We start from the raw sequence: 288,358 nt of genomic DNA, 5'->3' as shown, positions 1-288,358 counted from the left end.
ATAAAGTAAAAATTCACAAACTAAAAACTAGATTCACATATATGCTTAGACAAAGAAAGCAAACAAGAAGTGCAAACCTCACAAGAGAAAACACTCCATGCTTTCTGGATTCTGTAGATGTGTCCTTTTTCTGTGGATGTATGCTCAAGATGATCAAAAGCTGCTTCAAATGGGGATGGGTAATGGAAAATTGGTAGCTTTGTGAGCTCTCAATTTGGCATTATAAGGGTAAGATTGATGGCTTTGGTTCTCAAAATAGCATGGTAACTTTAGCTCAAAGATTGTTGATGAAATGGCTTGGGATGGGATTCAATTTATAGGCTAAGGGGTAGAGAGATGGAGGGCTTAGATGCAAGGATGGATGAAGGCTTAAAGAGGGCTAAGATGCACTCAAAGGGGAGCACATGGATTGTGCTTGTTTAGCACCAATGGGAAGGTGACACTTGTCACAAGGAGGATGAGTGTGAGAGGGTAGGGTAAAGGGTTGGTTAAAGTCATGATGAGTGGGGTTGAGTATGTAAGAGGGATGTAAGAGGAATGAGTGTGGAAGATGGGTGTAAGAGTCATGAGTGGGCTTGTAAGAGTCTTTTATGTTTTGTAAGAGCACTCATGACTTAGTGGTTGGGTTTTTTGAGGGGAGACTTTGGTTTGGATTAGGAAAGTCTTAAACTTGTTTAAGGAATGTGACAACATTAGGGGGTGGATTAGGCTTGGGTTTAGGATTAGATTAGGGATGTTAGAGATGTGTAAGTGGATGGAATTAATGAGGGTGGGTGAGTTAGTGGCTAAGCTTGGTTAGTATGGGTGGATGGGGTGGATTAGGCTAAATGGAGGATTAGAGATAGGTTAGGAGTTTTTGAATTTGAGGATTTCATTTATCAAATAGATTTATTTAATAAATGGGGATTTTTGGAATTAGATAGAAGAATAGGATTTAATAGATTATTTGATTTATCAATTAGGACTATAGATGATTAATTAAATTAATCAACTAGGGGATGACAAAGGATTAATTAAATAGAAATTTAATTAATAATGCCCTTTTTAGATAACTAAATAGGATTACTAAAATAGTGTAATCAAATTTAGGTGTCTACACATACAACCAATTAGATTAAGGGATGTTCTAAGTGACAAAATGGGTGAATTGCACTCATTGATTCCTACCTAACCATATCTTACCTAAGTCTTCTTAGGGAGGGAAAACCCTAAAGATTTTGTGTGTGTGGATGACAAGAGAAGGGAAAATGCTAAGTGTAGAGAGAGTATTCATGATGGCTATGAAGGTTATGATCATGCTATAATTGTAGAATCCGTTAGAGAGAACAAATAAAGAATTTAAAAGATAGAAGAGATATATTTGATTAGGAGAATCAAGTACACTTTAGGAAAGAGAAGATCTGATATCTAACAAAGAGGTGCTAACTGGAGGATCAATGTTGAAACATTCTTATAGGTGAGTCAGTAAAAATATCTTAACAAAATAGCCTCGACAGGTTTCAATTCCTAACAAAATTTTGCATAAATCTCTTAATCAAGGGCTTGTTTTATTGCAAGCTTATGTCCTATAACAAGGCACACTTCTAGCTGGTTGTTTAAATCCTTTAGCAAGGCGAGACCTAATAGTCTTTGTAAGCCTTTATAAGGGTAGACCTTGCACATGATAGATCATAGTTTATGGTCAAAATTATTATAACCTTCATTGGCTACACTTTATAGTTGAAATAGTAAATATCTGCAAGTGTCATCCCCACCCCAGTTTTACCTTCTCATTGGAGGGTTTTTTGGTAACAAACTCATTGTGTCATGTGTTATTTATTTCATTCTATGGATGAACATTTATAGTTAGTTATTTCAATTTACATGATAAATTGTGAGATGGATGTGTGGTGAATGTTTTTATGGTTAAAGTTTTGAAGTGATGATTCAAACCCCCCCCCTCCGCCCCTCGATTTTACTTTCTCATTGCTAATTCCAACAATTGGTATTAGATCTTTTTTCTCTAAGAAAAGCTTTACAATTTAGAGGAAAAATCTTGGAGATGGAAGTCTACAAGCTGGTAAAGGTTTTTGAGAACTAGAATCTATTGAAATCCAACTTACCCTACACCAATTCAATGGAGCAGGAGATGAGTTGAAGTGCTCATTAAAGAGAAGGAAAAAGATAGCTATTGAGAAAAATGACACACATTATCAAGAGGAAGAGACCACTAAAATGTTTGCAAATGGAAACTCAAGTGAGTTTGGTGTAGTAGTTGTAGATCTAATGGAAAAGAATAGTGCCCTAGCTGAAGAGGTCAGAAATCTTAAGATAGAACAAGAAGTTCAATTGGTGTTACTATGTGAGGTGCCCGAGTAGAAAAAGAAAGCTAAAGAGGAAAAAGTCATGATTGAAGATCAAAAAAGAACACTGACCAATAGACTGGAAGAGAAGACATCAAAAGTACAAAGGATTGATAATATGCAATTGGAAAGAATTAATCAAGTGATGATTACCAATCATGAATTGAATGGAAAGGACATTGAGATCACAACCCTGAAGTTACAAAATGAACAACTGAGGAATGAACTAAGAAAAGAAAAGAAATTTGCTGAAAGTTTCAACAAACCCAGTGAAGCCATCAAATACTTCAAGAAACTAATGAGATCTCCTAGATCTAATAATGTTACTACTATTTTGGGATACACAAACACTGAAGAAGGTTAATCATCTAAAAATGGTGGGTAAAAGCACAAACCTGTGTCACCCTTTTGCAAAAGGCTAACAAAAGTATAACTATTCACCTTCAATGACATAAAATTGGTATTATTTGTATATGTGAAAATGCGGCCTATGCTAACACACACACTTCAACATGATCCTTATTTGCGGATTCATCGTGGAATGAACATTGAATTGTTCATCCGAAATTTGCCCTGCAAAGTGACCTGTTGCCTTCTATCTAAAGGGATTTTGCCTATTAATATCCTCAGAATCGAGGTGCAAGCAACCAGACCCTCTAAGAACGAAGGATTTGACAATGGAATTAAGCTAAGAATGAGTATACAGATTAATCTAAAAAAAGAAAGATGCAATGTAATCTAAGAACAAATGAAGCAAACTAGATTAAGCATATGCATGATTAAAATAAATTAAGATTAAACTAAGAATGAGAATGTATGCAAGAAATGTAAGTAAATATGAGCATGAATTTCAACAACAATTCAATAGCAAATCAATTCATCCCCCTAAAGTGAAGAGATGAGGGTCTCTTAAATAGAGCCTCCTGGAATCCATCAACGGTTGAGATCGATTCAGATCAACGGTCAGGATTGAAGATGAGTTTAGTCATAAAGGGAGATTCTCAAATTAAAGGGAGTTAACAGACTTAATTTGAGTAAAATAAGGAGTTAACTGTTTTAATTTGAGTAGAAAAAGGAGTTAACTGAGTTAACTCATTTTTGATCAATAGTGAACTGGAAATTCCCCTTTTTGAACTGAAGAGAGATTTTGTTGAGATATTTAATTTAATAAAATGAAATATGCTCTCATAATTACTTTTTCTATTTAATTAAATAATCTTTAATTAATTAGAGACAAATTTGTTTAATTAAATAACTTCATTTAATTAATTAGGAATGTCTTCCCATTTAATTAAATAACTTTGTTTAATTGTTTAGAAGTAAGTACTCCATTTAATTAAATAATTACATTTAATTAATTAAGATAGGTGTATTTATTAAATTAAATAAATTTAAATCCATAGTACATTAGCCTTAGGATATAATTATAATTTAATTAAAGTATAAATACTTAATAATTAAATTAAATATTAATAAATAGGTTTTATGTGACTAATACGGGTAAATACTATAGGAATTAAATAATAAGCATGATGAATGCAGATTTAGGTTTTTTACATTTGATAATTAAGTCAAGTAGTGAATAGCAGAATGAGAATTGCCTATTAGAATGGGACTTTGAAATTATCAAGAATAGACCAGAATTGGTATAATGGCAATGAGCCAATTTTGGGGTATTACATTTTGCCCCTCTTTGAATGAATGTGTGAGCAGCACGTTTAATTCAAAGAAAATCAGAAAGCATGATGCAAAGATGAGATTGGTTCTGAAGTTGATGACATGGAGACCAATTGATAAGTTTTTAAGGACCATCTCTAGAACAGAGCTTAATCCTAAGGGATCCAAGTAGAACACTTAGATACCTAATAGTGACAGCTTTTAAAAGACTACCTCCAGAACGAAGCGTAATCTTTGAGGATCCAAACAGAACGTCTAGATACCTGAAATTGATAGCATTTAGAAGATTATCTCTAGAACAGAGTTTAATCTTCAAGGATCCAGATAGAATACCTAGATACCTAAGATTGATAAGAATTTAGAAGATTATCTCCAGAACAGAGCTTAACCTTCAAGGATCCAGATAGAACACCTAGATACCTGAGAGTAATAGCATTTAAAAGATTATCTCCAGAATGGAGCTTAACCTTCAAGGATCTAGATAAAGCACCTAGATACCTAAAATTGATAGCATTTAGAAGATTATCTCCAGAATGGAGCTTAACCTTCAAGGATCCAGATAGAACACCTAGATACCCAAAATTGATAAAAGATAACAAGGTCCCATCATGAGTCATAAAATCATCCCCAGAACGAGGCTTGATCCTCAGGAGTCAGGGTTTAGACTGTCCCAATACCTGTCCATCGAACTCTAAGAAGAGTTGTTATAAGGTTGATCAATTGATGAAAAGATAAGATAGATGGCAGAGATGTCAGATAGAAGGGAACAAAAAGCCCCAAGTGATGAGATGCCCCAAGTGACTAGGACATAAGATGGGAACTAGATGCCCCGAGCAATAAGTATTTAATGATGTAATCATCCTGCCCCCTTGGGAGCAAAATGAAAAGATGACACACCAGAAATATGATTTGAAGCAGTATATCATGTCAACAGAATCTAGAAGGGATTAGAACAATCTAAAGATTGGGTTGATTTGAAATGATTGCGAAGTTGCAAAAACCAAGTTTGACCAAAAGTTGACTAGAGTTAGCCACAGTTGACTTAAGTTGACTATTTTCAAAATGAATTTTGAAAATATGGAGAATGTAAAGTTGAAAGGATTCCAAGAATCATAAAGTATCAGAAAGATTTGGGCTACACAAGCATTCGATCACGTCGGTCCCCAAAATTTTAAAACACATTTTTAAGGCTCTTAGGTGTGTCAAATTTTGAATTTGATCCCGAAAATGGATCCAGAATTGTCTAATTAGCGAGGGGTGCGATCTTTGCGCAAATCCGAGCACTTTGAAAAAATTGGTCAACACCTATATAATGGCTCGAAGGGTCATTTTTAATTCATTTGTGCTTTTGTCTTGTAGTAATTTTGAGCTTTGATATAGACATGGCAGTGAACTTGAGATATCATCGTTTTGAGTGCTCCAGACGACACAGCTGGCCAACAGACTACAGACCACTGGTGACTCATCGATCTTCCATCTTCATACTTTCATTTTTACGCATTTCGAGTTCATTTATGCACATTTTTAGCATGATTTAGGATGTTCAATTCTTTCTTCGCGCGAGACTGATCTCTTCTTGCATGAAGATCTTCTTTCTTCATGCGAAGAAACAGGATGTACTGTTTCTTCGCGCCCAGCCAGAATTTCTTCGCGCAAGGCAATTTTGGTTTCGCGCGAAGATGGAGATTCTTCGCACGAGGCAATTCGTGTTTTGCACGAGAACCTCTTTTCTCACGCGAGATGATCTATCTTCGCATAGGGAGATCTTTTTTTGTGCGAAGTCGAGATTCTTCGCGCAAAGAAAGAACTATTTCGCGCGAAATTGTATGTCTTCGCGCGAGATTTCACCAATCTTGCACGAAATTTTGTGCCAGTTTTGTGATTTTGGCATTTAGAAATTGCATTTTATTTCGTTTTGATGCTTCGATTCGACTTGATACTGATCGTTTGTTTGTCATTTTTTTTTGTTGTGCGTGTAGGAGGTATTCGGAGACGTATCATTTAGATCTCATTATCTGCCTTATGGAGAGTTATTGCAGAGTTTGGATGATGTAGATCGGGCACACATTGCCCGATTGGGTTTGTCTTCACTGCCAAATTTCAGCCATGATGGTGAATCACGGTTTACTGACTACATTGGTAGAGCATTTCCATTCAAAGACGAACACATTTCTTTTGCCGATGGGTGAGATGACCATCACACCAGAGGACATATGGAGGATCTTGAGGATCCCATTTCATGGTGCCCAGGTCGTGTATGATACAGTGCCTCGATTAGGGATAGAGGCACTATCCATTGTTTTTGAGAGAGAGCTATCGAGAGGCAGGGCCATCAGCTGGGATGAGCTGATGCAGACTTATGGACCCATACACAGGTTAGCATCCGTGTTGGGTATTTTCTTGAGCTGCTTCCTATGTCCTGATAGGGGACAACATGGGTTGGAGTGTGGATGGGGTGTCATGCTCCGTAGGATGGTTGAGGCACCTGAGATCTTTGGGTGGGGTCAGTGCATGTTGGCCCATCTTTTTCATGAGATGCATGAGGTCGTCTTCCACAAGAAGAAGATCATGGCAGAAGGTGTTTATGTGTCACAGATCTAGGCCTGGGAGCATCTCCCTATATGTAGGCCGATTTTTTAGGATTCTCGAGAGCCCATGGAGCCTTACATCTGCAGATATCGAGGGCATATTACCCAGGCCCACCTGGGTAAGACTGAGCATTGGCAGACACATCTCGATGACCTAGTGTCTGTTATATGGTGACCCTGGAGAGAGACAAAGGACTGGGATGATGCCTCAAGAGAGCTGCCTTGGATGTCTAGTTCTCGACCACTGGCAGGCAGGACGACATTAGTCATAGAGAGATTTGTCATCTCACGAGTGTGGTGGCAGTATGGCCGACCACAGGACATTTTAGCTGAGTACTGTGCCTATGCCAGGGTGCAGAAGGATATAGAGTGGGGATGGCCTCCACAGATGGATCCAAGATGATCCATGATAGATATCCGCAGCCTAGTTGCAGTTCAGTGGGACTACCTGCCAGAGGTAGTAGATGCCGGGATGATGCCTACATATCAGGCATTTTTGATGAGCTATCCATTCCCATGCTTTACAGATCCACTAGGGATGGCAGGGTAGGTACAGGGGCAGGGACAGGTACCTTAGCAGCAGCAGGCACAGCCACAGGTGCCACCACAAGTCCAGCACCGGGTACAACAGATACCTATTCCCCCACGTCAAATGGGATCAAAACTGGGTGGCGGGGGCAGTGGAGCAGGACACAGTCGGCGGAGGAGGTAGAGAAAAGAGGAGCAGGCCCCTCAGCAGAAGGTCCCAAAGTAGTAGGTGCCTCCACAGGCATAGGTACCTCCACCGCAGCAGGCACCTCCACAGCAGCATGCACCAGAGATGGTCGATGAGGATATGTCAGATCAACCGATAGGTGGGTACAGGATGTGGTACGATGGTACTAAGAGTGGGTTCGTGTAGCCTCTTGACAGTTGGGAGAGTTGCAGATTGCAGTGGTAGTCAGGGATGCACAACTGGTAGAGAGATAGAGAGAGACAGATCGCCAGAGAGAGCGCACGGAGGCTAGAGCTGGCACAGGATGAGATTTGCTTCTAGTCTGCTTGAGCTGCATATTATTATGCTGCATACACTAGTGCAGTACCTGATGAGACATTGCAGGTGCAGCGATTCTCTCAGTACGCACGAGAGTCCGGAGGTGCACGACCTCCTGTCAGGCCGAATATGCCACCACCGCCTCTGCCACCTGCTACCCCTGTTCCTCCTGCTCCTCCTGGAGGCAAGAGTTTGGGACAGAGTTATACGCTCTGTGCTTGATTTTTATTTTGATCTCTAGCTATGTATCGATTGGAGTGCTAGCACCAGATTTATCATTTTTGATCGATTGCGCTCGAGTAGCGCCCATTTTTTGTACTGACCCATTCTTTGATATATATATACGAGATTTTGAGCCGAGTATTCCTGTGTACATGTCATTGTCTGTTTTGTTTTGCTCTGATGTACATGAGATGTATGTTTAGATAGAATGCATATGTATGAACTGACATCTGACGTAGTGTTGTGTGTTTTTGTTTGACAGTCACAGGTATTCCATTGAGGAACGAGAATCAATGAACCAAACACTTGTGCAGCCGTGGAGGAATCTGATGCATGTGGAGTATGAACAGGATTACCATCAAATCGCGTGCTAATGCAAATGAAGTATGCAAGACTATGTTAATTGCAACCCTAGGTCTGGTTACCAAGCCTCAATGATTTATCATCATTAGATATAAAATAAAGCTCGTATGTTATACAATTTCCACTGACATTACAATCATGAAAATATGAATATAGCATACATTATTGGGATGTCGGGATTAAATGTAAGCATTCGAGGCACAAGAAGGCAAAATAACCAGAACATTTGTCCCTTTTAATGTAGCAAGTTAACATAAGCATCAAAGCATGAATGCTAGGATGACCTGAATGTTGCTTGCATGACAGGCACACCAAACACACAGGAGATTCCTCTTATCCGAAGCATTCAGTATTCATGCTGTCCGCAACGACCCTTGCATTCGTAACCTAAGACAGAAGTGTGCTAGATATACTCGCAGTGACCCGTACATTCATTTAATAGGACGAGTATCAATATTTACTGTAGCATGAAGAGTTCACTCCAACAAACAAGGAAAAGAACCAATGTCATTGACGTATCTGTATAAAAAGAGTCAAGGTACACACGGCCATCCAATACGAGATGGAGGCTCTTATAGTGGAAACCCCTCTTATAGGAATAAATCAACTTATTAGAACTAAACCGCAAAAAAAAAGAAAAGAAAAAGATCATGCCCCCAGTCATTACTTCTCTAGTTGAAGATGACATCATCGAGTTACTCGAGGAGATATGATAAAGCAAAACAAAGCAAACAAATAAAATGCTCAGCATATCCAAACAAGTATATCATTGAGTTTAATGTTTTTGGGATGATGTCAAGTGTCAATGTCCAGAATATGTAAGAAAGAAATCTCTTTAGTAGGGTGACAACAATAGGCAGACATAGTCAGAATGATTGGTGACTGAGGTCAAAGGGGAATCTTCACAAGGAAGAACTTAAGAAGGACTAAGCGACAGTAGACAGACACAGCGAGGACGACTGGTGATTGATGCAAAAGAGATCTTCCATAAAGGAATCTTGAGACATTACCTAAGCAACGGTAGGCAGACACAACTAAAATAACTGATGACCATTGCGAAAGAGATTGTATGAGGAGAATCTCGAAAAGAGTGACACTGGTGACAGTAGGCAGACGCAGTCAGAATGACTGGTGACTGTCGCGTAGGAGATTCTATGAGGAGAATCTCGAAAAAGAGTGACACTGGCGACAATAGGCACACGCAGTCAGAATGACTGGTGACTGTCACGTAGGAGATTCTATGAGGAGAATCTCGAAAAGAGTGACACTGGCGACAGTAGGCAGACGCAGTCAGAATGACTGGTGACTATCGCATAGGAGATTATATGATGAGAATCTCGAAAAAGAGTGACACTAAGGGGGGGATGCCCCCGAGCTATGACAAGACTCAATCCATGGATACATGAGCAGGAAAAGCAGGAAAGCGAAAGCATGAAAGTGACTAACAAGAGGCGCCTATTTACCAGGTTTCCACCTTCTTGGCAAGATTTTTATTTTTATTATTTTTATTTTTTTTAGGACATTTTTTGATTTTAAAGATTTTTTTAAGGACATTTTCTGATTTTTAGGATTTTTTTCACGACATTTTTTGATTTTTAGGATTTTTTTTAGGACATTTAGATATGTACAGAGAGCTTGCTGAGATTGAATCAATTGTAAAACCGCTTCAGGTGGAGAGTGTTAATAGGCTCTTTAAGCACTTCTCCTTGAGTTGTGGAAAGTTGATAGGCGCCAGATCCATATAATATAGTAATGATGTAAGGACCTAGCCAGTTTGGTTCAAACTTTCCCTTTTGCATTCGTTGTTGTTGATTCTTAGGGTTCTCTCTTAGGACGAGATCACCCAGCTGGAAGTCACGTGGCCTAATTCTCCTATTGTAGCTTCGTGCCATTCTTTGTTGATATGCTCGTAGATGATCATAGGCCACTTGTTGTCATTCATCTAGCAACACAAGTTCTTGAAGCCGAGCCATCCTATAGTCATCATCACTGATAAGGCCTTTCATAGAGATTCTCAAGGTAGGAATCTCGACCTCTATCGGAAGCACAACATTTGCCCCATATACCAACGCAAAAGGAGTTGTGCCCGTTGGAGTTCTAATGCTTGTTCTATATGCCCACAGGGCTGGATTGATCTAGAGATGCTAGTTTCGCCCTGACTTACTGACTGTGCGATGAAGAATTTTGAGGATGGCCTTATTGGATGCCTCAGCTTGGCCATTACCCTGGGGGTAATAAATGGAAGACCAATGTTGTGTAATTTTGAATTTCTTGCACAGTTCCTTAAGGTCTTTATTTTTGAATTATCCTCCATTATCAGTAATGATTGATGATGGTATACCATATCTACAGATGATGTAGTTTGTGATAAAAAGCACTACAATTTTTCCATCAGCAATTGTGATAGGGACTGCCTCTACCCATTTCGTGAAATAATCTGTAGCAGTGATAATGAACTTATGTCCATTAGAAGAGGTTGGGTGAATCTGTCCCACCAAGTCAAAGGCCCATTGTTGAAATGGCCATGTTGTAGTAGAGGGAATCAACTCTCTAGCTGGAGCGTGAATGAGATTCCCGTGTAGTTGACACTATTTGCAGGACCTAGCATATTTAATAGCTTCTTGCTCCATTTTAGGCCAGTAGTAACCAGCACGAAGGAGTTTGCGAGCTATTGTTAGGCCATTGGAATGAGATCCACAAATTCCTTTGTGAACATCAATTAGTGCACATTTGGACTCATCGGGTTCTAAACACCTAAGGAGTGTTCCATCGAGACCTCTCCTATACAGATCGTCAGCAATAATGACATAATGTGAAGCGTTATGTATTAGGTAACGTTTCTCATTCTGGGTCAGACTTTCAGAATAGTTTGATTACGAAGGTAGGAATAGATGTGATGGTAGCGGGATGATTCTTGTCCTATAATAGAATAGATCATCTTGGAATCAGGTGTGTCATAGGCTGGGTAGTGTAACGCTTCCAACAAGAACTCGTGTCGGAGATAATTTTCTTGCAATTGTAGAAGGGAGGTCAGAGTGGCCATGGCATCAGCCACTTTATTATCTATGCGTGGAACCTGTTGGAAGGTGATGTATGCAAAATATTTCGTCAAGTCATCAACCATGCGTTTGTAAGGAATTAGTTTTTCATCCTTTGTTTGATACACATCATTTACTTGGTTGATGACAAGCTGAGAGTCACCAAAGATATCCAATTGATCTACTCTCCATTCAGCTACAATTTTCATACCATTGATCAAAGCTTCATATTCAGCAATGTTATTTGTACAAGGAAACAGAATCTTGTATGCTTTGGGCAATGAGTATTTTTGTGGTGTGATGAAAAGTAATCTAGCACCTGATCCTTGTTGTGTGAAGGATCCATCGAAGAACATAACCCATGTATGGTGAGTGAGTGTTAGAATTGACTCATCTAGAAAATAAATGTTTATTGGTAGAAGACTCTGTATGGGTGCCTCAACCAGGTGGTTTGCAATTGCCTATCCCTTTATAGCTTTGTGTTCAACATATTGGATGTCAAACTCACTTAGTATCATGACCCATTTAGCCAATCTTCCTGTGAGATCTGCCTTACTGAGCAAATACTTTAATGGATCTATTTTAGCCACAAGCCATGTAGTGTGGGCAAGCATGTAGTGTCTCAACTTTTGGGATGCAAAGACAACTGCCAAGCAAGCTTTCTCAATAATACTATAGTTTTTCTCATAAGAGACCAATGTTTGGCTCAAGTAATAAATAGCTCTTTCTTTGTTATCATTGTCTTCCTGAGCCAACAGGATTCCCAAAGATGTTTCAGTGGCTGAAATGTATAAAAGCAAAGGTTTTCCATGCATAGGAGGCATCAGGATTGGTGGATTGACAAGATATTGTTTAATCTATGTTAAGCTTTGCTCACAATCCTGGCTCCAATTGAATTTCACACCCTATGTAAGGTCTTTGTGAAGGGTTGTGATTTATCCGCTGATTGTGAAATAAATTTGCGAATAGATTGAAGCCTTTCCTGTAGTCCTCTCATCTGACTGATGTTTCAAGGTGGTGGCATGTCCATTATTGCTTGTACTTTTTCTGGATCTACTTCAATTCCCTTTGCAGAAACAATATATCCTAATAGTTTTCTTGATGTGACACCAAATGCACACTTCTTAGGATTGAGCCGAAGACTAAACTTTTCCATATGATCTAGGATTGGTCCCAAATCGTGCAAATGGGTATTGTGTTTAGCGCTTTTGACCAAAGTATCATCAACATAGTCCTCCATAGTTTTATGCATCATGTCATGGAAAATTGTAGTAACAACCCGCTGATATGTAGCTCTAGCATTCTTTAAACCAAATGGTATCACATTCCAACAAAAAGTTCCCCATGCACATGTGAAGGCTATTTTCTCTTGATCTTCTGGTGCAATTTTTATCTGATTGTATCCAGAAAAACCATCCATAAGTGAGTACATCTCATAGCCAGCTGTCCTGTCCATAATCATATCAATATTAGGTAGTGGGAAGTCATCTTTAGGACATGCCAAGTTAAGATCATAGAAATTTGTACAAACTCTGATAGACTTATTGTGTTTGGACACAGGGACAATATTGGATATCCATTCAGCATAATCAATTGCATGAATGAAACCAGCCTTCAAAAGTTTCTCCAATTTGGCTTTGACTAGAAATACAACACGAGGATGCATTTTTCAAAGCTTCTGTTTAACTGGTTTTATGCCTGGTGTTATGGACAAGTGATGCATAATAAGATCAGGATCCAATCCTGGCATGTCAGAATATGTCCAGGCAAAATTTATTTTCTTTCCCTTGAAAAAGGCAATGAATTGTTCCTTTTCTTCAGTTGATAATGACTGAACCAGATGTATCACATGAGGATGTTCTTCTGTGCCCACGTTAATTGGCTGTGTTGGCTCTATTAACACTGATGATCTCTCCTAAAAGTGACTGGGAAGCACATCAGATATCTCATCCACGGGTGCCTCAGAGTGGTTTTCACCCTTGGATACGTCTTTTGTTTTTACTTTTTTTGGATCCGACATTGCCACAATGTGGTTTTCACCATCGGACCTCTTGTATTTTTTCTTTTTAATTATGTGACTAAGATATTTGATGTCGGCCTCAGTCATCTTGACACTCTGCTCATTGGTGGAAGACGTTACAGGTTCGATAGCGTTTAGGTAACAGGCAAGAGTATAGTCATTCTGGAATGTGGGGACTTTGTTAGATGCATTAGGGTTCCAATCTATAAGCTCGAGATGTGCGAGTGAGAGAGTAGTGGCTGGTTCAATTGCGTTCCTAGTATAGTTATTAAATGTGTGGACTAGCAATTCGAGAACTACGGTGACCTCACCCACAGGTGTATTCAAATGTCTTGGAGTACGAACATTAGTAATTGATGACTCTAAGACACTAGTTGGATCAGACCCCTGTGACCTATCCCTAGACGTTTCACTCACTTCGATTTGATTTTCATAGACATGTACTTGGTCAATGTCTTTATCAGTAGTCACTTCTGAAAGATTGTCAAATTCATATTCATGAGAATTGGTGCTACATGGTGAGAGACTATAGAACTCCCCAACAGTGATAGGGACATACTCTCCTTCAGTATCTGGATTCTTACACAAATACTCAATATGGCATGATTGACTAGATTCCCCCTTTTCTGAATGATATTTGAGTTGCTCAGTATTGTCCTCAGAAGAATCACTAGTATCATCCATAGTGCTAACATGTGGCACAAAGTCATCTAGCTCAGCAAAGAATTTAGCAAGATCATAAGGAATAGGATGAGGGTAAGAATCCTCATCATCAAATTCTTCCTTTTGAGTACCTGATTCAGATTGTGACTCATTTTTAGATGAACTCTCAGGTACGGGTATGAATTTATTAGATCCCAAATGGAAAGGGACCTTCTTGAACCCTAGGCCAGTTGTGTCACTGTTGCTTCAAGCTATTGCTTTGACAGGATCTATTAAACCATTGTTATTGCACCCAATAGGGCTGGTTCCCTTGTAGCCAAAATGCTTCATAAGCTTGAGACCAGGTCCATACTTCTTAGGAGTGATTTCTCGAACTTGTTCTATTAGGTCTACTGGAGACTCTTCTTTGTAAAGCCATGCAGCAATGGCTCTGTTTTCGTTTTCATCTTCTAAGGGAACTGTAGCTTTGACAAAAGAGCCATTAAACTTGGTCTGAGGTATCAACACGAATGGCTTCTTTGCTACTAAGGGTCTCCCAAAATGTCGAGGGGACTCTGGAATTGATGTTAATGATAACACTGGTTCCATGTGGTACTCTCCCATACCAGTTTCTTTCAATTTAAATGACTGCTCAATTTGTTTCAGCTTATTTTTGTGACAATCAGTAGACTCACGGTTAGTAGGGATGAAAGAATCAACAGCTTTGAGCATATTGCAAGTGTAGCTAGTAGTTGCAAGAATAGTAACTTCAGAGCCATGAAATGGGAATTTAATGCATTGGTGGTATGTGGATGGCACAACACGCATCTCATGTATCCATGGCCATCCCAATAGAATGTTGTAGGCTAAGGGAATGTCAAGCACCTGACAGGTGACATCCCTTTTGACAGGACCGACATGAATTGGTAAAGTCACAAGACCTAGTGACTTTCGTTCTACTTCATCGTATGCTTTAATAGTGATCTTTCGTTGAGGATCAATAGAGTCCTCAGAATAATCCAATTGTCTAAGCAGAGCCATAGAAACAATATTTAGTCCAGCGCCATTGTCAATGAGTACCCGACAAACACGTGTTTGGTGGATCATAACCTCAATGTGTAGAGGCTGATTGTGTGGGTGATTCATTGAGTTGTCATCCTCCTCGGAGAAGGTCATAAGATGAGGTGAGGTCAAGTGACCTACCATGGATTGAAATCATTCAAGATCAAGATCCTGAGGAATGTTTGCCTCAGTGAGGGCTTTGTCCAGAATTTTCCTATGAGCAGGCAAGATTTTAAGCAGCTCAAATATAGAAATGTGAGCATTGGTTCGTTTCAATTGATCTAGAACACTATAACTGGTTGCAGTCAAGTTCGTCATGTATTTTGCACCTTTACCAAATGGACCAGCAAGGGCTTTGTCCTTGTGTTGTTTGAGATTTGAAGTAGGAGGTGTAGGGCCTTTGAGCACCAATTTCGCATGAGAGCGAGTAACAACGTTAGCACAGTGTTGCGAAGACACATTATCCATGTTAGTGGAAGTAGGGCCTCTCAAGACAAATGGTGTCTTGGGTTTATCGTTATCTTGCTTCCCCTTTATGGTAATAACGTCGCAGTATTCAGAATCTATAGGTTCAACCATGTGAATGACATTGTCATCATTGGAATACGTATAGTTGACCTTATTGTAGGGTTCTAGTTTTGAAGTCTCTCCTTTCTCATAAGGTGGGAAAGGCTCTTTGAATGCCTTGTGGTCTAAGTTTTTGTTATGTCCATCTACCACAAGTTCACCAGTATCAATCATGTCCTGGACTTTATGACGTAAGTTTATACAGTTGATGGTTTTATGTCCCTTGTTTTGGTGATACTCACAAAATGAGGTCTCATTCCACCATGGTGGACATGGTTGTGGATCATAAGGACGAGGATTATCCATTGTTGAGATAAGCTTGTGTTGTAGCAATGTTTTGTAAACCACATCCAAAGGTTCTCCTAAAGGCCTATACTCTCGCTTGGGTCGTGCTGCCCATGAGTTTCTCGATTTGTTCCCAGACGTTTTATTGTCAGGAGGAGGCTTCTCAGCACTTTTGGCCACTTTGAAGCAATTTGTGAGATTAAATGCTGCTTTAGTAGGTTTTGGTGTGACATTATCAACAACCCCATCATGTACAATTTCTCGGTTCTTGTTGACATGTTTGGTTTTATCCTTGTTGGAAGTGGAACCTTGTTTTGAGTCTCTCTGAAGAGTGAGCTCACCTTTCTTGACCATAAATTCTTCGATATGGATAGCCTGTGTAATCATGTCTTCAAAGGTACATGGACCTTGTAGTTGGACTCTATACCCAAAATCAGGTAAGAGGTTATCAGTGAAAATGTCGAGCTTCTCTATTTCTGGGATTTTACGGGAGTACTTGGTATAAAGCTGTCTCCACCGTTGGAGGAAAGTGAAAAAAGGCTCACCAACCTTCTATTTAAGGTTGCATAAATCTTGAATATTTACAGGATGTTGAATGTTATGAGAATATTGCTGAACAAATGAATTAGAAATTTTGTCAAACGTCTTGATACCAGGAGGTAAATGTGAGAACCACTCCAAAGCTTGACCACCTAGGCTTCTAGGGAATAAACGCATGAGGTACATTTGATTGTGTATAAACTCCATAGAAAAAGCACCAAATTCCAGCAAGTAATCTTGGGGATGAGTAGTACCAAAGTACTTGTCATATTTGGGTAGTTCTACACCTCTTGGGAAAGGCGGCATGTTTATACTTTTGTCAAATGGAAATGAACAAAGAGCGTCCAATGTGTATGTCTTTTTGGGTTTCTCTTTCTCATGCATCATCTGAGCCAATTGGTCTTGCATAATTTTCAGTTGTTTTTGGAGTTTAGTGGTCTCAGTTTCTTCTTCACGTGTGATAATGGTCTCCACATCGAAATGTGTGGGCAGTTTAGCTCCCTCTTGGGCGAGTTTGAGAAAGTACTTTTTTTTCTCTTCGTTGATTAGGATTCCCATGACCTTCTGAAAGTTTTTGTCTCTTCGACATCTTGCTATGTGTTCAAGAAGAATTTCCACCTATTCTTGTTCTTCATCAGTGTCATTTTCTTTCTCTTTCTCCTTGTCATCCCTAGGTTGTTATTGATATCGACTATGGCTACCCCATTCAGGTTCACGATTAGTCATTATAGGAACTTGTTCAGTTTTCGTACGTTGTGTTTGAAAAGGGTCCATAGAGAAAGGGTCATACATTGTGTTTGAGAATGTAAGACTCTTACCTATATTAGTATCCTTTTGGTAAAAAGGATTCCTAATTTTTTGCAAATCGGAAAATGTTCGTTGAACTTGAGATGACCTTGCAGGTGAGGAAGACCGTGAAGATGCCTCACTAGCCAAACTGGATATAGATTGCATAGCAAAAGGTAAGCTACCTCTGCTGCGATTACGACCCCTAGCATGACCACGTCTAATGTTATCAAGATAAAACATGTTGTTGCTTCTGGTTGTGACAGTCATAGGCAAGGACAAGAAGCTAGAACCTAGACAAGGACTATACTAAGACTGAGTCTCAAAAAGGACAAGATAGTAGCAAGAATGTTGTTTACTAAGGCACAAATGGTCTTATTTAAAGGCTAGAATAGCCAGAGATTATGACCACTGCAGCAAAAAGTATGTCAAGCATTAAGACGAGGACCAAGATTATGTATGAGACGAGACTAGTCAAGGTATAAGACACAAGTTTTCAATTGAGCAAAGTGTCGCTGTTCCAGGACTATTTGCAAATAGAGAGTGATAAATAGACGCAAACAAGGATAGCCTACAGGCTATAGATAGCTAGAACAGACCTAGATTATAAATGCTAATACAAAACCTCATGCGAAAAACCTTTATGGGTTGCGCGAAGAAGTTTTACGGACCGCGCGAAGATATTTCTATCTCGCGTGAAGATCAGTAATAGTTTTTAATTTTGTGCGAGAATGTTTTATGAATCGCACGAAGATGTGCAATAGAACTTTAATTTTGTGCGAGGGAAAAATGGCTTTGCACGAGAGCCAAATGATTTCGTGCGAGAGAAAAATGATTTCCCATGAGACCAAAATGATTTCGCGTGAAAGGACAGAACAGTTTCACAATAGCGACTAATTTTGACAAAATTTTTGATCGATCTAATAACCAGGCAGATAAACAGGCACTTAGAACAACAAGCAAGTGATTTCAAGCACATCTGAAAACAATGAGCAAGGGAAAAAGCAACCTTGCACATGAACAATCAAGTGACTTAATTTGTGCTAATCCCTAAGAGAGCTATTTGTGTACATTTTCAAAGAGTTTTGCAATCATCGCACACATTCCTAGAAAATAAAAGTTGGCTTCTGTAAGGTATTTAATAATGGTTTGACTCTGCAACTTTTATGGCTCACAAGGGTGACCTCCAATCCTGGCGCACCGAGGTTTTGACACAGTCTGAGAACTTAATCTTCAAGAGCTGCTAGGGAGATTTGACAACCCACAATGAACCACACCCGTGGAGATTTCTTCCACAAGGATATTTATATAGTGGTTGTCACTACCATGGCAAAAATGGATATTACTGCTTGAGGTTCCGTCATCATAGTTTTCCCTGTAGAGAGATTGTCTGCTACGGTTAACCCTCTCTAAAGGTGACTGACTCACAATAGTATACCACAAGGGGACTTAGCTTCCAGATTCAAGGTTTTGACACCTTTTTACCTTTAGCCCAATCAAAACAAATAGATTAATCCGACACGCTAGACTAAGATTATCTCTTAAAGATCTATGATATCATCTTCCTGTAATCTATCAACCTCTCTGGAGAAAGGATGCCTTAATCAACAAGTCAAAGATTCATCTATCTACGAGATGCTCAAAGTATCCTCCTCACCCATAAGGAATCCATCTTAAAGAGGAGTTTCACTAGGAACCCACTCCCTCAAGATCCACGAATAGTGTTCATAGGGGCTTAATTACTATGTGTGTATAGATGTTAATTCCTGAAAGCAAATCTATCTAAAATTAATCAAAAAGCACAAGGTGGTACACTTAACGCTTTAACTAATGTGAGGTGAGTCCAAAGATGTGGAACATTTAACCCCTCTCACAAGCCAAAACGAGTCCACAACTCAGAAATTAGTGAGTTCTAAAAAGCACAAAAGGGTTGCCTTGTGGAGCCTTTAATGCTTATGTCCTGTAGACCCCTCCCTATTTAACGTGGTGCTGAGCTTGCAACCATAGGGTGGAACGAGGGGTCGACGGATTAGCGATTTCAATAACCCAAGATAGCTAATCAGATCTATCACTAAAGACTAAGCCTGCTAAATGAATACTAACAGAGATCACACCCTGTTGTAAAATGGAAATACAGAAGGAAACACACAAGCTCAACAAGAAAGGCATTTGTTTTAGATCCAAATGAAATGTTATCAGTTGATGAAGATTACCTGGTGATCCTCGCAATGTGCTTAGTAGATTTTTACCTGTTTCTAACAACTTTAGCACGCTTTTCCCATTGTTCCACAAACCGCTGCTATGCTGTTAAAAAAAAATCAAAAAACAAAGAAACATTAGAAATTGCGAACATTCAGCAGAAAAATTAGAAAACACGCAAATCAATGCAAAAAATTTGCCTCTGTCAGCAGAGTTTCACACGAAATTCCTGACAGTCCGCGCGAAGAAGTTTTACGGCCCGCGCGAAATCAAATTTGGCTCGTGCGAGATTAAATTTGGCTCGCGCAAAATTAAACTCAGGTCGTGTGAAGAAACAGGTCTTGCATGAAGTTTCGTGTGCCAAAGAACTTTCTCGCGCGACGTAGAAAGAATCTTCGCGCGAAGATTCTAGATCCTCGCGCAAAAAATGAACAGTTTCGTGCAAAGATCTGAATTTGTGCAGAACAGTACAGACAGAGAACAAAAAAATGATTAAAAAAATACAGAAAGAGGCTAGAAAAATTAATTTTCGAGCCCCACGGTGGGCGCCAGAAATGTATATGTGAAAATGTGGCCTATGCTAACACACACACACTTCAACACGGTCCTTATTTGCGGATTCATCGTGAAATGAATATTGAATTGTTCGTCCAAAATTTGCCTTGCAAAGCGACCAGTTGCCTTCTATCTAAAGGGATTTTGCCTGTTAATATCCTCATAATTGAGGTGCAGGCAACCAGACCCTTTAAGAACGAAGGATTTGACAATGGAATTAAGCTAAGAATGAGTATACAGATTAATCTAAAAAATGAAAGATGCAATGTAATCTAAGAACAAATGAAGCAAACTAGATTAAGCATATGCATGATTAAACTAAAATGAGATTAAACTAAGAGTGAGAATGTATGCAAGAAATCTAAGTAAATATGAGCATGAATCTCAACAGCAATTCGATAGCAAATCAATTCATCTCCCTAAAGTGAAGAGATGAGGGTCTCTTAAATAGAGCCTCCTGGAATCCATCAACGGTTGAGATCGATTCAGATCAACGGTCAGGATTGAAGATGAGTTTCAGTCATAAAGGGAGATTCCCAAATTAAAGGGAGTTAACAGACTTAATTTGAGTAAAATAAGGAGTTAACTATTTTAATTTGAGTAGAAAAAGGAGTTAACTGAGTTAACTCATTTTTGATCAATAGTGAACTAGAAATTCCCCTTTTTGAACTGAAGAGAGATTTTGTTGAGATATTTAATTTAATAAAATGAAATATGCTCTCATAATTACTTTTTCTATTTAATTAAATAATCTTTAATTAATTAGAGACACTTTTGTTTAATTAAATAACTTCATTTAATTAATTAGGAATTTCTTCCCATTTAATTAAATAACTTTGTTTAATTATTTAGAAGCAAGTACTCCATTTAATTAAATAATTTCTTTTAATTAATTAGAAATACCTTTCCCATTTAATTAAATAATTACATTTAATTAATTAAGATAGGCGTATTTATTAAAAATAAAATAAATTTAATTCCATAGTACATTAGCCTTAGGATATAATTATAATTTAATTAAAGTATAAATACTTAATAATTAAATTAAATATTAATCAATAGGTTTAATGTGACTAATACGAGTAAATACTATAGGAATTAAATAATAAGCATGATGAATGCAGATTTAGGTTTTCTGCATCTGACAATTAAGTCAAGTAGCGAATAGCAGAATGAGAATTGCCTATTAGAATAGGACTTTGAAATTATCAGGAATAGACCAGAATTGGTATAATGGCAATGAGCCAATTTTGGGGTATTACATTATTATTTTAAATTTAGAAATTAATTAAACTAATGAAATGTGTAGAAATGGATAAATTTTAGGATTATAATTGTTAATAATTATTTGGAATAAGTACTAGTATATTTTCCTAATTTTTATAAATAAGTTTTTAGGTGCTGAAAAATGCTGAAAATTAGGGGTCTAGTTCCCACCACAAAACTATATGCAAATAAATTTATTTCCCTTTGATCTCAAGCTATGTTATAGTTAGCATATATATCTAGAAAAATTAAAAATAAAATTTGTCTTTAGAACTATATTTTCTCTTTTATAAGGATTGAAATTTTAACTCGCCTGAAATCAATAGTTTTCATCTCCCACAACATTTTTTAAAACAAATCTAATCTAACTAGGATAAACATTATACATTCTAGAAGAGGACTCTCTCCTCTAGAACATCATATAGTTTTTAGAATTTTTTTGATATGATTTAATATTTTTTTCTTTCTCAAAACTAACATCTTTTTTAGTGTTACAATATGTGGTTGTGGAATTTTTTAATTTCAATATACTATATCTAATTAAAACACTATAAACTCTACATGAGATTATTCTTGACTCTAAGCTCTATAAAATGGTGTTTATATGTTATTAAATTTTTTTATAAAAAATAGTAAGAGTTATTGAAACACCACTTTTATGAAATAATTTAATTTCTTTAATAATTGGATAGAAACTAGTATAAAACATGCATTTAATAGACATTTCCAATTGGAAAAGTGTGAGACCATATATAACTTAGCTAGAATGAATTTATCTAGATAATTTGTTTTAAAAAAATGAATTTTAGATAGAAATAATCAATTTCAATCATTTTGATAAGTCAGCCTAAAAGGTGACACAACTTTGTACTTTTACCCTGGTGAACAAAGAAACAAAAAAGGTAAGAACTATAAACCCACTTTCCATAATTGTGGAAAGTTAGGTCATACAAAAAATGTTTATAGAAGCAACAATGCAAGTCAGAACCCTAAGAAAAAATTCATGGGTTACTATCACAAGTGCAACAAGCAAGGATAAAAGTCATATGAATGTAGGACCAAGACCTTAGGTACACAAAGATTTGAAGGATATTGCCACAGTTATCATAAGTATGGACATAAAGCATATGAATGTAGATCTAATGTCAAGTGGACATCAAAAAAGTAGACAAAGGTACAACACAATGCAAAATCCTAAAATTAGGATTATAACACAAGGTATAGTTGTCACTATTGTCAAGATTATGGATATGTTCCTAAGAATTACATTAGAACTCATTTCAAAGACAACTACAATGGTGTTGCAAATTTGTTCAATGCTCCCCTCAGGATTCATGACAAGGGCTTAACCACCTTCTATCTACTATAAGTTGAGTGGTTGTATAAGACATTAACAAATCAATCTTTTAGTGCAATGGAAATCCCACTCTAACAAGTAGTATTAGAGCTTGGTCATAGGTTCAAATCCTCAGACCCTTAGGTAACTCTAAGGTAGAGATTGTTAAAACAAAATTTAGTGCTCCCCTTAGGATTCATGACAAGGGCTTAACTACCTCCTTTGTACTATAAGTTGAGTAGTTGTATCGGACATTGACAAATTAGTCTTTTGGTGCAATGATAACTCAACTCTAATAAATAGATGGTTGGGTGAGACTACATGCTTTAGCTATTTGGAGACTAGTCATATCAATAGAAATTGTCCAACTAGATCACCAACACCAAGTAATGGAAACAATAAAGGAAAAGAGAAGGTCAAAGTGTAAATGAACAAAACATGGAAGAAGAAGGAAGATTGCACTACATCAAGCTCATATGAGGTCACTTCATCCAATGGATTAGGTGATCACATCACCTCCCAACTAGGAAATCAAAAGGTATGTGTGGGACTAATATTTCAAAGTTATTTCATACATTAGTTTAAGGAATCTCAGATCTGAAAAGATAATATATGCATGAATTAACATGCAATGTATTAGTTAGAACTAGGAAGAAATCTATAATTTTGTAAGTTTTCATGTTATTTTTGAGTGATGGAAATATTTTAACAGTTGCCATGATCGATGTGGTTTCTAAGCATAATGGAAATCATGTGTAAGTCAAGTGAGTGTAAATCCTATGATAGTCAAGCTTACAACTATAGAAGCATTAAGCATTTATTGTCCAATATCAAGGGTTATATAGTTGATTTTTGACTCATTTGCATTCATTAGAGATCAAAGACTGCATGAAGAGCATAAGATGAATTAAGCAGAAAAGATTCAAGTGTTTACAAATTAGATTTAGTTGTTACTTGTCATCATTTATTAGATTCATAAGGTATTTATCATGTGTTGAGTTTCATTGTTTGACTTTTAACAAACCCTAGTTACATAAATGGTATCTAGCTCTTCTGTAAATGTTAGGAAAGAAGGAAAATAAGTTTTCAATGTTCAATTAACTAGTAATGAGATTAGTAAACCACCCTTCCAAACTATTCCTGAGATAGCATACAAGGGAGACCCATCTGGTGCACTATCAATGATACCCCCACAAGTTTTAATGATACAAGATGTTAGATTTTGTTACACTAGAAATATATGAGATATTGGAGACATGGAAATGAGAGATGCATTTAGTAAATTATGTGATAATGGAGTCTTGAGGGAAGAATACAAAATCATCAAATGGAACATGTTAAATCATGCCCTAGATTTTTCCCAAGTCTTTAAGAATGAATGGATATGCATTGTCATGAGCCTTGTTCGCAACAATTTCATACGGTTGGAGAATGGACCCATTAAGATCACTAAAAAGATCATCAACCAAGTGAGAGGGTATCCAACCCTAGACAAGCATAAAACTATGCAAAGTGATGCAAAGGAGGTAATTGAGAGAAACACAGGGGCACTATGGAATACGAGAGGGATGTCAATAGATACAATTTCTGATCCCCTAATTGACTTTGCAGTGAGAGCAATTGCTCACAAGTTTTTTCAATTAAGCAGATTGAAAAATGTTTCTTGTCTGGCTATGGATTTGGGTTACAAAATAGTGAAGAAGGATGACAGTTATGACCTTGCTGAGTTACAACTTCAGTAGTTATCAAAAAAATTGGAAGCCATAAGGAAGATGATAAATGCACAATGCAAATTTTGTTCACTTCTTGTCTACATATTCATTTATCTGCAGGATACTTTTCCTACATTTGGTCAAATAGCATGGAAGACCAACAAACTAGTGATGGTGTAGATTTTAGAGTTGATAGAGAAACTTGGAGAGAACTTTGAATCAATAATAACAAGTTACTTTGAAGTTTCTAAGAAGTCTATGAAGCAAAGACTAAGGATTCTAGTGTCACTAGTGGAGAAACATTACAATAATATTTTATTATTAGTTGATGTTGATTATACATATGTATAGCCTATAATACCTAAGGTTAGATGACTCAAGCCATTGCCTTATGAAATCAATGTGGATGAGGCATCTACAACCATCAAAATACTATTAGCAGAAGAAGTTGACAAGAGTGCCACCTCATTTGGAAACTATGATGAAACCAAATCAAGAATCACTACTTATTTTAAAATAACTACTGTAAGAAGGAAGAAAAATAAGCTTGTGAAGAAGCTAAAGGAGAGATTTAGTGAAAGGGGAGAGGAAGAAGAAGAAGAAGAAAATGTTGAACAAGAACATCAAGCTAAAGCCCCATTGGTGTTCACTCAAGGCCAAGGAGAAGATTGATGAGGCTATTTATTGCAACTATTTTATGTTAATTTTAAATACTCTATTTTAATATTCCCAAGACATTTCTGAACTTATGCTTAGTTGAACTTATGATTAATTCCAAATAGAACTGTTAACCCATGGATAGATAGTATGTCATATTTTGCCAATATTATTCATATAATGTAGTAATTCATATAACCATTGGAATGTGTGTTCTATTATTTGGATTTAATTTGATTATGCTTATTTGCAAATATTTTTGCATCATATATAACTTGTTAGGGAAGAAGCTAGAGTATAGTCAACAACATTTAAGAAGGAACATTAAGGCCCAGCTACGGTGGAAGAACCATAAAGATACTATGAGACACAGATGCTACAAAGGAGGAGATATTATTCCAAAAATGTAGGGATGAAGTGTTACTATATTCCCTCTACATTTACTATTGTATTGAATTGGTTATCCAGACTTTATTGCTTGTACCGTGAGCTATTATATTTTCTTCTTATTTGGCAGGTTTGTAATCAATTTGTTTTCTTTCCTATTTTAGAATAAGTATCAATCCTCTATTTATAGGGATGGAATAATTAGTTTTTGGGGGGTAAAGAAAAATTTATGAAAAAAACACTGTTGACTTCGTAGTGAATTATTTTACAGTTTTATGTATTGTTCTTATGTTAGGAGTTTTTGAATATAATGAAGTAATTCTTGGTTTACATTCTATATTAGTAGATTTGTAGAAGCCAACCAAGGGGGACCACTTGGGAGGTGGATTAGACTAGAGTAGTATAGATTTACTTCTAGCATTTCCAGTATTTTAGGTAGAAGTTATAAGTTTCTTCCCGCAACATCTTACTTTGTGAATGTTCTTGCAGCATCTACAAGAGCAGTTATAGTGGATGGTCTGAGTTGAAATATAAGCTAGTGTTTAATTGTATTTTGAATATTCATTTCAGTAAAGAGTGAAGTGTGTTACTTTCCTGCAACACTATTGTAGGTTCTTTCTTTGCATTTTTCTTTCCTACAACATAAGCATAATGGCTCCTTAAGAAACCTAGTGCATATACCATGCTAACCATTTCAAGTATATGTCCCTAGGTTGACAAATTAAATGCACCTCATGGTGGTGGAAGTAATCTTTAGATTGAATATACTATTCCTAAGTAAGGCCTTGGCGATGATTATCACACACCTATTGTGAGGTGTAAATTTTTTGGCACCATTATCGAGGATGGTGTCAAGTTAGGAACATTTTTTTGGGTCATAGTTTTTGTTTTTGTTAGGTTTTTAGAGAATTGTAGTCCTAAAAATTTCTTCAAAAGTGTGAAGAATTAAATTGCATGCATTGAAGAGGAAGACAATGTGATGAATATGGTAGATTTCTTCCATGGGAGTCTATTAATTTGAACAAAGAAATTGAAGAAGTTGAGTTGCCTTTTGAGGACACAAGCCCTAATTTTCAAGCAGGATCTTCCTCTAGAGTAGAACCCTTGGACACAAGCAGACTTCAACCTTTTGCTAAAATTTTGGCCATCTTTCTTGATAGTTCTAGTTTAAATCCACCTGTTGTTAATAATCCCATAACCAACACTCCTTTTTAGCAGCAACCCCATAAGAAAAATTCTCCAGTAGTCATAACCTACTTTTCCATTTGTTCTCCCAAGCTTCATAACCAATGCTAATCTAAAAAATATACCTGTAACTACTCTTCAAAAGTTTTATGGCCTTGTAACTAAGGATTCTATTACTTTCTTGTTTGAGTTTGACATACTTTGTCATAGCTTTGACTATAACACTAATGCCCACAAGCTCAAGTTGTTTCCAGCAACCTTGAAAGAATTAGTCTTATGATGGTTCATGGGCTTAGGAGCTAATGCAGTTGGTACCTAGATGAAATTCAAACTTTGTTCCTGGAAAAATACAAAGAGCACTACAAAGGGAATGGTCCAAGAGGATACGACATCTTTAAAATATCACAAAATAAGGACGAAACATTGGAAGACTATGTTTCACATTTCTTCTATACACTGTAGAAGAACCGCCAACATGTACTGGTGGAGGATTCACAAAAACTAGTCTTCTTGAGAGGGGTAAACAATAATTGTCTGAAAGCACTAGACCTGATGGCTGGTGGTGATGTATACTAATCCTCTTGGGATGATCTCAAGAAAATCTTTCTTAACTACTCAAGGTCAACTATGAAGAAAGGCAAGGGATACCAGTCCACAACCACAAAAGGGATCAGTCAAAGCATTTCAAAGCTCAAGATATCTGATCTACTCTTAGATTTTAAGAAGAACATCATAAATGGTGTTGCTACACATCTTGACACAATGACTACAAAGAAGAAACATGCAGAAACTAAATCATGATTGGTGGAGTACTATCCTTACTGCTACAAATAGAAGCAAGAATGCTCATGTAAAATGATAGCTAACCTAGAGAATCAACATTTTCCAATTGAGTACATGAAGATAGACAGGGACAATGATCAAGTGTTCTTCATTGCTTGATGTTGACCATGGGCTTCAAGACAAGGTATGCCTTAGGATCCTCTATAATTTTCAAATCCTTACAACAATCAATGGAAAAATGAAAGCTATCAGAATCCTTCTCAGTACTCCCAACCTTCTTGGCCAAACCAACAAAACAACTAGTGGCAAAACCAAAAAAACAACCAGTGGAAAAATAGCAAAATAACCAATGGCCTAACCAACATAATAACTAGTGGAAAAACTAGCAGAATCAATGGCAACCACTACAAAACAATTGATAGCAAAATAACTAATAGAGGGGGCCTCCACAATGGCCTAACCAAAATCTTGGTAACCCAAAACTACTAGCTCTATTCTAATAGCCTGCAATTATGCCACTTCCTACTACAAATAATACTAATCCTAAGCTAGCCCAATTGCTTGCTTAGTCTAAGCCAAATCCAAATAACAAGAAACAATAGGAACAAATATACACTACAGATACTTAGCTGTGCCCTATGTATTCATTAGAGGTATCTAATATCAATTTAAGATTGGGTACAACCTTGCCTACACCATAATACTCTATTTCATGGAAGTTGGAGATACTCCTGCAACATCACTTCTAGAAGTTATATAGCCAATTACCAACCTGCCAACTGATGTACCTAGTAGGACTACTGACCATACCACCATGAATCCTCCCTTTCCACATTGGCTAAATAAAAAGAAATCTATATCCCAAAAGGAAGAGACATTTGATATTGTTGAGAAGCTTGAAAACATGCACATCCAAATTCCTCTATTTAAAGCTATCATGGATGCCCCTCTTTATGGAAAGGCTATTAAGAAAGCATACCTTAAGTAGCCAAGGTAGAAGAAGAAATATCCTTAAACAATCCATGTTGTTAGGAAATTAGTAGACATCATGTTAGGGAAGGTAGTGATTGTTAAGTTTTAGAATTTGCACCTAGTACTAAATTGATAAATGTTCAGTAATCCTTACTTACCATGGGAGTCATTTCACTATGTGAGACTTTCTAATGAAATGAAACCTCTGGGTTCTAGGCCGGCTCCTATTGGATCTTTCAGTGAAAATCTCTAAAATACTTAATGAAAACTTGTAGGGGAAAAGGTAAGAAACTGCTGAAAGTAAACCTAAACCTAAAGCTTAAACTAAGAAAAGTAGGTGATACACCAAAAGTGACTATGAAGACTTAAAAAACACTTGACAGAGAGGATTATATAGCTATATGAAATGCAAATAAAGCACAACTTCCTGTAAAGACTTGTACAAATAATTTATGATAAGCTTCCAGTACTAAAAAAACAAAAGGAGGTCAAACTAACACCTCACTTTAATTAATTTCATCTTTAAATGCATACCATAACCTACAAATAAACTTACTTTCCTACAAATGGGTGTTGGAATGAGACAAAAAGACAAGGAATAGTGAAACATTCTCAAGTTAATCTATCAAATCATTCAAAAAGACACACAAAATTTGCAGAAAGGAAAAGGCTTAACAATGAACACAAAAAAGCATCATCACACTTCTATCACTTGTATTATGTCTCCAAAAGATGAATTACAGACTTTGCAATAAAGCTCAGGACTCAGAAAATAAGTCTCAAAACTCTCTCATAAAATTAGAACTACCCATAACGAGTTACAAAACTCATTAAGTACAAACCCAACCTTGGGTTGAATGCATAATAAGAGCCTCAAAAAGAGGACTTAATAACTCACATAATGAAGTTTCAACACTCATTTGACTCCACTAAGCCATAACCACCCCCATGACTCATCATAAACCACCTCAAAACACTCCAACTAGTCATAAAGACTCCCAAATTGCCAGGATGAAGTCAAACTCGACCCACAACCCTATATTCTCTCCACATGTTTCCCAACTAATTTCTCATTTAAAAGATCATGACATAAGCACATAATGACCTACCTCTTTTGCATTTAAAATAGAAAAAATATTAAATTATTCATTATCACATCATTTAAATATTCTTCTTTACAATAATAATTATGCAAAAAGAAATCTTAACAAAAACCACCTTTACACAATACAAATATAAATATTTGTAAAGGAAATACAAATATTAAATTTTGCAAAGAGATTAAAATTATAAATATTTGCAAAGACAATACAAATATAAATATTTGTACAATACAAATACAAATATTTGTAAAGGCAATACAAATATAATATAAAAATTCAACACATAAACCCCACAGACTTCAAAATAATGGAAAATAGAAAAGGGCATAACATATGGTTTGAAATCCCTAAAAGGTTATCATTTTCATTGCATCTTTTGAAGAGTTCGAATGGTGAAGAGAGGGATTGACTATTTTTTTTTCTTGCCGCCATGTTTGAGTTGCTAGAACATACCTTGCTATTTGAGATTTTGCTTTGCTCGTTGCCATGTGCATTTACTGGTATTTTGAAGAGAAAAATGCCTTTGTATTTGATTTGCTGGGTTTTCCTTATCATGGCCACCATGAAGAAGTTTTGCTAGAGCATACCTTGCTCTTTAATATGGAGGTAAGAAATTATTGTAAAGCATTTGTTTTGCTGTCTTACAATACTTTCTATTTTGGTTAGTACTCCTACGATGAGCATTTTTTGTTTTCCAATTTCAATGTTGAAATATTCAGCCTTACTGGTTTACTTTGCATTTAACAAAAAACCCAAGTGGGGTTTCTCATCAGATGTATTTCTTTATTGTTTTTTGGAAAAAATGCTTCATTTTTTGCCTGAATCCACCACGAGAGGTTTCTAGCAGGTTATTACTTTGAGATTTGAAGCCGCCATAAAGAGGTTTTGCTAGCTGTCTTTGCTTATATGATTTGACCATTTGAGCAGCTCCATAGAATCATAAAGTAAATAAACCCAAACTGCTAGGTTTTCCTTATCAGCTGTATTCTCATTGTAATGATTCATCTAATTGATTATTCTCCTCATGAGTTTAATGATTTCCTTAAAACTAGAACAAATTGCTTTCAAGACATTTCCTCTATCAAGTGTTCCTCAATATTGCTTGTCATTGATAATAATTGTGATAGCACCATGAGATCTCCGTCTAATCTTTGTATCTCACTAAGCTTCTAGAACAAAGCATCTGCATTTGGATCTCCCATGCATTTTCAATCTTCAAACCATCCAAACCTAGAGATTAGATGATATTATCTGCCAAGTCTTTGATATATTTTTCTCTCGCCATATGACACCTAGTATTGAAATTAGTGACATAGTCCCACCAAACCCATGGTCTATTATCCTCTTTTGCAACATGAAAGACACACAATTGTCTCAAATTTTCAATCACCACATCTTTCCCAGAAAATCCCCAACCAAATAGCCCTTCAAAATTAGGTGCACAATATCTTCCATGATTAATACTTTGAGCTTTGCATTGCTTGCTCAAAGTAAAGGCCTCAGGGCACTGCCAAGTGATATAATGTGAGGTAAACTATGTGTACCCATCTTTCTCAAGAATTTGAGCAACTCCTTTGAAATTCTTCACAAACTTCATTTGCATTTTAGATGTCAATCCCCAGTCATGATTGTCATTTATCCATAAATCATATTTCACACGTTCATCTATTTGTGGAACAAAATCTCTCCAGTCCAAATTAATATTGACCATGTACTCCTTACTAATAGCATCTTTCAGTTTGTCACCTAAATTATTCTTGATGAGTGTAGAGGGAATAGTGATATTCTATTCATGAACTACTATTAGGAGAATTAAGAGTTATTAAAGGCTCTTCCCTATCATCAGATACAAGGAAAGCTGTTGTCCCAACTTTCTGAGCATTTTAAACTTTCAAAGAAATAAAGCTATGTGCATCCAACAAATATTTAAAACAATTTTTGTGCCACAAGAATGCACCTTTCATGTACTTAGACTATTAACACTGCATAATGGTGCATATAAGGTGCCTAAAAAAATATATAAAAATTTATCACTGTTATACCAAGTTCATAAAAGAAAGCAACACATAATGTGCTTTAAGATTCCACTTGAGGAAATTATTTGAGTTTCTTTTAATTGACTTCCAACTTTGAATGGGGATAGTCTCACACCAAGGTGCTAATGACCTTTTCTAGTATCCATTTCAACCAATATTAAATGAGTCAACAATAAAGAGTCTTCCACAAGCTTTGATATTACCAAGAGAACAATTGCAATCTAAAATATATAATCTTTAGAGAGAAGCCATGCAAATAGTTTCCCAAGAACATGGGCAATTAAAAACATGCCTATTAGATAATAAAAAACAATTAGTTATTTTCTATCATCCACAATGATATCAATTCCAACACCCTTTCATTTGTCATTAGAGTATCCTTTTGAGGAAGCTGTAATAGGAATGTCACTTAATCATCCTGGCTTTTACATCCCTTCTTTTATCCCTTTCCTGCCAAGTTAGAAACCTCTTAATGGATGTATGATGTCAAATCATTTGACTAGAAACTTTTCAATGTTCGTAGGCTCATAATCTCTTGACTTTGTTCTCTAACCTTCATCATGCTTTTATTTGATCCCTTTCCATTCTCCTGGTTAACCAACCCAGATTGTAATGCAGTTGTCAATTGGTAAAATGATTTCTTTGTAGAAAGAAAGAATATCTTGAGTAAATTCTATTATTGATAAAACCAAACAGCCATCATAAATTCAAATTCTTAAGTTCATATATTCTTCAACAATTGTCCAAAGGGAATGAATCATGTCAAAATTTCACGTTAATTAATTTCTGCACAAAAGACTTCTCTCTCTCTTTTATTTCCTTGTGCTTTTCCTGGATGCATTATGAGCTACAACAGTGATAATGATGATTGTTTCATAGGGTTTGAGCATGGGCTCATGACATTCATAAAACTACCCTTTATGTGATCCACATTTAATTTTTATTATAATGAAAGGTACCAGAGTTAATATGTCCCTTTAACATTATATTTTTTCGCTACTATTTTTTGTATGTATTCAAAATAAGAGAAATATGACATGTGCAAGTGTTGAACTGTAGATTATTAGTCATTGCTTAGATCATAATGATCTAACCCTACCTCTTTCTCTTGCAGGGGAATGAAGAACTAGGAGCTTACCAGATTGAGAGCTAGACCAAGGGTGACAAGGTGACAATAGAGAACACCTAACCAGTCAAAGTCTAAAAGGTAATGACTTGTTATCTCTGAATTCCTTCCATATGTTTTATTTTTCTTGTTTTTAATACACATGAAAGATAGTAGTACTATGATTTGTGTGAGGTATATCATTTTTAGTACATTTTTAGTAAATATGAAAATTGTACATATCAGTTATGATTTATACAATGAACATTATATCTCTTTTGCTCATGATTTTTTGTATGATTGCAAAATGATGGAACATAAATGAATAGAAAATAAATGTTTTCATTTTGAAAATGTTACTTGAAGTAAAATTTTTAGCATGTGTAAAATTTTGGTAACAGTGATACCAAAGCATTCAGATCGTGGTAATACAATAGTTAATCTGATCATAAATGGATAGGTTGTGAAAAATGCTTTAGTTGATCTAGGAGTAGCAATAAATGTGATGAGTAAAGATACAATGCATAGGTTATGTATGGAAGGCTTAAGAACAACTCCCATAGTGTTACAACTTGTTGATAGTTTAACTATCACTCCAAATGGTCGCATAGAAGATGTGATAGTAACTTTAGATTCATGGGAATATCCTGTTGATTTTCTAATCACCTAAAGTAAAACTTGCTAGCTATCTTGTCATATTAGGGAGACCCTAGTTAGCCACCACTGATGCTAAAATTAGTTGCAGATCAAGCAGTCTAATAATTTAAAATGGTCAAACCATAAGGGAGCTAGATCTATATCCACCTACCCAACCCCACCCAAACTTGGGATAACCTATTTGGTCAAATTTAGGAGATGAAGAGGAAGAACTAAATTCTGTATCTTAGCTCATGATGTTGCATAGGCAATCTTTTTTGAAAATGTAGGAAGAAGATGATGTAGTATAGAAAATTCTTACCAATGAGTATATAGTGGCCATAGATATTGTTGAAAGCTTTATCTAATAGCTATGTACCTATGAAGATTGTGTCTACCTAGCAAGTCCTTAGATAATTGACCAATTACTACCAAGTGAAGTAGCTACAAGTCTAGTGCCAGAAGTGTCAATGGTAGAATTTAAAACTATTGTGGAACTTTCTTTTGGTCATAATCTCTATGTAAAAAAGAAGTTGTCCATATCACAATTGAAATTGTTCACCAAGATCCTTAATCAACATGAAAAATCCTTTGCTTTGGATTATAAGGATATGGAAGGATTGAGCCCTAAACTCTACACCCATAGGGTATACATCAATGATGGAAGCTTGCCACTCTGTCAACCTCAGAGGAGAATAAATCCAAAATTGTGCGAAATAGTTAAGATTGAGTTATAGAAGTTGTTGGATGTTGGATTCATCTATCCAATCTCTGATAGAAAAAATGGGTATCACCATTAGTTATTATACATAAGAAATGAGGAAAGTGGTGAATATGTGTAGACTATAGAGAATTAAATAATACCACAAAGAAGGATCACTTTCCTTTACCCTTTATTGATCAAGTCTTGGATACTTTGGCTGGAAATAAATACTTCTCATTTCTAGATGGATAAAATGGATACAATTAGATAAGTATTGCTCTGGAAGATTAAGAGAAGACCACATTTACATGTCCTTGGGGTACCTATGCCTATTCTATATTACCATTTGGCTTATGCAATGCACCTACTACTTTCTAGAGAGCTGTAATCAACATCATTGCTGGCATATCACATGATTGCATGGAGATATACATGGATGAGTTCACTACATTTGGTGTCACATTTGAGGAAGCTTTCAAGAATTTGAAGAAAATACTAATCTGATGTGAAGAGCACAACCTATCTCTCAACAGTGAGAAATGCTTTCTGATGATGCACGAAGGTGTGGTATTAGGACATTTTATCTCTAAAGCTAGAATCTAGGTAGACCCTACAAAAGTAGAGGTAATTCTTACACTCCCTACTCCTACAAAGAAAAAATAAGTCAGGTCTTTCCTAGGACATGCTAGCTATTATAGGAGTTTCATCAAGAATTTTAGTTAGATAGCTAGTCCTTTTTATACTTTGCTTACCAAAGAGGCTAAATTTGTCTAGAAAAAGGAATGTGATGAATCTTTCCAAGAGCTCAAGTCACTATTGACAATTGCACCAATACTTAGGGGTCTTGATTGGAATTTTCCCTTTCAAATACATACCGATGCTTTTGACTATGCCATAAGTATAGTCCTAGGAAAGAAATCTCAACATCTTTAAAATGCAAGCTACTATATCAATAAGATCCTTCATGGACCAAAGTTAAACTATACGGTGACTAAAAAAGAACTATTAGCAGTAGTTTATGCTCTGAACAAATTTTGGCATTACATAATTGGTTATCCCATATTTTTTCATACTGATTATGCAGCAATTAGGTATCTCATGAACAAACCTTGCTATTATAGGAAGGCTAGCAAGATGGCTACTTCTTTTACAAGAATTTGACATTACAATCATTAAAAAACTTGGGAAACCAAATGTGGTAGATGATTATCTATCAAGAATAGACCCTGATGAAGATGATACTACTTTAATAGATGATACATTTCCAGATGAGCATTTGTTTCATATTGCTATCAAAATCCCATGGTATGTAGACATTGCTAACTACATTGCAGCTAATAAAATGCCAACACATTTCTCTTACAAGGATAAGAGGTTTCTTGTAGAGAAAAGATTCCATTTTTCTTGGATTGATAACATACTATTTTACACTAGACATGATCAAGTTATGAGGAGATGTGTGAGAGAAGATGAGACATATGACATTCTACATGCATGTCATAATGAAACATGTGGAGGGAATTTTGTAGCTAAAAGAATAGTGTTAAAGATTTTAATAATTGATTATTATTGGCCTACACTTTCTAAAGATGTAGCCAACTATACACAAAAGTGTGATAAATATTCAAGGATGGGCCAACCAACAAAAATAGATGAAATGCCTCTTAATTGTCAAATGGTGTTGACACCATTTGACAAATGGGGCATGGACTTCATTGGTCTAATAGATCCTCCATCTAATGGGAAATCATATATCCTTGTATGCACTGACTACCTGACAAAATGCATTGAATTCATAGCCATGAAGCATGCCCATGATTTGAAAAGTTGTCAAATTTTTGTATGAAGACATCTTTACCCAATATGGCATACCAAGAGAACTTGTTACTAACCAGGGTTCTCAATTCACTTCCAATCTAATCATAGAACTCATGGAGGAGTATAATATTAGACATTGGAAATCAAGCCCTTATCACCCTCAAATTAATGGATAAGTAGAAGTTACAAATCGAGAGATAGAAGCCATCTTAACAAAGATAATTCATTTGCACCATAGGGATTGGAGCATCAAGCTACCAAAAACTATTTGGGCATACTAAACAACATGGAAGACTACCACAGGGTTCACACCATTTTAACTATTGTATTGAAAAGAAACAATGCTACCCATTGAGTTTGAACACAAAACTTTAAGAACAACATTGGAGTTAAACATTTACCTTGTTGCAGCATAGAGAGAGTGCCTACTCCATCTTAATTCTTTGGATGAAATATGCATGTTTTCCCTAGAATGCATAGAAATCATATAGAAGCAAAGGAAACAATGGCATGAATCTCACATTAAGAGTGAGAAACTTCAAATTGGTGACTGGGCATTGCTTTATGATTTTAGATTTAAAGACATACTAGGCAAGCTGCAGACATGATGGCTGGGTCCCTATGAAATAAGCCAAGTATTTGCCAATGGAGCCATCCAATTAACCACAATTGATCTAGTACACTTTAAGTTATTAGTCAATGGACATTGGCTAAAGTTGTATAAGTGGTCCCAAACAAAAGAAGACTCCCTGGAACAATTTGAACAACCGGTTTCAAATGCACAATAGGTAATACTTCCTGCAGTAGAAAGTGTTTGACCTCGTACCTACAACTCTTCAATAAGAATTTCTTCAAGCATGCCCATAATAAAAACTTTATGTCTACATAAAGTTCAAAATTCTCCATTCACTCTCTAATTTCTTCTTTTGCAACTCATCTCATTTCTTTCTCTACCACCCACCCATCTTCCACATCATCATTTTACAATGCTTTCAATAACATGATGAGTTCGCTAACATATGTTGTACCTTCGACTCTAACCACCTTCATCTAGCATGTACAATGATCAATTAGTAGGTATAAGCTTTTCATATTTTATTCATTTTTAGCCCATAGATTTCATTGGTTATATCTATTACTGCATTAAATATATTATTGCAGCATTATGCTAGTTCCATACCTCGTGCCAAGTATGACAAGTGAAGATACTTGTCCATGTTTCATAGTGGGAAAAGAAGGTTACTAGTTCCCAATGGAATTTCTATTTATTCATTAAAGATCCTCAAATCTATACTCTCTCTTTGTTTGATTAAAACCCAGTTGCCATAGTATGCAAGTTTCAAGTGTCATACCCTTATTCCAGAATAATTCCTCATTGTCAAACTATGATGTGACCCAAATTCAATTTTGGATGATTCTTACATATATTAGATTTATTTCCATTAAAACCACATTATTATTGCTCATGATGTATTGATCATGACAAAAATTCATAGAAAAGAACATGAAATGTCAAAAGGGTATGTGGTTTTCAAAAACAAAAAGAAAGTTTGAATTCACAGAAGGAAATAAGGTAATTGTGAAAATAGAGCAGAGATTGAAATTAGCCAGCACAAATGGGAGGATAGTTACAGAAACGAGAACTAGTGGAGCATAGTGTTTTAGTTTCCGATGTAGAGGATGTGAGAAGATTTAATGCATGTGGCTGGTTAGGATAAATCTTGAAACTAACAGAGTATGGTCACAAAGCAACTACTAAATTTATATGTACATTTGAGAAAGGTGAAGCAACAGTATGGGAATTGATAGTTGTTGCCACAGAGTAATAGATAACAGAAGTAACTAGGCTGCCAATAGTAAGAGAGCACTACCCCAATGCAAATGATGCAAGATCAGCTAGGGCCAAGTTTTTCATACCAAGTGACCCTCCTTTGGATATCACCAAGCAAGGATGCAAAAGAATGTCTCTTCCGCCACTGTACAATGAGTTGACCATACATATTGTTAGGTATTTTACCTATGAAGGAAGATTTTCATATTTGCATGCACATCATTTTAAGTTGCTCAATTATGTGAGGCATAATTTTCCAGTGAATGTTCCCAATTTCTTATAAAATATGTTATGCATTAGTGCTAAGGAAACCCAAAAAGGGAAGGACAACTCTATTACTCACCATGCCCTAATCAAATTGCTCATAAAGAGATCTCTTTTGGATGCCTCTCCCATGTCATGGGTAGGATTTGTCCAACATAAGACCCTACCACCTCAAGCTGCCCCTAATGAACAACCCAGCAAAGAAAATGCAATCCCCATTGATGCAACTACCAAGAAAAGTACTCAAGGTAAAAAAACTAAAAATGTGCAAGAAAATGTGCCTTTACCTACTCAAAAGAGAAATGTACCTACCTCTACCCAAGCAAAGAGAAAATAAAATAGATTTGGAAGAAAAAAAATCCTATAGTCTCAAAGTAAAAGAAAACAAAGTCAGGTCTTGTAGAAACCACTCCTACAATAGAGACATCAAAAAGGATTAGTAGGAAAAAGGTCATGGTGCTTGAAGAAACCTTTATACGAAGAAGCCCTAGAATGAGAGGGAAAAATTCTAAAGTGTCTATAGAAATTCAATCCACTTGACCTAAACCATCTAATGAAGAATCCCCAGTACAAGTTTTCCTTGATGATTCCCCCAATCAACATAAAATTCCAAACATTCCTCAAAACCCTAATGAGGAATGTAAGGTTGAGATGAAGGAAAGCCAAGATAATTCCCCAACAAACCAATAGGATACTCCAGGCCATAAAGAAGAAAACACCCCAATAACACATCAGTTAACCTATTAATAAACTTCCCTAGTTCCCTATAAGAAAAAATGGTTTAAAAATTTCTTAAAATAGTCATGGAGGGAACAAAGGAAGAAAAATAATTGGGAAGAGGAAAGTGGCCCAATTACCCTACAAATGCTTCTTTTTTGGTTATATAATAAACATCTGATAACAACATCCTTATGGAAAGAGGAGGAAAAGGAAATGAAGAAGGTAATAGTAGATAAAGTAAAAGAAATTACAGACTTGAAAGAGTAATTTTCAAAATAGAAGCAAAAGATGGATCATGCCCTCAAATTGGTTGACCAAATAATTACTTGTAGGCCACCACCTAGGATCTATGTCATTTGTTTGAAAGAAAAATTCCTTTTATTCTAGCTCATGATGACCATAAAAGACATAAATGCATAAATCAAGTCACCCTAGGAATTCTATGGTTTGTACCAAACTCTTCCATCCTAGCAAAAAAATTTACTCTATAAATTGTATGTGCACAATTTCATTATCCTTATAGAAACTCGATGGAATCCTTTACCTTACATAGGGGATATACACCTTAGGGCCCTAATATCCTGGATGCATAATGAACCAAATTATGATAGACAATTGAACAATTATAGAGATGAGGAAAGAATAGAATCCCTACCATTAAGAGCTGATAAGCACAAGGAGATAAGAAAACAATTCTTTGAGGTCAGAACAAAGGTATATGCAAAATATGATAACATGCCTTACTTTTCCTTTTAGAGAGCCATGACTAGTGTTAAAAGTAGATAGGGTAGAATACTTGACGGACTTGAAAGATCAAAGCCACACTGTCCTATCAACTTAGAGGTAGCCTTTCATCGAGCTCCAAAATACATACATCTGGGAAGGCAGACTAGACCAGAACTTTTGTGCCCATTAACAATGCAACCACCTATGGTCCTTTGGCCCCTATATGATATCAACTTTGAACAACTTGAGAGGTTGTAAGAGGACCATAGAAGGGAAGTCTAGGAGAGAACGTGAGGATTCTATTACACCTATAGGAGTAACAAGCAAGGGAGGACAGATGTTGGAGATTTCTAATCAATGACTAGAAGATGCAATGCTTGAGGACAAGCATTAAAATTACTAGGGGGCATATGATGAGGCTAATTATTGCCTCTATTTAATGTTAATTTTAAGTACTCTATTTTAATACTACCAAGACATTTGTGAACTTATGTTTAGTTGAACTTATGATTAAGTCTAGATAGAACCATTAACCCATGGGTAGATAGTATGTCATATTTTGTCAATATTATACATATAATTTAGTATTTCATATAAGCATTAGAATGTGTGTTCTAATATTTGGATATAATTTGATTATGCTTATTTGCAAATATTTCTGCATCATAACTAACTTGGTAGGGAAGAAGCTAGAGTATGGTCAACAACATTCAAGAAGGAACGTTAAGGCCCAGTTATCTTGGAAGAACTATAATAATACCAAGAGACACAAATGCTACAAAGGAGGATCTATTATTCTAAGAATGCAGGGATGAAGTGTTACTATATTCCCTTTGCATTTACTATTGTGTTGAATTGGTTATCTAGACTTTATTGCTTGTACCACGAGCTATTATATTTTCTTCTTATCTAGCAGATTTGTAGTTAGTTTTCTTTCTTTCTTGTTTTAGAATAAGTATCAACCCTCTATTTTTTGGGATAGAATCGATAGTTTTTGGGGGGTTATGGAAAAGTTTATGAAAAAACATTTTTAACTCTTGTAGTGAATTGCTTTATAGTTTTATGTATTGTTCTTATGTAAGGAGTTTTGGAATATAATGAAGTAATTCTTGGTTTACATTCTATGTTAGTAGTTTAGTAGAAGCCAACCAAGGGGGCCCACTTGGGTGGTGTATTAGAATAGAGTAGTGTAGATTTACTTCTATCATTTCCAGTATTTCATGTAGAAGTTATAAGTTTCTTTGTGCAGCATCTTACTTTGTGAATGTTCATAAAACATCTGCAAGAGTAGTTATAGTGGATGGTATGAGTTGAAATATAAGTTAGTGTTTAATTGTATTTCCAGCATTCATTTTAGTAAAGAGTTAAGTGTGTTACTTTCCTGTAGCACTAGTGTAGGTTCTTTCTTTGCATTTTACTTTCCTACAACATAAGCATAATGACTCCTTAAGAAACCTAGTGCATATACCATGCTGACCATTTAAAGTATATGTCCCTAGGTTAAAAAATTAAATGCACCTCATGGTGGGGGAAGTGATCATTAGATTAAATATACTATTCTTAAGTAAGGCCTTGGACATGATTATCATACACCTATTGTGAGGCAAACCAAAGATCAAGAAGAGAATGTTGAAGGTGCCAAGGGAGAAGAAGTCAAGGAAACACCTAAGCCAACTAAAAATAAGAAGAGGAAATCAAAAGAGACTAAAGTGGAGAAACCCTAGAAGAGGCTTGTAAAAATTCATAACAGAAGCTTACAACACTTGTTACTAGGATAAGCACAAGGGCAACCATCAAGAAAGTAAAGGAGGCAAATAAACCTAAAGGTAAGTGATATATTGCCTCAACAAAGCTGAGTCAACCTACAAAGAAGACATATGAAAGAAGAAAGTATGTTTCTATAGCTACGTGAGATAAGGAGAGGACAAAATCAAATGCCATTAGTCAATTTTAGGTGGTAAGCCACAATCCCTCATCAGATATAGATAACTTATGTGAAAATGTTAAGAATAATGTGGATTTGTCTAGTTTTGTACATATTGTATTTGATAAGTTAGGAAAGTTGATCAGAATAAGGTGGAAGAAGCTATATATAATATGATGGGTATATTTAAGTTGACACTTATAGATATTTCCAACTCACTTCCAAAGAGTCTTTATGACTAAGTTAAACATAAGTGGCAATATAATTTGAATGTACAAAGACAGATTAGGGAGACTACACTTCCTAGAGTAATGCCTACATTTGATAAAGAAATGATGAAAACAATCGTAAACAAATTCAAGGGGAGATTTTACCCATATTATAGAGCTTTTAATATTTTGAAAAATAAAGTTGAAGAGGTTGTAAAATAGAGCACCTAGATATGGAAAGTTATCTATGGGTTGACAATAGAGAAGCCAAGTGACAAGGTTACTAAGGAAGTAGGAGATATGAAAGATGAACAAGGACAAGAAGTCCAAGCCAAGGATGGTCATGTGGGAGGTTCTAAAATAACAACAGTAGTAGTGGCCACAATTGATAATGAAGAATAGGATGATCAAAGTGTACCAAAGGTACAAGTATCGAGTGCTAGCCCTTTGTATGTAGACCAAGTGGGTCAACATGGCTCAATAAAAATTAAGGATGTTCCTAAAAAATATGCTTAAAACATCAATCCCTTAATAGAGGAAGACAAGAAGAAACTTTTGATTAACTCCACCACTGTAGTAAAATTATGTAGTCATCATATATTGGTGAGAGTAGATGAGATTGAGAAGGCATAATTGACATCTATAGGGGATAAATCACAAGAATCATCCAAAGTCCCCCCTCAATCTACAAAAGCACAAATTGCAATACCCATTGTGGTATATCAGGTAAAGGGTACAATGAAACCAAATGTCAATACATTAGTGCAAAACCCTTCATGGCAAGTAGTGATAACTATTGAGAAAGATTTGACAGAAGTCCACATAGGTCAAGAAGTCAGTCTTGCACCTATCTCACATTTTCCAAGTGAAGATGAAAACACATAAAAGGAGAAGGATAGGATTGAAGATTTAGTGTTGACTACTAAGACAAAGGAATGAATTTCTATATAGACCTTGGTTACCCTACAATCTTTTGTATCACCTCTTACTAGTCAAACTCTTCAACAAATGAGTTTAGATGCTACACCCTTACAAATATCAAGACCTATTCCTAGCATATCTAAGTTTTTTGAAAGTACATCTTATAGATATATCAACTTAGACGAGGTGATTGAACTACCAAATTTTGATGTTGCATCAATCATCATAGAACAAATGAGTATTTTACAAGAAGTTCTTAAAAGGAAGAAACAACAAGAGTTTCTTAGATGAGAGCATAAGAAAAAGAAAGTGCTTCATGACATCAAAGAGATATTTCTTCATACATTTAGTCTACCAAAGTCAAGTGAAGAGAAATTGATCATTAGACAACTAGTCAATATAGTTGATAAGATTAGGGATGAAGACCCCAACTACAATGTTAAACTTCTAGAATGGTTTGAAAAGAAGTTTCACTCAAGGTACTTGAAAATATTTCTAATGATATTACACTACTACAGGTTGACTTAACAACCAAAATTGAGGATGTGAAAAATGTGTTGGAGAATATATTTTCTTGATACACAAAGCTTTTTGATGTAAATTTATTCACACAAGGAGCACAGGGGGCTATTGACTAGGTGCAAGGAGATCTACAATCCATAGGTACAACATTGAAGCTTTATCTTGGTCAAAGCTAGACTCATTTTTAGAGATTACTTTCTACTCAAGGTCAACTAGCAGTATTACATTCACAAGATGCAAACATCAAGGCTACCTCAATTAGTGTCTAGTCCATGTTGACCATACACATGGGTAAAAGTACAAAGTTGTGTCACCTTTTAGGCTGACTTATTTGAATGACTAAATTTGAGTATTTCTATCTAAAAATATATATTTTTAAACATATGATCTAGATAAATTCATTATAGCTAATTTATATATGGTATCACACTTTTCCAATTGGAAATGTCTACTAAATGCATGTTTTATACTAGTTTGTATCCAATTACTAAAGAATTAAAATTAAATTAGAAAAGTGGTGTTTCAATAACTCTTACTATTTTTTATGATAATTTTTTAACAACATATGAACACCATTTTATAGAGCTCAGAGTCAAGAATATTCTCATATAGTGTATTAATTAGATATAGTATATTGTAATTAAAAAATTCTACAAGCATGCATTTTAACACTAAAAAAGATGTCAGTTTTGAGACAGAAAAAATATAGAATCATATCATAAAAATATACAAATTATATGACATTCTAGAGGAGAGAGTCCTCTTCTAAAATGTATAATTTTTCTCCTGGTTATAATAGATTTGTTCCAAAAAATTTTGTGGGAGATGAAAACTATTGATTTTAGGTGAGTCAAAATTTCAATCATTATAAAAGAGAAAATATATGTCTAACACAAATTTTTATTTTTGATTGTTCTAGATATATATGTTATCTATAACATAGTCTGAGATCAAAAAAATAAGTTTATTTCCATATACTTTTGTGGTGGGAATTAGACCCCAATTTTTTAGCATTTTTCAACAGCTAAAAAATTATCTATAAGAATTAGAAAAATATATCAATTCTTATTCCAAATAATTATTAAAAGCTATAATCCTAAACTTCATCCATTTCTACACATTTCATTAGTCTACTTCATTTTCAAATTCAAAATAGCAATACCAGTTTTATGTCATTGAAGGTGAACAATTATACTTTTGTTAGCCATTTCCTTTACAAAAGGGTGACACAGGTTTGTGCATAAGGAACTAGCCTTTTCTGAAATATTGTTGAAGAAAGATAATCAACTTTCTACACATGATGCCTTAGTTGACCTTGCTACCCAGCTAGATGTTCAATATCAATCTTTAGAGGTAGCTTGAAATAACTACAATGCAGCATTAAAAATAATCATGGAGGTCCACAATACAATTGTCATGACCCCAAATTTAAGGATATATGAATATTCGAATAACATATTATATAACGATAATAATTATGAATAATAATATTATAATCCATTATAATAGTGATATATATAAGATTATAGCATAATTGTAATGTAAAGTATTATATTAAATAAAAAATAAATAATTTGACTATAAATGATATCAAACACTCATAATAATTTTATAACATACCTACATTGGATAATATTATAATATAATTGAAAATTACATATTATTATAAATAATATACAAAGAAATATATTACGTAATAGTATTATGAATAATGATATTATTAATATAATATCTAATATGTTATATGTTATAATTACATTATAAATCTATAGCTGATAGTATATCTTACTATTATCACATTGATAACTAAAGGTCATGAATTGATTAACTAATTTAATATAACAACGTACTATATTATGATGTAATAATATAGTTAATATAATCAATTAATAAATAGATAAATATCTATGATCTATTTTTAATGATAATATAATTTATTATTATTCATAATAATTCTACTTAATTGTTCATAGTAGTTACCATCCATAATTAGTTATTAATAATATACATTATGAATAAATGAATTATGCAATATACACCTAGCCGATAGTGTTTGTATTACATATATTTTAATAATAAAGAAATATCATAATAATAAAAGATTATAATATATTTAATCTATGTACTATTAATAACTCATAATAATGAATTGATTAATAGAATATTAAGGATAGAGGAATTAATATAAATGATAATACAATTAAATATATTATAATAAAATATAATAATATATAACAAATACCCTATATAATACATTTGAATAAAATTATATAATAAATATATATACTTGAGGATATTCTGATTGCAGCAACATCTAGTTTTGAAGGCGATAATTCAGAGATCATAGTAGAGATCATAATGTTACAAAAAACATCATTCTGTAGTGATATAACAACATATATTTCATATAAATTGCAAGAAAATATAAGCTTAAAACTGACCTATCCATAACGAGATGTTATTAACATAACAAATTTGTAATACCTTATCAGCCATCACTCACGCAAGGGTCACGTCACTATCTATGCATATGTATAAAAGGAATGTAACGTGGAGCAGTGGAGAGAGAAATAGCAGACTATCTGATTGGTAACAATATACCTAATCATCTCCACCATATAAAGGGAATAGAAAGAATACATATTCAGAAACTATATCGAGGCCAGATCCATATTGAAGGTCGACTGTCGAACCATGTTGAAGAACACATATTTGAAGATTCTAAATTGGAAATTACGAGCAATTTGATGGACCCCAAAAAGGGTTTATTACAACAATTCTAGACAAACACACTAGAAGTTTACCACCCAAATGACATCAGTGTTAAAAAAGGGGGATTATAAGGTTTTTTCAAGCAAGGGGAGTACAATTTTGACACATAGAAAATAACAGTACAATACATTTACTCAACAGGGTTTATACAAAATTCTAACACAACAAGAATATTAAACTCAGGGGAGTTATAAAATTTTGGAGAGGTATGATAGTTAAGTCATATGTTGTGCAAAATTTTGAAATTTTGTATGAGATACAGATTATCTGAGTTATGCACATAAGTTAGGTTGCACATAATTTAGGTTGCATATGCATGACAAAGTGTTTTTTCCACTCATGTCAAAGGGGGAGATTTTTTATCTCATTCTGGTTTTGACAAGGCAGTGGCAAGACATTTAAGTCATTACTTATTAGAACTTTGTATGTGTTGAGTAAGTAGTATATGCCAAACAATATACACAGTGGTGCAGGAGCACCTAGGTAGGCTAAGTGTGAAACCTAGGTATTTCTTTATTTTTGGCTTGTAGTGATCCTAGCCACATCACTATTCTAATAATAGGTCCTATGTGGTCCTTAGGTGTGTTTAGGATACTTGGAAAGACCCAAAGTGACCAAGTTGCTAGAAGTTGCCGACTATTGTCAACTAGGTGACTTAGGTCCGATAAAGGCTAAAATGGTATAGAAAGGTTCCAATGGCTTTGAATAGTTTATTTGAAGTCATTTTATGCATATTATATGTCTACTTTGTCTTTGTGCCAAATTTGGAGGTCTAACTCCATGTAGAACAAAAGTTGTTGAAATGTTGTCATGTTGTCATGACAACATTTTCTTGCAAAAAAGCAACTTTTTGGCATTTGTGTGTTTAGAACTTCCTAACTATTTAGAACAGTTATGGAACTGATGGAGGAGCCTTTAAAAATGTGAGGACAACCATTTTCATGGGGTTGGACAAGTTGGTTTTGCATTTTGTACGAATTGAGCAAGTATTTTGTTGCTGGTTTTATGCATTTGAAGGCATTTTTAATAGAGGAGGATTGAATGGCCTAATTTTTGTGTTGAAAATGTTCTAAAGTATTGTTTTTAATCTTTTTTTAGTGTTGGTTTGATCATTTTAATTCGTTTGCATTAGTGTAGAAAAATCTTTTTGTTCTTGGCAAGTTGCTGATCTGAACAGGGCTGCACTTAGAAAATGGGATCTTAGGGCCACTTCCCACCATTGGAAACCTCTAGTATTTTGGTATTTGGAACTAGGATCCATGTACATTATGTATCAAGAAGGAGGGCCCTTGAAAGCATCAGCAAGCATTTTTAAGGTGATGCCCTAGGCAAGCCAAATGCAACTTGGCTAGGAATCACAGTTGGAAAATGAGTTATGGAGAGGATTGAGTGTGCAAATACCTCAATCCGGCTACACAGAGAGTAATGAGAAGATCTAACCTTGCTCCAGTCCAAAGGAGAGGTCTTGCAAAGGTGTCTAAGGTGGTTTTCCATCACAACAGCGATAAAGCACTTGAAATCCTCATTTTTGGCCTAAAATTGTACTTTCATTGTACGGAAAGTTTGGGGGCTGGAAAATTACAGAATCTTGAAGTACTCTAAAAAGGGTATCCAAAAATATAATTTTTTTGTAGGGTTGTTAAGAAGTTTTTCAATAAATCTTGTTTCCAACTATTTAGGAGGGCTAATTCCTTGTAGCCTTTTTGGAGCAATTTGGTGTATCTTCCCTAGTAGATTGAATGCACCTATGAAATCAGAATTGTTTAGGGTCATGGATGTTAGAAGGAGTCTAAAAAAAACCCTAGATGAAGAACTAGTATCCTTGGAGCTATAGATGGACTTGAGGGTTAGTAGCGGACTGGAGCCGGCTAGTAAGAAATTTGATGTTACTTTGTTGGTATGCCCCCAACTGAAGGATTAGGATCTCTTGAGCAAGGTCCTAGTAATTATAGGGTTTGAAGAAGCCCTAGTGGGTCTAGTGAATGACCTAAGGTAGCCCTGAGAGAGAGCTTGGGGTTTGGAAGCAAGGTTGGGGTATTACATCAAAGTGGTATCAGAGCAAGTTAAAGATTTGGGAAAGGTAGTTAATGTTGGAAGCTGCTGAAGAATCAATAGGAGAATCCATGATGGTGACAAATGTGGAGTTAGCTAAAGAAGTTGATGAGCAAAGGCAAAGAAATCAGCTTCTTGAAGAAGCACTAGAAGAGGTGAAGCAAAAACTAGATGCAGTTGCAGAGGCAGCCAAGAAAAGAGATGAAGAAGAAGATGGGAATGGTAAAAAGGTAGCAGAGGAAGATATTGTACCTGAACATAATCCTATCTTGCAAGAAGAGCCCTTCTTGAAGGCAATCAAAGCCTTAGGAGGTAAAGCTTTGGAAGGAGTGCCACTTTTCAGTGGTAAGATGGATATTGATGCAGTTATGGATTGGTTAGAGGGTATGGAGAACCACTTTGAGTGTGAGGGTATCTCAAAGGCACAAAAGGTTAAGGTTGCTAAGTCAAGGCTTAGAGGCTCAGCCTTAACATGGTGGAAGTATGTACAAGATGAAAGAGTCAGCATGGGCTAGAATCCAATTGCAAATTGGAGTGCTATGGCAAACAAAATCAAGGAGAACTTCCTACCTGAAGACTTTGAGATCCAACTCCATAAAAAGAGGAAAGGACTGAAGCAAAAAGATCTTGATGTGACCTCCTACACTGAAGAATTTCAGAGGTTGTGTTTGAGATCCAAGAAGCAAGAAGAGGATTCACTCAAGGTGGCAAGGTATCTTGGTGGCTTGAAGTGGAACATTCAAGAGGAGCTTAGCTTATGGGCCCCTACCACTATCCAAAGATGTCATTAGCTAGCTTTGAAGGTAGAAGAAAAGAACAAGAGGAAAGGAGATTCTAACTTCAAAGATAGAGGCAAAGGCATAAATCAGAAAAATCAAAGAGGAGGCTACCAAGGCAGAGGTAGTGATCAAAAGAGCCAAAGTGAAAGCAAACCCATGGAGCAAAATATTGACCACTCTTCAAGAGGTGGTTATAATAGAGGGAGAGGCAATCAAGGAGGATCAAGTAGGGGTAGAGGAGGTAGGAGCAGCTCTTACTTTGCAACAATGAAGTGTTACAATTGTGGTCAACTAGGCCATCCTGCCTATAGGTGCCCGGACAAACCCTCTTCCTCAAGCCAAGATAAAAGGCTAGCATATGCACAAGAAGATAATAGAAGTTGCAAGGATGTTGACATAGACCATATTGAGTCTGAAAAAGGTGAGAACCTCATGTTTAGGAGGGTTCTGATCAAGCAACCAGCTTCTAATGAGCCTAGACATAGAAGGGCATTGTTTAGGATCAAGTGCAAGATCCTAGGAAAAGTATGCAAGGTGGTGGTTAATTCTGGATCAACTGATAATGTAATATCAGAGGAGGCTGTTACAAAGCTCAAACTAAAGAAGATACCTAATGACAACCCTTACAAGGTCACATGGCTTAACAAAGCGCAAAGCATCCTAGTGAATGAACAAGCATGGGTGGACTTCTCAATTGCAGGATATAAAGACCGCTTGTTATGTGATATTTTGCCAATGGATGCTTGTCATCTTTTGCTAGGGAGACCTTGGCAATTTGATAGGGAAGTGGTCTATGATGGCAAGGAATATACCATAACATTTAAGAAAGGAAGCAAGACCTTCAAAATTCAGTCATTGTTAGAAGGGGATGAACCACAGTCCAAGGTGCCTAATGTGCTACTATGTGGAGAGAAAGAGTTTATTAGAGACCTCAAGCATGAGGAGAGCCAAGGATTTGCAGTCATACTAAAGGCTACAAGTGAAGAAAAGCCAGTCCAAGAACCTTTACCAGCAGAGGTACAAGAGTTGCTTGTAAAGTATAAGGAGATTGTTAGTGATGGTACACCAGCTACCCTACCACCAAGAAGAGTTATCAGCCATCAAATTGACTTTCTTCTAGGTGCCTCACTACCTAATAAGGCAGCCTACAAGTTAACCCCATATCAGAACCTTGAAGTGGCAAGACAAGTCCAAGAGTTGATGGACCAAGGTTTGATCCAAAAGAGCATAAGCCCTTGTGCAGTCCCGGTGGTTTTGCCATCCAAGAAGGGAGGAAAATGGAGGTTGTGTACTGACTCAAGGGGCATTAACCACATTAAAATCAGGTATAGGTTTCCTATTTCAAGAATTGAAGACCTTATGGATTGTCTAGGAGGTGCTATGTATTTCACTAAGCTAGACTTGAAAAGTGGGTATCACCAAATTAGAATAAAGGAGGGAGATGAATGGAAGACAACATTTAAGACTACTGATGGTCTTTATGAATGGCTTGTGATGCCATTTGGTCTTTCCAACTCCCCTAGCACCTTCATGAGGCTCATGAATGAAGTGCTCAAAGACTTCACAGGCAAATTTGTGGTGGTGTATTTGGATGATATCCTCATCTATAGCAAGACCAAAGAGGAACATGTCAAGCATGTAGAAGCAGTTTTGAAGAGGATTCATGAGGAGAAGCTAGCTATCAACCTTGAGAAGTGTGACTTCTTCAAGCAAGAGTTGGTGTATCTAGGCTTTGTGGTGTCTAAAGGAACTTTGAAGATGGATAAGGAGAAAGTTGCTGCTATCCTAAGTTGGCCTACACCTACCACATCTAGGGAGGTAAGAAGTTTCCATGGTTTGTCTCAATTTTATAGGAAGTTCATTAGGAAATTTAGTGGTATTTGTGCACCATTTCTTGATACCATAAAGGGGGGAGTCAAGTCCAAGTTTAGGTGGACTTTAGAGGCTGAAAAGTCATTTGATATGTTAAAAAAACAAGTATCTACTCAACCCATCCTAAAATTGCCTAGCTTTGAAAAGTTGTTCACCTTAGAATGTGATGCAAGTGGCCTAGCAATGGGTGGGGTGTTGAGTAAAGAAGGTAGACCAGTAGCCTTCTATAGTGAAAAGCTAAATGAGGCCAAGAAGAAATACTCACCCTATGATCTAGAATTGTATGCCTTAGTCCAGTGTCTTAGGAAGTGGAGACACTATTTGTTGCCAAAAGAATTTGTTGTGTTTACAGATAATCAAGCTCTTAGCTACATCAACACACAGGAGAAGTTGAGCAACAGGCACTTGAAGTGGATGGAATATTTGCAGGCCTTCACCTTTACAATCAAGCATAAGAAAGGACAAATGAACAAGGTTGCTGATGCATTAAGTAGAAGGGTTTCAATAGTCCAAGAGATTCATCTCCATAGCATTGGAGTGGAGAGTTTTCAGAATCTTTACAAGAATGATGAGGACTTTGCTGAAGCCTATACGGTATGCATGGATTTTGGAAACCACTTTCATAGCAGATTTTCAGAATACACTTTGCAAAATGGGTTGCTATTTAAGGGTAACCAGTTGTGTGTACCAAGAGGTTCCATGAGACAGAACCTAATACAAGAGAAGCATAATGGCAGCTTGAGTGTGCATTTTGGTATCAACAAGACAATAGAACTAGTGCAAAGGTTCTATTATTGGCCTAAATTGGTCAAAGATGTAACCAAGTATGTGGAGCAATGTATGGTGTGTATGAAGGCAAAAGGAGGAATGAGCAATGCAGGTCTTTACCAGCCCTTACCAATTCCTAGCAGACCATGGGATTGTGTAAGTATGGATTTCATTGTTGGTTTGCCTAAAACTAAGCAAGGGTATGATAGCATTTATGTTGTTGTTGATAGATTCAGTAGAATGGGACATTTCATTCCATGTAAGACAACTAATGATGCAAGTCATATAGCTCATTTTTTTTTCAAAGAGGTTGTAAGGATTCATGGACTTCCATTAAGCATTGTGTCGGATCGAGATGTGAAATTCATGAGTCACTTTTGGAAGACTTTATGGAAGAAGCTTGGCACTAACATGTCTTTTGGTTCAGCTTACCATCCTCAAACTGATGGTCAAACTGAGGTGGTTAATAGAACTTTAGGTAACCTTCTTAGGTGCCTAACCAAAGAGTATGGTCAGACTTGGGATGTTATCATCTCACAAGTGGAATATGCCTACAATGATAGCAAGAATAGGACTACCGGAAAGAGTCCTTTTGAAATTGTTTATGGCATGCACCCAAGAGGTGTGTGTGAACTAAGGTGTCTTGGAAACATGGATCAGATTAGTGGTCAAGCTGAAGACTTTGTACAAACCATGAAGGAGATTCAGGAGCAAGTCAAGAAGACTATTCAAGAAAACACTCTAAAACTCAAAGCCAAGGTGGATGAAAAGAAGAAGGATGTTTAGTTTGCTGTTGGGGACTATGTGATGGTCCATTTGAACAAAGTAAGGCTTCAAAAAGGCATTCCTACTAAGCTACAGATGAAGAGGGTAGGGCCTTGCAAAATATTGGCTAAATATGGAGCAAATGCCTATAAGGTAGATTTACCTTCCGATTTGGGCATATCCCCTATTGTTAATGTGCAAGACTTGGTGGCATACAAAGGTGACCCATCTCAGCTCAGTCCAAATGTTCATGTGACCTTCAACAACAAGTTGGAGGTAGAAAAGGTGTTAGATTCAAGGGTAAAGAAGACCACAAGGCACAAGGTGTACATGGAAAACCTCATCAAATGGAAGGAGAAACCAGTTTCAGAGGCTACATGGGTTTCTGAGACAGAGTTCAAGAAGGTTGGCATACTTCTAGATTTGTTGCAAACTGATCCACCTTGAGTTCTTTGTTGGAGGGGGGAGTATGGTGCAGGAGCACTTAGGTAGGCTAAGTGTGAAACCTAGGTATTTCTTTATTTTTGGCTTGTAGTGATGCTAGCCACATCACTATTCTAATAATAGGTCCTATGTGGTCCTTAGGTGTGTTTAGGAGACTTGGCAAGACCCAAAGTGACCAAGTTGCTAGAAGTTGCCGACTATTGTCAACTAGGTGACTTAGGTCCAGTAAAGGCTAAAATGGTCTAGAAAGGTTCCAATGGCTTTGAATAGTTTATTTGAAGTCATTTTATGCATATTATATGTCTACTTTGTCTTTGTGCCAAATTTGGAGGTCTAACTCCATGTAGAACAAAAGTTGCTGAAATGTTGTCATGTTGTCATGACAACATTTTCTTGCAAAAAAGCAGCTTTTTGGCATTTGTGTGTTTAGAACTTCCTAACTATTTAAAAGAGTTATGGAACTGATGGAGGAGCCTTTAAAAATGTGAGGACAGCCATTTTCATGGGGTTGGACAAGTTGGTTTTGCATTTTGTACGAATTGAGCAAGTATTTTGTTGCCGGTTTTATGCATTTGAAGGCATTTTTAACAGAGGAGGATTGAATGGCCTGATTTTTGTGTTGAAAAAGTTCTGAAATATTGTTTTTAATCTTTTTGTAGTGTTGGTTTGATCATTTTAATTCATTTGCATTAGTATAGAAAAATCTTTTTGTTCTTGGCAAGTTGCTGATCTGAACAGGGCTGCACTTAGAAAATGGGATCTTAGGGCCACTTCCCACCATTGGAAACCTCTGGTATTTTGGGATTTGGAACTAGGATCCATGTACATTATTTATCAAGAAGGATGGCCCTTGAAAGCATCAGCAAGAATTTTTAAGGTGATGCCCTAGGCAAGCCAAATGCAACTTGGCTAGGAATCACAGTTGGAAAATGAGTTATGGAGAGGATTGAGTGTGCAAATACCTCAATCTGGCTACACAAAGAGTAATGAGAAGGTCTAACCTTGATCCAGTCCAAAGGAGAGGTCTTGAATAGGTGTCTAAGGTGGTTTTCCATCACAACAGTGATAAAGCACTTGAAATCCTCATTTTTGGCCTAAAATTGTACTTTCATTGTACGGAAAGTTTGTGGGCTAGAAAATTATAGAATCTTGAAGTACTCTGAAAAGGGTATCCAAAAATATAATTTGTTTGTAGGTTTGTTAAGAAGTTTTTCAAGAAATCTTGTTTCCAGCTATTTAGGAGGGCTAATTCTTTGTAGCCTTTTTGGAGCAATTTGGTGTATCTTCCCTAGTAGATTGAATGCACCTATGAAATCAGCATTAGTTAGGGTCATGGATGTTAGAAGGAGTCTAAAAAAAACCCTAGATGAAGAACTAGTACCCTTGGAGCTATAGATGGACTTGAGGGATAGTAGCGGACTGGAGCCGGCTAGTAAGAAATTTGATGTTACTTTGTTGGTGTGCCCCCAACTGAAGGATTAAGATCTCTTGAGCAAGGTCCTAGTAATTATAGGGTGTGAAGAAGCCCTAGTGGGTCTAGTGAATGACCTAAGGTAGCCCTGAGAGAGAGCTTGGGGTTTGGAAGCAAGGTTGGGGTGTTACATCACAGAGTTAGTGCTAAGCACTACTATGTGTTGAGTCACTCAAGTACCTAGAGAGACATATATGCTAAGTAAAATAGTGGATGCTGAGTCATTCAAGAGCCAAGTTCTAGCATTGAAGATACAGTGAATGTCGAGCATTAGAGCTTTCAAGTGTTGAGTAAATAGTTTTGGACATAGTTGTTTGTAATGGAACAAACTCCTATGTAAACCATTTTTGGACTGACTTAAGGATTGTTTTATGATTCTAGAAGATATATACAAAGGTATATTGTGAATCCCTATCTAGTTTATGCAACCAATTAGATTAAGGGATGTTCTAAGCAGAAAAATGAGTCAATCATAATCATTGACTCCTAACTAACCCTAGCTTACTTAAGTCTTCTTAAGAAGGAAAACCCCTAAAGTTTTTATGTGTGTGGATGAGAAGAGATGGGTGAATGCTAAGTGTAGAGAGAGCATTCATGGTGGCTATGGAGGTTATGATCATGCTATAATTGCATGATCAGTTAGAGAGAATAGAACAAAGAAATTAAAAGACAAAAGAGATACATCTAATCAGGAGGATCAAGTACACACTAGGAAAGAGAAGATCTGATATATAGAAGAGAGGTGCTAACTAATGGATCAATCCTGAAACATTCTAAGGGGTAAACTAGTGAAAATCTCTTAACAAGTACCCTTGATAGGTTTCAAGTCCTAACAGACTTTTGTGTAAATCTCTTAACCGAGTGCTTATTTTATTGCAAGTTTAAGTCCTCTAACAAGACACACTTCTAGCTAGGTGTTTAAATCCTTTAATAGGGTGAGACCTAATAGTCTTTGTAAGCCTTTAATAGGGAAGACCTTTCATAGGGTAGATCATAGTTTATGGTCAATCTTATTATAGCCTTCATTTGATACACTTTATAGTTACAACAATAAATATTTGTTAGTTTCATCCCCACTCCAATTTTACCTTCTCATTGGAGGGTTTCTGGGTAAAAAACTTATTGTGTCATGCATTATTTATTTTATGTTATGGATGAACTTGTGTAGCTAGCTATTTAAATTTACATGATAAATTGTGAGATGGATGTGTGGTGAATGTTTTTATGGTTAAAGTTTTGAAGTTTTGATTCACCCTCCTCCCCATACTTTACTTTCCCATTGTTAATTCTAATATATTACTAAGGAGATTCCTAATCTTGTTGATGTTAATGTTGAGATTGGTTTTCATGATCAGCTGGTTGTGTTTAACATGGAAATTATAGAGTATCTTATTGCGAGAAATGAGACTGCTGGTGTTGAGAGTTTAGCATGTGATGATGGAGATTTACATATTGTTATTGATGTGGAGTTTGTTGTTGCTAATATGGATTCACTAGTTCCTAATGTGGATGAGGATAAACTAATGAAGCATTATGTTTAGTTTGTTCCTAGGAGTGAGCATGCTGATTAGATGGTTGAGATTTTGGTGTTTGATAGATGGACACAAATCTAGATGATGTACATATTGGTTTTCTTATCCCTATTGGAGTGGAATCCTTTGGTAAATATAGAGATGTTTTTTTATCTTTATTTTGGCACCAAAGTGTAGGACACACTTCTCTATTTATGTAGGGAGTCTGATATAAGAACATCTTGGGTTTTCTTGATAGCTACTTTGAAGCTCACGGGAGAAGACTTAGTAGTTTCTTTGGAGAGTGTTTGGATTGGAGGTTCTCAGTTTTTAAAGGAGCTTAGTATGGAGATGCAGCACTAGGTCATCAAAGGAGCTTGATGATGCTTATGGGAACTCAACGCACACTAGGAGCTCAGTGAAGCTTGGCTATAGTTTTGCAAGAGTTTATCAGTCATTTAAGGAACTCACTCTGCAAAGGAGGGACTTAGAAGTAGTGTTTTCCTAGATGATCAGTTATTAAAGGAGCACTCAACATATACTAGGGAGCTTGGCTAGTTTGGATGTTGTGTTGACCAAGTGGCTCAGTTGATGAAGGGATCAGTTATGCTTGGTGAAGTTGCTAATGCTTGGAGGTTGTTTCTGACACTCAATTTTTGTATTTCTTGAGTTGTCTATGGGTTGACCTTTGTGTTGTAGTTAACTTATGTATTCCATCGGAATTTAATGTAAGAGTTTATTTTAATATGTATTGAGCTAGGCTGACTTGTGGAGTCTTTAGGATTCATTAATTTTTGGGGAGTAGATCCTAAGTTCAACATAGAGTAGCCAAAGGGTGAGTGTTCTTAAGTCTATGGATAGCACACTAAATGTGAGGCATTTTATAGTAGGATTGTGGTGGAGTTGTGAGTTTTGAAGGGATAGTAGTTGTGGCTTGGGAAACAAGGAGATTTCTTGGTGGGATTGCAAGAAAAAGTTTAGATCTTCTTTGGAGGTTTTTACCAAAGCGTGGATCTAAACTTGCTACGTTTTGGATTGGATCTTGAGGGATCTTGCAAAACTATTACTTGCTTTGTATTTGGTCATAACTAGGAAGGCCTTACAACTTGACACATTGCGTGTAATCAATTATTTTATGAATAAAGTCTTGTAATTTGGTACTAGATCTTGCATTATTGTTGTGTTACCACTCTTTAATTATTTGATGGGGGTGATGGGCCTCCAAAAGGCCATCATTCTAAGTTCTTTTAATCTTACTTTTAAGGAATTATCTTGCAAACAATTATAACTTTATGGTTTCAAACATATGAACTTATGGTTTTTATGGATATGTTATGTGTGTGTGTATCTAAAAATATGAAGTAGGAATATTGATAGTTTGAAGATTCTATGTTTTCTTGAACTCATAGACATAAATGATATAATTAAGTAATAATACATGTTGATCAATGTTTCCCTGTCTATGCTATGTTTTGGATTGTTTTTCTTCTATAGCCATAGCTTTGCAAGAGTGGTAATTTGATCCATACACCTCTTCTTTACTATTGATGATGAAATAAATATATGTACATGGAGGTTGTTGTGCATTGATTATTTTGTAGGTACTTTCTATGGAATATTCATAGATCAATACCTTAATGCTAATGTCAAAGCCAACCGAATTGCTAAACTGCCACAAGTAGAGAAAATCCTTATATACTTTCTATTTTTGCATTACACGAATGTAGCTTCTACAACTTTCTATATTCCTCAAGGATTTATTAATGATTAATATTGTTTCTATTTCAAACTTTATGATTTTTTAATTGATCCTCATTAATGGAATGATTGTAGAGTTTAGAAGTAGTCATAGTTTCCTTTAAATAATGACTATTGTAGGTTTGAGTGCAATTTTGGAAGAAGAATAGAATAAGTTGATTTTCATAGCAACATAGTGAAATACTATTTTTAATCAATTGTAATCTTTCACCATGAATGAATATAATGCACTATTCAAGCTTATATCTCTTATCTTGATTGTCTTTTCTGTTCACTCATCTAAGGGCACCCACTTGGTGAGTGAAGTGGTTCATTAGAATAGATTTAAATTCCTTATTATTTCTAAGTAAGATAGAATTATGTTGCTCATGTAGCCATCGATAACAAAATAAGTGAATTATTCCAACAACATAGGTGCATAGATAAGTTTACCAATTGCGGCATTACCTTAATCTTTAAGTTAAGTTGTTGTTTCAGTTTCTAGCATAGATTTTCTTTAGCATTATCTTTTCTTAGTTATAATGACTTAAAGAGAAATTAGAGAATATACTTTATAGTCACCCTCTCAAGTTTATGCTCTTGGATTGATAAATTAAATGAAGTCAGTGTAATACTTTAAGTAAAACACATGATGTTGTCTAACCATAGAATCACTATGAAAGGATTTCTAATCCTTCATTACTAAGATATTCAATTGACCAAACATTTTTGGTGTGATTGCTGGGGAAGGTGTCAATCTAGGTTGATCCTAAAGTCATTATGTTAGTTTAAATTCTACATTATTTTAGATGCATAGAAGAAGAGACCTCCTTGGGAGATTTCCTCTCCATAATAATTAGGAAGATATTTTTAATCTTGAGCCTAAGAATCTCATAATGAGAATGAAGAAAAAGAATCTTTTGAAAATCTATTCACTAATGCTCAAGAATGAAGACACTCATCCTTTGAATAATCCTTGCATTTGAATGATCTTTTTGTCGAACTTGAATACCAAGACAATCCACTTGCCCTTGTTATCTATCATCCACCACACCTAGGTCCTCCTCCAAGAATGGCTCTACCACAACCCGCATTTAATTTTCCTATCCCTCCTTAGCAATGCAGTCAAAACATGGAGAACATACCTTCTTTTGCACTTCCCAAGTTCTATGGCCTAATTATTGAAGACCCTAAAACATTACTATTTGAGTTTGATATCATTTGTAGATTTTATGACTATAAAACTGATGCTTACAGGATAAAGCTATTTCCATCCACCCTAAAGGAAGTTGATTTGAGATGGTTCATGGGGTTGGGTGCCAACGCTCTAGCAAATTGGCTTGTAATGAGCAACTTGTTTCTTACAAAATATAAGGAATAGTGCAGGGGTCAATATTTGAAAGGGGGTGAAATTTTCAAAATGTCTCAGAAGGAAGATGCAACCTTTGAAGACTACGTTTCACAGTTCATGTTCAACCTGTAGTGTAATACCCAACACTAGCTAACTGAGGAATAAAAAAAACATCTTTTTCAAAGAGGTGTAAATGATGGAAATATTGAGGCCTAGATATTATGGCAAGAGGAGATATCACTTAGAAAAACTAGACTGGTATACAGAGTATATGTCTAAATTATTCTAGGGCCACCATGAAGAAAGGTAGGGGACTTAGAGGCCTACCACATAAGTCTAATAAAGGTTCAGAAGTATAAAAAATGGAACTATCTAATTTGTTGCTAGATTTCAAACAAGACATCATTAATGATGTAGCCACTCAACTAGATACCATGTGGGAAAGAAGAAAGAAAGATGAAGTTGATGTCATGTTAGTTGAATATTGTCTACATTATAGGGATAAGAAAAGGATTTGTAGATGCAAGTCTTTTTCAAGCTTGGAGACACAACCAATGGCTACTAAGATTAAAGCCATTGACAAAAATGGAGAGGTTCACTATGTTACTCAATGAAGGCTATGGGCCTAAAGAAAAGGTATGGCACAAGACCCTCTTCAAAATTATAACAGTAACAATCAATGGAAAAATTATCAAAATACTAGTTTTAGTGGAAACAATAATTGGAAACAACCCCAGCAAGGTTGAAAGCAACCTCAGTAGGGTTGGCATAACCTCAACATGGTTGGAAACAACCTTAGAAGGGTTGGTAGAAAACCCAAAAATTTGAATACCCAACCTATTCAATGAACCTTAATGCCACCACCTCAAAAATAGGCTCTAATGCCTCCTCATATAGCCACTAATACTCATCCTATGTAGATTCAACTACTAGATCAGCCTAATTCTAAACCCAACAATACCAAACAGCCAACACAATAACAAAGATGTACTATCTCCTTGAATGATATCCACTTAAGGTCAGGCACTACTCTTACTTCACCCCAAAAGCTATAATAACTAAAGTTGAAGATTCCCCAAAAGAACAAGTAGATGTGTCAAATAAATAGACCTCTCTTGTAGCCAAAGAACCTTTGTTTCCTCATAGGTTAATCAAACAAAGCTAGCCTATAAAAAACCACACATTAATGGATTTTCTTAATCAGATGAAGAAAATGATAGTAAAAATACCATTACTTGATGTTATCAAGGAAGTCCCTGTCTATACTAAATCCATGAAGGAAGCATGTATCAAATAGCTAGGAGGAAAGAAGAAGGATCCAAAAACTATTCATGTCTTAGTACAATTGTTTGATTTAATGTATGATTAATTAACTGTACCTAAATATTTTGACCCTGGGAGTCCTATGGTTACTGTCACCATTCATAGGATACAAGTTCAAAATGCTTTAGTTGACTTAGGAGTATCCATAAATTTCATGAAAATAGAGGTATTGTCTCAATTTCATATCATTTATCTTAGAGAAATGCCAACCATACTTCAACTTGCTAATAGCTTTACTATCAACCTAGATGGGATGATAGAAGATGCCATAGTTACCTTAAACTCTTAGGAATATCTAGTAGACTTTGTTTTCCTCTCTCCAAATGCTAACATGAGGGTTATATCCTTTAATTTTAGGGAAACCATGGTTAGCTACTAGCTAGTATAGATGCCTATATAGCTTGTCAGTCTACAAAGATGACAATATCCAATGGTATCCATACTAAAAACCTAACTTTATACTCCCCTGCTCAACCATTATTTCTAGATGACTAAGTAATCTAGCCAGACTTGGGTGATGATGATCCATAAATTAATTCCATTCATCAGCTAATGATGATAGGTTGAGAGTCATTTGTAGCCTCTCAAGAAGAAGATGCGATGATTTCATCCATCATCATAAATGAGTATGGAATAGAGTCTCAAGTGTGTCCTCAAGAAGAATGTATCCTACAAACTATATTACCAACTTTGAGAAAACCTCAGAATTCAAAAGCTTCCAAATAACTTCACTCATTAGTGCCTCATGATATGGATTCTTCTCCTATTGCCCAATTATTCATGACAAATAAGGTTATTAAGATGGAAGTTGGGCCAAGAAGAGAGTTGAATATAAACAGTGCCTTATCACTTTCCCATTAGAAAATTATGTTGTAGTTACTATAGGACAATCAAAAAGAATTTTCTTGGGACTATACGAACATAAAAGGAATAGATCCTATGCTTTGCACTCAAAAGATCTACATCAGTCCTAACTTCAAACCTATCTAACAGCCTTAGAGGAGAGTTAACCCTATTTTGAAGGATATAGTTAAGAATGAATTGCAAAAACTATTAAATGTTTATTTTATCTAACCCATCTCTAATAACCAATGGGTCTCACCTTAATAAGGTTATTAAGATGGAAGTTGGTCCAAGAAGAGAGTTGAATGTAAATAATGCCTTATCACTTTCCCATCAGAAAATTATGTTGTAGTTACTACATTACAATCAAAAAGCATTTTCTTTTGACTATATGGACATGAAAGGAATAGATCCTATGCTTCACACTCACAAGATCTACATTAGTCCTGACTTCAAACCTATCTAACAACCTTAGAGGAGAGTTAGCCCTATTTTGAAGGATATAGTTAAGAATGAACTACAAAAACTATTAAGTGTTGGTTTTATCTACCCTGTCTCTGATAGCCAATGGGTCTCACCCTTGGTTATAGTACCAAAGAAGGGAGTAAAATGGAGAGTTTGTGTAAATTATAGGGAGCTCAATTCAACCACTAAGAAAGGCAACTATCCCTTACCATTTATAGATCATGTTCTTGACAACCTAGCTAGAAAGAAATTTTTTTTCTTTTCTTGATGGTTTTAGTGGTTATAATTAGATACAAGTATCTCCAAACGATCATGGAAAAATAACTTTAACATGTGCATGGGGAACGTTTGTCTACTCTATTTTACCTTTTTGCTTGTGCAATGCCTGAGCCACATTCCAACAAGCTATCATAAGTATCTTTTCTGATATATCTACTAATTGTATGGAGATCTACATGGATGATTTTACTAATTATGGGACTACTTTTGAGGAGAAAAAGCCAATTTTGAAATAATACTCAAGAGATGCCAAGACTATAACCTTCCCTAAATAGTGAAAAATGTTTTATGATGATGGAAGGAGTAGTAGTAGGTCATTTCATTTCATCAAAAGGCATCCAAATAGACCCAATAAATATTGAGGTCATTAGTACATTGCCTATGCCAGAAAAGCAGAAGGATGTATGAAGTTTCCTAGGACATGTTGGATATTATTGAAGATTCATCAAGAATTTTAGTCAACTTGTAACACCCCTTTATAACTTGTTAAAAAATGATTTTGAATTTTCCTAGGACTTTGAGTGTGCTACATCTTTCTTGTAGCTTAAAGAAATTCTCACCACAACACTTGTTCTGAGAGGATCCAATTGGGGACTACCTTTCCACATTCATACAAATGCTTGACTATGGTATAGCTATAGTGCTAGGCTAGAAGGTAGACTTAGTTGAACATGTTATTTATTTTATCAGTAAAAATTTGCAAGATTTAGAGTTTAACTACACAATCATTGAAAAGTTGCTACTTTCAGTTATCTATGCACTAAATTTTTTCAAGCACTATATTACTAGATATGATATATTTGTTCATATTAACCACTTTTCTATAAAGTATCTTATGAATAAGCCTAAAATATCAAGAATATTGGCTGGCTGGTTACTACTTATGCATGAATTTGATATCACCATAGTAGATAAACCAGTAAGGCCAATGTAGTAGCTAACTTTCTCTCTTGGTTGCATGTCCCTGATGATCTTGCAACCCTTGATGACAATTTATAGATGAACACCTTTTCCTATTATCAACACAAAATGGTATGTAGATATTGTAAATTACTTAACCATAGGAAAGATGCTAGTTCACTTCTCTGCCAAAGAAAGAAAGTTACTAGTTGAAAAGAGCTTTAATTATTCTTTGATTGCTAGATTTATGTTTTATATTGGTCTTGATCAAGTAATGTATTGGTACATAAGGGAAGATGAAACATATGATATCTTGAGGGCATGCCATGATGATCCCTATGGAGGTCATCTTGTAGCCAAATGGACAACCTTTAAAATATTAACAACTAGGTACTATTGGCCAAGTTTACACAAGGATGCAGTGAGATACACAAAGAAATGCGATAAGTGTCAATGAATGGGAATATTGACTAAATTAGATGAAATTCCCCTACAGCCTCAAGTAGTTGTTGCACCCTTTGATAAGTAGGAATTGAGTTTGTAGTTCCTATCAAACCCTCTTCACAAGGTAAATCTTATATCTTAGTTTGCACTAATTATGTAGCTAAGTAGGCAGAGGCCAAACTGATGAAGCATCCAAGGGATAAAACTATTGCCAAGTTCTTGTATGAATCCATCTTTACAAGGTTTGGAGTCCCTAGGGAGTTGACCTCTAATCAAGGAGCTTAGTTTACATCTAGTTTGATAGCTACTCTCATGGAGGAATAAACTATTCGACATGATAAATCACCACCTTATCATCCACAAGCTAATGGCCACGTAGAAGTTACCAATAGGAAGCTGGAAGCCATTCTCACAAAAATAGTAGCACCTTATAGGAAGGATTGGGCCAAATGCCTTCCTAAAGCTCTTTGGGCTTATAGAACCATCTAGAAATCTACAATAGGTTTCACTCCTTTTGAGTTCGTCTATGGTAGGTCAGCTATAATGCCTATAGAATTTGAATATAATACATTAAGGACTAATTTGGAGCTTAGTATGGAACTTACTATTGTACAACAAGAGTGAATTCTAATTTTAAATGATCTTGATGAGTGACACAAATCTACATTGAATAACACAAAACTCATCCAACCTCAAAAAAAATAGTGGCATGATAAGTTTATCAAAGATAAAAATATTTGTTGTGGAAGATTGGGACCTTCTTTATGATTAGAAGCATCAACACAATCTAGGAAAGTTTCAACCTCATTGGTTAGGACCATATGAAATTGTTGTTGTATTTCCAAATGTAGCGGTCTAGTTCTTGTTTGAAATATTAGATAGGCAAGGTTACTAAGAGGAGAGGGGTGAATCAAGAACCAATAAATCTTTTACTTATTTCACCAATTAGTCCTTCATTAATATTATGATCTAGTTGCATGCATGAAAGTAGTAAAACATTTATAACACTTTGACACAAGATATGTGTTGAGCTATCATTTTGCATGATGCTTAATGACAGGAATTCTTTCAAACTTGTTTATTGAAAAGTTGATCTGAGATTAACTCCAAGGTTCTAGGAGATCTTGCGACCTATTGGAATCTGCTCAATTGAATATAAATGTTTTTGTTCACAAAGATACCTTTTCTAGTTCAAACCAAATTTGGATAAGATGATCAAACTGCTTGTTGTTTCAAAATTAACCACAAAAAGAGATATTTTTTTTGGTGTTTTCTATTTTGTAAATGAATGCAATCTATCAATGCAACTATATAAATTCATAATTTAACCATGGGTTAGAAAATAAAATAAAAAAGATAAGGTAACAAGATATAAAAGTAAATAGCATGAAAAGTAAATTCCTAACGGACATAAAGCATAGTAACAACATGTTTGCAAGTTAAATCATTAAAAAGATCAGGTAGGAAACCAATGAAAGTAGGAGCAACACTTCCTTAATTCCACTGATGCAATCATTAATGGGACTTTAGTAAAACAAAAAGATATTTCACTTCTTATAAAATCTCAAGGGCATGAAAAGTGCACTCATGTAAGACAAGAAGCTATGTAGGAACAATAGGGTAATCCCTTCTCCAACTTTGTATGTCAACATAATTTGTCAACATGCAACAAACACTAGAACTGAAATATCATAGGATAAAATCAACACAATAAAACTATGGGCTCCATTATTGTCATGAATAGGAATCCACAAAAATAACACACTATAGGAAGAATAACTACACTCAGAATGAGAGCACCAGTAACATATATTATTGCACCAAAATAATGGCCTCGAATACTTATTTAATTCCTTAATTTATAGGCAATCGTCTCCTCAATTTGTGTTGAAAGCGAAAAATTCCTTTATGCAAATATATGCTTAAAACTAGTAAAACAAATCTAATTATATACAAACTGACTCTCTAAATGGTATTAAGTAGGATTCCACCCTTGCTTATATCAATTAATGGGTGTATGAGCCTTTACACAACTCAAAACAAAGAAAGAAGAAGTAGATAATAAGAAGAAAGCCATTAGATGATGTAGGAGTCTTTGGAGATGTCAAAAATAGAATCTCGACCTTCTTTGGAGGTTTGTAGGAGTTGAACTGCCATCAGAATGCATTTTTGGTGCATGAAAAGCTCTAAATTTCAAACTAGTAGTTAAATGTCAATGCACGTTTGAATTCTTCAAAATTTCTAGTGTATCTTTGGAGTAGCACATGTTGTGCACCTTTGGAGAAGCACACCGTAGTCAAATTTGTGCAAGGTGCTCAATTTGCCAAAAACTCAAAGTTCTCAGTTTTGAAAACAGTTTATGGGTTTTTCTCAAATGAGGTTTGGGAGAACTCCAGTGTACTTATTTTGTCCTTTTTTGATGATTTATACCATATTTATAGCCAAATTTCATGTATTTGAACTCCTTTTGCTTCTTCAATCTGAATTTTCAAGGTATATGTGCTGAATCTTGTCCTTAATAGTTACATAAGATGAGGAATCTATTCTGGTTCATGTGTCCAACCTCTGTATCTTTGATCTTTAGTGAAAATTGCTCAATTTTTTTTTCCTTCTCTCTATCTTCCTGATCCTTCCTAGTCAGAGACCAAGTGATCCAGATTATCTAGAATGATCAAATGTTTGAAACTTCTTCACCTTTTTTTAACAAGATTTTCTAGGCATTTTAACTAGCTTTCTACTCAAAATTTCAATTTGAAACTTTCATTCGTCCCTAAAATTAGGTAGGAAAAGGCTCACTATTTTACGGACTAAAATTAGATCTTTAGTTCTTCTCTCCAATGGTTTAAATAATTTTGAATTCTAAGCTCTAGGTCAAAAGTTATGACCCTGACAAGTTAAGGATGTCTTTTTACCTACACAAAGAAGAAAACATTAGTTTAGAGAGTTCAAAATATAACCCAAAACAAACCCTAACTAACAAAAAACCTAGCCCAAATACTCAAAAATAGTTATAAACCAATTGAATCCCCTCATAAGGCTTGGAATGCAAAATAGCACACCAAGTGCACCCTTACAAGTGTGCAAGGTGCACTTAATGGTTGTTTTATGGGCATTTTAGCACAATTACGCACCTACACACCTTTTTAAGGTGCAGATCTATGCATGTGTGCAATTGCACACATGTGAAGCAAGTGTGAAGGGAGGGCTAGCTTTTAAAATGTGGAAAAAGAGTGCACACTTGTGCACCCTTTCATTGGTTTGAAGTCAGCTTTGAAAGGTGCACATGTACACACCTTGGGGAGGTGCACACATGCACACGATTCCTTATGTTGTTTGATTTTTTTGACCCAGTACACACCCTTTGGAGGTGCGCACTTGTGCATGTGTATAGATGTGCATGTCCAAAGGGAGATAAGTGCACACACGTGCATTCAACACACCTACAGACCTTGGCTAGGTGTGCATGTGTGCAGGTGCGCATGTGTGCTAGTGCACAAGTGCATATTTATGCACTAAAACACTTAAAATCTTTTATTTTTTCTCAATTTCAACACCCTATACTTGTCCAATTAGAGACTGGGACTTGATCCAAACCTAGGAAGAGTTCCAAAATGACCCAGGCCTTAGACTAGGGATCTAAGAAATAAATTTTTTACTAGGTGATCCCCATTTATAGGAGGAATAAGGCATGCATTGTGAAACCACAACAATATGGTGACCCATAAACTTTCCAAATAGAAAGTAAAACTAGGGTGGGGATGACACCCACAAGCTTTAGTACTGTAGTATAATGTTAGCTAGTTAAGGCTTACAATTGATCACGTTTGATGATCTGCCATGTTAGTAGCAATAAGGACTGCTAGGTCCACCTTGTTAAATGATTTGCAAAACATATAATGAAGCATGCACTCAATAAAGAAATCTGATAAAGACTGTTAAGTCTACCCTATTAAAGGATTTAGTTGATGCACCTATTAGGATGAACTAGTGGCTGATCTTTGATCTGCTGGTTGAGATTCCTTTAAAATGTAAGATCACCTTGTTGTGATAGATAAATCTTTCTCGTCCCTTATATTACTTGTTTCCTTCTTAATTCACATTTTTTCTCTTTATATTTGCTTCATACTTACTTTTTTTTGGATATGATACAAGTCATTACTTATATATCAATCCAAATCATAATTTATCAAAGTTAGCAACAACAATGAATTCCATCAAGATCAAAAAGTCATCCCAAATACTAACACTCAAGTTCTAAAGACAAACACAATGATGTTTTAATACTAGACAACTATTGTCAACAGTTGGCATCATCATGCACTTGGTAGATGTAGAAGCTCAGTTCATACTAAGAACTTCCAAGTAGCTTGAACATGGTCAACACTTGTGTGACTCAGTGAACACTGTGAAACACAATATATAAACTAAATCACTTAGTTGACACTCCATGGCTAGGTTAGCATTAACACTATGATCTTAGTATAAACTAAATCACTTGGTTGACACTCCTTGGCTTGGTCAACACTAGATTCACATCACTGACACTACGAGCTTGGTAGACATTGGAGAAGATGGTTGACACTATACAACTCAGTTTGTCATGGCCAAATTTTAAAAGGAAAAATCACAACCAACAAATTTTTTTTTTTTTTAAAGGTGGACCATAAAAAACCACATATATGCCTACGTTTGTTATGAATACTCTATCAAACTATAAGATGTTTGAGATATAACTACTCATGATTCTTGAGTTATTGTTAAGTACATTAGAGTAATATGTACTTTGATGATTAAGTTGAAGGTGGTTCTTTAGGTTGATTGCTAGTATAGAGAAAAAAAATCTTAACGGCTTCTAGGAAGCATTAACATTTCAACTAGGTCTTAGGTATCATGGGTAAAATGATAGTATCTTAGGATATACTTTGGAAATAAATAATCTTATTTGATGTAGGAGGATTCATTTCATTCAGGACATAGTTCTTCAAAATTCAAGAGAGATCAATAAGATTTCACAATGCTCAATTTGTTAAGATCCAAGTAATATCATAAAGACTCGATAGTATTGTGAGATATTTCTTTTAAATTTCATATCCTAATTTGAAAATAAATAGTGTGTAACACCAAGTCTTTATCAAAAATATCATCAACCTGGAAATAGGGAACATGTGGACATGCATATTTGTCTTCATTATTTTGTTTAGCTTGCAATATATACCTCTTTCATTTATATAGGGATCGTAATTCATTACTTTACCATTGCCATCCCATTTTTTGGAAAATATAATCTTATTTGTTTATTGCTATTATTTATATATATATAATTTTAAGAAAAATAATAACTTAGATTGTCTTTGAACATTCTAGTGACAAAATAGAAGACCTACTTATACCACTTACTTAGTAACACATCACTGAAATCTACTAATTTACCCATCTAATAATTCCCTTTATTTGATTTATCATTCTAACTATATCCTAAGTATTAACTTCTAACTATATACTCACATGTCGATCTCACTAACTTGCTAATTGAATGACATTTAACATTTATCATTTTATTACACTCTAATCTTATTAATCTAACCATGCATTGTTAATGAAATAATATACTAATTATTTTAATTTTAAATAAGGGATTTAACATATCCTACTAACAAAATACCATCAACTTAAATGCTTATGCTAACTTATACTATCTTAATACTAACTATCTTTTATTAATATTAAACCCCCTTGCTTACACATCCCTAATCCCCTGACTTAAGTGTCCTTTAAATATTTTCTTTAATCCTACTCCCCATCCCAAGTGAATCCTTTACCCATCCTAGACCCATGTAACTACAAGTGTGCTCCCATCTTCCATGGGACCTCATTTGACAAGGGTCACTTTTAGCTTTGACCAATCCTATGCATCTAAGATTATGTGGAAAATAACATTTATAGGCTTAGGAAAGGTGACAATTTGCACTATCTGATGAAGGGCTAGACCACCCTTACCAACTCACAACCAAGAACACAATAATATGGATGCAAAGAGATGAAAAAATGCTTCACAATGCATGCTTTTATTATAATTGAAAATTCTTACAACATCAACAATATGACATCATAGATATGACTTCTTCCAAAAGAAGTTTACAAATGCTACAACATAAGAGAACTTCCAAAGAGAAGATCTTTACCAAGAAGAAACTTCCTCTCAAGTTCTTACACACTAAGATCCTTCACCTCCAAAACTTCTATACAACAAATTACACCAAGAGAGCTTCACTACAAGAGCTACAAGAGCTTACACTTGAAGAGCTTATACTTGAAGAGCTTGATTACAAATGATCATAAGCCTTCCTTATATATGCACTTACCATCCAAAATGTTACAAACACAACCAATGCGAGATAAAGGTAAATGCAACTACCTTATAAAAAATATTAAATTCCCACCCAAATACATCTAAGAACCACCATGCGGCCCAACATATATTAAATGCATGATTTAAGGAAATGTCCACAAACTTCTAGAATTCCAACTATACAACTCAATAAATGAAATGACAACAATTTTTATTTATTTTTCTATTTATGCTACCTATGAACCTTGAAAATAGAAATTCCTCTTTTCTAATTTTTTTGTATTTTTTATTTTAAATTATTTTTCCTCTTATTTTTGTCACTTTCTCTCTCCTGTAGTTTTTTTTTTTTTTCTCCCTCTTTATTTTGTAATGCAAGATGCTCCTACATCAAACACCCATGGTAGGAAAAAAAATTGTGAATATGAATTCACAAAATGAAGTAGCCATTGCTGATTTTTTTTCCTTCTCTTCCAACACCTTAGTGGAATAAGTATCTATCATTGATATATTTCCTTCTTTCATCCTTTTCAACACCTAGCTAGGACAAGTGTCCCTATTGAAAATACTCCTCCACATGAAGTTTGTCCAAGTATAACTCTCATCCTCCTCCAATCTTGTAGAATTAAGTACACCAATAATAAACTCAACAATGCCATACTAATCTACCTTTCCATGCCACACATCACTAACAAGATCCTCATATAAAACATCATCAATATCTTTCAAATTCATCTCAAATTAAGCATCCCATAATTCATAGAAATTTGCCTCTTTCACATCTTCATCATCTTCACTTTCCTCTTTCATATCGTCAATAATACATATAACTACTTCACTTGTTTGATCTCTAACTAAGGCACTATACTCTTTCTCCATTGCTACGATCTTCAAATTAGCTTGATATAATTTGGGTTTAGAAATCTTGTCACCTTGATGTTCTTCCTCTTCTCTTATATCTTCTTCAACTTCAGGTTCACAAATATTTTCCTCTTCATCCTCTTGCTCTTCTTTTATACTGCATGTGTGATACTCCACTCAATCTTCTTTCTTTTCCTCATCCGAAGAATTGTTAATATCTCTTTTCTAGAGACGTGCTCCTCTCTTCCACAAATTTGCTTCTAATTCATTCACTTTCTTCTATAAATCAAAGAATGCAACTCACAATGTCTCTTGATTTCGTGCTCTAATTTTCTCAAGTCAAGGATTCTTCAAAATCCATCCAATCACAAAATTCATCTTCTTCTTTCTCTTCTCCATGCTCAAGTCTTCATAAGACAAATTTCATGCAACACAAGCACCTTGTGAAAACTACCTCACAATTGGCAATCTATCTACACAATCAAGAACTCCTTCTTGACAAACTTTACCCAACTCAAGGTCTTAGTGCAAACTGCCTCACATTCAACGATTTGTTTACATGCTTAGGAACTCCTACTCTGATACCACTAATAAAGGGCTAGACCACCTCAAACTCACAACTAAGAACATAATAATATGGAGATAAAGAGACAACAAATGTTTCACAAAGCATTCTTTTATTATACTTGAAAATTCTTACAACATCAACAATATGACATCATAGATATGACTTCTTCCAAAAGAAGTTTATAAATGCTTCAACATAAGAGAACCCCCAAATAAGAGCTTCTACAAGAAGAGTCTTTACACCATGAGCTTCACCAAGAGAACTTCCACAAAGAAGAGCTTCAGCAAGAAGAAACTTCATCTCAAGATCTTACACACTAAGATCTTTCAACTCTAAGGCTTCTATACAAGAAATTACACCAAGAGAGCTTCACTACAAGAGTTAAAAGAGCTTACACTTGAAGATCTTGATTACTATAAGAATTTTCCTTAGGGAAAAATTCACCCAAGATTAAAGAACTCAAACATAAGCACAATAGTAGACCAGAAAGGGTATAATCAAAATATTAATATGTATTCGATTCAATGTGAATGAAAGTACACTAGTAGTGCCTGTATATAAAGACCTTTGAGATGCATCTAGAATTCCTAGTAATCAACATTATGATAAGTCATACAACTAGGCACATGCCCACCAAATATGGGTTATCCTCCATTAAGCACAAGAGTAAGTGTGATTATGAGAGGATAAGCCTACAAAAGTGTAGCATGTAAATTTATGTCGTAGACAACATGTGCTAAAAAGGGAGTGTGAATAATGGTATTGTCAACATGAAAACTTAGTTAATGATTCAAACTCCAATGTTATAGATACCATGTGCTGAATTAGAGTTTCTTAATTCTTTTTTGTCAACATCACAACTCATGAAAGTATGCAAGATCCTAAGTATCTCACAAAATAAATAATAAAATAATGCAATATAATAAAATAATACATTACCCTAAGCAAACTTAAGTAAAGTGTAAATAGTAAATACTTATTTACACCATACCCCCCTTAAGTGCAACTTAGGAGAATGCCCTTAAGCATATGAAAACTAGGATGAAATGCATAATGGGTCCCAACTACTAGGCCATTTTAGGTACCCATGTACATAATGAAATACAATCTCTCATAAAGCACAGAAAGAGGGAAAACCTCATGGGAAAAAACTCCCCTAAAAAGAGAGATGAAAAAAAAAGTGCATGGATAAATGGAGTAATCAAGACCCCCCCATTATGACATACATCAAGTATATACAATACTGAAGAATGAGAAGAACAAGACCTCATAAGAGAAAAAAAAGTCTCCCCTCCTCCATAAGAAAGAAGAGGAAGAGAGACAAGGTAGTCCCCATCCAAAAGTAGAATGTCAATTAGTGAAAGCCGCTCCAAGGTAGAAGTTGGTCCATGAATTTTGAATGATGTTCCTTCCCTTTGGAAGAAACATTGGCAAAGGTACAATCCTGAATATGTATGGTGGCCTTGAAACCTGCTCAACTATCCCTATGTCAATGTTGATGGTTTCCGCTTCCAACATTGCTGAAAAGAATGAATGCAAATATGGCAAGGATGTATATAGAATCTATTCCATAGATCCAACTATCCCCTCAACTGACAAAGAGACCACCGACAACTATTGTTCATAAGGATCCACAATCATGTCAACATGTAAAGATCGATCATGTAGAGAATGGACATGAGGGTCAGAGTGAGCCCTTGCAATAACTGTAGAAGGATCATCTTCATCAAAGAGAAGATGTAAATCATCAAGGATGACTCCCAAATATATAGTGTGTGACTCTATAAACAAACCTGCAATATCTGTCATGTAGTCATGTTCTATTGTTGGAGCTGGAAGACAAAGTGTACCCTACTGTGATGGACTTATCATTGTGGAAATATATGCATGTGGACTATACTGATTATGTGACCTCTTGCTACAACTATCGATAGAACCCCATAGATCTAAATCTATTGAAGTACTATCATTGGTGTCACTATCAGTTTCCACAATGTATGAAGTGCAGAGAGGAGTAGAGGATAAGCTGGGTGAACTTTCCTCAAAGTGAACATCCTTCTCCACAAAAATCTCATGAGTCTCTATATCCATAAGTTTGTATGCCTTAGCACCATATTCATAACCAATGAAAGTACAATTCCTAGATGTTAGTGCCTTGCATCCCCTAGAAGATAGGTTTGCCCATGCTGGACAAACAAAGACTCTGAAGTGACTTAGAACTAGTTTTCTACTGCACCATGCCTCAAAAGGAGTCTTCCCATCTAGGGCATTATGAGGAGATCTGTTAGGTATGTGAGTAGCACTACTAATGGCTTCAACTTCAAGTGTTGGATCAAGAGACTTGGCTTTAATCATGCGACTTGTCATGGTCTTAAGAGTCCTAATCCTCAGTTTTGCAACATATGTCTTATGTAGACTGAATGCTGGTGGATTCTAAAGATCAATTCCCTCAAGTTTGCAAAAGTCCTTAAGTCTTCTATCCATATATTTGCTTTCATTTTCCATCTATAGAACCTTGATGGCTTTCCTTGATTTCTGTTCAACATGAGCATTGAAGGCTAGAAACTTATCCAACACTTCATTCTTGTGATGAAGGAAGTAGACCCATGTGAAGTGTGAAAAGTCATCAACAAAAATAAGGATGTAGCGACCCTAGCTAACTGATGTCACTGTAAAAGGTCCTAAAACCATGTCAACTAATTGAGGAACAACTAGAGCTCTAGAAGAGTTATCTTTATCATACTTCTCCTTGAGATGCATATCCACTGAACATGATGAACACTCACCCTTAGAAAAGTTGATGTTAGGTAGACCTTTGACCATGTTTTTGGAGAAAAGTTGTTAAAGATAGCAGAAGGCAATATGACCAAACTACTCATGCCATAGTTTGATTTGTGAATTAGATTGAGTTAACGAGGCTTGTGAGTGAGACTTAGCACAAATTGGGAGAAGGAATAAATCCTCTTGTCATGATTGACTTTCCCAACTGCAACCAATGAATCATCTTTTAGACTATGCACCATTACTTAATCTGGAATGAACTCAACTTTGTTGCCATCGCCAAGGTGAGTGATTTGGTAAATTGAGAGGAAATTAGAGCTAAGGTTTGGAACATAGAGAACATCTTTGAATTCCCCATTTTCCATTTCCACATGTCCTTTCCCTTCAACTTCCATTTCAATATCATCTCCCACAAAGATGTGCAATACTTATGACTACTTCAATTAATAAAAGTCTCCCTTTGAAGAACCCATATGATAGGAGGCACCTAGGTCAATAATCTATTACGATGAAGAACTTGTATTTTTCATAAGTGCTTGCTCTTTTCCCTTTGAAGTGGGTGGAGTTGTATCCTTGAAAGTACCTGGCACTTGAATTTTTTTCTTCCTAAGTAGATTTTCCAACTCATAGATTCTTTTAGTCTTCCAATGATGCTCATCATGATTTGACTTCTTGCATTATGAACAAAAATGTTTTCCTTCTTTTCATTACTTCCCTTCTTGTTGGAAGAAGAATTTCCTTGCTATGGGGAGGATTGTTATGTCTCAGATTGTGATTTTTGCTTCCACTGCTTCTTCTTCTTCTTCTTGTTGTTAGAACTTATTGCTCCTTGACTTGATTGGTTCTCATCACTAGCCATCAATGCTTTGGTCTTTGATGTCATGAGAAGTCTGAAATCTATCAAGTGAGATTGTTCAAAAATAAGCATCTCTGCAAATACATCAAATGTAGGCTTCTTGAAAGAACTTCCCATGGTCAATCTATGAGTATTATAACTTGAAACAAAGGAGGCATACTCTAAAGGTAGCCTCTTCAGGATATGATGAATCAACTTTTCATCCTTCATGGGATTTCCACAATCTTTAAGTAGTGCCCTATACTCATTAGCTTTGTTAATGTAATCCTAAATTGTGTATAAGTTCTTTGAATCCAATAGAAGTAGATCATCCTCAATCTAGAATCCATTTTCCTCATCCACCTTACCATACAATGCTTCAAGTTTGTCCCAAGTAGATTTGACTTTCGTGAAATTGGCAATGTGGAAGAAGAGATCTCTATGTACACAACTCCTGATAATTCCTAAAGCCCAATTGTCTATAATTTTTCAATTAATGAGTTCTTTAGCATTAGTGGGTTTTGGAATTGTACCATCAACATAAATATTTAGACCTTTTGCCATTAATCTACTCCATACAATATCTTTCCATGTAGAATAATTGTGAGAAGTTAGAAGTGGACCTTTAGGTGAACCCATGATGTAGAAAAGTAAAAGAGCACACAAGAGAGACACAAAACACAGTACACACCCCTTTTCACTCAATCAAAAGACCCCCCCAAGAAAGATGAGTTTGACACTTTATATGTATTGTGTGTGCAATAGGCCACTTGTCAAAATGTACAAAGTGGACTTCTAATTTTCCTGTTTACAACTGCTTTTTGAGGCCCAAATCTATCACTAAGCATTGTAGCTTAGATGTACAATAATTCTTAAAAGTAATCAAAGCAATACAATGCAAGAAAAGCACTAGGTCTAAAAGTGAGCGTTTTGTCCACAAAACCCTAGAATCTAAATGTAGATCTAGAAAGTAGACAAATTTTAATGCACTTTCAAAAAAAAAAAAGAACATGAAAATATGTCCAGATGATCCCGTACGGAGTGTTTCAAGTTGCAAAATGCAGGATTGAATAGGTATAGTAGCCAAAAAATGCAATTAAAAAAAATCCTCGCATCTAAACCCAAAAAGAACACTACCACTAATTTTTTTAGGAAATTCTACTCAAAAAAAAAATTGCACTTGATTTGGAGTCTGGATGACCAAGTTATGGCCTCACAAATTTGGGCTACCAAATCAAAAACACATCTGGAGAGGGGTCTGGGCAAAAAATTGTGAGTTTAAATTTGATAGTCAAATGGCCATAATAGTAGTTATAAAATCCTTGAGAATGATGGTTAGATGGTTGTTAAATTTTTTCCAGTGTCTAGCTGACGTTAGTGAAAATTAGTCACCTTGGGTGACATGGCACGATCGTATGATATAGATTGTACATAATTTACATGTGTCATATGGATCTTGTACATGTGGCAAGTGACTAGTCATTGGTGATTCACCCAATGATGTGGCACTATGCAAACAGGGATCTAACATGGTTGGAGTCCTACATGGAGGTTCGCTGTCGATGGCAAGTCTTTAGTTGACATGTGATAGGATTGCAAGTGTGCACGTGGAAGCTGCTAGAATCGCTCGTTGGGCCACATGGCATTCAAAGGATAGCTCTATGTCTAGCCTTCAAAATTGTCAATGGTCTTTAAGAGCAGAGGTGTCATGTTTTGTTTGATGTCACTGGAAAAATGTGATAGAACTTTGCAACTTTGCAAGGGCCGGAAGGAAGTCGTCGACGAGGATAGCTACTGGCACTAGAAGGAAGCCATCGGTGAGGATGAAGAAAATCAATGAAGTGGATGTTTTAGTCCCACGTCACCAAGGCAAAAGACATGCGCGATGTGTAAATACCAAAGGTTGTAGATTGAAAAAAAAATGGTTGCCAAAGTGTGGGCTTGCTCGGCTGTGGTGTGAGTGCTGGGTTTGCTGATGTGAGCCAGAACATGGTCTACTTGCCTGATTATGTTTAGATGGCCATTTTTCAGTGCAATCTAAAATTTGTGGAATATTTGGAGCTCGATGCCTCCAATGGAATATTCTATGTAGGGCCGACATGCAATTGTTTGGTTCCTGTGCAATTTTTTTTTCTCTACATGCCCAATTGGGCTAAAAAAAATTCGAAAATATGCAGACAAAAATGGCAGAGAAAAATATTCAAAATATAAATAAAAAATTATAGATCTAAAAAAAGATATTACCCAAACTTGCAAATCGAGGCCTTTAGGTGCCAATTTGCAAAAAAAATTTGCCTCACATTGGACTTTGGTGTAGGGTAGGAGAATGTATAGCTGATTTGCACCAAATTGACATTTCAGACATAATGGTGAGGTCCGTTTAGGCTCTAAACACTCCCAATTTCTATGGTACTTTAGATCTGGGTCGAGGGGTTGAAGTGACAATGGTCTCAAATGGCTATGTGAGGAAAGATTCTCCAAGATTTGATACCATGTAATAATTTTCCTTAGGGAAAAATTCACCCAAGATCAAAGAACTCAAACACAAGCACAATAGTAGACCAGAAAGGGTATGACCAAAATATTGATATGTATTCAATTCAATGTGAATGAAAGTACACTAGGAGTACCTATATATAAAGGCATCTGAGATGCATCTAGAATTCCTAGTAATCAGCAGCATAAGTCATACAACCAGGTACATGTCCACCAGATATGGGTTATTCTCCATTAAGCATAGGAGTAAGTGTGATGATGAGAAGATAAGCCTACAAAGGTGTAGCATGCAAATTTATGTTGTAGACAACATGTACTAAAAAGGGAGTGTGAATAACAGTGTTGTCAACATGAAAACTCAATTAATGATGCAAACTCTAGTGTTGTAGACACCATGTGCTCAATTAGAGTTGCTTACTTCTATGTTTTCAACATCACAACTCATGAAAGTATGTAAACTCCTATGTGTCTCACAAAAATAAAATAAAATAATGCAATATAATAAAATAATGTATTATCCTAAGTAAACTTAAGTAAAGTGTAAATAGTAAATACTTATTTACACCAACACCCCCCCTTAAGTGAAACTTAGGGGAATGCCCTTAAGTTTATGAAAACTAGGATGAAAAGAATAATGGGTCCCGGCCACTAGGCCATTTTTGGTACCCATGTACATAATGAAATACACTCATAAAGTAAAGAAAGAGGGAAAACCTCATGGGAAAAACCCTCCCCCAAAAAGAGAGATGAAAAAAAAAAAGATGCATGGATGGATGGAGTAAGGGTAAAAGCACAAACCTATGTCACCTTTTATAAAGAAACGTGATATCAGAATGTGACAGTTCAACATTAGTGACAAAAAAAATGGCATTTGTGTTTAAAATATGAAGAGGATGTAAACTGATGAAATGTGTAGAATTGGATGAGCTTTATGCCTATAATTTTTATAATTTTTTTGAGTAAGAATTTATTTATTTTATTTTATTTTGAAGTCCCTTTTTTAACTATAAAAAATATAGGGTGTAGTTCCCGTCAAACAAGTATATGCAAATCATCTTTTTTTGTTCTGATTTGAAATTTTCTTATAGATGACATGTATAGCTAGTGCACAAAAAAAGAAATAATTATTTTTTATGTATATTTTCTTTGTTATAAGTACTCAAGTTTGACCTTATCAGAATCCAACAGTTTTTTCCTCCTGTCAAAACTTTCCTATCAAATCTATACCTTCTTGAAAAAAAATTACATATTCGTGAAGAGGATTCTCTCCTCTAGAGATAAATATAATTTTTAAATTTTTTTGATATGATTTACTATTTTTTTTCCTTTTTTGAGGGAGCATCTTCTGAAATGTTGAAATACCGACTTATAATACTTTGAGATTATAACATATTATAACTAATCAAAACACTAAAAAATTTATATAATGATGATATTGAATCTGAGATCTATAAAAGGGTATTTTTAGTTTTTGAAAAAAATTGAGTTTTGATAGAGAAATGAGATTTGACCAAAACAGGTTTTGATATCACAAATGGTGACACAGATCTATGCTTTTACCCATAATCAAGACCCCCCCATTACGACATACATCAAGTATATACAATAGTGAAGAATGAGAAGAACAAGACCTCATAAGAGAAGAAAGTCTCCCCCATAAGAAAGAAGATGAAGAGAGATGAGATAGTCCCCCCCCAAAAGAAGAATGTTGATCAATGAAAGCCGTACCAAGGTAGAAGTTGGTCCATGAATATTGAATGATGTTCCTACCCTTTGGAAGAAACATTGGCAAAGGTACAATCCTAAAGATGTATGGTGGCCATGAAACCTACTCAACTATCCCTATGTCGATGTTGATAGTCACCCCTTCCAACACTGATAAAAGAATGAATGCAAATATGGAAAGGATGTCTTTAGAATCTATTCCATAGAGCCAATTGTCTCCTCAACTGATAAATAGACCTCTGGCAACTTCTATTCATAAGGATCCACAATCATGTCAACATGTAAAGATTGATCATGTAGAGAATGGACATGAGGGTTAGAGTGAGCCCTCAAAAAAACTATAGAAGGATCATCTTCATCAAAGAGAAGATGTAAATCATCAAGGCTATCTCCCAAATCTGTGGTGTGTGACTCCATAAACAAACCTGCAATGTCTAACATGTAGTCATCTTCTGTTGTTAGAGCTAGAAGACAAAGTCTACCTTGTTGTGCTAGACCTATCACTATGGAAATATATGCATGTGGACTATACTAATGATGTGACCTCTCACTGCAACTATTGATAGAACCCCACGTATCTAAATCTGTTGAAACACTATCATTGGTGTCACTATCAGTTTCCATAGTGTATGAAGTGCAGAAAGGATTAGAGGATAAGCTAGGTGAACTTTCCTCAAAGTGAACATCCTTCTCCACAAAAATCTCATGAGTCTCTAGATCCATAAGTTTGTATTCCTTAGCACTATCTTCATAACCAATGAAAGTACAAGGCCTAGATTTTAGTGCCTTGTGTCCCCTGGAAGATAGGTTTGCCCATGCTGGACAATCGAAGACTCTAAAGTAACTCATAGCTAGTTTTTTGCTGCACCGTACCTCAAAAGGAGTCTTCCAATCTAGGGCATTATGAGGAGACATGTTAAGTACGTGAGTTGCACTGCTAATGGCTTCAACTTCAAGTGTTGGATCAAGAGACTTGGATTTAATCATGCAACTTGCCATGGTCTAAAGAGTCCTAAACCTCAGTGCTGCAACATATGTCTTATGTAGATTGTATGCTGGTGGATTCTGAAGATCAATTCCCTCAAGTTTGCAAAAGTCCTTAAGTCTTATGTTCATATATCTGCTTTCATTGTCGATCTATTGAACCTTGATGGTTTTCCTTGATTTCTGTTCAACATGAGCCTTGAAGGCTAGAAACTTATCCAACACTTCATTCTTGTGATGAAGGAAGTAGACCCATGTGAAGTGTGAAAAATCATCAACAAAAATAAGGATGTAGTGACCTTGGCTAACTAATGTCACTACAAAATGTCTTGCTAAAACCATGTGAACTAACTGAAGAACAACTATAGCTCTAGAAGAATTCCCTTTATCATACTTCTCCTTGAGATGCATATCCACTGAACATGATGAACACTCACCCTTAGAAAAGTTGATGAACTTCTCCCATTCTCATATAAATTCCAGAGAGATAAAATGTGCACCTACAACATATTTTCTCATATGCTTTTAGACTATGTGTTAAATTGGAGTTAATTTCTTCTATTACTACTATGAAATTAAGATAGTTTTTATGGGGATAAGTTGATGTTATTCTTTGCACCTATATAGTCTAGAGATTTAATGGTACTAGATAACTCAAGGTTTAACACTCTGATGTACAAGATCAAATTTAAATGCTTCTAAAGGATGAATGGAATCATATATGGAATTTCTTATTATTGAAAACATAACGAATGATTTCCCAAGCATATATAAAAACTAATGCAACACAAGAACTTTTATTTTATTTGCATCAAATTCATTACAAAGAGCCTTACAATGAGACCAATCATGTCTATGATAAATAGTTATTTAAATGTTTATCTTACATGACAACTTCATAATGTTTAGCTATAAATTTAATGCATAAATCTACATATGTACAGGAGCTTGATCACCTAACTTCAACATGACTTTCCACAGCAATGGATATTTCTTTACATGAACTATTTCTTTCCTTCCTATGCAACTTTAAAATGATACAATCTCTCTCTTACAATGCCAAGTACATGCATAGCAACAATCTCATTTAACACATACATAATGGTATACAATGGGAGTAAATTCCTCTCACATTTTAGAGAACATAAAAGTGGGGATTTTTCTATAATGACCCATAATAGAATGACATGAAAAAGGAAGATTTCTTCACAACACTTGATTCTTCAATAATTTCAAGCGAAAACCCTAACTTTTTCATAGGGTCCATTCTCAAAAAATTTCAACCATAACCCAAATCCAAAAATTGTGGAGGCTCACCTCCCGTCCTAGGCCTCCAAAGAGGCCACCCACCAAGATAGGGAAACAAGATCCAAATGGGATACACTCACACAAATTTTAATGCATGCAACACTACAATACAACACATCATAATCACTCTCATGGCTTGCACAATGATTCACCATTAGAATCATGAAAACTGTTGGTAAAGGTGTACTTTTCAAATAGGAGACCAGTCATATAAAACAATATTTGAAATAAAAAATTTCATGCCCTTTTGGGGCTTTCACAAATCATAAAATTCCATGCCCTTTCAAGGCTTTCACAACCATCATTCAAACACATACCCATCAATTATAGGTTCCTTGGAGCCTAAACTACATAAACTTCCTCATCTCCACCATACTTCCCTTATCACCCTCAAGCAAGATATGGATGATTATGGCATATAATGGAGTGCATACTCTAAGGTTCAACTACATTGTCAAGCCCAACTAACCCCTTCACTTTGGACTTCTCTTCCCTTCCCAAAGGGTGAGTGAAGTCCCCACACCCATGAACAATCAACACTAAAAAACAAGAACATTAAAATAAATCCAAAGAAAGTAATTGCAACACAATTTACAATCACTCCAACACAACAAAAAACATGATTTCACCAACAACAATAACAAGATTACAACACCATCATGTAATTGCAAAAGAAGATCATGGCATGGACACCAACCTTGGTCTAAGCTAAAGACAAATGATAGTTGATGAAGAGCTCCCTTCTCCTTAGCCTCCTCTACAAAACCATAATTGTCTCTAAACTTAGAGAGAAGATGAACTACGCACTAGTTTGTCCAATTCTCCCTAAAAAGGCTCTCCCACTATCTATTTTAGCAAAAAAATCAAGCCACTATCTCTTACAACTTTTTCCATACCACTTTTATTATTTTTGACTTAGTGGAAACATGGGGAAGAACTCATGGGAAAACTCAAATTTCAAATTGGTGGAAGAATGCATTGGTTAATAGCCCCCCAGGCTAGCTAAGCACTAAAATGGTCAATTTTAGGCCCCTAACATGTTATGCTAACATATTGGTGGCTGATTTTTACAAAAAAATACACTATGGGACCACATAAAGGCCCTCTAAAATCCTTGTCAAGCTTGAATTAGAATTTCCATTTTGATGATTACTCATCCTATCCCTTATCAAGTGGGTTTACTTAAATACTTTAAAAGGTAATTATTTTAAAATTTAAATGCTACAATGACCAAAACCCTAGGTGACATATCACTAACACACAAAAATTACAAGTGCCAAGTGATACATTACACATCACCATGAGATGTCCCTAATTCATTCTTGAGATTAAATTTACCACACACATACAAGCTTACATTTATGAAATAAAACACATCACAATGAGTCTTTTGAATCTTCCAAAGATTTACCTTGGCTAAACCGTGTTCACATGAGTTTGGATCTTGTTTCCCTGATAAATTTCCATGGTTCCACTTCTTGAACACTAAACTCAAGAATTAGTAGTCTGAAGAGAAGTCATATAAAATACATGTTATAAGTGCATAAAAATTCTAATTTTGCATAATCCACATTAACAAAATTTCATTAAATTTCCTTTCTTAATCATTTCGAATAAAGCATTCAACATGTTAAAATATCATAATTTGCATATCACATTTAATATTAAATCAACATGATCAAATTAACATTTTGAATCACACCATAATCTATTTTATATCCTAACAAGTGTAAAGTTGAATCCATATTTGTTAGATCATCCCATACAAAAATTTGGTTCTTAATACATATCATAGGTGGAAATCACTATTGTAAATTCCAAAATCAATAGATAGTGTAAGCCATTGTCCATATAGGTCTCGAATATATGTCAAAATATCTGAATCTTGAGTATTAAAATGAAAGTAATATATCTATGCTATGATGGGTAGAGGTGAGGCCTCACATAGTTAATACTATGAAGCTCGATTAGCAGTGTCACTGATGAACTCGATAGATACTGCTTGGCATGAATTTGTTGTAGATTCTAAATCCTGGTAGAAAATATAGAACTTGATAGCAACTATATAACTCAGTAGTGACTATATATAGAGTTCTTGGTTTGGTAATATCTTAACCAATTGACTAAGTGTGAGAAACTAATAAACAACCTTGACGTTAATGTTAACAATCTCCCCCTTTGGCATTAGTGACAAAAACACTTATCAATCCAAAACTGGATGCTCAAATTTTTTTTTATGTCTAAACATTATTTTTATCTCCTTCCCATGTCTTTGACTTGGTAACATAATCTATCTCCTTCCTATGTCTTCAACTCAGTAGCATACTTTATTTTTGAGATTTTTCAAAATTACTTTTGTAAAATATATTTTCTAATTATCTCTACATGTATTTGTTTATATTAGGCTACTCCCCCATACATATATCACATATATACACATATATCTCATATCATACTTCTCACCAATACTCTTCATATATATACATTTTATATTATACTTCTCCCCCTTTTTGACATATATGCCAAAGGTATATAGTACATGGTAATACAAAAATGTGACAAGAAATCAGAATGTACCTTTAAAATTAATGCCATTGTCTTGTCCCAATTTTCCTATAACACATTGCTTGCATGCAATGCAATCTACACTTCTGCTGATAACTCCATCATGTGATCAGTTATGGAGAAGTTGTTGTCATGGATGAGTGTCTTGGCATGTGCAATGTGCTTCTACAATGCATCTATGTTTGGGAGAATTATGCCTTGGATATCTACAAGTGTGGCCCTAATTCTAGCTTCTTCTCTTAATGATTTTTCTTGCAAATTTATTAGATATCTAATCTTTGAGTAGTGAGCATAACTATAGCTTGGTTCAAGTGAAAACTAGTGTGCACTTGATTTCAATTCTTCATCTATCTTAGATAATTTTTCCTGTATTCCTTGGGTGAAGATAGATGTATCACACAACTTACTAAATAATTAAGCTACATTATTTGTAGATGTTTCCAATGAATTAAGAATAGGAGACAATTCTGCTTGATTTATTGCAATTTTTTGTGCCACTTGTTCTAATACTTTGATTCCAAATTTTATTTCTACTCTTTGTAGCAACTTATCTTGTCCATTTAGATCTTAATTGAATTTTTGGACAACTTTTGCTAATGATGGGGACACAACCCAAGAATAGAATGGACACAACAGAAAAGGGAAATTATATTAACTGAGAAAATAAGCTAGTACAAATAGTACAGAGAAAATAAACTTCTGAAAATGCCCTAAGGGCTTACAATAGCATAAATCTGGAGAATATTTCTCCTTTTAGCACCTCCTCTCAAACTCCACTCCGAACTGCCTTTTACAATGCCAGAAATCTCCTTAAATAGACCTCGGAGGGTTAAGGACTAGGAGTACATTCTAGAAAGTGCTAGTAGGCATCCACCGACAAAATAGAAGGTTTCGAAAGCTGCGTTAGAAGTCGGTGCAAATCTAGAAGAATCCAGAAACGGTAACCAAACTTTCGGGAGGCATAACTTTTGAACCGTAGCTTCGATTGACGAATCATTTACATTTTTGAAAAGCTCTCGAAGCGCTCTATAGCCCTATGGACCAGCTTTGCTCGTCCCCCATTTTTTGACCCTTTTCAAGGTCATTTAATGCCCCAAACCTGACTTTGAAGCATTCTTAGGAGGTCTCCAACACTCAAAAAATTGTAATAAATTTCAAACCGTGGGGCCTATTGACTTGATTCTTTTTCTGGAGTGCTCTAAATCATGATTACATTCATCTGGCCAATTCACAGCTTCTAGTTTACCGAAATGATGGCCCAAATACATGCTCCTATTTTTTCAAGATTTTCAAATGCACTAATAGTTGAACTATGAGAGTTGGAACCTTTATTTGAGCCAAATGGGTATCCAAAAATGTAAAGACATGAAACAAAAACTAAGTCTAAGTACTTTTTTTTTTTGGGTGACACAAGATTGCCCTTATACCTCTGGATGCTCCTGCATCAGACACCCAGGGTAGATTGAAAGGTGACCCTGTCACTTTATGGATGGTAGAGGAAATCCCAAATGTGAAACCTCAGCTGCTGAAATCCAAGTTGAGTCCTCGATTGGTTGTCCTTTCCATTTGACCAAATACTCTTCAAACTACCTGTTTCTGGTACTTCTACCCACACGATGATCTAGAATGTCTTCTATCTCCTCCTTCTTAGAAGCAAGAATTCGACATGGCTCTAACACCAGCTCCTCATCTGCACCATCATCATGATACTCTATTAAATCTGCAATGTTGAAAATGGGAGAAATCCTAATACCATCTGGCAGCTCCACTTCATATGCATTTCCTGAGTCATGTTTCTTCAAAATTCTGCAAGGGCCAAATTTCTTCATTTTCAGCTTGTTGTAAGTACCAATTGGAAATCTTTCTTTTCGTAAGTGCACCATGACTAGATCCCCTACTTGGAATTCCTTATGTCTTCTCCTTTGATCAGCCCTAGCTTTATACTCTTGATTCATCTTGATAATGTGTGCTTGAACCCCCTCATGTAGACACTTGATGTGTTCAGTAAATTCCTCAGCTTCAACACTTGTCCTCTCCCCTTGTTCTATCTTCCTCAGTTCTGGTGCAGTCCTTGGGCTATTCCCATATACAATTTGAAATGGTGATTTTCCAGTACTCCTATTTACAGAGTTATTATAAGCAAACTCTGCCTGTGGTAGAATCAAATCCAACCCCTTGGGCTTATCTCCAACTAAACATCTCAGCAAATTGCCTAGACTTCTATTTACCACTTCTGTTTGGCCATCAGTCTGTGGGTGATGCGTGGAACTGAATTTCAAGTCTGTTCTCAACTTCTTCCACAATGTCCTCCAGAAATACCCCACAAATTTAGTATCTCTGTCAGAAACTATACTCCTTGGAAGACCATGTAGTCTTACCACCTCTTTGAAAAACAAGTCTACAATATGGACAGCATCATGAGTTTTGTGGCATGGAATGAAATGTGCCATTTTGGAGAACCTATCAAACACCACGAATATTGAGTCATTACCCCTTTGTGTCCTTGGCAATCCAAGAACAAAATACATACTTATGTCCTCCCATGGCCTTGATGGAACGGGCAATGGCTGATATAGGCCAGTATTTTGACTAAACCCCTTGGCAACTTGACAAACCTGGCAACTCTATAAAAAATTCTTCACATCCCGTGTAATTTGAGGCCAAAAATAATGTTCTCTAAGAATGGTAATGGTCTTATCCTAACCAAAATGTCCTGCCATCCCTCCACTGTGTTTCTCCTTAATCAGATTTTCCCTCATGGAACTCCTTGGAATGCACAATTGACTACCTTTGAACAACATGCCATCCTGAATCAAATAATCTAACCACTTTGTTCTATCTACAACAACAGGCTCTTTACAAGCTTTCCATGCTTCAGCAAAATCAGGATCCTTGAGGTACAAATTCTTGAGTTCATCAAACCCAACTACTTCAACCTGCATTACTGTAAGCAGTGACTGTCTCCTACTTAGTGCATCTGCAACCCTATTAGATTTTCCACTTCTATGCTTCAACACAAATGTATAACTCTACAAGAATTCTACCCACTTCATATGCCTCTGATTCAATTTACCTTAGCTATTTAGGTACTGTAATGCCTGATGATCAGTATACAAAACAAATTCCTTTGGCAATAAATAATGCCTCCATTTCTTTAAGGCCTGAACTATTGCATAGAACTCTTGATCATAAATAGAATACTTCTTCTTTGCATCATTCAATTTTTAACTAAAATATGCAATAGGCTTACCTTCTTGGCTTAATACAGCCCCAATAGCGCTACCACTAGCATCACAATCCACCTGGAATACTTTTCTCAAATTTGGAAGTGCCAACACAGGCTGTTCAGTCACCTTCTTCTTCAGCAATTCAAAACTTCTCACAGCTGCTGCAGTCCATTTGAACTCTTTTCTATCCCATCTTATTGTATCAGTTAGGGGTGCACATATGCCATTGAAATTCTTAATAAACTTCCTGTAAAAACTAACTAGACCATGAAATGATCTTACCTCAGTAGTAGACCTTGGAGTAGGCCATTCCAAGATGGCTTTTACCTTCTCTGGATCCATTTTGAGACCTTCAGGTGATATAACAAATCCCAAATAGACTAACTCCCTTTTTGCAAAGACACACTTCTTTAGATTAATTAACAGTTTCTCTTCCCTTAGCCTTTCAAGGACACTACGAATATGCAGTAAATGTTCTTCCAAAGTCTTGCTGAAAATTAAAATATCATTCAAATAGACAATAACAAATTTTCCCAAAAACTTCTTAAGTACCTCATTCATGAGCCGCATGAAGGTGCTTGGGGCATTCGTCAATCCAAAGGGCATGACTAACCACTCATAAAGACCCTCCTTGGTCTTGAAGGTTGTTTTCCACTCATCTCCTTCTCAAATCTGTATCTGATGATAGCCACTCTTCAGATCTATCTTTGTGAAGTACTAAGCTCCACTCAAGTAGTCCATAAGATCATCCATCCTTGGTAAAAAAAATTGGTACTTGATGGTTATCCTATTTATAGCTCGAGAATCTGTACACATCCTCCACTCTCCATCCTTCTTTGGTGTGAGTACTGCAGGTACTACACATGGACTCAAGCTCTCTCGAATCAAACCCTTCCTCAAAAACTCTTGAACCTATCTATTTAGCTCCTCTGTTTTAGTAGGAGTCATCTTGTGAGTAGCCTTGTTAGGCAAACTAGCTCCTGGAATCAGATCTATCTGATGACTGATTTGCCTTACTGGTGGCAATCCATCTGGAACATTATCAGAGATAATATCTCCAAATTCTCCTAGTAAATCTGAAACTTCAAATGGTATTTCACTACTAACTTCTTTATCTTTCCTAGGAATCAAAGCATAGCACATATGCTGATGTTTCATGCCATCTAAAAATTTCCTTCCATCAACAAGAGAAATCCGAGCACTGCTACATACCTTTTCACCTTCCTTTTTCATGGGCTTCAATTTGTGGCAAACTCCATCCTTTATCAGAGAGTATGTGTTTGCATGTCCATCATGTATTGCATGTCTATCAAACTGCCATGGTCTACCCAAAAATAGATGGCAAACATCCATTGAAATACCATCACAGAGAACTTCATCATGGTAACTCCCAATTTTGAATTTTACTAAACATTGTTCACTTACCAGGACCTTATGATCATCTTTTACCCAAGAAATCTGATAGGGCTGGGGATGTTTCTCCCTCTTGAGCTTCAGTTTAGAGACCATCTCTTCTAATACCAAGTTATCAGTGCTACCACCATCAATGATCACATCACAACATTTATCCTCACACTTGCATCTGGTATGGAACAAACTCCTTCATTGTCCTAGTTCATTTTCACCACTTAGTAGGACTCTTTCATTTACCAAGGTCTCTCCTCTTTTTGCATCCTCTGAATGTGATGATTTGGCATCCTCATCCACATGAGCAACCCTAGCTTGGCCCTCAATTCTCCTATCTGTCCTTCCTTGTCATTGAGGGCATTCAAAGGCACGATGACCTTCTTCATTGCAATGGAAACAAGTACCACGGAAGCCTCCTCTTCCTTGTCCACGTCCTCTACCTCTTCCTCTTTGATTTCCAAAGTCTTGATCATGGGAGTAGTTGAAACCCTCATTCCTCTGGTTTCTGCTAGTATCCACATCTTCATTTTTCTTTTGGGTTTCATTGTGGCCTCTAGATGATCTACCGCTTCCCCTTCCTCCTTGACCGCACCCTCTTTGTCTTCCTTCAAACCTTTTACTCAGCTTCTCTTCAACTCGTAGGGAAAATTGGTATGCTTCTTCAACGCTGGTCATTCTTACCAGACTTAATTCCTCCTGGATGCTAGGTCGCAACCCACTGATATAACGAGCAACCTTCTCCTTATCTGCTTCTGCATGCCCCACTCTAATCAAGAGTCGGTAAAACTCCTTTGTATATTCTTGGACTGATCTTCCTGCTTGCTTTAACCCATGCATCTTCTTAAACAGATCAAGCTCGTAGTCCATAGGAATGAACTACTTCTTCAATTTGTCCACCATGCGATCCCATCTTGTGATCTTCTCCTTTCCTCTTCTAAGTCTTTCCAGTTGAACCTCTTGCCACTAGATTTTGGCATGGCCTTTCAGTTTGGCCTTTGCAAAATTAACCCTATCTGGGTCCCTTATATCGTCATACTCAAAGTATTCTTCCAGTTCATTGATCTAATCGATCAACTCATCTGGTTTCAGATTTCCTGAAAATATACCCACTTCAATTGTAGGTCTTTTCCCAAACTTAGTAATGGCCCTAAAAATCCTTTCCTCTACAGGATTCTGAACTTCCCCGTCAACTTCCTCTTCTGGTCCCATTACTTCCTCTTCATTGTCATCCTCACTATTGTCACCTGCGGCAACATTTGCTCCTCTACGAAGCTCCTCTTGCAATGCTTGTACCTGCCTCTAGAGGGCTCTAACCTCCTTAGGATCAATAGCTCTGGCCCTTCTGCCACGCTCTTTTTGTGGAGGCATCTTCTAACTTGAACCCACAACCACACAGTCCTGGTGCAAACTGCCTCACAGTTGGCTCTCTGTCTACACACTCAGGAAAACCCTCTTTGATACCACTTGATGGGGACACAACCCAAGAACAAAATGGACACAATAGAAAAGGGAAATTATATTAACTGAGAAAATAAGCTAGTACAAATAGTATAGAGAAAATAAACTTTAGAACATGCCCTAAGGGCTTACAATAGCATAAATTTGGAGAATATTTCTCCTTTTAGCACCTCCTCTCAAACTCCACTCTAAACTGCCTTTTACAATGCCAAAAATCTCCTTAAATAGACCTCAGAGGGTTAAGGACTAGGAGTACATTCTAGAAAGTGCTAGTAGGCATCCACCGATGAAATAGAAGGTTTCGGAAGCTGCGTTAGAAGTCAGTGCAAATCTAGAAGAATCTAGAAACGGTATTCAAACTTTTGGGAGGCATAACTTTTGAACCCTAGCTCTGATTGACGAACCGTTTACATTTTCAGAAATCTCTCAAAGTGCTCTATAGCCCTATGGACCAGCTTTGCTCGTCCCTCATTTTTTGACCCTTTTTGAGGTCATTTAATGCCCCAAACTTGACTTTGAAGCATTCTTAGGAGGTCTCCAAAACTCGAAAAACTACAATAACTTTCAAACCATGGGGCCTATTGACTTGATTCTTTTTTTGGAATGCTCTAAATCATGATTACATTCATCTGGCCAATTCACACCTTCTATTTTACCGAAATGATGGCCCAAATACATGCTCCTATTTTTTTGGGATTTTCAAACGCATTGATAGTTGAACTATGAGAGTTGGAACCTTTATTTGAGCCAAATGGGTATCCAAAAATGTAAAGACATGAAATAGAAACTTTATTTGAGCCAAATGGGTATCCAAAAATGTAAAGACATGAAACAGAAATAGAAACTAAGTCTAAGTACATTTTTTTTTGGGTGACACATGATTTCCCTTATACCTCTAGATGCTCCTGCATCAGCTAAGTAAGTCAAAATAGCTTATGAACTATCAACCTCAGTACTTAGTGCATCTACAAATATTTTCTTTACATCTTCAAGCAGTTGGTTTTTTTTTCTGTTATCTTCTCTAAGCTTTTGTTTCTTAGCTCTCTTTTACAATAATTCACCCTTGATGCTCATTTGATTAGGATTTAGAGTAGAGATATCCCAATTTGAGATAATTATATCCTCATCTAGATCAATATCTTCTTGTTTACCCTTAACCTTATTTGAATCTTTAGTACTCAGTTGAGACTTGTTCTTAACTATCTTTGTACTTGCTGTATACACACTTAGAATTGTAGCAATGCTATAAATTAAGGGGCTAGCAAAAAAACTAGATATGGCACTAACAATATAAATACATTATTGGTACATTTTCAAAATTTGATGATGGTGGCACTTGCTACTTGGTAGATGAAGTGCTAATCACTTCAGTCAATATAGTACTCAGCTAAATAGGTGTAGAGATTGGTTAGGTGCTTGGTTTTGTAGTGGTTGCCACAACCAACTTGGTAGAATCTTTCTCAAAGCTTGATGGCATTAAAGCTTTTCTCAGAGAGTGATAAAATGAGACCATTACTGCTGCTACAATCTTTTCTAGGCTAGTTTCCATCATACTCTGAATCTCAACGAGCCTTTCCTCTATAGCTTTCTATTCTTCCTCCTCATCATCCAAATTTACATCTTCTATTTCCACATCTTCTTCATTGTCATTATCATCATCTTCCTTGTCATCTTCATCATTTTTTTCACTAACATGAACAACAAAATCACTAGATTGATGTAACTTGTAAATGTTTTTCCATGTAGTTGTGGTTGCCTTCACTACATATTCACTGTCATTTATCAATATCATGCATGTGTTGATTATAAGAGTGAGCTATTCTTCAATTTTCTTGATGAATTCTTTCACCTCTTTTTCACTGATACTTGAGATGAGTTGCCTCGGAGTTTGTTCAAATATATCTTTTGCAGTCTTGTTAGCATGCTCCCATATAGGCTCAATTACTTGAATAAGCTCATTGAGAATTTTTTGTACAAGTTAACTTGGAGAGTACTTCCATTTACCCAATTTTGTCATCATCATGTCCTCAACTTTCTTTTTCTCATCTATATTCCTAGTTTCATATTTGAGAGATTTGAAATTTTCCATTCCAACTCCTTCTATTTCCTTTATTTTTTTCTTGAAATTTAGGTGGAGGCTTTTTGAAAATAATTTTCTCGACATCCTCCTCACCAGACTTCAATTTCTTCCTTGATTTTGATGTCCTTCTTATGAATACAATAGTAGATTACTTAGTAGGTTTGGTTATGATAACCTTGCCCTTCTTCCCTATATGCTCTTTTTCCTCCAACTTTGTTTCTTCTACTTCATCCTCTGCTTCATTTTCTTCCACATCATCTCATTTTCCTTCAGTGAACAGGAGAGTAGAACTTTCTTGCCTTAGTTTTTCTATCCTCTTCATTCCTTTGTTAAATGCTTGAGGAAGTTTAATTTCAAGTTCTATCTTCACCTTGGCTTCTTCATAACTACCAAAATATGTTGCCTTGGGATCCATAGGTTCATTTAGCATGGCCTCAATGATATCCTTGGTGTCATCAATATTAACCTCATAGTTTAGAGGCTTAACCCACACCACTCTAGGTTTGACTAGTTGAATTTATACTTTTCATACTCTACCATGAAAGAAATAGCATCCTTGTAGTCTTCTACAAGATTCTTTGGTATTCTACATCTATTATTCATCTTTTCTTTGAATGAATCAAAATAGTTGTCCATGATACTAACAAAATTTTACCCATCTCTACTATATATTCATTAATCTGATACAAAACTATTACATCTTTTCTCCATGCAACTTAGCCTTTAGAATTGAAGAATTTTTGAACATAGAAGAATAAACAAGTTAAGAGTGAAATAGTTTTTGCACTCAGCAAGGTCGAAGGATGTATTGTTCTTCACTACCTTGAGAGCCAGATCAACTACCTCACATGACACACCATTGAGATGAATGGAGCTGTAGAACTTATGAAAAATCACATGAATTCAAAATTTTAGTTCCATGTTAGTTACATTTATGATCTTCATTCCTCTTCCATCCCACTCGACAAGAGTCTTGTTTTCCAATTCTACCCAACTTAGGGTTTTGGTAGTCTTGGCTTTGTTCAACATTTGGAGCCCTGTGATTCTATAAATCATTTTCTTTGTGATTTGAATAGGCTGCTTCAACCATAAGTACCCATTGTGTACATGGCTAAGGATAAACCTTATCCATTTTATTTAAAATTCTTAGGGCATATGCAGAATGTGTGTTAAACCCTTGGTCTCCAAATGTTGATGCTTGGGTTTCAACACACCATTCACACATAACTTCTCTAGAGTCTTATCCATGTCTAGGGTTCCAAGTTCTTGTATCAAGTAGTGAAAATATGAATAGATATAATGAATTAGCAATACCATGGGTAGAATCTGTGATTGAGCTCCAGTTGGGTCAAGCGCTTCTATAATTGCCGAACTCAACTTGAAGTCTAGTGCCTTGCAATCAATTCTTTGAACCAACATCTCAAATCCTTTCATGGTTTTATTTCTGGAAGATGCCATGCTTTTTAGGGTTTATGAAAACATGAAGATCTTCAAAAGCAAACAAATAGCTCACTTAGAAGTACATAAATCGCTCTGTGCAAATAGCTCTCAAAAATTCATGGTGGAAAATGAATTGAATTTCCTTCCTTTTAAAATTTTTTCACTTTTTAAACACCACAAATTCTTGGTACATTCACTCATTTAGTGATAGACTATCTTCCACTTGGTTTAACCTTAATGTTTGGTAGAGTCATTCATAGCTCGATGGTCTCATCATTACTCAGTATCCACACAATGTTTTAGTGTATCTCAACCTTGTAAGGAAACTTTCAAGAAATAATATAACTATTTCCACATAACCCATAATAGATCTGAAATAAATATGGAATTAAAATCTACATGCAAGAGAATAGACAACATACTCACAAAAATTGCAACACAAGATATACCTTGGGAAACCCTCATTGAGGGAAAAAAACCTAGCCTCTAAAAGCATCCATCACCATGTGTTATTCATCAAAAAAACCATTGCAATAAGACCATGGAAGCTCTCAAAGCCATAGCCATAACTGAGCAATCTACGTGAACAAGCATGAATCCACACATCTCATGCCATGATTCCAACCTTCACAAATGTTCCCTTGGTTACCCTGTCAAGTCTTGTCCCACTCGACTCTTTCCCTTTTTTCCCTCTATCTTCTCTCACACCAACAACTACCCTTGTGGCTGCTTATATAGTAGCAAGTCCCACAAAACCATCAAGTGGTATTGCATAAAAAATGTGTTAAAACCATGTGCTACCTAACCCATTGACCCCACATTTAATATTGGAATTTTAATTCTTTTTCCCGATATTAAATAATTACATGAAATATTATCATAATGTTACAATACAACTCATCAAGTATATCCCATGGAAATCTTTCCATGTTGCACATCCATCTAGATACAACATTACATAATAAAATAAAATAATACAATATAACAATTGCAATGTGTGCAACACTCATTATCTCAACAATCTCCCACTTGTCACATTGCATAGGGTCAATCTGTAGCCACATAAATGAACAAGGGAACAATCTCTCCTAGTAGATCCACCATCATGGATCAAAGTACACAAAGTGCTCCATCTTAGTACCCACAACAAAATCAAAGTATCTAGCATCTCATACATGAATTAAGCCACCTTCTATTATGCCACTGCCACTAGACATACATAGAAGCCATCCAAAGAGAAATCCATTAACCTATTGCACTAGAAGATCATAAAATCTTGTAACAACTAAAATGCCAAGCACAAAAAACCTGATCCAAATGTAATCACATGTATCCATAGTTGCCAAAATATCCATAGCTGAAATAGCACCCACAAAAAATTGCCAAACCCATCCAACTATCCATACCTTCAAAGGCATATCAAGTGAATCTCACATCATCAACATATCCAATTTGTAACCTACAATCACAAGCCTCAAGAGGTATACTTGCCAGATATATACCAAGAATCTCCCCTGCAAAAGATAATGTCAAATCTATAACCAATGATCTCACAACATCTCAAATAAGTGAATCTATCTAGTATCAAGGACATTCACAATATATAAATTGATATCCTACAAAAAAAACTCTCATAACAAGTCTCCAATAGTCTCCCAAGCTCTCCACAACCAACAGAGAAAATAGATAAAGGAATAACCATGTCATCTCTCACATGACATACATGAGCACAAACTAGTGATCATAATCTTTGACCAATCTCAAATCCAATGTAAGTAAAAAAACTAAACATCTAGGAAGATAACCAAGACCAAAGAGAAACCATGTAATCATAACCTATATAATGTCCTTCTATGTACACCTCTAGATGTAAATAGTGCAAGTATGATCTCATCCATAAAACCCCAACAAAAAGCCTCAACAACACCCAAACCATACAGTATAAGTAATCATGGATGTAAGCCTTTGACAAGAAGATCAAAATCATAAACCATTCCTAAACCAAGGAATACCCATTCCTAATCCAAGGAATATGCGCAATATAAAACCATATCCTAAACTCAACTGACATAACAACATATGCACATGAAGATAACCAATGCTAGACCATCTCTCAAATGAACCCTCTAGAACTAACTCATGTACCATAGCTCAAAATCCATATCCAAGAAAGATAAACATACATATAATGCACCTAAGAGAAAAAAATGGGTTGTACCTCACAAGTAGAAAACCACTGAGTAGACCAGGAGTGGGGAATGAGAATGCTCATCAAGATATCCAAGTCTCCAACCAAGACTCATCTAAGAACAATCTCCTCTCAAGTCCATATCAGGTGAATGCCCCTCGAACTTCCTATTGAAACCATCAACCATCCTAACAAATACTTCTCTAATCCAAGAGAAATCAGCATCACCATTGTCTCTAAGTATCCATGAGCACCTATAACCAATCAATCCATGCCAACTCGAAATGCAACATAGCAATATCATGAAGTATATAGCTTACGATCAATGTACTCAATACCAAGAAACTAAACCAAGATCATTGTTAAAGTTCCAACCATGGCCTCAAGAACATAAAAATAACAATATAATGTAACCATCTCAACCAAAGATATAACATGCTCCATATGAACATACTATAACATGTCAAAAAACTCTAAACGTGTATCAAGAGTATACCATGACATAATAATGAAACCATCCTAACTCCAAGGGTAACATGTCAAATGAAAGCATAAACTACACCTTTACCAAGAACCTCATTAGACGTCAAGATGAAACCATCTCCATACACCATGAGGAAAACCATCTCCACATAACATGAATAACCATCTCCACACACCATGAAGATAATTAAGAATACTATGAGTCCTAAAGATCCAACCATCTTCACACACCCTGAAGATAACCAAGTGCACCATGCAAATGTCAAAGACACTTCTGCAGTAATAGGATCTAAGACAAACCTTCAACATCTGCAAACACTCAATAAATATATTGATGCTGAAAACTCCCATTCAAATGTAGTACCAAGTCATCTATGGCATCATAAAATCCATCTCCTACATAAAGATCCTCTAGGTCTACACACACACAACCAAAGTATCAGTACCAAGTGAAACCAAGATCTCCAAACTAAGAAGATATAAACCAAAACCAGAAACTAATCCTGCATTATCACCCCATCATTATCACAAGATCCCACTAAACCATGTATCCAAGCTATCCATGACACATGATAAAAAAACCATCCTCTAACCATGAGAATGAACTAAAGAATCAAACTATCAAAGAGTTCAAAGTGCACATCATGAGCTCCTCAAAAGAAGCCATGATCCTCAACCAAGAAGATATGCGACCATAACCAAATTAGGAATCCAAACCAATGAACATCAAGGATGTTCCTATATATCTAATCATGTCATGCCAAAATCCATGGCACCATGATCACATCCTTGAACCAAGTTTCTAACTCTCAATGTGTCCAATCTATTAGCATAAAATAGTCAACCATAATCCTCTATCATGACTATACTTGGTAACAACATCTCATCCCTTCTACATGAAGAAAAATAATAAAATCATGTGACTTAGGGTATAGACAACCCAAATCTAAGCCACCAATCTAAATATGCATCAATAATGATAGATCAATGGGCAAAGACAACCCATAACCAAGCTATAAATGCAACTTATAAGTATAGACCACTTACGATACTGCATAAATTGTAGACCCAACAAGTCATCATACATATCCAAACCAAATAGTGATAACGATATCATCATGAGACCAATCTAAAATATAAATTGAGTATACAATGACATCAAATCATAAATCTCCAAATATACAATTTCATAAACTCATAATGTTACCATACCCAACATATATCATAAATTGTTCAAGTTAATATATAGCCAAATAAACCATAACAAACCTACACCAAATCTAAACCAATGTGTAGAGCTCTCCAAGAGCTTTACATTGACTACTCAAAGTCAAAAATCTAACTCTGTATGCCCAAGTTATGCCCTAATTTGTGCTCAAAATAAACAACATCCAAATTTCAAGATCTTAAAACTAGACAAAATGTCAAAATCATAGAACCAAGCCTACACCAAGTTGTAGTTCTCTGAATTAACTTTCCAACACCTATAAGAAGTATGAAATCTAATATCCTAAGAGAAAGATATGGCCATTTTACTAAGATAGTTTTTTTACCATTTTCACTATGATTTTTTTTTTGTGAGAAAAATTATGATGGGATTAAATTTGATGGCCATCACGGGTCGAAACTAAAAACCTCTTTCATTTCCTTTGAATATGGCCAAACTAGGGCATATTATATATCAAAATGTATGAAAACATCGACCTAGATCCAATGGTCAGGTTTGTTTTTATCCTGGAGGTCATTTCTGCAAGCTCCCCCTAAAAACCTTATTTAAATGAAACATCTGAAAAACCCTTTTGTCCAAATATTTCACATGCCCAAAATCTACCAACATTCCATCATAACAACAAACTTAAAACCCTTAGATCTACAATATAAAACTCATATATCTTGCCCTTTTTTTATCCTCTCATGTATTCCCATGGATTCAGTCTATGGTTACAATAATAAAACTTTGATACCACTTGTAACGAAACTTGCAAAAAAGAATATAACCATTTCCACATAACCCATAATAGATCTAAAATATATACAGAATTAAAATCCACATGCAAGAGAATAGAAAACATAACCACAAAATGTGACACAAGATATACCCTGGGAAACCCTTATTGAGAGAAAAACTCAGCCTCCAAAAACATCCATCACCATGTATTATTTAGCAAAAAACACCATTTAAATACAATCATGGAAGCCTTCAAACTCATAGCCACAACCGAGCAATCTATGTGAACAAGCATGAATTCTCACATCCCATGCCATGCTTCCAACCTTCACAAATGCTCCCTTCACTAACTTGTCAAGCCTTGTTCCACTCGACTCTTTCCCTTTTTTTCTGCCTTCTTATATCACAACAACTACCCTTATCGTTACTTATATAGTAGCAAGTCCCACAAAACCACCAAGTGGTATTACATAAACCATGTGCTACCTAACCCATTGACCCCACATTTAATATTAGAATTTTAATTTTTTTCCCCAATATTAAATAATTACACAAAATATTATCACAATGTTACAACACAACTCATTAAGTATATGCCATGGAAATCTTTCCATGTTATACATCCAACTAGGTACAACATTACATTACAAAATTTAAAAAATATATAATATAACAATATTATGCAATGTGTGCAACACCCATTATCTCAACAATTATAATTTGTTGAATAAAGTTAAATATGCAAATGGTGAAGGTATCGAGGGAATATTCCCTATGATGGATAACTCTAACAAACCCACCTTTTGAAAAACGTATAAAATTGTGGTGAATCAAACATTAGTTTAGGGGAAAATAATTAATTTCTATTGGCAAATTATTATTTTTTAGTACGAAATTTTTAAATTTTATTGGTGATATTTTTCAGCTATATAAAAATTCTATAAAGTCCTGGCAAATCTTTCGTAATTGATTATCAAACTTGAAGGTAAAATCTATCCTACCTTTATGATTATATTTTTCCTCCAAATTATTGAATGGTGGTATGCAAGCAACATCCCTAATATTTATGATCATTGGAGAATCTTAAATCAATGACCTAAATCCTATTTTGGGCCAAACTTTTAAAAGGATACAAAGTTTTAAAGAAAGTCCCAAAAGTAAAAGCACATGTTCCCAATCAAATCTATGGAAAGTCTTAGGAATAGAGGCACATGTCAAACCTACATATTTAATGTGTAATCTAACTTCAATTTTTATCAAGCATTGGCTAATATGAAACCAATTAAGATAAGAATTAGAAATTGTAGGAAAATATATATAATTTACCTTGGGGAAAAAATAGATTACATTGGTGAACTCATCACTAAAATAAAAATACTTTTGTATCATTATTGGCAATTAGCCTAAGCATGGGACCCAATTTTTGTAAACTTTAGACGATGTGGCCACCCCAAAAGTGCAAAATAATTAGCCAAATTTGGGGTCCCTAGTAAGTGATATTAGCGAATTGGTGAACATTAGCCACTAAAGTTATCCTTGTTCCCTATTACTTTTTTGAAATTTAAATGTTTCACATGTATTTTATAGCAACCTGTAGATGCTAATTTTAATTTTTTTTTTGAAACTTAGTTTTTTTGTGAGAAACTTTAAGGGGGAATTCCAATGGTTTAATGGGTAATGTTTCAACTTAAGTAGGTGATATTAGAGGCTTTATTAATGTGTTTAGCATATGTTAGTGGTGTTCTCGCTTAAGTCTTTTTTTTGTTTAACTATATTTTGGTAAATCCATTATATCTATTTGGCAAATTTAAATGCAACTATAGAAACCATATCATTTGAACATCAAATTTTATTTTAATAACTTAAGGAAATATATCCATAATCTAATTTGGATTTATTCATGCATAAACATACCTATAATAAAATCAACCATCTTGCATTCATAATTGAAATCCAGGGTTATAGAAGTTGAATTGTGAAACAACTAGAGTTCTATATTCATACTATTCCAAGAAATTACTCAAGATTTGCAATAAAATATATTTGTCATATTCTCTCTTCTACTATCCAATTTATACATAAGGATAAAAATTCTTCATATTACAATAACATCTACATCATGAAATTGAAATCCAATAGGTCTCAATAGAGATATTAATTTATTTTTATTAAAGGTAACAAGATACACTCAAAATCATCACAAGGAGCAGTCTCCAACAAGATTGAAGGAACACTACCAAGACTTCAATTTGTAGGATGCTCCATGATAAGGAAATATCCAAGAAATCTTCAATTATAGAAGAACAACCATGAAGAGACCACCTCCCATCCTAGCCCCAAAAGGCCACCCACTGAGCTAGGAGAACCAATGACTAATTGGGTGACATTTAGAATCCAAACACAATGACATAACTCAATAGAAAATTTCCTTCCAAGGTATACATAAAAGGTTTTATATTGAAGCTATGACTAGGGAGAAGGTATATTTTTTTCATGTGCGAGAATTCAATGAAGAATACAAATCATATGCCTCTTCCAAGGCTACCAAGACACATAAACTTCAATTTCTTTCTCTCCTTATTTCCACAAAATAAACTCAACTTTGCATTGACAAGAAAGGGCCCATAAGACCTTTCGTCCTCTCTCTTATCAACATGGGAAGAGACTTTGCATTGATCTAGAGTCCAACTAAACCCTTTTGCCCAACATGGCCACTTCTTCTAGGCTATCCAATGGTGAGAAATGCTAACACTCTCTTCACAATTTTCCCAACAAAAAAAAGATAAAAAATATAAAATAAATCAAGTAAAAACCCATAATACCCATTCCTCACATGATATAAAACACAAAACATACTCCAACATGACAGAGATTTATACATACTAAGAAATGAACAAATGAAGATACACATTGCAATGAAGAACCTACCTTCATAAAGGTGATGTCAAGAATGAGTTTTGAGATGAGATAAATCCTCTCGTTCTTGTAATTCTAAACTTGACTACTCTAAATGTAGAGAATGGGTGAAAAATGTAATAAAATAACTTGCGTAATAGAAGAAATAATATGAAATATTATTTGAATACTTGATAATAGCTAAGAGTAATAGGCCACATTGAGGGGGAAACCTCCAAATATCTCCAATGAGAACACACGTCACAATGTCCTGATGAAATAAGACTCACAACCTTCTATATATACCTACTTATGCTTAGGTTGAATAGACACAACCTTTCATAACACCTAGGCTGACCTACCTACCTAAATTATAATATAATAATGATAACATGACTTAATTAAGGATTAAGATAGCCACAAGTTCAGTATTCATAACCTTATATACACCAATATTAAGGGTGTAGCAGCAAGGTAAGAATTTGATGCTTAGAAGAGTATTACTAAAAGAACATGTTAAGGATGAACACAAGAAAAGGAGGGCACTCTTTAGGGTAGCATTATTTTTTCCTCAACAATTTTTTCTATCTCACTTTTTTGAATGTGTGGGTACCTATAAGGCTTGATGTTTGGTGCTAGCTCCTTGGAACTATTTGTATGGCACAGTCATGATCCCTCCTTGGAGGAAGTCCTTTGGGTATATCTCCAAGAATCATTAAGTGATGGTCAATTATTGCTTGTAAATCTAGATGAGTAAGAGAATTAGATTGAGAGACTTGTAATAAACATAGTTGGGCCATAAATCCATCTACGCCTTTTTAAAGAAGTTTTTGCATTTGATGAGAGCTTACCATCTATGGAGATTTTTCCTTCAATTCCCTTAGCTCCACTACCTTTCCTTGTGATTGAAATCACATGAATAGTTCTTGGAAGTTTATCTCAATTGTTCCCAATGTAGTAAGCCTTTATACTCTCAAAGCAATATTTGTTACACCCATGTATATCACATACATTGGGGTATCAAGTTGATAATCTTCCATGGATAATTTGATGCTATGACACTTCCCTAAACAACTAATTGTGGCCCCATCTACAATCAATACTTGAAACTCTGGGCTAGATATATAAAACAATTTAGAAGAGTTGCCAACTTTTTGTTGATGAAATTATGAGTACTTTTTGAGTCGATCAACATTGTTACTTTCTGCTTCTTTAAGAAACCCACTACCTTAAGAGTTTGTGGTGCACTAAAACTTGAAATTGCATGACAAGAAATGATTGGTTGAGAATTATGTGATTCCTCACCTAACTCCCTATCCTCCTCTGATATGGGCTCATCCTCTTCTTCCTCACTTGGACCTTCAATATAGAACAATTTATTTTCACTACATTTATGTCCTTGACTATATTCGCTATCACAATTGAAACACAACCCATTTTCTCTTTTCTCCTTAATTTGTTGTGGAGTCAACTGAGTAGGTTGAGGAAGATAAGGTGTTGAATATCCTGTGTCTCTTGTCACACTATCCCTCTACTTTCTAGAATTCAAGAACTTCTCCTCTATCCTGTGTGCTAATATAAAAGAATCATTTATTGAATTGGGAAAAAAAAATTCATACTTCATGTTGAATGTGATCCTTGAGACCACCCAAGAATAAACCATTCAAGTTCTCCACTATAATGGTATCCACTCTTAAGGATAGATTTTGGAATTATTGAATATAATCCTTAACTGATCCTGTTTGTTGAAGCTTAGCAAGTTGGCTAAAGAAGTTTTCTGTCACACTATTGCTATATTGTGCTTGGAGTTATTCTGTAAAAATTTACCATGATATAGTGAGACCCTTTTTCCTCCCATTAGTACAAATCCAATAATACCAAATAAATTGATCTAGTTCTAAATATAAGGAAGCTATCGTAACCTTTTGTCCATATGGGATTTGATGTATTTCAAAAAAAATCTCCATTTGATTTATCCATGTTAGAGGATCCTTGCCATCAAATTTAAACATATCCACCTTTGAAAAAAAATTCCTAGATCTCGTAAGATTAATAAAATGTGTGTCATTATTAGTCGACTTGAAGGTTTCACCTTGATTGCTTCAGAGCTCCTTCCTTGTTTCATTTATATAGATGTTTAACATGCTTCGTATATCTAATATATTTCCTTGTACATCACACATATCCTTCTTAACCTCTTCCTTGAACTTACTAAGTTCCTCATTGAGCTTACTATCCTCTATTGCTTCCCAATCTTGATTAGAGGATTTCCCTAGTGTGGTAGAATTCTTTTTGCCTCTTGTTGGAGCCCCTGTCATGATGGAAACCAATTTTTTTGAAATAAATCACACAAATGAAATGTAAATTCTCTGATTTATTTATTTTTTACTGTAACTTACTTGGGCTAAGAAATCCTTACTTGAAAAAAATCCCCAAATTTTTCTTGCAAATTTGCTGCATTGAGAGAGGATTTTCCTAATTTTACAATATCTTGCTTTTTTTTTTTTTTCAGTTTCTCCAAGGTTGGAATTTAGGATCCTTTACTATGTATTGAAAAACCCAATACAGGTTATACTCCAATTCGGCAGGATGTGAGAGATATGAAGATCTCAGAAAATTGTGTAGATATGGTAATTCTATAGTGATTTTCTCAAATTTTCTCCAATTCTTCTAAATTTTGGACTATATCTTCTTTAATATTTTCTTTAAAAACTCTTTAAAACTCTTTGAAAAAATCTCTAAAATCTGAAAGTTATGCTCTTCCCAAAATTGCCCCAATGTTGAGAAAAAATCTTGCCTGTATGGTGCCAAGATCATGCTCTAATACTACTTGCAATGAAATAACCTGCATAATAGAAGAAATAATCTGAAATATTATATAAATAGTTGATAATAGTTAAGAGTAATAGGCCACTTCGAGGGGGAAACCTCCAAATATCTCCAATGAGAACACACTTCACAATATCCTGATGGAATAAGACTCACAACCTCCTATATATACCTAATTATGCTTAGGTTGAATAGACACAACCCTTCATAACACCTAGGCTGACCTACCTACCTAAATTATAATATAATAATGATCATATGACTTAATTGAGGATTAAGATAGCCACAAGCTGACTATTCATAACCCTATATACAATAATATTAAGGGTGTAGTAAACAACCCCCAACTCTTCAAAATTTCCATTAAATAGCTTCTAAAGTTATCTACCCAAAATAGCAATAAATCTAATCTTGACTTTAGGCCTCCTATGGTATTACCACTTTCCCCTTCCATCACAACAATATCTTAGTAAGTGGTTAACCTTAGGTAACCTCATTGAGATGATCCATTTTCGTAACAAAGAAAAATTGGGATATTTTAAGGGTCATAAATGTTGGTAGGAAGTTTTAGAAGGATGGAAAAGGTTCCCAACTCATACACATATGACTTGGGCACTTGAATTACACTAAATTTGGCTTCTTGCATAAATTTTTGACCTATATAGGTGGCTTGAAATATTTTATCTTCAAAACCTTAAGGATGTAACATATACACTTTTTCCTAATTAAGGAAAATTAAATTAGGTTACTACCAAATCAATTATAGGGTAAGGAGGTATATTACCAATCCTAATTGACATGTTGATAGACATATACATATAACAAGTGTCAAGTGACACCATAAAATTCACTTTTACATAAAATTCAAGATGCCACACAATATGGAATGGTACAAATATGTTCAGATTATGATACAAATTAAATCACTAGACAACAAGGTCTAAATCTCTTCATTAGCTTCGACCTTGGTTTCATAGATTGTGCATAGGGTCACTTGTCAATTCTCTGATTAATTTCATGGTTAATTATCTAGCAAACTCAATTTGAATATCAATAGTTTGATAAAATCATATTCATATATTTAAACTAAATTTGAATAATCATATTGATTAAATTATTAAAACTTTTATTTAAATAACCTTTCTCATTTTTGCACAAATATTTAATCATCACAAATTGCATAATTAAAGTATTAACATATTCATAATTCTTAATAATTTACTAAAATACACTATTATAATGCATGCCTACACATAAAACATCAAATAACATGACTAAGCATTTTTAAAGTAAAGCATCACACAACATAAATCATATAGATAGTGTTCAATCCATCAAATAGTGTCTCAATATATCGAGTCATAGTGTGTCAAAATAAAATGTATCAAATGTGTTATGATGGATCGGGGTGAGGCCTCATAGGGGCATTCTTAAAACAATTTTTTTTTTTACCTTGAAGCATCAGAATCAGTTTTAGATCAAATGGTGAAGTGGGTATGTAGCAAATTTGGACAGAGTCCTTCTAGTGATGATTTTTTTGTCTCCAAAGATCACTTAAATGGGATTTTTGGCAACATTTCATCATTTTGACATTCTTCTAAGGGGGTTTTCCATCATTCTAATGAGATATGTTAATTAGTTTGTTGGGGTGATGATCAAATCTAATTTTTAGGTGGGAGAAGAAAGATGAGAGATTTTTTGCAGCAACAATAGGATGAGATTACAAGTGGACATTTTCCATGTACAGATCAGATATGAGATTCTTCACTTTTCTATATATTTATTTTCTCTCTAATTGCAAAGGGGTTAGTTCTAGTCTATTGAGCAAAGCTCTAGCCATGATTCCACCATTCTTCATTATTTCTCCATCCTTGAACAACATTGTAGTGTCTTTTGAGTAGGTAGTTAATACAATCATCTTTGGTGTATTATTCTGGGCTATTGCATGCACCTAGTGTATTTATTTCAAAGAAATAAATACAAAGACTCTTGTTGAAAATTTTTATTTTGAATCTTGTCTCTTTTCTATGTGTTTGTAATTTTCTGTGATGTATGGATAAAAAACATATAGTCCAATTGCAACTTGATTTGAAGCTATATGTCAGTGTGTGTTTCACTATTGAGTTAAAGACTTGAGTAAATTCTTAATATGCATTGACAAAATTAAAAAGATCATGGGAGGATTTGATAAGCATGAAATTCATTTTTAATATTGATGTCTAATTTACAAAGTAAATGGATAGATCACAATGACATGGTGTATGTTCTGACTTGTGTGATACCCAATGGATAATGGATTGATCAACTAGGAGATTGCATGTCCTTATAATCAATATCTTTTCCCTTCCATGTTGAAGAGATAAAAAGGTTAACCCTCACTTAGCTTGTGAATGCACTAATCATGTTATTAGTTCATTCATGCCTCTATTCTAGTATAAGTATAGAATGATTATGGGTTTTAGTCTTCTTTAAATAGATTTTGATTTATGGTTTTTGCACTAGTCACATAATAGAATCTAAGGTCTACACACATAGGTCTTTCAAAGCTTAAAGAAGAAGAAGGATCTTAGCCTTATAGTTGGCCCCAATGTCTGAATAGGTGTATTGAACATGGGAATTAGCTACACCCTAGATATGTTTGTTCTTATCATTGGGTTATTCAAAAAGGGTTAAATTAGGAGCCAAAAAAATGGCGACTCTACTAGGGAAAGCTTGCAGAAATTACTTATTGTTGTAAGGATTTTGAAATGTATTTCATTATCTTGTCATAAGTTATGTTTCTCTTTTGTGCCTTATATTAGACTCAAGATTCATGATGTTCCAGCCATGTCAAGAGTGTTAAAATACAAGAATATCAAGGGAGGGTTAACATGAATGCTAGTGGTATTCCTTTGCGGGAGTATCCTAAGAATTGGTGAGCATTGATATGTTGCATTCATGACTATGTTTATTATTTATGTCAACATAGTAGTAAGTCTATGAAAATTAGCATAATAGCAGATAGAGATCATACTTGTACAAACAAAGTTTTGATGTACAAGTGAAGTGCAATTAAGGACATGTTCAACACTCTTTCCTGATGACAAGGTCAAATGCATGTAATCTAAGTTGAAGAGGTATGAAAGTTATATGTGATTTATAGAGGGAAGTGCATAGACAAAGTGCATGGAAATCAATTTCTGATGATCCTATTATATCTTCTAGTAGAGATATAATCTAGTGATGTGTAGTTAGACAATGATCAAGGACAAAATAGAGACGTCACTAAGTGCACATGTCTTGAAGTCACATGTATGAAGTTTTGTATAGAGTGTGAGCAGACAATGCTATTTTAATTATAGATTAATTAATTATCTTATTATAATTAATTGAGAAAGCCTCAAGGCCAACCCAAGGAATTATTTTGAAGATCAGGTATAAAAGAAAGATGTTTGCCTTGTTTGTAAGTATGTGATCAATTATTAAATGGAAAAAAAATCAAGTGCTCACAAAAAGGAGAAAGATATATTGATGAATGTGACTAAGTGATCCAAGGGATTATTAGATGTAGAATTCATGATCTGATATCAAGATCAGAAGAAACAAAGGTATATTATAGAGGAAAAGGAAGGAAGCACAATTCAAATCTATTATTCTACAAGGAATAATACAAAGATCATCTAGATAGTGGGTTCATTGGTCTTGCACCTGAAGTTGTTTGGATAGTGGATCCATTTGTCTTCCACAACTCCTAACAGGTTGGAATCTCTAAACAGGGATTCAAAGTCTCCTAACAGGGACTGATATGCACCGAATGTTGTTATAGACTCCTACAAAATTCCATCCTCTAACAAGGAATATTTATATTAGTATATGATCTTGTGGGTACCATGCCCATCAGGGTTTTCCCTCTGATCAAGGGTTTCCCTAGTTAACATACCTAGTTTTATTATGAAAGAGTATCTTGTTGTGGTTTCTAATTATATTGTTCACATGGTTAATTTTTATTAAGGTTTATGATTGTAATAATAGTTGGATAATAGATTCACCCCCTATTAGTTATATTAGTGGACAATATATTCAAACATTTAGTATCGAAGCATTAGGTCTTCAAAGAAAAAGATTAACAACTTTGAGAGATCAATTATGAATCTTTTCAGATTAGATAGTCCAAAATTTGATGGATTCAACCATGATAGTTGGAAGGATAAGATGAAGAAAAGGAAAGAAGGAAATTATAAAAGAAGAAAAGCTTGAAGAAAGTAGTCAAGCAAAAATAGATCTATTTATATGTAATATACAAACCAGAGAAGCCTTACTATCAGCTCTTCTAGAGAATGAATAAACTAAGATAAAGTATCTATTAACATCTTATGAGATTTGGAAAACATTAGAGTTTACTTTTGAAGGTGATAAGCATACAAATAGAATATGGTTATAGAATTGAATATCCACATTTCAAGATGTTAAAATGAAAGAAGATCAATTTTTAAGAATCTATGTTGGTAGAATATATGAGATTCTTATAGGAATCAAATCATATGGTGGATCCAAGGAAGAAGATGAGGTTGTGAGGAAGATCTTGAAAACTTTGACACCACCTTCAAGCAAGCAGCCCAAATGATTGAACTATTGATACCTTGTACTGAGAATCTTACTAGAGAAACATTTCTTGGAAGATTGCAATCAATAGAAGAAGGTGTGAGATAGTCTGGAGAATTAAGAGCTAAAACAACTTTCAATGCCTTAAGTGTTTAACATAATTTGACTAGAACTGCAAGCACTCATGGAAATTTAGCTTGCAGCCAAAGAACTAGATCTAATGAAGATAACAAGATTGAAGGAGTTATAGCCCTTCTTGTAAGAAGAGAACCATATAGTAAGAATATTTTTAAATATTGGACTTGTAATGAATTTGGTCATTATGAATCTAAATGTCCTAAAAGAGAGAAAAAGTATAAGGGAAAATTTAAGCCTAGAAGACCTAGAAATTGTTCGTATGCAAATGAAGATAAGGAATCTGGTGAAAAAGTTCAAAGTGAAAATAATGATGAGATAGGATTCATAACCATTAAGATAGATAATCTTGACATAGAAATTAGAGAGTAAAAATATCTAGTTTCCCAAGTTGAAAAGAAATATAATTGGATAATAAATAGTGGATGTTCACAACTCATGACTGGTGAAATGAATAAGTTTGTTAAGTTCAATAATCATGATGGAGGTATTGTTAGAGTTGGTAAAAATGCATCCTGTCACATTACATGGATAACATCGATTACTCTTGATAGAAGACTAACACTAATGATGTTTACTTTACTGATGGACTAAAGCATAACTTGTTGAGTGTCAGATAGTTGGTAGATAAAGATTATCTATTTTAATTCACAGAAAATACTTGCATTATCAATGATAAATTTGGTAAGTTGGTTGGAACATGAACAAGGTCTAGAAGTAATGTATTTTAGTTGAATCCTACTGAGATAACATGTATGGTTGCAAAAGTGTATAATAGTTGGCTATGGCATATGAGATTTTGTCATATAAATTTTGATAATGTTTTGAATGTTAGTAGCGCATTTTTAGTTAGAGATCTCCCTAAGATAACAAAGCTTACTAATATTGTTTGCAAAGAACGTATCTTGGCTAAGTAGAAGAAGGTATCTTTTCCCAACAAGAAGTTCACTGCTATAGAGAAGATGGAGATTGCTCACATAGATTTGAGTGGTCCCTAAAGAATAAGAGGATTCTATAGAGAAAGATACTTCATGATTTTTATTGATTATTTCATTAGAATCATGTAGGTTGCATTCCTTAAAGAAAAGTTTGAAGCATTTGAGAAGTTTAAGATATTTAAGAATAGAGTTGAAAATGAATCTAGTGTTAAGATAAAATGTTTGAGATTAGATAGAGGAGGAGAGTTTAACATATTTTGTGAAGCAAATGGAATCAAGAGGCAATTTTCTTCACTCAAGATCCCTGAGAAGAATGGGATTGTTGAAAGAAGAAATAGATAAGTGGAAGAGGCAGAAAGAGAAATGATGTATCCAAGAAATTTTTGAGAGAAGTAGTCAATATAATAGTGTACACTATAAACATAGTACATATTATAAAATTTATGGATAAGACTCCTTATTGTAATACCCCAAAATTGGCTCATTGCCATGACTACAAATTTTGGTCTATTTTGATCAATTTTGAAGTCCTATTCTACTAGGCAATTCTGATTATGATAATCTCTACTCGACCTAAGTGTCAAATCCAGAAGATCATTAATTTGTGTTAATCATTTACTTTAATTAATTCCTAAACATTCATTGAATTGGCTGAATTAACCTTTTAATTAAATTAACTGAATTATGTCTTCATACTTTAATTAAATTAAATTCATCCCTTTTAGCTAATATACATGAGGAATTAAATATATTTGATTTAATTAAATATTCTTATTCTAATTGTTGAATTTAATTATTCAATTTAAGAATACTCAATTATGAGGTCATATTTAATTACCTTAAATCAAATATCTTCTCCAATATTCTCTCTTCAGTTCAAAAATGGAAAATCTCAATTGACTAAAACTAGAAAAGGAAACAAATTAGTTAATTCCTTATTCCACTCAAAAGAAATCATTTAACTTCCTTTTCTTAAGGAAACATTCTATTCTAACTGAATCTCATTTTGAATCTCGAACATTCATCCCAATTAATCTTGACCATTGATGGATTTTGAGAATTCTATTTAAGAGGCTTCTAATCTCTCATTATGGAGGTAAAGAATTTTGCTAGAATACTTGCTCATCTTGCTCACATTTTCATATCTTTTATTTCTTGGATTATAATATCATCTAGATTTCAAAAGTGAATTCATTTAACATAGTATGTTCTTTTATTTTCTTAGCTTAATTGCATTTCATCTAGTATAATTTGCATTCTCATATAGCTTAATCATTTAAAAACCTTCATTCTAGATGGTTTGATTACCTATACCTCAAATATGAGAGCATAAGAAGGTAAAATCCACCTAGATAGAAGGCAACAAGTCGTCTTGCAGGACTCCTCTTAGATGAACAATCTCATGCTCATTCCAAGATTAATCCACATACAAGGACCATGTTGAAGTGTGTGTGAACTCCGAGGCCACATTCTACATATACATTTCTGGCACCCACCGTGGGGCCAAGAAATCAATTTTTGGCTTCATTTTACATGTTTTGCATTTTGTCTTTTTTGTTTTTATCTTGTTTTGTAGGTTGAATTGAATTTCTATTGAATCTTTGTTGGATTGTGAATTCATTTTCTTATTGCCATAAAACTCTCATTTTCTTAGATTAATATTATTTATAATTAATATGCATTCATTTAGTTAATTCTATTTATATGCTCTTAGATTAATTGCATAATTAGTTATACTACCTGCATATTCATATAGATCAATCATTTTAAAACCTTTGTTTTAGATGGTCTGATTACTTGTACTTCAAATCTGAGAGCATAAGCAGGTAAAATCCACCTAGATAGAAGGTAACAGGTCATCTTGCAAGACTCCTCTTGGATGAAAAATCTCATGTTCATTTCAAGATGAATCCGCATATAAGGACCATGTTGAAGTGTGTGTGTATGAACTCTAAGGCCACATTTCACATATATATTTCTGGTGCCTACCATGGGGAATGTGGCCTTAGAGCTCACACACACACTTCGACATGGTCCTTGTATGCGGATTCATCCTAGAATGAATATAAGATTGTACATCCAAGAGGAGTCCTGCAAGATGACTTGTTGCCTTCTATATAGGTGGATTTTACCTGCTTATGCTCTCAAATTTGAGGTACAGGTAATCAGACCATCTAGAACGAAGGTTTTAAAATGATTAATCTATATGAATATGTAGGTAGTCTAAATGATTATGCAATTAATCTAAGAACATATAAATAGAATTAACTAAATGAATGCATATTAATTCTAAATGATATTAATCTAAGAAAATGAGTGCACAATCCAGTAGAGGTTCGATAGCAATTCAATTCAACCTGGAAAACAAGATTTAAAAAAAAAAAATGCAAAACATGAAGAATGAGGCCATAAATTGATTTCTTGGCCCTACAGTGGGTACCAGAAATGTGCATGCGAAATGTGGGCCTCAGATTCACACACACACACTTCAACATGTCCTTGTATGTGGATTCATCCTAGAATGAACATGAGATTGTTCATCCAAGAGGAGTCGTACAAGACAACCTACTACCTTCTATCTAGGTGGATTTTGCCTGCTTATGCTCTCAAATTTAAGGTATAGGTAATCAAAGCATCTAGAACAAAGGTTTCAAAATGATTAAGCTATATGAGAATGAAAATTATACTAGATGAAATGCAATTAAGATAAGAAGATAAAAGAGAATACTATGCTAAATGAATGCATTTTTAAAATCTAGATGATATTATAATGTAGAAAATAAAAGCTATAAAAATGTGAGCAAGATGAGCAAGTAGTCTAACATAAGTTCGATGCAAATTCCAAAATTCTCTACCTTTGTAATGAGGGATTAGAAGCCTCTTAAATAGAATTCTCAAAATTCATCAATGGTCAAGATTAATTGGGATGAATGTTCGAGATTAGAAATGAGATTCAGTTAGAATTGAAAATTTCCTTAAGAAAAGGAAGTTAATTGATTTCTTTTGAGTGGAATAAGGAATTAACTAATTTGTTTCCTTTTCTAGTACTAAGACTTATAATTAAATTAATTCAATTAAAAGGTTAATTCAACCAATTCAATGAATATTTAGGAATTATTTAAAGTAAATTATTAATACAAATTAATGATCTTCTACATTTAACACTTAGGTTGAGTAGAGATTATCATAATCAGAATTGCCTAGTAGAATAGGACTTCAGAATTGATCTAAATAGACTAGAACTGGTAGTCATGGCAATGAGCCAATTTTGGGGTATTACATTTTGCCCCTCTTTGAATGAATGTGCAAGAAGCACATTTGATTCAAAGAAAATTAGAAAGCATGATGCGAAGATCAAGAAATAAGATTGGTTCCAAAGTTGATGTTATGGAGACCAATTGATAAGCTTTTAAGGACCATCTCTAGAACAAAGTTTAATCCTAAGGAATCCAAGTAGAATACCTAAATACCTAAATCGATAAGCATTTTAAAGGTTTTCTTTAGAACAAAGTTTAACCTTTAAGGATCCAGATAGAGCATCTAGATACCCAAAATTGATAGCATTTAAAAGATTATCTCCAGAATGGAGCTTAACCTTTAAGGATCTAGATAGAACACCTAGATAATTGAGATTGATAGCATTTAAAAGATTATCTCTAGAATGGAGCTTAAGCTTTAAGGATCCAGATAGAACACCTAGATACTCGAGATTTGATAAGCATTTAAAAGATTATCTCTAGAACAGAGCTTAACCTTTAAGAATTCAGATAGAACACCTAGATACCTAATATTTGATAAGAATTTAAAAGATTATCTCCTAAATGAAGCTTAATATTTAAGGATCTAGATAGAACATCTAGATACTTGAAGTTGACAACATTTAAAAGACTATCTCCAGAATGAAGCTTAATCTTTAAGGATCCAGATAGAACATTTAGATACCTAAAATTGATAGCAGATAGGAAGATGGAATTATGAGTCATATAATCATCCCCAAAACGAGGCTTGATCCTTAGGAGTTGAGGTTTAGATTATCTCAATACCTGTCCATCAAACTCTGATAAGAATAGTTATAAAATATGATCAACTGATGACAAGATGAAATAGATGAAAAAGATGCCAGATAGAGGGGAACAAGATGCCCCAAGTGATAAGATGCCTTGAGTGATTAGGAAATATAAAGGAAACAAGATGCCCCAAGCGTTGAAGATTCTGATTGATTTAAAATTCAACTTCAATGATGTAATCATCCTGCCCCCTCAGGAGTGGAATCGAAAATGACACACCAAAAATATGATGTAAGTAGTGTATCAAGGGATACATAAGAAATATGAGATGGAGCAGCATATAAAAGAGACCAGAATGATTAGAAGAAAAAATTGAGTTAATTTGGAGTGATTTTTAGGTCTAGAAGACCAAGTTTGACCAAAGGTTGACTAGAGTTGACCATACTTGAGTTTTTTTTGGTTTTTTTTTTTGGATTTGAGATGAAATTTGAAGAATTTTGAGTTGAAAAGATTTTAAGATTTACCAAGTATCAACAAAAAAAATTGGACTGTACAAGCGTTCGATCGCGTTAGTCCCAAAATTTTAAAATGCATTTTTGAGCCACTTAAGTGTGTCAAAATTTGAATTTGATCCCGAAAAATGGGTTTAGAGTAGCTAAAGTAGCCAAAAGGGTGATTAATCAATCATTTATGCAGTCGTGAAGAACATGATGCTTTGAAGAAGCTAAAAAATCCTCATGATAAAGGATGAAAGTAGATCTGCAATCAAACCATGTGTTTATACAATGCAACCCTATGCTAGATGCAACCTTAAACTAGATACAACTCTAGGTCTAGTTACCAAGCTTTGAAAATTATCATCACTGAGCATAGTACAAAATCCCATATGTCATACAATTCCCACTACCATTACAATCATGGGAATATGAATAGGACATATGTTATAAGTTTTTCAAAATTAAATGTAAGCATTCAAGGCACAATAAGCCAGAATGACCAAAACATTTGTCCATTTTATTGTAGCAAGTTAACATAAGCATTAGAGCATAAACACTAGGATGACCAGAATGTTCCTTGCATGGTAGACACACCAAACACATAAGAGATCTATCTAATGCTAAGTATTTAGTAAGTATTCTGTCAACAACGACCCTTGCATTCGCTACCTGAGATAGAAATGTGCTAGGTATACTCGCAGTGACCCATACTTTCATTTAATAGGACAAGTATCTGTATATATTGTAGCATGAAGAGTTCACTCCAATAGACAAGGAGAAGTACCAATTTTATTGATGTATTCATATAAAAGGAGTCAAGATACACCCAACCATCCAATACAAGATGGAGGCTCTTATAGTGGACACCCCTCATCTAGGAATATGTCAACTAATTGGAACTAAACCACAATAGAAAGCAAAGAAAAGATCATGTCCCCAGCCATTACTTCTCTAGTCAAAAATGACATCATCGAGTCACTTGGGGAGACATGATAAAAGAAAAAGCAAAAAAAACAAAGAAAAATGCTCAGCACATTCAAACAAGTTCATCATTTTGGGTTCATTTTTGTGTTATAGGATTGATGTCAAGTGTCAGTGTTTAGAAAATGGATGAAAGAAATCTCTTCAGTAGGGTGACGACAACAGATAAACACAGTTAGAACAACTAGTGACTGAAGTCAAAGAGGAATCTTCAATAAGAAGAACCTTGGTAGGAAACTAAGCGACAATAGGCAGACACAGTTAGAACAACTGGTGACTATCATGTAAGAGATCTTCCTTGAGAGGAATCTCAAAAAGTGACACAAGCGAAAATATGTAGATGTAGTTAGAACAACTGGTGGTTATTGCTTAAGAGATCTTCCTTGAGAGGAATCTCAAAAAGTGACATGAGTGATAGTAGGTAAACATAGTTAGAACAACTAGTGACTGTTGCTTAAGAGATCTTCTGCAAGAGGAATGACAATTTTCCTATTTTTCAATTTTTCAATTTTTTGTATTTTTCAAATGTTTTTGGAATTTTTGGAATTTTCCATTTTTTCAGTTATTACCAAAGCACCTACTGCTAGGTTTTCACCAAGATAATAATTTTTTAAAGGAATTTTTGCAATTTTTAGAAATTTTTCAAGATATTTTCAAATTTTTAGAACATTTTTAGAGATTACTAGCTCTCAAGAAGAATTACCTAGAATTTGTTCTAGTGTCTAGCAAGGTGTAGGACGAGATGTAGTAGCAAGCTGGTGGATAAGTGGAGATGGATATGCAAGGAGTATGAAGTGGTGAATGTTACCCTTAAGGAATTTTTTCACAAGATTACCCAAGCTAGGGAAAAAGATATAACAATATAAGCTCATGGTGTAATGAAGGGTGTCAAGTATGTAATCCAAGAAAATGACCATGTCAAGAGATTGCTAAGAACTGACTTTTCTTCTTTCTTTTGTTGATCAAGACCAAAAGGTTAAGTGAATAGGATAGAAAATTTTGTTATGGAGGTAATGAGTGAATGACTTTGGTAATGAGGACATCTGAAGGATAAGCAAGATCATGATAGGATGTCATGGATGGAAGAATTATGCATGATTCTTGTTTACCAAGTTTTCATCATGGTATTTATCCAAGGTGCCACAAGAAGTGGTTTTCACCATAGGATGGATTTATTTTTCTTTACTTTTGTTACCAAGGTGCCTATTTCTAGGTTTTCACCGAGGCACTTTTTTTTCAATTTTTTTTGAATCTCTCTCTCTCTCTCTCTCTCTCTCTCTCTCTCTCTCTCTCTCTCTCTCTCTCTCTCATAATTTTAGAGTTTTTGGAAATAATTCAAGCTTTTTTCAATTTGAATAGTTCTCCTATTGGAAGGAGAAATTATGATAAGCCAAGACCATAGAAAGGTATGTTCAAAGATGCTGATAGAGTAATATAAGGGAGATAGTAGAAAAGATATATGGAGGATAAGGTTTTAGGCTATGGATGAGATAAATGGGATGGAAGGATAAAAGGTGGAGTGGGTAGGGTATTGAAAGGGATGTGCAAGGGTAGAAGAAAAAGTGGGCAAGATCAACATTGACACACACCTTGAAGGGTAGCAGAATGATGGCAGAAATATGGATGAAATAGTTTGAAGTTTAGATGTATGAGGTAGTAGAACAATTTTGGAGGAAGATGGAGTGGAAGGCTTCAAGATCTTTTGAGAAAGATGTCTGAAAGAAGATGAAGTGAAAGCCTTAGGAAGCTAGAATGTCAACTTTGACTTTTTTCAATATTCAAGTCTTTCAAGAGAGACTTGGGAAGCCATATGGATTTAGAGTTTTCTTCACTTTTGGATGCTTTAGAGAATATTTCTTCAATGATGGATTTAGAAATCCATATTTTCTTCAATTTAGTTCTTTTGCTAGTGGACCATTGTGGTCTCTTGAATAGTTATATTTTTGGATTCACATGTCGATTAGAGCAGACATGGTGATCATTTGTAAATGGATTCTCATGTTTATTTTTAAGTTTATCATCCAAATTGCTTCCAAAAGGCTTGGGACTTGTGGATGAAGAAGTTTGATATGGAAGGTTTAGATGGAAAGCTTTATGTGAAGGACTCAAGGATTTTTGTTTTTGTTGATCTTGAGGTAGGGTAGGAGAAGTAGGTAATTTGTTAATAGCTAAATTAGGAGATGGAGAAACATAAGGTCCTAGAATAGATGGAAGGTTTGAAGGCTTTGTCTTAGATGGATAAGGACCATGAATAGATTTAGAAGATATAGATGGATAGTGTATAGGGATATTAGCATCCTTAGAGTGAACAACATGACCTAGGCCATTAATAGACTCATGAATAACTTTAATAGGAGCAACACCTTTGATAGGAGAACTTAAAGCTTGAGTATAATTTTGAAGTGGATGTGGAGAAGTGGAACAAGAACGGATACTTTGATCTTGACAAGGATTTTTAGATAGCATAGGAAAATTATTTTTCTCATGATCTTCAGTAATCTCATTAGGGATGGTGGAAGGAATATAATGATCTTTCCTAGTAGAGAGGCATGATATGGGAGATGGAGGACTATGTGGCTTTTGAGATGGAGGGATGATATCTTGAGGGATATGAGAGGGTTCTTGATCTTGATTTTTATATTTTTTTAAATCCTCTTGACATGGATCCATTTCTAAGGACAAGGTTTCTAGAATGTGGAGTTTGCATGGTAGGCTCTTGAGGAGATAGTGAAGGGCTAGTTTGAGTGGGAATAATAGGAGTAGTAGCACATGAAGGTTTTGGATCTTTAGTTTGAGTAGTATGGGAGAGGTTTGCTGCTAAGTAAAGATTAGCTTGGATTTCTTTTAGAGGTAGCCCTTGAGGGTACACATAGTCAACAAGAGGAGTAGAATGTTCTTTGTTTGGTGAATATGTGTTGGAAAGATTGGACACTTTAGAAGGTGGTGGCATGTTGGAAGAAGTAGAAGTTACATTTGAACCATTGCTAGACATGGTTTCATGCCATTGATCAAGCTTGAGAGTAGCATCTTTGATAGATAAGTTCTTAAGTTTTTGAATTATGCCAACATCAAATAGATCTTGGAATTTTTTTTTCAACTCCATGCAATGTGAATTTTCATGTAGATTATGTCTATGATAGGCACAATAATTACTCATAAAGAAGACTCTAGCCAAAGTGACTTTAGGAAAAATAATGAATTTCTTTTGAAGAAGGTTTTCCAAAGTTGATTCATAATATCTTCCTAACGGGATGAAATCACACTTTGGTTTAGGTTTCCAAGGTTTTTCTTCAAAAATATTTCTAGATTTCTTGAGTGTTTGTGGATTTTTTTGAGATGACTTGGACTCAACATTATAGGAAGGTAAATAATCTCCCAAGGAGAATTTGTTCGATGATGTGTCATCTTCCTCCTTCATTATTTGAAGTTGAGCACTCATTGATTGAATTTGTTTCTTCATGTTTGCAATAAGTATATCTTCTTCCTCACTAGGAATATTGGATTTAGTGCATTTGTTGCTAGCCATTGCGATATCCTAGGTTTATGTGAAGCAAAAAAAGCTCTCTTCTACCCTTAGTTGCAATAATCTTAGGTAGAAAAAGTTTGACACATTTATACTAAGACCACACTTAAAACGTCATCCCAAAGTAGGTGTAAGTGATAGCAAGGGTGATGTTTTCCAAGGTACAAATAGTCAGTGGCTAGAACAACCAAGAGATTTACTATCATAATAATAATGGATAACAACACAATAGAACAAGTATAATAGTGGAACAAAGAGACTAGTTCAGATGTGGTTCACAAGTGTTCAACCAAGATAGTTTAGCTTTAGATAGTTGCAAGTAGAGTTGTGTAGGGAGTTTTCTTAACATAAACCAATGAAGATTCAAGAAGATAGTAGAGTTGTCATTTTCAAGCAATTTCTAATCAGATGTTTAACTCACCATTTCAAGAGTTTTGACTTGTTTGATGTTTATGTAGATTTTGGACTTTGAATACTTAAGCACGCCAAAAACATCAACAATCCTTTCAAGGCTTTCAACTAGGATATACAAAGATCAACTATAAGGTGTCCTTGATATACACAAGGTACATGAGGCCCAAATTTGTAGATGAAAGAAAATAATGCCACACAGTCAGGAGGAGACGGTAACTCAAATCTGCACCTTCACTTCCCAAAGGTATAAAGTTCTTTGGGGCTTAGCCAAGAGTGACAAGATTATACTACCAAGAGAGGTGTCTTTCAATTCACCTCCTGGTATTTATACTCCACCAGAACACAGTAGTTAAGGTCATCCCAAAGGGTGATGAAATCCCCAAGCAAGCCTCCTAAAAAAATAAAACAAGTCCACTTATTTCTTGTGCACTCAAGGTCACCCAAAGGTGCAAGAGGAGTGAATACATAAGTGTCCTTGGGATTTAAAAGACACTTGTTCTTTCTTAATGAATATTTAGATTTTGTATTCTACTCTTGAAGACACTCGTGTTTAGCATGCAAGGTTCTTTCCAACTTACAGTGTCATCAACATAATAAATCGAGAGTTTCATCAACAAAAGTAAATTGAGCATTATCAACATAAGAAATTGATAGGGAAAAGAGCCAATTCCTTTAAGCATTCAAGATTAAATGTATTCATTTTAAGCACCAAAAGCCAAATATTTCATTGTAATGGTTCTTTGATCGTTAAGCACTCAAGAGTGTGTTACTAAAATGCATTCCAATGAAAATGTGTTCTCTTTAAGACACTCAAGAGTGTGTTTTAGCATTCATTCCAATGAAAGACATGCAGATTTTAATCCATGACATTCAAGATTGAGTTTTTAGCACATTCATTCAAATGAAAGATTTGTCAATTTATTAATACATTCAAGATTGAACTTGATTGTTTTAAATTTGAAGGCATTTAAGAGTGTGTTTGGATTTTAAATTTAATTGCAACATTCATTCAAAGAAAAATGATTAATCATTCAAGTTCATTCCTTTCTAATTTAAAATCCTCCAATGTCCTTCATTGTCACTTTCCACATACCTGCAATAAAAAAGTTTGATTAAAACTCAAGGATTTGCATCATGAATTGATGTTTTTATAAAAAAGCATTTAAAAAAAGATTTAAAATGAATTTCTAATTAGAAAAATCTTAAAATTTTATCGTGAGCTCTTGAAAGTGTGCCAAATTCACAATAAAAATTTCAGATCAAAATGTTTAGATTATATCATAAATTATTTTTTTATGAAAAACCATAAAAATAATTATTTAAAATATATTTTAAACCTAAAAAATTTGAAATTTGTATTGCGGCATCCCGACATCAACATAAACTCTTAGTAAAAATGTTAGATTTTAATTCGATGATTTGCATGGTAAATTAATTTTTTAATGGAACAACCATTAAAGAATTACCAAAAATCCAATTTTGATCCAAAAAATTTGCAATTTTTACTGTGCATGCCAGCTATTTTCCAAAATATATAGAAAAAATTCAGATCCAAATACATTATTTTTTGTGCTCAAATAATTTGTACATGATAAAATCATTAAAAAATATATAAAATAGAGATTTAATTAGAAAAATCTAACATTTTGAATGTGATTTCACCCTATTGTCTAGAACCTTTAGTAAAAATTTCATACCAAAATTCTTCAATTTGGTCTACTTTTTATGATTTTTATGAAAAATCATAAAAAAGATTATAAAAAAGAATTTTGATCAATTTTTATTTTTTATTTTGCTTTATAACATGAGAAGGAAGAAGAAGAAGAAGAAGAGAAATTGAAGAAGATTAAGATAGAGAAGAGGAAGAGGTTTCTCAAATTCTCATTTGTTCATGATTGTTGGATGTCTTCTTGAAGTGTCTCCAAACTTGAAACAATTCAAACCTGCAAAACAAGATAAAAACAAATAAACAAAATGCAAAACATGAAGAATGAGGCCAAAAATTGATTTCTCAGCCCCACGGTGGGCGCTAGCAATGTGTATGTGAAATGCGGGCCTCAAATCCTCACACACACTTCAACATGGTCCTTGTATGCAGATTCAACCTGGAATGTACATGAGATTGTTCATCCAAGAGGAGTCCTACAAGATGACTTGTTGCATTCTATCTAGGTGGATTTTAACTGCTTATGCCCTCAGATTTGAGGTACAAGTAATTAGACCATCTAGAATGAAGGTTTTTAAAATGATTAAGCTATATGAGAATGCAAAATATACTAGATGAAATGCAATTAAGCTAAGAAAATAAATGAGCATACTATGCTAAATGAATGCATTTTTAAAATCTAGATGATATTATAATGCAATAAATAAAAGCTATAAAAATGTGAGCAAGATGAGAAAGTATTTTAGCATAAGTTCGATGCAAATTCCAAAATTCTCTACCTTCGTAATGAGGGATTAGAAGCCTCTTAAATAGAATTCTCGAAATCCATCAATGGTCAAGATTAATTAGGATGAACGTTTGAGATTAGAAATGAGATTCAATTAGAATGGAAAGTTTCCTTAAGAAAAAGAAGTTAATTGATTTCTTTTGAGTGGAATAAGGAATTAACTAATTTGTTTCCTTTTCTGGTTTTAGTCAATTGAGAGTTTCCATTTCTGAACTGAAGAGAGAATATTGGAGAAGATATTTGATTAAAGGTAATTAAATATGAATTCATAATTGAGTATTCTTAAATTGAATAATTAAATTCAACAATTAGAATAAGAATATTTAATTAAATAAAATATATTTAATTCCTCATGTATATTAGCTAAAATGGATGAATTTAATTTAATTAAAGTACCAAGACTTATAATTAAATTAATTCAATTAAAAGGTTAATTCAACCAATTCAATGAATATTTAGTAATTAATTAAAGTAAATGATTAATACAAATTAATGATCTTCTACATTTGACACTTAGGTCGAGTAGAGATTATCATAATTAGAATTGCCTAGTAGAATAGGACTTTAGAATTGATCAAAATAGACCAAAATTGGTAGTCATGGCAATGAGCCAATTTTGGGGTATTACATTTTTCCCCTCTTTGAATGAATGTGCAAGAAGCATGTTTGGTTCAAATAAAATTAGAAAGCATGATGCGAAGATCAAGAAATAAGATTGGTTCCAAAGTTGATGTTATGGAGAGCAATTGATAAGCTTTTAAGCAACATCTACAGAATGGAGTTTAATCCTAAGGAATCCAAGTAGAATACCTAGATACCTGAATCAATAAGCACTTAAAAGGTTTTCTTTAGAAAAAAAGTTTAACCTTTAAGGATCCAAATAGAGCATCTAGATACCCAAAATTGATAGCATTTAAAAGATTATCTCCAGAATGGAGCTTAACCTTTAAGGATCTAGATAGAACACCTAGATACCTGAGATTGATAGCATTTAAAAGATTATCTCCAGAATGGAGCTTAAGCTTTAAGGATCCAGATAGAAAACCTAGATACCTGAGATTTGATAAGCATTTAAAAGATTATCTCTAGAACAAATCTTAACCTTTAAGGATCCAGATAGAACACCTAGATACCTAAGATTTGATAAGCATTTAAAAGACTATCTCTAGAATGAAGCTTAATCTTTAAGGATCTAGATAGAACATCCAGATACCTGAAGTTGATGGCATTTAAAAGACTATCTCCAGAATGAAGCTTAATCTTTAAGGATCTAGATAGAACATCTAAATACCTAAAATTGATAGCGGCTAGCAAGATGAAATTATGAGTCATAGAATCATTGTTAGAATGAGGCTTGATCCTTAGGAGTCAAGGTTTAGATTGTCCCAATACCTATCCATTGAAATCTAATAAGAACTACTATAAAATATGATCAACTGATGACAAGATGAAATAGATGACAAAGATGCTAGATAGAGGGGAACAGGATGCCCCAAGTGATGAGATGCCCTGAGTGATTAGGACATAAGAAGGGAACAAGATGCCCCAAGCGATGAAGATTCAGATTGATTTGAAATTCAAGTTCAATGATGTAATCACTTATGAATTCTTGTTTGGTCATTTACCATTGGCGAAGTATTTCATAATCTTTCGATACAAATGTTATATAAAGAGAGATGATGATATTGCTAAGTTTGATCCAAGGAGTGATGAAGGTATGCTTCTTGGTTATTCATTGAAAAGTAAAGCTTGTAGATTTTTTAACCAATGAACTTGTTGGAATTTACAAGTGGGAAGAATACTTTTGAAAGGGTGGGGAAGGGGGGGGGGGGGGGGGGGTGAATCAGAAGAACCAAACTTTTAAGTTATAAAACTTTTAACTGAAATCAATACATACATGAAATATAGCTAATTAATCATGAAAGTAAAGGAATGCATGAAAATAGACAACACAATATTTTATCACCCAGAAACCCTCCAAAATGAGAAGGTAAAATTGGGGTGGGGATGACACCCACAACTTATCACTACATCAATATGTAACTTTTTAAGGTTACAAAGTTTGACCATCATCAATGGTCTACCTTGTGAAAGCCTACCCTGTTAAATGCTCCAACACTCTTTTAAAAGTGACCTATTTAAAGGATTTAAAAACATTCAATTATAATGTCACCAATCCTCAATTGCTAATTTTAGATCCTTGTTCTATCTAATCTGATATGATCCTTCTTGATCTAATATAATTCTGTTTGAAGTACTGATACTCTATTCTGATAACTGATTTTGTAATGATGTTCTTCTTCTAAGTCTTTTCACTCCTTTCATTTCCTTCAAAATTTTCTAGCATTCATTCATGCATTTGCATACACTTCTATATACTACTAAATTATGGGGTTTCAACCTCCTTAAAAAGGTTTTGTGACTTAGGGTTAGGTATGAATCTATGATTGAGATTCCTCCATCTTTGCCACTCAAATATTTCCATTTTTCTAATTGTTTACATGTTGATTTCATACAGAATTAAAAAGATTTGATCTTATCTTTTAGATCCTTCGAGATTCTTCATATATCGGCTCAAAAATAGTTTACATCTTCGTTTGTGAGGGTACAAACTCTTATGTTGATTTTGTGTTACTCGACACTTACTAATTACCTATGTTGCCCAATGCTTACTAATTATTGATGCTCTAAACATATAAGAATTCTACCTTGCTCAGCACCTATAGAAATTTTGTCTTGCTCAACACCTATAGTTTACACGACACATATATTGACTCGGTAGTTGAAACTTGCTTGGCACTGTCTATCTGCTTGGCATTTGAAGGACTCGACACTTGATGAATTTTTGACTCGACACATACTATAACTCAACATATATATTATACTCAACATCTACTAAAAAAATTTCTTAAGTGTGTTGACACTCAATTTTCAAAACCAATCTGAGACCAAAAATCTCCCCCTTTGACATGAGTGTCAAAAACACTTGACTATACATGATGAATCTAATTTCTTCAAGTATAATATACATCTGTTTAGCATATATACAAAACTTCAAAAATTGTTCAAAATTTTGTGAAGATACCTCAAAATTTTTAACTCCCCCTAAGTTGATGTGCCATTGCTGTATCCATAACTTCTCATGCTAGATTTGTCTCATGATGATTTTGATACTCTTTATCTCTGCCTTTCCATTCTTTCTCTATCTGCTTTTTTCTATCTATCCTGCTCTTGTTTTACTCCCCCTTCACACATCTTCCCTTGCAGTTATAATTTCATTTTGGCTGATCTTCTTATCTCCCCCTTTTTTGATACTTATGTCAAAGGGTTCTATACATTAACTGAATACTTATCCAAAAGGGATTTATTTACCTCCATATCTATCCTAAGAGAAGCATCCCAGTTGTCTAGTGTAATTTTTAGCGATTTAAGCTAGATGGTTGTCTCTGCTGCAAGGTGAACTAGGCCTTCCAATGTAGAAAGATTGGGGTTTTTCCTTAAAAAAAAATTTCAACATTGGCCAATTCTTTTTGAAAAATTTCCATGTGTGAAGTTATGGCAGATTGAATTTGTATTAACTTGGCCTTGGTATTTGCCTCAACTACGGTGAACATAGCTAATTCCTTCTGAGTGTGAAGCATAGTTTGAAAATGCTTCTCACTTTGAGCTAGATCCTTGGGTAGTTGCATACTTGATATTTTAAGGTTCATCTCCAACCTCATAACTCATTGGCTAGTTTCTTGTGTGAAAATGGATGGGTCACACAATTTCAAGTACACTGAGAATATATTCTCAAGTACTACTTTTACCTTTTCAATCTTCTTGGCTAGCTCAACTTGTGAAAGAGCTATTTCACTTGATATTCTTTCATTCACTTTTTTTTGAAACCTCTTTACAGACCATTTTAATAGTTTTGTATTTTCATCAAGGTCTTCATTTTGTATGTGGTCCACTATACTAGATAATTGCTCCATAATAGGCTTGGTTTCATCAGGTACCTGCAAGCTGAATGCATCTAAAAAGATGTCCTTTATCTCAATCAAAGCTTGCCTTTATTTATACTAATTTATGAGTATCTCTTATTTCTTTTTCTTTTCTAGTGCTTTTTGTACTTCATTTTTTTGATCAATATTCATGGTTTCATAGTCATACTTGGGAATGACTATCTCCTCATCTAGTGTAGGGTCTCCATAGTGAAGTACCCTTGCTACCTTTGTTGAGGCAAGCCTAGTGTAGATATTTGCAGTGGCATGGCAATAGTGCAAGGCTTCTGAGATATTGTTGGAGTCCTTGTTGTAGGAAAATTTGTTAGTGTTTGTATTGCCTCTTGCTCCTTCTCCTTTGTGGTCTCCTCCTCTATTCTTACTTTGTCAATTATTGTGATATTTGGGGGTACACCTTTTTCTTGTGTTGTAGAGATAGATGTATCCATCTGTCCTGTTTGATCTTTTGTACGCTCTATCTCCTTTGTCCCTTGTATCTTTTGTTCAATCATCAAGACTTGAACTATGGAGTCTACCTTTTTAGATGTGTCTACTTCTATTTGTGCTATTGGTTGTCCACTTGTGGCTATTGGGATATGAGAAGGTGCTCTTGTAGATTCACCTTATCCCTTGTTATGTCTACTATAGCCTTTTTTAGTTCTTCCACACTCACCAAGATTGGATTTGTACACAAATGTGCTTGCAAGGTAGTTTGGTGAAGAATCTTTTTAAGATCCTCTATAGTTAGTGGATTTATGTTCTAACTAGAGTTCTCAGGAACATCTTGTAAAGTTATTGTATCTATAGGTGTGGTAGTTACATGTGGAGGACTTGGTGTTGGCAATTGTGTGTCTTGCACACCCTATTTTTGTTGCTACTCCTCAGTAGTTGCCATATCATTTTTTTGTGTCTCCTTTTCCACTGTAACATCTTCCTTTTCTTTTTCTCCTTCTTCCTCCTTATCATTGTCCTCTTCTTCCTCATTGTTTCTTCCCTCAAAGGGATCTACATCTCCTTTGATAGTTGTGAGGCCATAAATTAATTTCCACATTTGTGTGGACTTTTTCACAATATCTTAAATTTTATTCTATAAAATGCTAAAGGCTCTATACTTGGGTGAAAATTTGCTCCCATGTTTCTTATTTACCTTACTAATTTTCCCTTTAGTAAGTTCAGGGATTACTCGAGCCAATGTTGACTCTCTTATTTCTTTTTCCATATTAAGGCAATAATGCCATTTATTTTCTATAATTGAATATAACTCCTTAGGCATAGTATTGTCAAGTTCAAGTGGAGTGTTCTTGAACTTGGCCATCATGGTGTACACTGACTCTTCAACCATGTTCTAGTCCTCTTTATTCAACTTATTAAAATCAATATCTTTTAATCCTAATAAGTCTACAATATCCCTTATATTATCACATATGTTTTCCAAATCAGACTTAGGGGTGTGACTTACCACTTTGAATTGGCTATTGTCATCAGATTTTTTTCTTTCTTCATCTGATTCAAGAGGTGCAACATATTTTCTTCTCTACTTCTTCTTAGCTAGACCTTCTTATCCAATGGCCTTCTTTTTTTCTTGCTCTTTAGCCTTCTTTGATGTGGCTCTTTTACTGGCCCTTGTGGTAGGCTTTGTTGGGCTAGGTTTAGCAACTTTCTTGGGCTTGACAATTGGTTTGGTAGAGGCTTTTCTCTTCTTTAGCTCTGGCTTAGGTGCTTCCTTGGTGTCTTCTTCCTCCTCAACACCTACTTGCTCTTCTGCATCTTCTCCCATGCCTTGGGTCAATGCAAGTAGCCCTTGATTTTGCTCTTCTTCATCCTCACCTTCCTCTTCATTATCTTCCTCACCTTCTACAGTGGCTTCCCCAATTCTAGCATTTAGCTTCTTCACTAGTTTATATTTCTTTTTCAAAATTGAAGCTATTTTTAGTTTCATGTCCAGTTTGGATCTTACAACATCAGACGCGCCAAAGGGTTGAGCACTTTTATCAATGTTTTCTACTAGCAATGCTATGATCATTGCTGATACCTCATCAATATTGATTTTATATCCAAGTGATCTTAGCCATCTCACCCTTGGTACTATTGTTTGGATGTATGTGAAATCAATGTCAACTAAGAAACAAACATCATTAATATGTTGTTCAATAAGTGAGATAGGTATCCTAGGTCTCTGTTTCATTGAATTCTTAAAGTCTTCAAAGTAGTTGGTCATTATGGTCTCAAAATTTGCCCCCATCTATTCTATGTATTCATTCACCTATACTATTATTGACCTACTTGTTTTCCAACTTACCTTTCCAAAAGAAGGAAATTCATTTTCTACATAAAAGAATATGCACATCAAAATTGCTCCAAATTTGTATTGGGCTCCCTTAGACCTTCTTATGGCTCCCAAGTTCTCCATGATCTGTTGTAGTTACAGTTCAGCTAGATCATAAGTATGATCCTTCTTAACAATTTTGTATCCCACATCTACTACAATACAATGTACACTATTGAGTTGGCTTGACTAATATAATTTATGAGATATGACCCTAATAGAAAATTCTACAAGAGGATATTTGATGGTATCAATAGTCATCCCTCTCTTGTTCCATTTTGCACAAGTGTTCTTTTTTATGGCTTCTTTAGAATCACTCCTTAGGGTTTTTGGCCGTTCTAGGGTTGGGTACCTAGTTACTCTATGTACAATTCTTTTTGACAATTTGATTGGTCCATCTTCTAACCATAGGCATCCATCATGGATTCTACTTAACATAATTCTAATCCATTCATTCTTGAATATAGTGGGCAAATCTAGGGCACAGGTTAAGCCCTTCCTCTCAACAATTTGAAACTCTTCCTTCAAAACTCCATTCTCACACAATTTATTGTATGCTTCCCTAATCTCCATATCACCAATAGCTCCAATTTTGTAGTTATAACATCTCATAACATCTTGTACTATCACAACTTTAGGTGGAATCATAGATAAAGCTCTAGTAGGCTTGTTCTTATAAGCAAATTTGGGAATTGGTCTAAAATTGGGTTGTTTAACTTCATTAGTGACCAGTTGAACTTCAAATGGCTCTTTGTCCTATGGTTTTCTAGATCCAGATGCCATTTCTTCAAACTAGGGTTTCAAGATGTAAAAATTCCTTAACTGCATAGCTTGGCTCTTGTGTAAATACCTCAAATTGATGAAATGATGCTAAATCTTGGCTTGAATCTGTGCAAAAGATTCAATCTCTACTTGGTAACTATTTTTGCTCTCTTTTTTCTCTTGCTCTACGTTTGCAATAATGAAAAATGATTGAGAACTTGAACTTGTACCCTTCATTTCATAGCATTTAATGCTTAGTGCATATACAATTGTCCACTCGGCTCCTTATACAATTTTGTTTCATTCGGCTTCCATTGATTTTCCAACACTCGGCATACACTAGAGTTTCTCTTCACTCGACATCCACTATTAACTTGGCTTCTACTGACTTTGGATGACAACTCAGCATATACTATGACTTTATTCAACTTTTGAAGGCAACTTTTCTTATTCAGCAATGATGTGAAAATTTTGAAGATTTAACTTTGCATCTTTATTCATGCTGATGTATCCTTTTTAGTATTGACTTAGTCTTGGAACTAATGTATGATAAAACATTTAAGTATTGTTCCCACATACCTTCTTTTTCTTAGTTGGATGTAGTGTGACCACTTGACCTTTTGGGTGAAGTGATCTCTCCATTTGATGTGTTGCATCCATCTTTTATTTTCCATGTTATATTCATTTATCTTCTTATGTATTCAAAATCAACTTTTCCTTTTCATTTGTTGAACTCTGAGTTGGGTGCCTTTGACCTAATTGGGCAGTGCTTGCTGATGTGAGCAATCTTCAAACAACTAAAGCATGTAGTTTGGCTCAACCATCTATTGTAGCTCCCACTAAAATGTTGAGATAATGGGTGTTGCACACATTGCATAATATTTTTATATTTTATTATTTTATTTTATTATGTAATGTTGCATCTAGATGGACATGCAATATGACAAGATTCCCATGGAATATTCTTGATGAGTTGTATTGTAACATTGTGATAATATTTTATGTACTTATTTAATATTGGGGAAAATAATTAAATGCCCAATATTAAATATGGGGTCAGTGGGTTAGGTAGCACATGGTTTTAGCACATGGTTTATGTAATACCACTTAGTGCTTTTGTGGGACTTGCTACTATATAAGCAGCTGCAACGGTAGTTGTTTTAGAGTGAGAATGGCAAGAGTCAAGCAGGACAAGGCTTGACAAGTTAGCCAAGGGAGCATTTGTGAAGGTTGGAAGCATGGCATGAGATGTGTGGATTCATGCTTGTTCACATAGTTTTCTCGGTTGTGGCTATGGCCATGAAGGCTTCCATGGTTGTATTGCAATGGTGATTTTTTGTTGAATAATACATGGTGATGGATGCTTTTGAAGGCTGGGTTTTTCCCCTCAATGAGGGTTTCCCAGGGTATATCTTGTGTCACAATTTTGTGGATATGTTGTCTATTCTCTTGCATGTGGATTTCAATTGCATATTTATTTTAGATCTATTATGGGTTATGTGGAAATGATTATATTCTTTATTGCAAGTTTCCTTACAAGTGGTATCAGAGCTATGGTTTTATTATTGTAACCCTAGATTGAATCCATGGAAATGCATGAGAGGATAAAAGAAAGGGTAAGATATATGAGTTATTTATTGTAGATCTGAGGGTTTTGTATTTGCTATTATGATGGGATGTTAAAATATTTGGGCATGTGAAATTTTTTGGACAAAAGGATTTTTTGGATGTTTCATTTAAATGAGGGTTTTGGGATGTAGCTTGCAGAAATGACCTTCTGAGTAAAAACAAACCTCACCATTGGATCCGGGTTGATATTTTCATAAATTTTGATATATAATATGCCCTAGTTTGGCCATGTTTAGAGGAAATCAAAGAGTTTTTCAGTTTCAGCTTGTAATGGCTGTCAAATTTAATCCCATCAGAATTTTCATCACGAAAAAAAAACAAAAAAAGATGAAAAATCATAGTGAAAATGGTAAAAATATTGTCTTAGTAAAATGGCCATAACTTTCTCTTAGAATATTGGATTTCAAAGTTCTTATAGGCGTTGGAAAGATAATTTAGAGCACTACAACTTGATATAGGTCTGGTTCTATGATTTTGATATTTTATCAGGTTTTAAGAGCCCTAAAGGTAGATGCTTATTTTGAGCACGGATTAGGGCATAACTCTGGCATACAAAGTGAAATTTTTGACTTCAAGTAGTCAACAGAAAGCTCTTGGAGAGCTTTACACATTGGTTCAGATTTGGTGCAGGTTTGGTAGGTTTATTTGGTGATATATTTATCTGAATAGCTTATGGTATATTTTGACTATGGTAACATTGTGAGTTTATGGTATTGGAAATTTAAGATTTGATGTCATTGTAAACTCGGTTCATGTTTTAGATTGGTCTCATGATGATATGGTTATCAATGTTTGGTTTGGATATGCATGATGACTTGTTGGGTCTACAAGTTGTGCAATGTTGTAAGTGGTCTATGCTTATAGGTTGCATTTATGTCTTGGTTACAGGTTATCTTTGCCCATTGATCTTTCATTATTGATGCATATTCAAATTGGTGGCTTGGATTTGGGTTGTCTATGCTCTAAGTCACATGATTTGCTGATTTTTCTTCATGTAGAACGGATGAGATATTGTTACCATGTACAGTCATGGCAGAGGATTATGGTTGACTATTTTATGCTTACAGGTTGGACATATTGAGAGTTAGATGCTCGGTTCATGGATGTGATCATGGTGCTATGGATTTTGGCATGACATGATTGGATATATAGGTACATCTTTGATGTTCATTAGCTTAGATTTTTTATTTAGTTATGGTGGTATATCTTCTTGGTTGAGGATCATGGTTATTTGGTTTCTTTTGAGGAGCTCATGATGTGCACTTTGAGTTGTTTGATGGTTTGATGCCTTGGTTGATTCTCATGGTTAGAGGATAGTTTTTTCATCATGATGTCATGGATAGCTTGGATGCATGATTTAGTGGAGCTTGTGACAGTGATGGGCTGACAGTGCAGGATTAGTTCCTGGTTTGGTTTGGATCTTCATGTAAGATATGGATTTTATGATGCCATCGGTGACTTGGTACCATAGTTGAGTGGGAGTTGTTGGAATTAATATATTTATTGAGATTTTGCAGATATTGGAGGTTTGTCTTAGATCTTGTTGCTGTAGAAGTGTCTTTGACATTTGCATGGAGCACTTGGTTATCTTCATGGTGTGTGAAGATGGTTAGATCTTGAGGACTCATGGAGTTCTTGATTATCTTCATGGTGTGTGGAGATGGTTCTTCATGGTATGTAGAGATGATTTTCTTCATGATGTGTGGAGATGGTTGCATCTTCAGGACTTATGGGGTTCTTGGTAAAGGTGTGGTTTATTCTTTCATTCGGCATGTTATCCTTGGTATGAGGATGGTTTCCTTATTATGTTATGCTATACTCTTGATACGTGTTTAGAGTTGTGACATGTTGTGGTATGTTCTTGTGGAGCATGTTATCTCTTTGGTTGAGATGGTAAGATCATGTTGTCATGTTTATGTTCCTGAGGCCATAGTTGGAACTTTGACATTGATCTTGGTTTAGTTTCTCGGTATTGAGTTATCTGATCATAAGCTAGATATTTCATGATTGCTATGTTGCATTTGGAGTTGGCATGGATTGATTGGTTACATGTGCTCATGGATACTTAGAGACAACAGTGATGTTGATTTCTCTTGTATTAGAGAAGTATTTGTTGGGATGGTTGATGGTTTCAACAGGAAGTCTAAAGGTCAGTCACCTGATATGAACTTGAGAGGAGATTGTCCTTAGATGAGTCTTGGTTGGAGACTTGGGTATCTTGATGAGAATTCTCATTCTCCATTCTTGGTCTACTCAATGGTTTTCTACTTGAGAGGTATAGCCCATTAGTTTTTCTCAAGTGCATTATGTTTATGCTTGTCTTTCATAAATATGGATCTTGAGCTATGGAGTTAGTTCTATAGGGTTCATTTGAGAGATGGTTTAGCATTGGTTATCTCCATTTCATATGTTGTTATGTTGGTTGAGTTTGGGTGATGGTTTTATATTGGGCATATTACTTGGATTAGGAATGGTTTATGAGTTTGATCTTCTTGTGAGAGGCTTACATCCATGAGTAGTTATATGGTATGGTTTGGGTGTTGTTGTGGCTTCTTGTTGGGGTTTTATGGAGGAGATCATACTTGCAAAGTTTACATCTAGAGGTGTGTGTAGAAGGACATGATACTATTTATGATTTGCATGGTTTCTCAGGTCTTGGTTATCTTTCTGGATGTTCAGTTTTTCCTACATTGGATAGTAGATTGGTTAGAGATTGTGATCACTAGTTTGTGCTCATGTATGTCATGTGAGACATGACATAGTTATTCTTTTATCTCTTTCCTCTGCTGGTTGTGGAGAATTTGGGAGACTATTGAAGACTTTTTATGAGAGTTATTCTTGTAGAATATCAATTTATGTTTTGTGGATGTCCTTAATATTACATGGATTCACTTCTTTGAGATGTTGTGAGTGGATTGGTTATAGATTTGATGTTATCTTTTGTAGTGGGAGCTTCTTGGTATATATGTGGCAGGTATTTCTCTTGAGGCTTGTGATTGTAGGTTACACATTGGATATGTTGATGATATGAGATTCACTTTGTATACTTTAGAGGTATGGATGGTTGGATGGGTTTGGCACTTGTTGTGGGTGCTATTTCAGCTATGGATATATTTTCACAACTACAAACACATTTCATTACCTTTGGATTAGGTTATTGTGCTTGAAATTTCAGTTGGTACAAGATTTTATGATTTTCTAATGTGACAAGTTGGGTGGCTTTCTCTTTGGATGGGTTCTATGTATGTCCAGTGGTAGTGGCATAATAGGAGGTGGCTTCATTCATGTTTGAGATGCTGGATACTTTGATTTTCTTGTGGGTACCAGTATGGAGCACTTGGTGTATTTTGATCCTTGATGGTGAATGTGTTTGGAAGGATTTTTCCCTTGTTCATTTATGTGGTTATAGATTGACCCTATGCAATGTATACACCAAGTGGGAGATTGTTGAGATAATGGGTGTTGCACACATTGCATAATATTTTTATATTTTATTATTTTATTTTATTATGTAATTTTACATCTAGATGGATGTGCAACATGAAAAAATTCCCATGGAATATTCTTGATGAGTTGTATTGTAACATTGTGATAATATTTTATGTAATTATTTAGTATTGGGGAAAAGAATTAAATGCCCAATATTAAATGTGGGGTCTGTGGGTTAGGTAGCACATGGTTTATGTAATACCAGTTAGTGGTTTTGTGGGACTTGCTACTATATAGACAACCACAAGGGTAGTTGTTGTAGAGTGAGAAAGGCAAGAGTCGAGTAGGACAAGGCTTGACAAGTTAGCCAACGGACCATTTGTGAAGGTTGGAAGCATGGCATGGGATGTGTGGATTCATGCTTGTTCACATAGTTTTCTCAGTTGTGGTTATGGCCATGAAGGCTTCCATGGTTTTATTGCAATGGTGATTTTTTTCTGAATAATACATGGTGATGGATGCTTTTGGAGGCTCGATTTTTTTCCCTTAATGAGGGTTTTCTAGGGTATATCTTGTGTCACAATTTTGTGGGTATGTTGTCTATTCTCTTGCATGTGGATTTCAATTGCATATTTATTTCAGATCTATTATGGATTATGTGGAAATGGTTATTTTCTTTATTGCAAGTTTCCTTACATAAAATGTGTTCTTATGCAATTTTTAGGGATGTGTCCATACTCTTGATAGTAGTGACAACTCTGCCTAGTGTTGTAGTCCCAATTGTAGTGATGTCCATGACTTTTTGATTTTACTAGTTGGTTTGGTGTCCACATAGGATTTGACTTGCTTTCAAAGGCTCTATGTCCATACTTCTTGCAATTGTAGTAGTGGCCTTCAAATCTTGTTGTCCTAATGGTTCAAGTCCTACAGTCATATGCTTGATGACCTTGCTTATTGCACCTGTGATAGTGTCCCATTTTTTTAGGTTTTTCATCTTGATTGGTGTTCTTACTCCTGCATACATTATAGGTATGGCCCTTTTTATCACAAAAATGACAAGTAGGTTTTGTGTACTTACCTTGCTATTTCTTTCTTCTATAGTTTTTGATGACTCTCCTTTTTTAGTGCCGGTGTATCCTAGTCCTAAAGTGTCATTGCTGGATCTTGGTGATTTTTGTAGTTGTTCAAAGTACTTGATAACTTCATTAGGTTTGTTGAATCTTTTTGCAATTTCTTTTTCTCTTCTCAAGTCATTTTTCAATTTTTCATTTTGCATCTTCAATGTGGAGATCTCAATGTCCTTGACATTCAGTTCATGATGGGCATTCATCATCTGGCTTAGGGTGTCTAGCTACATGTTGGAAATTCTTGCAAGCCTAATTGTCTTTTCTTCTAGTCTTTTGACAAGGTTTCTCTTGTCTTCTTCTATCATAGCTTTATCTTCAATAGCTCTCTTCTTCTATTAATTCACTTCACAAATTATCATGGCTTGTGATTCTTGCTCAATCTTGAGATCTTTGATTTCTTGTGCTTGAGCTCTATTATTCTCCATCAAGTCTACAATTATTGCATCAAACTCCTTAGAATCTCCATTGGAAAAAAAATTTGTGATGTCAATCTCTTTGTACTATGTATAATTCTAAGCTATGGCAATTTCTTTTCTTCTTTTTAGGGATTTCCTCAATTCTTCCCTAGCTTCTTCCAGAGAATGTAGAATGAGATGTATTTCAATCTCCTAATTTTCTATAATCTTTCCAATCTTGTAGACCTCCATTTCTAGATATTTTCTTCAATATGTAAGGCTTCTCCTTGTAAGAACTTGGCTCTAATACCAATTGTTGAAATTTACAAGTGGGAAGAATACTTTTGAGAGGGGGGGGGGGGCGTGAATCAGAAGTACCAAACTTTTAAGCTATAAAATTTTTAACTGAAATCAATACATGCATGAAATATATCTAATTAATCATGAAAGTAAAGGCATGCATGAAAATAGACAAAACAATATTTGATCACCCAAAAACCCTCCAAAATGAGAAGGTAAAACTAGGGTGGGGATAACACCCATAACTTATCACTGCAACAATATGTAACTTGTTAACGTTAAAAAGTTTGACCATCATCAATAGTCTGCCCTGTGAAAGGCCTGCCTTATTAAAGGCTCCAGAACCCTGTTAAAAGTGACCTATTTAAAGGATTTACAAACATTCACTTGGAATGTCACCAATCCTTAATTGTTAATTTCAAATCCTTGTTCTGTCCAATTTGATCTGATCCTTCTTTTAAGTCTTTTCACCACTTTCACTTCCTTCAAACTTCACTAGCATTTATTCATGCATTCACATACACTTCCATACACTACTTAATTATGGGGTTTTTACCTCCTTAAAACATTTTCATGACTTAGGGTTAGGTATGAATCTATGATTGAGATTCATCCATCTTTGCTGCTCAAATCTTTCCATTTTTCTAATTGGTTGCATGTTGATTTCATAGGGAATTAAAAAGATTCGATCTTATCTTTTAGATTCTTTGAGATTCTTCATATGTCGGCTCATAAATAGTTTACATCTTAGTTTATGAGGGCACAAACTCTTATGTTGATTTTATATAGGAATTATGTCTTGCTTGACACCTATAGAAATTCTATCTTACTCGACACCTATAGTTTGCTCGGCACATATACTGACTTGACAGTTAAAACTTGCTCAACACTATCTATTTGGTCAACATCTAAATGAATCAGTACTTGATGAATTTTTGACTCAACACATACTATAACTTGACATCTATATTATACTCGATATCAACTAAATTCTTTTTCTTAAGTGTGTTTATACTCAATTGTCAAAATTAATCTAAGACCAACAAGAACTAAGACTATAGTTGAATGTGCAAATGTAAAAGTTCATGAAAATTTTGGATTTAAGAAAAAGGTGATGAATTATAGTTATGATGAAGAAGAGGATAATATTGGAATTGATAGACAGAATGTAGAAGTTATGTTTTTAGACTAACAATGATCTGTAGAGTAATGTGCAAATTGTTGAGCAAAGAGGAGAGATATATGAACCAAGAGAAGAAGTAAGAGTTGAGTTAGAAAATCCTACCTCTAACAAGAATTTGATAAAGAATCATCCTCCTAAACAAATCATTTTTAGTATAAATAGAGGAGTTTAGACACAAAATCAGGTAAATGAAGAAGTATGTGAACTAAGTTTGATTTCTCAATTTGAACCTAAGAGTACAAATGAAGCATGTAAAGATGATCATTAGATTCAAGAATTGAAAGAAGAATTAGATCCAATTTTAATGAATGACACATGGTAATTATTTCCAAGGCCTAAAGATGAGAATGGAAGTAATAAGAATGTTTCTGGCTTATGCAGTGAAGAAAAATTTAAAAGTGTATCAAATGGATGTAAAATAAACCTTTCTAAATGGAGAACTTGAAGAAGAAGTATACATTGAGAAACCTAAAGGTTTCCATTTGATATATGAAAAATAAATTGTATGTAGACTAAATAGAGCTCTATATGGTGTGAAGAAAGCACTTAGAACCTGGTACTCATGATTGGACAACTATTTGGTAGAGCTTGGATTTGCTAAAGGTGTGAAAGATAGTAACTTGTATTTGAAAGAATTAGAGAATAGATTGTTGATAATAGTAATATTTGTTGATGACATAATATTTGGAGGTAATGATGAAGCAAGTGCTAAGATGTTGAAGAAATAAAGAATGAGTTTGAAATGAGTATAATAGGAGAAATAAAGTTTTTCCTAGGTTTGCAAATTGTATAGAATAGTGATGGTATTTTTATTTCACAAACTAAGTATTTGAAATATATGTTGAAGAGATTTGTATTAGGAAGTTGTAAGAACTTTGGTACACCAATGATAACTAGTTATAAGTTATACAGTAAAGATGAGACACCTACAATTGAGAAGAAGAAGTACAGATCCATGATTAGAGGTTTGTAATATCTTACTCACACAATACTAGATATAGCAAATGCAGTTGGAATTGTAGCTAGATTTCAAGTTGATCCTAAGGAGTATCATTATTTAGCAATAAAAAGGATATTTAGATATTTGAAGGGAACATGTAATTATGGGATATGGTATGATAGATCAAGTGATTTTACGCTATGTGCATATACTGATGTAGATTGGGTAGGCAATATGCATGATTAAAAGAGCTCTAGTGGTGGAGCATTCTTTCTTGGAGGTAGATTTTTTTCTTGGTTAAGTAAAAAACAAGAATTTATTTCACAAAGTATAACTATGAATGTGTCCAAAAATGTTGACACACTTCTATGAGTCATTATATCCAAGATGCTCAAGAATGAGGCCTCGAATGGCAGCTTATATCTCTCTATTCATGGAGTGCAAGGGTTTGTAATCAAGGCCCTTAGTTTGACTAGTTTGTGCCCATGCAAGTACACCATAAAATGAGAGATTCAAAGATCAAAATATGCATGCAAATGAAGATGTAAGCTAATCTACATGATAACAATGCAAAGCAATGCAAGAAGGAAATCTAATCTATGAAAGGAAATAACAATTCAAGATTAATCTATGAAAGAAAATATTGATCTAAGCTAATATGAAAATGCAAGGATGGAGCATGATGATGGAAGCCATGGATGCATGAGAGGAGAAGACAAGAAGATAGAAGTTCTCCACAAAAAGCTTTGATGCTCTAACTCCTTTGAAAATTGCTCTCTGAACCCACAACATAACAATAGCATGATCATGGATGTCAAAAATAAGGAGAGGGCTCTCCCTTATAAAGAAGAATGGATGATTAAGATTAAGAGGCAATAAGATTTAGTCAAGGGTGGAGAAATAATGATCCATGTGAAAAAAAATTTCACCAATGAGAAAAGAGGAGGAAAATTAAATGGAATCGCACTTAGCAATATGTGCAATTAAGTGTAGAGGAAAAAAGAATTTATTTAATTTTTATTTATTTTATTTCCTTTTCAAGTGAAACTTTATTTAATTAAAAGGGAGCAAGTTCTTTTAATTAAATAGGAAATATTTAATTAAATTAAAAGAGGGGTTTTTCTCTTAATTAATTAAATGTAGATTAATTATTTAATTAAAAGAGAGGTTTTCTTTTAATTAAATATGACTTAGGATAAAATGATCAAACCTAAGGAAATGTTGAAATAATTGAATTAATTACAATTTGATCAAAGAAATTGATTTGCATTGATTTAATAGAATATTTCAAACCATTGATTTAGGAAATTTGATAAGTTGAATAATGGGGGCCCATAGTCTAGGCAATCATTTTAGGTTGCATACATTTTCCCCTCTTTGACTAATGTGTGATTGATTTGGAAACACATGTAGTTAAAGAAAGAAATTGAAGTGTGAGATCAATTTAGGAACACATCAAGACAAAGAATATAAATAAATTTTGAATTTAAAAAGTCAACGATAAAATTGATAAAATTGAATCACGGATTTAAGTTGATAGGTACTTCTCCCTTGTGATCAAAATTGATAAATTTGATCAAATTGAACTAAAGATAAGGTTCTCGATGTAAGATGAGAAATATAAGGATCACATAGCCAAGGTAGATAAAAAAGAATGAAATATTATGCCAAAAATATTAATTAGAAAAAAAGAAGTGAGGTGAAAGTGAATGGAAGACAGAAATTTGGAAGATATGGAAAGAAATAGAAAGAAGAAAAGAAAATTTTCCATAAGAAATAGAATGCCCCAAAATCAATCAACTGTTTAAAATAGAAATTTCAATTGAGATCATGAAATTAGATAAGGAAATGAAGATAAAAACATGACCATGCTTGATTAAAATTCCACAAGAAAAATGAAGGGAAAACCCTCTCAAACTCATAATGCAGCCTAAAAATGCAAACTAACATGAAGTCTAATAATGCAAGCTACATAAAAATACAAAGATGTACTTGCAAAAGAGAAATTGTAGCATAGGATTTTGTGTTTATCATTATTAGAGAATGTAAAATAACTTATTTTCATCATTGGTCCATTATTAGTGGACATAAAAAAAATCACACAATCATCACTAATTACAAGCACAAATATGAAGATATGAATGTGATTTATATCGGATTGGAATGTGGAAAGATTCTAACAAAGAATCAAAGACATAAAGCTCAAGATGACCTCGATGTGAGCCTACCCAATTTAATGTAGCAAAACCATGCTTGCATCAAGGCAGATGCCAAGATGACCGTAATAATAGTTGTGCAAAAGCAATCAAGGATGATCCCTCAAATCTCATAAGTGTTTCAAGGGGACAAAAAGAGACACTCTAGAGTTTCAAGACCACACCCACAAGTGGAAAAAAAATAAAAACATTCCCCATGCCCCATGTCCTCTATCTATGCATCCCGAAGAGACTTATCAAACAAAGACACTCAACAAAAATCAATAGCAGTCAACACACAAAGAAAAGATCATGACATAGGTCAAGCATTAAGTTTTTGTGTTTAAAAATTTAAGTGTTTTAATTAATCCTAAGTTCCAAGGATAAGAATTGAATGTTTGTAAGCAAGTAAGATCACATGACAAAACTAGGTAAGACCAAACTAATAAGTGTTGAAAAACGCTGGATATCAAGGGTTGTATTGAAAATTATAGTTTGGGTGGTGTTGAAAAATACCATTTGTGAGGTGTCCTAAAGACTAACACAACCAAGAGACCAATGCTAACATAGTTATGCCCCCTAGACAAAGACAAATACCAATTCCATTCTAAGGAAACAAGGACAAGGAATGATGGAGAAAGGCTAAGTTTCAAAGACATGTGCTAAGAAATAGGGGTGCAAAGGCCTGAAGTGGCACTCATTTCCAAGTTTTCACCACTTGGATTATTAATATTATTGGAATATATAATTTTTTTGGAGATACATCAAGGAACTTATTACTAAGATGATCATTTTTTAGGACATTTTCCAATTTTTTGAATTTTGATAGTATATCATTTTTTTCAATTTTTGAAATATATCATTTTTCTTCTTTTTTTAGGATCAATAAATATGTAAAAAGATGCCCCCAGATAGAATGGGCATCATGGATAGAACTTCTTTAGGTGCAAGACATTGATAGGATCAAGGAGCTACTCTCCCTCTACTGTAGATACTAAATAGGCACTAGACCCAAAAGTTGTTGTGATAATGTAAGGTCCAAGTCAATTGGGTTCAAATTTACCCTTTTGATCTCTATTCTTTTGATTCTTAGGATTTTCATGTTGGACAAGATCTCCCACCTAAAATTCTCTAGGATGAACCTTTTTGTTGAATTCTTTTGACACGCACTTTTGATAGACCCTCATATGGTCAAATGATGCTTTGCATTTCTCATCTAGAAGTTCTAACTCTTGAAGTCTCATGGTATGGTAGTTTTCATCTTTAACAAGACCTTTGAGGGAAACTCTAAGTGAAGGATTCTCAATCTCTAAAGGTAACACAACTTCAATACCATATGTAAGGGAAAAAGGAGTAGCCCCAGTAGGTGTATGAATACTCATTCTATAAGCCCAAAAAGCCAAATTTATCTATAAGTAAAAATCTCTACCATTCTAATGAACTATTCAATGTAAGATTTTGAGCATGATTTTATTTGATGCTTCTACTTGACCATATCCTTGCAGGAAGTAAATGGAAGACCAATGTTGTTTTATCTTGTATTTATTATAGATTAGTTTAAGGTCCTTATTTTTAAACTAGCCTCTATTGTCAGTAATAATCTTAGAAGGAACTCCATATCTAAAGATAATATGATTTAGAATAAATAGAGAAACTATCTTGCTCAAGGCAATATAAAATGGGACAACTTCTACCCATTTAGTGAAGTAATTAGTAGCAGTGATAATAACCTTGTGTCCACATGATGAGTTAGGATGAATCTTCCCAACAAGATCAAAGGTCCAATGCTGAAATGAACAATGAGAGATAGAAGGAATGACTTCCTTTCTTGGAGCATCTATTAGGTTACCATGTTTTTGACACTTTTCATATGACTTTGCAAAAGCTACTACATTAATCTACATCATGGGTCAATAGTACCCTACCCTAAGCAACCTTCAAGCCATGGAAAGACCATTGGAATGCCCCCCATAGATTCTCTCATGGATATCAACTAATGCTTGATTAGATTCTTCATTTTCTAAGCATCTAAGAAGTGTTCCATCTAGACCCCTTCTATACAAATCACTAGAGATAAGGGAATGGTGAGAGGCATTTTGAATAAGGTTTTTGCATTTAGGATGGTTAAAGGTTTTAGGTATAATACCATCACAAAGGTATGAATAAATAGAACTGTAACAGGATGAATCATGACCAACAAGGGTACAAATAACATGAATTTCTTGGGAATCATAGATAGGGTGATGTTTCTCTTTCATCAAGAATTCAAATCTTGATTCATGTTTCTCTAATTAAAGAACTGAAGTAAGTGTAGCCATAGCGTCAACTACTTTGTTTTCTACTCTAGGGATTTGCTGAAATAAGACAAATGTGAAGTAGCATCTCAAGGAATCAACCATTTTCTTTAATTTCTCATTTTTTGTTAAATTATCATCATTGACTCGATTCATTATGAGTTGTAAATCATCATAGATGTGTAACTCTATAATTATCCATTCTATAGCCATCTTAAGTCCATTGGTTAAAGCTTCATACACAAATATGTTAGTTGTACATGGTAATAATAACTTAAAAGATTTAGGAATCATGTACCAATGAGGATAAACAAACAACACACTAGCTCTAGGCCCATATTGCATAAAGGATCCATCAAATAACATCTTCCATGTGCTTTCAATCATATACATGATGTGCTCATCTATGAAATCAACTTGAATAGGTGCATCATCTTGTAGTGGGAAATCAACTAATTGATCTATTATGACTTTCCCTTTTATTGCTTTATGCTCAATGTAATCTATGTCAAACATTGAAAGGATCATCATCCATTTAGCAAGTCTACCCGCGAGGGTAATCTTACTCAGTAAATACTTGAGTGGATCAATTTTAGCTATGAGGTGTATAGTGTGTGCAAGCATATATTGTTGCAACTCTTGGGAAGCAAACACAACTACGAGGCAAGATTTCTTAATAATGGTGTAATTAACCTGATATGAAATAAGAGTACGAGTAATGTAGTATATTGCTCTTTCTTTCCCATGTCCATCCAATTGATCTAAGAATGCCCCCAAGGAAGACTTTGTTGCTGAAATGTATAGAATAAGTGGTCTCCTGGGATAGGAGGCATTAAAATAGGAGGATTTTCCAAGTATTTCTTGATTTGATCTATGTTAATTTGACACTCTTCATTCCAAACACATTTGACTCCTTTATGTAAGTTCTTGTTGAAAGGTTAAACTCTATCTACCAACTATGAAATAAATCTCCTTATAGATTGAAGACACCCTTGAAGACTCCTCATTTGACTAATGTTTTTAGGAGGTGGCATATCCATAATTGCTTGAACTTTTTCACGGTCCACCTCTATTCCTTTTGCTAAAATAATGAATCCTAGTAATTTTATAGAGGTGACTCCAAATGTACACTTTTTAGGATTCAACCTTAGTTGAAATTGTTCCATGCAATCTAGAATGACTTCTAAGTCATCTAAGTGTGTATCTCTTTTCTTAGACTTAGCCAAGGTTTAATCCACATAAACTATTGTGTTTTTATGCATCATATCATGAAAAATAGTTGTCATAGCTCATTGTTAGGTGGATCCTACATTTTTTAATCCAAAAGGCATAATGTTTAAACAATAGGTACCCCATGTACAAGTTAACGCCATCTTTTATTGATCTTTAGGAGCTATCTTAATTTGATTATATCCAGAAAAACTATCCATTAAGGAATAAATCTCATAACCCACAGTCATCTCCACGATCATGTATATATTAGGAAGTGGAAAATCATCCATTGGGTATTCTTTATTAAAATCTCTAAAATCTATGCAAACTCAAATGGTTTTTTCATGTTTTGAAACTGGTACGATGTTTGATATCTATTCAGCATAGTCAATAGCTCTTATGAATTTTGTACCAAGGAGTTTCTCTAATTCTACTTTGACTAGGAGACCTATGTGAGGATGCATGTTTCTAAATTTATACTTAACTATTTTAACACCTGGAGCTATGGATAAGTGATGCATAATAAGATTAGTGTCCAAAACTAGCATATCTAAATAAGTCCATGCAAAATTGATTTCCTTTTCTTGTAAGAACTTAGTGCAGGCTTCTTTTTCTTATGATGACAAAGACTAAGCCAAATGTACCATTTGTGGAGTTTCATCCGTACCCAAATTGATTGCTTGTGGTTGTTCAATAAGCACTGAATATATATCTTGAAAATAAATAGGGAGACAATCAAGTACCTTATCCTTAGGCACCTTAGAAAGGTTTTCACCCTTAGATACATCCCCTCTTTTTACTTTTTTCAGTTCTAACACTGCCACATAGTGGTTTTCACCATCAAAACCCCTATTCTTTTTATTTTATTTTCTTTTTATATTTTGACTAAGGTACTTGATTTCTAGCTCTATCATGTTGGTATCTAGTTCACTGGTGGAAGAGACTACAGGTTCAATGGATTTCAAATAGCAGGCTATCTCGTAATCATTTTGAAACATTAAAAGCTCAGGTTCGTGATTGTGTTGGGACTAGTCAATCAAATTAGGATGAACAAGGAGTAAATCAATGACTGGTTTAAGGTTATGAATATGAATTATATCTCTGGTGATTAAAGAGTCAGAGTCCATCAAGTAACTTTCTAAAATACCCAAATCAGATTCATCCTAATATGCAAAGAATCATCCACTAAAGCAACATATGAGTTCAAATCATCTAATCCTACATGTGAATCATTGACTAAATTTGGTTGAGAACTATATGTGTGAACAACATCAATGTCCATATCAACTGTAGAAGGCTCCCAGAGGGAGTCCCATTCATACTCATTGGAATCTATTTTTGAATCTTGACTAGGATGCTTAAACCATGAAGGCTTGGGATGCTTGGATGTGGAAGCTTCAATATCATCAAGAGTCACACTCTCTTGTTCTAAATTTGCAACTGTCTCATGAGATACTAGACTATCTAAATCTCCCCAAAGTAGATTAGTAGAAGGGACCCAATCTTCACACATAGCTTGCTGATTTTCCAAATTAGGTATGTACTCTTGTTCTTCTTCACTATCTAACTTATCAAGGATAGGAGAAACATTCTTATTGTGATTTTCATATCCTATGCCAATTGACTTCTTAGACTTGTGTCTGAAAAGACCATGATCAAGGGGTTTGACTCTAGCATCCAATCTATTACTAAGAGGGCCATGTGCAAGATAGCCCATCTTCTTGACAAAAGTATAACCTCTTTCATAAGCTTTAGGAGAGGGAGTGATGTTCTCATTGTCCATATACTTCTCTTCTTTATAAATCTAATCTCTAATAGCCACAACTTCTTTCTCATCTTGAGTAGGCACTAATGACTGTACAAATGTGTCATATAATGCCATAGCTGAAGAGGAAGGTTTCATCTCTTGTGAAGGTTTACCATAAGACCTAGGTGAAACTGGTAATGCTGTGAGGGAGTTGAGTTGATATCCCCCCATGCCAAGGTCTATGGATTTGAACTTGTCTTTACATTCAGCTAAAGCCGCATTAAAATTCATCTACTTCTCTATTCAGGGGAACATGAGTACTTGCTAAAATTAAGTAAATAGACAAAGTATTATCCCTAGGTATACAAATATTTATTCCATTGTAAAATAACTTAACATAGTGATGATATGTAGATGGAACTACTTGTATATCATGAATCCATGGTCTACCAAATAAAATATTTTACACAAGGGGTTCAACATCAACTATTTGGAATAAAATGTCTTTGTCTAGAGGACCAATCCTAATGGGAAAGATGACGAATCCCTTTGAACTTCTCTCTACCTCATCATAGGCTTTGATAATAATTTTCCTTCTGGTATCAATAACTTGTTTAGAATAACCTGATGTCTTTAAAAGACAAAAAGAACAAATATTAAGCCCAACACCCCCATCTATCAACACACACCTAATGGGGGTTCTATGGATCATGACCTCAATATGAAGGGAAAGATTGTGTGGATGGCTCAAAGATTTATCATATTCCTTCAAAAAGGAAAGGTAATGAGGGTTGGAAATATGATTAACCATGTTCTATAATTGATCAACATCTAAATTTCTAGGGACATTTTCCATGTGCAAAGCATCCTCAAGGACGTTTTTTGTGTCTCGGAGATACCTCTAAAAGCTCAAAGATCAAATTTGAGTAGGGGTTCTTTGCAATTGATCAACAAGATTATAATTTGACCTAGGATTAACCACTAATTTTGAAAGAACATACTTGGATTGCACCTTTTTTGGTTTACTTGGTTGGTTTGAACTAGGTCCTTTGATGAGAAGGGGTCCTTGACTTTGTGTAACAACATTGAGAATTTGGGAAGACACTTGGTCAGGTTTACTTGACTGGTTTTAATTGGTCCTCTAATGAAAAGGGGACCTTGAGATGACTCTCTAGAGTGAGAATCCCTTAGCACCAAAAAAAAAATTTCACCAAGGATAGGGGAGCTCAAATTTAAATCATAACCATAGGGATCTTTATCTTCCATCATGTTGACACCTTCTTCTACAACCTCAAGCATATTGACAACATTTTTTGCATTTGTATAAGTGTAATTGATTGTAACCTTGCCATTCTTAGGTTGGGAAGCTTCCCCTTTCTCATACTTGGGCAAAGGCTCTTTGAACACTATGTGATCAGCATTGGTATTTAATCCATCTATTTCAAGTTTTCCATTCTCAATAAGATCTCAAACAATATGCTTAAATCTCCCACAATTTTCAATATTGTGTCCAATGTCATTGTGAAGTTTGCAATGGGCCTTCTCATTTCACCATCATGGCTTAACTTTAGGTATGAAAAAATTTACGATATCATAAGGCTGCACAAGATTACAAGAAAGGAGATTCATGAGTATCTCTTCATATGACTCACCCAATTGCATGTAAAGTTACGTTTCTCTCCTTTAAGTCTTTCTTGATATCTTGGCTTGTTACTTTGTTGATTGGCACTAGCCAAATGGAGAACAACTTGGTCTTTAGGCTTATAGGAATTAACAACTCTATCATTAACCAATTATTTGTTCTTATTCCAATGTGTGATATTTCCATTATCCTTGTTATTGTTGTTGTTAATTTGACCATTATTGTTGTTCCATTTTTTGTCAAAATACCTTGCCCTCTCAAAACATTCCTCAATATTAAATGTGGCTTTAACCATGGTATCAAAGGACTGAAAAACCTACTTATTAACTTTGAACTTCATCTCAAGAATCATGTTACTAATAATGATTTCAATATTTTCTTAGGAATAGTCCTAGAATAGCGAGAGCACTATAGTCTCTATCTTTGCAAGAAAATAACAAAGTATTCTCCTTGATTTTGCTTTGTGTGACATAAGTCCAATAGCGAGACAAATCATGAAAGATTGTATGAAAAGTGTTAAAAAAATCTCTAAATTAACTTAGGGAACATAATAATAGGAGGAGTTATATTGGTAAACCATTCCATTTCTTGACCCTTAACACTCCTTGGAAATAATCTCCTAAGGTGTGAGTCCTCATGATGAAACTCAAAACTCATAGTATAGAACTGATGCACATGATCATTTGGATCCCCATTTCTATCATATTTTTCATATTGGGGGATCTCAATTTTTCAAGGAAAATTTATCATGTCAACACTCTTATCAAAAGGATTAGGACAAACTAAATCAAGTGAAAAAGAACTCTTGGGTGCCAATATTTGCTTCAGTTATTTCTTCAATTGGTAAATTTCTTCTTTCATAAAGGGATCATGCTTTTGAATCTTTTTGTCTACATCACAGGTGTAGGGGACCCTAGTACCCTTATTGATTAAATGTTCCAAGCATTCATCTCTATTTTGTTCCATATGTGCTTCCATATGTTGCTGAAATTGTGGGTCTTGTTGCATAGCCATGAAATCACAGGAATTGCTATCAAAATTTGAGCTGCCACCTCCATATTGTGAACCATGATGAGCATGTTGTGAAGGTTGTCTTAAAACTCTAAGAGATGTTGATCTCCTATAATCATCATGTATTGAAGCTCTCCTTCCTCTAAGATTAAGAGATGGTGAAGGTGTTCTCCAATGTTTTCCATTTCATGGAGTCTCGGGAGGAATGAGTGGAGGAGAGTTGTTTCCACCACAAATGTCCACATTTCAATTCATAGAGCCATGAGAAGGTCTTGTGCTTCTTGACAGGCTTTCCTTTCTATCTTAATCATAACTTGCCTTTCTTCCTCTAGGCATCTAAATTGTTCTTCCTTCTTAGCATGTTCCTCCAGAAGGGCTTTTCTCTCATGCTCAAGTACTTTGATTCTATCACTCAGATAACCTAAAGGTGTCATGAGTGGTGTATATAGTCTTGAATGTCTAAACTAGTTACCAGTAAATGTTTCCTTCACATGAGTGCTAGAAGGCTCACTAATTTGATCATCATATCGGGATTCCTCTGCTTGATAGATATAATTCTTACCTTTCTCTGCCCTTTGGTGTGCATCCAAATATATATCCTTAATATGAGGTGAGGTTGGTCTATTTTCATAAGTGGGATCACCACTCAAAAGGTCAACATAGTATTTACCACTTCAATTTTTATTTTTTTGAGCCATTGTAAAATTCATATCCATATTTGAGTGAAGTGATGCTAAGGTTGTACTCAACTCAATAAGGTCACTACTAGGGTCAAACAAAGCTTTTGGAATATTCTAAAGTGATTGCACAAACACAAGTTCTTTTCCCTTATGTATTTGAGGAGTTTGAAATAAAGGTAATTTTTTAAAGATGACTTGAGGTATCTTTCCTTGATCTACTTGATATCTTTTTGTAATTACCATGAAAGAAAAGGCACTAGGTGATAGGATAACCTTAAGAAAAATTGGTACCAAAATAGGATAGTAAAAGCACCCACTTGTCCAAAAGAGATGTGATAAGATAGAATTTTTCAATAGGCATAAACCAACACTACCCCAGAGGTGCCTATAAGTTTGGGTGAATACCCTAGCACATATGGACTAGGAGGATGATTTACCCAAATTATAAATAATTAAAATTGATTTTTTATGAAAGTGGATGGACAAGAGATTGCTAAGAATCTCCAAGCATAATATCAAAGAATCCAAAGGTATATCTTTCTCAACAAGGACAATCTCTAACTCACCGACTCCAAACAAGGTCACTTGTGAAATCAAAGATCACTAATTCAAGGGGTTAAAGAACAATAACCCAAGGTGCAAACAAGCTTCTAACAATGGGATAAATAGCCTAATCTAAACTAGATCAAATAGGGAGACTGAAAATAACAAGATAGCAAAGTAGTTTGATCATAAATTCTCGACTCAGGAACTTAGATATTATTTGTTTTAAATATCCAACTAGGTGTGATAAATTTTTAACTAGGAACACAAGACAACAATTAGGAATTTCAAGAAAACATCTTCAAATAATAAGCAAGGGACAAAGCAACCTTTCACATGAACAAGAATAGTGTTGTAGTATCAGTCTAATCCCTAGAACCACCACTGTGTATGTTCTCAAAATGTTTTTCAATAACATACATAGTCCTAGAAAAGAAAATTTGGTAGCACTATGATTCTTAGTAATGTTCAAATCTATAGCTTTTGCAATCTAGAGTGGGAAAAAACCAATCCTTGCACACCAGGGTTTTGACATATTTCAATAATTTAGTCAATTGGAGATACTGAAGATATTTGACAACCCAAAAAAATACTACACCTATGAGGATTTCTCCCACAAGGACATTTATATAGTAGTTTCTAATACCACATCAAAAATGACTATTATCGTTTGAGGTTCCATCCACGTGGTTGACCCAATAAAATGAATGTCCACTACAGTTAACCCTCTCTAATCAACAAAGACTCACAAAGTTGTACCACATGACAAATTAGTTTGGATTCAAGGATTTCAAGTTTTTGATGTGCCCAAAAGGGAACATAGCATACTTCTCTAGACTCTTCACCTTACCCAAACATAGCAAACACGATTCTTTGACATACTAATTCAAAATAACCTCACCAATTTTTTTGAAAAGCTAACAAAAAACACTACCAATCTTAAAAGAGAAAGTACTAATGGATGTTGAGGACAAACCCAAGTGGAATAGTGAGATAATAAAAAATATCCTTTCTTACCTACAAGAGGATCTATCATTGAGAAGAGCTTTACATGTAAAGCAAGCGAATGAAGCACATTCCCTCAAGAACTCCAAAAATAGTGTTCATAGGGCCTAATTACTATGTGAAACACATATGCATGAAAGTAAATCTGGATCCAATTTTAGAACACCAAATGAAGTGTGAATATATGAAAGCATGTAAAAACACTAAAGCCAAACACATGAGAGTGAACATTTCATTTTCAAATCTAAATGCTATAGATATGCAATATATATCCAACTTATGTAAAACTAGGGTTTGATATGAAAATATGACTTTTAAGAGTGATAAAAGCCAACAAATAACTCAAATAAAATCTTACATCATGCATTGATTCATGCAAAAATTAAATGCAAGCTATTCATTAAATGCCCTTTTTTAATATTGATTTTTGACCTAGTCAACAAGAATGGACCTATATGATATGAATTCAGATCCAAAACCCTAGATGCAAAAAAGAGACCCCTATCAAAAATTAGAAAATTTTTTAAAAATGTTAGAATTTTGAAAAGATCTTTTCAGTTGTGCCCTAGGGAGCCATTTTCCAAAATAGACCGCTTTTTGCAAATCAAATTATTGAGCCTTAATATTATCTCTAAAATAAAAACATAAAGAACCAACCTTATTTTTAATTTAGAGACCTTTCCAAAAATGTAAAAGTTTCCAAAAAAAAAATTAGAATTTTCAACCTAAAATGATTTTTCATGAAAAATCAAGAAAAAATTACAAAAAATAGAAAATACCTCTAAAAAATCTAAAAATTTCACTAAAGCTTCTCTGATATGTTGCCAACTTGCAAATGAAAAATTCAAACCAAAACACCAAGTTGTTTGGGATATATGATCAAATCTTTAAGATTTAGGATTTTTTGTCTCCAAACAAATCTAGACAAGGGGGTTAGCTCCAAAAATATCTAAAACCAGCAAGTAAAGCTGGGTTGCCCCATGGTGGGTTGCAAAGAATGTGTGCTAAAATGTTGATGCACTTCTATGAGTCATTATATCCAAGATTTCTCAAGAATGAGATTTCAAATGGTAGCTCATAGCTCTCTATTCATGTAGTGCAAGGGTTTGTAATTGGGGCCCTCAGTTTGACTTAAATTGTGCCCATGCAAGTAGACCATAAAATGAGAGATTCAAAGATCAAAATATGCATGCAAATTAAGATGCAAGCTAATCTAAATGATAACAATGCAAAGCAATGCAAGAAAAGAAATCTAATCTATAAAAGGAAATAACAATGCAAGATTAATCTATGAAAGAAAATATGGATCTAAGCTAATATGAAAATTTAAGGATGGAGCATGATGATCGAAGCCATGGATGCATGAGAGAAGAAGGCAAGAAGATAGAATTTCTCCACAAAAAAGCTTTAACGCTCAAACTCCTGCAAAAATTTCTCTCCAAACCTACAACATAACAATAACATAATTGTGGATGTCAAAAATGAGGAAAGAACTCTCCCTTATAAAGAAGAATGGATAATTAAGATTAAGATGCAATAAGATTTAATCAAGGGTGGAGAAAGAATCATCTGTGTGAGACAAAATTCCACCAATGAGAAAATAGGAGGAAAATTAAATGGAATCGCACTTAGAAATATGTGCATTTAAGTGTAGAGGAAAAAGGAATTTATTTAAATTTTTATTTATTTATTTATTTTTTTTCATGTGGGATTTTATTTAATTAAAAGGAAGCAAGTTCTTTTAATTAAATGGGAAATATTTAATTAAATTAAAAGAGGGGTTTTTCTCTTAATTAATTAAATGTGGATTAATTGTTTAATTAAAAGAGAGGTTATATTTTAATTAAATAAGACTTAGGATAAAATGATCAAACCTTATGAAATGTTGAAATGATTGAATTAATTACAATTTGATCAAAGAAATTGATTTGAATTGATTTAATAAGATATTGCAAACCATTGATTCAGAAAATTTGATAAATTAAATAATGGGGGCCCATAGTCTAGGTGGCCATTTTAGGGTGCATACAATGAAGAGTATGTAATAGGACCAAATAACTATAATCAAGTGATGTGGATGAAGCAAATTCTCAAAGACATTAGGATAGAATTTTTAGAACTTGTTATCATATATTGTGACAACACAAGTATAGTGAGTAGGTCTAAGAATCTTGTATTGCATTCTAAGACTAAGCATATATCTATTAAGTATCATGTCTTGTGAGAGAAGGTAGGAGAAAAAGGAGATTAGATTGGAGTATGTGAGTACTCAAGATCAAATTGTAGATATCTTTATGAAGCCCTTACTAAAAGATACATTTGAATACTTAAGAGGTATGCCCCTGCCTACTTTAGAGTAGATGATGTAGAGATTGCATTAGTCTAGTGTTGCATAGCACTATTTTTTGACTAAGCTGAATGTTGATGCTTCATGTATGGGGGAGTATCTATGATGAGAACAGTCATTAAGCACTCTTGGTGTTTTCTATTAGCCAGTGTCTTTGGACACTTAAGCTTGTTGAAAAATTGGATCAGACAATCAAAATAATGAGGCCTTTGTCATTGATGTCAATAGGGAGAAGAGTGCATGAAAAACATCCTTTAGTTGAATGGGGGAGAGATAGTTGCATATTTCTATTTGGGAAATTTAAAAAGATTCATGAATATCTCTATGGGGAATATATACAGAATGAAGATATAGAATAGAGCAATGTTCTAGAGGATTTTATATTTCATTGATAAGAGGATTTGAAAAGATGAGAACAACAATAAGAGAATATTTTTTGGTATTCTTGGAACTTATATAATTTTCATCTATATTTACATCAATTCCAAATAGGGAGATTGTTAGCATGAATTCTAATGGTATTCCTTTGGGGGAGTATCCTAAGCAATTATGAGCATTGAAATGTTGCATTCATAACTGTGTTTGTCATTTATGTCATCATAGTAGGAAGTCTATAAAAAATGAAAGAATAGAAGACATATATCATACTTTTATGAATAATGTTTTGATGTACAAGTGAAGCATGATTAAGGACATATTCCACACCATGTCTTGATGATGAGGTCAAATACATGTAATCTAAGTCAAAGATGTATAGAAGTTATAAGTGATTTATAGAGAGCAGTGTAGAGATAGGGTGCATGGAAAGTAGTTTTTAATGATCCTATTACATCTTCTAGTAGAGATAAAATCTAGTGATACATAGTTAGATAGTGATCGAGGATAGTTTGATGGTGATTTCACTAAGTGCACGAGTCTTGAAGTTACACATGTGAATTTTTGCATGGATTGTGAGCTGACAATGCTATTGTAATTACAAATTAATTAATTATCATATTCTAATTAATTGGGAAAGCCTCAAGGATGACTCAAGGAATTATTTAATTTTGAAGATAGGATATAAAGAAAATATTTTTTCCTTGTTTATAAGTGTGTGATCAATTATTGAATAGGAAGTAATCAAGGAAGTGCGAAAAGGAGAAGAGTATATTGGTGAATGTGAGTAAGTGATCCAAGGTGTTAGTGTTTGAAAACTACTAGGTTGCTGAGAGCCTAATACCAAGATGCAAAGCACAGATTTTAGTATAAGGGTTAGTTACTTCCTATATTCAAGTGATAACTCTTTAGACCTAGACCAACACTAACAAAATCACATAGATTTTTTAAACTTCAAGCTCTATAGGGCTTTGGTAGGTTCACCTTGTTAGCATGAATGTTGATGCTATGGGGAAGCATTGTAGAACATTGTTATGATGTATTTATAACTATGTTTGTCATTGATGATAACATAGTAAAATTTTTATAAAAGATTGACAGAGCAGTAGACTATGATTTCTATATTGAGAACATCATATTACTTATCTGATGATGCAAAGTTACCTGAGTATACTATAATGTGTATTTGTTACATGGGCAAGTGTGCAAAACTTGAATTGATAGTGTTCAGAAGATATGATTGATTTACAGAGAACTGTATAGAAATAGAGTATAAAAAATGTAGTCCCTATTGCATGACTGCTACATTTCATTACAATTATAGTGAAGGGTTGTGTAGTGAACTAGAGATAGTTTACTAATTGTTGATGATGTCAAAAAGTGCGCATGTATGGAAGTCGCACATGTGAAAATTTGTGTATAACTATGAGTCAACAACATTGATAAAATGGGTATTTCATTTAATTAATGTATGATAATAAAGTGTGAAGCCAGCTCAAGGATTTATGATTGAGTATGGTATAAAGCAAAGATGTTTCTATGTTTTACAAACATGATGAAGAAGTGAAGACTTACAAATTACTAAGCAAAAGAGTAGAGTGATTTACTAATGTGTGTAAGTGACCTCAAGAGTTACTGTTACTAATCACAGAGCTCTAGATTTGATTGCATGATCTGAAGGTGAAGGAGTTTGAAGTATTGGATAGAGGAAGAAGTAAAATTCTATTACACATCTATCATTCTGAAAGGAATAGTATTGAGGTCAATTGGACAGTGGGTTCATTGATTTGATCCTAAATTTGTTTGGACAATGGGTTTACCTACCTTCCACAACTCCTAGCAAGGTTGGAATCTCCTAATAGGGATTCAAAGTCTCTTAATAGGGAATCTTGTACTAAATTTTGTAATAGACTCTTAATAGGGTCCATCCTATAACAAGGAACATTCATATTAGTACATCATTTTGTGGGCACCATTCCCACCGAGGTTTTCCCTCTGATCAAGGGTTTCCCTAGTCAACATATCTGGTGTAATTATTTATGTGCATCTCTTTATGGTTTTTTTTAATATTGAATGGTCAAGATTGTTTAAGAGGTTAAATTTTTAAATTTTCATATAACTTATTCACCCCTACCCACCCCCCCCGCCCCCCACCCCCCTTGTTATATTGGTGGACTATTGTTTTTGACAATTGGTATTAGAGCCTTAGGTCCTTGAAGAAAAAGTTTAACAACTTTGGGAGATCCATGGTGAATTTGTTCCAAAAGGAAAATTTGAGATTTGATGGCACAAATTATGATAGCTAGAAGGATAAAATGAAGACTCATCTTTTGTGCATGGGTCTAGGATATTGGCTTGTAACCAAGGCATCTAAAAACATTGTGAAAGAAGACAGTCTTGAAATTTGTACCAAGGAACAAAGAGAAGTATTTATGTACAACAAAAGGGCAAGAGAAGCAATATTGTCAGCTCTACCTGAAAGTGAGTACAGCGAGGTAAAACAACTCAAAATATCTCATAAAATTTGGAAAACCTTAAAAGCTAATTATGAGGGTGATACTCATGCAAAAAGAGTTAGATTACAAAATCTATATTTTGCATTCCAAGATGCTAAAATGATGGAAGATGTATTTGTAAGAAGCTATATTAGCAAAATATCTAAGATTGTTAGAGGAATCACATCTCTTGGTGGAAAAGAAATTTGATGATGAAGTAATATGGAAGATCTTGAAAATTTTGACACCACCTTTCAAGATAATAACACAAATGATTCGGGTAATGTTACCTTATACCACTAATTTCACCAAAGAAACATTGCTTGGTAGATTGTAAGCTAAAGAATTTGATCTAAAACAATCTGGAGAATAAGCAAAAGTTGAGACAACATTTAGCACATTTAATATTAAACTAGGTCTAGCAAGGAACACAGAAGCACAAGGAGACATTGCTAGCAGTAGCAAATCTATTGGGGAAAAGATCTAGGAGGGAGTCTCTCTTCTTGTGGAAAGAGAAAAAGATTGTAAAAATATCTTTAAATTTTGGACATGTAATGAATATGGTCATTATGCATCTAAGTTCCCTAAAAGAGAAAGAAAATATAAGGGAAGATTCAAATCTAGAAGTGCTAGAAATTATTTATATGCTAAAGAAGAAGAAGAGGGAGAAGAATTTGATCAAAATAAAAATGAAGATGAATTAGGAATTGTAGCTATAAAGGAGGATGATCTTGACAATGAAATCAAAGAAGAAAGTGCACTGATCTCACAAGTTTAAAGGAAGGATTGGATCATTGATAGTGGTTGTTCATATCAAATGACTTGTGATATGAGAAAATTTATCAAATTCAGAAGCCATGATAGAGGAATTGTCAGAGTAGTGAATGATGCAGCTTGCCACATTGTAGGAATTGGATCGATCACACTAGATGATAAAAAAAATACTGATGATGTTTATTCTGTTGATGGACTAAAACATAAATTGTTAAGTGTTGGACATCTGATGGACAAAGGTTACCAATTGCAGTTTGGTAATGACACATGCATTATCAAGAACAAGGAAGGAAAACTACTTGGTACTAGCACAAGAACCATAGGTAATGTATTTCAATTAAACTCTACTGTAACAACATGTTTGGTAGCTAAAGTTGACAACAGTTGGTTATGGCACAGAAGATTTTGTCACATTAACTTTCATAACATTGTGAAAGCCAGTAATACACTTGCTGTGAGAGATTTATCTAAGTTCAATAAGCCCACTGACATTATTTGTAAGGAATGTATCTTGTCTAAGCAAAAGAAAGTCTCATTTCCTAGCAAGTAGTTTGGTAGTACACAAAAGCTAGAATTGGTTCATACAGATTTGAGTGGTCCTGCAAGAATAAGAAGATTCTATGGAGAAAGGTATTTTATGATTTTTGTTGATGATTTTACTAGAATGATGTGGGTAGATTTTCTTAAGGAAAAATTAGAAGCATTTGAGAAATTCAAGATAGTCAAGAACAAAGTAGAGAATGAATTTGGTGTTAAAATCAAAAGCTTAAGATCTGATAGAGGAGGAGAATTCACTTCTAGAGAATTCAACATCTACTATGAAGAGCATGGAATCAAGAGCTATCTATCTTCACCCCATAAACCTGAGAAGAATGGGATTGTTGAAAGAAGAAACATAATTACTAAAGTAAAAAAAGCTATGTTATTCGAGAATGATGTACCAAAAATCTTTTGGAAAGAGGCAGTCAACACAATAGTATACACATTAAATAGAGTACAGATTAGAAAAGGAATAGAGAAAATACCTTATGAGTTATGGTTTGGTCACTCACCATCAGTCAAATATTTTAGGATATTTGGAAGCAAATGCTACATCAAAAGAGATGATGATATCAGTAAGTTTGATCCAAGGAGAAATAAAGGTATGTTTCTTGGCTATTCATTAAAAAGTAAAGCTTATAGATGTTTCAACTATAGAACAAAAACTATAGTAGAGTGTGCAAATGTAGGAATAGATGAAAAGTTTGACACTAAAGAAAAGATGATGGATTATAACTCAAATGGAGATGACTATTCTGGGATAACCAATAGATGTAATGAACTATTTTTTAAGACTAACAACGACTTGCAGAATAATGTGCAAACTGAAGAAGTAAGAGAAGAATAGAATGCAGTACCTAAAATAAGAGTTGAAGCAACAACTCCTACCCCAAATAAGAATATAATGAGAAATCATCATGTCGATCAGATAATAGGAAGTAAAGAAAAAGGAGTGATGACAACAAGAAAAATCAATGAAGAAGTGTGCTTAATATCTCAAGCAGAACCAAAACAGGTAGATGAAGCAATTAAGGATGATCATTAGATAAAAGCAATGAAGGAAGAACTTCAATAGATAATAAAAAATGACACATGAGAATTGGTTCCTAGACCCAATGACAAAAATGTGATTGGTACAAAATGAGTATTAAAAAATAAAATGAATGAATAAGGAGAAGTAATAAGAAACAAAGCAAGACTAGAATGCAAAGGCTACTCTCAGCAAGAAGGAATTGACTATGAGGAAGCATATGCACTGGTAGCAAGAATGGAAGTAGTCAAAATATTCTTGGCATATGTAGCAAATAAAAATTTGAAAGTATATTAGATGGATGTGAAATCAACATTCTTGAATGGAGAACTTGAAGAAGAAGTTTACATTGAGCAACCATAAGGTTTCCCTTTGACAGAAGGAAAAGATATGGCTTGTAGATTAAAGAATTGCTTGTATGGACTAAAGCAAGCACCTAGAACCTGGTATGCAAGGTTTAATATATACTTAGCAAAGCTTGGATTTTCTAAAGGAAGAACATATAGAAAATTGTACTTGAAAGAAATAGAATATGGTTTGCTGATAATAATTGTATTTGTTGACGATATCATTTTTGGAGGAAATGATGAAGCCAATAATAAATTCTCAAAAGATATGAAGAATGAGTTTGAGATGAGAATGCTAGGGGAAATGAAATTTTACTTAGGATTGCAAATTGTTCAAAACAATGAGGGAATCTTTATTTCTCAGACAAAGTATTTAAAAGATTTATTGAAAATATTTGGTCTAGAAAACTGTAAACCTATTGGGATTCCTATGGTAGCTGGTCACAAGTTATCAAGCAAGGATGAGATACCTACTGTTAAACAAAAGAAGTATAGATCTATGATTAGAGGATTACAACATCTAACTCACAGTATACCCGATATAGCAAATGTGATTGGAATTATGGCAAGATTTTAGACTAATCCTAAAGAACATCACTACATAGTAGTAAAAAGGATATTCAAATATCTGAAAGGGACATCTGATTATGGCATTTGGTATGACAGAAGTAATGATTTTACCCTTTGCACTTATAGTGATACTGATTGGGTTGGAGCTATGGATGATAGAAAAAGCACCAGTGGAGGAGCATTCTTTCTTGGTGGAAGATTGGTCTCTTGGCTAAGCAAGAAACAAGATTACACTTCTCAAAATATTGCAGAGGCAGAATATGTTGCAGTAGCAAACAATTGTAATCAAATTATATGGATGAAGTAGATGATGAAGGATATTGGAATTTCATTTAAAGAAGCTATTATTATTTACTATGATAATACAAGAAAAATTAACGTGTCTAAGAATCATGTTTTTCATTCTAAGATTAAGCACATGTCTATAAAGTATCACATGTTGAAAGAGAAAGTTGCATAGAAAGAAATCAGACTAGAGTACATTAACACTAAGGAAAAAATTGTAGACATTTTCACAAAGGCCTTTGGTTATGCCCCTGCCTATTTCAAAATAAAAGATGCAAAATTGCATCATTCCAAGGAACAAAGCACTATTGATAGACTAGACTGGATGCTGATTCTTCCTATATGAGGGAATATCTGTGATGAATATAGTCAGCAAAGGACTCTTGGTAATTGGTAATTGGTACATAATAGTGTATTTAGACACTTGATTTTTTTATGACCTATATACAAAGTTGTAAAGCAACAAACCGGCTTGTAGTCATGCTAATAAATTATTGCATATCCAAGAAAATTGAACCATTTGTGCACTATCTTTGCAACTGATTTCAATTTGGGAGAAGTATGGCATGAAAAACATTGTACTATGGGGGAGAACTATTGCAATAAAGAGTTTTCATGAAGATTGATGAAGAGGATTTGAAAAGACTTGTTGGTATTCATGGAACTAGATGTTTTTCATCTATGTTGCCATCAATTCCAAAGGGGGAGATTGTTACCATGAATGTTGATGCTATGGGGGAGCATTGCAAAACATTGTTATGATGTATTTATAACTGTGTTTGTCATTAATGACAACATAGTAATAAGTTTGTAAAAGACTAACAGAGCAACATAATGTGATTTTTATATTGAGAACATCATATTACTTATCAAATGATGTATAGTTACCTAAGTATACTACAATGTGTATTTGTTACATGGGCAAGTGTGCAGAACCTAAATTGATAGTGTATGGAAGATATGATTGATTTATAGAGAACCATATAGAAACAAAGTATTAGAAAAGTAGTTCCTATTACATGACTACTAAAGTTCATTACAGTTGCAATGAAGAATTTCATAGTAAACTGGAGATAGTTTACTGATCATTGATGATGTCAGAAAATGCACATGTACAAAAGTCACACATGTGAAAGTTTGTGTATAACTGTGAACCAAAAACATTGATTAAATGGGTATTTCATTTAATTAGTGTATGATAATAAAGTGTGAAGCCAACTCAAGATTTATGATTGAGCATGGTATAAAGGAAAGATGTTTTCATGTTTACAAACATGAAGAAGAAGTGGAGACTTGAAAATTTCTAAGCATGAGAGTAGAGTGATTTACTAATGCATGAAAGTGACCTTAAGGGTTATTGTTACTGATCACAGAGTTCTAGATTTTATTGCATGATCTGAAGGTGAAGGAGTCTGATGCATTAGATAGAGGAAGAAGTAAAATCCTATTACACATCTATTATTCTGAAAGGAATAGTATCAAGGTCAATTGGATAGTGGATTCATTGATCTAATCCTAAAGTTGTTTGGACAGTGGGTTTAGCTACCTTCCACAACTCCTAATAGGGTTGGAATATCCTAATAGGGATTCAAAGTCTCCTAACAGGGACTCTTGTACTAAATGTTGTAATATACTCCTAATAAGTTCCATCCTCTAATAAGGAACATTCATATTAGTACATCATTTTGTGGGCATCATTCCCACCGGGGTTTTCCCTTTAATCAGGGGTTTCCCTAGTCAACATATCTAGTGTAATTGTTTATGTGCATCTCTTTATGGTTGTTGTTTACTTTGAATGGTCAAGATTGTTTAAGAGGTTAAATGTTTAAATTGTCATATAAATGATTCACCCCTCACCCCTCTCAGTTATATTGGTGGACTATTATTTCTAACACACCTTAGGGATTGAAATGACTAGATATTGATACTTCCTTCACAATTCACTCATTGATATTCTTTTCTTCAAATATATTCCCTATAGAAGAAATTATCAAAATTTTTCTTAGCTTTACAAATAATTCTTGGTGATAGTAGCTAACTATAACATAGAGATCTATTGCAAATAAGTATCGACCAACAATTTGTTTCCTCATATAGAAAAGTAAAAGTTGATTTGATTTAAATTTGTTCTTTGTGCAACCACATGAATTTTTTAATATGCATTTGAACTAATGATAAGTGCCTTATCCATTTCTACATAGAGTCTAATTAGCAAAACTTGACCTATTTAATTTACTTACAATTAAATCATCAACAGTTAACCATAAACTCCATTCTTATGAATATCCATCTCATATGACTAGAAACCATATCAATTTATTGAAGTATTTACATAATTCCTTGAATTAAATGCAACAAACAATTGATATACAACCTATCCTAGTTGCATTAAATTGTATGAACCTTTCTCATTAAATCTCAACATAACCAACATATAAAAATGGAGATAGAATTTAGAGACATGGATATTGACAAAAATTTCCTTTTTATTAGTCTTCCTTGAAAAAAATACATTTACTAGTATAACTCAAGAATAACTTAGAATATGAAAAAATGTCATTCAAGATTCACTAGTATTTATTGATTGCAAAATTGAATATAAGATACAAAATTGACACAAAAGCTAACTGGACCGAATGCAAAATATCGTGAAATTATGCCTCCTTGCTGTTTTAATATGCTCAAAAATCCAAAATTAGATAAAGTTTGAATTTTGGTGAAATAATGTTTTTTCCATCAATCTACATTTGTCAATATCGATGGTTTTATTTTGTACACAATTCTTTTACCTTATTGTGCTTCAACTTCTTTTACCTTTACCGATCTTCTCCTCTTTGGCTAGCTCAGATGAGCTTGTAATTTATTCTTCTCTATGCTTGAGCCACTTGGTTTAGTAATTTTTGCTACTCCTTTCTTTGTAGATGGCTTAGCTTTCACTATTGCTTCCTTGGTCCTTGGTTTGGTTGGTGGTACAAAAGAGAGGGGTGTCACCACTATCTTCTTTGCAAATTTATTTTCTTTGGTCTTTATAGTTTTAGCCTTCTTGGTGGGTGGTGAGACAATAAATAGGGATTTATCTTGTTCTTCTCCTTCTTCTTCCTCTTCCTCATCACTACTATCTATTTGTTCATCTTCTCCAAGACCTTGTGTGAGCTACATAGGTTCCTTTCCTTCACCTTGGGTGCCTAGTTTTTCCTTGAGGTCTTCAATCATTCTCTTTCTTTTCTTCTTCTTAGAAGCTATTTTGATTTCAATAGTAATTCTTGCCGTAGATTCTTCATATTTTCCAAAAGGTTAATCTTTAGTATCAATCTCTTCTTTTAATAATGCAACAATATTTAGATTAACTATATCAATATCAACTTCATAGTCAAATTCTTATAGCCACGCCTTCCTGACCTTCATTATCTACACAAATGTGTTATATGTGTCTATTAAAAAGTATACATAATTTTAGTGTTTCATTACCAACTCTTTTGGTATTCTCATCATCATCTTCATTCTCTATTTGAAATATTCAAAATATATGTCCATGAAAATTTCAAAATTCTCTCCTAATTGAGTTATGTATTCGCTGATTTTCCTTCTCATTGATTTTCCTTGTTGCCAAACAACATTACCAATACCAAGAAAATACTTCTAAATCTAAAAGAAAATGAACATGACAAGAAATCCAAACTTACACATAGAATTCTTCACCTTCCTCATGAATATCAAATTTTTTGCCAATTGAATTTTCTACAACTCAACAAGATCATATTCATGATCTTTCATGACAATCTTCCATGCTCGGTCAACTATCATACACAGTACATAGTTCAATATTCTTGATTGATAGAATTTGTGAGAAATTACTCTGACTACGAATTCAATCAATGGATTAGATTAGTTTGAGAAGGACAACCCTTGTCTATTCTACTCAACTCCTATATTTGCCTCAATTTCCTCATGACTTAGACATCACATAGTCTTCTTCTTATCTAGAATGGGATAACATGTAACTATGCGAATCATTTTCTTGGTTATCTCAATTGGTTCATTATGTAACCATAACTTTATATAATGGATCCTTCTTAGTACAACCTTGATCTATTCAATCTTGAAATTATTTGGAAACTCTAGGGCACGAGTTAACCCTTTCCTTTTAGCAATATTGAATTCATTCTTCAAAACTCCATCACATAATTTTTCACATGCCTCTCAAATCTCGTAGTCACCAACTTCTCCAATCTTACACATGTAAAAATTTCACACATCGTGTATCATGATAAATTTAGGTGGTATCAAGGATAACACATCCATTGAGTTTCCTTTCATCGTGAACTCAAGAATAGCATGAAATTTTGGTGGAGGATAAGAATCACTCCTTACAAATTAAATATTACTAACCTCTACTCCTTGAATTTTTCTTGCAGATGATCAAGTTGCCATATTTCTCTATTAGGGTTTGAAACTTCTTCTCTTTGGATAACTTTGTACCACTCAAATCTTTGCTTGATCAAGCTCCTATTCCAAATTTATCTTAATCACCTTAAGAACCTTTTCATAGATTTCTCTATGCTCTTGAACCTTGTATTTGTTTAGCTTGAATTAAAGTGTCTATTAATATTGTATACTTTGGTAGGTGGAAGCGAGTTGTCTCAGTCAATATGGTACCTTATGAACTAGGTCTTTGCTATACAACTCAACCTCTTCCATCTAACTTGACCTATACGCCAATTTAGTGTCTGAATTACTCAGTCCATATTGCAATGCTTAGTCAATATAGACAATTTTAGTGATGTTTTGCACTAGTTGTGGAAATGATTCTTTTGCACTAATCATTTCATAAATATGTCCTTTTACATCTTTACTTATGAAAATATGAACTTTAACTCTTTTATGTTTGGAACCAATGTAAGATATATCATTTCAATATGCAATTCCTTACATACCTTTCTTGATTTGTTTGAGATGATATAATCACCTCCTATATTGGATTGTTTGATCTCAACTCCATTTATTCCACTGTTTCCATCTTCTTTCTTTTTCTTCCATGTTTGTTTAATCTCCTTCCTTGTTTGATTGATGTCCACTTTTCCTTTACCCTTAGTAAGATTATGATTTGCTGGTAAATGGGTCCTATAGTTTTTGCTTGACTATCCAAACTTGTAATCTAAATTCATATGCTCTATGTCCATACTTGTGACAATTATTACAATAGCCTTCAAATGTAGGTGTAGTAAATGCATTCTTCATTCTTGATCTATACTCATGTATTTGATCTCCTTGCTTCTTATAGTAAAAACAATAACTAGTAAAATTAGGTTTATGGTTTTGCATACCATTTTTTCTTCTACAAATGTTTGTAGAATGATCAATCTTTCCACAATGATAACATGTTGGCTTGCCTTTAGATTTTTCATTTCTCAGTTCTCCACTCTTGGATGATTCTCTTTGCTCGGTAGATGAATGACCTAATCCAAAAGTGTTTCCAAAGGACCTCACTAGTTATTCAAAGTATTTAGCGTGTTGAATATTTCTAGAAGTTCTTTCTATTTTCAATTCATTCTTCAATAATTCCTTATGTGATCTCACATTTTCTATTTCCACATCCTTTCTATTCTACTCCTTATTTGCAAGCATCAGTTGATTAATCATGCCTAATTAAATGTTTGTACACTTTTGTACATCATATGTCCTTTCTTCAAGTCTAATTATTATTTTCCTTTTGTTATCCTTAGTGAAAACCTTATCTTCCTCATCTTTCTTACTTTTTCCTAGTCACTTTATATAGCCTAACTAATTGAATCTCATGTTCCCTTTTTAGTCCTCTTACTTCTTCATTCATGATTCTATTCTTTCCTAGTAGATATGCATCACTCCTACTTGAATTTCTAGTTTTAAATAGTCCTTGAGTGTTAACTGCTTCATAATTCAACTCTTTCATTTGAATAGCCAACTCCTTTCTTCTTTTTAGGGATTTTCTCAGTTCTTGTCTTGCCACCTCAAGTTCCATGATCTAATCTCCAAGTTGTTAGAGATTTTCAAGAGAACCTTGGCTCTGATACCAATTTTTTGGAAGTCTTAATCGAGAAACTAAGATACAAAGAGGGGGGGGGGGGTGTGAATCAGGTTTTGTAACACTTAATCCTTTTTTTCAAATTTTTAGCGCATTCACCACATCTACCATCTCATATCTTCTGCATGCATAACATAACTTATAAAATCAAACTATGGTAAATGTAGATCTAATCTATCAATTACATGCATGAAATGTAAGCACATAACACAAAAAATTGGTTACCCAAAAATGCTCCAAGGTGAAGCTAAAATTGGGGTGGAGATGAAACCCATAAATATTCACTACTACATTAATAAATTTAACCTATTAGGGTTACAAAATTGATCACTTCTGATGATCTACTCTATGAGGATTCTTCCTTGTTAAAGGTTGTTAAGACTGTTAGGTCTTACCCTGATCCTCAATCTACTATGATAAGATGGTTTTGGATCTCCTCTCTTTAATATGATCTAATCTTTGATCTCATATAGCTTTATTGTCCTTCATTTCTTTAACAAGGTCACTTCCTTTACAATAAAAAAACTCTTATGCCTCCTCTGCAATGATTACGCATTCACACTTGGTCTTCTCTATGTTCACATGAATAGCTTATATGATTCTCATCATATTAACCATACTTCAAACTATATTTAGATCCAATCTATTTAAAGATTTCATAAAGAGTTTTCTAGATGCTTCTTTATTTTGCCTCTTTATCCAATTAGTTGATCACAACAAATAGGGATTTGTGATGCACATCATAAAATGTGTAATAAGCTCTCTGACAACCTTTACAAGTATTAAACATCTTGTCAATATTAGCTTGAAATGGTTTACCTCAAAATTTGTATCATTCCTGACTTGAATGTCAATTATGCATTGCTCGACATCCATTGTATATGTTGTTGATGCTCGGTATTTACTGCACTCGACACCTTCTATGAAATGTGGTATCAATATGCTCAAACTATTTGACAATCATTAAGCTCATCTTATACTAAAATACTTAGCAACCAAAGACTTACTTGGCTCCTATATAGCTTGACATATACATGCTTATATACAAGTCTTTATATGACTTGGCCTATATAGAGTAGTTTGTTTGCATTGATGACCTTCTAACTCTGCCTAGTATATGATTAAGTTTTTGACACTAATAGACAAAAATAATTAGGTATACAAAAAGGTAAATCTTGTGTTCCTTGGCCTTAGTCATCACCAGACAACTCAGTCATCACTAAGCTTTCTTGCTTAGCTTACATTGTCTTTGCTCAGTTTGACTTTTCTTATACTTAATCTTTACTGGTTCGCAGTCGATATTATATTCACTTGGATTCTATTGTTCACTTGGTCGACACTAGCATAGCTTGGCTTCAACTATAAGTTCCTTAATCTTCCACTTTGTAGCTTGGTTTATCCTATGCATTTGGTCCTTTATTGATCATCTCAACTATGCTTCAGTTCAACTATCTTCTCCACATATTGTTATGATTAAACAACCACTAGTACAAAAACAATAATATATTACTAAATAAACTACTAAAAATTGTAGATATGTGACTAATTTTGATCATACGACTAATGGTAGTTTATTGCCAGACATTTATCTCCCAACCAAATTTATGACTAAACTATTTCAATCATTGATTAGGTCATTAATTTAGTCATTTATTGTTGTTACTTGGTAGTTTATATGGTAGTTTATTTGGTAATTTTGGTAGTTTATTTAGTAGTATTTTGAGTAGTATCTATGGTAGTATATTTGGTAGTTGATTTGGTAATATATTTGGTAGTTGATTTGATAGTTGATTTGGTAGTATATTTAGTAGTTTTTGGGTAGTATATTTGGTAGTTTATTTGGTAGTATATTTGGTAATTTATTTGGTAGTATATTGGGTAATATATTTGGTAGTTTATTTAATCATTAATTTAGTCATATTAGGGCATGATGGAATTGAACCACCATCCTCCCTACTTATAAAGCAGGTGCTCTTCCATTGAGCTAGTACCCTTTAAAAAATAATGTAAAAAATTGACAAATTTGTCTTCCCAACATTAGATCTACCATGATCATGGTCATTATAACATGATATACTTTTCTCAAAGAACACAAATTTTAGTTATTATGAAAAACAATAATCTAAATATTTATCAATAACAATTCAACAATTTTAAATTCTTTTGTTCAAGCATTTTAAAATTATATTTCATGTTAATTACACTTCTCTAAATTATTATAGTGATAGACTCTTATAAAATGTAATTTGGAGCACTTTGGCCACACACAAGTATTGTTTCTTGTCCTAACTTCTCATAAAAAAAGATACAAATGATTATGAAATTTATGTCAAGAAAATAGACCTTTGCATTAAATAAATACATCAAACCACATCAAAATTTACATCTATTAAAAACTATAAAACACAATCAATTGAAATACCCACTTTTTCACATATGAAGGTGCCAAAGGATCAAATATTTTGTCTTTCTTATGCTCATTACACTTGATGTTGACATTTATTGAACCTTAGTCTACAAACAACATAAAAATAGAAATTTGATAAAAATAAGGCACATGAAAAGAAATTTTTTATCAATGATATATAATTAAGTTATTCCTAGTAATACAGAAAGAGGTGCCAATTCATAAATGTAACAAAGAAGTAAACAATATGTTTATGAGAAGTTGCTTAAAAAAACCTATAACAAAAGGAAATAATGGACTATAAAGTTTGGTAGGTAATGACTATGCTTTACCTATTGATAATCCCAATTATAGGATAAGCCCCAGAACCATACATTAATGGATCTTGAGATGGTTAATCATAACCATAAACTTCATATCCTTGACCATAATGTAATGTCCCCTTTTCAGAGCTAGAATTGAATGATAATAGAGCCTAAATACAAAGTTAAACAAAAAATGAAATTAATTATAATCATAATCATAATAATAATCATTTTAATCAAATAAATAATAATACACTATGAAATATTATTATTTAAAATATTATAATAAAGAAAGAAAATATTGTTAATAATATTAAATAATATAATTTATTATTACAAATATGATTAAGAAGTAGCATTAACATAATATTATGAATCATCTATTTTAAGATGATGAATAGAATTAAAATAAAATATTAAATTATGATTATAATCTTATCCCAAGTCAATATCTTAATATTATAGATATAATAATAAATATAATTAAAAAAAAAAATAACATATCATTATAAATAAAATAATAGCAAATATCAAATATGATAAAGCTACATGTACTTAGTCATGATGCTATCACAATTGGGCACTTCCCAACAATCATTTGCATCCACAAAAAATAACAATAGCTATTGGATCCAAAATCTAACTATTTTCAGAATAAAAACCAGGGTTTTCAGAGAATGCCTAACTATATTTCCATATCTATATCCCATTCAAGATAACCCACTTAACATAAAATGATCAACTACATTAAATAACAGTTAGTTTCAAATTTACAATTAAAAAATAGGTACATCTCCTCTTACTTGAGTAAATGAGATATAAAACAAGGAGGGTTGCAATAGCAAGAGGGTTTATTTAAGCAACTCACACATTCAATAGGCTTTATTATAAGCAGTCAAACGTACTCAATTACCCATTACATCTACAAAATAAAATCATAAGGAAATTATAAAAAGAAAGTTAGTAAAAGTGCCTACATGAGACTAGGGCAATTAATAAGATTGTTCAACTCTTATACACAAAAATATCCTTTGTAGATTAGCAAACTGATAATATATTAGACCTTCCATTTTTTTGTGCTTCTATTTCTAAGTAATTCTCATATATCTAAACAAATATATCCATAATGTTGAGATAAATGTTCATAATAGAATATAAAACACTCTTAGCTGCCAAATCAATTACATCCACCATTTATGTTAGCACTCAAATTGTTCCCACCTTGTCCACCCTTGGAGGCATAGCAGAGTTAATTGCTCACAAGGAAGTACAGAAGTGTAGAAGTGATCATCTTTTATGTTTTTTGTTCATTTAGATAGTGTAGATGGAATGAGACTCCTTTAATGTGTCTATATATAGATTTAATTAGGGATAGAGTTGATTGTGTGAACTTCATTTGTTTTTATGTTTTTTTTACTCAAATTAAATCTCATCAACATAAAATCTCTGTTCATTTCCAGACTTCAAAACTCTGCAAAGGTTATTTGTTGCATCTAAATATTTTAGTTTGAATAGCCAAACTGTTTATATGATGACTGGTCCAATTTCTTTAAAATAATAGCTTGATTAATTTAAGAAAGAGAAAGAGGAGGTACAACTTTGTAGAAGTTAGCTAGAGGTCATGGATCAACTTAAGTAGATAATTACATTTCTAAGAAAGGCTGATGTATTGTAGCTTGTAAATAAGAAAGGAAGAAATTATCAGAGATAGAAGCATAAAGAAAGAAATCAAGCACTACCTCCTCTGTGATATTTTTTTTGTCCAATAACACAAGAAATAATGAAGATCTAGTTTAACTAATTTTTGGGTAGACATTTGAATGTAGTGCAATTGACAATTGGTTTTCATCAGAAAGTAGAATATGTTTGGTGACAAAGAAAAATATTCCAACTTTAGATTTGAAGCCTACTATATCTCTTCAAAACTCTATTCATGAATGGAAAGATAGAAATACACATTTTGATATAGCAACAATTAGTAAGAAGCTTCAGAGTGGTTTTGATGATGAAATCGCAATTGCATTATTAAACTTGTATAACTTAAGTGAAGAAAAACATGTCCACTGAGATTGGATAAATCTTGTTCTTGTTCTTGAATAGGTGTTGAATTCTGACAAGTGTGACATTAGGAAGCTGACATTTGTAATAGTGTAGAGCATTGCAATAAATAACAATGAAAACAAGGTATCTCGTACAAAAATATGGATTGGTTTTGTCAATTTCTAAATTTCTTGATTCTTATCTAGAATGCATCCTTGATATCACTCATATCTTATAGTTTGGTTGTTGTTGTGTGGGAAAGAATAGTGGATACAGGGGCAGTGCCTTGTGTAGTATGCTCATTGGCATGAGATATTGAGGAAGGAAAGCAAGTGGTGCCTCTTCAACTTCATTTAATAGACCAGTTTCTAGCAATCATGAATTAAATGAAATCAGTCCACAAATGTTGGTGGCTAACAAACAATCAAAATCCTGAAACATAGCAGCTAAGGGAATAACAAGTCCTCTACTTACAATGGTGAAAGACTGGCATAGATAGGTAAGAAACTAAAAAATTCAATAGTCAAAAGATTTAATGGAGCAACTTAATGACTGACTTTATTCTAACTGCAGCAGACTGAGTCAATTTTTTTTGGATCGAAAGACTCGGTCTTTTTTATTCCAACTAAAGAATGAGCACTTAAATGGCTTAACATGGAGCATTACACTATGGTAGTGTGTGGATTTTTTGAATTTTTTTAACTTTTGACAATCATTTTGATATTATATCATTTTGAAAAGTTTCTCTATGACTTTTGTTAGAATAGAGATAACATGCTAATTAGTTCTTCTGTATGCATGACTATTTATTATGTGAGTCAGCTTGACCAAGGGATTTCTTTTTCTGTTGGTTTACAATATGCTTAATTTTAGAACTTTTTTTTTTTCAATTGTTAATTATCCTAGTGTAAGTGTTTTTATCACACCCTCTTGAATTCATCTAGGTCAATCAATCAGATGCAATTAGTTAAGCGCAATTAACCTTGATAAAAAAAAGTTGTGATTGATTATTGAAATAAATATTAAATGCTAAAATTAAACTAATAAATGCACTACTTAGCTTGACAGTTGATAATGGGAAGGCAATGTCCCAGACGTCAATAACTGATTCACCTTGGTTCAAGATTTTAAATTTTACTCCTTGTGATGAAGATCTTAGCTTCTAAAAATTGACTGCTCATTGCTCTATTTTAAACCTGCAATTATAGAGCTGATCTTTGTGAATGCAAACTTGATTTAAAATTCATGGACCCAAACTGGCAAGGTATGGTCCAATCTAATTCATATGCCTTGAATTTTATATGTGAGCTAATGTGAGGATGAGACTACATTTGTAAACACTTTTAGTGAATTTTTTGAATCGTGAAGTCAATTGTCTACAAAATGACTTTATTTAGAATATATGAAGATGTTTTCTAGTTAGCCAATAATAGTATCTCCACATCTTGTATAAGCATTGATGCTTATGTTTTTGTCCAAGTGAGATGGTCCGTACATATGACATGTATCCTTTTTGGGATGGATCTACTATTACTGCATAATCAATCATATTTCTATCGAGCACATTTGTGTGGCTGGTTATCTCGCTAAGGCTATCTGTTGATTGGTGGACAAGAGAAAAATAAAGTTTTTTCATTTTAGGGGTTTTCTTAGTGATGGACAATGAAGGATGTTTTTCTTTATCAATATGCCCAAAGGCTTGATTTTCTATGTTGGTTTCTTTGAGTTTTCCAAGGTATTTTAGCTATTGATATGCTATTAGTTGTAAAAGCTATAGAATTGTGCTTGCTAACTATCCCCTTCTACAACAAGCCAATCCATCAATGATAATATTTCTAATAATTAGGACATCCACAAGAGGTTTTGATGTTGGGATTACAACAGCAATAGTAGAGCAATACTAATAATAGTTACAAGGGATTTTTAAGTTTGATTTTTAGCATTGTCAGTAGAGTCACTTTCTTGCTGCAGTAGAAGGAGATCAACTATAGCCTCAGCCAATGATGGAAGAGATGAATTAAAATGAGAAGTTTTTTTTCTAAGAGATTCCTTCTATCTGTTAGAGCACCAATTTCTCATTTGAGTTCAAGAAGTCTCATATAACAATAATTAATCATGTCCATCCATCATGGAATATCCAAGTTTAACCATATTGCATGAAAGAAGAAACCAATTACACAAAGGAATTGTCCTATTTCTATCATGATTCAACTGTGTAGTTTTATGCTTGAACTCATTAACCCAAATTTCATAGGTAGTAGTTCATAAGAACCAAAAAGTTTTAAATTCATTAGATGTATAAAGAACTAGACAAGATTTTCAAAGCAGAATGTAAACTTAAGTAGAATATTGGATAAGAAAATCTTGGTGGAATCAAAACCATATATTCATCCTATTGAGAGTCTTTGTAATCAAACGTTATAAAAGCATTTGTATAATCCTGCATGGATATTACAGTGGGGAGAAATAAATATTTAAATTAGAATAAATTAAATCTCTCTCACCAGCACACACAAATATAGTAACAGTATATGCTAAAATAATCCTAAATAAGACTACAGTAACATAGAGCATATACTCTATTTCTTCTCTATTTTAAAATCTTCCATGTTTGGATAAATGAATCTATAATAAATAGTTATTAGTTTTAATAGAGATGGGATACAAGTTGCTATTTTCTTTTCTAAGTATTAAAGTAAATTATGTGAATCAAATTAAAAAGTTTTAATTATATCTTCAATCTTGTTTTTAAAATGAGGGGCATTACTTTAAAATAGGAACTAATAGGAACTTGAAATCCATGAGATGCCTTTTGAGGCGGAATATCAGTTGAATCTAAATGAAAAAGCCATTCATGATGCAGAGTTTAAGGACTACCTAGACCATTGAAGACATAACCAACCTAATTTCTAACATGTCATCATATTTTTTTCTCTAACCTTGTAGATGCTTCTAGGTTTCGGGTTATCTATGCTAGAGTTCAAAATAATTTAGGGAAAACTAGTAGGATCATTATTATAATTATGATATTGCTATCAAGATTTAACTATGTAGTTTTTGGATCAAACTCATTGACCCATGTTTCATGAATAGTGATTCACACTAATCCATCTCTCATAAAAATGAATGGACCACTTAGCACTCATTAGATCTAGGTGATGCTCACTCATTTGATCTCTTTGGGCATAGCCTAGATCTAATGAGTTCTTAAGTGTTCCATTTATTCTTATAAGAGATGGATTTGTATGATTCATACTCATAAAATATGGATCAATGAATTTGAATAAAAAAACTACAAAGTTAAATCCTAATAGCAATATCACAATTTAACTTGCTGTAAAAAGTATCTCCTACTTATTATTATTATAATCATTATTTACCCTATTTATCTAGGCCCAAGGCACTACCCCTTCATGCTTGACTATAAGATCTATTCTAAAAATAAGTCATTGTATATACTCCTCCTTGGTTTAAAATCTACATAGGTGATTTGGTGTTTAAGGATCATCTTTATTGGGGAAGTTCGAAAGAAATTGAAAAGAAGAATATCCATAAGGCAAAAATACTATATGATGAAGTGAAAATCTGGTATGATGAAGCAAAATATAAACATAAAGCATCATGGATAACAAAAAGATGATGATCTATAAAGAATGATATCATTTAGAATCTGATGACTCGTAAATAATGATATCATTCCCTCTAACGAGCAAGATGAAAAACCCTACAATTTTGGCCAAATGGATTGATGGAAGCTCTTTGCATCTCCGTCTATGTCTAGGCATTTTAGATACACAATACCCATTGGAGGCATCTTCTACCCACATTGACCACAAATAATGTAATGGTGGATTGTGTTTTACCGCAGTATCTTGCATGCCTATCATGGGGTTTCAAGACAGAATACACTATAGATTCACAAGGATATTAGGAACTCTTCTATTAGTAATCCTCCTTTCAATTAAAAATATTCTAAAGATGTCATATTATGTCACAGAGCTTGAGAAATTGCCACAGTTTGATGGCCTAAGTTGTCTGGAAACGTTTACAATTCATGAATGTCAGAAGTTTAGACATCTTCAACTCAAGGGTTTTCAAAATTTGAAAACTCTATCAGGTAATTTTGTGCATAGAAAATTGAGTATTATTGATTGTCCTGAGCATGAGGAGGTGTGCCTTGACAAACATAGCAGTTTGAAGGGCATTATAATTCATAACTGCAAGAAGCTGCAAGATATATCAGTTATTGATGAATGGCATGTATCATACCGCATGAGTTTCTCTAGCTGCAGCAATGCACTAATACGAAGTTGCCTTCATAAGCTAAAAGTAACAATTTCAACATAGGCAATCATAAACAACATTTTGGACTGAGTGTTTTTCACATTATTTGTCATTAGCTTTGATTTTTTATCCATTCTCAAATGGTTGTCTATATTTTCCTAAGCAATGTCGTAAATGTTTCGTAAATTAAAACAAGCTATAGTGCTTCAATTGAGAATATTTTGTTTTTTATTGCAGAATATGCCATCATAGTCTCCTACTACTGTGATCGAAAGAGCAGTCGATGGAGTAGAGTCAACTTTAAACCAGTACCCCATTTCTAAATATAAAGATCATGCAAGACTAGAGAAAATGATATTGTATTTATCAAGTAAGTTCTAATAAGAAGATTCAAAGGGTCTTATAGATTTACAGTGATTAGGGTTTCAACAAAATAAAAATAGGTCAATTGAAGGGCTCATATATTATCTGCTCCAGCCTATTCTATATAAGGGAGGTTAAGATTTAAAAATTATTTATCTTAGAAAGGTTTTCTAAGAAGATTCAAATGGTATTATAGAGCTACAGTGTTTAGGGTTTCAACAAAATAAAAATAAGTCAATTATTTATCTTAGAAAGGTTTTCTAAGAAGATTCAAATGGTCTTATAGAGCTACAGTGTTTAGGGTTTCAACAAAATAAAAATAAGTCAATGAAGAGCTCATAGATTACCTTGTGGACATTCGCAGTTCTTAGCCTCTTCATGATATAAGTTCTTTGGTGTCCTCACTGTAGTCTTCCTTTGCTTTGTTGTTTCTGGCACCAAACTAAGACTAGAGTAACATTTTTTCATCCACACAAACCAAATGCTCCATATGATGCCATGACATGATAAGAATAGTATTGTACTATCTATCACACACTTCTTGACATAATACGATCGCTACAAGTAAGAATAGTATGAACTTTTTTATTAACTTTTAAAAAAAAAATTAAGCCTTTTATATTTACTAAATGTACATTGAAGGATAGAAATGAGATAGGTTCTTAAAAAAAAATTAACTCCTTATATTTGGTAGAATTATATTAAAAAATGAAAATAAGATAGGTTGTGTGCTTTATAAAAGTTGGTTTTTTCTTAATTAATTTTTTTGAAGTATATGTAAGGTTGTAAGTGGATAATATAATGATGTGAAATATTTATATTTTTAAGGGTATTATAAATTTGTATGTGAAATAAACTATCAAATTGATACAAATAGGCAATATTTGGACAAATAGATTGTACAAAGGATAAAGAGATATCATAAATTAAATATTTCTTAAAATAAAAATATAATAAATTTAATTAAAAATTAAGTTATATTTTATTTTAATAATAATTTTAATTTAAGTAAATCATTAAAAATAATATTATTACTATACAATCCTATTATTGCTTATGACATGAACTAAGATTTTATCTGGTTTGAATTGATATTAATATCTACCTTAAGTAGGTTTCTTTGTTAATTAAATATTGATGATTGAGTATTTAGATTATTTCTGCTATTGGTTTCAGGTATTGGGATATAGGGCCTTTTGTATCTAATTCGATTTTCATTCTATAGAGTATCCCATTTTAAGTACTTCTATTGTTTGGTCATTAGCATAATTTAAATTTATGGTATTATCTTAGCCATTAGGGCTGATTAAGGATGGGTCTTTTTCATTTGCTTTTGGCATATCTCTCAAATTTGTTTATGATCAGGTTGATTACTTGTATAATTCTATGGTTTTTTAGAGCTTGTTGTCTCCTAATCTTTTAAGCTATGAAGGGAAGTGCTTAGTATTTCTCTACATTTTATGACTGGTACTAAGGTAATGTGTATAAGCATCCAATTTTCTTTATTTTCTTAAATGTATTGGCGTAACCAAAAAGGTTTAGTAGTGGTGTGTGTCATCATGATTTATTTAGCATACCATAGCTAAAGGTAGTAAGTTCTTTCTAAGTGTTAGGAAGAATTAAATCTTCCAAGGTATCCTTCTTTTCAATTTTAACTCTCACAAAGTGGTTTGTCAAGACAACAAGGTTAAAGATGAGCATGAATCTGCTTTAATAGATTAGTTATTCAGAAGATGGAATCCTCATTAAATTCATCTCTCATCAAGAATCCTTCCTTTGGTATTCAGTTATAATTACTTTCTTACATTGTATCGATTGTATTTGAATTTATTTAACTGGGGTATGCCCCTTTTAAATGTAATAATATAGGACCAAAGGTCCCAAGCTAGACTGGTGGTTTTCTTCTCCGTTCTTTCTTACTAGTGCCTATTTGAATGGAGATACTCTATTTTAAATCATTTGTTTTAGTTAATATAAAGCCTTGACCATTTATAGATCAAAAAATATATATAAACAATGATACATAAACCAAATTTTGTATTTAATATGTGTGTATATATATGTGTGCGTGTCTATATATATATATATATATATATATATATATATATATATATATTCTAACTTATAAAAACTTTAATCTATTTGTTTAAGATCTAAATTTTAACTTCAAAACAACTAAATAATTATTATCTATTGAAAAATAAATTAACAAAAGGCACACACACATATTTTATATAATTATCTTCTATATCAATCTTTCACCATATTTGCCTCTAATTTTTTTTTATCAAGCCTCACTTTTTCCCTATCCATAAAAATATTATTATTAAAAAAAATTATTTATTTATTTTCAAAGGCTAAACATATAATATAAAAGATGTGAAAAATAAAAGAAGTCTTAATTAATTTATTTATTTTTTCTAAAATTCAAATAGAAATGTATCACTATATTACCATTTCAAGCCACATTATTAAATTTTGATCATAGCTATAAAAAATCTTATCAATTATGTTTTTAAATTTTCTATTAGGACTTCTATTTTCATGGGTTATAATAAATATATTATATTTTATTATTTTCCTAATAAATAATGAAAACAAAAAAAGTAATAACTAAACAATTTATTATAAGGAATTCTCTTTCATAGAAAATGAATCTTAGTTCTCAAGCAAACATTTTATTAGTTTTTAATTTTCACTTAGCATGAATATTATTTTTGATTTTTTTAATGAAAGTAATAATATAATAATAACATTAAATTAAAGTAAATAAATACTATAATAAATGTTATTATTATTTCATTCAATATCTATGTCAAGTTAGTACAAGTACTATACCATAACCTAATATTAGGTCCATTAAGGCTAACTTGGACACTCAAACACTCAAATTTGAATGTGACACTTCTAAATAATAAATTAAAATAATATCTCAATAAATGCATTCCAAAGATTCTCACCTTCCATGATAATCCCAAAATTTATAACTAAAATTAGTCAACAACTCCCCAAAACTATCAATGATATACTAATCTTAGAGGTTATGAATTCCCTCATAAGAAGCCTCATGCCCTATTCTGGAATGCTAATATAAAATAAATGTTTTAATACATAATCGACCCTAGTTAATCAACTTCGAATATAAAATCATGTAATGGAGAATAGTGATATTCTAATCTAATTTAAAAATTAACAAATCAAAATTGAGTGGTTGATCAACATGACAATGTGTGCCTAGATGTAGTAGTCAATGGTCATTTTAATAAGTTCCTTTAGTTACTTTACTATCCTAAAGGTAATATTGATAAAGTGTAGGAATAACTGAGGAAAATGATTTGATTGTGTAGCAACATATACATCATTTATCCTAAAACTATCGAATGTTAGTGTAACAAAATAATAATCATTCATTTAGTCATCTTTTCCTAGGGGACTAATTATTCAGTCATTTATTTGCTCATTCCTTTAGTCATTTTAATTAATTTGATCTTGTAATTTTACATGGTGACCAAATTAGTCATTTATTTAGTTGTTTACACTTATGAATTACAAAATAATAGTCGAATATGATCGTGTTTAGTCATGTGACTAAATGTTTTAGTCACGTAGGCATTTATTTGCCCAAATTCTACTAGTGAACACATTATCTTGTGAAGGTCTAGCTTATCAAGTGCCCATTGTAGTTCCACATACCTCAACCTTTCCACCAAGTCTTCTTGTTATCACTTCTTCTCAAATCCTCTTCATCAATAATCTTGATATAACACTTTGATCTAGTAGAAACTGTAAGGTTTGACATAATTGACAATATAAAAATTGTTTCAATTGTAGTTTCCAACAATATATAGAATCATACAGAACAATTTGTAAGTTTTATGCCTAGTAGATATAGTCTAGCTATAAAATTATTCACTAGTGTAATTAAGAACCTAGTAAGTTTAAATGCCTTGTATTAGTTTTATAAGTTATAAAATATTAAGTTTTACTTGCTATAGGAAATTTACTTTGTCAATTGTAAAATGCTATGGATTTTTTGAGTTTACACTATATTTTGCTAGGTATTTTTTTACATTCTTAGTTAACAAAAAAATTGCATTTTAGAATTTGTAAAACTAATATTACCCCTCAAATTAAGTAATTTTTTTTATTGTTACATTATATTTGTTCTCCTTTAGAAGTTTTTAGGAGTGATAGATTGTAAAGAACACTTTAAATATAAAACTATTTTTATTATTCACTAATTATATTATATAATTTTAATTCTATTTGTAATTTGTCTTGTAAACTTAATTTAAAGAAAATGAAAATCAAATGATTTTAAAGTATTATGATAAAAAAAATTAAGAATTTAGTTATTTTTTAATTGTTAAATAATTTTAAATTAATGATGATATAGATATGTTAATTATTTAATTAAAAATAAATAAAACAAATTTTATAATTTTCTTGTACTTGTCATAGGAAAATACTATTGCATTCACATTTCTAGAATTAGTGAATTAGTCCGTGCAAGGTTGAGACACAATTCTTAGCATCCAATCATTAGAAGAATATCCATAAATTTCTAGTGCTTTCCTCTGTCTACTAAACCTCTGAACAAGATCTAGTTTAGGTTCATGTTCAGGTTCATGATTAGGTTCTCCATATTCCTCTAATGATTTAAAACTCATAGAGCTCTTTTCAACATCTTGTCTTTCAAAGGGCCTCAATCAACTTTCTTAGGTGTAGAAAGAAGTTGAATCGCATCTTTTTTTTCTTCCATCTATTATGGTTGTACTATAATATAAGAAGGCTTAGTTTCTCTAAAAATAACACTTCTAGAATAGAATACCTTTTGTGTACTAGGATCCCAAAGCTTGTATCCTTTCACACCATAACTATATCTGATGAAGATACATTTGACAGCTTTGTTATCCAATTTTGTCTACTTCTCCTTTGGCACATGAGCATATGCCTCACAACCAAAAACTCTTAGATGTCTAAGTGAAGGTTTATGGCCCAACCATGCTTCCATTGATGTCTTATCAACAAGAGCTAATATAGGAGACTTATTTATCAGGTAGCAAAAAGTGGCTACAGCTTCAACCCAAAAATTTTGTTCCAATCTAGCTCCACTTAGCATACTCCTAGCCTTCTCCATCAAGGTCATGTTTGTTCTTTCTACAACTCCATTCTACTATGGAGAATACAGAGTTGTCTTCTCTCTTTTAATACCACAATCTTTAAAACATATTGTGAAATCATTGGAGAAAAATTCATCACCATTATCAGTTCTTAAACACTTTATCTTCTTTCCAGTCTACAACTCAACTATTGCTTTAAATTCTTTGAAATGACAGAAAAATTTAGCTTTACTCCTAAGGAAATAAACCCATGTTCTACTTCTAAAATCATCAATAAAAGAAACATAATATATTGATCTACCAATAGAAGGAACATCAACTAGAGCAAATACATCCAAATGGATTAGATCCAAAATACATGAGGACTTATGAGAACTTGAGTAAAATTGAATGTGGTTTTGTTAATCATAGATACAATGCTCACAAAAATCAAACTCAATATTATATTCATTGAACCCATCAACAAGGTTTTTGTTTTTTAAGGTTCGTAGACCCTTCTCACCTATGTGGCCAAGTCTCTGGTGAAATAACATAGTCTTTCTGCAGGTAACTTTGATTCAATAGATACAACACCCTTGGGTACCCAAAAACCATTACCATTAATTGAAAGAGAAACCTATCCTTCTCCAACAAAGTAGTCCTTCTTCACAATCTTATCAAAAGTACTATTGTACTAAACTGTACATGCATCAAGCCGGTACAATGTACCCAATCTGCTTCCTCTTTCTATTACCATATCACCTCTCACCATTTTCAAACCTACTTCAGAAAGCTCTATATGCACACCCACACCTATTAGTTTGCTAATAGATACCAAATTCCATGCTAGTCCTAAGATATGCAAGATACCATCAAATCTTCTAATTCTTCCATCAAAAAATTCTACACGAATAATTCCATGACCAACAATATCAAGAACTAAGTTATCACCCAAATACACCTTACCACCATCAAAATTTTCATATTTACTAAACCAATTTCTATTAGGAGTCATGTGAAAAGATGCACCTAAGACTATCAACCATGCATTGTCACATGCATTAGTGGCTAAGGCTACAATGAGAACATCTCCATCTTCCTTCTTTGACATAGAATTAGAATCTTGCTTCTTCTTCTCCTCTTTTCAATCCTTTTAGAAGTGTCCATGTTTGTGATAATTCCAACAAATCACCTTGGACTTACTAGGAGATCTTGATCTCCCCTTATTCTTGGACTTAGAATGGCCATGCTACTTTTCATTATTACCCTTTTCTTTTGGTCTTCATTGAATATTGCATTGCAAGTGTATTGTAATTTTCTTGATTTAAGAATACATTATGTAGGTTTTGGAGGGCAGATTTTTCCTCCTGGAAGGGTTTCCCCATGGTAATCATTGTGTTATGCATTCATTATTATTTTGATTATATTATTATGCATTTCTTAAGATCTCTGCAATAATTAGTTGAATTTTCATAATCATCCTCTCAAGATTAGTGTAGGAAGTGATTCCATGTGCCTTTGCTTCTTTACAAGTGGTATCAGAGCCTGGTCAATTCTAGTTCTATTTGTTGGGTACAAGGTTTCTTGAGCTAATCATGGTTTGAGGGGGAGCTTGTGTAGAGTTTTTCATTTCTGTGTTGCAGGATTGCAAAGATGGCAAACATGTTAGGGAGGATTGATGTAGAGAAATTTTTTGGCACAAACTTTGAGATATGGAAGCTAAAGATGGAAGATCTATTGATTGATCAGAATCTATGGGATGCAATTGATGAGAAGAAGTCAAGGCCCACAGATCTAACTTTAGCCACACAATATGATATGGCTGATAGAAAAGCTAAAGATCTCATCAAATTGTGTCTTGTAGATTCAATTCTGATTAATGTGTTTGAAGAACCTATCATGAAGAAGCTTTGGAAGAAGCTAAGTGAGATCTATCAACCAAAACTTGTGAAAAAGATTTTCTTTAATAAGAATTTGTATTCCTTAAGAATGGATGAAGTTGGATGGATTTCTAAGCATCTTGAAAGTTTTAATAGGTTGGTGACTCAGTTGACCTCAGTTGGGGTGTCGATGGATGAAGAAGAAAGGTACTAAATCTTTCTATGTTAATTATTAGACTCATAGGGAAAACCTTGTCATGACCATAGGGAGTACTTTAGCTATCTTAAAGATGGAGGACATTGTTGGTTCTCTACTATATGAGGAAATGAGAAGGAAGGCCTCTCTAAATGCCAAAGAGGCTTTGAGTGTTTGAGGAAGACCAAAAGAAATAAGTAAGAATGAAAAGAAGCATGGTCATTCTAAGAATAAAGGGAGATCAAGATCTCCTGGTAATTCCAAGGCAATCTACTAGAATTGTGTCAAACCTAGACACTTCCAAAAGGACTACAAAGAGGAGAAGAAGAAGCAAGATTTTTATTTTGAGTTTGAGAAGGAATATGGATATGTTTTCATTGCAACCTTGGCCACTCATGCAGGTGAAAATGCATGGTTGATAGACTTAGGTGCATCCTTTCACATGAATCCTAATAGAAATTGGTTTAGTAAGTATGAAAAGTTTGATGGTGGTAAGGTGTATTTGGGTGATAACTCAGTTCTTGATATTGTTGGTTATGGAAGTATTCATGTGAAATCTTTTGATGGTAGAATTAGAAGATTTGATGGTGTCTTGCATATCTCGGGACTAGCAAGGAATTTTTTATCTGTTAGAAAACTAATAGATGCAGGTGTGCATGTGTAGTTTTCTGAAGCAGGTGTGAAATTTTTTAGAGTTGCTATGGTAATAGCAAGAGGAAGTAGATTGGGTACATTGTACCAGCTTGATGCATGCACAGTTGAGTGTAATAATAATTATGATAAGATTGTGAAGAGGACTACTTTGTTGGAGAGAGTTTCTCTTTCAATAGATGCTCATTGTTTTTGGGTACCCAAGGGTGCTCTATCTTCTGAATCAAAGTTACTTTGAAGATAAGACTATATTATGGCACTAGAGACTCAGCCACATAGGTGAGAAGGGTCTACAAACCTTAAAAAACAAAAACCTTGTTGATGGGTTGAATCACTACAATCTTGAGTTTGATTTTTGTGAGCATTGTATCTATGGTAAACAAAACTATGTTCAATTTTACTCAAGTTCTCATAAGTCCTCATGTATTTTGGATCTAATCCATTTGGATGTATTTGGTCCAGTTGATGTTGCTTCTATTGGTAGATCAGTTTATTATGTTTTCTTTATTGATTATTTTAATAGAAGAGCATGGGTTTATTCTCTTAGGAGTAAAGCTAAATTTTTTAGTCATTTCAAGGAATTTAAAGCAATGGTTACATTGCATATTATAAAGAAGATAAAGTGTTTGAGAACTAATAATGGTGGTAAATTTTGCTCCAATGATTCCAACACATTTTGTAAAGATTGTGGTATTAAAAGAGAGAAGACAACTTAGTATTCTCTACAACAGAATGAGGTTGTAGAAAGAATGAACATGACCTTGATGGGGAAGGCTAGGAATATGCCAAGTGGAGCTAGAGTGGAACAAAATTTTTGGGTTGAAGTTGTAGCCATTTCCTACTACCTGATAAATAGGTCTCCTACATCAGCTCTTATTAATAAGACACCAATAGAAGCATGGTCAGGCCATAAGCCTTCACTTAGACATTTGTGAGTTTTTTGTTGTGAGGCATATGCTTATGTGCCAAAGGAAAAGTGGAAAAAATTGGAAAAGAAAGTTGTCAAATGTATATTCATCAAATATAGTTATGGTGTGAAAAGATACAAGCTTTGGGATCCTATTGCACAAAAGTTATTTTATTCCAGAAGTTTTATTTTTAGAGAAACTTAGCCTTCTTCTATTACAGTACAACCAAAAGACATGGAAGAAAAGAAACATGTAATTCAACTTCCTACTACACCAGAGAATGTTGAATCGAGACCCTTAGAAAAATGAGATGTTGAAGAGAGCTTTACAAGTTTTGAATCATCAGAGGAAGAGGGAGAAGTTGATCATGAACCTAAACCTAAACCAAATTTTATTTGAAGGTCTAGTAGATAGAGGAAAGCACCAAAAAGGTATGTGTATTTTCCTAATAACTAGAGGTGTATTTTTTCTTTGAATGCTAATATTAATTAACCAAAATCTACAAAAGAGGCTCTTGGTATAAATTATGCAAAGTCCTAGAAAATAGCCATGGAAGAAGAGATGGCAGCTCTTAAGAGGAATGACACATGGGATCTTGTACCATTTCTTGAAGGACGGAAGCCTATTGGTTGTAAATGGGTGTTCAAAAGGAAGATGGGTTCAAATAGAAGCATTGAGAAGTATAAAGCATGATTGGTTGCAAAATCTTATGATCGAGAAGTTGAGTAGATGGATGTGAAGATAGTTTTCCTTTATAGATATTTGGAGGAAGAAATATATATGGCACAACAAAAGCACTTTGTGGTGAAAGGTAAAAGTCATTTGGTCTATAAATTGAAGAAATCCTTGGATGGTTTAAAATATAGTCTTAGGGTGCAGTACCAGAGGTTTGATACATATGTATTTGAGTTTGGGATTTGTGCAATCCAAATCTAATCATTGTATATATTACAAGTCACATTGTGATTATTTCCTATTTATTGCCTTATATGTTGATGACATGTCGTTTATTGGCAAAAGAAAAGGTTAAATTGCAGAATTAAAATCTTAGCTCTTAGCAAATTTTGAAATGAAAGATCTTGGTGCAACAAGGTATATTTTGGGAATGGAGATTATAAGAGATAGACAAAATAGAAAGCTTTGGATAGGCCAGAGTAAGTATGTTGGTAATATTCTAAGAAATATAATTATGTAGGACTCAAGACCATTGAGTGTTCCTGTTACTATGGGAACAATGCTTTCTAGCTCACAGTGTCCTACATCCTCATTAAAGATGGAAGAGATGAGTCGAGTATCGTATTAGAGTGTTGTTGGAAGTTTCATGTATGATATGGTCTGTACAAGATCAGACATTGCCCAAGTAGTGGGAGTACTTTCCTATTACATGTCTAATCCAAGAAGAGCACATTGGGATGCAGTAAAAAGAGTTTTTAGATACTTGCGGGGTACCTTAGAGTACTTTATATGTTTACATGGAATAAGAAATGAGCATTCCCTAGATATTTAAGGCAATTTGGATTCATACTAGGTTGGTGATGTTAATAGAAGAAGACCCACCAGTGCATATGTATTTACATTATTTGATGGTGCAATCAATTGGATAAGCAAGTGACAAGTTGTGGTTTCTTTATCCAATATAGAGACAGAGTATATGATAGCTAGTCATGCCTGCAAGGAAGCTATCTAGCTTAAGAGATTGTGTTCAGATATAGAGTTAAAACAAGGTGCAAGGACAATTTATAGTGACAATTAGAGTGCATTTTTTCTAACAAAGAACCCAAAATTCATGCTAGGACCAAGAACATTGATGTACAATATAATTTTGTGAGAGATATGGTTGAGGATGGCAAGGTGAAGTTGAAAAAGGTGGAGACTTTGGTGAATGTTATTGATGCATTAACTAAGCTCATGAGCACAAAGAAGTTCAGATAGTCTTTGGAGTCTATGGGCCTCTTGGCCCCTAGCAATTAAGTCCATGACACTTTAAATCCTCCGATTCTTGCAAGGTGTTCAACAAGTGGGAGAATGTTGAGAATCATGTCTCAACCTTGCAAACTCATTTTTTGAAAAATTGTAGAAAATTATATAATTTATTTGTGGGAGTTTTCCACATGTTTATGAGTTGGAAAAAGGTGTATGAATTGTTAAAAATGTTTCTTGTCCCTAGTACAATATAGGAGGACTATTTTTAGAGTATAAACAACTCATTATATGAGTTTTATGGGGGTCTAAACTAGAGGACAAAATTATGGATAAAAATGCTATTCTTGGAGTTACAAACAAATTCAAGAGTTTTCCAAAAAAAGATTGCAAGGTTGAGACAAAATTCTCAACATTCTCCCACTTGTTGAACACCTTGCAAGAGTCAGGGTATCCAAAGTGTCATGGACTTAATTTCTAGGGGTCGAGAGGCCCATAGACTTTGACCACCATCTAAATTTCTTTGTGCTCATGAGCTTCGTTAATGCATAAGAAACATTTACCAAAGTTTATACCTTCTCCAACTTCACCTTTCCATCCTTCACCATATCTCTCACAAAATGATATTGTACATCAATGTGCTTGGTCTTGACATGAAACGTCAAGTTCTTCGCTAGGTAGATTGCACAGTGACTATCACTATAAATTGCCACTACACCTTGTTTAAACTCTATATATGAACATAATCTCTTAAGACAAATGGCTTGCTTTTAGACATGAGTAGCTTCCATATACTCTACCTCTATAGTGGAAAAGGTGACCATAGCTTGTCACTTTCTTATCCAATTGATTGCACCATCGAATAATGTAAACACATATGCATTGGTGGATCTTCTTCTATCAACATAGCTAGCCCAGTCTAAATGTACATAGCCTTGAATATCCAAAGAATTCTCATTTCATGTTTCATGGAAACATATAGAGTACGCTGAGGTACCCCACATGTATCTAAAAATTCTTTTTACTACATCCCAATGTGCTCTTCCTAGATTAGACATGTAACGGGAAAGTACTTCCACTACTTGGGCAATGTCTGGTCCTGTACAAACCATAACATACATCAAACTTCCAACAACACTTTGATATGGTACTCAAATCATCTATTCCATCTCCAATGGGGATATAGGACATGATGAGCTAGAAAGCTTTATTCTCATAGTAACAAGAACACTCAATGGTTTAGAATACTACATATTAATCTTACTAGAATATTACCAACATACTTATTCTGGCCTAGCCAAAGCTTTCTTTTTTGTCTATCTCTTATAATCTCCATTCCTAGAATGTCCCTTGTTGCACCAAGATATTTCATTTCAAAGTTTGCTAAGAGCTGAGATTTTAATTCTATAATTAAACCTTTTCCTTTGCCAATAAACAACATGTCATCAACATATAAGGCAATAACCAAAAAATAATCACCATCAAACTTGTAGTACATACAGTGATCATATTTGGATCACACAAATCCCAAACTCAATACATATGTATAAAACTTATGGTACCACATCCTAGTACTTTTTTTTAAACCATACAAGGATTTCTTCAATTTACAGACCAAATTACTTTTACCTTTCACCACAAAGTGCTTTGGCTATGTCATATAAATTTCTTCCTCCAAATCTCCATGAAGGAGAGCTATCTTCACATCCATCTTCTCAACTTCTCGATCATAAGCTGCTGCAATAGAAAGTTAAAATTGAATGGATGCCATTTTTGCTACAGGAGAAAAAATTTCACCATAATAAATTCCTATAGCCTAGGAGTAACCTTTTGCAACCAATCATGCTTTATGCTTCTCAATTCTACCATCTGAAGTCATCTTCCTTTTGAACACCTATTTCTAACCAATAGGTTTCCATCCTTCATGCAATGGTACAAGGTCCCATGTGTCATTCCTCCTAAGAGTTGTCATGTCTTCTTCCATGGCTATTTTCCAAGACTCTAAATTATTCATACCAAGAGCCTTTTCTACAAATTTCAGTTCATCAATATTAACATTCAAAGAAAATACACACCTCCAATCATCAGGAGAATATCCATACCTTTTAGTGCTTTCCTCTATCTATTAAACCTTCAAACAAGATCTAGTTTAGGTTCATGTTCAAGTTCATGATTAGGTTCTCCCTCTTCCTCTAATGACTCAAAACTTGTTGAGCTCTCTTGAATATCTTGTCTTTCTAAGGGCCTCAATTCAGCTTTCTCATGTGTAGCAGGAAGTTGAATCACATATTTCTTTTCTTATATCTATTTTGGCTGTATAGTGATAGAAGAAGGCTTAGCTTCTCTAAAAATAACACTTCTGGAATAAAACACCTTTTGTGCAATAGGATCCCAAAGCTTGTATCCTTTCACACCAGAACTATATCTAAAAAAGATACATTTGAAAACATTTTTGTCCAATTTTGTTCGCTTCTCCTTTGGTACATGAGCATATGCCTCAAAACCAAAAACTCTTTGATGTCTAAGCGAAGTCTTGTGGCCCGACCATGCTTCCATTATTGTCTTATCAACAAGATTTGATGTAGGAGACCTGTTTATTAGGTAACAGGCAATGGCTATAGCTTTAGCCCAGAATTTTTGTTCCAGTCTAGCTCCACTTAGCATACTTCTAGCCTTTTCCATCAAGGTCTTGTTCATTCTTTTAGCAACTCCATTTTGTTGTGGAGAATACAAATTTTTCTTCTCTCTTTTAATAACATAATCTTTACAAAATTTGTTGAAATCATTGGAGCAAAATTCACCACCATTATAAGTTCTCAAAGACTTTATCTTCTTTCTAGTTTGCAACTCAACCATTGCTTCAAATTCTTTGAAACAATTGAAAACCTAAACTTTACTTGTAAGGAAATAATCCATGATATTCTACTAAAATCATCAATGAAGGAAACATAATAAACTGATCTACTAATAGAAGGAACATAAACTAGACCAAATACGTCCAAATGGATTAGATCTAAAATACATGAGGACTTATGAGAACTTGAGTAAAAATGAATGTGGTTTTGTTTACCATCGATACAATGCTCACAAAAGTCAAACTCAAGGTTGTAGTCTGATGTAGAGGGATTTTAAAACCATTAGATAATAAAATATACAACTTCAAGATTTACATGCATGAATGCATATTTCAGCAAATGCGTAGAAATTTAATGAAATGAGGGTCAACACATAAAGATGTTGCCCATTCAAATCTACATTGCAATTAAGTTTTCCTGTAAAATGATATGAGATAACAATACAACAAAAAATAAATGCATGAAACTAAGAAGAATCCTCCAATGGCTTACAAAGACCATCAGATGATCTTTAGAAAACCTCCAGCAAAGGCCACTCTCAAAATAATAGAGAGATCTGGTTGATAGGAAATGAAAAGTAAGAAAATTCTAAATTATTAAGATCTATTTTTCAGATTTCTTCCAAAATGAAGATCTAAATACAAATAGAGAAATATATGTAGAATACTACAAAATCACATTCATACAACACTAGAAACTCAATCAAATTATACGAAAACTCAAAGACTTCATTCTATTCACTTTCTCCCAAAAATCTCTCCCCAAAAAATCTCTTTACAATATGCACCCTTTCTCTTTTTGAAAAACTTTCTATTATATCTCCCAAGAAACCATCATAGCTTTCTTATGGAAGTTACATTTTGAATGCCTACACATGATGCTTTAAGAATATTTATCATTTTCTTCCTTTTGATTTTTCCCATAAATATTTTTTAAAATTAGAAACTTTTAACACACCCAAAACAAACTAAAATAAACTCATACTAAGTCATGATTGGACAATATTGGGTAGGCTTATAAGAATGCCACCTAAACATTTCCACCACATGAAAAAAGGACATTTATTTTAAAACATAAAACTCAAAACTCACACAGACAAACATTTCAAATTTCAAATTTTAAACTCAAAATTTTTTTGATATTTTCTTTGTGCCCATGCATTTTTGTAATATTAGAGGTTGTCTTCCTATCACCACCAGAGTTCTTGCCACAATATAGTTCTACATTAATAATGTTGCATGCTAACTTCCTGTCGCATATGTGCTCCTGCACCATACTCCAAAATTTCAAAAGTTTCCAAGTCCCTTGGAAACACCTACAAAAAAAAGCATTAGAAAAACATAAGAATCCCTTTAGCTTGACTTTTGGTTTGTACTTACCTCCATCAGAAAACTTGGCCTTGCTTGAACTTATATTTTTTTGAATTTTCTCTTTCTCCTTTATCTTTACCTTTGGTTTGTCATCCATTGGTAAAATAAAAAAAATTTGTTGCTCACTATGCATCCACTTCATTATATTTTGAATTTTTATGGATGCTACATACACATGTAACTTCATCACATTCTAAATTTTTATTATTGCTGCATACACTTGAATTTGTATTCTGAATTTTATGTCTGAAAAATAAGTTGTTACCTTTTCATAAACATATTCAACATCCTTTTCTTGTTCCATAACATCATCTGATATCTCTTCTTTGGAATATTTTTCATGCTAAGTCTCCATACTACCAGCATGCCTTTTCCATTCTCCCACGATGGCTGCAAACTCTTCCCATTAACCATATTCTTCTTCATGACCTAAAGCTACACATTCTTTATCTTTGTCCTCATGCCATTCATCTTGGCATTTCACCTCACCATGTATATTTAAGGCTTCACCATTTTCCTTCAAAGTCTTGTTCATAGGAGTACCTTATAGCATTGTACTTATCTCTTTTTTCAAAGGACACATTATTGTTCCAACCATAACTTTATCACACTCAAATCCCATAGGACTTGCATCTTTACTCCTCTCATCAACATTTACTGGTTGCACTTCTTCTTCCTGTAATTTATGTTCTTCTTGCATTTTGTATTCTTGCCCTTCCAAGGGACAACTTACATCTGTCATTATTGATATTTCTGTCCCAACTTCACATACATCTATACTTTGTATAGCTACCTTCTCCATAGTTTCATTATCCTCTACCAAAACTTCTTTCACTTCCTCTTTAACTTCATAATATATTGGAAATTCTATCCTATCAATAAGGCCTGGCTTCCTAATTCCTTCCATGTTTCATCATCTTCAATGGAAACAACACCATCTTCCTTCCATCCTTGTTGATGGTATATGTGTTCTCTCCACAATCATATATGGTTGACCTGTCATATTGCCATGCTCTTCCCAAAATCAAATGACAATCATTTAAAGGCATGATATCACATTCAATTGTATCAAAATATGGTCCAATATTAAAAGAAATATATTATTTTTCAAACACATCAATCCACTATTCATCTCCTAACCCATATGCTCTATAAGGTAAATCATGAGATACTCTTGGAAGATTCAATTTCTTAACCATTTCTACTGAGATTATATTTTCAAAGGAACCATTGTCAAATAAAACTTTTCGTACCTTGTTTTTTCAATTACACTTTGTTTGGAATATAGAATGTCTTTGGTTGTAGCTTTGTCTTTCTACTTCTTCTTCCATTATGATGTAGAGCTACACTCTGGAAACCTTTCATGGATATACTCAACTCAAAGGGTTGCTTCAAAGGCTCACACTCATCAATCTATAAACCTTCACAATCTACACATTGTATTATGCTATAGTAACATAATCTACTGCATGAACATATGACATAAACATACTATGATATAATTTTCACTTCAAACTCTTCTACAGGAGGAATAAATGTTTCACCAATAGAGAACCAGTCTTCTTCTCACATATTACAATCTTCTCAATCTTTCATTTTTTATCAACAACCAAACAAATGTTAATTTACTTCCCATTCTGCTACTAAAATATGGCACACCATGTACAAAGGAAAATCTCTTCTTTTATTTCTATAGTAAAAAATACTTTAAGTTTCTATCATCTTTATGCTACATGAACATAGAATGCTTCAATAATATAGAACATTAAAAAAAAAAAACTCTTTTTCCATGGAAAATTTCAGTCTTGTTCTTTTAGTCATTACCTTCAAGTAGTGGTAATTGTGTCTTCATGTTGATAGGATTTTTGTCAAAGACTTATCCCCTCAACTAAATAAAACTAACCATACTTTAACCATGACCAAAAAAAATTGTCCAACTCGATGCTACAAATTTTAGAGCTGGGGATTTATTTTCAAATGGTAAACTTGAATGTATTTCAACACAATTCCTTCCTAAAACCATGAAAATCTTGGAAGAAAAGACTTTCCAAACTGTTGCCTTCATGTAGCAACAGTGACAATAAACATGATAGATTTTAGAAATGGGTTTTTTTGACCCCTCAAATCATGAAATATTTTTTTCTAGAAATAATTAATTTTTTTCAAAACATAATGAACTATCCTCCCACCAATTTTTAGGTCTCTATGAAACCATATGTGACTATTATAAATCTTGCTTTGGACTGTAAATCTAAAATCTGAACAGACCAGCTTCATAGAATTGTGCACAACTTGCTCAATTCTCAATGAAAATAAATGAAACTTGAACCAAATGAAATTATATTCAATAATATTTCCAAAAATATCTCATGCATAACAAGGAAATACTTCATGAAGGAACAAGGGAAGGCTTTCCACTGCACTACACAAAATTAAGAAGCTTCAAATTTAAGGAATGTTGATACACATGTCATAGTTTCAACTTCAAATATTTCTCTTTCAAATGATAGTGATTTAATTCAATGGATCCATCCAAGTGATCTAGTAACAAATCAATCAAAAATTCATTTTGATCCCTTCTCCTTCAACATTCACAAACAAATATGTGATTTGATTCTTTCTTGCATGGAACCCCATATGACTTCAAAATCAAATATCAAATCACCTTTCTCTTTCCATATCTTTTGCTAGGCTCTGATACCAAAAATGATGCAGAGGGATTTTAAAACCTTTAGAAAATCAAATATAAAACTTTAGGATTTGCATGCATGAATGCATAGAAATTTAATGAAATGAGGATCAACAGATAAAGATGTTGCCCCATTACAATAGAGTTTTCTTGTAAAATGATATGAGATAAGAATACAACAAAAAATAAATGTATGAAATTGAGGATCCTCCAATGGCCAAAAAAGACTATTGGAGGATCTTTAGAAAACCTCCATGCAAATGCCACTCTCAAAACAATAGAGAGATCCAGTTGATAGGAAATGAAAAGTAAGAAAATTCTAAACTATTAAGATCTAATTTTCAGATTTCTTCCAAAATGAAGATCTAAATAAAAATAGAGAAATATATGTGGAATATTACACAATCACATTCATACAACACTAGAAACTCAATAAAATTACAGGAAAACTCAAGGACTTCATTCTATTCACTTTCTCCCAAAAATTTCTTTACAATATGTACCCTTTCTCTTTTTGAAAAATCTTCTATTGTAACTCCCAAGAAACCATCATTTCTTTCTTGTGGAAGCTACATTTTGAATGCCTACACATGATGCTTTAGGAATATTCATCATTTTCTTCCTTTTGATTTTTCCCATAAACATTTATGAAAATTAGAAACTTTTAACACGCACAAAAAAAAACTAAAATAAACTCATTCTAAGTCCCAAGTGGATAATGTTGGGTAGGCTTATAAGAATGTCACTTAAAAATTTCCACCATGTGAAGAAAGGACATTTATTTGAAAACATAAAACTCTAAACTCACACAGACAAACATTTCAAATTTCATATTTTAAACTCAAAACTTTCTGATATTTGCTTTGTGCCCTTGCATTTTTGTAATACTGCAGGTTGTCTTCCTATTGCCACTAGAGTTCCTAATGCAATATAATTCTGTATTAATAATGTTGCATGCTAACTTCCTGTTGCATATGTGCTCCTACACCATAAAATGTTGCATGCTAACTTCCTATCACATATGTCCTCCTGCACCACAGTCATTCAACCCATCAACAAGATTTTTACTTTTTAAGGTTTGTAGACTTTTCTCACCTATGTGGCTGAGTCTTTGGTGCCATAACACAATCTTCTTTGTAGGAAACTTTGATTCAGTAGATAGAGCACCCTTGGGTACCCAAAACCATGACCATTTGTTGAAAGAGAAACCTTTTCTTTCTCCAAAAAGTAGTCCTCTTCACAATCTTATCAAAAGTATTATTCCACTCAATCGTGCATGCATCAAGCTAGTACAATATATCCAATCTACTTCTTCTTTCTATTACCATAACACCTCTCACCATTTTCACACCTACTTCAAAAAACTATTAGTTCACTAACAGAAAACAAATTTCTTGCTAGTCCTAGGACATGTAAGACACCATCAAATGTTCTAATTCTACCACTAGAAAATTTCACACAAATACTTCCATGACCAAAAATATCAAGAGTTGTGTTATCACCCAAATACACCTTACCACCATCATACTTTTCATATTTACTAAACTAATTTCTATTAGGAGTCATGTGAAAAGATGCACTTGAGTCTATCAACCATGCATTATAATCTACGTGAGTGGACAATGCTGCAATGAAAAAATCTCCATCTTCCTTCTCAAACTCATAATTAGAATCTTGCTTCTTCTTCTTTTTCTTCTTCTCCTCTTTGTAGTCCTTTTAGAAGTGTCCAAGTTTTCCACAATTCTAGCAAATTGCCTTGGACATACCAGGAGATTTTGATCTACCCTTATTCTTGGATTTAGAATGGCCATGCTACTTTTTGTTCTTACCTTTATCATTTGGTCTTCCTCAAACACTCAAAGCCTCTTTGGCATTCAAAGAGACCTTCCTTCTCATCTCCTCAAAAAGTAGAGAACCGACAACATCCTCCATCTTCAAGACAACTGAAGTTCTCCCCGTGGCCATGAAAAGGTTGTCCCATGACTCTAGCAATAAACATAGCAAGATGTGGAACCTTTCTTCTTCATCCATCAACACCTCAACTAAGGTCAACTAAGTCGTTGATATATTAAAACTTCCAAGATGCTCAGAAATCTGTCCACCTTCTTTCATTCTCAAGGAATAAAAATTCTTCCTCAAGAAAATCTTGTTCACAAGTGATTTTGCTTGATAGATCTCACTTAGCTTCTTCTAAATCTTCTTTGTTGTAGGTTCTTCATGGACATTAATCAAAATCAAGTCTACAAGACACAATCTAATGTGACCTTTAGCTTTTCTGTTTGTCACATCATACTATGTAGCTAAATTCAGATCTATAGGCCTCGACTTCTTCTCATCTATCTCATCCCATAGATCCCTATCAATCAATAGATCTTCCATCTTCAGTTTCCACATCTCAAAAGTTGTGCCAAAGAACTTCTCTATATCAATCCTTATTGTTATGCTTGCCATCTTTGCAATCATGCAAAACAGAAATGAAAACCTCTACACAAGCTCCCACTCAAACCTTGATTAGCTAAAAAAAACCTATACCCAACAAATAGAACCAAAACTGGCCAAGCTCTAATACCACTTTTATGGAAGTAAAGGTGCACAGAATCGCTTCCTACGCTAATCTTTGAGAGGATAATTATGAAAATTCAACTAATTATTGTACAGATCTCAAAATTCATAACAATATAATAAAAATAAAAATGAACACATAACACAATGATTACTAGGGGAAACCCTTCTAGGAGAAATACCCTAGTCTCCAAAACCCACACAATGTATTCTCAAATCAAGAAGATTATAATACACTTGCAATTCAAGTTCTTATAGGAGCTCACCACCACAACTCAAACTCGAACTCGAATTCAGAGAGACTACTTCTAGCACCTAGGCTTGCAAATGGAACTTGATGATTCAAACACCTCCCCAAGCCCTCCTTTTATAGTGATTTATAGCTTGGAAACCATTTGTGGTCTTACAAAACCATGGGCAAAATAACCATGCCACATGTTACCCACTTGTCATTTGTAACTTTAAGAATAACATTTTTGTCCATCATTTTGTCCTCTAGTTTAGACTCCATAAAAGTCATATAATGAGTTCTTTATACTCTAAAAATAGCCCTCCTATATTGTTCTAGGGACAAGACAAATTTTTAACAACTCATACACCTTTTTCCAACTCATAAACATGTGGAAAACTACCACAAACAAATTCTAGAATTTTCTAGAAAAAGCTTGCAAGGTTGAGACACAATTCTTAACAAAATAATTTTAAATTAATGATGCTATTGATATGTTAATTATTTAATTAAAATTAGATAAAATAAATTTAATAATTTTATTGTATTTTTCATAGGCAAATACTATTGCATTCACATTTCTAGAATTAGTAAATTAGTGCTCGATCAATCAACCAGTGGCAGGTAATAATGTTTCTATTAAATAAATATTTCTATAGTTTATTTATTTATTTATAAGTAAATATATTATAGAATGTTTTATCTCAATTTTGATAGACTGAATTGATTAGGTGTTATAGGAGCCCCTTTTCAGACACTTCCCCATCTTGCTTTTTTTTCACAAAAATATGAGGTTTGCAATTTGTTAAAGTGCATTTTAATTTTTAAGATTAAAAAATATGAACTTTAATTTTTTTGTTTCATATTTCTATTATTTTTTGTAAGTTGAATGTTTAATATGAAATTTTTGAGCATGTATTCTATTATTATAATATAACAAATTGTTTTATGATATATGAAAGTACATATTAGAAAATTAACTTAGAAATATATATAAATTTTAATTAAAATACTTAAAAATAAATTTATAATGATCAATGTTATAATTTTAGCACAATTAGTTAATTCTTTTGGACTTGACATATTTCTAAAGTTTTGATGTTTATTTGCACATAATGTAAATGTCATTCCAAGTATTTCTACCTACTTAATTGTTAATTGTCAATTAAATTAAAATCACTATTATTATTGACTATCTCACATAACTATACTTGACATAAAAAGAATATTTGCTTTGAAACTTTCTCGCTCCCCCCATATTTTGAATTTTGAACTGCCATGGCCTTGGAGGGCCCAAGCATGCTAGATGCATTGGTGTGCTTAGATCTGCACATGGTGTTGGATCTCTATAGAGAGGATTCCCACATGTCTTTTGCGTTGGGGTTAGACAAGCACCTCTGAACCGCCCTTGCCAAGTTCTGGAGTTGACTCTGCTCATATTGATGTCAGGTTCACTAATTCTCCCCCCCACCCACCCAACAAAAAAGAAGGGTGGAAGAATGTCCTTGTGGGAGATCAGGTGGGAAACACCAAACTTGAGGTTCCCAAGGTCATCCACAATGTTACAAGACCGAAAATCACTTTCCTAGATAGTGTTGTGGACAACGCTATGACCTCCCTTAAACATTGTATTGTGGGGTGATTTATCTCCTTTAGGCCTTTGATTGAGATGACAAGGAAATGGGTCATTTAGAAATGGAAGGTGAAGAGTAGCATTAGTGTTTTGGCCATGCCCAATGGCCTTTCCTGCTTTTGTTTCACATTTTCTGAGGACCAAGCGGCTATCCTTTATGGGACCTAGTATTATGGTAAACATTGCTTGGTTTTGGTGAAATGGCACCCTGACTTTGATGTCACTCAGGAGCTTCAAAGCTTAGCCCCAATTTGGGTTCGCTTGCCAGGACTACCATTGGAGTTCTGGGATGAAAAGATCCTGAGATACATTGGGAACACTTTTAGAAATTTCATAGTAAGTTTGCTTAAGTCTAGACTTGTTTTTGCTAGATTCTATGTGAATGTCACCATTAATCAGACTCTCCCAACTATGGTCACATTATCCACTAAATAGGGGAAAAGGGTCCAACCAATTGAATATAAGAATGTAGGCTTGTATTACCAAAATTGTGGATGCTTTGATCATGTGTTGTCGGCTTGCTCTTCCAAGGAGAAATAAAAGGTGGGCTTGCCAGGCATTTTTGATGACTTCATCTTGGTCAAGGAGCCTTGATCCTCTATTGAGAGAGTTGAAGTTAAAAATATGGAAGACTACCCTGTTGGTAAGAAATTAGAGGAGGACAAGAGGGAAGATAAGGTGGAAGATACTGTTAAGACACCTAAGCTGACAAGTAAGGAAGCTACAAAAGGAATAGAGATGGACGAATACTTGTCTAAGAAAGAAATAGATAACCTCTTGAAATCCCTAGTCGTGAGAGAAGTTAACACTAACCAAGTGCTAAAGGACAATGAAATTGGTACCCCAAAGGAGGGCACTCTTAGAGTTGTAATTTTAGGTAATGCTCCTTTAGGAGGCCAAATTATTTGGTAACTTTAGGTAATGCTCCTTCAGGAGGCAAATAAATTGCTGGTGTCCCCAAGATCAATCACTACGAAGCAGACCATAATTTTCGTAACACCTGCTAGGAAGCCACCACCTCATATCGAGGTTGGGGGGAGTTCTAATATTGAGGAACCTGATAAGTTGGGTCAATTGGGGATGTTTACCTCGAAAAATATAAAATTGGTATCTCTTGAGAAGGTTGCGACCAAGGTCATGAGAAGTATTGAGGAGGATGAGGAAAGATTGCCCCTCTTGACCCCGTCCTCCCCTCAAACAAGTGTTATAGGAGAGGGGGAGTACCCTAAGAGGAAAACTAGGGGGGGAAAGACATTAGATGTGGGGGTGGCTACTACTATGGGCCTTCCTAACAACATAACAACTAGGACCAAACAGATAGTAAGGGAAGTGGCTAGTGGAAGACAACTTACACTAGAGACAATTAAGAAAGGTCAAAAAAGAAATTTCTCTTATGGAATGTGAGGGGGTTGAAAAATGCATAGAAATAGTATGCTCTTAGATAATGTATCACTGTGGAAGGGATTGATTATATCTTCATTCAAGAAACTAAGATCATAGACCAAAATTTTACTAAGGTGGCTAAGAAGCTCTGGCCTGGGGTGACTTTCTTTCATTCAAAAGCTGATGGGGCCTTACGGGGCCTTGCAATCATGTGTAACTCCAACATCCTAATGGGTATGGAAGTCCTTAAAGAGAAGAACTTCATGGTGATGGAGTTTAGTAATGATAGAATGGTGTGGAATCTAGTGAACATTTATGCCTTGAATACCAGGGTTGGAAGAGGTGAACTCTGCGATAGGATTGGAAGAGAGCAGGGATTTTTGAAGAACAAATGTCTTATGTGAATGGGGGACTTTAAGACCTCCCTATACTGCTCAGAAAATCTTGGGGTTTATTTACTTCTATAAGAATTTGGCTTAGGCCAGAATTCACCCAAGAACTAAAGTACTCAACACAAGCACACAGTAGACCAAAATAGACAAAGTATGATTAGAATGATGATATTCATTCAATATGATAGCTTAGCCAACTTGAGAGTACACTAGGAATGCCTGTATATAAAGGCCTCAAGAGAGCTTCTAGAATGCGTAGAAGTCAGCATCATGATATGTCATACAACTAGGCACGTGTCCATCAGATATGGGTTATCCTCCATTGAGCATGGAATTAAGTGTGATGATGTGAGGATAAGCCTACAATGGTGTAGCATGCAAATCAGTGGTGTTGACAGCATATGCTAAATGAGGAGTGCGAATAATTGTGTTGTCAACATGACAACTCAGTGAATGATGCATACTCCTGTGTTGTAGACACCATGTGCATAATTAGAGTTGTGTAACTCAATGAGAGTATATAAACTCCTAGGTGTCTCACCTAAAATAATAATAAAATAATGAAAAATAATTAAATAATGCAATAACCTAAGTAAACTTAAGTAAGTGTAATAAGTGAATACTTATTTACACCAACAACTTCTCATAAAGTATGTAGGACCTCTTGGAGTTTATTAGCACTTATGACCTCCTAGATGTGGACCTATAGGGTAATCCATTTACTTGGACCAACAATAGGAAGGGTTAGGACTTGATTTAGGTTAGGTTGGACCATCTCTTCATCTTGGGGGATAGGCCCCACATCATACCCTCTTCCCTGGTTAATCTCTCAAGGACTATTTCAGACCACTCCCCGGTCATATTCAATTGGGTGAATGGTATGGTGAGTGGGAAAAAACCATTTAGGTATGTATTTATGTGGCAATATCACCCAGACTTCAAGAACAAAGTGGACGAACGGTGGAATATTAAAGTGGATGGGATGGTTATGTTTTTTCTAACACAAAAAATGGATAATGTAAAAAAGAATGCTAGGGAATGGGCTAAGAGATCCTTCGGGGATGTGTTTAAAATTACGTAGTATGTTGAGGAGGAGCTAAAAAGGCTAAAAATTTCCATGGCAGTAGGGGATGACATAGAAGTGACCACTGTAGAAGAGGAGATCTGTAGGAAGAAGTGGAAGGAAACTAATATCAAGGAGGAGATTTTCTAGAAGCAAAGGTCTCACATTGCTTGGCTGAGAGAAGGTGACAGAAATAACTCTTTCTTCTATAGATCTTTTTAGAAACTTATAAAATGTAACACCATCACCTCCCTAGATGAGGATAGTGGAAGGACTTTGTTGGAGCAAGATAAAATAGGTAGGCATGCTGTAGAATTCTTCATAAATTCTTATAAAAGAGAGGATAGAAGGAGTAACAACATAATAAGGAGAACTATGCCGAACAATATCCCAACAATGTTGGGGATAGAGGAAAATGATAAGTTAAAAGAGAAAGTATCAAGAGAGGAAGTGAACAATGTTGTTTTCTCTATGAATGCCTTCAAGGGCCTGAGGTCGGATGACTTCCTGCCAACTTTCTTCCAACATTTTTTGGAAGTGATAAAAAATAACCTAATTTGGGCCACTAGAGACATCATTAGAACTAGGAGATTGCTAAGAAGGATCAACAAAACCTTTTTAGTACTTGTGCCTAAAATTTAGTCCCCCAAAAATATAAGACATTTTAGGTTGATCAGCCTCTACAATACCATTTACAAAGTTTTTTCCAAGGTGTTAGTCAATAGGATTAAACCCCTCCTAGATACAATTATAGTGAGCTCTCAGAAGGGGTTCATCCTGGGTTGTCAAATTGTGGATGGTGTGATTTTCACCCATGAGATCATCCACTCCATGGAGAAATGTAGAAATATGAGTATGGCTCTCAAACTTGATATATCTAAAGCATATGGCAGAGTCAATTGGACTTTCCTTTATGAAGTTCAGGAACAAGTTGGGTTCAAGAGGGACATTATGAATCTAATAAAAACTATGCTAGAAACCTTTTAGTTTGAGGTGTCGCTCAATGGAACCCACTGGGGAAATTTTGAGTGGGTAGGGGTTTAAGACATGGGGGCCCTCTTTCCCCTGACCTCTTTATCATGGTGGATGAAGTATTACAAAGAGCAGTTCGCAAAATGGCTATGTCAGGTGACTTAAAAGGTATCCAACCATCTACCACTCTAATGCTAGAGGTTATCTAGCAATTCACGGTTGATACCTTCCTCTTCAGTGAGTCCTCCATACAAGAAGCTAAATCTTGGAGGAACCTCCTCTATAATTATAAGAATTGCTTAGGTCAAAAAAAAAACTTGATTAAAGGCAAGATATAATTTTTTAACACCCTTGAGGTTTTGTAGGTTAACGTCAAAAATATTCTTGGTTTCCAATTAGAGAACCTTCTAAGTACCTACCTTGAGCTTCCCCTTACCATGAAGGAGGTTTCTACCACATATTAGAACATTGTCCTGAAGAGAATGCAAAAAAAATCTTGCAGGGTAGAAGGGCAAGTTCTCAACAATGTGAGAAAACTACAACTCCTTGGTTTTGTACTCTAGGGATTCCCATCTACTTTATCTCAATTTTCAAGATCAGGTAGCACATGGTAAACAAACTTGAAAGAGTGCAGAGGAACTTCCTTTATTCTATCACAAAGGTGAAAAACAAATGGATTCTTGTCAATTGGGAGATTGTGTGTAAACCCAAGGATAAAGGGGGGTTGGGTATAAGAAGAATTGTTGATATGAATAAGGCTCTACTCACAAAAGTGGGGTGGCGACTGGTGAAAAATGAGACTAGCTGGGGAAGAATCATGAAGGCTAACTACCTTGCCAACACTCACTTTAGATATAACCTCCTCAAAAATGATCTGCCTAATGGGTCTAAGATTTGGAATATCATTATCAAAAATAGGTCCCTTTTGAGGAAAGGTGTGAGATGGTTGGTTGGGAATGGGAAAAGAATCATATTTTGGGAGGACAACTCGATAAGGGGGAGCCTTTCATTTACAACAAATTTAGTGACCTCTAGGAACCTCTACAAAGAATGGTTTGGGCGAAGGTGGTGGACTATATTGATGATCACAAGAAATGGAATCGCTTATTCACTTTGAATATACCAAATAGTGAGGACTAATTGATCAAAGATCTAGAGGATCTAATCAGCCACCATGTACTACCTATCCATGCCCATTTGGATGAGATGGTGTGGTATAAGAAGATAAATGTTTGGTTCCTGATCAAGTCTGCCTACTAGCTCATCTTCAAAAATGATCATAACTTGATAAGTTGGAGAAAGATATGGATTAGTTAGTTACTACCTAAGATGAACTTCTTTTGGTGGACAATAATGCATGGAAAAATCATCACAACTAATAACCTCTAAAAGCATGGCTTACCAATTACCAACAGATGTTATCTATGCAAGGAGGTAGAGGAATGCATTGCCCACCTCTTTCTGGAATGCCCCTATACCCTAAAGGTATGCTTCTACATCTGGAAAAAATTCCCATTAGATTGGGTCATGAATAATGGAATGGAGCATTTTGTGGAGAAATAGAGTTGCCCATTGTACGAGCCCCATCTTAGAATCCTTTGAAATATCTGACCCCCACATGTCTGTTGGGGCATTTGTAAGGAGAGAAATAATTGGGTCTTTCATGAGGAGGAAAGGGGTGAGGAGGTTGTGGGAGAGATTCTGGGAAAGCTTATTACTAACAATATTATGGCAGAAAAGTTTAGAGTGCCATAGGAAACCCCGAGTAGGAAGGACAAGGATATTGTAGAGAGATGGAATATTCTCCCTAATTCCCATAATTTTGACAATGCAAAAGTGGTTGCCAAAAAAAATGCATGTTAGATTCCCCCTACTGGTCCTACTATAAAACTAAATTTTGATGGGGCAGCACATAACAGGCTTGCAATAGTTGGTGGAGTGCTACGTGACAAAAACGGTGATGTGCTAGTTGCCTACTTGGGAAACTTGGGCCATGGAACCAACAATGTGGTGGAAGCCACCACTTTACTTTGGGCGCTAAAAATTGTGGTGGAGATGAAGGTTAGAAGACTAATCCTTGAGGGGGACTCTAAACTCATCATTGATTTGGTTAAGGGTTGTGTTTAACCTGGTTGAGCCCTAAGGAACATTCTAGGGGACATATGGCATTATCTTACAAAACTAGATCACTATGGTTTACAACACATTTATAGGGAAGGCAATGTGGTGGTAGACACCTTGGTTGGGTGTGGATTTGATGTTGTGAACACAAAAAGTTTGAAGAGTGTAGAAATTCTACCCAAGAATGTAAATTTTGTCATTTGCAGGGAAAAGACCCCACTAAATCAGGTCCGATGACCTTCCAACTTTGGAAAATGGACAATTTTGGTGGGCTTGCTATTATAATGATAGCCAAGGTCGCCAAATGTTGAAAAGATGTCTCACAAAGGGAAGTTTTATGGATTGTATCATGAAAGGACATGGAAAAGGTGAATTAATAAAAAAATATTGGCTTTAAAATTAATGTCATTATTGTTCAGAGTTATTGCATGATTACAGGAAAAGTTTGTGATGTCCCCTTTCTAACCCCCTTGACCTCGGGTCCAAAATTTGGGCATAAGTTAGGGAATCATCCAATTTAAGCAATCTATGGCCATCTTTATTATTAAAGTGTAGAGGAGGTGAGTGTTTAATTTAATTTATTTAGTTCATTTGGAAGATTTCTTATTATAGTACACAGATGAATTACCCTCTCCTTCTTACAATCATCTTGAGATGGTAGATTGACAGTGCAGAGGGCGCGTGAAACAAGCTCCAAGCAGTTCCTTGGAGGATATCCGTCAAGTGCTCGAATTTACTCTGCCTCTCCCTCCACCAACTCCCTATCATAAGATTTTGTACTTCATATGAGAGATAGACTCTTTGTACTATATTTGAAATATATTCTAATTGTTATATTTAAAATGTTATGCATATTTATATAAATACATTATCTCTTAGTGAAGACTTCACTTTAATATTCTATATATCCCATAATTTGGTGCATGTCTTATACTCTACTATCTCTTAAGTTTGGTATCCTTCTCTCTTATATTACCTTATCTTAAGGAGTAAAAATTATATTTCATATTCGGTGCATGTGCCATTATTTATACTCTAGAGAATTCGATGGTTTATATGCAATGTTTTTTGGTGTGTGTTGTACCCTTATAACACCTTAATTTACATCTTCTAATATCTCATATTATACTTCTAGATATAACATAAGTAATGACTATTGTACTTCTTATAATAGTCATATATCAATCATTATATATAATATTCTATATTAAATATATTACTAATGGTCATGGTTTAATATGCTTATCTTACCCCTATTAGCTCCTTACCTTACTATTCCTTTAGGAACTTGGAGGAATGTTCCCTTACCTCTCCTTAGTTCGATCTTCTCTTCTTAATGCTGATTAGGCTACTTTATGGTTTATACATGTTTCTATTTGTTCTGTTTCTGATCTGTTATAGTTGATCTGCTATGTATGCATAGAAGAATAATGAGTCTGCAATGGCTCTATGGTGGTCATATCTTGTCCTTCTATGCTTCAATACCCTCCCTTTATATTGTTCTCTATTGTACTCTGGAATATCAATCACTTCAAGACTCCATTCCATCCTTGGCTTTGCTCACATACGATGATTTTGCTAATAATTCAATGATCCATGATAAATCAGCATTGATGTTTGAAATTCCTTTTATATGCAACAAGGAGAAAGGTTGTAACTCTTCATTAATTAATCGCACCCTTTATTGATTAATGAAGTTTTAGGATTTACAACTCCCTCTAATTATGGTATTAGTTTATTTGTAAATCAATTCATTGTTTCCTGGTAGAGATAAGGATCATATTAATTTTTTTGATTTGATATTGTCTTCTTGACATAATTGATATTGTAGTGATTATAATAAGCATTTAACATATAGATCTCTACTCTTATCATTATCCCTTGGGTCGGTGGGATCATTACAAAGATTTTCATAATTGACGATGCCAGTAATATTTGCCAAATCATGTCTCTTCCTTTCAATCCTTTATGGCTATTCTCAGCTGATTGCTAGAGCAAGATACTTCCTTTCCAATCTGAATCGGCTACTTGATCTCCAAGTGGTTTTTTATTCATTCCTTTCCTTGATTTGTTGCTCTCTTGAGAATTTTTTATCACTTACTTGGGTGCTTATGAATTATGCTATGGATAATCGAATGACAGATTTACAATTGTAATTCCAATGCCACAATGGAATACAAGCTTACAAGGCTATGCTTGCAATAGTTTGAATCCTTAATATGATTCTATGGCTAACTCTGATATGTTAATATAACTCACACACATTTTCTGGCAGTCATCTTTGATAAACAATGAATTATATGTTACTATTATAGGGATGATCATAAGCAGTATGTCATCTATGATACTCTTTGTAGTGTATAAGCAATCTTCTTACTTCCTTGTGTCGTCTCTAATATGCCGATATGAATATGCTCTCTATGATGTCATCTTGATATAACTAATGTGATTCTTGCACTCGAATGTAAAGGTTGCATCAGCAACCAATAATAGCTCAATGAGAGTGATCAATTCAGAAGGGAACAACTATAATATTTATTCTTCCACTGACTTTGTATCTCTTTCCATGTTATGCTTCTCCTTAATATGTTCAATGTATTTCCTTCTTCATATTCTTATCATGCTTTGGTGCATTATATGCAATGTCTTCGGTGTTTTTCTTCTTATCCAGCTCGGTGTGGTAGTGGTTTGTTATATAGGGGATTATGCAACACCAAATGGTATGTCCTTCCGCTATAGTTATTAATGCCAATGCTTATTTATATTTGCGTAATAATAATATGATTATTAATGTTCGATATATCAACTAATTATTATACATCGAATATATATATATATTGAATACTATTATTTGAATTTTACTAACGTTATTATTATTAATATTAATAAATATTATATATAACAATTAATCATAAGAACTTATATATATTTATTATTAAAATAATATTCAAATTGGATATATTTATTGGCATAATTAAGGCTCCTGACAGTCCGCCCCTCTTGAATTTGCTTGTCCTCAAGCAATAATCATGTTTATATTTATTTCAACCTTATAACCTAGATGTAACTTCTAGTTCATATGTAACTTAATCATAATTTAATTTAAAATTTTGTTAATTAGTATTGTCATCGATTATTATTGGTATTGTTAACTCATCATAGTTAGTACATATGTTACAATATATGGAATTATATATTTCATGTTTAAATATTATGTATGTATATATATATATATAATACTAAATAATATTATAAATTATTTTTTCAAAGAGTACTATTAAATAAACAATTATCATAATGACAATCATTGTTTGTCATTTAATTTATGGGTTGGTATAATAATATTTAACTTTATATTTCGTACAAAATATTTCTTTTGTGATCTAATCAAATCATTCATTACCAAATTCCAGGATGGGAACATCATAACCCTACCCTTCAAATACAAAATTATTGCTCTTGATAGACTTATAGATACTCAATAAATATTCATGGAATAAATTGTTTGGAGACATAATGATTATGAACTGAATGCATTATTAAGGGACATACACTCTTTACGTAACCATATTGCAAACACATTATACATGAATCAAACATGTAAATATTCTTAGCACTTAGAACATGAAGTATGAATCTATTCAAGCTAAAAGGCATATCATGAAGTTATCACGAATTTACTGTGATGGAGACACAACCCAACAACAGAATAGACACAATAGAAAGGGGGAATTATATAAACTGAGAAAATATGCTAGTACAAATAGTGCAGAGAAAATAAACTTCAAAACATGCCCTACGGGCTTACAATAGCATAAATCTAGAGAATATTTCTCCTTTTAGCACCTCCTCTCAAGCTCCAATCCGAACTGCCTTTTACAATGCCAAAAATCTCCTTAAATAGACCCCGGAGGGTTAAGGACTAGGATTACATTCTAGAAAGTGCTAGTAGGTATCCACCGACAAAATAGAAGGTTCCAGAAGCCGCGTTAGAAGTCGGTGCAAATCTAGAAGAATCCAGAAACGGTAGCCGAACTTTCCGGAGGCATAACTTTTGAACCGTAGCTCCGATTGACGAACTGTTTACATTTTCAAAAAGCTCTCGAAGCGCTCTATAGCCCTATGGACAAGCTTTGCTCATCCCCCATTTTTTAACCCTTTTCGAGGTCATTTAATGCCCCAAACCTGACTTTGAAGCATTCTTAGGAGGTCTCCAAAACCCGAAAAATTGCAATAACTTTCAAACCGTGGGGCCTTTTGACCTGATTCTTTTTCTGGAATGCTCTAAATCTCAATTACATTCATCTGGCCAAGTCACACCTTCTAGGTCACCAAAATGATGGTCAAATTGCATGCTCCTATTTTTTCAGGATTTTCAAATGCACTGATAGTTGAACTATGAGAGTTGGAACCTTTATTTGAGCCAAATGGGTATCCAAAAATGTAAAGACATAAAACAGAAACTAAGTCTACGTACATTTTTTTGGGTGACACAGGATTGCCCTTATACCTCTGGATGCTCCTGCATCAAAATTTTCTAGTACTCCTATTTACAGAGTTATTATAAGCAAACTCTACCTGTGGTAGAATCAAATCCCATCCCTTGGGCTTATCTCCAACTAAACATCTCAGCAAATTGCCCAGACTTCTATTTACCACTTCTGTTTAGCCATCAGCCTATGGGTGATGTGTGGAACTGAATTTCAAGTCTGTTCTCAACTTCTTCCACAATGTCCTCCAAAAATACCCCACAAATTTAGTATCTCGGTCAGAAACTATACTCCTTGGAAGACCATGTAGTCTTACCACCTCTTTGAAAAACAAGTCTGCAATATGGACAGCATCATGAGTTTTGTGGCATGGAATGAAATGTGCCATTTTGGAGAACCTATCAACCACCACAAATATTGAGTCATTACCCCTTTGTGTCCTTGGCAATCCAAGAACAAAATCCATACTTATGTCCTCCCATGGCCTTGATGGAACAGGAAATGGCTGATATAGGCCAGTATTTTGACTAAACCCCTTGGCAACTTGACAAACCTGGCAACTCTGTACAAACTTCTTCACATCCTGTGTAATTTGAGGCCAAAAATAATGTTCTCTAAGAATGGCAATGGTCTTATCCCGACCAAAATGTCCTGCCATTCCTCCACTATGTTTCTCCTTAATCAGATTTTCCCTCATGGAACTCCTTAGAATGCATAATTGACTACCTTTGAACAACATGCCATCCTAAATCAAATAGTCTAACCACTTGGTTCTATCTACAGCAACAGGTTCTTTACAAGCTTTCCATGCTTCAGCAAAATCAGGATCCTCAGGGTACAAATTCTTGAGTTCATCAAACCCAACTACTTCAACCTGCATTGTTGTAAGCAACAGTTGTCTCCTACTTAATGCATCTGCAACCCTGTTAGATTTTCCACTTCTATGCTTCAACACAAATGTATAACTCTGCAAGAATTCTACCCACTTCATATGCCTCTGATTCAATTTACCTTGGCTATTTAGGTACTGTAATCCCTGATGATTAGTATACAAAATAAATTCCTTCGGCAATAAATAATGCCTCCATTTCTTTAAGGCTTGAACTATTGCATAGAACTCTTGATCATAAACAGAATACTTCTTCTTTGCATCATTCAATTTTTCACTGAAATATGCAATAGGCTTACCTTCTTGGCTTAATACAGCCCCAATAGCGCTACCACTAGCATCACAATCCACCTGGAATACTTTTCTAAAATCTGGAAGTGCCAACACAGGCTGTTCTATCACCTTCTTCTTCAACAATTCAAAACTTCTTGCAGCTGCTACAGTCCATTTGAACTCTTTCCTATCTCCTCTTATTGTATCAGTTAGAGGTGCACATATGCCGCTGAAATTCTTAATAAACTTCCTGTAAAAACTAACCAACCCATGAAATGATCTTACCTCAGTAGCAGACCTTGGAGTAGGCCATTCTAAGATGGCTTTTACCTTCTCTAGATCCATTTTTAGACCTTCAGGTGATATAACAAATCCCAAATAGACTAACTCCCTTTTTGCAAAGACACACTTCTTTAGATTAATTAACAGTTTCTCTTCCCTTAGCCTTTCAAGGACACTACGAGTATGCAGTAAATGTTCTTCCAAAGTCTTGCTGAAAATTAGAATATCATCCAAATAGACAATAACAAATTTTCCCAAGAACTTCTTAAGTACCTCATTCATGAGCCGCATGAAGGTGCTTGGGGCGTTCGTCAATCCAAAGGGCATGACTAACCACTCATAAAGACCCTCCTTGGTCTTGAAGGCTGTTTTCCACTCATCTCCTTCTCGAATCCGTATTTGATGATAGCCACTCTTCAGATCTATCTTTGTGAAGTACTCAGCTCCACTCAAGCAGTCCATAAGATCATCCATCCTTGGCAAAGGAAATCAGTACTTGATGGTTATCCTATTTATAGCTCGGGAATCTGTACACATCCTCCACTCTCCATCCTTTTTTGGTGCGAGCACTATAGGTACTGCACATGGACTCAGGCTCTCTCGAATCAAGCCCTTCCTCAAAAGCTCCTGAACCTGTCTATTTAGCTCCTCTATTTCAGTAGGAGTCATCCTATGAGCAGCCTTGTTAGGCAAACTAGCTCCTGGAATTAGATCTATCTGATGACTGATTTGCCTCACTGGTGGCAATCCATCTGGAACATTATCAGAGATAATATCTCCAAATTCTCCTAGTAAATTTGAAACTTCAAATGGTATTTCACTACTACCTTCTTTATCTTTCCTAGGAATCAAAGCATAGCACATACGCTGATGTTTCATGCCATCTAAAAACTTCCTTCCATCAACAAGACAAATCCTAGCACTGCTACATACCTTTTCACCTTCCTTTTTCATGGGCTTCAATTTGTGGCAAACTCCATCCTTTTTCAGAGAGTATGTGTTTGCATGTCCATCATGTATTGCATGTCTATCAAACTGCCATGGTCTACCCAACAATAGATGGCAAACATCCATCGAAATAACATCACAGAGAACTTCATCATGGTAACTCCCAATTTTGAATTTTACTAAACATTGTTCACTTACCAGGACCTTATGATCATCTTTTACCCAAGAAATCTGATAGGGCTGGGGATGTTTCTCCCTCTTGAGCTTCAGCTTAGAGACCATCTCTTCGGATACCAAGTTATCAGTGCTACCACCATCAATGATCACATCACAATATTTATCCTCACACTTGCATCTGGTACAGAACAAACTCCTCCGTTGTCCTGGTTCATTTTCACCACTTAGTAGGACTCTTTCATTTACCAAGGTCTCTCCTCTTTCTGCATCCTCTGAATGTGATGATTGTGCATCCTCATCCACATGAGCAACCCTAGCTTGGCCCTCAGCTCTCCTTTCTTTCCTTCCTTGTCATTGAGGGCATTCAAAGGCACGATGACCTTCTTCATTGCAATGGAAACAGGTACCACGGAAGCCTCCTCTTCCTTGTCCAAGTCCTCTACCTCTTCCTCTTTGATTTCCAAAATCTTGATCACGGGAGTGGTTGAAACCCTCATTCCTCTGGTTCCAGCTAGTACCCTCATCTTCATTTTTCTTTTGAGTTTCATTGCGGCCTCCAGATGATCTACCACTTCCCCTTCCTCCTTGACCGTGCCCTCTTTGTCTTCCTTCAAACCTTTTACTCAGCTTCTCTTCAACTCGTAGGGAAAACTGGTATGCTTCTTCAACGCTGGTCATTCTTACCAGACTTAGTTCCTCCTGGATGCTAGGTCGTAACCCACTGATATAACGAGCAACCTTCTCCTTATTTTCTTCTGCATGCCCTACTCTAATCAGGAGTCGGTAAAACTCCTCTGTATATTCTTGGACTGATCTTCCTGCTTGCTTTAACCCATGCATCTTCTTAAACAGATCAAGCTGGTAGTCCACAGGAATGAACTGCTTCTTCAATTTGTCCACCATGCGATCCCATCTTGTGATCTTCTCCTTTCCTCTTCTAAGTCTTTCCAGTTGAACCTCTTGCCACCAGATTTTGGCATGGCCTTTCAGTTTGGCCTTTGCAAACTTAACCCTATCTGGGTCCCTTATATCCTCATACTCAAAGTATTCTTCCAGTTCATTGATCCAATCGATCAACTCATCTGGTTTCAAATTTCTCGAAAATATACCCACTTCAATTGTAGGTCTTTTCCAAAACCTAGTAATGGCCCTAAAAAGCCTTTCCTCTACAGGATTCAGAACTTCCCCGTCAACTTCCATTACTTCCTCTTCATTGTCATCCTCACTATTGTCATCTACGGCAATATTTGCTCCTCTACGAAGCTCCTCTTGCAATGCTTGTACCTGTCTCTGGAGGGCTCTAACCTCCTCAGAATCAATAGCTCTAGCCCTTCCGCCACGCTCTCTTCGTGGAGGCATCTTCTAACTCGAACCCACAACCACACAGTCCTGGTGCAAACTGCCTCACAGTCGGCGCTCTGTCTACACACTCAGGAAAACCGGCTCTGATACTACTTGATGGAGACACAACCCAACAACAGAATAGACACAATAGAAAGGGGGAATTATATAAACTGAGAAAATATGCTAGTACAAACAGTGCAGAGAAAATAAACTTCAAAACATGCCCTACGGGCTTACAATAGCATAAATCTGGAGAATATTTCTCCTTTTAGCACCTCCTCTCAAGCTCCAATCCGAACTGCCTTTTACAATGCCAAAAATCTCCTTAAATAGACCCCAGAGGGTTAAGGACTAGGATTACATTCTAGAAAGTGCTAGTAGGCATCCACCGACAAAATAGAAGGTTCCAGAAGCCGCGTTAGAAGTCGGTGCAAATCTAGAAGAATCCAGAAACGGTAGCCGAACTTTTGGGAGGCATAACTTTTGAACCGTAGCTCCGATTGACGAACCGTTTACATTTTTGGAAAGCTCTCAAAGTGCTCTATATCCCTATGGACAATCTTCACTCATCCCCCATTTTTTGACCCTTTTTGAGGTCATTTAATGCCCCAAACCTGACTTTGAAGCATTCTTAGGAGGTCTCCAAAACCCAAAAAATTGCAATAACTTTCAAACCGTGGGGCCTTTTGACCTGATTCTTTTTCTGGAATGCTCTAAATCTCAATTATATTCATCTGGCCAAGTCACACCTTCTAGGTCACCAAAATGATGGCCAAATTGCATGCTCCTATTTTTTTGAGATTTTCAAATGCACTGATAGTTGAACTATGAGAGTTGGAACCTTTATTTGAGCCAAATGGGTATCCAAAAATGTAAAGACATAAAACAGAAACTAAGTCTAAGTACATTTTTTTGGGTGACACAGGATTGCCCTTATACCTCTGGATGCTCCTGCATCATACTAAATTCAAGAAGTATACACATACAATACATATTTATTTTAAAATTAAGTCATGAAGCATATATGTAGCACATGTAGGATATACAATGAAGCACATAGAACATGAATTCACTCAAACCATGAAGGACATATGTGAATACACAAACACGTAAAACATATACATAATTTTTATTTAGTCATGAAGCACACACACAATACATGAAGTAGAAACATAAATAGATTAAATCATAAAATACACATATGAATACACATAACATACAAAGTATGATATGTACATATAAATTATGTGCAAAGGGCATGAATCATATATTGAGAATAAAGCTAAGAATTTTAATATAAGGCATGTAGTAAACATTCTAGCATAAGGAAATGAATTCATGGTAAACACCAAAAATATGAAGCAATACACTCAATTACACACTAGACATGTAATGCAAGGAGTAGTGCTCATATACATCATGCACATAAAGCATAAGTACATGTTATGCATGTAAGACATGAAGCAAGAATTAAGAATACATGAGTACATGTAAGACATGGCTAATGAAAATGAATGCACCTAGCACGTACATAACATAATGTACAAAGCATACTTATGAATTCATTTAAATAATGAGGCATACATTTAGCATATACCGCACACATGAATTCACTTAAGTCAAGTAGCATACATGTGAATAAATCATGCACATTAGTTCACTTAAGTCATTGAGTATATATGTAGATGCATCAAGAACATAAAAAAATTAGGCATACAAATGAGTTTTATGAAGTATTCATAGAGGCATATACATAGAGCATGAAGGATACATTCAAGGCATGAGGTATCACACCTAATTACACACCAAACTTGAAGTAGTGCATAAGTACACATCGACACATCATAGATAGAGATATATATACACATCAAATTTTTAAGACATGAAGAAATACATAAGTATATGTCAAACACATAAGGAAAGAAGCACACAAACAATACACAAAACATACATGAAGAATGTGCTCATGAGTTACTCCTACATGAAGTTGCATCCACAATGTATACATATGAACATATGAGGACATGAGGAATACATGTGATTGTATAAAGACATGAGGTAGACACATTAAAACATAAAGCATACAAGCTGATGCATGAAGACACAAAGTATACTCATTGAAAACACGAAGCATACACACTGATACATGAAGACACAAAGTATATTCAATAAATCTTATTAGATTCATCATTAATGATGAGAGTCCTAACATGTCTTTCCTAATTGATATTGATTGTAATGTCACCAATCTCTAGGCACTGTCCATATGCCTTAGGATGCAACATTCCTCAAATGTGTATCCCATATCTCCTATAAGGATCATAGGGAAATTCATCTTTCTATCCCTCTAAGATCACCTAGGTGGAAGAGTTGTAGTGTCAAGGTCATGTGGAACAAACTACAAGTGATTCCCTGGAGGAATCTGTCATGTGCCTAAAATTACCCCTCCTCTACCATCCACGACATCCTCTGTCAAGATGCCTTAGAGTTTGTCTGATCTATAATAGACGTAATAGTTTTAAAATTAATATATCTCTTTCTTGATTAAGTGCAGCAGTCACTTTTTCCTCTTGTTTGCATTTGCATGAATTAAAATTTCCCCAGGATGGTAGGAACTAGGCTCTACTAGAGTTTGGTTTTTTTGTTCGATAATATTCCTAAGTTTATTAGATAATTGTTCACTCATTTTTTGCTCCCTTTCTCATTTACTATTTTTACAGGATGGCAGGATCATGCTTTGATACCACTTGTGATGTCCCCTTTCTAACCCTCTTGACCTTGGATCCAAAATTTGGGCATAAGTTAGGGAATCATCCAATTTAAGCAATCTATGGCCATCTTTATTATTAAAGTGTAGAGGAGATGAATGTTTAATTTAATTTATTTAGTTCATTTGGAAGATTTCTTATTATAGTACACAGATGACTTTCCCTCTCCTTGTTACAATCATCTTGAGATGGTAGATTGACAGTGCAGAGGGTGCGTGAAACAAGCTCCAAGTGGTTCTTTGGAGGATATCCATCAAGTGCTCAAATTTACTTCGCCTCTCCCTCCACCAACTCCCTATCATAAGATTTCATACTTCGGATAAGAGATAGAATCTGTGTACTATAATTGAAATATATTCTAATTGTTATATTTAAAACGTTATGCATATTTATATAAATATATTATCCCCTAGTGAAGACTTCACTTTAATATTCAATATATCCCATAATTCGGTGCATGTCTTATACTCTACTATCTCTTAAGTTTGGTATCCTTCTCTCTCTTATATTACCTTATCTTAAGGACTAAAATTATATTTCATATTCGGTGCATGTGCCATTCTTTATACTCTAGAGAATTCGATGGTTTATATGCAATGCTTTTTGGTGTGCATTGTATCCTTATAACACCTTAATTTACATCTTCTAATATCTCATATTATACTTCTAGATATAACATAACTAATGACTATTTTACTTCTTATAATAGTCATTTATCAATCATTATATATAATATTCTATATTATATATATTACTAATGGTCATGGTTTAATATGCTTATCTTAGCCCTATCAGCTCCTTACCTTACTATGCCTTTAGGAACTTGGAGGAATGTTCCCTTACCTCTCCTTAGTTCGGTCTTCTCTTCTTAATGCTGATCGAGTTGCTTTATGGTTTATACATGCTTCTATTTGTTCTGTTTGAGATCTATCATAGTTGATCTGCTATATACGCATAGAAGAAGAATGAGCCTGCAATAGCTCAGTGGTGGTCATATCTTATCCTTCTATACTTCAATACCCTCCCTTTATATTGTTCTCTTCCATAATCTGCAATATCAATCACTTGAAGACTCCATTCCATCCCTGGCTTTGCTCACATACGATGATTTTGCTCACAATTCAATGATCCATGATAATTCGGCATTGATGTTTGAAGTTCCTTTTATATGCAATAAGGAGAAAGGTTGAAACTCTCCATTAACTAATCACACCCTTTATTGATTAATGAAGTTTTAGGATTTACAACTCCCTCTAATTATGGTGTTAGTTTATTTGTAAATCAATTTATTGTTCCTTGGTAGAGATAAGGATCATATTAATTTTGTTGATTTGATATTGTCTTCTTGACATAACTGATGTTATAGTGGTTATAATAAGCATTTAACATATAAATCACTGCTCTTATCATTATCCCTTGGGTCGGTGGGATCATTATTGAGATTTCTGTAATTGACAATCCCAATAATATTTGCCAAATCATGTCTCTTCCTTTCAATCCTTTATGGCTATGCTCAACTGATTGCTAGAGCAAGATACTTCCTTTCCAATCTGAATCGGTTGCTCAATCTCCAAGTGGGTTTTTATTCATTCCTTTCCTTGATTCACTGCTCTCCTCAGACTTTGTTATCACTTACTTGGGTGCTTATGAATTGCACTATGGATAATCGAATGGTAAATGTACAATTGTAATTCCAATGCCACAATGGAATACAATCTTACAAGGCTACGCCTGCAATAGTTTGAATCCTTAATATGATTCTATGGCTGACTCTGATTGCTAATATAACTCACACACATTTTTTGGCAGCCATCTTTGATAAACAATGAATTATATGTTGTTGTTACAGGGATGATCATAAGCAGTATGTCATCTCTGATACTCTTTGTAGTGTATAAGCAATCTTCTTACTTCCTTGTGCCATCTCTAATATGCCAATATGAATATGCTCGCTATGATGTCATCTCGATATAACTAATATGATTCTTGCACTTGAATGTAAAGGTTGCATCAGCAACCGATAACAGCTCAATGAGAGCGATCAATTCAGAAGGGAGCAACTATAATATTTATTCTTCCACTGACTTTGTATCTCCGTCCATGCTATGCTTCTCCTTAATTTGTTTGGTGTATTTCCTTCTTCATATTCTTATCATGCTTCAGTGCATTATATGCAATGTCTTTGATGTTTTTCTTCTTATCTAGCTCGGTGTGGTAGTGGTTTGTTATATAGGGGATTATGCAATACCAAACGGTACGTCCTTCTACTATAGTTATTGATGCCAATGCTTACTTATATTTGTGTAATAATAATATTATTATTAATGTTTGATATATCAACTGATTATTATACATTGAATATATATATATATTGAATACTACTATTTGAATTTTACTAACATTACTATTATTAATATTAATAAATATTATATATAACAATTAATCATAAGAACTTATATATATATATATATATATATATATATATATAATTAAAATAATATTCAAATTGGATATATTTATTCACATAATTAAGGCTTATGACAAAGTTCTCATTAATGCCATGGCCATATCATTATGGTATTACATGCGAAATCCTCCCACTCACCATAATGATATTTCAAAATGGCCTATACATTCTTGTTTTCATAGGCTTGTGAAAACTAAAAAAATGAAAGCTTTTAACTGCCGATTGCTCCATTATTAGGCTTGCCTTGGCAATTTTCTAGGAGCAATTGAGAATTACTAAGATAGTGGAAGGAGATTTTGTTGAGGAGAAAGTTTCCATGGGTGGGGACCTTAATAGATTGGAGACCACAAAGTTGGAGGATTTCTTTAAAAGGTAGGCCACCTAGATAATGCTAAAGGAGGGAGGGCTTGTCCCCTACATGTAGGCCATGACTGGGTATGATGAAAATTGTTCACAATAGTTCATCGCTACCTAGAAGGATAGGCAGGTAACTATCAATGCCATTTCTTTTTAGGTGAATGAAGAGTCTATTGCTATGGTGATGGCATTGGAAATCAAGGACAGGAAATGACAAAATATCATGGAGGTGGCAAATGAGGCAAGCATGTACAGTTTCTTCAAAGAGAATGAGGCTCCTAACACATATTGTGGTGGCTTTAGGAGAGACAAACTTCTAGAGCTGTGGGATGATGTATTTTTGATGATAATGAAGTATCTGACACTGGAGGGTAGACATGGTGTGTATTACTTTTATCATTTCCCTCTGTTTAACCATTTTCATAATAGGAAATTTGTTTGTATTCCTTTCTTTCTGATGCATGCCCTTGAAGATACTGTGATAGATTTTAGGGAGAAGAAGAAAAAAAGGGTTAATTTCACTATTCTCCACCAAGGGCTCATGTTCCTCCTCTTCCAATTTCACTTGGCCCTCTGCACTCCTTGTGTGATAGCCATTAATAACATCCTCCCTTCTGGGGCCCCACTACATTTAGAATTCACTAGTGGTAGCTATGCACCCACACATCAGCCCTCACTGAGCCAATCCCCTATTAAGGAAAGGAAAAAAACAACTCTAACCCTCAAGATGATGTTCAACAAACAAAACTAAATGGACAAGAGGGTGGAGGTTGAAATTGGGGACTCGAATGAGGAAATTTGTGGGAGTAGAAAAAGGTTAGGAAGAATTGCTAAGACCTAGGGCCGATACAAACAAATGGCTAGTCGCTCTTAGGAAAAGGAAGAGGAAGATACTAACTCTGAGGAGAGTGACAAGAATTTGGGGGAAGGTATCGACAAGGGGAAAGAAGAAATAGATAAAGATGTGGAGAAATGGGATGACACCCTTGATGGAACTTGGGATTTTGAGGTGGATAACATTACCAAGGACCCCTCCCTTGACCCCATACATGTCTCTACTACCCTCACTCTACCTTCTATTGTCAATCAGGAGAACCCATTACGACCAATGCCTCCCCTAACACTATTTCCTCTTAGGTCAGTAAAGAGGGCCAGGAGAACCTGAAAGGCCAAGCTAACAATCTTGATGTGTAGGACAAGAGGAACTCCTTGGAAAATTGTAGTAGGACCCTAAAGCTAGGAAACAAGGAGAATGAACTTGTTACTCACAAGGAACACCAAGAACTAAAGGATAGGTGCCTGGTAGTGGAGGAGGGATTCAACTTGTTCTCCAAGTTCACTCTTAAAGGGACACATGTTGTGGCTATCACTCTTCAGTTGTTGGCAAATAACTTGGAAGAGGAGAACCTTGGAAAGGAGGACATGAAGCTCTTTTATAGCTTCCTTGCTAATGACTGGTCTAAGGTTCTAATGGTTGGGAAGGGAAAGAAAAAAGATGCTAGTTAATGGATCTCTGGTGTTTGTTGTTTTTTTTTACTCTACTGGTCTCTCCCCATCAGTTGTTGATGGTTTCATTTTTTAAGCTGAACTTGTTTATGGGATGTAGGTTGTACGATGCGATGACCACCTACATGTAGGTGGTTAACTTGTTAAACTCTATTGGTTTTAAAAGTAGGAATACTAGTAACTTTAAATATCATTCTATTGGTTATTATGTTTTTGATATGAACCATTAGGGGGACTGTTTAGGTGCTTGTTGGTGGCTAGCTAGTCTTTGGCTAGTCTTCACCATAGTTATAAAGGGCCAGCCCCCTAGGTTTTTATTGTTTTTTTATCAAAGACATAAATAGAATTACTAATCATAATCAAGAGAGAATGGCTTTCAACAAATCTATTATACTTTTATTTTACAATATTTTTTAAATTAAATAATTTATTAAAATTAATTTATAATTAATCTTAGGACTAAAATTATATTATAATTAATTCTTAAATATTACGACAAGTACACGTCGTTACATGGGACTTGTTCTAAATTATTCTTCTATTTCTTTTAAACACATATACCTTATTCTAAATTTGCTTATTTTAAACATATATGCATTTTACACATTCATCTAACCTTTTTTTAAAAAAATTAATTATATTTTTAAAAAATTAATTCTTCAATAGTGATATACATTTATATTGTAACATTTAATATGAAAATAAGTCTTAAATAAATATAAATATTTTTTTGAATTCAATGCTAGTACAAATGACTAATTCATTAGGTAGATTGGACATTCCTATGCAAAAACTCTAGAGCCATTTGGTTTCTCTCATGCATGGATAAACCTAATCTTCATTTGTTTTTCCACTCCTAAACTCTTGCTTCTAATTAATGGTTCCCTAGAAGGCTTCTTTAGTTTTTCTAGAGGAGTTTGCCAAGGAGACCCTATTTCACCATTCTTATTTATCCTTATGGTAGAAGCTTTTGACAGAGCCATCAAGAAATCACAAGTAGATGGGAAAATAAAAGGAGTAACAATAAAATAAGAAGTCCCAAAGATAACTCATTAACAATTCACAGATGATACTATCCTACTAGGAAATTATACATACATTTATGGAGGCTTTAGGATAAGTAGTCAATATTGAAAAAATTGAAATATTCTTTCAAAATATCCCTCTAGAGATGGAAAGGAATATTTGTAACATAATGGACTTTAGGATAGGTACATTTCCTTCTAAATATCTAGGAATCCAACTAGAAAAGGCGATGAGAGACTCAATCTTGGAATCATATCCTTGATAGAGTAGCTAGGAAAAATAGAAAAATGGAAAGGGAAATGGCTAACCAAAGCATGAAAAGCCACAAAAATAAGAGAAATCTTGTCAGCTATCTCATCTTACCAAATGTTTTCTCTACTCTTACCGAAATGAGTGAATAAGAAATTAGATAGACAGCTCGGGAATTTCTTGAGGAAAGGAATATATGAGAAAAAGAAACAAGCCCTAATCAAATGGGTCAACATATGCAAACCTAAATAAATGGGATGAATCAGAATCAAGAACCTAAGTTGAAAAAATGAAGCACTGGGAGCCAAATTAGTTTGGAGGATGTACCTATAAAATGAAAGAAAATGGGAAAAAATTATCTATCACAAGTACCTTTATAGTCAAGATACCTCATTTATTTTTAGAACTAAGAATCCACCCAAAGGATTAAAAATGTGGATTTGCATGTTTCAATGTCAATCAATCATTAGCAATAGCTTGACATAGGACATAGGAGAAGGAAATGAAGCTCTATTTTGGGAAGACTCTTAGGATGGATGGCTAGCCCCAGACAATTATAATCTACTAGGTAGCATTAAAAAAAATTGGTGGCTCTTTGAGGTAAGAAAGTTTCAAATTACAAACAACCTAAACCAAAGGAAGGAAAAGAAGTTTGGGAATGGAAAATAGCAGAAGAAACCAATATATCAAAATAGGAAAAAAAATCTTCCAAAGCTTCCCTAATCAAAGGCAAGTCAACCAAAAATTTAGAAAGAACAAATTGATATGGGGAGCATAAAAAAATAGACTATATAGCATCAAGAAAGGTTATAATATGGTAATTAACTCCCAAAGGTGGGAAAAGGAAGATATCACCCTAAAATTATGTTGGACCTATTAGATGATATGGCTTGGTTGGTCATGTCTAGGGCTCTGGGAGAGAAGGCCTTTAACTATGAATTCACCTAGAGAACCAATGACTCTTTTATAGGTTCCTTTATTTCCTACATGGCAAGACCTTGAATTGGTTTTGGGAAAATTATCCATAAGTGTAGGATTCTCTTTGAGAAAAAGTGGCTAGAGGGTATAGAAGAAGCAATACTAAGCATCACCACATCTCTTGAAATTGTTTATGTAACAAACTTTGTGCCCCCAGATACCTGCTTGATGAAAATGTACTTCGTCACCTCATCTTGCATATTAGAGAACACAATTTATTTAATGATCTTTGGGCCAAGATGAAATCCAATGTTAATTTTCTTCTAGGATGGACCAATATCATAGAAGCTGTAGATAAGGAATGGCTCTTCACATACCTGAGAACATTTGGGTTCTACGTGACATCAATTAGAGTTCACCATTCCTAACCTCTACAATTCTAGCAGGAAGAAAATAGCCTGGATACTAATGCTAGGACAAATGGAGGTTGATTTGGATGAAGCAAAAGACTACATTTTAATTTTTAGGAAGGATGAGTAGGAAGATCTCTTTTAAATGTTCTAATGTATTAGATTTCCATTTTTGGTCTTGTTGTAATTAGTATCTTCTCATTATAATATTACCATGGCTACACCATTTTGTTAAATATGGATGATTGCCTTCATTTTTAGCCCTTTTCAAGGCTATTTTTGGTTTGTAGGCTTTTTCATTCTTCGAATACTTGGCTCTTGTTATTTCTATTTCTATTTCTATCCTGCTCCATTTGATATTTTAGGGCCTTTTTCGAGGTTTTCATTAATTTTTCCCCTTCCCTCTGTGCATAAATATATAAATAAATTCTCAATCTATAAAATAAAATTAATGGAATAACTATTTAGTATGAGATCTTTGTCTTTTATGAATGTATGTCTCAATTTGTTTACAAGGATCAATGGAGTTTGGTAAGATGCAATTGATTAAATTATCATATTGAAAGATCTTAAGATGTTAAATTAAAAAGGCTTCATTAAAAGGGTAATCAAGGGAATGGAAAACACAACAAGACATTTTCACATGGAAATATATATGTCTCAAACATGGGGTTTTTTCATCTCGTCACTAACAAGTTAATCTCACTAGGAAACGAAGCCAATAAAATTTGTTTTGTTTTTTGACTATCTAGTAATGGAATGTAGATGAGATATGATGTATAACTCATCTTTGGAATCCAAACATGACAATAAAACTTCTTTTTTACCCAAATTGTTCACCAAAAACAAATAATCCCTTGACACGCTTAAGAATAATCACTATTGAGAAAGAGTTGTCATTCTCTTTACAATTAAGATAATATTAAATCTTGCATATAGCCACAGTTGAAATAGAATTGAAAAATCTTAGGGCTAATTTCCTCTATAAATACTTGGTTAATATTTCAAAATTCTATGAACGCATATGCTTAAGTTTCTATAATTCTACAACTGTTATGTTGAATAACATATGGTTAAAATATCAATATTCATATCAGAACATCAGAAATTTTGAATGAATGGAGAATTTTTTTGAATCAGTCCTCCTCTTTAAACCTTGCTCCGCTTAAAGACAAGATAATTCAATGAAGTTTCCAATTCTATCACTAATAAATATAGCTCTATTTCCTTCATTAGGTACTGATGACAACATATCTAAACAATAATCTATTAATAATACTTGAAATTCTATATAATCATTTATGAGGAATCATCTCAAGAACGTTGATACAACGATATATTAAACGGGGTATCTTTCTATCATGAGGCTTTTTGAATCTCAATGCCATGTTTTTCCTCCCGATAAATTGGTAGCATAGTTTTACAGACCAAGATTTTCTCCCTCTCTACATCAAAAATTACAAAGGTTAATAGGTTAATTAACACATAAATCATTATATGGCATTCCCTCTGATATTATTCAAGGAAGATTAATGGTTATTATTAGTACCCTCTTACTTTAATCTACTCAAAATGTAACTTTAAACTAATAGTTTAATATTTTTATTAGGTAAGACTACTCACAATTATGTAATGATCTCATATCCTTTTCTTTGTCACCCCTCACACTATATTCTAAAGAGACCTTTATTTAGCCCCTGAAACCCATATTGATTGACACTAAAATAAAACACTAATAATTATAAACTTGAACAATTTCACAGTACAAGAAATAAAAGGAATAAATTATATCATTCGTTCAAATTGTAAATATCAAACTTAAGTTAAATTTATGTCAATCTTAAAATAATAAAGATAAATAATCCCTATGTTATGATAAAATCTGATTAAAAAGAGAAAATTAATAAGTTTAAAGTCTCTAACCCATCAACTAAGAAATTCATTAAGTAAACATTTATAAAAAGGACCCTCTTCAAAAAGAAACTTTGAATTCTTCTCCCTTTCCTAGAAGGATCTTAGCTCAATATTCCAAGATGTTTCAAACTAAAATGCACACATAAAATTGAAGTGTGTTGTGAGATAGATAATTCCAAGGGAGAAGTTTGATTCCAAAAGAAAAGTCTCTATAAACAGTCATTTAAACAAGGTGCTTCAGAATGAGAATTTAGATCTTGAGTTAAAAATAATTATCACAATATAAGAAATATGTAGAGGAAGGAATGGATTCATAAGATCTTAATCTTGAAAGGGAAAAATGTATACAACAATTATAAACTTAACAGAACTTACATTTGTAACAATGTATTACTGGAGTATGCCCCTTTTATTTTTGTCATTTGTAAAGGACTTTTATTTCGGGCAAGACTGGAGGTTTTCTTCTCCGTTCTTTCCTTCCAGTTCCTATTTAAATGAATATTTTATAATTTTTTCTATATTACTGATAAAAAGTATGGCTTTGTCCTTTTACCAATCAATTTTTTTTGAATAACTCATTGTTTTAATTCAATTTTTATATTATTTAAATATTTTGTAACATAATATAATTATTAATCTTTTTAAAATTATCATCTAACTATCATTGTACCTTTACTTATCCCTATTATACCATATAATTCTCACTTTTTTAACCCTCTCTTCATATCCTTCATATATATATATATATATATATATATATATATATATATATATATATATATATATATATATATATATATATATATATATATATATATATATATATATATATATATATATATATATATATATATATATATATATATATATATATATATATATATATATATATATATATATAATCTATATTCTTATTCCTTTGTAATTATTGGTAGGAACTACTTTAGCTAATCCTATGGTTGTAGCAACATGATGTGGGAAAAATGTTGCTCGAGTTTTCTACATGGATGACTTTGATGATGGCAGTGAGGACTCAAAGGGAGATGAGTCTGATGGAAGGGAGGCTATGCCCGTCCAACAATGGTCCTCCTCTCTCTCTCCTTGCTTTGATGTCCTTTATCTTAACATTGATGGGTTTTCCATGGGGATGTCGAGTGCTATGCTCAAAGGAAAATTGAGGTTGCTTACAATCAATTTTTTTGGGCCTTGGGGTTTGTGTATGTGATCATTCTTCAATGGTTTCTCTTGGCTGCAAGGTGTGGGTCTTTCTTGGTTTGGGGTTGGACACCCCCTAGTTGGAATTATTGGTGTGACCTTGGGGTAGAGGGGGATCTTCTCTGATGGATCCCTCTTGGATTCTCTTGTGGAGTTTGAGATTTTGAGTAGGGGTTTCCTTCTAATGTTGTTCTTGGCTCTCAATTTATTATTCTTCTCCTTTTTTATTTGAGAGAGAGGTGGCTCCTTTCATGTTGCTACTATTGTCTCTTTTCATTGTTTTTATCCTTTATCCTTTTCTATTTTGTTGCATTTATTATAGAGGTGAACATCTTTCTCTCTCCCCTCCCCTATTGGACTCCTTTGGAGGTGGGGTCATCCCCAATGGAGGTGGGTTCTTCCCCCTTTGGAGGTGGGGATTTTCCATGTGTTGTTTTGTTGGAGTATGCTCTTTATATGTCTCTTGATTTCTTCTTCTTTCCATATTGAGGTGGGAAAATCTTCCTTTAAGGTGCAGGTTAGCTATGGTGAAGATGTTGAGGTCAATTCTTCCAGGATTTTTCTCCTCTGTTACTATTGGTGGAAGGAAGGATGAGAGATTTTATTCTTTGGAAGGGTTATGTTTCTTTCTCAAGCTATGGTTTAGTTGATACACTTCATGTTGAGAAGGTCTTGTAATCTTCATGTCCCTTGTTGGAGATCAAGGATGTTGATTTGCACTAGTCTCTTCATGTGGGCAAGGTGGATTTGATGTCTACTAAGGAGAGATCTCTTTTTTGGATTAGTGAAAATTGATGGCATTTCTCCCCATTGTCTTATCTAGGCAACTTCCTATGGAGGTGGAAGTTCCTATTGAGGAGGAGACACATGTATTTAAGGAGTATTGATGCTTGTCCTTTGAGGCATGGTGGGGGTGTTGGTGGCCTTCTCTGCCTTTACACCTCTTAGCATCAAGTGGTGGATATTGACTAGAAGATACTTGTCTTTGGCCTTTCTCTCTGCTAACCCTTTTGAGGCGGATATTGTGTTAAGGAGGAGTTCCTTAGTTGTTGTGGGTTTCCATAGGTGGATGTTGTTGATTCAATCATTGATCTTTAGGCATAGCCCTTTCTTTTTCACTTGGGCTAGTGTAATGTTGGTGAGCCATCTATTATGTATGACCAGAAGGAATATTCTTGCTTACAAGGGTCCCTCCAACAGATTAGATATTTTTTATTTCGGTTGTAGGTAACCTAGGTATTTTGCAATCTTTGGTTTTGATGGGGAAAGAGGAATGATATTTTGGAATCCTGAGTTTGGGTACTATATCTTTTGGATACGATTATGTCTTCCCTTTTCATGATTGAGGAGCATCCTACATGTAAGGGAAATCTTGTATCACCCAAAAATATTTCTATTTTCAATTTTCTAGATTTTTGTGTTTTAAATTGGGTTATTCATGTACAGAGTTATTATTTGAGGGAGCTTGTTAATTTTAGTAAGTTAGTATTATGATCTTGGATTGTTCTAATCTCATATGTGGTGGTTCATCTTGGATATATCAGCCTACCAATTAAGTCCTATTGTCATATCATATGTATTGGTGAAGACGTTACATATTTTTGGTATGAACTTTGGCAATCCAAACTTCAAGTCCAACAATGAAGGTCTAAATGACTTTGAAATGAGGTGAAAGCTCAGCTAATGGATGCTTCCTCTATTGAAAATTCTAGATAGCTAGCCGAGGATTCCAGAATGCAGTGATAATATCCCATCGTGTCAATAACTTGTTAGTTATGGTCTCCAGAAGTGGACCCATCCTAAAATTTAATTTGTAAATTGTCTTAAGTTGATCGTATATAATAAAGTGTAATGGAATAACATAATATGAGGTTGGTCAGCCTCAAGGTTTAGGCTTTTATAAGGAAGGCATGCAGGTTATCTAAGAAAGTTATAGGTGATAGTTGTAGCTCTATCTAGTAGACTATTGTAAGGAAGGTTCTCATGTGGGTTTGCATATTGTAATTTAGTAATTCTGCATTTGCAACAATAATAAGAGGCTCATATTTTTTTCTCTCAATTTGTATAATTTTCTATTTTTGTTGTTTGTTGTGGTATTAAGGGGAGCACCCTTCATCACTTTGCTTCTTTTCCTCCTTTTTTTGGGTGTTTGTTGGTAGTTTTGAAGAGCTCACCCATATCCTTTGTTATTATTTTTGGTTAAAGGCAATTACCTTTGTGGGAGCTTGTCCTATGGTTCTCTTTGACAATGTTGACTATGGTTGGTGGTTGGGTCACATTTGTACATTTATTTTTGATAAAGGTAAGCAATAGATGTTGGTTTTACTTGATGTTGGGTGTTATGTGTCATTAATGTGTTGTTAACCATATTTAGTGTCGTTTGTACCATGGACCAACATCCTCTTGTTGGTTTTTGTATCAAAAACTATTGGCAAGAACTTTGACATATTGTGTCTCTTGTTATCAAAGTCAATGTTGAGTGAGTGATTGAGAACAAACAAAGGCAAACCTTCATTCATATCTTCAACTCCATAACACCTACTAAAATATTTTATGGTTACTCTTTGAAAATTTACAAACTTTGTTATTTTATTGAAGTACTATTATATGAGTCAAGATGTAATTATAAAGAATATAAATTTATCCATTAATATTTTAACCCATTTTATATGTGCAATATCTTTATAATGTAGTTGTTAGATTTTATTAATTCTTGTCAAAAAATACATGATGAGATTATTAAAATACAAGTAATTGATTAGTTTAAAATATAGGTTTATTTAATAGATCAAAAAGATAGATTAAATGCCAGCAATGATTTAGTTATATTTTAGTTATTTTTTATCTTTCAAGGATAGTTGCTAACATGTCTTTCTTTATCCACAATTTAAAAGATAAAACTATTGTAACTTAGTTTTAAGATAATTATGAAATATATTAGATTTTTAGTTTCATTCATAGTTTTCCTCTATTTTTTGTTGCTTTGAGTAAGGTTATATCTTTTGTAGATTTGTGAATTTATAATTAATGAAATAGCCTATTTTAACTTTTATTCTATTTTTTCCCTCTTTCCTCACCAATTTATCTTCTATTGTTTTTAAGCTAGATATAAATTATGATGTAAAATTTTAGTTAATATTTTATATGATATAAGAGCATATTAGATATATAAAGGAGCATAAAAATATTTTCATATATTGAAAACCACATCTATTAGAAAGGTTTAAAATGTGATTCTGTGAGGGTTGTCTCTCACTATTTTTAATGTAATCATGAATTGCAATAAGTTTCATTCATGTGGGGGTTAATCATGTCTATTAATAAGAAGTTTCATCCTTGTGTTCGCAAGATAACTTGAGAGAATAATCTATCCCACTAACAAACCTAATAAACAATCAGTTCCTCAAGCAAGATCTATTGTCCTATTTCCTTGGACTTATTCTCCAACAATGTGACTATGAACAACAAAATGCATGGTTTAAAGTAAAGACATGGTCAAGGAGTAATATGCATTACAATTTTTGAGGATGGCCAACATCACATACAACACATTGAATTCACATTCATTTCTTGGACAGGTATCTAGAAATCATATGGAGAGAATGAATCTTCAATTGAAACCGATGTTTCTTTGGAAGAATAGTCTCGTGTGGATGATACTAAGTCTTTTGTTGCCCCAACTTGTGTGGAGACATTCTTCTAGGATTAACACTTTATTGATAGGTCATTTGCATTTGAATCTTTTGAAGAGTTCAAAGTTCCTCCATTGAAAGCTTCCAATGCGTCTTTGTACCACATGATCATTTATGTATTCTGGATTTAAACTATTGGGATCCATTTCCTATGGAGTTAATTCATCTTTTTCTAATGTTATGAACATGTCTTCAAACCCTTGTGTTCCATCCTTACTTGTATTTGCTTATATCATGGAATTACCAAATTACATTCCTTTGGCTAAGATCATGCAGTTGTGATCACTATATCTAAATCTTCTCTGACACCTAATTTATCTTATCATCACACACTTTTCTATTGGCTTAGAGATCTTTGAACAATATTTGGTGGTTTTATATATGTGTTTGGACTACGATTTGCAATGCTCTTCATCAAATTTTAGAGTAACATCTACTATAGTGTTTGATTTGAATACATAAACTTTCAACATCAACATGGATACATCTCAAGGATTTTTAAAAGGTATTATACATCTTGATTTTTCTTCCTATAAATTCCTTTCAAGATAAGGGAGATTTTGTTTACATGTCTTTCTATTCATTTCTTCATAAGGATAGAGATGGTGTTCAACAACCATGTACTACCTTCCACATCTAGTTTTGAGGATCTCCAATTGGATGTACACATTTTAGAGGGATACATCCTCTCTTTCATTTCATTTTTTATGAGGCCTTCATTGAGTGAAGGATATTATAGCATAGTAGCTTCCATGTAGAGTTGGTATAAATTTTGAGGGAGATTTTCATTCCATTGGGTTGTCTCTCTTTCATAATTCTCAACCTCAGCTTAAGCTTTGCTACATCATTTTTTATGCATGCCATTACGAAAAAAGGGAAACCCAAATTTTGAAACTCTACCTACTATAAAATTATTAACTAAATGGTATAATAGTAACCTACCATTTACCAACTACCTTCAATTGCTTTCTCCCTTCATTTAGTTTATGTTCGGATGGATGGACATATAAGAAAAAAGACAAATTTAGAAATATCAACAAATAAAATATTTTGAAATAGAGAAAGGGGCGCAATTATCGATATTCTCCAATGATCATTCATTCCTTGCCCACCCAACCCCACAATTAGTAACTTTGTAGAAACTACAAAATGATAATTTAAAATCCATAATAAATTTCACGCATCCCATTGTCAAATATCTCCACCCCCCAATTTCTATATTTGCATAGGAGTCATGCAACTTTATTCATACCTATAGCACATGACTATTGGGGCTTGTGCTTATGTATTGGAAAAATAGTAATTAGAAGAAAATGTATGGCTTCTAAGAGGAATATGTATTGGAGTATATGTGGAAAGTTTGGAGGCGTTTGTAGTGCATGGATATTGGATTATCTTTAAGTAGGTATCAAGTAGCACTTAAAAGTTACCACTTTTTTACCATTTTGTACATACTAAATCACACGACATCCATGTTGACTACGTAGTATCAATAGCGATAAGCTCAACTAAGCCACCTACAAACTCATTTAAAAAATGTCAAAATACAATATACCATTTAAAAGCTCAAAGCACACAAACGTTGCTATAATTTTTATTGATACCCAAGCTCTCATATTAATGATTCTCTAAATAAATCCATAAAACTTGGATGTTCCAGCATTTGGGTCACTCTCTTCACTTGATTACATGGTCAGTTGATCATTTGATTAACGTGAACTCTAGATGTTCATCTCATCCCAAATGTAAGTATTTATATAGAGGTCTTTTTTAGATTAGAAAGACAACTCTAGAGATTACATAGGCCATTCCAGCATATAGGTTTTTTTTTTTTGCAAAATTAAAATTTATATTTTATAATAAAGTCACCTTAATTAAGGAAAGTTAAAAACTAACTACTTTCAGCTATATGAATTGCTTAAATGTGTATTGGTGATCATCCCTAGAAAAAAAATCATTTTAGATTTTTTTTTGATGAAGCTCCTTCATAGAATCCTTTTAGTTTTGAGATAGGGGAGGAGGAGCCAAGGATTAAACCTCTATGACTAAAAGCCAAGGACTAAGGGGTATCTATTCTTCCAAATCTCTTTAGACACACTATAGATTCTTTCATCAAATATAGACTAAGGGCTCCTTGATCCATTGATCTAGTTTGACCTAATTTAGATTTTATTATTATACAATCTATTTAAGGACCCTACCATTTATAAATAAGATTCGCACATCTAAATATTTACTTTTTTTTTCCATTCTTCCTTGTCTCTTCACTCCTCTGCAATTTATTCTTTTCCCTCTTTCTCCTCAATGTTAGAATTGAGTGGGAGAAATTGAAGTCTCCCACAATATCTTCGTGGGATCTGTGTCCTCTTAATCTTGTTGCCTAAATGAATTCCTGTGTAAAACTACGTGAGGTTTTTACTTAGCCTGTCGTGAAGAAAATAATTGAACCCAGGTGTTCTACCACTGTCATTGTAATTGTACAAGCAGTATCAAGAACATGTGAACAGCGGTACCAACTTGTCTAGACGAGTGAAATAAGATAATACAGGTTAATCAACAGATCTGTCCTGGCGCTATCTTTCCACTCTTACCTTGGTTTTATATTTGTACGACGACGGTGCATATTTAATCTTACCATTGCCGTTTGGCAAATTTGCCTGAACGCGAACAAAATTGGTTCAGCAGCTATAATTGTACAATATTCTGCTGTTGTTGTTGCAGGCGACTCAGTCAGTGGTTAATGATTTAGAATCAGATATGAAGGAACGTGATCTTTGTATAGTGAACAGGTAATCTATTTTTCAGAGCCGTGTTCCATAAACTAAGTATTCCATCGATTTTTAGTGAAAAGCAATCAGATTTCATATAGGTCCGTGCCACAGTAACGAAGATATTTTGTGCAAATAAACGGAAACGATAAAAGCTTGTTATCCAGAAGACCAGAGATTGTACAATTTCCTGTCTCCCACCTGACTCGATTGGGATTTGGGCAATAAGTTCTAACTCTGATGTTTTATTAACCTTGAATTTGACAAGGTTTAAGATGATCTTTAAAAACGAAGTAAATAGGTAGAGACTTGAGCTGTTCACCAATGTTAAAGTTGAAGTTAAATATACTATCGTATGTTGTGCCAGTGCTTGAATGCATTCTAATAGTTGTGTGATTGGAGTTGTTCACTTGATACCTACACTTATTCACTTAATGTCCAATTTGTTTTGTGACAATATTGTACCAATACTTGTGACTTTAACTTTAATGTTATTAGTACAATGCTAACTACCTAAAATTGAATAAATGTATTTTTAGTTATAAAAATTAACCAATGATGTGATGCCACATCAGTTGTTTAACTATGGGTACCTTTTATGCGCAACCATTGGTCTCACTTTTTTTTGGGTTGTTTTAGACAACTTGGCAAAAAACATGCTGATGTGGCATCATAATGGGTGACATGGACTTGAAACCTTAGTTGTAAGTAGACGACTCGTTATGTAAGCTGCTGTAAAAAACTTGGAGCAATTTGAAATTTTCATGTAAGGTTTTGATAAGTGCAAAGTTAGGGTGTTCAAATACTAGGTCCTCTCCCCTATATTGCAATTTTTTAATACACAATCTTGTCTGGTCACAAAATGGTTTTGGATTTTGCTCTACAACATCAAATATGTTCTAGAAAACATAAGTGTCTACACAATAGAGGATTGTGAAGCTCTACAACTTTGCAACTTGGTTTTCCTGCCCTTTTGAGAGTTTCAATTTGCTTGTGTTTATATGACCCATGAGGGCTTCTCGGCCTTCAATCAAGGCCCCTATGTTTGTGTGAATCTCCTTTTGGTGCTAACTTCCAACCTTGGGGCCCAAGGGGAAGTTAATCCTAATGCTTTTGGGCCCAATGTTTCAGTTAGTGGGGTTGACTCTACTCAATCTAACTCCTCTATGGATTCCTTCAAGGATGATTTGGCATTTTTGGGCATGTCATACAAGGGTCCCTCCTCTTCTCCTATGGTGCCAACTAAGAATGGAACTACTAGAGGGGGTGTTGGTTGGAAGGTGACTCTTGTAGGGGGTCTTGGTGGTCCCCCTCCCCTTGACGATCTCAAGACATGAAAGTTGCAGAAGGTCCTAAAATTTTCCTCCCCGATAATGTGATTGATAGTATTTGGTCGTCCTTGTAGATTTGCTTGGTGGGTTATTTTATTGCCTTCAGGCCATCAATTGAGATGGTCTGAAAGTGGGTTTCCTAGAATTAGGGGCTTAGAGGAAGTGTTGGTGTGTCCCCAATGCCAAGTGGATTATTCCTTTTCAAATTCATAGCGGCAGAAGACTTGGAGATGATCCTTTTTGGGACATAGTATTATGAGAGGCATTGTCTAGTAGTAGCCAAATGGCACCCAGGGTTTGACCCTTTAACAAAGCTTTGTAGGTTAGCCCCTGTCTAGGTAAGATTACCTAACCTTCCTCTTTAGTCTTGGGACGAGAAATTTTTTAGGTAGATAGGGAACTTCTTGGGCCGTGCTATGCATCTGTTGATAGTATGACCTTATAAAAGTCAAGACTAGTATATGCTAGGTTTTGTGTTAATGTGGCAATCAACAAGGTTATACCTAAATTTGTTATTAGTAACACAAAATGGGGGATAAAATAACAAGCTATTGTTTTTAAAAATGCTTGATTGCATTATTAGCGGTGATCAAAATTTGGTCATGTAGTAATGGACTGTAAAACCTCTCAACCAAAAGAGAAAGATAAGGTGAGTTTGTTGGGGATTGTGTTGGTGGTTGGGCAAGGTGAGTCCTCCTCTCTATCACCCCCTTAAGTCCTTGGAAATGTCAAAGGACATTGTGGAGGAACATGATACCAGTGATAATAGTAATGATAGTTATATTGTGCATATTAATAATATATAAGGCTATCCTTTCCTGCGAGGAATAGATGACCTGCTAAAAATGCCTAATAATATTTTTGGATTTAAAACCTCACAAGAGGACATCCTTCTAGAAGAAGGGGAAATCAGGTAGCTGTGGGGTGATTTTTCGGTTACCAATGTGAATGCTAGTTATAAGGGCATAGCTGATGATATTGGTACTAGTTGGGTTGTTAAACAAGTATGTTGGGGGGATGGCTCTTGCCCTTCCACTCCTAAGGGAGAGTTGGTTCTCACGGTCCCCTTGGTTCCTCCACTCAAGGAGTTAATGAACATCATTGGTAGTGACTTTTTGGGTTTCCAATCAAGCCTCCTCACCACAGGGAAGTAACATTGGCGAGTGATAAATCCCAAAAAGAAAGACTAGAGGGGGCTAGAAAGTTGATATAGGAAACAAAATCAAATAAGGAAGACCATCTAGTAGGAGTACAAGGAAAAAAATAGAGGGCAAGGAAGATTGCTTATGGAAGGAAACTTACCTTGCATAACAACTCTAAAGGTAAGAAATGAAGTTTCTCTCTTGGAATATGCGAGGGTTGAACAACCCTTTGAAATACTTTTCTCTTAAACAATCAATTTTTTCTTTAAAACTCAATTGGTTCTTTGTTCAAGAGATGAAGATATCTTCCAATGTCATTTTGAAGTTTGCCAAGAAGATATGGCTTGGGCTATGTCTAGTTATAGTGAGGCAGAGGGTGCTTCAATATGGGTGACTACCCTAGAAACTTAAGGGGATCTCAAGTAAGCCTATGCTGAAGAATAATTTAAGATTTATAATTAATGAACAAGTTAGCAACAATTTTACATAGTGTCTTGTGAATATTTATGCACCAAACACTAGGGTTGGAAGAGTGAAAAATTGCGAATAAATATCTACTTATATGGATAATAATGGGGATATGAAATTTATGTGCATGGGTGATTTCAATTTCCCCATCTTCTCTTCTAAGAAGCTCGGTGGTGTTATTGATTTCATGGAAAGCATGCAAGATTTGGCATAGCTTATCAACACAAACAACATGTTCGATGTGGACCTATAAGAGGTTGTTTCCACTTGGTCAAACAATAGGAAATGGCAATATCTAATACAAGTCAAGTTGGATGGGCTCCAATTGTCTTAGCACACTGGCAACTACTAACAACCTCATCTCTTCCAACTCTTCTGAGGACTATCTCCAACCACACCCCTATCCTTTTTAACTAACCCAATGGTCGTTTGAGTAGCTAGAAGCCTTTTCACTATGAGATTATGTGGCAGGGTCATCCTGATTTTAAACACTATTTGGAGGGTTGGTGGAATATTTCAATAGAAGGAACTTCTATATATCATATCCATAAAAGGAAATCTATTTTGACTAATTATTTGAAATGTTATCCAAAAAGATATATGAGGATAAATGCATTTTTAAAAAAAAAAAATGATTTCCCTTTTTGAATTTTGATTTTTCCTTTTTGAATTGAATTTCATTTTTTGAATCGATTTTCTCTTTTTGAAATGATTTAGAGTTTGGATTATAATATGAAAAGAATAGGCAAATAATTGATTAAATTGACCACACAACAATCTAATATATTGATGTATCAAAATTTCTTTAGCTTTTCTCAATTCTCTGTTTGTTTGATTAAATCCATTTGATATTGTCCTCAAACCTCATTAATTTGATAAAATCACGTTTTTAAATTTTGCCAAATTAAGGATGTCTACAAAAACAATGTAGGAAGTCCATGTTTGATTGATATAGTTTATAGAATTTGTAGATCAATCTCCAATAGTAGAAACTCAAGAATCTTTTTTAAGTGTTGTGAGAAAATCAAGGCTATTTGTAAGAGATAATTGAGAAACAAGAAAATAATAAAAAATTAAATACAAATAAATTAATGATATTTTTAAAAATTTTATTTAACAATTTTTTATACAAACACAAAATCAATATTTAAATTTAAATTTGATCTTTCCTCTTACGAATGTTGATGTAACTGAGAAATATATTATTATATTTAGTTTAAAATGCATTTCAAAAAGTATAAGATTTCTATAAATAGCAATCATATAAAATTATGAAACAATGAAGGTGTATTTATAGGTATATTAAGAAAAAAACTAATGATCATGTATTATGAGTAAAAAGAACACACATCTTACTTTAATATAATAAGAAGGCTTGTACAAGTTTTCTATATTAGTAGTTCTAGTGATGAAAAATAAATAATAATTCTAGAAGATCAAACAATGCAAATGCATGTATTAAACAAGACAAAAAAAAGATGCACATAGGAAAGATCACTTTGATGGACAAACAACACAAGCAATTTTTTTTATTCTATTGTATTGTGAATCAAACAATCTGATTGTAAACACTTTCAAAGAAATTGTCTTCTAGGATTTAGAATATTATTTTGTTGGACCAATTTCAATAAAATTATATTACTTGAAAATGAGTCATATAAACTATGTACAAATATTCTACAGGAAGGCAAAAGTGGTGTGCATGTAAATCTATATGCGGTAAATTTGAAGTTCTAATTACAAACTATTTCAAAGAAAGTTTCTTTTAGGATTTGGATTGTTATTTTTTTGAGCAATTTCAACCATATCTCAATAATATAACAATAGCTAAAAATATATCATACAAACTACTCCAAGAAAGTATTCAATATATAGAGAAAGAAAGTTTGAAGGAAGCTTCTAGAGAAAGAAACAAGATGTGAGCATATAAGTTTATAGGCCACAAATCTGAACTTTTGATTACATTGGAAATAAATTTGAACACGATATATTTTTCCTATTAAAGTAGTCCAAACTTTCACATTCTATAATTTCTTAAAATAAGTATGGTTTATGCCCTTACAAATCTTAAAACTATCATTTAATTTGCCATAAATCACAAAATATATTGATGCAAGAGATTTTATCATAAGTAAGAATTGTTAATTCTTTTAGAGCTTGCCATGACTCAATTTGGATATTTGGGTGCTCCCATTCTCCATGTAAGATGTTTTCATCACTTATCTAACTTATCATAGAATCCAATTCTTATGCATCACAAGATGTCATTAGAGTTCATCATGAAATGTGCTTGTCACCTTCCCTCTCACTTGTCCAAGTTGATCTCTAAAGTTATTCAACATATGTTACTCTTCAAATATGTTGCGTACACTAGAATATAAAGGACAACAACATGAAACAACACTAGAATAAGGTTCCTAGTTGAGACCCACCTATGTCTCTAATAATAGTTTCTTAATGGAGGATTATTGTTAATTTGAAATGAATGGTTAAGATTCAAAATTGGTCTTTATTTAGATTCAATACTTTTGTAAATCAATGGGTAGGATTTGTTTTGAATAAATTGGTGATAAAGATTGATTATATTATAGATTGATGACTTGTCTTTATTTGACTTTAATTTACAGATGACAAGTATTATTCTAGTAGTGAATATTGACTAAGAACTTGGTGCTTGAGAATAGTTAATCAAGTAATCATATTTTCTAATAAATTCCTTGGAATAGATGTAAGGAATTAATTAAATTAAATTAATATTTTTATTTTATTAACTTGGTTATATAGAGAATTCTAGAGGTTAAATTCTCAATAATAAAATAAATATGGTGTGAATATGTTTAGGCCATGTTTAATATGACCTTAAAAGTGGTAAAGAGCATTCAAGGTTTAAGTTATTTATTAAGATCAAATTTCTACAATCCATTCGTAGTATAATTAGTTTTTGAATTGTGTATCAACTTCTGGAAAAAGAGGGGTAAAAATTTATTAAAACAAAAAGGATTACAACAAAAAGAGCTCAACAAGGAGCTCTATCCTGAGCAACAAGTTCATCAAATTCTTGTAACATGTCAAGTGGAAGCTACCCCCTATCCATAATATTCTAGCTTGGAGCATGACCAGAAGCTCATTTGGCCAAACAATCAGTAGCTCTATTTCATTCATGAGGAATGTAAGCAAACCTAACGAACTCTAGAGAGGTACAAAAGAGAAGAGTTTGATTAACAATAGTGATCATTACTAACTAACATCGTCAAGCTCCTATGAGGAAATCAAGTCCACCACCACTTGGGAGTTAGAATCATAAATAATCTTGCACCATCCCTGCAAACAACATTGTTCCACAACATATAAAATGACCTGAGCCTCCATGATAGTGTTAGTATGGTCACCCTTATGCACTGAGAAAAAGAAGTTAACTTCACCAGAACTACAACGAGCCACTCCCCCAATACCAGCAGGGCCTAGATTCCCTCTATAAGAATCATCATCATTAATTTTTAGATTCCCATGAGGAGGAGTCCAATGCCCCTCCCGATTCACCCATTCCTTTTTGTCGAGGATGTTTGGGCACTCTTTGATACCATTGAAGCATGACCCCATCTTGAAGATGAAAATTTAAGCGATTACATTTAGCAAGATCAGCCGAATCCATACCCCCATCTACCACACACTTGACTTGAATAGTTTCTCGAAGAGAATGTGAGATCTTCCACCAAAGATGCATAACACCAATCTAAACATCTTGGAAGATTCAACAATTCCTCTCCAACCAAATATGCCAAAGAATGAAAGATGGGCTAACAATCCAAGCAACATGTAGAGGAGAAGACTTGGAGGGAGCACTACCCAAGCGGTCCTAGAACTTAGGCAAAGAGGAAGCATGCCTACAAGAGAAACCCCAAGCACTCCACCAAAAGTGTCATAATTGAGTAGAAAAGGAGCAATGGAAGAATAGATGGGAGACAAATTTCTCCCTATTACCACACAGAACACAATAAGAGGGGCCCTAAAATAAGACAATGGTTGTGAGCCACTAGCCACATGAAAAAATTGCACTTGGACCAAGAAAATTTACTTCAAACTTGCTTCCACCAAGGGACCTCAGCATTCCTCGATAATTATCTAGTTATTTCTTGATACCCATTAGAGACATGATATTTACTAGAGAAGGTACCTACCCAAGCAAAAACATCTGGTCCTAACAGAAAGGAACACTCCCTAGAGGCCAAAATCTAAGAAAGCTCCTGATGATTCACTTTTGTGCCTCCATGAGGCCGATCAGAAGAGCGCTTCCATCTATAACCAACAATAGATCCCAATTGATAAGGAGTCTTGTAACAAGCAACTTTATCCCATCCAACAACATGAAAAGAATCACAGAGAGTCTAAAGATGAGGGTACATGGATAATATGGATGGGAATCCATCCCAAGAATCAAACCAAAATAAAGCCTCAGATCCTCCCTTACATATCTAGAAAAGACCTCTCTTGACTAACATAGCACACGTCTTCAAAGTATGCCAAACCATAGAGCCACGACCTTCAAGAGAAAGTGTAGAAATAGAGCAAGGATCAACACCTCTAAAATATTTATGGGTGATAATACAAGCCCAAAGTTGATGTTGTCCATAGCACCGTCGCCAATAAAGTTTAACAACCAATGCTTGACTACTCAAGGGCGCTGATTGAAGACCAAAACCACCCTCCTTTTTAGGCCTACAAACAATCTCCTAACTATTCAAACTCCATTTAGTGCTACACAAGTTACCACTCCAAAGGAATTGCCAAGAATGAGCATCAAACTCCTTGAGAAAGTAAATAGGAGCAGCTCAAAACATGCTTCTATAAGTAGGAAGAGCTTGAATAACAAATTGAAAAAGAGTAACCCAAGCAGTAGTAGAAAGCCATCTATGAGTCCAATGATTTACCTTTTCCTGAAGCTTGATAATCAAATTTTGCCAAAAGAATTGTGGCTACCTACAAACAACAATAGGGATGCCAAGATAAGTCAAAGGAAGCGACCCAATCTGAAATTGCAGGATATCTACAATCCTTTGTTGAATAGAATCATAAGTGTTAAAAAAGTAAATGGAAGATTTGTACTCCTTAACTTTTTGGCCTGAAGCTGCCAAATAAATATCCAGAGTATGTTGAAAGGCTTCAACTTCCTTGATCAACAAATTTAAGGTGTGAGAGAGTAGGTAAACCATTACCCCACGACCACCCCTGAATAGAATTTTGGGACACCTGATACTTAATGAATCTACCCAAGCCCTCAACCATGATGATGAAAAGATAGGAGGAGAGAGGATCACCCTGGAGGAGACCTCTAAAGGCATCAAGTAGCTTAGAAGGTTGACCATTAAGAATAACTGAAAAAAGTGGCAGAAGTAACACAACTCATAGTCCAACTCACCCAGTCAGAGCTAAAGCCAAAGGTAAGAATAATATTCCTTAGGAACTCTATCATAGGCCTTAGCCATATCCATCTTAACAAACATAGATCGCTCCCTTGAACTAGCCAGAGAGTGAATAGCCTTAGTAGCAATAACCACCCCATCCAAAATTTGTCTTCCAACAAAAAAACCACCTTGTTCCTCTAAGATAATAATGGGGAGCCATTTTTTAATTCTCTTAGCAATCAACTTGGTAATAACTTTGTAAACCACATTACATAAGGCAATTGGTCTAAAAACTTTAGTTGAGTAGCCCCCTCTCTTTTTGAAATAAGAGTCAAGAAAGTAGAATTCAATGCCCAAAGCATCTGCTTGCTACAATAGGATTCCTTAACCACCTCCAAAAAATCATGATTAATGATGTCCCAGAATTCTTGAAAGAGTTCAACTAGATAGCCATCAAAACTAGGAGCCTTTCCCTTACACATGTGATGCAAGAGCATCTTGCATTAGAAAATAAAGAGAGAGAAAATATTATTAAATTTTCTTAAAAATTAAAAAGAAAAAAAGAAAAAAGATAGGAGGAGAGAGAAAGTGATGAAAATTAGAGAAAAAATTATTAAAAAATAAAAAAATAGAAAAAAGGTGAAAAAGAGGAATTTATATTTTTGAGGTGCATAGATGACGTAAATAGAAAATAAAATAAAAATGGTTGTCATTCCATTTATTGAGGTGTGTAGGTGGAATTCTAGAAGTTTTGTGGACATTTCCTTAAATCGTGCATTTAATATTTGTTGGGCCACATGGTGGTGCTTAGTTGTATTTGGGTAGGAATTAAATATTTTTTGAAGGTAGTTGCATTTACCTTTTATCCCACATTGGGTTTTTTGTAACATCTTAGGTGGTAAGTACCTATTTGAGCAAGGCATATCTGGTTTAGAGGCACCTCACCATTGGAAAAGTATTACAAGTTCCATAAAATGTCATGTTTGGAGACATTTTGCATTTTTAGAGAACCATGTGATGAAATAGTCTAAATGATTAAAATATCTTTGTAATGTGTTAGAAAATGGTTTAGATTACTGTTGTGATGTATTTAAAAATGGTAAATATCATCCATAGTGGTTGGTTTTTATAACTAACCAAGAATATAGCTCTTTAAAGAAAGAGATTTCCATGTAATGAGGGAGAGATTGAAAAAGAATTAATAGTGGGGAGAGAATTGAGAAAAAGAAGAGAGTGCAAATTGTGAAAAGAATTAGCTCTTTGGTCTTTTGACTAGATAGCCATTCAAATTTGTTTGATTATGCAAGTGCAATGTTTTAAATTCAATATATATTGAAGTTTGTAGTTCTATTATGCACTTCTCTCTCTCTCTCTCTCTCTCTCTCTCTCTCTCTCTCTCTCTCTCTCTCTCTCTCTCTCTCTCTTTCACACACACACACATAAATGTTCAGGTTGTAGTTTTGAGTTGAATGGTTTATATATCTTGCTTGCAAGAATTGGTTATGTGGAAACGAACCATTTTCCCATAAGAATGACCATTTTCCCTAAACATAGAATCTTTACATTAGACTCCATGCTCCTCTTTGGATGAAATCATATCATTCCATAAACACATCTCAATATAATGGTATACAATATGAGATAATACTGGCTATGAACGATCACTGTATTACATCTCATCAAATATTCATTTACCTTCAAAACATTACTTCTTGTTGTCTCTAGATAGACCCACACTTATACATGAATAACTTTTGAACCAAATCAAAACTCTTCAATCACACTAGTGAAGATGGTGCAGAGGCACCTCACCATTGGAAAAATATTACAAGTTCCATAAAATGTCATGTTTGAAAACATTTTGTATTTTTAGAGAACCATGTGATGAAATAGTCTAAATGATTAAAATATCATTGTAATGTGTTAGAAAATAGTTTAAATTACCATTGTGATGTATTGAAAAATGGATTAAATGTCATCCATAGTGGTTGGTGGTTGATTTTTATAACTAACCAAGAATACAACTCTTTAAAGAAAGAGATTTACATGTAATGAGGGAGAGATTGAAAAAGAATTAATAGTGGAGGAAAGTGAGAAAAAGAAGAGAGTGCAAATTGTGAAAAGAATCAGCTCTTTGGTCTTTTGACTAGAGAGCCATTCAAATTTTTTTGATTATGCAAGTGCAGTGTTTTAAATTCAATATATATTGAAGTTTGTAGTTCTATTATGCACTTCTTTCTCTCTCCCCTAAATGTTTAGGTTGTAGTTTTGAGTTGAATGGTTTATACATCTTGCTTACAAGAATTGGTTATATAGAAAGGAACCATTTTCCATAAGTATGGAATCGTCCTAAACCAGCAATGGGTCGATAGTAATTTGTATGGGATTTCATAAGAATGTCATTCCTTTGGTTTTGTTTGTTTTATTCAATCTTATTGGTATTTGTTGTTGGAAATGTGGTGAATGTGGCTAATATTCAGATGGAGAATAGAATTCTATCTTAGGAAAAAGAACCTCATTGCATGGGGCATAAATTTCCAACCAACGATTGATTTTACTGAAATTGGAACATGTTTTTATAGGCCTAATTATGCCCATCTTCACCAGAGCGATCAAAGAGTTTTGATTTGGTTCAAAAGTTATTCATGTCTGAGTGGGGGTCTATCCAGAGATAGTATGAAGCAATGTTTTGAAGGTAAATGAATATCTGATGAGATGTAATAAAGTGATCATTCATATCCAATATTATCTCATATTGTATACCATTATATCAAGATATGTTTATGGAATGATGAGATTTCATTCAAAGAGGAGCATGGAATCTAGTGTAAAGATTCTATGTTTAGGTAAATGGTCATTCTTATGGGAAGGTGACAGTATTTTAGAGCCTTTAATCAATAATGAGAGAGAAATATATGCAAATTTGAGCAGGGTGATTGAGTCTTGGGAATGTGTAGTGAGTCGTTTACATCAATATGAGCATTTCTAATCAAGCTTCAAGGTGTGATCTCTTCTTAATAAAATATTGGAGAGAAGGAGAAAGAAAAGGAACAAGTTATCTTAAGTCTATGGATAGATTGTCGAATGTGAGGCAATTTACAGTAGGAATATGGTGGAGTTGTGGGTTTGTGAGAAGAGCTAGTGGCTGTGGCTTGGAAAACAAGGAGATTTTTTGGTGGGCTTGCAAGCACAAGTTTAGCTTTTCCTTGGAAGATTCTACTAGAGTGTGAATCTGGAATAGCTAGGGTTTGGATTGGATATTGAGGGATTGTGCAAAACTATTACTTTCTTTGTATTTTTCCATAACTGAGAAGGCCTTACAACCTGACACATTGCACACAATCAGTTATTTTATGAATAAACAGTTGTGATTTTATATCAGATCTTGCATTGTTATTGTGTTTTCACTGTGTGGTTATTTTTTGGGGGCTAGGACATCTCCTTAGGGGATTCTCTCGCCTTGCACTACATCAAGTGGTATCAGAGCCTAGTTGTTCCTGAGTGTGTAGACAGATTGTCAAAGTTGAGGTAGTTTGCACTAGGACCTTGGGAGGACATGTAGATGGATCTATGGTTCTTCTTGACAATGAATCAGCCACCTTGTTTAGTACACCCTTCTTGTGCTTGATATGGAAGGTGTAGGCTTGTAGGTACTCAACCCACTTCATGTGCTTGTGACTCAACTTCTCTTGTGAATTCAGGAAGCTAAGTGCTTGATTGTCTGAATACACAATGAACTCCTTGGGAAGCAAGTAGTGCCTCCATTTTCTTAGAGCTTGGACCAATGCATACATCTCTAAGTCATATGAGGAGTACTTCCTCTTAGCCTCACTTAACTTCTTAGAATGGAAAGCCACCGGTCTACCCTCTTGGCTTAGAACAGCCCCAATTGCTACATTGCTAGCATCACATTCAATGGTGAATAGTTTCTCAAAGCTTGGCAGCACCAAAATAGGTTGGGTAGCTATTCTTTCCTTCAACAACTCAAAGCTCTTATTAGCATCTTCATTCTGCACAAACTTGGTTTTCATTCCTCCTCTGATAGTATCCAACATAGGAGCACAAATTGCACTAAATTGTCTTATAAACTTCCTATAGTATTGTGCAAGACCATGAAAACTCCTTACCTCAGTTGCTAACCTTGGAGTAGGCCAATTCATGATAGCCTCTACCTTGCTCTTATCCATTTTCAGATTGCCATGAGATAAAACAAACCCAAGATATACCAGTTTTGATTTGATGAACTCACACTTCTCCAAATTGATCATCAACTTCTCTTCATGCAGCTTCTTGAAGACAATATCAAGATGTTTCAAATGCTCACTCTTTGTCTTGCTAAAAATCAGTATATCATCTAGATATACAACTACAAACTTGCCTATGTAGTCCTTGAGTACTTCATTCACGAGCCTCATGAATGTAGAGGGGGCATTTGACAATCCAAATGGCATGACAAGCCATTCATACAGTCCTTCATTAGTCTTGAAGGCTCTCTTCCACTCATCTCCTTCATGGATTCTTATTTGGTGATAGCCACTCTTCAAGTCTATCTTGCTATAGTACTTTGCTTCACTTGAACAATCCATTAAGTCTTCAATCCTAGGGATAGGGAACCTATACCTTATGGTTATCCTATTGATAGCCCTTGAATCAGTACATAGCCTCCAATTTCCTCCCTTCTTAGGTGCAAGTACGGTGGCTACAACACATGGACTAATACTCTTTCTAATTAGGCCTTGGTCTAAGAGCTCTTGTATTTGCCTTGCTATTTCATCATTTTGTTGAGGGGTCATCTTATAGGCTGCTTTGTTAGGTAGGGTAGCTCCTGGGATAAGGTCTCTCCTATGACTTATGGCTCTTTGAGGGGGTAAGGCTGAAGGTTGACCATCACTTACAATGCCTTGGTAAGTTTGCAACATACCTTGAATCTCCTTTGGTAATCCAGTCTTCTTAGTCACCTTGTCTTCATCTCCTTCTCTTGGTTTCAACATCAATGCATAACCTATGCCTTCACCTTCTTCCATGGTTTGTAGGAACTCTTTTTCACCTACCATAAGAACATTTGAACCTGCTGTCTTTACTTCAGCATCCTCCAACAATGACTGGATTTTGAAGGTAGTATTATCCTTCTTGAAAGAATAGGAATTCTTTCCTCCATCATGTATGGCTTGACGGTCAAATTTCCAAGGTCTACCTAGGAGAAAATGACATGCATCCATAGGCAACACATCACATAAAACTTTGTCTTTGTACCTTCCAATGGAGAACTCCACCCATGCTTGTTCATTTACTAACACATGTTGACCCTTCTTGAGCCAAGTGACCTTGTAAGGATTGGTATGGGATATCCTTTTCAATTTGAGCTTGTTGACTGCTTCTTCTGACACTATATTATCAGTAGGGCTTGAATCAATAATGACCCTACATACTTTTCCCATTATCTTGCATTTGATTCTAAACAAAGATCTTCTTTGGCTTGGCTCCTCCTTCACCGGTTTCTTGATTAGAGTTCTCCTCATCATGAGGTTCTCCCCTTCCTCTGAATTTAATGGAATCTCAGAATGTTTAGCTGCTGCATTAGTGTCTTCATGAACAAGGTTAGCTCTCTTATCACCTCCTTGTGATGAGCCACCTTTCTCAGGGCATCTATAGGCAGGGTGCCCCATTTGATTGCAATGGTAGCACTTCATATTGGCAAAATAATTGCCTCTTCCACTTTTTGAAGAACCACCACTTCTTCCTCTAAAGTTAGAGTTGTAATTCCTTCCTCTACCACCTCTACTTGAGCTTCCTTCTTGCTGCTCACTGAATTTTACCTCACCTTGAGCTCTAGAATCAGAACTTCTTCCACCATAGCCACCTCTTTGACCTTTTGTATCTTTTCCTTTGCCTTTACCTTTGGAGCTATCTTGCTTTCTCTTGCTCTTCTCCTCTATCTTCAAGGCCATTTGATAGAATTGCCTAATGGATTTGAAGTTCACTAGGCTAATCTCTTCTTGAATAGACCATTTGAGACCATTCAAATACCTTGCTAGCTTGATGCTCTCATCCTCAACTACCTTGGACCTCAAACACAGTTTTTGAAACTCCTCGGTATATGCTTGGACATCCAAATCTTTTTGCCTAATATTTTGTCTCCTTATATGCATTTGGACTTCATAGTCATCAGGAAGATATGTTTGCTTGACTTTGGATACCATACCCTTCCATGTCACAATAAGACCTTTACCATCCTTTTCCCTCTCGGTTTGCACAAACTCGCCTAGGGCCTAGCATAATATATAGTTCTTCATGCTTTCAAAACTCCTAACTCCTAAAAATATATACAAAAATGAATCCTCTTCCATTTCCATCTATCATGAATGATTATCCATGGTTAGATTTCATGGAGAAGTCATGACTCTTTAAACTACTCAAAATAAGCTGAAAATAGACTGCCTGAACTAAAACACCCAAAACCAGTACTTACATGAACTCAAAATGACCTGATATCCAAATGAAAAAGTTCATAAACAACCTATAGAACACTAATAAAGAATTATATTTAGTCGTTCAGTCCATTAAATATGACTGTCAACACAAACACCAGTAAAAATTTGTTAAAAATGCTTGCGGAGCTCTCTAAACTTTCTCTAAACTATTACAATACTTCCATCATACTTTGTGTTCGAGTATTAGGTCTCATTAGATGCCATTTCCTTCATTTTAGGGCCTATTTGATGCAGCATAACCATCCTATAACTTAGGGAATCCAAAGATACCTGAATGGCATGCACTCTTTTGCAATAATTGCAAAATTGAAGACAACTTCTTCTCAACACTTGGCAACTTTGTCATGTGCCTCAATCCTATATTCTAGGACTCATAACCACCTATTTTTCATGGATCCAAAGCCATTTATGACCTTATGGAATCTTTACAACAACCATTATGTATTTAGAACACATTTAAGACTCCAACTTAAGCTAAGCTCCTAACACTAGGAAATTGAAATAACAACAAACAAAGGTTAATTAGTGACCTTAGTCCTAGTGACTAATTCACCTAACCAACATAAAACAAGACCTTCTAAGGTCCTCAACCAAATTACACTAACTTCTTGACTTGGCTAGAGTCAAGTACAAGCCAAAATTGACTAACTAGTAGAGGTTAGCCTAGGTGCTCCTGCACCACATCTCCTCCAGCTCTTCCAAAGAGATCGGTCGCATGAGCTAATCATTCATTTCTTGGGTAATAAGGGAAGGAATACAAGACAAAATAATATTTTCTTCATTATTAGTAGGAGAAAAGTCCTTAAAGAAGAGGGTAGAAAAGTATCGAGTAGCCTCCTGGAACAAAGCTGGCAAGGAATTTGGTTGGATACCTTGAGAATTAACCAATGAAGATATTTTGCTTTGAATTCGGGGAGATTGCACAATTTTATGGAAAAAAGTAGTGTTCTTATCACCTTCCTAGAGCCAATCAACTCTAGCCTTTTGCTTCCAAAAAAAGTCTTCTTGAAGTTCCCATTCTTCTAGAACTCTAGAAGCTAGGGATTCAACCTTTCCAAGATCCTCCAAGAAACCTTGATCTCTAATCTGCCTGGTTATGACATCAAGATATTCCCAATCAAGCCTCTTCATAGAGTGAAGGTTCCCAAAACATTCTCTATTCCATATCCTGAGCTGTCTTTCAGCATATTGAAGCCTTTAGAAAATGAAAACATAGCAGTACCATATGTAGGAGCGTCATCTCTCCATGAACATAATACAAGATTAAGAATCTAGAGGAGACATGAAGCCACATCAACTGGAACTTAAAAGGTGGACACTTTAGAATAAAAGCCCTAGTAGCAGAAAATTTGATTGACCAATGATCAGAACCCCTCCAGTCTAGAATTTTTGTAGAGAGAGTAAGGGCGCCACTAATCCAAAAATAAGAAACAAGAAATCTTTCTAGATGTTTTGAGATAGCATTAGCCTTGGTCCTTCAATTATTTCAAGTATGGAGACCATTAGAAGGTTTAACACCAGAGAGTTGCAAAAGTGAAATGTGCTGACGAAGAAAAGCAGAAGAAGGCCCCAATCTAGCCAAACCACCTTGCTTCTCCTCCAAAATTAAAACTAAATTGAAGTCTCCTACTAACACCCAAGGCTGAAAAGGTTGACAAATTTCCAACATATTGTATATGCCTCCAAAGTTCCTCCTTTCCTACAAAATAAACATGCGCATACACATTAGTGTAAGGAAACTCAGGTGCGGAAACAGCTTCCTACGCTAATCTCATAAGGAAAGTATGATGCAAATCCTATTAAAATCTTCTACACTTACAAATTCAATATCATGTAAACAACAATATTGCAGCCAACCATGCATACAGAAAATAGATAGAGAAAGGAACCCTTTCGGTGGGGAAAAACCTTTCGGTAAAACAACCCCACCCCTTCAGAACCTGCACAATGTATTATCTTCAACACGAGGTTACAATACACTTGCAATGCAAGTTCAACATCAACAACAGAAGACTCCAGTAGCTACTCACAGTACCAACAATACACCTTTTTCACATCTCTTCGCAACCCTAAAATATCTTAGTTGCCACATGTCTTCACCTGTCATTGAATCTTCCTAACATAGCTCTTACGTGTCATAGGAATCCGTCATAACTGTTTTAGTCATGATCTCCTTACACACAATTCAAGATGTTGACACATCAACATTATTTGCAAGAAATACATTTTACAAAACAAATAATAAGAATAGGAATTATACAAGGTTGAGACACCTTATTCCTAACAATTAGTAATCATGATTACCTCTCCTAAGTCCAAAGTAGAAGCCACCATAGAGAGAGCTAAGCGAGAAGATACCCAGCCAAGGGGATAAATTTTCCACTGATCCCAAAAGATAGCCAAACCACTAGCTTTTTCCATAGCCCCAACACACTGGCATTGCTCACAAGCCCAAATACTAGAGGCATATCGGATCATAGACTCCATAGAGAGCTTAGTCTCTTGGATACAAAAAACATTGGGAGAATGATCAACAACCAAATTGTGAATAGCCTTTTGTCTAGGAATGCTATTCAACCCCCTAACATTCCATGAGAAAATAATCATCATTGAGTAGAATGGAGAAAATAAGCATTCAATGGTTTCACTAACCCAAACTCTATCAATATATCTCCTGTGAGTTTAATCTTCTCTTGGTCTGTTTGGCACCCACTCCTTAGAGGAGACCCCTTACCCTTACTATACGTTAGCACATCCTTAACCAAGTCTGGCAAAACAATGTCGTTATCCTCTGACACCACAACTATCACCAAAGCATCTGACTCAGAAACTATAGAGACCTCACAATTCTAGTGTACCACAACCTAGGATGCTCCACAAGTGTCATGAGGTGAAAGTCCCTCATTTGGGCAAACTGGGTTAGAAGAGATACTATGAGGAATACTCTCCTCTAAAACTATACTATCCATCACCTCAAAGTGATTAAAAATTAAATTAGATTGTCGATCTTTCAAAGGTCTCTCCTGACCATGCCCCTTAGCTCATGGGCAAGCAGGGGTAAATCCATCCTTATCCTGCATTTGTGTCTTTCCCTTATGTATCAACTTTTGAATTGTGTATAATATTTTGATTTAAATCATTTGCTCTTCATGAAATTCACTAGAGTTTCCACATAGTTAACAATTTCACTTAATTTTTAAAGATTTGGGCAAATTAAGAGAAATTTGAAATGATCCAACACTTCGACAAGTGGAGAGTTCTAGAGCATAAGGATGTTGGGGTTTATCAGAGATGGCATCATCCGAGAAAAGTGCTAAGTTTTTTGAAAATCTATCCACAAAGATAATACAGAAGTGGATCACTTGCCTATGGAGAAACAAAAAAAAGAACTATCAAGTAAAACTTTATAATTTTCCTCCTTGATGAGGGTGGATAATTGAATTTCTTAGTGGCCTATTTTTCTTGCAAGTTTGAAAATGATGTTCATGCACAAGTGGGTCTTCAATATGGAACATGGGAACTTTATTGACAAAGCTTCTATTTGCAAGTATGGACTTTTGATTTCCATCCTGAAGGCCCTTTCAAATCTCAATACCCTATGTTGGTAGAATTAACTTATTTAAATATCAATTTTAGACCCTGTTTGAGAGAAAATGTTGCTTGCTAGGGAAGGGTTATTTTGTGTAAGAATAATTTTGATAATTTCTCCATCTCAAAAGTACACCCTAGAGTTTGTGGCAAGATGAACTTATAAATTTTAGCTACTTGAAAACATCAAGCTCGTTGTGTCTGGATTTGAGTTTAGTCAGTCTTTAGTCTTTATTAACAAGCCTAACAAGGTCACCTCATAAAATAATGTGTCATTCGAAGGAACGAGTGAACCAGTCATAAGTTCAAATAAATCAGCTAGTTTATTCTCAACCTAGCTAACCTAGTCAATATTAGTCTAACAGTCAACCTATAGTCTCATCCATTTCCCTAAACTCAAGTATCCCTAATGTTGAAACACTAAATGAGGATTCTTCTAATATTGTTGCTTCCTCTACAATGATGTTGTTGTGGATGAGGGGTGGAAGGTACTCAGAAAATAATGAACCATATAAGCCAACAAGGAAACATAATGTTTGAAGCTATGCAAATATGTTGAAATATTGTTTAATTTGATTTTTTTTTCCAACTAATAGTTGATATTGAGATGTTTGATCATATCCCTCGACAATGTTAAGTTAGACAAGCTTATCCTTTATCTCCATTTATTTATGTTCTTGTGATTGATGCTCTTTTAGTTAGACAAGCTTATCCTTTATCTCCATTTATTTATGTTCTTGTGACTAATGCTCTTGGTTACTTGCTTTAGAAGTATAATAAAAAACAATTTAATTAAAGATATCTCTATTTGTGGCAATAGAGAAGTCATCATCTCACATATTGTAGATGACAACATACTTTTTCTACAAAACTCTAAAGAAGAGGTTTCAAAAGTTTTGGAAGTTCTTGACCTTTATTGCTTTGTGTCTAAATCAAAGTTAGCTCATCATAAAATTAAATTTCTCACTACACAAATAGATAATGTTTCCCTTGGATCCCTACTAAATGGAGATCAATTAAACATAGCTTGAGTATTCCCCTTGCCAAGATAGGAGTATAACTTACAAAGATGCGAAGTCAATTCCTCTATAGGTTGAAAACTCTACTATTAACATGGGAAAACAAATTCTATCTTGGCTGGTAGGACAACCACATATTCCTAAATCACATTTTTATTGGATGCTGGATCTAGTAAAGGATATGACAACCTTATCAAATTAGTCTGTCACTTTTTATGGCCTAATTGGGGTGACAAGGTTAGATTCAAATGCCTAAAGTAAAGTGGGTTTGGGCATATTGGATCCTGAAATCCAAGGAGTGTATTTAATAGAAAAGTGGATAATTTGACCAATTAAAGGGGATGAACTATGATTCCTTTGCATATGGTAAGAGGCCATAAAAAAAAAATGGAAAACTATGATTGGAAGATAAACTATTGTTGTCACTTTTCTTCCAAATTAGAGGGTTATGGTCGTTTCAGTTTTTTTAAAACTTATTTCATAAGTTTGGAACTATTTGAATTGGACGGACTTTCTTGAACATAATTTCAATTTTGGTTCCTCTTTCATTTCGTGGAACAACCTAATCCAATATTATGGACAGTCTCTTGAGGTATCCTTTTTGAGGTAGGCTTTCCTTTTATTCAAAAGAGGTATCAGTAAATTTGGAAACTTGGAGACTTGTAGGATTTTTACTATATGGACTGGGATGGTTAAACATAGTGAAAAAGTTTGGTTATATATTTTTGTTAAATCTTTGGTATCCATTAATCTATTGATGAAACCTTGCTCTCCTTTAAAATGTGATTTTGCTAAGGATTGGAGTTGGCTGGGAAAACATCATTTTGGCTTCTCTTTGTCAAAAGAAATTTATTCTCTCCTCTTAGTACTTCCTATGAAAATGCCTATATTATTACTAGGAAAATGCTTCATTTTAAACTTCTAGTTGGAATAAATTGAAATGCATAAAAATATATTCAGTTAAATGACCATTTTGTCAAGTTGATGTGCATAAACATTTTTAAAAAAAATTGTTATTGAAGAAGATTTGAACTCAGCACCATTTAGGTGCTTACAACATGGACATTGGCCTTAGTCAACACTATAAAATTCTTAAGCTGAGACGGACAAAAGGAAATGTTTGTTATTTTTTATCATCATTCACATTGGAAAGAGGCTCTCTTGAGTTTGAATCTTTAGAAGAACAGAACTGTAGATTCTATGGCACATATTATTTTATTTAACATGCAGAAAAGGATGGCTGTTTTCCTTAATCATGACTTCATTTTTTATGCTCTGGCTTATAGGCAGGTATTAAAGACCAATTAAAGATCGGCAGTCACTTGAATATAATTAAGTACCAACCACTTCAACTCTATATCTAAGATACGTTATGTTGAAAACAACTTGAGCAAATCTTAAAATCAGATTTTGATAGAGTTTTCTGAGCTTGTTTATTGGCTTGTCCTTTCATGTGTGGTTGAAGTTTACTGTTAATCCCTGAATTACGTATTGTTAAGCTATGTACTATATAACTTTTCTTTGACAGCAGTGATCTAGTTGGCCGTAGCCTGTGTTTCCCTCTATTATAATTGTTTGTATAATTTCTTGCACTATTTCAATATTTAAAAAGGAAATTACCAAATAATCTCTTCTAACATGGTAGAAATGATTTGAAACTTTCACCTAGAATTTTATGAAGTTCGGAAATAAGCTGTGTTGAACTAGATTCCTCTCCTCTCCTCTAGGTAATTCTTGAAATCTATATAAATGAATGTAACCTAAATAACCCGTTTGATATTCCAATAACGTTGAATCCGGCTAAGAATGTTAACTTTGGATGGCTAATATGCAACCCAGCCCTGGAAAATAGATTTAAGGTACGCGGTACATAGATCTTGTCCCCTTTTTTGTCTGAATTTACGACTGTCCATTGAGTTGCCTCCAACTTCAAAAAAGAGAAATTAGTACACTTTCCGTGACTGACCCAATTTCAGTAGCATATCTTGCAAATCTATAGAGCTGAAATGAAAGATAACATATAATAATAGTATAAATATAGCAAGTGTGGGTATAGTAGAAGACATGCAGGTAGCAGTATTCATAATGAGTCTTTTAAGAGAGCCTCTTTCACTATGCACGTCTAGTTTATTTTCGCTTGGAAGTTACAATTTCAAGAAATAACAGAGAAAAAAAACAGTTATGAATGATACAAAATCTCTGAAATTGTTAGATTATTTTCCCCAAGTGCAATGTAAGACTGTGTGAAAAGGCCAGCAATGTCTCATTTCTTTGTGTACAATCTTTTTATTAAATGACATCGTACAATTTATTTTTCAAACTCTGTTAAAGATTTGATATGCAAATGAATAGATTATTGGAACAGACATTGAAACGTTTATCTAGTTTTGATTTAAGTTTTTTATATAATGTTTCTTCTAATTTGTGTATTACAACATTAACATCTCAGAGAATAGAAAGTTTGCTGGCCTTTTTCAACAGTCCTCTTTTGCGCCTGGAGAAAGTAAGTTAAAAATTTGCAAGATTTTGTATCCTCTTTGACTGAAACTATATTTTTGTCATTTTATTCATTTTATTCTATTTGCAAAATGGAAAAATCTCCAGGGATACAAATCCCCCACACCTCAAACAAGTATGTACGTTCTGTGTTACTGATTTTGTGTTTACTTTGCAATGTGGTGCAGAGGCACCTCGTCATTTGAATCTTTTATTAAAAGTTTTATAAATATTTAAGGCATTCAAAATTCCCTTATACAATGACATAGTTTTATTATTTAAAATTGTAATGTAATGTATTCAAAATAGAAGGATCTCGGCCACCAATGTAATCAATAAATTACCATAGGGAAGTTGATGAGTTTGTTTTATGACTGTCAAGAATCCGAACCATCCTGTAAGACTTCATAACTACCTCAAATGTTATAAGAGGAAGAGATTGAAGGGACAGAGAGGAGAATCGATAAGGGCAATAGAAGGAAATGTAAGTGCATTTTGTAATCTGTAGATAGTTATATGTAGTGAAAATATGTGTTGTTTTTAATGGTGAATCAGTCTTCTTATCGATTCTTGTTAGGTTCCCTATGCTTTTGGTTCGGTACTTTGTGTGTTATTATCATTATTGTGATTGCTCCTCATCAGATTGGTATCAGAGCTCAGAAGATTCTGAGTGTGTAGATGGAAGAAAATCTACTCCAGGCAATGTTGGGTATGTTGATTCTTGTTGGTAAGCTTCAAGGTTGCAGGTGCTTGTCCATCAAGCTGCAGTTTGGTGTTAGTTTTTGTGTGGGCAGACATGAGAGGTCTGTCATGACCATTCATCCTATAGGGATGAGGCTGGGTAGAAGGTGCAAGGCACAAAGAAGGTGAGGCATCTTCCAAAATCCATTATTGGGTGAGATGGGTGGTCCGAGGTTTGCCAAAAGACCTAGGGTGAGAGGCAAGAAAGGACTCCTGGGTGAGGCGCAAGGAAGCGGCATTGGAGGGTGGACTTGAGATGTTTGGTAAAGCACCATGGATGGCAACCACTGCAAACTCCATGAATAGGAGTTAAAGTTGAAAGAGGTAAGGAAAGCAGAATAAGATGAAGAGACCAAGATGTTGCAGAATCTCACCAATACATTTCCATGGGACATGGAAATTTTTGAAGCGTGGGAGTATGGTGCAGAGGCACCTCGTCATTTGAATCTTTTCTTCAAATATTTAAGACATTCAAAATTCCCTTTTGTTCATTGAAGTTGTTATCCACCTTATGATATTTGAAGTTTTTTTTTTTGTGTATCTGCGAATCAATTGTATTTGAAACCAAGTTATATATTTCAGTTTCGAAGATGGTGCTGTTATTGTCAAGAGTTTAACATTTGATTGGCTCATGTATGTTTTTGCTGTGCGCTCCGCATCACAATGTTACTTGTGTTCATTGTCACTAATTCTTCTTATTTTGTCTGTTCAGGGCCTCTGCACTCTATCACTCTTTTGGCTATAGCGGACTGAGATCTTAAATTATCAAGCTTTTTACGTTTCAATGTAATCTAAAGTCATTGAGACATTAAACAATTGTGTGAATAGAAGATTATTTGTATATATGGTGAAAGAGCAGGGAAGCGGAAAAATGAGGCTAACCCCAAAGTGCCCAAAATTTTGGTTTCAGTGGTGAGACCAAGTATGGAAACTATCTCTTAGTTATTTAATAATTGTTTTGGAATGTAAGTGTATTCATAAAATTTATACTATAGCTTGAATTTCCATTAAGATATTTAATTTGAATTTGGTTGTATGTTGTCGGATATGATTCTCATTGGCAATTCTTAGTTATTTAATAATTGTTTTGGAATGTAAGTGTATTCATAAAATTTATACTATAGCTTGAATTTCCATTAAGATATTTAATTTGAATTTGGTTGTATGTTGTCGGATATGATTCTCATTGGCAATCAATTATAAATGATATTTTGTAAATATAATTTTGAGATCTTAAAGTTGTTTTTTTTTTTTGGGTTTATTACCCTCTTGTTCTAATTCACACCATTGACTCTTGCCACTCCATATTATATAAGATCATTTTCTTAGTAAAGCTCTTTATTTTTCCATCAGGTTAAGCTTGTCTATAAAAGTTATAAAAAAAACCAATAAAAACTATTTGTAAAAAACAATAAAAAATTCTTACTTCTTATTTAATACTAAAGCACTAGTTAAATATTTTTAATTTTTTTTTAATAAATAATTAAATGTTAATAGTTACTTTTGATTAAAGTGATTTGTTCATGTGTGTTTACTTACTAGGCACCCATTATATATCTCAACCAACTACATAACTTTCTAAACTTTGATGAATTTAAATTAAGTTTATTAATTTAAATTATCTAGTAAAGGAGTTTCAGGCATTACTTTAATATTTCACACAATTTGAATTTAGAGAATTATATCATCTATGATATAAGAGTTCTATCAATTTCTTAAGATTATTACTTTTCATGATATTTTAATGAGAGATTAATTGCAATTGATGCAATAGATGATCTCAAGCAATTTTATAAAATGGTTGTAATGTGTCAATATAGCATAATCTTATCAATATGATTTCCTCTTCACTACTCACACTCACAAAGCTGTCCAAGAAAACCCACACATACATACATAGAAGAAAACGTGACTTATGATAGCTTTCACATGCTAAAAATGAAGGCCAAACTTGTGTTGACTAAAGTTCTTCTATAATTTCAAGCAAGACAAAACATTCCTTATACAAACATGAGTATATACAACCATGCAAGTATATATGGGGTTTCTTAAACATCATACGCTAAGGCTTGATTCTTAGGCTAAAAGTGTTAAATAGTCAAAGTTGACTTACAATTCCAAAGCTTTAATTTTTTTCTTTAAGTAAATATTACACATTAAGGAGAAAATTAAAAAATATAATGTTGGAGGATTTATGTTGCATGAATATGTTTTAATAATTATTAGTGAAAGATGTGTTGTAGGACTTCAACAATATATGTTATAATGTGTAAGCAAACAATACTATTACACATTAAGGAAAAAATTTAAAAATATAATGTTGGAGGATTTATGTTGCATGAATATGTTTTAATAATTATTAGCGAAAGATGTGTTGTAGGGCTTCAACAATATATGTTATAATGTGTAAGCAAACAATACTATTAGAGGTTATAGATAACTTTAGGTACTCGACTTCTAAATGGTATATTGGATTTTGACCCCAAAAAATGTCTACATAAATGACTTAACTATTTTTAACTATTGTTTTGGCTTGTAGGTAATCAATATGAATGTTGTTTGATTTGTTGGATTTGTTATGTGTACAAGGGTAAACAAATGATGATTTAGAAGTGCCACCTAATTAACAATGCCTCAATAAATGAGCACTACAACCACCTCAAAAAATTGCACAATTAATCTAATACATATTCCTCTTGGAAATAATATAAAGTACCCAAATAATTGTGTTATTGGTACTAATAGAGTTCCACAACTCAAACTAAGCCTACAAAAATTTAGTTCTTTGGGTATAAATGAGTGACTATAGGTGCATGTGAAATTTATTGATGGACTTTTAATCATTATTATTTTGGTTTCTTTAAAGTCATTTGGGTTTGTGTGAGCAAGCAATGAATGGTTATTGGAGTACATGTGTTCATTCCCCTTATATTTGAATTCATGTGTTATTGGTCTCTATGAGTTTGTGTGTTAATTTCTATCTCTATCCATTCTAATAGATACTAGACAAAGGAACAAAGTAATTTAAGATAATTGAAAAATGGTAGGCAAATAATTATACGAAGCAATTAAATATTTTTGGTAGATGGAAGTTTCAATGTTTAGGTTCTCTCTCTTTTACAATGGCGTACATTAAAATTATTGTATTGAATGTTGAGGCAAGGCTAGGGATTAAAATAGAAATCATTCCTTTGGATTAATTCATATAGAGAAAATAAGATAAATAAATTTAAAAAATTGGAGCATTTAATCTATGTTTCTTATGTTGTGCGAGTCAATGATTCAAACTCGTCAATTATTTTTAAAAATATAATAAAATGTTATCAGAATGTTAATAAAATTAGTTTTTAATAAACATAGCATGACCTTTTTTATGAGTGTTTAGCGATTGACTTAATCCACTAACCAAATCATAGACATCTTACACATATGAAGCTCACAAAATCTTCATATTATAAAGTGGTAAGATCCAACATCTTAGGGGTTACAACCTTGCTAAGCTTGGAGTTAGATCATATCACTTCAATTTGTAGATAATAATTTATGTCTCTTCAATGCTTTAGCTTAAGTATCAACTTAATACCATATTCTAACTAAAATTGGCAATAAATATAGAGTCATAAATTGTATGCTTTAACAATTTCAGAACACACATGTTGTATGTACTATTAAAACTTCATCAATTTTAAGTAACAACATGTATTATATTAAGCTCATTATTTCTCAAATAGATTCTTGTTCACTTAATCATATTTTAATAACAATATATTAGTTAACCACGCAAATTTATTTCTTTTATTTACTTTGTTTTAAAGGAATTAATTTTAATGTGTTGTTTTTGACATTAAAGAAGCCAAAACTAGGGTCTTAGCCCATATAACAAACAATGGTAGTCATAAACAAAAGACTACCAATAACCAGATTCACAACACATCACACCCATGAGATTTTAATATCAAAGTTCTAAAAAGCCCACCAACTTCTCCAACTCAAACAAGTTTAATTTAACCATATAATCTATACTATCATTAACCATCTTATAATTGTTCATAAAACCAAAGTTTAGAAAGTAGCCATGCCAACTTATCTTAACTAAAGCATAAAATCTGAAACATAATAAAACTAGGAACATATAAAACCAGTTCAAAGTACTAGTTGGAATATGCCAGTAGATATAGAACATAAAAAAAAACATATAAGACTAAATGCATTGATATTAGTCTTTTCCTTTCCTTTCTTAGCTAGCAAAACTTTTGCCCTGTCATCTGCAAGGAATCCATGCAACTTCCTTGAATCCTTTGTACCCAAGTCGTCTTCCTCCTCAAGTAACATTTGGAGGATAAGATTCAATGCAAACTAAGAAAGTTTTTAAAAATTTTCAACTAGGATAGAGAAGTGGGATTTGAGATCTTTCATCTCGCGACTAGTTTCCTCCATAGTACTAGTTAGCCCTTAACAGTTAGTACATTTCCCTTTATTAATATTCTTTTCAAGAACCTTGTTCCAAGTCTCATAAAGCTTGTCATGGGTGAAACCCCCTCTATATTCAATAGGTTCCTCATCATCCTTAAAAAAATATATTCATGCTAGTCTCATCCAAAATCTTCATCACCTTCTACCATTTCCTTCCCTCTATGGAAAGCCATGTACCCATAGCAATAATCTCCTCATTGACTTAAAATTAAATCCCATTAATCAACACCTTTTTTTGTCCAAGAACTCACAAACCATATGAAGTAGTTATCATCGTATCCCAATATGGATTCCATGAACAAAACTAGGCTTCCTCCTTTAGAAGTAGCCAAGTGGAAGGTTTCCTAATATAATCCTCAATTTTTGAGGGCTGCACTCTAACCATATCCCCTCCTGCCCAGAATTCTCTTAAAGCTCTAGATTGATAGACATAAACTTACTCCTAAAGCCAAGTTTATGTTCAAACATTTTTGTAAGGAAATAACAAAGCTTAAAACCTTGTTTTAAAAATGAATGAGGTTTTGTAATTATTACTTAAAGTGGAGGTTACATGTTTGTCCCATCTCCATAATGGAAACACGCATGTACTTCCACCCTTGCAATTAATCAAAGTATTGATTGACCCTCGAAGAACATGCATAACAATGTTTTTAAAAGAACCAACCTTTCTAGTTAATTTCTTTTTGACACAATCTCTTCTAATATTTTTCACAACCTTCCCATTGTATCTTATAATTATTTCATTGCACTCAATCCAAAATTAATGACATTTAAATCATGCCTTATTTCCTTTGATTCATTTTGGATTAGAATCAATAATTTATCCTCCCCCAAATCAATCCTTGAACATATCATCACTTTAGAAATCATATGAATTAACCCCTTAAAAAAGGCCACCACCAAAGCTAACCAATACGTTAGCCACTTAAAATTCATGTTTATCATTCTCTATGTCTATAAATTTGTTCCCTTACCATGAGGGTAAGGATATCCATCAGTAGAATGATCATATACCTCTAACACATTAAACCTTGGACTTGTAGCCTTGAGCTTGCCATAACATCTACAACAACATTTCCTTCCCTGTAGGTGTGTTTTAAGTCATCACTTACAAGTTTAATGAGGAGGTTTTCGATGTCCTCGATTATACTAGCTATTCACCAACCTAGTGCTATATACCCTATCCACTATCACCTTGGAATCACCCTCAATATAGATATGTTTCCATCCACTATTGTAAAGTTATTTAACCCTTAGTAGAGTTCCATAGCTTCCCCCATAATATTAGAGGCATTCCCCATATTACCAGATCTCCACTAGTAGCATAATTGTTTCTCGTCACCCTGTTAAAATCAAGCTTAACCATACAAAGAGTTTGAGGTCTTTGTTTAGTATTCTTCATTACCAATGACTTCATGCTATCATATGTTGGAAATATGGTCAGTTAGATGTCTTGATGGTTGTCATTTATGGCAATATATACTCAACATTTCATTTATGCATCTAGAGATAGAAAATTGTCTAAGTATTAGATAGTTTGCAATAGTACAGCGAGTATATCTTAACAGTATAGATGATGCACAGATAATTAGCTTATGCGTAGTTGAGGAAAGCTTTGTGACACCTTCATGGTAATGTGTACCAATGTGCATGTGTGTATAGTTAGTACATCACAAGTTATAGTAAGTTTATATGTGCTGGTATTTAACAATGCAAAACAAAGCATATCAGAAAATAGAGCTATACAACTTTAGGAATTGTTTTGGTTTCAAAATAATTACTAAGTCATGTTAGACCAACTATATGCATATTATTTTTTATTATGTTAAGCGTGTGAAGACATGGAATTCGACTGAGCAACAATTTATGAATGTGCAAGATATAAGTAAAGATCTTATGTTGCACAGATAAGTGGAAAAGTGAGCTACACAATAAACGTATGTGATGCACAAATACTGTAGAAGTTGCATGATTTGATGTGACATGCAAACTACAAAATTCAATGTTAGAATGGAGAAAGTGCAAGTTACAGTAGCAAGCTAGTATTGTATGTATATCTATTTTGTGAAGGAACTGAATTGTATTATTGCATGTTAGGTTAGTGGGCTCTTCTTCCATATATTGTAATTGATCTACCAAATCCTAACAAAGTTGAAGCAACTCCTAATAGGGTTGAGGCTTCTAACAAGGCCTAGTCTTATAACAAGGACTCGAGACACTATATGTACTTCATAGACTTGTAACAGGGTCAATATCCTTAACTAGATCCTATTGTTTAGTGAAACATCTAGTGGGTATTATCCCCACTGGGGTTTTCCCTTGGCTTGGGTTTACCTAGTTAATAAATAATGGTGTTATGAGTTCTCTATATATATGGTTATATTTACTATTCAACATTGTTGGTTTACTTTCATATGCAAGTTATAAAGTAATTAACAATATTCAGTTGTGGGCAAAAGTTTGTAGAATACTGATTCACCCCCCCTCTCAGTATTATCTATTTATAACAATTGGTATTAGAGAATAGTTACTTTGAAGAGGCTTGAAAACTTCAGTAAGATCCTAGTGAAGATGGAATAGTTGAAGAAGAGTCTCAAAGAAGCTCTTGAATAGATTGATCTTCTTATTGAAGAAAGAGATAACTTTAAAGATAGATACAAAGATGCAAAAGTTTACATTGGCAAAATGAAAGATGAAATTGATGATTTGAAATCTAGCAAGGAAAATTTTGTGCAAATCAATGTTAAAGATGATCCAAAAAATCTCAAGAAACAAAATGAGATCTTGAAACATGAGTTGAAAGTTGTTGAACTAAAGTTGAGTCTCAAGACTAGTGGTAACAAGAGTGAACCTAATCTAAAATTTGAGAATGCAGACCTTAGATCCCAATTGAGTCAAGTGAAATATAAATTAAATTCTATTAAAATAGAGCATGCAAAGTTGGAAAAATACAACATCATTATGAAAGAAGAGTTGACACAAGCAAAAAAATAGTTAGAGAAACTTTACACAAGTTCTGAGAAAATTGATGAACAAACATTTCATTAAAGATGTTCTTATGACAAGACAAGCCTTGGATATCTTCTTGGAGATAAGTCAGCAAAGAAAGATGTGATTAGGATAGAACTAGATTCTATAGTAGAAATCCCTAAAGAAAACTTCAAGTGGTCTGATGAAGCTGAGAAAATTGAATTGACAAAGAAAGTTGATGAACTTAGAACAACAAAGCAAGTTGAAGAACCTAAGCAAGATGATTCATCCAAAGAGGTAAGACATGAATTTAGAGGTAGCTGCTACATATGTAATTAAGTTGGACATATGAAGAGAGATTTTACATGCAAGTTTTTTAAACCTATTACTAATTTCTATTGTTATAATTATCATGGTTATGAAGATAAGGTAGTAGAATGTAAGAAACCTAAGTTTGTTGATGATAATAAGAATAGTAGAATGTTTAGGAATACTAACCCTACAAGTAATCGAAGAAGTAGATCATTGAAAATATCTAATGATGGAGAGAAACCTAATGGCAAGAAAAAAGTTATCTTGATGGGTTGAGGCCAAGAATTTAGGAGGAATTGAGTCTGATCTGAATGAACAATATTGAAGAGGCATACTAGTTTTCCCTAAGAGTTGAGGAAAATTTGAACATGAATTTTTATTACAAAAATGGTGGAAGAAGTCATAGTGGATGATTTGGAAGATGGCATTATGGAGGCCAAAATGATGATCAGAAGAAAAATGACGAGGCTAGCAGTAGCAACCAGAACTAGAGGGGAAATAATTCCAATAGTTTCCATGATCAAAATAGAGATCAGAGAGGAAGAGAAAGAGGACAAGGATCTAGAAGAGGAGATTTTTGTGGAAAATGTTTTCACTATGGAGAATAAGGGCATAGAGAATTTGAGTGTTCTTAGTGCCAAGGAAGGACTTATATAAGAAATAAAGGCTGGGCTAGAGTAGTACATTTTGATGAGGATGCCAAATCATCATATTCTAAAGATGCTAAAAGAGGAGAAATTCTTATCAATAGAAGAGTCATGTTGAGTGGTGAGAATGAACCTGATCAAAGGAGGAGTTTGTTTCATACAAGGTGCAAATGTGAAGATAAGTGTTGTGATGTAATCATTGATGGCAGAAGTACTAACAATCTGGTGTCATAAAATATGGTCATGAAGTTAAATCTCAAGAGGTAGAAACACCCCTACCCATTCTGTATTGCATAGGTGTGGGATGACTAGAAGGTCATGGTCAATGAGAAATGCTTAGTAAAGTTAAAGATTGGGAGCTACTAGGATGAGGTGATTTGTACTATCATACCTATGGACATATGACATATGTTGTTGGGTAGGCCATGGTAGTTCTATAGGCATGTTTTACATGATGGGCTAGAAAACAACTACATTCTGACAAAGGATGGAGTGAAAAATAAATTGAAGTCACTGAAGGAGAACAAAGAAAATGTATGTATTGCTACCAAAATATGTTTTGTTGATGGAAATGAGTTTCTCAAAGGTATTAAACGTGAGATTACACATTTTTCTCTAATCACAGAGTATGGGAAAGAATAAGTAGAGGAGGTACTTGTAGAAGTTATAGATTTGTTGGGAGAGCTTCCTAATATTGTATTAGATAATGTACCTGATGGATTATCGAGAGTATGAAATATCAGTCACTAGATGAACTTCATTCTAGGATCCAATTTTCCAAATAAGGTAGTGCTTAGAATGGTAGTAGTAGAAACTGAAGAGTTGAATAAACAAGTGGATGAGTTGTTGTAGAAGGGGTTGATTCAAGAGAGTTTAAGTGCATGTGTTGTAATGATAGTATTGGAACCTAAGAAGATTGGAGAATGGAGGACGTGCACAAATTCTTGAGCTAACAACAAGCTCATGATCAAGTATAGATTTCCATTGCCATGGATGGATGATATTATGGATTGTTTGAATGGAGCTATACATTTCAAAAAGATAGATTTGAAGAGTGGGTACCATCAAATTTTCATTAGATAAGGAGATGAGTGTAAGGCTACCTTCAAGACAAGGGAAGAATTGTATGAGTGGTTAGTCATGCTTTTTGGGCTAACCAATGCAACAAGAACTTTTATGAGGCTCATGAATGATGAACTAAAGGAGTTTCTAGGTAAATTTTTCATTATTTAGCTAGATGATATGGTGATCTTTAGCAAGACATTGGAGGAGCATTTGATGTACATTAATAAGGTGTTTGATAAGTCAAGAGAAGAAAAGTTGTTGATCAATTGAAAGAAGTGTAGTTTTTTGAAGAAGTAGTTGGTCTACTTGGAATTTGTAGTATTAGAAAAAGGTCTAAAAATGGGCCCTCAGAAAGTAAAGGCTAGCCTCAAATGGCCTACTCCAAGGAGTGCAAATGAGGTAAGATCTTTTCAAGGACTTGCTAGTTTTTAGAAAAAGCTTATCAGAGGTTTTAGTAGTATTTGTGGACCTTTGATTAAAAAAATGAGAGGAGATAGGGATAAATTTAAGTGGACTATAGGTGCAAATAAGAGTTTTAATCTGCTGAAATAGAAAGTTCTAGAGCATCTTGTTTTAGCACTTCCAGATTTTAATAAGATGTTTCATGTAGACTATAATGCTACTGGTACTATAACAAGAGTTCTTTTGAGAAAAGATGGTAGACCTATTGCTTATTTTAGTGAGAAATTAAATGATGTGAACAGAAAGTATTATGATTATGATCAAGAATGCTATGTTTTAGTTCAGGCATCAAAGAAGTGGAGACACTATCTTCTTCCTAAGGATTTTTTTTGTATATTGATCATCATGCTTTGCAATAGTTGAATAGCCAAGGAAAATTGAATGAAACGTAGTTATTGCAAAGTTATATATATTTTTTGAAACAAAAGAGTGGTAAGTCTAACAGAGTTGCAAATTCTCTTAGTGGAAGACAAGTTTTGGTAACAAAAATATACATTGAAGTGGTTGGGTTCAAGGATGTCAATAATTTGTATCTAGGGAACCTTGATTTTGGTTAAGCTTCTACAAAAACTATTACACTTGACAAAAAAGTAGTTGGGTTTCATAATCCAAGATGGTATGTTGTTCAAGGGAAGTTAGTTGTGCATTCCCAGCAGTTGCATGAGAGAGAATCTCATTAAGGAGAAGCATAATGGAGGATTGGATGGACAATTTGGTAGAGATAAAACCATTTTTTTGGTTGCTGAGAACTATTATTGGCCACAGTTACAACAAGATGTGAATAATTTTGTGTAGTTTTCCAAATTATATTAGATGACGAAAGGAGTAAAGCTAAATACAGGGTTAATCAACCATTACCTATACCTAAGAAGCCATGGGAAGATGCCATCATGGATTTCATTCTTGGTTTACCAAGGACACAATGAGGTCATGATTTGATATTTGTAGTAGTTGATAGATTTTCAAAAATGGCACATTTCATTCCTTGCAAGAAGACCAGTGATGTTGTTCATGTGGCAAAGAAGTTTGTCAAAGAAGTGGTGAGACTACATGGTCTTCGAGAGAGTATAGTTTCTTTATATCAAGAAACCAAGTTTGTTGCATATTTCTCGCATACATTATGGAAGAAATTGAAGACAGATTTGGAGTTTAGTTCATCACATCATCCACAAACTATTGCATAAACAAAATTTGTGAAATAGAGTTTGGGGAATATGCTGAGATGTTTGATTGGAGATAAGTCAATAGTTTGGGATTTGATTTTACTATAGGCAAAATTTGCATACAGTAATTCTATCAATATGAGTACTAGTAAATCACCATTCCAAATTGTATATGGGATTAGTCCCTAAAATGGTTCTTAATTGAGGCATTTGGATAAAGGAGAAATAAGTAGTATAGAAGAAGAATATTTTGTTGAACATTTAAGGAAAATCCATGAGGAGGTGAGGAAGTACATTACAAAGATGAACATGTAGTATAAGGCTAAGGAAGACATTAAAAGATGGTATAAGTAATTTCAAATTGGTGATGAAGTCATGGTTCATTTCAAAAAGGATAAATTTCAAGTGGGTACCTATAATAAGCTAAAAATGAATAAGTTTGGACCATGCAAAATAGTGAAAAACATGATTTTAGAAATGCTTATAAAGTAGAGTTGTCTTTTGAACTGAATATTTCACTAGTGTTCAACATGTCAAATTTGACAAAATATTATGAGGGAGGTGATGGAGATGAAGTTGCAAAAGTATGGTGGAGACAAGAGATTGATGAGATATTGGACAGTCGTTAGAGAAGAAGCACAAGGAACAAAACATATGAGGAGTATTTGGTCAAATGGTAAGGGATCCTTGTGGAGGATTCATCATGGCTAGCATGAAGGGAGGTTGAAAATCTTGGTTTTCCTCTAACTACCTGAGGCATAACATGGTCACTTCTCAATTTATCCTGGTTGTCTGATGCAGGAGCATCCTAGGTGTAAGGGAAATCCTCCATCACCCAAAAATATTTTTGTTTCTAGATTCAAAGATTTTTTGTTTTTAATAAGGGTTATTCCTTACAAATTTTCTATTTGAGAGATCTTTCTAATTTTAGTAAGTTGGTATCATGTGCTTAGATTGTTCTAATCTCATATATGGAGGTTCATCTTTGACATATTAGCCTATTGGATGAGTTTTATCATCATACCATATGTAGTTGTGTAGTCATTATAGATTCTTAATATGAATTTTGGTTATCCAAACTTCACGTCCAACGATGAAGGCCTAAATGGCTCTGAAATGATGTGAAACCTTAGCTAATAAATGCTTGTGCAAGTAGATGTTGTAGATTTCTAGCTGACAATTTTGGAATGGGATTACATTAGCCCATCAAGTCAATGGTTTACTAGTTATGGTCTCTAGAAGTGGACCCTTCCAAAAATGTAAATTTTGATTTGGCTTGAATCGATCATATGTAATAAACTAAAATGGAATAATATAATATGAAGTTGGTCATCCTCAAGGGTTAGGGCTTAGTGTCTAGAACCTTCCTAGATGGTTAGAAGTGCCTATATAAGGAGGGCTTATAGTTTTTCTAGGGTAGTTCTGAGTGATAGGCACACCTTTATCTTGTAGACTATTGTAAAGAAGGCACCCATGTGGGTTTGCATATTGTAATTCTATAATTCTACTATTTTGGTGATAATAAGAAGCCCATATTTTTTTGTCTCAATTAGTGTTGTGTTTTGTGGTATTAAGGGAAGAAACCTTCATCATATTATGTCAACTTTCTCCTTGATATCTTTAATCAACTCAAGCATCTAAAGGCACTATTGAAATAGTTATTACGTAGAGTTCTTTGTGACTCAACTCAAGCACATATACTTCCCCATAGAGGAAGCATCAACATTTAGTCCAGATAAATAATATTTCTATATACCACTGGAATGATGCAATATCTACATCATCCACTTTGAAGTAGATAAGGGCATAACCCCAAGCACACCTCTCAAATACTCAAATGTGTCCTTTGGTAAAATTTATACTATCTTCTCCTTTGTACTAACATACTCTAATTTAGTTCCATTCTCTACAACCATCTATCTCAAAGCATGATACTTAATAGATATGTGCTTCATCTTAGAATGTGATATAACATTCATAGAAACACTTACAGTACTTGTGTTATCACAATTAATGATAATATGTTTTTGCTATCCTAATATCCTTCAATATTTTCATTATCTGCATGATATGATTCCAACTATTTGTTGCTTCTACATACTCTACTTCTATGGTGCTTTGTGAAATACAATCTTGTTTCTTTCTTAGCAAAAAAAGTAATCTTCCTCCTAGGAAAAATGCTCCACCACATTTACTCTTTCTATCATCCATACTACCTACCCAAATTGTATCAATATATGCAAATAGATTAAAGTTATTTGATCTATCAAACCATAACCCAAAGTAAGGTATACACTTCAAATATCTAAAAATCTTATTTACTATTGCATAATGTGTTTCTTTAGGATCAGCTTGAAAATTCATTTCAAAATCATTTACCCATATTTCACGAGTAGTTATTCAACAATAATCCATCTCTCATGAGTGACCTCCCAGGAAGTCTTGGTGCTTTACCTATGTGAGAATCACCTAGGTCCCATGAGTGTTAAGTTTCCCTTTTATTCTCATGACAGATGAATTCATGTTGAATCGCTAATCATGAAATATGGGTAAATGAGTTTGACTCAAAAGCCATATAGTTAAATCTAGGTAGTAATATCAAAATTTGACTTGTGGAAATTATCTCCTACTTATCAATTGATGAGCTTAAAGGGATTCTAATAATTGGTTCATAAAGGAACAACACTTGGTGAAGCTTTTGCAAATGGGGTTTCAAGTAGAGTGGATTTAATCATGGAGGAAACTCTCTAGTTAAGCACACTCAAGCTAGAGTAGTATTGGGATGGGTGACCTCCCAGGAAGTCCTAGTGCTTCACCACTATGAGAATTATCTATATCTAATGAGTACTAAGTGTTCCATTTATTCTCATGAGATATGTGTTTGTTTTGAATCACTACTCATGAAATATGGGTCAATGATTTTGACACAAAAAGTATACATCTAAATCCTAATAGCAATATCACAATTTGAATTGCAATGGAAATTATCTCCTACTTATCAATTGATGAGTTTACGGATATTTGTAATAAATGGTTCATTAAGACAACACTTAGTGAAGGTTTCACAAATGTGGTTGTAAGGTGAGTGAGTTTAACCATGGAGGAATTTTTGTAGTTAAGCATACTCAAGATAGATAGTACTAGGATGGGTGACCTCCCGGGAAGTTTTGATGCTTCACCCCTATGAGCATCACCTAGATCCAATTAGTGCTAAGTGCTACATTTATTTTCACGAGAGATGGATTCATGTTGAATCACTACTCATGAAATATGGGTCAATGAGTTTCACTCAAAAACTACACAGTTAAATCCTGATAGTAATATCATAATTATGACCAATTATCATAGGTGTACCAAAAGGTTTACAACTTTCCAAACTAAATATTTTTAACAAATAGCTCAAGTACTTAGTCTATCATAAGAAAATACCTTTATTGTTCTACATAATCTGTAAACCAAAGAAATACTTCCTCTCACCAATCATGTTCATCTCAAATTCCTTCTTTATTTCATTAGAAAACTCTTCATTTGCTTCATCATCTCTTCCAAAGGTTATATCATCATCAAATACTTCAATAATCAAAAAACCATTCTCAATTTCTTTTAGATCTACAAGTTGTTATTTGCAATACCTTTAGTAAACCTCAACTTTTCAAAATGCTTGTCTAATCTTGCATACCAGGGTCTAGGTGCTTGTTTTGGTCCATCAACAAAATAAAAATCACCAACATTAGTTCTACCATCAAGAGTAATAGATCACATTCCCTTAATATGACCAGCTACATTGTTCCCAACTCTAAAATTTCCTCCATCAAAACTATTGAAGTCAACTAATTTATTAAGATCACCAGTCATATGATGTGAAAAAACATTATCTATGATCAAATCAACTTTCTTCTCAACTTGTGACACTAAGGCTCTTTCCTCTCTAGCTTCTTTTTTGAGACTTCATTATTTTATAGCAGGAAATTATAACTCATTATCACTTTGACTTAGAACTCTTTCATCTAGTTCATTGTCATCATTTGCATACAAACATTCTCTAGGATTTCTAGACTTAAAATTCCTTTTGTACTTCTTTACTCTTTTAGAGTATTTAGAAGCATAATGAGAAAATTCATCCAAAGTCCAACATTTAAATATTTTCTTACCATCACATTCTCTTCTCACAAGTACAAAAATACCTTCTTCAATCTTTTTGTCTTCTTTCTTGGTCTACTACTACTAGCATAATCTCCATTGGTGTTTTCACTCCTAGATAGGATAGAGTCAAAGACTTAGTGTGCTAAAGACAGTCTCCACTCTAGAGAAATCTCCTGACTATCTCAAACTAATTTCTATTACTTCCAATCTTCCATGAAGAGTCTCTCTAAAGAACTTCTTAGTACAAGGTATCACTTTCTCAATCATTTGTTCTATCTGCTTGAATGGTGGTGTCAATTTTTTCAAGATTTTCCACATGATCTCATCTTCTTCTTTACTTCCTTCACAAGCCTTTTCTTCTACAATAATTTCTACTATTATGCCAATATAGATTCTTACAAATTCATCTTCCATCATTCTAGCTTCTTGAAATAGACATATCTAGTTTTGTAGTCTAATCCTTTTAGCATGTTTTTCACCTTCAAAACTAGATTCCAAAGGTTTCAAAATTTCACAAGATAACCTCAAATATTTTACCTCACTATACTCATTTTTAGAAAGAGTTGATAAAAGTGCTTCTCTAGTTAGCAAGTTACACATGAACAAATCTCTTTAAGCTTCAGTACATTCTTCTCGATTATTTTCTTCAACTATGGTCTTCTCATTCTTAGTGACCAACCAATATCCTAGACCCATGCATAACAAACATTTCTTTGTCTTCTCTTTCCAAATATTATAGTTAACTCCATCAAACTTATGAATTTCTTTTCATAAATCACCCACCATTGATCTCCTTAAGATGTTAAGATTTTCCTTCAAGGACCTGATGCTCTAATACTAATTGTTATAAAGTAAGGTCCACCAAGATAACTAAGAGGGAGTGGGTGGGGGGGTGTGAATCAATTATTAGATCAAAGGAACTTTTATTAAACTTGTTCAATCTCAAACATATGGTCAATATAAAAAATAATGATTAGAAGATAACCTTTTACAATGACACCATATATGTTAACTAGGGAAACCCTTGATTAGAGGGAAAACCCTGGTGGGGATGGTAACCACAAAATGATCTAATAATATCTAAGTTACTTGTAAGAGGATGGACTCTATTAAGACCCAATGAAATACATTCATTATATATTAGTTCCTTTTAGGAGGCTTTGAATCCATGTGAGGAGATTCTAACTTTGTTAAGATTTGTACCAACCCTATTAGGAGTTGTGTAAACCTTGTTAGGAGTTGTAGAAGGAAGAAGGACCCACTCTCCAAACATCTTTAGGTAGAAGACCACATAACTCACTGTCCAACTGACCTTTGTATTATTCCTTTTAGAAAAATAGAAAATGATCAACTAACCACTAGCACTCTACCAAATGTAGCCACTATGCTTAGTCGTTGTCCCTCTGTTACACCAAATGCTTCTCATACCTCACTACCAATTTTCAAACTTGCATCACATTAATCCCTTAGATCGCTTACTTGCATATAATTTTCTCTTATGATTTTTTTTTTCTTTCTTCAATACAAAAATTATGTCTACATCAATCAGTAGGGAAATAACTTTCCTTTATACCATGCTCTCAAATTAACATATTGAGTTGGCCTTAAGGTTTTCCTAAGTTAGGCTTACAATAGGACTTCATTAAGCTAAAATAATACATGCTACAGTACATCTTTTCATAGCTATATAATATTTTTGGTTCACAGTCTTTACAAATATTTCACATATGTGACCTCATACTTCATGTGCTCACTAACATCATCATTAGGATGTCTTCTACCTCTATTTCTCTTTTATCAACCAGATGCTATCCTTGTTAGGATATATAACTTGATTACTATAACCACTTCTTAGGAACTCTATCTATATTTTTTCTTCTATAGATCTTAGATAACTGTTACTAGTCTTTGATTTTATGTATGTGCTCTTAGCTATATCATAAGACACTATGTATAAAATATCCTTAACTTTTCTTGATCTCGTCTTCAATCCTCAAATTGTATGGTCTCTATCTCTATCTCTTTCTTTATTAGTCTTAAGTATGTTGACATCAGTGAAAAATATAGTCATCAATGCAATATGTAATCATTGTAACAATCTCTCAAGTTCTCTAACAATGATAGGATACTCCTCCATAGGATATCATTAGTATTCATGCTAACAAGATCCATTAGGTGTCAATAGAGAAGGAGTAGGAACATGCCAGCTAGAAGTAGAGGAAAATTACATGAAATAAATCCACTAGTGCCTCCACCCATCACCTCCTTGATAAAAAGAGAGATGAAGGGTTTGGGATCTTAGGGTCTAAAAGACATAGATCAAAGAGCTATGGCTACCACAATGTGTGTGTGGAGGAGTTCATCCCCTGGAGGTGAAATACATTGATACTCTAGAAACCATACATGGGACATTGCCCCAATGTTGCAAAAAATATTGAAGGTGGTCCACCTCCAATGTGCAACTTTATTTGCTTGAATCCAAAGGTTCATATTCAAATGATCACATACATTCTTTATTGTACATTTAAACATTTGTATCTAAAAATTTGTGTAAATAAAACAACATTTTTATCTTTCAAAAGTGTGAATAGAATTTTCATCTTGAAAGTATGCATATTAGAATGTAAATTCTACCAACATAACTTAAAGGTAGGGGTGAATCGACTATGCAATTAATTTTTTTTTATCAAGCTTATTAAATCTTAAACATGTAATCAAAAAGTGAAAAAACCATAGCAAGATCACCATGAACAATAACACCAGATGTATTAACTAGGGAAGCCCTTGATCAGAGGGAAAACCCTAGTGGAGATGGTACCAACAAAATGATGTACTAATGTATAAGTTCCTTGCAAGAGGATGTACTCTGTTAGAAGTCAATGTAATACATTTAATACATATCAATCCTTGTTAGGAGGCTTTGAATGCTTGTGAGGAGATTCCAACCTTATTAGGAGTTGTCCCAACTCTATTAACAATTTTGGAAGGCAAAAATACCCACTTTCGAAACAACTTCAGGGCTAAGACCATCAAATTCTTTGCCCAACTATTCTTAGTACTACCCTTCATAGAATAATACAAACAAACAGTTGTCTAAATAAATCTATTTTCCAAATATAGTCTATTTGTCAACTCGTTGTGCCTTATCTGCATCAAAGACTTCTCTCATCAACATATATTCAATATTAGGTTCACTTGATCTCACATCCAAGTTTGCATGCTCACATTATGCATTTATACACTTAAATCACACACTCACTACAAGGAAAACAAGTTTCCTTTATACCAAGTCCTCAAACTAATTATTGAGTCGATCTTGAGGCTTTCCTAATTTACAAATATAATATATGACCATATTAAAATATTACAATACATGTTACATTATAAATTGACATCTTTTTAAAATTTCATAATATTGTCACATCATAGTCTTTACAACCCTTCATATTAGCACCATTGGGATGTGCACATTTGACCACTGGATCTTCATGATATCTTCTACCTTTGTACAACTGCACTTAACTAGATTTTATCTTTTTTAGGAGATCTATAAAAAAAATTAGTAATCGCTTTTCAAGAAGTCTATCTAAACATTGTCTTTAATAAATCTTAAATAGTTGTTAGTTGGCTTAATGTTTCTGCATGCACACCCAACCCCATCATTAGGAGCCTTTAAAAACATGTCTTTAATTTCTCATAATTGTATCTTTATTCCCCAAACTACATGGACTTATTCACTATATGATGCTCTAACAATCTTCTATAGAATAGCTTGTATATTGACATCAATGACAACCACTACAATTAATACAACATAGGATCATTGTAACATCTCTCTAGCAATGATAAGATACTCACCCATAGGGATATTATTAGAATTCATGCTAAAAATCTCCTCCCTTGGAATTGATGGAAGCATAGATAAAAAATATATAAGTTCCATGAATACCAAATACTCTAATGTAACTTCTCACATTAGTCATATTCTTTTCAAATCCTTGTCATCAATCAAATTTGAATCTTACAGGACTTCTCCCTCATTGATATTCTTCCCCATTGACATTAATATCATGTACCAATCCCTCCTAATGCACCATAGGATATTTTTCATGAACAGTTCTTCCCCATTGACATAAGTGACAAATGCGTCATTATGTTAATTTTTCTTCATAAGATCTTTAATAATCTCAAGTGTCCAAAGACATTGTTAAATACCAATTTCCAAAATTGCTTCATGACTCAGTTCAAACACAAATACTCCCCCATAGATGAAGCATCAAGAATTCAGTCCAAATAAAGAATAGTGTTCTTTACCAATTACCATTGGACTACTGCAAATTCTTCATCAAATACTCAAAAGTAGGTAAGGGCATAACCCTAAGAATACCTCTCAAATACTCAAACATATCCTTCAAAAAAGGCTACATAAACATGTTGATGATCTGCTCTTTTATATTGATATACTTCAATCTGATCTCTTTCTTTGGAAATTTCTCTCTCAAAACATGATTCTTTGACCTACTTACTATACTTTTGTTATTATAGTGTATGATAAGAGGCTCTGTAAAATTAATTCCAATATCTTTCAATATTTTCTTCATCTACATGATTTGATTACAATTATTTTGTATTGCTGCATACTTTGTTTTTGTTGTACTCATTGAAATATAGTCCTATTTCTTGCTTAGCCATGAAACCAAAATTCCTCCTAAGAGAAATACTCTGCCACTCATACTCATTTTTTCTTCCATATTGCATTCCTAATCTGCATCAATATATGTACATAAGGTAAAGTTATTTGATCTATCATACCATAATCCAAAATTAGGTATAGCCTTTAAATATCTAAAAACCATCTTTCTTTTGCATAATGTGATTCTTGAGGATCCTCTTGAAATATCGCCACAATGCTAACTATATTAGCTATGTCAGGTCTTGTGTGTGTTATATATTTCAAATTTGCAATCATAGATATATACTTCTTCTATTTAACAGAAAGTGTCCCATCTTTGCTAGATAACTTGTGACCACTTACTATAGGCATACCAACAAGTTTAAGAATTTTCAAACCAATTCTTTTCAACAATTCTTTCAAATACTTAATCTTTGACAAGAAAATATCATCATTATTCTGTATAATCTATAATCCCAAGAAATACTTTATCTCACCAATCATGCTCATCTCAAATTCCTTCTTCATTTTACCAACGAATGCTTCACTTCCTTTATTATCATCTCAAAATATTATACCATCCACAAACACTTCAAAAATTAGTAAACTATTCATATCCTTTAAATATAAATTACACTTTGTTGTACCTTTAGAAAATCCTAATTTCTCCAAATACTTATCTAATCTCGCATACCATGCTCTAGTTTCTCATTTCAATCCATACAATTCTTTCTTTAATTTTAAAACTTTATTTTTTTCCTCTATTAAAAAAAACCTTTTAGATGCTCAATGTAAACTTCTTCCTCAAGTTCCCTAGTCAAAAATGTTGATTTGGTAGCCATCTGATACACTTCAAATTTCTTGGTAGTCACATATGCCAAAATATTCCAACTACCTCTATTCTAGGAATAGGTGCAAATGTTTCCTCATAGTCTATAACTTCTTGTTGTGAATAGCCTTTACATACTAGTATTTCTTTATTTCTTACACCCTCACTTTTTTCATTCATCTTTTTTTTCTAAAATCTTTCTTATTTCCAATAACATTCTTGTCCTTAGGGCTAGGAACCAATTCCCATGTATCACTCTTTTCAATCTGATCTAATTCTTTTTTCATATCTTTAGTCCAAAAATCATATTTACTAGCTTCATCAACACTTTTAGGTTCAATTTGTGAAATAAAACATAATTATTATCTTTGTACCTTATTCCTTGCCATCACTCCTTTATCCTTCCTTCCAATAACCTTATTAGTAGGATGATTCCTATTAGGTGTCATTGTCTCAACTCTGACTTTATTTCTAGCTTCACTCCTTCACTCTTTTCCCTATTCCACAATCTATATTCCATTATAAAAATCTATTCTAGTCTCATAAAACAACTCAACATTCTCTTGGTTAGCCTTTGTATTAATCTCTTCATGAGAATTATAGTCAAGCATTCTTTCTTGAATCTCAAACTTCTCATCAACTTTAATATTTGCGCTCTCAAGAATAGTCTTAGTTCTCTAACTTAAACATCTCTAATATTTCTTTTTTCAATGAATAACCAAGAAACATACCTTCATCACTTCTTCCATCAAACTTACCAATATCATCTTCTCTCTTAATGTAACACTTACTTCCAAAGATTTTGATATAATTAACTGAGAGTGCATGTCCAACCCAAAGCTCAAAGGGGGTCTTACTAGTACCTTGTGTAATATGTACTATATTCATGGTGTATACTATTTCATTAACTATTTCTCTCCATAGTATATTCAAAAAATTATTCTCAAACATCATAGCTCTTTCTCCTATTACTGACCTATTTCTCCTCTCTACTATACCATTCTACTTAGCCATTTTAGGGGCAAAAATCTATCTTTTAATGCCATGCACTTCACAAAAATAGTTAAACTCATTCAAAGTGAACTCTCTACCTCTATTAGATCTCATACATTTAATCTTTGAACCATATTTCTTTTCAACTCCATTCTTAAACACCTTTAACTTCTCAAATGCCTCAAATTTCTCTCTAAGAAATGCTACCCACATCATCGTAGTAAAATCATCAACAAGAATCATCAAATACCTTTCACCATAGAAAGATCTTGTCCTTGAAGGGCCACTCAAATATGTATGCACTATCACTAACCTCATTGATGTAGTAAACTTCTTTCTTAGAAAAGAACTTTTTTTTTAATGCTTTTCCATAACACATTCCTTGAATACAATGTTAGTAGGCTTTACAATTTTAGAAAAATATCTAACAATAATCATAGTACTAATCAAGTCACAATATTATCAAAGTTTATGTGATAAAGCCTCTTTTTCCATAACCAATTGTTATCAACTTTAGCAACTAAAAATTTCAACAGAGTAGGATTCAACTGAAAAACATCACCTCTTGCTCATGTACAAGTACAAATCATCTTATCATCTTTATCATTGATTATACATGTTTTCTCTAGGAATTACAATTGATATCCCTTATCAACAAACTATCCAACATTCAGAAGATTATGTTTCAAAGAATCAACAAAATAAACATCATCAGTATTAGATTTTCCATCAAGAGTAATAGATCCAATTCATTTTATGTGACAAGTTGTATATTTTTCTAATTCTAACATTTTTTTGATCACAACTGTTGAATTTAATGAACTTGTGGCTAAGGAACAGGGAAAGCAAAAAGCCATAGAGCAAGGAGGGCCTACAGAACAAAAGAAAAGAAGAAAATATGTTGCATCCCCAGAGTTCGATGAAGAAAAGACAAAATCTAACAATGATCAATTCAGATTGGTAAGATATTCTACCAAATCTAATTTGGAAAATGTTTGTGATAATATTAGGGATAATGTAGATTTAACTGGTTTAAAGACCATTTATTTTAATAAATTGTCAAAAGAAGAACAAAACATAGGGGAAGAGTTTATCTACACTATGATGGCCAAGCTCAAGACTACCCCACTTGAACTTGACAATTCTATGCCTAAGGAGCTAAGCTCCATTATAGAAAATAAATGGCATTATTGCCTAAATATGAAAAAGGAAATAAGGGAATCAACATTGGCTCATGTGATGCCTAACCTAACTAAAGGTCAAATAAGCAAGGCTAGTAAGAAACATGGGAGAAAATTTGCACCCAAATATAGAGCCTTCAATATTTTACAGAATAAGATAGAGGATGTTGTAAAGAAATCCACACAAATGTGGAAATTAATTTATGGATTGACTACTATCAAGGAAAGGTAGGAAGATCATTTTGAGGGAAGAAATGATGAGGAAGAAGAGGAGAATGAAAAGGATGAAGAAGGAGAGAAAGATGAAGAAGAGGTAACAGTGGAGAAGACACAACAAGGTGACGAGGCAACAACTGAGGAGCAACAACCAAAATAGATTGCCCAAGACACCCAATTGCCACCACCAAGTCCTCCACATATAAACCCTGCAAAAACTATAATTTTCAAGGATGTTCCTAACACCTCAGATTAGATCATCAATCCATCAACTATAGAGGATCTCAAAAAGATCCTTCACCAAACAACATTGCAATCACAGTTGTGCACAAAACCTATTTTGGTGAGTGTAGAAGAGTTGCAAAAAGTTGTAGCAAAAATTACTAAGGAGAAGGTGAACACACAAGAACCACCTTCACAACCTCCCATAACTAAAAATGATCAACCAAAAGAGCAAGCGACACAAGACACAACTACTAAGGTTGATCCCACAGTAATAGCAATGAAAATTGCCGAGGAGCTAGCAAAGGAGCAAACATGAAAAGATGTTCCTATAGTGAAAAGCCAAGGTGCACCTCCTCAAATCATTTTCATTGATCAAGGTAGAAGTGGAGAAGACAAAGAAGTGGAGAAAACCCCCAAGGAAAGAGAACAAGAGGCAATACAAACACTGGTAAATTGGCCTACTATAGGGACTCCTACCAAGTAGTCAAGCATTGATGTAGTACCACTACACATCTTAGCACCAAGCTCAAGCTCCACCAAGGTAGCAAGGGTACTTCACTATGGAGACCCTACACTTGATGAAGAAATAGTCATACCAAGTTATGACTTTAAAACAATGAACCTAGCACAAAGAAGGAATAAGTAGGAGATACTCAAAAATGAGTATAGACAAAAGAAAGCACTAGTAGAAATCAAAGACATGTTCCTTGATGCATTCACCTTGCTTGTACCTAATGAAACAAAGCCCATCATGGAGCAATTGTCCAACACAGTGGACTAGGTACAAAACAAAGACCTTGATACTAATGTCAAATTATTAGAATGGTCTAAAAAGAAATTTCAAATGAAAGTTAACAAGAAGATATTTAGTGAGATAGCACTATCACAAGTGGAATTGGCTAAGAAAGTAGAAAAGGTGAAAACAGTACTTGAGAACATATTCTCATTATACTCCAAATTATGTGATTCATCATATTTCACACAAGAAACTAGCCAGAGAATACTGAGCTTGGAATGAAATCTTAAGATATCTAACACATAGCTACCTAAAGGTCTAGCTTAAAGTGAGAAGCATTTTGCAACAACGCTTCACACTCAGAAGGAGTTAGCTGTATTGACAACATAAGAGGCCAATGCTAAGGCCAAATTAATATAGATTCAATCTGCTATTACCTTGCATTTGGAAGTACTACATAAGGAAATGGCCTATGTAGAAAATGTTTTAAAGAAAGACCTCAATCTTTCTACCTTAGAAGGCCTTGTACATCTTGTAGTAGAGACAACCATCCATCACAAAGCATTGGAAATTACCTTAGACAATTGGGATGCTTCTCTAAAGATGATAATGGAGGTAAATAAAACATTTTTGGCTAAATATTCTATTCATTTTTAGGACCCTTTGACATAAGTGTCAAAAAGGGGGAGATAATACATTCTTTGATGGAGGAATAAAGAATATCCAAAGGGGGAGATATAATAAATATAGGAGATAATAAGAATGTATGTGTAGAAAAAGGGATATATATAGCAAAAGGGATGCAAAAACTGCAAGAAGATGTGAAAAGGGGGAGCAGACACAGAGTAGATATAGAGTATAAATAGACCAGAAATAGGGTACATAGAAATAGAGGCAAAGGAATGATAAGGAAGATAATGGAACTAGCATGAGATAAATTTAGGAAATTTTAGTTATAGAAATGGCACATCAGCTCAAGGGGAGTTACAAATTTTTAAGGTATATAATCTTTGGAACAAGTTTTTGAATTTTTGTACATATGCTGAACAGATTGTGTATTATACTCATAGAGATCAGACTCTAAATACTTAGTTAAGTGTTATTGCAACTCATGTCAAAGGGGGGGATTGTTGGTCTCAGATTGGTTTTGACAATTAAGTGTCAACACACTTAACCAATTCTTAAATTGATGCTGAGTATAATACAAATGTTGAGCTATAGTATGTGCCAAGCTAGAAATTCAACAGGTGTTGAGTGAACTTCAAGTGCCGAGCAAGTATTAGGTGTTGAGTGATAAGCGATGCTGAGTCACTATAGATGCCAAGCAGAGTATAGATGTTGAGCAAAATAGAATTACTATAGGAGCTAAGTAAGATAAAATTCCTATATGTGCCAAGCATCAGTAATTAGTAAGTGTCGAGTAACACAGAATTGACTTATGAGTTTGTGCCTTCACAAACTCAGATGTAAACCATTTTTGAGCTGATTTAGGATGAATCTCAAAGGATCTTAAAGATAAGATGGAATCTTTTGCATTACCTATGTAATCAACATGTAGCCAATTGGAAAAATGGAGAAATCATGCAACCAATAGGAAAAGTGAGTGAATTGAGTGGGAAATGAAGAATGAATATTGATCATAGATTCATACCTAACCTTAAGTCTTCGAAGCCTTTAAAAGGAGGACAAAACCCCATTGTGTGTGTGCATGAGTAATAATTTATGGGAGAATGCTAGCAAAGTGTAGAGTGGTGTAAAGACTTAGAAAGAGCAGAACAACATTGCAAAATTTAGTTGATCAAGAATAGAGTATCAAAATTTTGAGTAGAGACATATCAGATCAAGCAAGGATAAGAATAGATAGAGCAGAACAAGGATCTAGAATCAACAATTGAAGATTGCAAGTCATCAGGTCAAGACTTTCTAATATTCTCTAGCCATTGTATTAGGAATGAAAATCCTATGATGATAGGTTTGTTTAATAGCCATGTTGTAAGCCTTTAAACAAGGTGCTAGATCCTTTAACAGGGTAACATTCCAAGTGAGTGTTTGTAAATCCTTTAACTAGGTCACTTTTAACAAGGTGTAATGTCTTTAATAGGACAAGCCTTTCACAAGGCAGACCATTGGAAGTGGTCAAACTTTGTAACCTTAAACAGTTACATATTGCTGCAGTGATACTTTGTGGGTGTCATCCCCACCCCAGTTTTACCTTCTCATTTTGGACGGTTTCTAGGTTACCAAAATCTTGTGTTATCTATTTTCATGCATGTCTTTACTTTCATGTTTATTAGATGAATTAGATGCATGCGAATGATTTCAGCCAAAAGGTTTTGAAATGGTTAAAGTTAGTTTTTTTTTATTCACCTCCCTCTCAGAAGTAAATCTTCCCACTTGTAAATTCCAAAAGTATTTCCTTATCTATGTTCCAAAGAATTGCCCTCTTCTACTAATCAAATGGTTCTTAGAATGAATTTTCAAGCTATGTTTATAAATATTAGTATGGATTGTTTTGTTGTCCTTAGAAAGGCAAGTAATCCTTATGAACTTTGGATGTATCTTTGGAAAGCATATGGAGATCCACAAGTCCCTCCATTCCTAGAGGGCATTCTCCCTCTAGTCACTCCAGTTGTGGTACCTACAACTCTAGTTGAGATCATACCTCTTGATGCTCCTATTGATTCTACTGATCTAGTTCTAGCTATAGATGCTCCTGATTCAGTGCAACAAGAAACACCATGTCTTCCTATTTTAGCTTCATGGGATGACTTCCTTCCAGACATTGTAGTGTTTTTTGTGGAGTCTTACATTGAAGATGTGGGAGACATTATTGGTGACATCCATCTTCTCTTTTTTGAGGAGAATTATTCTTCACTTGTTGCGAGGGAACACTCTGACCCTCAATCACTTGATCTTTCTTTTGAGACTGACATTATTATGGACACTTCTTTTCAACAACTGGAGGATGACTCTTTTACTTCAAAGGAGACATATTAGTCTTTGTAGATTGTATTCAATTTTCTTCAGACATCATATATTTTGAGGATTCTTCCTACTAGTTGGGAAGCATTCTCTACTATACCTATGGCACCACTTCTTCCTACAAGGAGGAACATCATTTAGTTGTCATGGTGTAGCTTCTTCAGTCATCAAGAAGCTTCTTTACAGGTGTGCATTCATCATTGAGGAGAGGCTACATTGCTTCTCTTCCCATATCTTCCTATAAGGATGATTTCTTGTCTTTGGAGTTTGATTTACTTCCATACATAGACACGTTACCTTGTTTGCCATTTTGGGCATCCACCAGATTGCATTGTAGCATCTACATTCGTCAAGGACTTGTCAACATATGAGTAGATTTTAGAGGCAGCATCCATAGCATAATATGTATGGATTTCTCATCTATCTTCTTATGCACAATGGGAAGTATACTTGTACCTATACTAGCTGTATCTTCTTCCTAAAGGGAGAAATGCCATTTGTAGGCATTGGATACTTTTTTTTCTTCATGACATCCTTGTAGGAGATTATTCAATATGGGGGGATACCATCATGCATTTTTTCTTATGAGGGATATATGCTTGTACATGCATGATGTATGTCATACTAGGGGGTCTTGATTACTCCATCCTTGCATGCATCTTGTATTTCTTCATCTCTCTTTTTGGAGAAGGTTTCTCCCATGAGGTTTCTCCTCTTTCTCCATTTTTAGAGAGATTGCATTGCATCACATTTTATGCGGAGCATTGCATTTTTACATGGGTACCTAACATGGCCTTGTAGTCAAGACCCACATTGCATCTTGCATTTAGCTTTGTGATCTTAAGTACATTCCCCTAAGTTTCACTTAAGGGGGGTGTTAGTGTAAATAATTAATTATTATTGCACTTTACTTAAGTTTAATTAGGTTAATGCATTATTATATTAGTTATAATATAAACATCTAGGAGTATGCATAGTCATATGGTTTGTCTTGTTGACAACACAAGAGTTTGTGTATTCATTTGAGTTGTCATGTAGAAAACGTAGTTGTTTGCACTCCAATTGAGCACATGGTATCTACAACATCTCTTTATGAGATGCACCTATATAAGCTTATCCTCTCATCATCACACAAACTGTTCTCCTCAATGGAGGACAATCTTCTCTTGGTGGATATGTGCTTAGTTGTGATGTTTATCTCTTTGCCGACTCCTAGTCATTCTAGTTGCCTTTATATACAAGGCACTTCTAGTGTGTATTTATCTCACATCCAATTATATCATATCCAATCATCTAATTAATCCATTCTCATTTGATCATATCTTTTCTCTCTTGTGCCATCTCTTGAGCTTCTAGATCTTGGCATTTCATTCTTGCCTTAGGTAAATTCTTACATGGTATTAGAGCTATACCAAATTCTTACACCAGTTCTACAATCTAACCTTTCTAGCATGCTTATCACCTTCAAAAGAAGATTTTAAAGATTTGCAAATTTTATGTGATAAATTTAAAGACATTACCTAACTATACTCATTTTTAGGAAAAAATTTCAAAAGCATTTTTCTAGCAAGTGTATTACATATAAATACTTCTCTTTGACCTTTAGTACATTTCTCAAGATTATCTTCTCCAACTATTTCTTTCTTTCTCTTAGTTATCAGCCAATATCCTAGACCCATGCAAAACAAATGTGTCTTCATCTTCTCTTTCCAACTGACATAGTTGAATCCATCAAACTTTAGACTCTTTTTTTCCTAAAATGACTCACCATATATCTCGTTAAGTTGTTAAGCTTTTCCTTCAAGGACCTAATGCTATGATTCCAATTGTAAGAAAGTAAATTCTAGCAATATAAATGAGAGGGGGAGGGGTGAATCAGTTATGCAATTAAAATAACTTTTATTAACCTTATTAAATCTAGAAAATATAATAAAAAAGTGCAACAACCATAAAAAGATCACCATACACAATTAACACTAGATCTACTAAATATAGAAGTTCCTTGCAAGAGGATGGACTCTATTTGTAGTCAATGAATTATATTAAGTACATATCAGTCCCTGTTAAGAGTCTTTGAATCCCTATGAGGAGATTCCAAACATTTTAGGAGTTGTGCCAACCTTGTTAGGAGTTGTAGTAGGTAGAAGGACCCAGTGTCCAAATAGTTTTAGGGGAAGACTACTGAACTAATTGTCCAACTGGTTTTAGTACTATCCTTTGTAGTATAATATAAATAAATAATTGTCCACAACAACCTATTTTTCAAATACAATCTCTTTGTTAGCTTGTCCTACTTTATCCACACAAAAAAATTCTCTCATCAACATATATTTAATATCAAGTTCACTAGATCTCACACTCAAGTTCACATATACTCACATTACACATTCATACACTTAAATCAGACACTTACTATAAGAGAAACAACTTTCCTTTATACCAAGTCCTCAAAATAATTATTTAGTTGGCCATGAGGCTTTCCCAATTAAAAAATATAATATAGGACCACATTAAGATAATATAATACATATTACATTACAAATTTACATCTTTTCACAATTTCATAATATTGTCAGCTCACAGTCTTCACAACTCTTCACATGTGCAATATTAGGATGTACATGTTTGACCACTACATCTTCCTCATGCCTTATAACTCTATACAATTGTGCTTAACTAGATTTTATCTCTGTTAGAATATATAATCAAAACATTAGAACTGCTTCTCAAGAACTCTATCTAAATGTTGTCTTTAATAAATCTCAAATAACTATCAATGAGATTCATGTCTGCATGCTCAGTTAACCACATCATTAGGACCCTCCATAGAACACGTTCTTAACTACATAAAATCTTATCTTTAATCCTTGAAATAAGTAGCCTCAATTTGTGTCTTCTATTCTATCAATCTTCGATAGAATAACATGCATGTTGACATCAATTAAAAATGCTCCTATGAATGTAATATATGATTATTGTAACATCTCTCCAGAAATTCTAAGATACTCCCCCATGTACATCATTAGCAGTCATGCTAGCAATTGTTAGAAAGTAAAGTCCACCAACATAATTGAGAGGAGGGGATGAATCAGTTATCCAATTAAAACAACTTTTATTAACCTTATTAAATCCAAAATAAAATAATATTTCTATCTTTCTAAAGCGTGAATAAAATTTCCATCTTGAAAACATGGCATATCTACAAAAACTTGAAAATAAACCTAGGATAATAACCCAACAAAACTATATGCCAAGAAAAGGGTTGAGTCATAAAAGGCCTTTAAAAGTCATGAATCCAACCCCAATACCATTGAGCTCTTTTAAAATACCAAATGATGTGGACATATGACTTAGGTAACCCCAAAAATGAGCACATAGAGTTAGGAACTCCTAATTTTTAAAGTTTGGAGCCAATAAGAAAGACATGGAAAAGAATAGAAATGGAAAAATGTGAAGTTTTGGGCTCCATACTGACATACCAAATAGTAAGAAATATATCTCTCAAGACTATATTAGAAGACAACAAATTTGAGTGCAAGATGAGAATAATGACCATTGATAGATAATGAACTAACTAGAGATATCTCATTCTTCTACTAGAAAAAACATAGTAGTGGAAACAAAACTCATTATCTTAATAGTATGATAGTAAATTATAATAAAAAATATGATTTTGAAGATGTTTAAAAATAGTGATCAAGAAAATAGTAATTTAAACTATTGGAAGAAAGAGATAGTATACATATAGAACAACAAATCATGTTTCTTCAAATATTAGACATTAGTAACAAAGGATATCCTTTCCTCTTAAATAAAAATGAGTGAAAATTTTAATGCAATCATAAAGGTCCAAGATACTATTGGTAGAAGTGAAACATAAATGTAATGTCAAGAGCAATGTCATTAATATTATGACTATCACTCAATGATGGTGTCATTTAGAGGGTAGGTCAAAGTATCGATGAATTTTCCAAATTGATGAATGATATACCAAAAAGTGTAGTTTTCACAATAAAGAGGGTCTACGATGCATGAATAGCTTCTTTTACATTGTCTTGTTGTACATTGACAACATGTATATGAAATACCAATTGTGATAGAGATAATGTAAATATTCTCAATTTTAGAAAAAAAACCTATGAAATTACATATAAACACAATGATGTAGTATAATTAAAGGGCCATCAATGATGAATGATTTAAAAAATTAAAAAGGATAAATTATCTCAAATACACAAATACAAGGTCATTATTCTAATAAATAGAAATAGATTAAAAATGTGTGATGAAATAGATTAAAATACAAAATGTGAATGTCAAGAAGAAGAGTTAAGACATGTGTTAGATAATGAATGAGAAATAGTTCCAATAAGTGAAAAATATAGTGTTACCCAATAAGGTGGACAATCATTGAATAAAAATGTGACATTTGGGTAACATGAGAAATATAAGCTTCATTACTGAAAAGGAATGAGATGACCACTATTATATGGAGATTTAAAATAGCAGGGATAAGGGTCGATGAGCATAAATAATGCTACACAATTTATCATGATAATGCACAAACTTTTGGAGACTTATTCATTGTACAAAAAATGAACGTGTGGTCCATCAATTGTAAGTCTAGTGATTATTCACGTACTAAAGAACAAGACTTAAAAAGTTTGTAACAAAGAAACAAATTTAATTAAGAGAAGTTATATAAAGGATGAAAGATACAAATGTAAAGAGTTGATATTAGACATATGAAAACTATGACACAATTGTTGGACCAAATATCTTTCTTCAGAAAGAATGGGAGATTCAACTACAAACAAAAAAGAGGTAAATTATACCTATATGTTAGTCCCTAAAGTGGAAACCCTAGCTCTATGGCTGATTTCTACCCTATTATCCTTTGCAACATGCTTTACAAAGCTTTCTCTAAGAGATTGGTCAACAAGATCAAACCCTTCCTTGGAAAAATCATTAGCCCTAACCAAAAAAGTTTTATCCCAAAAAGATATGTAATTAATAAAAAATCCCAAAAATGGCACTCAAGTTAGATATATCTAAAGCTTCTGAAAAATTTAATTATACTTTTCTCTATAAGGCCCTAGAAAGCATTGGGTCCACCTAGAAATTCATATATATTATCAAAGAATTTATAGAAACTATTAGATTTGCAGTCATTGTGAATGGAAAGCCTAGTAAAAAAATTATTCCTGCCAAAAAGGGATTAGCAAGTGGGATCCCCTATTCCTTTACCTCTTCATTCTTCTTGCAAAATTCTTTGGTCACAACATGACCCACTTGGTCAATGCTAGAGCTATCAAAGGTATAAAATCTGCTTCAACTCTACCCCTGGAGGTTATTCAACAATTTATTGGTGATACTTTCTTCTTTGGAGCCTCCTCTATTGTTGAGGCTGGAGAATGGAAAAATCTTCTTTGCAACTATGCCACTACCTCAAGTCATTTCATTAACTCCCAGAAAGCATTACTTTCTTCTTGAATACTAACCATAAACTATAGGGAAATATTATTGATATCCTTGATTTCTAATCAGCTAACCTTTTGTCAATGTATCTGGGTGTCCCCTTATAGTTAAGGAGGTATGGGGGGACTTGTCAAATTCTATTCTTGAAAGCACCTAGAAGAAGTTGTTAGGTTGGAAGGGTAAGTTTCTTTCCAATTATGAGAAGCATTAGATAATTTCTACTACACTTAAATGCATCTTGATATATTTTTTGCTTAGCCTTCAAAATCTTTGGAGCAATTACAGATAAGTTGGAAAAAAACTCAGAGAGACTTCCTTATTATCATGAATTCTGATCATACTACTTTGTGGGAGTATCCTAATCATTGGAGAGTATTGACATGTTGCATTCATGACTGTGTTCATCATTGGTGTCAACATAGCAGTAAGTCTATGAAGATTGGCAGAGTAGAAATCATAGATCTTAGTTGTAAGGACAATGCTTTGATTGTTTGGTCATGTGTGTTCATGGGTATTTTTTGTACAGTGTCCTGATGTCAAGGTTTTATGTGCAGCGTAAAGTCAAAGATGTACAGAAGTTGCACCTAATTTAAAAAGAGCAGTACAGAGATAGAGTACCTAAGAAGAAATTTTTGATGTTTGCATTATATATTTTGGCAGTGATATAATCTATTGATGCATAGTTAGACAATGAATTATGATAGTTTGATGATGATTTTAGCAGATGCCCAAGCCCTAGTGTTGCACATATGAGAAGTTGAATAGAATGTGAGACAATAGTACTATTATAATTGTAAATTAATTAATTATCTTATTATAATTAATTACAAAGCCTCAAGGCTAACTCAAGGAATTATTATGAAGATATGGTATAAAGGAAAGATGTTTCCCTTGTTTGTAAAGTGCATAATTATCATTCAATTAAGTGTGAAGTACAAAAAGGAGTAGAGTTTTTACTGAATGTGAGTAAGCGATCCAAGAGATTATTGGATGTGAGATTTATAATATGATTATAGGATTAGAAGGAGAAGAAGTCTGGTTGACAAGATAGAAAGAGGAAGGAGTAGTACTCTTTATTTCTATTATTTTGCAAGGAATAATATAGAGATCATTTGGACAATAGGTTCATTGGTCTTTCCCTTGAAGCTATTTGAGTAGTGGGTCAAGCTATCTTCCATAAGTCCTATAGGGTTGGCATAACTCCTAATAGGGTTGGAATCTCCTATTAGAGATTCATAGTCTCCTAATTGGGACTAATATGTACTGAATGTTGTTATTGACTCCTAACAGGGTCCATCCTCTAACAAGGAATATTTATATTAGTACATCATATTGTGGGTACCATCCCCATGGCGATTTTCCCTCTAATCAAGGGTTTTTCCTAGTTAACATATCTGGTGTTATTGTGAATGAGTATCTTGTTGTACTTTTTGATTATATTGCTCATATGGTTAAATTTTAATAAGGTTGATAATTGTGATATTAGTTGGATAACTAATTCACCCCCCTCCTCTCAATTATATTGGTGGACTATATATTCTAATAATTGGTATCAAAGCATTAGGCCCTTGAAGGATAAGCTTAACAAATTTGGGAGATCAATGGTAAATGATGGGGAGAAGGAACTAAATGTAATAGAAACTACAACAATAGCAACAACAACAAAACACATACAAAGATACCAGCACCAGAGAGAGAGAGAGAGAGAGAGAGAACAATATTCCTCTATGGATTCATCAAATTTTTAGTACACATGCCTAGCTATAAGGCCTTTTGGTGTATGACTAGATACTCTCTATATATATATATTCAAGATCTAAGATCCAACTTCAAATTCACACTCTCCAGTTCTACTCTTAAATCATCTCTCAAACTTTCAAATTCTGCTCTAGACTTCCTCAGATCTACCAAATCTTTACTACCTCTACTAATCCCTGCTAATCTCTACTAATCTCTAAAAAAATTGCCTAACTCTAAGATCAAATACTCTATTTATACTAGCTAAAATGACCTATAGAAAATTGTAGATTATTACATAATAGGAAAGCCGACCCAAAAAGATCTCCTGCCGAAAATGGCTTACAAAAAATTCTAGATCTTTAAAAAATAGAAAAACCAACCCAACAATGGTTTTGACACATCCCAAGACAAGATGTTATCATAAATGTCATTATCAAAATAAATCTCGCAAGTTGGCTCACACAAAAATACATAAATTACATCCAAAATATCGATGCTCGACATCAACAGGATAACTTGGCACATGAAGAGTGACTCAACATACACTAGGTAACTCGACACATGAAGAGTCACTCAACATACACTAGGTAATAGACACATTGTTGAACTTAGTACACACTGTAAAGCAAGATGGGATAACATGTGAACTTGAGTGTTAACATGATATGGGATAACCTAAATTTAGGTTAAACTGCAAAATTACTAGTACTTGGCAATTGTTGCAACTCAACAATGACTAAAACTTGGTAACAACTTAATGCATGATGAACATATGTACATGTGGAAATGAAATTAAAATTTAAAAAAAAAACTTTTTATGTGGGTGCTTCTACACCATACACTTTGGGAAAATTTATCTAAAGCGCACTTGAGAAGAGCTCTTGTGGAGTGGTACCCTTCTTGTTTATATCATCCTCTTTCATCCATACAACATCTACATTAGAATAGCCTCTAAGTTTTACCAAGTATTGCTTGTACTCCTTTCCTCTTTTCTTCTTCACTACTTTGGTGTCAAGTATCTTCTCTAGCTTTGGCACCTCCTTGAATGGTAGATCTTTAATGTCTTCTACATTGGCAATCTACCCTATATCAACTCCTTCACTGGCTACTTTGAATTGTGTGAGTCTATTATGTTGAAGATGGGAGAGATTCCAATCTCAGGTGGCAATTAAATCTCATAAGCATTGGTTCCAAACTTCTTCACTATTTGGTAAGGACCTAGTTTTCTCAACATGAGCTTGGTATGTTTACCTTTCGGTAACCTCTCCTTCTTGAGATTAGCCCACACTAAGTCTCCAACTTCAAATTCTAAGTGTCTCCTTTTCTGATTTCCATGCTTCTTATACTTGTCAGAGGTTTGTTGGAGTTGTGCTTTAACTTCATCATGGATCTCTTTTATGGCTATAGCAAACTCCTCACCTTGTGTACTAACTTGTTGGTGTGAACTCATATCTCTTAACTCCAAGATCCCTTGAGGATAAATTCCATACACCACTTGAAATGGTGACCTTCTTAGACTCCTATTGATGGAGTCATTATGTGCAAATTCTACTTGGGGTATGATTGCATCCCACTTTTCTCCATGTTTCCTTGTGAGTGATCTCAACAAATTTCCCAATGTTCTATTAACTACCTCTATTTTCCCACCCATTTAAGGGTGATAGGCTGATGAGAATGATAATTTGATTCTAAGATTTTTCCATAAAGTTTGCCAAAAATGTCCCACAAACTTCACATCCATGTCTGAAACTATGTTGACAAGTAGGCCATGAATCCTTATGACTTCTTGGAAAAAGAGATCTGCTTTATGGGAAGCATCATTGGTTTATTTACATGGTAAGAAGTGAGCCATCTTGTTGAACCTATCCATGACAACAAATGCACTATCATGCCCTCTTTGTGTCCTTGGTAGGCTCATTAAAAAATCCATTGTTATGTTTTCCCATGGCCTAGACGGTATTGACAAAGGTTGATAGAGTCCTGCATTTGTAGCCCTACATTTATCATGTTCTTACCTTCTTTGACCCTTTCTCCTTGGGTAAAATTCCACCAAGTGAGAGTTGCTCCCTTCAACTTTGACTTGGAAATCTTTACCTTATTGAAATGTCCCTTTTCTGATTTTTTATGATATTTCAAGCCTCTAATCAAATCTTTAAGATCAATCAACCAATCTTTCAAAGATCCACCAATTTCTCAATAAACCCCAAATTGGGTATGCCGGAAATAGTGCCAAAAACTTCACAGCTTCACATATTATTAGTAAATCTGAAAGTGGACATATTTATAGAAATTTCAGCAGCATAACAGCCTAAAAAATGACATTTTCAGACCTGTATAATATTTACACAACAACTCCCAAATGGAGGATAAAAACAATGCTCATCGTGCTCCTGAAAACAACATAGAATAGCCCGGAAACACCATAGAAACACTAATAATCTATCACAGAAGTATAATCACAACCAAATGCATATATTCAGCTCTATTTTAACATCTAAAAGTCTGACGTTCAGCAGCAACCCAAACTGATATGAAATACTCAATTGGAAAAACCAAACTCTTACAATATCACACCGGAAAACTCACAAATCTGCACTGTTCAGCACAAAGGCAAACTCTGCATGAGCATGCACATGGAATGGCTTCAAAATCCCATCCTTAGCCTTCCTAAAAACTTGCAAACT

General features: G+C 34.1%; 1 long non-coding RNA gene across 1 annotated transcript; it reads left to right on the top strand.

Annotated features, from left to right (window-relative positions):
- The first annotated feature begins 250,546 nt into the window (after nucleotides 1-250,546).
- On the top strand, nucleotides 250,547-252,398 carry LOC149564734 (uncharacterized). Its single transcript, XR_016361449.1, has 2 exons — nucleotides 250,547-250,653; nucleotides 252,100-252,398. It is a non-coding gene; the product is annotated as an uncharacterized LOC149564734 (long non-coding RNA).
- Nucleotides 252,399-288,358: the final 35,960 nt, after the last annotated feature.

Source organism: Cupressus sempervirens, chromosome 3 (assembly GCF_028749045.1).
Source record: "Cupressus sempervirens isolate cs-2001-9-10 chromosome 3, ASM2874904v1, whole genome shotgun sequence".
NCBI lineage: Eukaryota > Viridiplantae > Streptophyta > Pinopsida > Cupressales > Cupressaceae > Cupressus > Cupressus sempervirens.
This window is presented reverse-complemented; position numbering and strand designations above follow the sequence as displayed.